This window comes from Lissotriton vulgaris, unplaced genomic scaffold (assembly GCF_964263255.1).
Source record: "Lissotriton vulgaris unplaced genomic scaffold, aLisVul1.2 SCAFFOLD_1244, whole genome shotgun sequence".
NCBI classification, from domain to species: domain Eukaryota; kingdom Metazoa; phylum Chordata; class Amphibia; order Caudata; family Salamandridae; genus Lissotriton; species Lissotriton vulgaris.
The window spans coordinates 59,762-279,358 of record NW_028251837.1 but is presented as its reverse complement, the minus strand read 5'-3'; the positions used below and the strand labels follow the sequence as shown (position 1 = coordinate 279,358).

Sequence of the window (219,597 nt, the reverse complement as noted above, 5' to 3'; positions counted from 1 at the left end):
GAGTATTTCAGCAGAGGGGAGAGCCTTAGTTAGATCTGTTTGCCACTGCAGAGAACGCACAATGTCAGCAGTTTGGAACGCTGGAGTTTCCAAGACGACTCTTGCTCGAAGATGCTTTTCATATCAAGTGGAGCTCCGGCCTCTGTACGCCTTTCTGCCAATACCACTCCTGGCCAAAGTGCTCAAGAAGGTTAGGAAAGACCTGACCCCAGTTATTCTTGTGGCTCCGGATTGGTCACATAGTCTGGTATCCTGAGCTGTTGAGCATGATCATCAGTACTCCAATCAGGCTACCTCTTTGAGAGTATCGTCTGTCACAGCAACAGGGGAGGGTTCTGAGGCCGAACCTGCCCACCAATCACCTTCATGGTTAGAGATTGAGCGGTGACAGTTGAGAGCTTACAACCTTCCACCAAAAGTCTCTGATGTAATTCCGGCAGCCAGGCTGGGGGATAAGTTTGTAGCATGGTGGGAATCTCATAACATCGACCACCACCCCCCCCCCCCCCCTCCCCTCTTATGCTGCCTCCCCCGGCACCATCATCCAAGGTTCTTTTTTCCCTCCCAACAGCAACCACCAGCGGAGGGACCATGGCAACTAATACATATTGACTACACAGGCCCTTACTCAGAACAAAGCCAGGCATCTTAGTTATAACAGACGGTACCTCCAGGTGGCCAGGGGCTAGCCCTACTCCGCACTCACAACATGCAAAATGCTTTTAAAGGATATATTTTGCAGGTTCAGATTGCTTCTTTGTATTTTGGTAGCCAGCAGATCCCATTTCAAGTACAGAACTAATTAAATATTGTATCAAGTGTTGGTTCCATAACCAGAATTTCACAACCCCTATAGACCACAATCTTCAGGAAATGTAGAGATATTGAACTCTGAACTAAAGAGAGGCATGAAAAAAGTGTTTGATTCACGAGGAACTGTGAGTGAAGTGAGTGAAAAGACATTTATATAACGCACTACCACTCCAAGGAGCATCTTGGCGCATTTACTCCAATAGCTACTAGCTGTACACCGCTATATTGTTCCGTCCCAAAAGAGAAAAATCAGATCATTGCTTTGCATGTTGAGTCAGCAAGAGTGTATATCCAAGTCTTCAGGGTTTTTCTAAAGTTCTTTTCGGGGCTGATCGAACGGAGTTGGTAGGGTAGTTTGTTCCATGCCTTTGCACCTATCACTGCCAGGGATTTTCCTCCCTTTGTCGATAGTCTAAATTTTGGGACGCTCAATAGGTTAGCTGAGGCAGATCTAAGGAACTTCATGGGAAAGGGTGCTACTGCATGTTCTGCAACAATTGCACAGACAACAGCACTGAGTTACAAGAGTGCTATTTGGAACAACCGTGCCAGGGTGTGATAATTGACATATACCACCCCCAAAACATTGCAGAAAAAGAGCTATTGAGTATGTTAAGGAACTCATCCAAACAATACAATACCAGAGATACATGTGCATATGGTACCGTCCGATGAAAGTCAGTGAACTATAATGAAGCAATATTTTGATATGATAGGTGTAGTGACAGGAAAACTAGGCATGTTAGTGACCTGTGTATGACCCATAGGCAAGGGCAGTTGCCTGGGAGGGTCCTTTCATAATAACAGATAAAGTGTCACCCAGAGTGTATTGGGTACATATCCCTAGACTGGGATACCGATGGGCCCATATATCACAGACGCAGTCGGTCACAATAAGGAGAGCTGATAATGCATCTCAAACCTTTAGGCAGGTCACAGAGAAGGAAAGGCAGCAAGGCAGACAGAATAGGCAGGGCAAAAAGCAACAAAAAAAGAGGCATGAAATAAAATAACGATTGGTGGGGTAGACCCCCGTGCCCCTAAATGTCTTCTTCCTAGTCACATCTGGCCAGCAGCGCTGACTCTGGACAACGAAGGCCAAGCACCAACACAATTCATCAACCAACAGCATAAGCAATGCCAATATCAACACCAGTCATAGACAACACAACAGCAGGACACAGAAAGCAACAACAGCCATAGACCACATGACAACAGAACACAGAAAATAACAACTGCCATAGACCACATTATGATGATAGGATACAGCCACAAGATAAGCCCATAGATTATGATGTGATACCCGCCATATGCCAAAGAAGGTCTGTGTAATAAGCCAATATTGTTTCTGGTATATCAGACCTACTCCACTGACGTTTTCTACGTTTAGGCTAACACAGCAGAGCCGAGGAGAAGAAAATATGACCATTTACCAACTTTGTTTGGAAGAAAAAAGCTGGTCTTTGGCTCAAACTCATAAGTATTATGGTGGTGAAAACTGTACTGACATTCTTGTTGTAAGTAACTGCGGAAGGAGAACGCGGAGTAGGCAAAACTCAGCACTCTCAGGAGCAGAGTTGGCCCGCCGCCTGCCTCCTATTAATATAACTTAAAAGGACATTAAAGCAAGTTAATAAGACTTACCTTTTAACCGTGGCGTCCCCAGGCTGCCCTTCTCCGGCATTAGAAATACTGATAAGAGAACTGCGCATGCGGGTACACCCACACATTTCTTGTAAGAAATTCTCATGCGTGTGAGCAGGCGCAGTTTTCTTATCAGTATTTCGAATGCCGAAGAAGAGAAGGGCAGCCCGGGGACGCCGCGGTTAAAAGGTATATCTTTTTAACTTCCTTTAATGTACTTTTAAGTTATATATTAACCACATGGCTGCTAGGCGTTTTCCCGTCCTGTGCTGCAAATTGTTATTTTTCATTGTTTTATGACGAGCTGGCCTTGTCATCAGCGCACGGCAGGTAAGCGCCATGACGAGCCCAGCTCGTCATTAGCTTCGAAGGGGTTAACAGGGGGTGGAGGCAGGCGGTGTAGCGGAGCTACGCGGATTTCCATGGAGTTTGTTGCCAACTCCGTGGCACGCGAACTCCGCCCAGGCTTAGTTGTAAGATTATTAAATGCAACAAATTGTAGGGTTCCAATAATACAGATACATGGCTTCACCCCTTCACCCTCAGCTAGTAGTCGCATGCACACTCACAGTATTACAGATTTTTCAGATGGGATGTATGTTAGTAGTCATAGCTATGGCATAGGTTGGCAGATATGATCCATTATATGAAAACTATGTAACTAATTATGACAAGGAAGGGAATATACTTTTAACCCTAACAGTTCGACAACTATCTGGGAAACAAGAGCTGCCTGTATTTCAAAATGGCTGTATGTTTTGTGAGCTGCCTTGAACCAATAGCACACGAGATTACATATGCATGTACCGTGAATGAATGGCCACATAATGCCACGATCAGTTTAGGGAAGCAGGCACTTCTATATTTTAGCACTGGTTATCTAAGTGCACCTGTAGCTTTTATCTACCTATAACATGCCTCATAAATGTATACATTTACAAGGAATATTTGAAGAAGAGCTATATGTATTGTTCCATCAACTACTTGAACCACCGACTGGAAAGGGAACCTGCAGGAGTTTGATCATCTCACCCGGGGATGTCAGACAAAGTCTCATGAGAGAACAGGACTAATACCAAGAATGTTTAAACATGCATCATAGAAAAACAAAATATGATGTGCCCATGTTAAGAAACACATCTTAGACTTGCCTCTGGATTCACTGCATACACACAGTAAACACAGTAATCACTAAAAGTGCTTGGGACATGCACCTGTGGTCTATGTGGTTAGTGCCTATGCTGAACAGGCACTATTTATAAATACTTTAACATTGATGAGACTTGTTAAATGTTCCAACATGAACACATAAACAAAACAACAAACTTGTCAACATTTTATATACCTAAACCCTATCACTGCTCTTTAAAGGGCCTTGTGAGGTTAGGGGATGAGTGAGAAGGAAGAGGACATGAAAATACTACTGCCTCAATGCCATGGGGCATAAGAGACGATGGTTGTATACGCAGGTTTACCACTCATCTTTAGCAGCACGTGTGCAGTGCCTAGCTTGGCAGATGTTTCTGGCCACATCACAAGGGACCTCGCCGTCAGCTGCACACTTAACCTCGGTAGAAAACACTCCTGACTATTCCAACATTTATGCAGTTGCATCATTAATTAAGCTTAACACAGGAGAGAAAGGTCCAGCACTGGTTTCATTTCACACAGCATCATATGGTTTCTTGAGACCAACTTGACCAAGTACATTGGTAATACACTCTGGAGATGTTGGCACACGGTGTAGAATGCAGTTGCAATGGTGTAATTGCATGTTCTATAGGAGGGTATTTGTTGTGCTCTATCACTGTAAGAAATTGGGTTATTTGTTGAAGGGCGAGAACCCACTTCAATGAATAATCAAAATCCTTGTCAGGGTCAACCACAAAAGTCACTATTTAAGCCTGTGTTTTACCCTCTGAGAGCTTGGCACAAAGCAGTTGTGCTCAATTTAGAGGCAATGTGTAAAGTATTTATTCAGTACAAAAGCAGTAGTAAAGTGTAACTACAACACCAGAAAACTCCCAAACTGATTTATAAAATCGATAATATTTTTATAAATAAAATGCCACCAAAATGTCAAAAATCAATTTGGTAGAACCAGAGTTATACATTTTTAGAGCTTAAGGGGTAAAATGTGTGAAGGGCCAACTGCGAGTGTCTGAATGCCGCTGGACCAGGACAAAGTCACAAGTCCAGGATGACTGTGATGGGGAGTGGGTCAGATGCAGGACCAGGTTCGTCCCGCTGGAAGAATTACAGTCTGACTTCAATGCGAGGCACAGGTCTATATTGCTGTGTGTCGTACTGCATTGGGTCCGGTGTGGCTTTCAGTTGGGAACTACGGGGCTCTGTGTTGCAAGGCGCAAGATCAGATGAAGCTTTTGGTAAGAAGCTGGGTGGTGCGGCTCTGAGTTGCTCTGCGTTGGATACAGTAGCACCTGTAGTGTAGAGATGCACTGCTCTGCGTCGCTCTGCATCAAGTCCGGTGAAATCTTCAATTAGGCAAACAGAAGTAGACTCTGACTCCAGCCAAGGGTGCGGGACCTTGAGAGCAACTCTTGGGGGTCAGGACTCACTCTCACAGAGGCCAGAAGAGGGGACCAGTAGTTAGGTCTTGTTAGCTGGGAAGCAGGGAAGGCTACTGGAAGCTTGTTGTGTCCTTGTAGCTCAAACAAAGGCCAAGCCAACTGACCCTTGGAGTCACTTCTGGGGCCAACGGTTCAAGACGATCAGGTCCAGTCTTCCTTCAGGATCATCAGACAGCAGGGCAGTCCTTCTGATCTTCACAGGTCAAGGAATGTTCTGATTTCACATTCTGGAAATGCCATTTTTATGCCCAGTTCCAGCCGGTGGGTGGGTGACTTCCCTTGGTCTAACTCTGAAACTGATTCTGGCCAGTTCTTCTCGTTCCGCTGAGTTTGGTTCCATTGCAGCTCGTGAAACAAAGGGCTCATTTGTGTACTGCATCTGACAGTGACAGGGTAGACCTCGTCTGAAGCCTGGAAAGGCTGGGTACAGTCCCCAGGCTATCTTTTGACTGTCAATCAGGGCAAGTCCACAGCGTCTCCCCAGCCATCTTGTCAGGAAGACCCTCACCTTTCCACACCCAAGCAGTTTGTTCGCTGTTCTGGGAGGAATACACATCATAACACACTTTTTAAAAATAAGTGTATATGAGTATAGGAGTTCTTTGCTCATAGAACTGTATCAATTGTCAGCAGTGGCAAACCTCTTGTTTAAATCCTTTGCACACTTATGGTTACATTTTTGTCACTAAACCACTTGTACTGCGCCATTTTTCTTTTGGAGCACCCATATTAACATTCATGTTTGCAAGAAAGTAAAAACGATGTATTCAACATACAATGAATTGTGTATGTCATTCCAATGAAGTAGAGGCTGTAAGCTCTCTTCGAGGGAGCCTTGTTTTGTACTATTTATGTACTACCCAGGGTTATTCTGCGACCCCCTTTTCTGTTCATAGCTTTCTAAAAAGCTGCATTTTAAAAATAGTAATTTAGCAAGTTAAAATCCGACTAGGCCATTAGCTTGGATTTTCTATTCCTATTCCTATTAGTCCTCAAATCATTTTCCTATCTCAGGCGTCTTCAAACCTTTGTCGGCTGAGCCCCACCCCCCCACCAACACCAACACCACCTGACAAAAAATGTTTTGGGAGCTGGTACTCTGCATCATTGATGGTCATTCCCTCCTGCAGAACCCAGGTTGTGTAGGGCACTTAATATTAAATAAAGTAAGTGTGTTTAGTAAAGTTTTTGTAGTACTTGTGCTTATTATAAAGTTCAGATGAAAAGTCTCCAAGAAAAAAAGAAAAAATTTGCACAAATAATTACATTGGTGCTTTATTTTTCAAATAAAACAGAATTTAGGATAGATTAATTAAAACACTCCAAAAACACAGGTGAGGGGCGTGTCTGTTTTTCTTCACAGAGAGTCAATGTGTGGATGGATTCTTGCTCCTGCCATCCTTAAGTTGTGCTCCAGTTCCAGTATTGAGCAGTACCTAAAAACGGGAGTGCTCACAAAATTTTGTAATATATTTTTTGCAGTTTTATGTAGCGCAAACATGACCCAAAGCTTTGGAGCGCTTTACAGGAGCATCTTTTACATTACACAAGCACGCATTAATTTTTGTAAGCACAGGGAGAGTAAGTGGTTTGCCCAGAATCACAGGATGTTGGGCAGGTACCAAGAATTGAACCTAGTTCCCCCGCTCCAAAGTCATCAGCTCCGGTTGTTGCACCACATCCTTGCCCTAGACAAGATATCAGAGAAAGGGGTTCCACAAAACATGCTTTCTGACACAATTGAAAAATCTGTGATTATGTGGAGTATGGCCAGGTGTTGCCATGCCAGTAGGAGGCCAGCCACAGTTTTCCAAGAAGGCCTAGGGGATATTTATATCATACACATTTGATATAAGTGATTCACGAGGATATATAAATCTTTATTCTCTATCAGCATCGAGTCAATTTGTTAGCAAAGTTGGCTAATAAAGATGATCACCTTCCAAAGCTTCAGAAATAGCTGCACAAGAAAACATTTAAATTGGGTCATCGAAAGAAGTGAGGACAGGTGGTAAGCATACTTCACAATATTTGTTATATTAGGCTTGTGGACTCCGCTCTAGGGATTGGAACATGTTAAACAAGCACCAGCGACTTTAATCCAGGTCAAATGCATTTTTCGGAAGTCACTGGTAAATTAATTGATTTTGCCCAGGATCACATAATGTTGAGCCGATGCCAGGACTCGAACACAGGTTCCCAGAACCAAACTGAGCACCTATGGCATTAATGCAAAATCTGCTCCTTCTTGAAACATCCAATGTTCCTACTAGTAGTGGGACAAAAGGCAAAGGAGCGAGGCTTTAAAAAAATAAAACAAAAAGCTCTTCACTCTTACCTGCCAGAGAATGAACCTTCAGGAAGGATACAAATAATAATAATAATAATAATAATAAAAACATTTATTAAGCGCCTGGTTACACAGAGAAACAGTGCGTCCCCGCGCTATGAATGCAATCCGTCAGAACTCCCAGAACAAACCAAGCAGAAGGGTAAAGGAAGAAGGGAATTACAATCATTAGTTTGGGGAACAGATATGTCTTCAATTTCAGCCTGAACCGTAGTTCAGATTGTTCCATCCTAAGTTCAATAGGAAGTTCATTCCAGTATTTACTGGCTAGGTACGTAAAAGACCGCCTTCCCATCCGCGCTCTGCGAATACGGGGCACCACCAACTGCATACTGCCCATAGATCTAAGCAATCGTTTGGGACGGTATATAGTCAGCATATTTTGAAGATAGACAGGGCCGCGGCCATGTGCTATACGGTGGGTAATGCACATGGTTTTAAACCGAACGCGTTCCTGCATGGGAAGCCAGTGCAAGGTTTGTAATGCTCGCTTCCCCGATGATTTCCTGGGTAGATTCAAGACCAAACGAGCCGCCGCATTCTGGACACATTGGAGTTGGTTTAGGCCCTTTTTACTGATTCCACAGAGAAGTGAGTTCCCATAATCGAGATGGGAGGTAACTAAGGCATGTACCAGGGTTTTCCGCGATTTAATGGGGAGAAGATCTAGAATTTTGCGGAGAACCTTTAGTATGCCATAGCATTTCCTGGCTACCATTCCAACATGTTGGGAGTATGAAAGATTGGAATCCAGATAGACACCCAGGTTTTTCACCGTATCAGAGGGAGATGGCATATTACCCAAATCCCCTGGCCACCAGGCAGATGTCCAGATCGAGGGAGACGAACCGATGATTAAAAGTTCTGTCTTGTTCCCATTGAGGCGCAAACAAGTATTCTTCATCCAGCCAGCAAGTGCCACAAGACAAGCGGAGAGATTCTCGGCTGCCTCAACTGGATTATGAGATAAGGTGACCATCAGTTGAGTGTCATCCGCGTATGACACAATATCCACCCCATAAGATTCTACTAGTCGTGCCAGGGGCTCCATGTAAAGATTGAACAGCGTAGGGCTCAATATAGAGCCCTGTGGAACCCCTTGCCTGACAGAACGAGGTATGGATTTCAATGGGGGGCAGTGTACTTGAAATTTCCTGTCAGCTAAAAAGGAGCACATCCATTCATATGCTGGGCCGGCTATCCCTATCTCACTTAAACGAGCAAGGAGACCTGAGTGCGATACTTTGTCAAATGCCGCACTCAGGTCTAATAGTATCAAAGCAGCTGTATGTCCCTCATCTACTTTGCGACGGAGCAATTCAGTGGAAAACAGAAGGGCAGTCTCCTTAGAGTGCTGTGCCCTAAAACCCGATTGGGAGGAATGAAGGAGATTATCCTCCATGGGTGACTAGTTGGTTATTAACCAATTTCTCTACCACTTTGGCGCAGAAAGGTAGGAGGGAAATGGGACGGAGATTATCCAACTGAGTCAAACTCATATTGGCTTTTTTTTTATGGGCACAACCTGGGCCTGTTTCCATTCCTCAAGCACGAAGCTTTCTTGAAAGGACAGAGTCTCCAGATTGGCTATATAATCACTCAAAACAGATAGATGACTTCTGAGGATCTTAGCAGGGGCGACATCCATAGGAGATCCAGAGTGGATACCCATGATTATTTTCATCAACTCCTTCCGTGGAGGGACCTTAAATTCCATGAGACGGCCAGTTTTCATAGACCCATGGCAGGTCTCCCCCGCCGAGATGTCTTTGGCAGAGCTCTGCTGAAAGGATTCATAAATCTTCTCCACTTTGCTCACAAAGTGGTCAGCAATGGCTTCGCACAACTCAATGGAAGGAGGTTCTTTTATCATTGTTGCCGTAAGAGAAGTTAACTCCTTATAGATTAGGAAAAGCTCTTTGGAGGAGTTATCAGCTAAGTCAATCCTCTCTTTTATATAATACCTCTTAGCCTTTCTTATCAGACTATGGTATTCCCTTAGACTGCTCCTATAGGATTCTTTGCCGACAGGGTCGTAGTCTTTCCGCCAGAGGCATTCTAGGACCTTACATTTAGCCTTAGTTGCGCGCAAATCCTTGCTGCCCCAAGGAGCTGATCTAGATCTGCGCACTGGGGCTTTATGTGTGCAGTGAAATGCAGTAACTGAGAGGATACAAACCAGGATAACCTTGAGGGGTAAGGGTTCACGAGCAAGGTGAACGGTAGCTACCAGATGTTAAATTCTGTAACCACGAAGCAAAAGGCAACAGTGAAGAAGTGCTGTTTCATCAGCTAAGTTGAAGTGTTTTGCAGCTTTATGCATACAAAATTCGCTGCAGTCTCTGACATCTTTCCTGCTGTCCAGTTCATTGGAGGAACGTCAGTGCTGACGTTAAAGCAGTGCTCAGCTGCAGGAACTACATACTGATTGGCGGTTCTGATTGACTACTCCAATCAGAGAGCCCTAATTCGAGATGGGGGTATGAAAAAACAGGCAGCAAACGTACTTCCAATGTGGGAAACAACCTGGGGTGCAACTAGATGCGAACTTAAGGGGGGGGGGGGCTAAGAGTCACTGCCATGGCTGTCCCTACCACTGGTCGTGCACGGTGCAACTGTTGCACGGTGCAACAGTCTTTTTGTGCGCCCCCTCTCCTTGTCAATGAATTCCCTCACTACCACTCGCCAACAATGCACATCGTTTCTCTATAGCCCCTTTCTGACAAACATTTAATTCTTTTTATAGGGCTACCCATAGTTTACTCATACTCAGTTCTGTGATCTGCATCTGCACTCTGCATCTGCACTCACAATCTGCACCCTCAATCTGCACCCTGCACTCACAATCTGCACTCACAATCTGCACTCTGAACCCACAATATGCACTCTGAATCTGCACTCACAATCTTCACTCTGCACTCACAATCTGCACTCTGCAACTGCACTCTGCAACTGCACTCTGAATCTGCACTCTGAATCTGCACTCTGAATCTGCATTCACAATCTGCACTCTGCATTCACAATCTGCACTCTGCATTCACAATCTGCACTCTGCATTCACAATCTGCACTCTGCACCCACAATCTGCACTCTGCACCCATAATCTGCACTCTGAATCTGCACTCTGAATCTGCACTCTGAATCTGCACTCTGCATTTGCACTCTGCACCCTGCACTCACAATCTGCACCCTGCACTCACAATCTGCACCCTGCACTCACAATCTGCACCCTGCACTCACAATCTGCACTCTGAACCCACAATCTGCATTCACAATCTGCACTCTGCATTCACAATCTGCACTCTGCATTCACAATCTGCACTCTGCATTCACAATCTGCACTCTGCACCCACAATCTGCACTCTGCACCCACAATCTGCACTCTGCACCCACAATCTGCACTCTGCACCCACAATCTGCACTCTGCACCCACAATCTGCACTCTGCACCCATAATCTGCACTCTGCACTCTGAATCTGCACTCTGAATCTGCATTCTGCATCTGCACTCTGCACCCTGCACTCACAATCTGCACCCTGCACTCACAATCTGCACCCTGCACTCACAATCTGCACCCTGCACTCACAATCTGCACTCTGAACCCACAATCTGCACTCTGAACCCACAATTTGCACTCTGAATCTGCACTCTGAATCTGCACTCTGAATCTGCACTCTGAATCTGCACTCTGAATCTGCACTCTGCACTCTGAATTTGCACTCTAAATCTGCACTCTGCACTCTGCACTCTAAATCTGCACTCTAAATCTGCACTCTGCACTCTAAATCTGCACTCTAAATCTGCACTCTAAATCTGCACTCTGCACTCTAAATCTGCACTCTGCACTCTAAATCTGCACTCTGCACTCTAAATCTGCACTCTAACTCTGAATCTGCACTCTGAACTCTGAATCTGCACTCTGCACTCACAATCTGCACCCTGCACTCACAATCTGCACCCTGCACTCACAATCTGCACCCTGCACTCACAATCTGCACCCTGCACTCACAATCTGCACCCTGCACTCACAATCTGCACTCTGAACCCACAATCTGCACTCTGAACCCACAATTTGCACTCTGAATCTGCACTCTGAATCTGCACTCTGAATCTGCACTCTGCACTCTGAATTTGCACTCTAAATCTGCACTCTGCACTCTAAATCTGCACTCTAAATCTGCACTCTGCATCTGCACTCTAAATCTGCACTCTAAATCTGCACTCTGCACTCTAAATCTGCACTCTGCTCTCTAAATCTGCACTCTGCACTCTAAATCTGCACTCTAACTCTGAATCTGCACTCTGAACTCTGAATCTGCACCCTGCACTCACAATCTGCACCCTGCACTCACAATCTGCACCCTGCACTCACAATCTGCACCCTGCACTCACAATCTGCACTCTGAACCCACAATCTGCACTCTGAACCCACAATTTGCACTCTGAATCTGCACTCTGAATCTGCACTCTGAATCTGCACTCTGCACTCTGAATTTGCACTCTAAATCTGCACTCTGCACTCTAAATCTGCACTCTAAATCTGCACTCTGCACTCTAAATCTGCACTCTAAATCTGCACTCTAAATCTGCACTCTGCACTCTAAATCTGCACTCTGCTCTCTAAATCTGCACTCTAAATCTGCACTCTAACTCTGAATCTGCACTCTGAACTCTGAATCTGCACTCTGCACTCTGAATCTACTGAAAAGGAACCTGGGGGGAGAGGGGTCATAATGCCAACCTCAGACGGTCAAAGACTGCGTGATGTAAAACTCTCAGCCCCCTGAGAAGACATCGAAGACTCGCTAAGGCTTCTGCTGCTTTCTTCAAGCACACTGCCGTGCTCTCAGGAGGAGAAGGCGGCGTAACAAAGGCCCCCGCAGCGGTAAAAATATGTGTACATTTTGACAAGAGTGGAGGGACGCGGTCTGGAGATATGTTTTAAACCCATCTCTTCGAGTCATGGAGTGGCCTTGAAGGGGATCGGTTCAAGGGACGGCGCAGGCCTTACGAACCAGCACAGCCAGAATAGACTGTCCGGCCATGAAATGGATTAAAAAAATATATATATTCTTGTACACTTAATTTTACAGTGACTATCAACAACTCATTTATAAATGCCAACACTATAGGCAGCAGTAGTAAATCAGCAAAATGCAGGGTTAAAACAAGCTCTTTGCATTGCTGGGGGTGAGGGGGAGAAATGCGAGACACGGCCTGGCGGCTGTGAAGTGTGAAGCAGTGGGCGGGGGAGCCCTTTGAAGTGAAGCTCTCTGAGGGAAAAGCGCGTGCTTGGGTTCATGTGAACTTTCGGAAATCCGCCCGATGGTTTGAGAACGTTTTTGCTCACTAAAATTCTCCCCTGTCCATTCCTTGCGGAATGGGACAGGCGAGCCCTAAAAACAAGGAGAAATGAAAACATTTCTCCTCGTTTCGCTCGGTACGCCACCCCTATGGTGGCGAAGCAAACTGATGCATTTCCAGGTTTACGATTTCTCGTAAATATGGAAATGCATCAGTGGACATGGGTGTTACGTGGGAACACCCACAACAACACCCATGTCCTGCCACTAACATGCAAAGTGCTGCATGAACAGGGGCAATATATACAAGCACAGGTTAAGTCTTGTAAATATCCCTTAGCAGGCGGCGCATGGGGCTTGTAAATCTGCCCTATGGCCTTTAAAGACATGTGGAAAACTCAGGCATGCTAGGGATAAGACTCCAGACACTACCCAGCCGAGCTCCCAGCAGCTCCAGCTGCAGCAGCAGCCGGGGCTGAGACACATAATGTGTGGGGAGGGGGTCTGAAGCCCTTTCAGCCCAAGGGGTGTTGCACGCCTGGAAGCAACAATGGAAGGTGAAGTAGTGGGGTGAAGTGCCCGCCCACCCTGAGGGGATGCTGCATCCTCCCAGGGGGGCGCACCCCACAGTTTGAAGACCAATATTCTAGCTCGATCCAAACTGAAGTTATGCATTATATGGAGTTATAATGCAACCCAGAGATTTTCTATGGGAGAGCTAGGCTTGCCACAGCGAAATACACCTTTGGAGATTTTTCAGTGCTAGGACACATACAACATTGAACATGTACGTATTGCTTTTTTACATACCATGGGCATTTGAGGCCTACCCTAGGTGTGACTAATATGTATTAATAAATAAGGTTTAGGCCTGGAAAAAGGTTTTTATTTTGCCTGGGCGAAAGGGTAGTTTAAAATTGCACACAGCTGCAATGGCAGTCCTGAGAAATGTTGTGCTGCAGCTTACTAGTAGAATTTAATTTACAGGCCCTGGTTACACTTGGTACTATGTATTAAGGACTTGCAGGTAAATTAAATGTACCAATTAGGTGTAGATGATTTTGCCATGTTTAAATGGAAAAGCACAAGCACTTTGCTGCTGATTAGCAGAAGTAAAGTGCGCAGAGTTCTACAGCCAACAAAAACTGGGTCAGCTACTGAAGGCAAAAATCTAATTGGAATATCACGGAAACGATGGTAATATCCAACAGTCACTGAAACACATTACTGAAAACATGGTGATAGATTGTGACATCAGACACCATTCTACATTCTTTCAAAAAATCAAAGAAAAACCGTAATGAATCACAGGAAATACAGTCAGTATGAACATTTAAACATGTCATATCCAAATGAGAAATGCATACAGTAACAGAACCTGTTATTGTTCCTTAATCAATACACTATAAAAAAAAATGGTTCATATTAGCATTGTTTTATGAAAGTCAATAACTAAAGGGATAAAGTTGATGTTTATAAGTGCACTGATTCTGTACTGCAAGAGTTGAGGGGTCCAGCTATTAAAAGATACTGACCAGGGCAGACTACAAACGATTTTACTAATTGTCTGAATTACTTTCAGTTTGATAAACCTTTACCACACTAAATACTGTGCTCATCTTTTAATTTCCTAATGTATTCCCTTTTCAGCATGTACAACAACGACCAGCAGCGAATGCAGTGGTAAAACGATAATTGAGGGGGGCCCCCTGCAAGGTATGTGGAAGGGCCCCTCCAGACTCTTATCAGTAGATCTCCAACTGAAGTGCTGTGCTGAGGGGGCCCCCTAGAGCAAGGGGCCCCCGCACTGCGGGTGCTGTGGGGGCCTGTGTTACGCCCCTGAGCGAATGTGATATTTCCGAGTTGTGTAGTGAAAATATCTCATGATGGAAAGTAATGTTTGGTTCTTCAGTTTGTTGAAGTCACAAAACGACAAATGCAAGATTATACACCGTTTGAATGCATCATGTGATCTTGCAGGATCACATCTGTCTTTAGAATAAATGTGTGCTTTTTCGCTAAGGCGGAGTAGTGTCACCCTACTGCTTTGCAGCCATGAAATAAAGGAAAAATAAAATGATAAGATTATTATCAATACATTTTTTCCTGCTGCAGCAGCTTTTTGGGTGGGGTGGGTCTGCTTTGCTTTGCTTTGCTCTGCTCTCAAAGTAGGGGGAGGACTGGTGGGCACAATCTGTAAGTGCACATGACTGTTTGGCTGGCCCTCTCGGGCTGGCCAAATAGTCACGTGTACTTTGCATGTTCTCCACCCCGGCTGCATTACAGCCTGGGTGGAGAACATGCCCAGACTCCTAGTCTCTGGCTGACTGCTGAACCATAGCGGTCAGACCAATAAAAACACTGCATCGCAGCTGTGTGATTGGCATAGGGGAGCCTGGGTGCTTCCTGTTCCATTCCGGCCGGGAGAGATGACGGAGGAGAGATGCGTTGAGGAGGTGAGTTTTCTCCCTTTTTATACCCCCGCCCGCTATGCCCGATCCGTGCCGGCCGCCACTGTTAGAGAACATCGCTATGTGTATCAATAAGCAGTGCAAAGATGTCACTGCCTTATAAGTTCTCTAGCTTCTCTTCAGTTCCTTTACTATTGCCATTTTGTTTTCTGGACCTTTCGAAGGCCTTTCCTTGATTAGCTAAGTTGCAGAGAAATAACCATTTTACAATTTCTCAATATGTGCATCCAAAGTTCGTAAAACATTGATTTAATAAAAAAAGGACATAGGGTTGTGAACATCTTTAAAAAAAAAGAAAAGGATGATATAATCATTAATAAATAAACCAGGATGTGTGGGAAGCTCTTAAAAGAGCCTTTTGGTGCATAGGGGATAGAGTGAGATGGACGGTAAATTTAAGTCACACCAAGATGAACAGTACTCTGGAAATAACACAAAAGGTAGTAAGATGAACACAAACACAAAGATGTGAACTTAACATATTTTGAAAATTATTGCTTCCTACATGTAACTGAATTAATTTGAGATGGCGTTGACTGTACAATTATTGTACTTCTGGAATGACACCACTCCAATACACACCATGGTATCCTATTCACTTTACCTTAATTCTGACACCACTCTACACATTATGCTCTCAAGCACACTGTTTTTTAAAGTTTAAAAAAAATCTTTTTATTGATGACGACAACTTCAACACTTACAGACACTTTACATGGATAGTTTTCATGGGGTACATCTACAACAGGGCATACCTGACAATTCTGGATCTTCAATTTTCTTACTATTGCTATTTGTCCTAATCAGTTTCACTTCCTATGTGACGTGTCATGACTGTGTCTCACATGCGGAGGCTCACAAATATTTCCTCTATAATCATTCCACTTTCCCCATATTTGAGACCATTTTCCAGGGCAACCCCTTGATTCATATATTGTCTTTTCCATCAACATGCACCAGTCCAGGTCTCTTTTCCATGCTGCAATTGCCGGTGTTTCTCGAGAGCCCCACAATCTAGCAACATTTCTCTTAGTGATCATCATTCCAAGTGTTACCCATGTTTTTTCTTTACTGTTTAAGTCAGTGGGTCCCCAGATATTCAGATATTCAATAAGCAGAAACCTATGTTGGGTTCCATTTTAGTCCCCAACACTTCCCCCATACAATGTATCAGTGTGGACCAATTTTTCTTAATGAAAATGCACTCCCAGACAATATGGATGAATGTGCCCTCTGGAACACCCCACCTCCTGCACTCGGGATCATCCCTGTGGCCCATCTTTACCAGTACTGGACTGGATAGATACATTCTGTGCAATATTTTAGGTGTTCCAGTTTCAGTCTGGAGGAATCTGGGACTTCCCTGGGGGAGGCCAAGGCCTCCAGCCATTCCTCGTCCTCCCTACCCATAACATCTTGTTCCCAGTGTGGACGGAGTTGGAGGAGGGGGTCAGATATGTTATTGATTAGTTTCTTGTACGCCATGGAAATGGACTTGTTCGGAATGTATTCATCTGATATGCTTTCTTCGAGTGGGGAAAATTCTGGAAGCGACTCCCCCCTTAGGATGACTGATAGTAATGCGTGCCTTATCTGCAAGTATCTGAAGTACTCCATTTCTACATTTCAAATTCATTTTGCAACTGTGGGAAGGAAATCACTTCTCTTGTCTTACACAAATCTCCCACCCTGGAAATGCCAATCGTATCCCATCGTTCAAAGCCTTTGGTTTTTCATAGATTACCAAATCTTTCTGTTTCCCAAGGAGGGGTGGCCGGTATGACTCTACCCTCCCCTCCCATCCCATACTCTTGTTGACCTTGTGCCATGTCGAGACGCATGTGCAGTTAGGCCTGTTAATCACAATTTATTGGGTTTGGAATAAAGTACCCCCATAAAATTCCTTTCTGGGAGAACCACCTATCCATTTGATATCCCGGGTCGCCCTGAGGTCTATATATGCATTGGTTGATGGCTGCTAGCTGTGCCACCCAATAATATCTTTTGACATCAGGGAGTCCTATTTCCCCGTTGTACCACCCCAGAGTAAGCTTTTGGGTCAAAATACAAGGTGGTTTACCTTCCCACATGAGCTCTCTGCTCGCTTTCAATGGCTTTAAAATAATCTGATCGAACTGGTAGCAGTGAATTTTGTAGCGTAGTGAGGACATAATTATGGAAAGTGTGGCACGGCCCAGTAGCAACGGTGGGAGTGACTTCCAGTGTTTGAGGTCAATTCTTAGCCGCTGTAGGGGGGTGGAAAGGTTGTGTTAATAGTACAGTGCTGGGTCCTTGGTGACAAATATGACCAAGGTACTTGAATCCCTCGGACGCCTCTTCAATAGTGTATCCCCTGGGTAGGGGAGGAAAGTTGCCTCATATATGACTGACTTGGACTTGGACCAATTTATGCTATACCCCGAATAATTTCCAAAATTGGTGAAGATATGTAGTGCTCTATTTAGTGAGGGTCCCGGTGACACCAGATATAACAGGATATCATCGACATATAGGGCGATACGGTCCTCCCATTCCTCTGACCATCTAAGACCCCTCCTAATTGGGTCATTACGTATCTACATTGCTAGTGGTTCCAACATTACAGCGAAGAGCAGCGGGTACAGAGAGCAGCCCTGTCTGGTTCCCCTCGCATGGGTAAACACTGAAGTCTTTCGGTTGTCTACTACGACCTGGGCCAGAGGTTCTCTATAAAGGAGTTTGATCCAGCTCAGGTATTTGCAGCCGAATCCCATTTTTCTGAGGACTGAAAACATATATGGGCATTCGATTGTGTTGAACGCCATGGTGACGTCAAGGGACACCACCACCATGTCTTCTCACAATGTATCTAGTCTTCCCATCACTCCGTGCAGACGCCGCAGATTGAGGGAGTTGTTACTTGCTGGCATGAAGTCTGACTGGTCAGGATGTACTAGCTTTGTGATGACCTGTAACAGGCGGGTGGGCAGCAGTTTCGCTAGGATCTTAACTTCTGCGTTAAGCAATGATATTGGTTGATATGAGTAGCATTTACTTTTGGGTTTCCAAATTTTACAAATAACCACTATTGTGGCCAACCTTTGGTCTGCTGGAAGTACCTCCAATTCCCTGCATGAGGTATGCCTGTGATCCTTGAGATTTGATCATAACTCCAAGACGTGACAAGTGTGTGTTTAAGACAGTGATTTGGGAGCGAGAAGCAAAACTATGTCATCAAACATAAAAGGTTGTAGTAAAAGCACAGGTTGCTCTCCTGTTCCAAGTTGGGGGCCTCGTCCTGCTCACGAGGAAGCTGTAATGAAAAGTTCACTTCCCAGTCTAAGACTTCCAGTAAGTCCAAGTCAGAATTTAGGTACAAGAAAACAAAAACCAAGCAGTACTTGACCCTATCACGCCACTCAAAGTCTAGTAAAAAGATGCGACTCCATTGCGATAAAGACCATATCAACTGAATCAAAACTGATCCTGCAGTTGGTCCTGCCAGGCTTAGAATTTCCAAGACCATTTTCAATCGAGCAGCAACTAGTGGCTTTCAAAGATAAGCTGCAGATGTTTGGTGCTGTTATGTCTTCCACTGGAGAGTCTTTCTTCCATGCCACCGATGGTCGGTGATTTGTTCTGACATTGATCTCTGACCCCCGGACCGGTCTCGACCAGATCAAGGCCTATGTCACAGTATGAAATTACAGAAGCAAAACTGATATACATTCAACCAAATTCAAATCCAATTTTGCTGCCCTGACCTCTGTACCAGCAGAGAATTCAAGCTATTTTTGGGTTTGATTTGGACCAAATAAAAAAAATTCCCCTATGTTCCTCAGGACACTGTTGATGATGATACTGAGGAATGAGGAAGAAACCCTCCCCGCCACAATTACATTGAGAATACATTGTATTTTGACCTACAAAATGCCAGTGGACTAGACATATCTCCAGAAACAGAGCTAGATTAACCCCCTGGGAGAAAGCGCTTCATTCGCAGTGGTGGTTAGGACAATAGCGGAGGCAGTTTCCCATTATAGAGATGAAAACAACCTAGGCAATGTGCAGGGTGATAACAGAAAAGCCTGTGTCTCTAGATCTACTTTCTTCTCTTTATTTTAACATTGTGTCCACTCTAACATGGCCACCACTATAGCCATCGAAGAAGGCCTCTTGCACCAGTTCTCCTTCTATTGCTCGCATCGCTTTTTCAAGCCTCTTTGATCGAGAGATGCTGGCTTTTTTGTGATCACCAAAAACGTTACCAAGGTTGATTCACTGGTGTCTTCTGCTACTCATAGGGAGTTTGGTGTGGGTGTTGTGAATCCCTGATTCTCGATACTCATTCAGGATTTCTTGTTTATCAGCCATAATATAGGTAATTTTTGTAATTTTGACGCACTTTTAACTTATGGCACTCAATGCAGAGATTACACTCAGTGCTTCCTCTTATATCCATTTGGTGGCCACAGTACCATTGAAGTTGGCCACTCTGCATCCGGCCCACACCAATGGGAACCATTCTCTGAACTAGCCTGCTCTCTACCCACTCTTCTTCACTGGTAAGCCCTTTCAGTACCTTAAGAACTATTTTGTAACCTTCTTTCTTACAGCATATCTCACTTATCCATGTCTCCTGTTCCTTATCTGTTTTGTCAGATGCACCAGCATCACCATCAATTTTGCCAGTTTTGAGTATGAACCAATACAATACTACTGTTGATATGTACTCAAGACGATTCTCGCTGACAGCCTTTATTATTTTAACTAATGTTTATATTTGTCCTTTTTCTTTTTTCTTTCTCTACGTCAATTTTATTTTAATTAGCACTATTTCAGGCCTTCATTGACCTTTGCGTCCTGATGATGATCCCACCATTATATTGGATCGAAACGCCATCGACAAACAAATACAGACTTGCCTAGAGGAGAATAATTTAAGCATATGGGCTGTATATTCTGCATATTGTGATACAAACATTGCATAACGTATAGATATGTTTCACTTTGCGTGAGCACCGACCATGTTTGTCGCTTCATTGATTTTACACCTCACTCTTGCCTATATGAATTGGGTACTTGTTTTAACATCATTAGTAACCTAGGGTACACTGTTAAACTTTAACCCTTACCCAGGCATAACACTCCTTGCAACCTAACACATTTTCAGGATGACCGGCTACTATTTATACAAATGAAAATAGAAATAGTAAACATGCATATGCAGAGCGTGACATACTGTTTATTATCATTATTTCATGTAGGGGCTCACGACAGTTAAAGCATCAAGTAGGAACTACTGCACTTTTCCTGTGTCAACAATTTGAATTAATTGCTTCACTTTGAGTAAATAAGCAACAGTTTCACAACAGAATTAAACTGTTATGGTAATAACATGGAATTTAACATTTGTACAGTATTTTTATTAGTACGTCTTTTATATTAGAACATTGGAATGTTGGCAGCACCATTGAAAACAATGGAGTGCTCCGGGCTTATAATGGCTGGTATAAGCCTGGAGCTCCAACATTCCAATGCTTCTTTGTTCACAGCTTTGGTTGTGAACAAAGGCTTCAGGGAGCCTGAGGGGATTTCAATCCCCTCGCGCTCCCCAAAGGCTTTGTTTTATTTGTTGGAACATTCTGCCCTCTAGTGGAAGAATGTTCTAATAGCCTTATAGCCCTTCTTAGCAGGGCTATATCGGCAATTAAAGTTCCGCTGCTTTGTTAAAGTCCCTTGCCTTCGGCTCCGGCCTTTAACGGTGCAGCGGGCCTTTAATAGTCGGTATAGCCCGCTACAGCAGGCTATAAGGCTATATTAAATGTTTTTTTGCATCTCATTTATTTTCACTGATGTACACATAAACGCAAGGCCCTAAAGAGGGAAAGAGCCTAATGATGTCACGCCCTCTGTGACTCCATGCCCAAGGAGTCCGGCAATAGCAGCTTAAGCAGACTGCAGATGTAGGCTCTTGTCAATCCCCTCTGTATAGCAATAAGTCATGTTTTCTTATACCTTCTTGATGTTACAGATGCCAAACCCCATGCTATGTAGGTATCAAACCCCATGCTATGCAGGTATCGAGGATGGTGGTTGAGAAACAAGAGTAGGCCTATGTTGCTTTACATCCTGTTTCTAAGTCCTCTGGCCCCTATTCTTCATGTGATCTTTTCACCATCCTGTCTATTATGGATGGTCAAAATGTCAATTACGCTGGCGTAATTCTGGGAATTTTGCATTATGATGGTTAGGAGAAATTCCTAAAATGATTCTATTACACCACTTTGCATAATTATGCACCATTCAAGGTAAAATTGACAGCAAATGGTGCAATTCGCAATAATTCATGGTGAAAGCGTACAACAAATGCACAGGTACAACAGAAGCGAGCGGCAGTTCTCAATGCTCTTGTTCAAACGCATCCTCCGAAAACTGACACAAGGATGCATTTGGTGCTAAAATATAGGACAAAATGACATATTTGCCTTCCACTTAACTATGTGTAATTTCACATAATTTGGACTTAATTTCATGTAAATACATTAAAGTAAATTACACACATTTTGCACACCCTTCGTCTTTGTCTGTACATCTTCTCCATACCAAGGGAAAAGGAACCGATGAAAGAAAGGAAAATTGACAAGCTTTGGGGACAGGTCTGGGCCCAAGAGGACCTCTGATATTTGTTTTATTTTCAGTTTTTGTAGAGTAGACCAGATCCAGAAGGATGATTCAAGTCAAAGGAAGGTGGAAAGTGAGCACATGATAAAACCAAGTGTAGTGAAAAGTAGTAAGATATACATAACATTTCATATATGCCAAAACTAACTTGTAATACCCTTAGGCCACATTTACTAAAGTTTGTGGGGGTTCTTCTGCCACAGAACACTATTTAGAATTGCAAATGCAGACCTTATAAAGGTAAGTGAATGGATGCTGTGTCTTTTATTGCACTGTTCTGCACCAGTGTTGGGGAAAACCTTAGCAAATGTGGACCTCTAGTTACACATACAGGAATAAAACAGGAGCTTTAGTCACAAGCATTAACATTTCATTCCAACTGATCAAATTTATATTAAATAATATTTACATTTAGATTTGACATGATCAAAGTGAATGATACGGCTCATACTGTCTAGCTCTGTACCAGCGTATGCCGGCATCACACTGTAATAATTTGCGAGGCAGCTCAAAGACTACTTTGTCTTTTTAACATGATTAGCGCTGTTGTGTGTTTGTGACTAACTAAAAAAGAAAAGCATCTCTTCTTTTTCTTTATCGATTTTCTCCTGATCCTCGCTTTCCTTCATCTTAGAAACTGGAGGGTCAGAACGCACCATCAGCCTCCTCCCAGTCTGCAAGAATAAAAATAGGAATTAAAATCATAGAGCGCAGAATGGAAGTTCACATATCAATATGTACGTAGACCTGCCTATTGTTCATCAGCTGTATGTAAATGAATCTTAATTAGAACACTTATTAATTTTTTTGCAATTTAGGGAATTACTGGCAAAAACACCTTCTCATATGAATATACTTATACCCTCTTCTAAATAAATTCAAGTTTTCCTGATAATTCAGTGCATGATGAAAATGGCCGAACAAAAAAACAAATTATCCCTTTGGTACTCTTTTGGGTGACTCAGTACCAGGCACCCTGGTCAAGACTCCCTTTGAAGCTAGGTATTGGTTCATGACAATTTACTTCCAGCAGCGGCTCCTTTGCTATGGAAGGCTCGTGCCCCCCACCCTCCTCCAGCCTCAAAACTTGAAAAATAAACCGATAATAAAATGGGTTTATTATCGTTTCATTTTTTAAGTTCTAAGGGCCGGGCCGAGTCAGGGGGGGGGGGGGCAGTCACGAGGGGGAGTGGTGGGCACTGCTATCAGTGCGGCATGTCGATCTGGCCGGCCGTCTCAGGACGGTCAAACCGACATGCGCACTGAGCTGTCTCTAACCCGAGCTGCGTTGCATTGTTGGAGACAGCAGGCACAGGCTCCCAGTCTCTCTGGGAGCGCAAATTCAGGGCACTCCGGCTGTCATGCTGCCATCAGCATGAGAGTGAAGACAGGATAGGCCGCAGCGGAGTCTGGGGGCCTGTCCGGCAGCAAGGACTCGGAGCAGAAGAGCGGCGGGCTTAGGTAAGTTCTTTTTTTCCCGTATTTTTCTTTATCGTCCCACACCCCGCCACTCTGCCAACGCACCGGCTGCTACTGTTTGCTTCCTGGAAGCAGAGGGACTGAGTGAAAATGAATGAATAGTCAGATAAATATGTATGATACAAGAGACATGAGTGGTTGCGTCAATAGCAGCTTGTCAAGCATGGGCAGAACACATGTACTAATCAGGAATTATTTATTTAAAAAAAACAATTTAAGTAGTTTTGGAAAGAGTTGTCTCTCAGCTTCCCAAAAACATTAGAGCAGAGCAGCAAATGTACCTTTTTAAGAATACCTCCAGAGTCTGACCTTTTAAATACTTTTAGGTTTATGTGCCTACATCATTTTAGTAAAATTAGATTTCACTCTCGAATATCATGATAGAGGGATCTCAGAAACTAAAACATACAGCTCCTCTGATCTACAAAAGGAATGTCATATCTAGGTCTATGAGGTTAACAGATACATTACCCCCAGGTTTCTTATGTCCTCGTCCCATTCATTACTATGTGGAGATAACCCTCTCCTGACACCTGACAGAAAAAAAGGATCAGAAGAATGCTGGGACACTAACCCCGCCCCTCCCACCGGGAGTACACAAGGGGTACTTACCCAGCATTCCGCCTGAACAACCAAGCCCAAAACAGGAAGGCCAGCCTTTCGGGGGGGGAGGGCGGGGTGTATGAATGGGACGAGGACAACAGGACCCGCAGTAATGAAGATTACCGGTAAGTAATAGAGCATTACCCCCAGGACCCTTATGTCCTCGTCCCATTCATTACTCTGTGGAGAATACCAAAGCAGAAAAGCCTTCATTTCCAAACAAAACAGAAGCCAACCCAGGAAATCACAACAAGGCAGCAACTGCAGGAAGCAAAAGGCAGAACCGGCGAAACCCCAGGCAGAGTCCCCCGACAAAAGGGAGCCCCACCAATCCTGGACGCACCCAACAAAACAACCGGAAAACATCCAGACGACCAGACCGGCAACCACAGAGGTCAACCAGCCCACAGCCAACCAGAAAAGGGGCGAGCATGGACACACAAGCCAACCGAGGCAAGAAGAAAACAGCAAGGAGGCCTCCCAAAGAAAAAGGCCAAGAGCCACAAGGCCAGCAAGTCAGAACCGGGCAATAGGAGCCAAACCCAGGCACTGAGAACCCACGCCAGCCAAACCCAGGCCCCGGAAAGAAAAGAAACACCCAGGGGTCAAGAGGGCCAGAGGAACGCAAAGCTCCAACCAACAACAACCAAAGTCGGCCCCGGGAAAAAAAGGGCAGAGAAGCCCACCAAGGGCAGGATCAGACCAGAAGACAAGGGAAGCAAACAACCCGACCCTAGAGAGACCAGAGGACAAACCCCCGGAACCTCACAAAAGAGCAGCAGGCTCAAGAGAAAAGGGCCAGCAACAGCCGACAGTCCACCAGCACCCACACCGGAAGGGGAGATAGAGCCCACGGACAGGGAAAGAGGGAAAACCAAGGCACCGGGGAAGCCAACCCACCAGGTAAAGGTCCAGAAAGACGAGGAAACAAGGCAACAAGGGAACAAGCACCTCCAGGAAACCCGAGCAGCAAGAACCAACAAGGGCAAACAACCAGGAAAGTGAGGGTGTGAAAAATGATATATCTACTTGTCCAAGAGGAAATATTGTTCAGAAATATACTTGTCTACAGTAGCGGCTCCTGGAGGGAGTGCTGCGGGGCGGTTGGGCGGGGGAGGGGCAGGACAGGGGGAAGTAAACTTCGGCATACGACCGATCGGAGTTAGGTAAAGAAATAAATAAAACAAATTAAATTGCGCGTGCGCTGCAACGCATTTGGCATTGTCACCCTCGCAATTTAATGTGTTTTATTTATTTATTACTTTCTAACTTCAGTTCGCCGTATGCTGGAGTTTACTACCCTCCACCCTGCCCCTCCCCCCACCACACAACACTCCCTCCAGGAGCCGCTACTGCTTGTCTAGTGAAAAAAACTCTTGGCTCACTTATGGTGCCAAAAAATGTTACAGGTCCAATTCTAAAAACTATTTAGGTGTTGGTTTGGCCTACACATTTAAGAGTTGGCTCTGCACTCGCGTGGCGCCCACATTCACAAAATGGAAGGGGACCCCTTCCAATTTGCAATAGGGCTACCAACTTTTTTGCAGAGTTGGTAAAATGTGAAGGTTTTGTGACCGCATTTCGGTGGCAAAACATTCATACATGCCTCCTATGCGACCCTCTATGAGGAAAGGACACCCTTGGCACGCCCCTTTCTAATACTGACTTGCAAACCCTATTTTGCAAGTCGGTAATAAGTTGACAGCCATTTTAGTGGTCGCACATGGTCCAATTCTCTGTTTGCGACAGCTAAAAACTGTCATACATCTGGCCCAAAATGCCTTTCAAGAGATCGCTATTGTATCGTCCACACTTCTGCGACAGTTTTTCTAATGACCACTTGGTGGCACTAAAACGCAGCAAACTGGTGTTGTTTGAATATGTTTCCTTAAATGCAATGCAGTTTGGAGCAAGACAATCACGAATCTACCAATGCAAAATTAAAAAGCTCCCGTGGGCTAGTCAAATTCAGAAAGGGGGGAAGCAACAAACAGACTAAAGCAAATGAAAATGACACAAATGGCATCCAATCTGGAGAATGGATTGGCTCAGTGGAGTGTTGTATACAATGCTGTCTTTAACACACAGCTGCAGCTGTATGTGACTAGAACATAAAATGATGGCTCGTCAAGAATAGCAAAATAGTTTAAATAAGTACATTTGTACAGACTGTAGATGTTTACATGAGCAAATAGACATGTGTATGTTTGCTCACACAAAAATGGAATTCACAAATGTTTGCTAAGAGTACACTTGGTAGCCAGCAACTGTTTTCAGGTCTACTTCTGTAATCCCTTGTGAGTTCAAGACACTTGTAAATCTGCACACATGCAAGGTCATAGCATGTTTGTGACTTTAACAATGGGTTCTCAATTGTTGCTCTAAATGTTTTTGACGTTGTCCATAATGATGTTATGCTTCTCAGGCGTTATTAGTACTATTTTCAAGTATTCAAACTGATCAAACATGATTTATTAAAATATGCTTTATAGATATAGCATATAACGATGACCATAAAACCATAGTTTAGTAAAACTGTATGTAAACTTCATGTATTTTTTCAAGTTGGAATTTTTTTTTGTGGAACAATGAATTTTGAAAGCAAACACAATAGTTTTGGAAATATTGTCCGCCAACATACACATTTTTTAAGTTGCAAATATTTTTGGGGTACATTCTATTTTGAATACCAATATTTTGTCCATTGTTCTGCATCTATTTGCATGCTAACAAGTAGCATGCTGGGAGCATTACAAACATCCAGAAATAGTTCTAGTTTGTAAACATGTGTAAACGGTTTTACATTGGAACCACTTCCAATTCAGCAAGCTGAACTGACACCTCACTGTATTTCGTGAGAGTGTTTGCCTGAACAGTAAAGGATTTGTGTTCATGAATCATACCTATAAGCAGTGGTGGCTTCTCCACTAAGGCCGAGGAGCATCTTGTAGGGGTGGACAGATCTACTCTGCTCTCAGAGCAGGGGGGAGGAGTGGTGTGCACTATGTGAATGCACAATGACTGATTGGCTGGCCCTCTTGAGCTGGCCAGTCATGCATACTTTGCAAGTTCTCCACCCAGGCTGCATTACAGCGTGGGTGGAGAACATGCTCGGGCCCCCATTCCATGCCTGAGTGCCAATCCACGGTGCTCTAAACAATCACAACGCTGCATTACAGCCTGGGTGGAGAACATGCTCAGGCTCCCATTCCCTGGCTGAGCGCCGAACTAGGGCAGTCAGACCAATCGAAACGCTGTATTGGAGCATTGTGATTACAATGCGGAACCTTGGTGCTTTCGATTTCCTGCTTCTTGTTTGCCCAGAAGAAGCCCGGAATAAGACGGAGGAGAGGTGGCGGCTGGCCAGACGGCCGGCCAGCAGATAAGTGATTTTTTTGTAACCTCCTCCCCTTTCCCTGCACCACTGCTTCTTCCCGGGAGCAGCTGCTACTGTATACACGTTTTAACATGTTACACATTGGGATGCAAATCTGGACTTAGCAGTAGCAGACATTCTTCTTTCCCAGAAAGATAATGTGGCACTTTGTGCTGCAGGGGGTTGTGTGTACTTGTCCAGAGGACAGAGCAACATGAAGGCATGTTGTTCTTCACAGGTAGTGGAATAGTCATTTCTCAGCACCACACCCAAATAATTTCCTCTAAATAATAAATATGTTATAAGGGTTATTATTTTGGTTTGGTTTATATTGGTATGCTTTCTGAAATTGATGTCGCTACCATGCAAATAAATATTTGAGGCAGGGGCATAAATAATATACTATGATTTGCCACATATGTGTTCTTGTGTTATGTCACAAGTGATGCACCAGCATGCCAAGTGACCAATGCATTATCTGTTGGACTATCTGCCTGCCGGCTGATTTTTTAGCAGTTATGAAACATTGTTTGTGCTCATGTTTTTTACCCCGAGTGGGAAGGGTATGCTCAGACATGAGTCCCGTGCTCTCCACACCACTGGAGTCAAGGTATCCTGGCTGATGACGGCTGATAGCCAGAAACCGGTCCTAGGATGCTTGATTCTGGTCCAGGAAAGACATGGCTTGGCAGTTCGGGCTGGACTGTTCCCATGAGGCACAGGGTCAAAGCTGATTTGCATATGGCCATGTCTGAACTGGTGGGGGAGGGGGGGTGTGGAGTGCAAAAAAAGATGGATTTAGGCCCAGATCTCTGTACTGGGGTGATTGTATGACATTGTTCTGCATTCTGTCCATCAACTGTTGTTTTTAGGTCTCGCCTGTCGATGCGCATGCGCATCGAGCAAGCGAGACTATGGGGGCTTATCCACTCTTTGTCCAACTTGCAAGGAATCGTGGCGATTCCTTGCAGTGCCCGTGACTTTTAAGCTCAATGCGCATGCGCATTGAGCTTAAAAGCGCGTGCACATGCCCCCAGCCGCCTGCCTTGCCTACTCACCCGCCCCCTCACTTCTTGATTGCACGGCCGCTAGGCCGTGCCTCCCCTACTCTCCTCCTCCTACTCTTGATCTTCACTATTTCTTATATGCTCTTCACATGTTTTACTTTTACACATGGCTTATGTAAACACCACTTCTCCTGGTTCCTTATCAAGACTCTGATGTCCGTTTACCAATTTAAAATGGCGGCTGTTTTTTCATTTTTTGTTTTACTAAATTGAGAACTATGATGCTGGCCAGCCTCTTTTTGTTCTTTGGCCAAGTGATAATCGGCAAACTATTCTATCAGATAGCGGCCGTTTTTCTCAGATTATCGATCTACTACCTTGTTGTAGGTCCGACTTGTGTGTACTATTATCACATACTAGCACATAATACTTGAACATTCTAAGATGGCGGCAGTTTTTCTTGCCAAACTCCAACAGGCTACAGTCCTTTTTCTAATGCACCCGAATCATTATTTAAGCACTGCCGGTCGTGTCCGCTTTACTGCAGCTGTTACGAACGCGGCACGATTCTTTGCCTTTAGAATTTCTAGGATCGTAAGCTTTCTGACTTTTGGTAGCTAAGCCTGCGGCATCGATATGGCTTGAGGGAAATTAACTAATTAATATAGATGTAATGCGCTGACGGCTAAATCGAGATTCAGCCATTATATAAATATTTTTACTAGTGCTTTTTCTCATAGCGGTGACAATTATATTGCTGTAATATTTTACACTCTCTTACCGCTTTCCAGCACGATGATGGCGGTGTCAATATTTTTCAGAACTACATTTCTGACAGCGTTCCTCTCTCTGAGTGCTAACATGCAGATACTTAATGGACTATGTTTCTAAGCATGTGTTTCATGATGAGTAATGCACAGATATATCATAAGAATTGTTCTTGACATCATAATGTATATTGTGCATTAGTATGCAATTTTTTTGTTTGTGATACAGCCCATTGATCAAGCTATGAGTAGTTTGAATGTGCAAATTTTATTTTACTCTGTATTGAAGGTGTGTTGAAGACTAGAATTCATTGCATGCATACAGGTTGTGCAAGCAAGTGTACCACCTAGATTTGATTGGAATTTTTGCTGGGGTTGGGTTCAATGATTGAACACTTTTCTTGAATATCAGTGAGAAGCCCATAGTATCTACATGTCTCACTACTGACAGTATTAGTTTTTCGCCTTTGCACCGTCACACACCCGAAAACTCACACCCCCTCACTCACCCTCACCCTCACACACCCTAACAATCACACCCCCTAACGCTCACACCCCCTAACACTCACACCCGCCTAACAGTCACCCCCTAACACTCACCCCCTCACCCTCACCCCCTCACCCTCACCCCTCACACCCTCACACTCACTCCCTCAACACCCCACCCTCACCCCCCTCAACCCCCCTCATTCACCCTAACACACCCTCACCCTCTCACACACCCTCTCACACACCCCTCACACACTCCCTCACTCACGCTATCACACACCCCCTCACACACCCCCTCACTCACCCTCTCACACACCCCCTCACTGACCCTCTCACACCCGCTCACCCTCACCCTCACTCTCCCTCACACTCCCTCACCCCCTCACCCTCCCTCACCCTCCCTCCCCTCCCCTCACCCTCACCCTCACCCCACTCACCCTCAACTCCCTCACCCTCACCCCCCTCACCCTCACACCCCTCACCCCCCTCACCCCCTCACACCCCTCACCCTCACACCCCTCACCCTCACACCCCTCACCCTCACACCACTCAGTGCTACAACACATATTGTGTTACAATAGGTGTCACATTTGCGAAACATAAAACTATTGGCATTGTAAATAACAAAGCAATTATTTTCACAATTTTAAAAACAAGCACATTAATAAAAAAGTGCCCTTTACAATACCAATAGCTCAAACTTTCCTAATGCAACACCTATTGCAGTGCTATGCTTCTCTCCCCTGCTGCACTCTCCTGCTCTCTAGAGATGTGGCCTAACGACAATAGCTGCCATCTAAGTCACGTAAATACTAAACATGTTGCATTCCAAATGCTATAGGTGTCACATTTATTTATTAATTTAGCTATTTAGAAAAAACAACACATAAATAAAAAACAAAAAAATAAATAACACCTATAGCTCAAACTTTACTACTGCGAGACCTATTGCATTTCCAATGCTTGTTGCATTTGTCACCCCGAGTGGGCTGGGTATGCTCAGACGTGAGTCCCAGGCTCTCCACACCACTGGAGTCAAGCTATCCTGGCTGATGACGGCTGATAGCCAGAAACCGGTCCTAGGATGCTTGATTCCGGTCCAGGAAAGACATGGCTTGGCAGTTCGGGCTGGACTGTTCCCATGAGGCACAGGGTCAAGGCTGATTTGCATATGGCCATGTCTGAACTGGGGTGGTGTGGAGTGCAAAAAAGCGATGGATTTAGGCCCAGATCTCTGTACTGGGGTGAATGTGTGACATTGATCTGCATTCTGTCCATCAACTGTTGTTTTTGCGCTAGCCCATTGATCCATGGTTGTCCCATGTGCAATTTACAAAAACTGTAGTAAAAATATTGATGTGAAAGATCCCATTCCAATGTCCTAGCTCCAGTCTCCTTCATTCACCTGCAGGCTTTCTTTGGAGTTTGTCATTAAAGCACCTTACTAACCTATCATCCCGAGAAGGAGGCGGGAGCATATAAGTACACCAAGGACAAATGCCAGTATTAATGTCTGGTTTCAAAGTAATTGATGCTGTCGTCACAAACATCTGGAATTTCAGTTCAGTAACCCACCTTCTCCCATACTTACAGAGTCAGTTTTTCCCTGTGAGAGCAGTGGATAAGGACCTGTACTGCCAGATCTGGTCAACAGTGCATTGAATTTGATTGGTGGACCCACTCTCACATTTCCAATGAATATACGAATATGCAGCTAAAGTGCATTTAGATTTTCTGGCCAAAGATGAAACCATAGTTGCACCCTTCAATGTATACAGCCAGGTATAGATCATCTGAACAGTCGATATAACAGACAATGTGACAACGATATATTAGTGCTTCGGAAACTGCCTAGTGTCCCATTTTAGAATGGGGTGCATTTATTGAGCACTGACATGAAACCCACCCCAGGATTGGATAATTAGAAATTGAAAGAGACACGTACAAACTTCATCAAATGTTATGTATCAAGGAACCATAGTTACCGTTTTCTTGGGATCGGATTGAGCTCTTTGTAGGGCACGCCGCAGTCGTTCCTCTTGGTGCAATCTCTGCTGTTTCAATTTCTCTTCTCTAACTCTACAGTAAAATGAAGAAATTATTTTGACATAATCTAGAATGTTCAGAAGCTTTTGAAACATTTGGAAAGAACTGAGGGTTTCAATACAATCTCTAATATACTGAGGGTTTCAATTAAATCTAAATCTTAGCAGAATTTACAGACTCTTATCACAAAGTATTCTACAGAAAGGCCCAAGCTATTGCACTGTAATTTCAGCCTACAATGTTTACTTAACAGAAGTCTAAATCAGCTATAATTCCCTTTTATTACCAACTGTACTTGGCCCACAGCCCATAAGAAGTTCATTTGGTAATTGATAAGGAGTCATTGTAAAAGTGTTCATGCATGAGTGGTGAATGTCTAGGAACCACATTTTTTGGGATGGTAAACCCTCTTACTAAGTCCGTTGTGCATTATCAGAGGGTGATTGATTGCAACACATTCTGCACAGTTCAGTGGTATAACAAATATGACACTGTGGTCAGTGTGGTGTAACTTGGCGTACCTTATCCTTCTTTCCTTCGCTTTGGCTTTCTCAGCCATTTCTAGTTTCTCTGGTGGGATCTTTTCAAAGTTATCCAACATGTCTAAAAGTTGACCCTCGATAACCGCCAGCATCTGCAAGGTGCTGAGGTTGGCTTGGTTATCTCCTATGCAGGCGCGGTACACTTGGGTCACCTTCACATTTAAAGATTCCAGCATTTTTTCCTATAGAAAAAAAGACACCTGTTACAAAATGTTCCCATGGTTTAGTAAAGCAGTGCACTCAACAATATCAGTGGATTGTGGGGGCCGGTGAGTGAGCCGAACTGATTGGTGACCCTTCAAATGGAGGAACATTGCACGTCTGCCCCTACCTTTTGTAAATATTAGACATCTGCTGGGTAGAAAGCAATACAGTGTAGGGGACTAAATAAACTATAACTAAGTCTGGCAGAAGAGCCCAGGCCTCCTTGTGGGACTTTAATACAATAGTGGTACCTTTAAGACCCAACCTTCCCCCACACCGCACCTGGTCTACGGCATCGTTCTGTCCAAATGAAAAAACTTGCGACTTAAGTTTAAGATCCTTTGCTTTCTCTTCTTCTCTTGCGATGGATTCTTTCAAGTAGCTGACTTGGGCTTTAAGGATCTGGGATTCTTCTTCCCTAATGGGGGAAAAAAAAAATTGCCTTCATGTTTTAAAAGATTTGTTTTCCAACACAGGCTTGTTAAAGGAAGTATGAGTGTGTGATTGTGTCTGGGTCCTGAATAGTCATTCTTTTCCAGCTGCAAATGCAAATTCATGGTGCAACCAAGAATAGATATTGACCATGTTAAAGTTCCATTTGTTTGTAACGGGGAGCGATGCATTTTCTATATCTACCCGTTCTTCTGCATTTAAACAATGCAGCATATAGAAACAGTTCAATATATATCTCTGAGCAACCAACATAAACCAATGTTTTAATAAACTAATTTCAAAGGTTTCCAGTTCCTGGTGAGCCATATGAAGCCATGTAGGACACTGTACATCTATCAATGAGTCATTGAATAACATGTAAGATCAGCGGCAGCTCCTCCGCAAAGGCGGAGGAGCACCGCCCCACTGCTCTTTGAGCAGTGCAAAAAGGAAAAATCAAATGATATTAGCTCAATGTTATTAACTGAGGCAGTTTTACGGGGTGGGGCTGGGCTGTCGTCACAGCCAGCTGGGAGAGGAGTGGTGGAGACTTAAGTGCGCTTGGCGGTTTGGCCGGCAGTCTTGGGCTGGCCAAACAGTAAGCGTGTTCTTCACCTGGCCAGGTGGAGAACACGTACGCTCAAAGTCCCCGTCTCCGCGCCAAACAACAGTTCTCAGTCCAATCTTGACGCTGCTGTCATGCTGGTGATAAGTACAACAAAGAGGTGACCTGGTATCCTAATTAATTCAAACAATTTCTTTATTACAACAACCACACTATATTCTTTTGGGTGATTGTGTTATTTATTTACCCTTTCTTTTGAAACTTTTTTAAATCTGTTTTTATACAATTACTTGTTATATATGGCCCTTTCTGGTTTCTGTCTAGTGGGCCTCACCCCGCTCTTTTCTTAGTCATGCTGGTGACAGCAGCGTTGTGTTTGGCTGTGTGCGTCCATGCTTCGTGGACAGATGGACTGAGGAGAGGCGGAGGATGGCGTTCGAAAGGTAAGTCTTCTTTTCTTCCTAACCCTCCCCCTCTGTAATCGTTTGCTTGCAGCCACCACTGCGTGAGATACTTAGTTGGGTTTCAGCATGGCAGAAAGAAAAAACATTACTTTCTGAGGAATGTATGTGACGGTGATTGATCTTTCAGGAATTCCTTTCTGCAACCGTAGTCATTACTCTCAGTGATTATTCAGTAAATATTTATTAGCTGGAAACCTCCTTGTAACATAACATAACATAACATAACATAACATAACATAACACACACACACACACACACACACACACACACACACACACACACACACACACACACACACACACACACACACACACACACACACACACACACACACACACACACACACACACACACACACACACACACACACACACACACACACACACACACACACACACACACACACACACACACACACACACACACACACACACACACACACACACACACACACCCACCCCCCCCCCCCCCCCCCCCCCCCCCCCCCCCCCTCTCTCTCTCTCTCTCTCTCTCTCTCTCTCTCTCTCTCTCTCTCTCTCTCTCTCGCAGGAAACGGCACATCTCAGGGTGAGCGTTTGAATGGCACAAGTGATTACTCGACCGAGACAACAGACCCCCATGGCTGTGGATTCGGCCTCCTCTCTCCGGATGACTCGACAGGTGCAATAGATCCCCAATACGGCCGACCCTGGCTTTTTCTTCTGGTTACAATCTCTATCTCCAGCAGTCGAACGTCATCCCAGAACCAATTGTTATTTTATTATATATAACGGTCCTCTATTACCGAAATTGCCTTAATTGGCTGGTAGAACCTCACGTCTTTCTGTAAAGCTACATTCTAATCGGTCCATACATGGTTATTTTAATCAAACAGACGTCCTTGTTTAAAATTCTGGGCACTAAGGCATAAAATTACATGTCCTGATGATGATACCACACCACCAGGGATCGAAACGTCGTCGACACTTTACACTTGATGATCTTTTGACATTATATTGAATAGATCACGCAAAGTGTAGTTTATCATTGTCTGTTTAACTCCAAAAGCACTTACAGACTGCCCTGTTTCTTTTGTTTGCCTTATTAGTATGTTATATGTGATAGTAGGACACAGGCGGTGTCCCGCTTGGTTATTGTTATCTCATCTCCTTTGTTGAAAACAAATATTTATACTATTAAAGTGTGTCCGGCTGGACAGTTTAAAATATAGATTTCAATTTTGCTCTATATTTATTTTGATTGTTATTTTGTTGCTAATGTTTGGGACCATTGTCTTTTGAAACATTATACTCCCAAAGGTCCCAGACCTATTGCTACTTTTGGGTTCCCTTGTTCCTTGTAATAACATAAAATGTTTAGAGCACTGCTGTGTTATGTAGGTTTGTTTACCCAACAAGGACCACCCAATAAGCCCACAGGATGAGGGTAAATATCATCAGCACATGACATGTGTCACGTGGGACTCATTTGTTAAGAGCTATACGCTAATTAATCTGGAAACTCTATGATTGCTTTGAGTAAATTCTACTGTACAATTTAATTGGAGAGCAATTAATTGCAACTGCATGCTTTAAAATGAGAGTACTTGATGAAAAAATTCCAGACTCCTACATCAATTCTATCTATCTATCCATCTATCTATCTATCTATCTATCTATCTATCTATCTATCTATCTATCTATCTATCTATCTATCTATCTATCTATCTATCTATCTATCTATCTATCTATCTATCTATCTATCTATCTATCTATCTATCTATCTATCTATCTATCTATCTATCTATCTATCTATCCATCTATCCATCTATCTATCTATCTATCTATCTATCTATCTATCTATCTATCTATCTATCTATCTATCTATCTATCTATCTATCTATCTATCTATCTATCTATCTATCTATCACACTTTTCAGCATATATCATTATACAATATATAAAGGTGTGAGAAAGTAAATCAAAAAGTGTAGGCGGCGCAGTGCTATGCTATCACCACAGGTAGCAGACCGTTTGGGGAGGAGCTGCCATAGCAACCAGCCACGCTACAGCAGAAAGAGAGAAATAAAAGAAACATGAACCAAGAGCTGAAAAGAACAAGTATAACTGGAGCTCAATGCAGAGCAGAAACCACTTCTGTCCACGAGCATTGTTTCTATCTTTGGGATCCTAGACAAAAGCATTTAGCATCAACATTTATAACATGCAGGAGCTCCTGCCATTATCCGCTTCTATGCTGACATGAAGAAGTTTGGAAGAGGGTTTGGAAATCGACAGCACTCTAGGCGGAGATTTGGGGTCCAACATGCCAAAATACTAACTTGTTCACATTGTAAGAGCCAGGAATATGCCAAACAATGTTACTTTTGATATGGCCATTAATTCTCTGTCTTTAGACCATCGTCAACGCCCAGCTGACAAACTAAAACCAAAAGAGAACTGCATCCTTGACCTCTACCAATCCGGATTCTGCAGCAACCACAGCATCAAGACCGCCTCCTTGCCGCCACAGATGACATCCGTGTGCTCCTCGACCAAGGCCATATCGCAGCCGCCATCCTACTCGACCTCTCCGCAGCCTTCGACACCATCTCCCACCACACTCTCGCAGGTAGACTCCATGACGGCGGAATTCAGGGAACAGCCCTTGACTGGCTCTACTCCTTCCTCGCCGGCAGAACCCAAACGATCAGACTCCCACCTTTCCTATCGAACCTATAGATATCAACTGCGGAGTACCACCAGGATCATCGCTCAGTCTCAAGCTCTTCAACATCTACACGGCCCTCCTCACCACCATTGCCGGACAGCACGGACTAAGCATTGTATCATACACTGAATACACCCAGCTCATCCTCTCCCTCACAAAGGGACCCGAAACCATCAGACTCAGTTTCCAAGAAAGAATTAAAGATGTCGCAGCTTGGATGAGCAGCAGCTGTCTGAAACTCAACTCAGAGAAAACAGAAGTCCTTGTCCTGGAACTCTCCCCCTCTGAACGGGACAACTCCTGGTGGCCCTCCACCCTCGGCACCCGCTCCACCCCCCACAGACCAGGCCTGGAACCTCAGCATCATACTGGACTCCTTCCTCACTATGACCCGACAGATCAACGCCGTCACCTCCACCTGCTTCAACACCCTCAGCATCCTCTGCAAGACCTTCAAGTGGATCCCCCTGAAGCCATAAAGACCATCACCCACACACTCATAACAAGCAGCCTGGACTATGGAAACACCCTCTATGCTGGAATCAACAAATCCCTGCTATGAAAACTCCAGACCATCCAGAACACCATGGCCTGACTCGTCCTTGGCATCCCACAAAATGAGCACATCATCCAAAACCCGCGAGACCTCCACTGGCTCCCTGTCGAGAAGAGAGCAACCTTCAAGCTACTCACGCCTACAAATCCCTCCACAATATTGAAACCAAATACCTCAGCAAAAGAGTCTTCTTCAACGTACCCAAAAGGAACCTTAGCTCTGCCGACCTCGCCCTGGCAGAAACCCTGCACATCTGCAGAACCAGTGCGGGTGGTGGAGCCTTCTCCTACATCGCAACCAAAGCCTTGAACGAGAACCCATTCAACATCAGACGCTCCCCTACTCTGCACACCTTCAGGAAGAGCCTCAAGACCTGGCTCTTCGCTGAACTGGAGCCACACCCCAACCCCCCCCCCTCCCACCACCCCCCACCCTGCCCAGCGCCTTGAGACCCTCACGGCTGAGTAGCACACTTTAAATCCCTGATTGATTCATTGATTGACCAGGTCAAAGGCTGACCTTACCTGAGAAGACCTGAAGGTGGCAGCAGACTCTCACACTTACATTCTGGCTTCTGTCCTGGTTTTCTCATGCTTGAGCTCCTCCAGCGCCTCCTCAGTATCTTGAGAGTTCTGGATCAACGAGAGGTTCTGCTGCTCTAGTTCGGTGAAAATATCCAGCAGCTGGTGTGAATTTGTGAAGTACAATGGTTGCTCCTAGAGAGGGAACACAAAAGTCCTGAAAATGGCTGCTGGTTAGAACTGTGCTGAAATAATATGGCGCCGGATTGTAAATCTGTAAAGTTATGCAGCCAGTCAAATTCGCTTGTTTGAAACTTTCCACAAAAGAAAAGTTTTGGGGAAGATTTTTTCCTGCAATATATTTTGGAGCTTTAACACTCAGAAAGCAGGTATGAGGGATTTGTTATTATTTTTAAAAATATCCGATAGGTTTGGAAAACTTATGGAATTAGAAAAAGAGATTCTGCGCTCCTCCTGCAAGTGACATCACAACACATGGAGGAGAGGAACCTCTATGGAAATACATTAAAGGAACGCCCCACTCACTGCCCCACTCACTCAAATGCATAATTATTATTATTATAATGTACAAAATACATAGATAAATATAAAAACGAATCCCATTAGTAATTTGCAGCTGTGCCCTACTCACAAAACAGTTCATGCTCAATAAATAGATAAGATTCCCTTCTCTTTTACATTTTTTTTTTTTTTAGTTTTATATACCGCAAACTAGACCCGAGGATATCAGGTATCAGAGCACTTACGTAGCACCAGTTTCATTACAGATGGACACATTGGGCCCGATTCACAGAACTAACTTAAGACAAAATCCTAAACTTACTACTTTTGGTAGTCACAGATGTTAGGATTTTGTCTTAAGTTTGTCTTAAGACAGACTTAAGACAGACTTAAATTAGGATTTTGTCTTAAGTCTGTCTTAAGTCTGTCTTAACACAAACTTAAGACAAAATCCTAACTACTGTGAATACCAAAAGTAGTAAGTTTAGGATTTTGTCTTAAGTTAGTTCTGTGAATCGGGCCCTTAGTGCCTGTTTATATTTCACATGTTTAACACTCCTAGGGAATGCACGATTAAGTAACCTATTTCCAGGACATTTTGTTTCTGTGATGTTTTTTGTAACATCTTACTTAAGACAAAATCCTAACTTAAGTCTGTCTTAAGTCTGTCTTCAGTTTGTCTTAAGTCTGTCTTAAGTTTGTCTTAAGACAAACGTAAGACAAAATCCTAACTTCTGTGAATGGCAAAAGTAGTAAGTTCATTCTGTGAATACCAAAAGTAGTAAGTGCATTCTGTGAATACCAAAATAGTAGTAAATTTAGGTTTGAGTCTTAAGTTCATTCTGTGAATCGGGCCCTAAAATTGTTGTTAGGCACAGGGAGATTAAGTGATTTCACAGAATGAACTTAAGACTCAATCTTAAACTTACAACTATTTTGGTATTCACAGAATGCACTTACTACTTTTGGCATTCACAGAATGAACTTACTACTATTGGTATTCACAGAAGTTAGGATTTTGTCTTAAATTTGTCTTAAGACAAACTTAAGACAGACTTAAGACAGACTTAAGAGAGACTTAAAAGAGACTTAAGACAGATTTAAGACAAAATCCTAACTTAAGTCTGCCTTAAGTCTGTCTTAAGTCTGTCTTAAGTTTGTCGTAAGTCTGTCTTAAGTTGTCTTAAGACAAACTTAAAACAAAATCCTAACTTCTGTGTATACCAAAAGTAGTAAGTTCATTCTGTGAATACCAAAAGTAGTAAGTGCATTCTGTGAATGCCAAAATTAGTACGGTAAGTGCATTCTGTGAATACAAAAATAGTAGTAAGTTTAGGATTGAGTATTAAGTTCATTCTGTGAATCGGGCCCCTACTGTCCACGTTAAAACATTGTTTCATCTTAGACAGTGTCAAGATCTGCATGGGTTACTCCATGAAATACTACACACAAGGCATTGTGAAACTCACGGATAACCTTGCAGTTCACACAGCGGCTGGATTCCGCCACCCAAAAAGCAGGTCTTAGCCTCAATCTCATCTTTTGCAGATAGAAAACCTCAGCATCACAGACAACCAGTCTCTTCACTTTTTATACCACTGTTCGCTCTATCTCCAGAGACAGCTCCCTCGAATTCACAGAGCCTGGAAACATCAGTTTGTCTATGAAGAAGTCTTTGAAGGATCTGAAGATTTGATCTTCTCTTTTGTGTTGACCTTGGTTTGTTGGTATCTTAGTCTTACAAATTCTTTTTCTTTTTTCGCTTTTATCAATTTCTTCCTATTACTTTCTGTCTCTACCTTTCTCTTCTCTTGAAGTATGATAATGAAAAATAAATTTGTGTGCCTAAAAATTATTGAGAGTTTTTTTGATGGGCCACTGGTTTCATAGCTTCTTTGACAATGTTCCTCCTTGGAAGAGTCACAGTGGCTGACTTAATCAAAGCGAAGGTACATGTATTTACACCCTCGATAAAGTGGTTGCTAACTAAAAAGAGAATAAAAGTTACCAACACACCTTCCAACAAATGGCTTACTGAAGATCGCAGATGTGATCCTAAGACCTCCTTGTATTAGCTACTAGAACAGCATCCACTTGGGTCTCCATGCCAAAAACAAACTCCAGAGAGTGGAGAATTAGGCGTAATTTGTTAAATTAAACATAATAATCACTTTATGCTGAATCTAGTGTCACTGGCTACTGGAAGAGGAAGGGGTGGTTTTTAGGACTTTGTGTATTGTTTATGATGCTCTTCCTGGCAATGCAAAAGACTATTTTTCCCCAATGTTTCCCCTACACCAACCAACTAAACCCTCAAGTTTGGCCACCTAGGCTGGCACTGTGAGGTACAAACGTTTTGGGCGATTATTTTATTGTCAAGGCTTCCCACTGCCAACTCTCTTTCCAAGTCCTTGCACCTAGACGCACCTAGAAGATATGGATAAGGACTTAGCCCCTAGATGCATCATTGTAACATTTTGCGATTTCTTAATTGCGAAAATTAAGGAATCGCAATTAAGAAATCGCAAAATGCTATGCATCTAAAAATTGCAAATTATTTTGCGATTCGGTAATTTCCCTTAATTGCGATTCACAATTTGCGAATCGCAATTAAGTAAAACCCTTCCCATTGATTCCTATGGGCCAAAAGGCCCATAGGAATCAATGGGAAGGCATTCACATTTTGCGAATTTCAATTTGCGATTTGCAAAATGTGAATGCAATTTCAAGGGTGCAGGGGGGTTCAAAGAACCCCTCCCTGCACCCCTGAAATTGAACTGTAAGTGCAATTTACACACACACATGACCCAAGGACATGTGTGTGTGTAAATTAAAACTTTCAAATATGCAACTAGTGCATGTTTGAAAGTGTTCTATAAATTAGCATGAAGTTCAACTTCATGCTAATTTACCCCTTCCAAATTGCGAATTCGCAATTCTAAAGTAATCATGCATTGCATTTAAGAAATCGCAAAATTGCGATTTCTTAAATGCAATCGCAATTTTAGAAATCGCAACAAAATTGCGATTTCTAAAATTGCGAAAATACCAAAATGCTTGATGCATCCCAAAAACGGGATTTGCATTCGCAAACGGCCGAATTTTGCGATTCGCACCATTTGCGAATGCAAAAACCCTTGATGCATCTAGGCATAGAATTCATCTTCAGATAAGCTGAAGACAGGTTTTGAACTTACTCCTCATAAATATTATCTGTTCCCCATAACATTCCCCCATACCCTGTTGGGGCACGCTGGATAGAATGTGGCTTCAGAAAAAATGTGCATAGGTATATAAAAAGGAATATAAAGGGTCATTAAATTGACAAGAGTGCTTACCTCATCGGTATCAGAGGAAATGGATTCATCTGCACTGTCCTCTTCCACTAACGCCGGCGTGACGCTCCTAAAAAAGTAAACAAAGGTGAAGTGTTTGAAACATCATGAGGCAATGAGGCTCTCCAAAAATGGGAAGATCATCCTTGTTTACTCCAAAACTAATAATTTGGTTTATTTGTGCTGTAGATGTCTGCGTGCCATTCCCACCCATGCATTTTAACATTTTGTTACAATGGGTAGCTCTTCCATTCTAACTGCTTGATCTGTAGAGGCAAATACACTTACAACAATATCCATGATGTAAACTTTGTATATATTTTACTTCCCTGAAAACACTTCATTCAATAATGAGAAGATATTTTGAGTCCAGCTGAAATCATGTTACTTCCAGCTTTCAAAAGAATGGAGGGAAATATCCCCATGACAAAGGGTTGCTGGATTGTCCATTGACGAGAGACAAGAGGACCAGAAATCCTGGATGTAGATAATGGACCTTCTTGATCTTTTTATCCAAAATATGAACATACGGGGACAGGATGGTTGAAGGTTGTGTTATCTGCATGGTCTTTAAGCACTAATGGCAGCATGGAAGGACCTTGTATGCACTTCTTGCATCTCTTACTGACCAGAATCATGGCAGTCAGGCATTGTTTTCACTTAGTGCCTGTTCTGTGCAATGATGGGCCTCTTGTGTGCCCTCCTTGGTGGTGGTTGCTATTGTATTCTGTAGGCCCATAGCTGTGCGCCTGAGTAAGTGACCCATACAACATTGCCATTTCTGCTGGTCCCCACAATTGATTGGCTGTGAATTGCCTGCTGGTGCTACTAGGTGGTCTTCCACTGCCATACTATACAGTTATGACACCACTGTGTATGTGTGTGGGTGCACCTACTAATGTGTTCTATTGTAAAGTGAGTGTTGCAATGTAGAAACCATCCATTGTGGGTTCAGAGAGTACCCCAAATCCAGATTTCAGGTGTGCTGCTGTGGTAGGTGCATGAGAATGCTGTTGGGTGAATTATGCAAAGTGGCCCTCACCTACCACCACAACTAAAAACAAACCTTGGTAACATTCTGACTGGGCCAGCATTTTGCTGCGGGAATACCACCAGGGAAAATACTGATACCGCGGGGTTAATTTTTTCCACCGTGCAGTAACAGCCCGCTCCAGCCCCATTCATTCTGAATTCCACGAGCCGGAGTGGGGTCTAAGAGGATACTTTCCCACAGTCTTAGCTGTGAACCTCTGAAGATTGTGTTTCTAATGAAATGTGTACTGGGGAACCCACCAGGACTGGGTGGTAATTTTGCATAAATTACCGGAAAGTGCCCAAGAATTACGATTACTGCCGTGATTAGAATGATGTTTTTTGGGTGGAAACTACCTGATGTAGTAGAAAAAAACACTATGCCCTATTCCTTCTCAGGCTTTGTTCCCAGAAGCAGGAACAATTTATCTAGAGACATCACATAAACGCCTTCCTTTTCTTCCTTCAGAAAAATACTGAAAGAGTTGAAACACCACTTCAGCTCATAACTGTTTTCCGCATAAAACTCTCTCTCTCAGTGTTTTCTACCCTTCTTCCATTGACACCTCTTATCCCCTTGCACCGATGCATCTCTCACATGTTGCATACTCCCTTATGCCTAGTATCCGCTTCCACTGATGCTCTTCACTTATGCCTCATAGACCTTACGCCTCATAGCCCCTTCCACCTATTGGAATGTTGGGAGCTTCATTGAAGACAATGGAGTGCTCCAGGCTACTAATGGCCAGTAAAAGCCTGGAGTACCAACATTCCATTGTTTGTCCTTCACAGGTATTGCCAGTAACAGCTGCTCGCATTGCAAAGTAGTGGGGCGGATAATATACACCAAAAACATAATGTCAGACATAATTAAAAAAAATATAAAAATTGAACTTACCTGCCACTCCGGCGACCACCGCCTTGCTCCTTTCTCCCGATTCTCGCATCTGGTAGTGCAGGGCTGGTGCACACTGCTCAGACTCCAATGTCCATCCCAGTGTTTCTCTCTTGCTGGGAATACTGTTCGAAAGCATGAGAGAAGCACTAGGTTTGGTCTGAGCGGCCTGGATTGCCCTCAGATTGTGCCTAGGACTGTTCTCCATCTGGCTGTGCAACACAGCTTGGGTTGGAGAAAAGTGCGCATGCCTGTTTGGCCGGCCTAAGAAGGCCGTCCAAACCGGCATGCTCAATTAGCAGTACCCAAGCTGAGGATGGCCCTGGCCTGCTGGCTCTGAGAAAAATAAAATGAAAATTAAATTGTTTTATTAATATTTTATTTTCTTGTTTGCCTCTACTCACTTTGAGCAGGGGGCAACTCTCCTCTGCCATAACAGAGGACCTGGCCTTGGGTGTTGCCTTGAACAAAGGTCTCATGAAGGCAGAGGGGATTTAAATCCCCTTGGGCTCACTGAGGCCTTTGTTTTATTGGTTAGAACATCCTGCCTTCTAGTGGCGGAATGTTCTAATAGCCTTACAGCCTGCCTTTACTGGGCTATACCGGTCATTAAAGGCCTGCTCCCTTGTTAAAGGACCTTCACGGAATGCTAGAGCGGGCCTTTAATGGCAAGTATGGCCCACTACGGTGACTATATTCTACCTTTCTCTCTCTTGTTCTGGGTCAAAGTCTGATGATGAAAAATAAGTCCTAAGACACAAAGGTAAGAAGATCTGGTGCCCATCACCAGCAACCACCAGCACAAATTAAGCAGGGCAATTGTGCATTGGAAAATGATGCATTCTTCATGGAATCCACAGACCTAGTTCTATCCCTTGTGGTCCCAGAAGTGGTGGGCATGCAAATTCTCTACGGGTGGCTGCCCTAACCAGAGTCTTAGTTTTATAATTTCACCAAAATTATAAAGGCATTGACAGTGACATCAGATGCCCTTTAACAATTGTTTGAGATTCACAAAAATTCCAAAGAGTATTCAGAGAAATCTACAGAAAACATAGATAATGGGAAACAAAAGTATACCAATAATGCTAACTCCTGCAGATTGTCTTCAGATGTACAATCCACCAGTATTTTTTTTGTTATATTGCATAATTTTCTTGTCACAATTTTTCTACATATGGACAATATTACTGGATATGGAAGAATCCCTTCCTGTAAACTGGAAACAGGGTGTTTATGTTATTTGTCCACCATAAATGCGCCTGAAGGCCACATTACAAGTTCCACGGATGTCACTTCATGAAGTCCACCCTGGAGTTACCAACACTGGGAATGTTGTTGGAACCCTGAGGTTCCCTTAAACAATGTGTAATAATAAAGGGAATCAGTAATTCCAGGTTCAATCAATGGGAACGTGTAGGATCCGTATAATTCCTACAGATCCCATCATTTTGATGAGTCTGGTAACTGCCCTTAGCGGCACCAAAAGAATAACATGGGAACTTGTCGTTGACCGGAAAAAACGTGTGTTGGAGGGTCTAGGGGATAGTTTTTATAGACCAACTTTACTCAATAACCCCGAACCAGAACTTGCAACCAAAACAAGAGAGAGTCAGTCTTTTGTTATGACAAGACAACCTCATAAGCTCCAAGAAAACCATCCACCAGATGCATATAACCTGCCCAGTACTTGGCTAGAGAGAAGCCTCCATCAGCCCACCCATTTGGCGGAACTTCGTCATATGGAAGACTAGGAGAGAATAGTCAGGCACAATCCAATGCCGCACTGCGGCTGACGTAGGTATGTGCTCGGCCAAATACTCTCACTGTTCTCAGCCAAAGTAGTTGTTGAAGGTAAGATACAACGAATGGAGTGCAGTGCTCGTGAAATACAAGTGAAATTAAAAATGACTATGGGGACAAAAAATAAAGTTTATTAGGTACTGTCCACATGTCATAGGATAAAAATCGATCGCCTGATAGTATAAAGCAAATTTACTATCTCCTGGCGACTTCACTTGTATTTCACGAGCACTGCACTCCATATGACGAAGTTCCGCCAAATGGGTGGGCTGATGGAGACTACTCTCTAGCCAAGTACTGGGCAGGTTATATGCATCTGGTGGACGGTTTTCTTGGAGCTTATCAGGTTGTCTTGTCATAACAAAAGACTGACTCTCTCTTGTTTTGGTTGCAACTTGTCGTTGATGCCTTACTCTGATATCTTTTCAACTACATTTAATTCAATTTGGCAGTGGGGAATATATTGGTAATGTGTGTAAATACCCACGAAGGTATGACACCGTAAGGATTATGGATGCTCTCAGTGGCGAATCCTCAGACCCTGCAATTGGGAACAGAAATTTTCCACCCTGTCTACCTGTGAAGTCTCCGGCCTGTGAGTTCAGTAGATCATGATTTTTCAGGTATTTTTCAGAACCATGAACAATGTGCATACTAAAGTATAAGATTACTGTCAAAATCTACAAGCTGTGTAAGCGACTGTCACTCAAACACAGACATGTCTCAAAGTTTCTCCATTTATTAACTTGAAAGACCAAGAGTTTGATCATCTCTAACTTGTTCATTAGGAAAACACAGTGTTAAGCAATGATCTAAAATTAAAATTTTAGTGTAATTTTTTTCTGGCAACTCAACAGCGCTTTGAGGAAAGGTTTCGCCACCTCCATTAAGTGTTGCATTAATAAATATTAACATTCTACTTAATCCTCTAAGTGTTCACATTTTTTGTGATAAAAAGCATACACCTTTCACCACATCAAAATGTAAAAATTATTGGCAATGCTATGTGCCACTGTAGAAGGAGTGTTCAGTCTTATGTAATGGGGATCTTGTCTTCTGGGTACCACCTATGTCTTACCATATTTTACTCACCAGGCTAGTTTTATTTTTCTGTGTGAGCTCATCCCTTCTTTCTTTCACATATGTGCTCCACTCACACCATTACCCCCCCCCCTCACTCAGCACATTAACTTTCCCAGGTGTCCTGCACTTGGAGATGGCTCATTGGTTTGACACTTACATCCGATTGGCTGCAGCAGTTTTCACATTATGCGCCGGTGTGCCTCTGCTTTCTTTCACTGAGTCCGAGCTCTGGAGCCTAAGTTGCCCTGAAATGAAATCATAAAATGGTGAAGGTGGGTCTTCTCTGGGGATACGGCGAGTGCGCCCTCAGGCTTATCTTTGAATTGTGGCAAGAAGCTGTAATTCTGAAATAGGATGGGACTCACATTTATATCCATGTCCTACATTGTCTTAAGCACTACTTAAATTCTAACCATCAAACTAAAACCTCTGTAATGCTATATCTCCTGATACACCTAAACAAAATCATACTACCCAAATGGCTCCAAGATCCCTCCTCTATACCCCACCCGGCTCCAAGATCCCTCCTCTATACCCCGCTCGGCTCCAAGATCCCTCCTCTATATCCCACCCATCTTATTCAGCATCTCCTTCTTTTTATTCTTTTCCTTACTTCTGGGTCTCATTTACGTTTAGACACCTACCACTTTTTGAACTTTTGCTAGCTTGTCACCCAGTAGTCCTGTTGACTCGATTGACCAGCTGAGGACATAGGTTTTACTATATCTAGCTGTTTGTATTAACAATTGCAAATTAGATTTTATACATCTTAAAGAACACTAAAAACATAGCATTATTGCACATTTACACATATTTAAAGTACACTGCCATCTTGCTAATCTGTGCTGCACACTGATCATTTTACCTTCATTGAATTTAAGGTAGGCGTTGCCTCGATCTGAAATATGAGCGATGAAGCGAGAACTGATAAATTTACTGGAGTCGGGCTTTTACCCTAGCTTGTTCGATCTCTATTCCAAGGTCTCTCACATTCTTCCCATAAGAAAAGCTGGGCACCTGCTCGATAGTCTCTATCAGCAATTTCTGTTTGATCAGGTGTCCTTTAGTCTGCTTGAACTATTCATTATGTCGCACATGCATCAAAGTAGGCGTTTGCGATTCCTTAATTGCGATTATTAACACCTTGGCTGCTATGGCTTTTCCCCTCCTGTGCTGAACCTGCTTGAATACTATAGTTTCATGACGAGCTCAGCTCGTCATCAGCACAGCTCAACTGTGCCTCATGACGAACTGAGCTCGTCATGAGCATCGAAGGGGTTAAGGAATCAGAATTAAGGACTCGCAAAAGCCTATGCATGTAGGAATTGCCAAAAAAATAGCGATTCCTAAACATTCCTTAATTGAAACTCACAAATTGCGAGTCGCAATTAGGGAATGGCTTCCCAGTCATTCCTATGGGCCTGCAGGCCCATGGGAATTGCATACACAATTTGCAAGTACCAAATAGGTACTTGCAAATTGCGCATGCAATTTGAAGAGTGCAGGGGGGCCAAAAGGACACCCTGTTGCACCCCTGAAATAGTACTGTGCAACCATGTTGGGCACACACATGCCCAAGGGCATGTGGGTGTCTGACATGAAACTTTGAAACATGCACTTTAGTGCATTTTTCAAAGCTTTTGAAAATTACCAACCAGTTTAATCTTTCGGTAATTTGCTACCCCGAATAGCAAAATCAATATTTCAAAGTGCTTCGAGCATTGCATTTAAGGAATCGCAAATTGCGAATCCTTAAATGCAATCGCAATTTAGGAAATCGCAAAAAATCGCGATTACCGAAATTGCTCATCCCAAAAACGTTTATGCATCGCAAAAGGCCAGTTTGCGATCGCAAAGGGCCATTTTGCGATCGCAAACGGCTGATTTTTGCGAATCGCGCTGTTTATTCTGTGAATACCAAAAGTAGTAAGTGCATTCTGTGAATGCCAAAAGTAGTAAGTTCATTCTGTGAATACCAAAAGTAGTAAATGCAATCTGTGAATACCAAAACACTAGTAAGTTTAGGATTGAGTCTTAAATTCATTCTGTGAATCGGGCCCAGAGATCATAAACCTAAACATCCACTAGTAGCAGGGAACATGTATTGAAATTAGGGGGCAGTTCACGGGTGGTACATGAACCTACCCATGCAACCACCCGTGGGTTTTGATGCAAATTCCTACCTACTATCAGAGACAGGGATTTGCACCAAACACTTTAAGCCGCCTCAAGGCAGGTATAACAAAGAGAAATATTTTGATGTCTTCTTATTCACCCAACGTTAGATGTGTGCTGCATTGTACAACACACATACAAATAGAGAAAAGTCTTAAAGGGTAGTTTTTGTGCTGGAAGGGCACAAAAGATATGCACACATCCTTGCAAGGTAGACAAAAAAGCACCAGTGCTGCTGGAGAGAGAAAATGCACCACATCTTGGTAGAAAAGGCTAATTCTTTTCTCTCTTCCTTTTACGCCAGGCAGCACAACAACGTTGGTCAACTATTAGTCAATCTGGACTTTGGAAAATAGAACATGCCCCCTTGGGATCCCGTGGGAGCTACCCCCCAACACTAGGGCGCTCACTGCAGGCGTGTTGGCCCTCCCATCCTACTTGGAGGTCAATTTGACTGTTGGGTGGGTTCTCCTTGACGTTTGCATTATCGACCAGTCCCCTACATTCTGCTTCCCCTCTGCAGAGTGCCTTTCCATGCCTTTTCCGCCCCCGCTGGAAAAGATGGAGGTAAGGATGGCTTTCTGCGCAGCAGCCAATGTCAACACCTTTGCCATTCAGCAACTCAGGCTATATACAGAAGAAAGAGAGAGGCTGGACCTTGCTACTGCCTCAGAGTAATGCCCCACTGTACTCTGGCTGCTGTTGCACCCGTGGCTGTGGAAGGAGCAGCTGATCTGTCTGCTCTTGTGTTGGTGGGAATATATTTCCTTGTCAAATATGTCATCCCATACCCACACATGAGGAACAAGTTGTTATTAGGGATGGATAGATATAAACATAAAACAACAGCAAAGACAAGGCTAACTACTGGGGAACAGCACAGGCTAAAAGCTGCAACAGAAATAAACAAACCAACTTAACTATTATACTCTACATTGGCCTCATGACATCCGTTTAATGGAACCGGACTTTTTATACCTATACCTCACGTGTTGCATTTTTCATCAGCACTGCCATCCATTAGTGGGCAGGAGCAGCACGTCTCATCATGGCCGGAATGCTTTTAATATCATAACAGTAGGTTAATATACTGGGTTTGTGTTAGCAGAGTAGGAAGTAGTGGCGCCCTAAGCAGTGTGATGTTGTGGCTGAGATCGGGGTGTGCAGTAGGCATGCAGTGCAAAGCAGGACAGGGGAACACAAACCCTTTGGGAAAAACACCCCTGAACTGGTCTAGGGAGGCCTCGACCAACTGGAAGGAGAACAGATCCTGTGCACACGCACGTGTGTTAAATAGTCCGAGTATGAGGACTAAGGTTTCTACTCATAAAGAGTGATTGCTTCAAAAAAGAACGTAGAATGTCAAGAATAGTATGAATAAAGTTTTTTTTATATAAATCATGTAATGGACAGTACAGTGAGACAGTAGCCAGCCGACACGTGTTTCGTCACACTGTGAAGGAGGTGTAACTCATCAGGGCTGTAGGACTACATAAATGTCGAGATCGTGAAAAATACGGAGCTGTAGAGAAGGGACCCCGTCCGCGTGTGGATTTGAGGCGGTAAACGCCGGGAAGCTGCTGCCTGGGAGCAACCGGCATCCGGGTAGTGGATCCACTACCCCTGTGGTTCCCAAACTGTGCGCCGCGGCGCCCCAGTGTGCCGTAATGAGGTGCCAGGGGCGCCGCGCACACTATCTGCAATTTTGGCCATCACAGGGAGCAGCGCTGCTCCCCTGTGAGTGGCCTCACCCCTGCTGCTGGAGGCGCCTCGCACTCCTTCAGGAGCACAAGAGCAGCCATTCCCGCCCATTGTCATTCAGTATGCCGCTGATTGCCACTTACTGAATGACAATGGGGCAGTCTGGGGGTGTGACACCATGTGGCGGCCTCCTCCTGCCTCAGAGTACAGAAGTGAATATAAGACAAGGGGAGGTTGTGTCCAAATGAGCACTGGGTAGGACAACGTAATCACATGTATCAAATAAAGGGAACCCAGTCACTTTTCATTTCTGCTTATTTTATTTGGAGCAGATACTGTCACGACTGTTGATCCTCAGGGTCGGAATGATGCTCTAATGGGTCCACCTCCAGACGCCCCTGCACTCTAGCTAGGTATCTCAGAGTGCAAGGTAGTCAGGTGAGGGAAAATATGGGCCGAAGGACAGGAACATCCGGGACAGGGACCTGAAATGACAAGAGGCAGGCGTTAATCTAACCCCCCCTTTTCTCTACTCTTCAAATCTTTACTGTTATCACGAACCCTCACCTGATACTGCTCAGGATATGACTCTTCCCCTGTGTGTGTCCCTTCTTCAGCTAAAGATATAACAATAAAACAAAGGTTATAGCCCTCTGGTAACCATATAGTTATTACGTGTGTGTGCTCTGATGCCCTAACACTCATTCACTCACCAGTTGCCAAAGAAGGGGAATCAGCAATGAGATCACCGAAGGTAATGAAGAAGGAATAGACTCTTCCTCCACTCGTTGTCTTCAGATACAATCTCTGATGTTCCTGATGGAAATTATAACATAACTAAACTGAAAAAACAGCCACCCGGCTTATCACTCTGTGCTTCACGGAATCGAAGTTTAACATAACCGACTTAGGAGGGGGCAATCCGGCGTCTCCTATTCTCGGTAAATGTTTCCTCAGATGAGCTCATAGAGTCGGTGTGCAGCGAAGGGGGAAATCCAAGCGTCTTCGCAAGCACACCCGAAAAAGTAACAAAGCAACTCAAAGGCGTGGAGGGGGCAATCCAGCGTCTCACACGCAAAGAACAAACATAACACCAGCCGGTGTTCAGAACACAGTTCTAGGCTATAAGCGTGAGCGAACCGGAGGGGGCAATCCGGCGTCTCCGAGTTCCTCACAGAACAGCCACAACAGTTCCGCAAGCGCGCGGAGGGAGCGATCCTGCGCCTCACGCGCCTTGCGTATGACTCACACAAGACCAGGCAACACCCGTCTCGTTTCCAACTTGCTCCACAGCCACAGAGCAAGAGACGAACCTCACCTTCCCAACAATCCGCGGGGACAGGGCGTCCGCCAGCAACCGCATATCATTGGACAAATCACGAGCACCTCTTACAAGGTCCCACAGGTATTTATACATTCAGTCAATCCTTCAAGGTGCAAAGCATTCTGGTACTTGTAGTTTATCATCTGGGCAGGCACAATTGTCAGACCCTGACAGTATGCCCCCCTGCCCTGTGCCTCCTAGCACCGGGCTTACCCGGGTTACGGGCATAGAATGAACGGACCAATCGAGGGGCATGCACTTCACAACTGGGCTCCCACGAGTCGTCTTCTGAGCCGTATCCCTTCCAGGAAACAAGGAACCATAGCTTCCCCTGACGGAGCCTGGCATCCACGATGCGACGCACTTCATACTCCAATTGGCCATCTCTCAACACCGGCGGGGCTGCCTTGCTCCTTACCGAACCAGCCGGCTTCAACAGACTGCTGTGAAACACAGGATGTATTCTCATGGACATGGGCAGTTTCAATTTATAGGCCACAGGATTGATCCGTTTGATAACAACGTATGGACCTATGAACCGTGGGTGAAATATGCTGCGATACCGGAAGCGAATGTTCTTAGTGGACAACCAGACTCTGTCCCCAACCTCATACAAAGGACTCTCCTGTCGATGCTTATCCGCCCATTTCTTATATACAGTCTTTGCTCGGACAAGGGTTTTCTGTATACGTTGATGTGACTCCAACAAGGCCTTTACATGGGCGGCCACAGTAGGGTAGTTCTGGATTTCCTCTGGTATGGTCAACGGAAGAGTGTTAGCATGAAATCCTGTGTTGGCCTTGAACGGTGTTTCCCCAGTTGAACTATGCCATGCATTATTATAGGACAACTCAGCCAGCCAGAGAAGAGAGACCCAAGAACGGCTAGCTTCTTCTGAATAGCACCTCAAGTACTGTTTTAGTGTCTGATTCAGTCTTTCGGTCTGTCCGTCCGTCTGAGGGTGGAAACTGGTGGATAATGCGTCCTCCACCCTCAGCGCCTTGCACCACATACGCCAGAACCGAGCCACAAACTGTGGTCCCCTGTCCGAGACGATCACGCGAGGGATTCCGTGTATCCGGACCACCTGTGTTAACAGTAGTTGAGCAGTCTGACTGGCAGTAGGAAGGTTCTTGCATGGAATAAAATGTCCCATTTTTGTCAGACTGTCTACCACCACCATGATGGCGTTGTAACCTTGGTCCATAGGCAGCCCTACTATGAAGTCCATGCTAATGGTGTGCCAAGGGCGGGACGGAGTGGGTAGTGGTCTAAGTTTCCCACGACTCATGGAATGATCCCCCTTTGCCCTTGCACAAGCATCGCAGTGCCCAATCCACTTTTCTATATCTCTTGACATTGACTCCCACCAGAAATGACGCTTTACCAGATGGATGGTCTTTGTTGCCCCCGGATGCCCGGCCAGCACTTCCCCATGACACCAGTTAAATGCCTGAAGCCGTAGATCGTGAGAGGGAAGAAATAATTTCCCTCCATGCAAGGGGACCCCGTGTTGTAGACTTCGGAGGCGGTTCTGGCTCACCCACTTCTGCCATTGCACTTGGTTTCGTTCATTCCGCACTTGCTCTATGAAGCGATCAGCAGTTATTGCACAAACCACTTTCTCGGGTGCAATGATCGCTTTTGGTTGTTCTTTTTCCAATGTCTGGTCTCCCCCTAGTCTGGAGAGTGAGTCTGCTTTCTTATTTTCCGTTCCAGGCCGGAAGGTGACAATGAAATTATATTCCGCGAAAAACAGCATCCACCTCATTTGTCGTTGCGATAAGTGACGAGCCGTTTTCATAAACAACAAGTTCCTGTGGTCGGAATAAACCGTTATGGTGTGTTGTGACCCCCACAGGTAATGTCTCCACTCTTGAAAGGCTCTTTTTATTGCCAACAGTTCTTTTTCAGAAATTGAGTAGTTGCCTTCAGCGGAGTTCAATTTCCTGGACAGGAAGGCAACAGGATGTAACTGGCCTGTGACCCTATCTCTTTGCGATAGGACTGCTCCTACTGCGACGTCAGAGGCGTCCGCCTCCACTATGAAGGGCAAGTCCAGTTGAGGATGTTTCAGGATAGGGGCAGAAACAAACGCTTCCTTCAACAGTTCAAACGCCCTCATGGCTTCGGTGTTCCACTGAAAGGGAACTCCTTTGCGTAACAGCTTGGTGATGGGTGAAGCCAACAAGGAGAACTGGGAAATAAAACGCCTGTAATAATTGGCAAACCCAAGAAAGCATTGCACCTCTTTCACGCTCTTTGGCACTGGCCATGCACTCACCGCCTCAACCTTCCTTTCTGCCATGTGAAACCCCTTAGGTGTGAGTATAACCCCCAGAAATTCCACTTCCTCTACGTCAAACTCGCATTTACTGAGCTTGCAGTAGAGCCGGTATTCCAAAAGCCTCTGTAACACCAGGAGAACATGACCAGTGTGCTGGTTGCGTGAATCTGAATAAACAAGGATGTCATCTATATATACGATGACAAACCGGTCCAGGTATTCCTTCAACACATCATTAAGGAAGTATTGGAATGCCGCCGGGGCGTTGCAAAGCCCGAACGGCATTACCAGATACTCGAAGAGTCCATATCTGGTCTTGAAGGCCGTCTTCCACTCATCACCGCTGCGAACCCTGACCAGGTGGTAGGCACCACGGAGATCCAACCGGGTGTAGATCACTGCCTCTCTCACCTGGTCCAGTAGCACCGGGATGAGGGGAAGAGGGTACCGGTTCCTTATGGTCTGTTTATTTAACTGGCGATAGTCAATGAGGGTACGTAACTCCCCATTGGCTTTCGTCGTAAAAAACAAAGGGGACGCTGCCGGTGAACGGGAAGGTCTAATAAACCCTATGGAACTAAAGTGTGTCAGGTATTCTTGCAGATGTTTGGACTCAAGCTCTGATAAGGCGTACACCCTGCAAGAGGGAACAACAGCGCCTTCCACCAAATCTATTCTGCAATCGTACTCCCTATGGGGAGGGAGTACTTCAGCCTGTGCTTCACTGAACACCTCACTATACTCGTGGTATACACTAGGCAGGATGGTTATTTTTTCCGCTGCAGTGGCTATGTGTGTTACTTGGGCCAGGGCTATTGTATGGGAGGAAGGGGTACTCATGCAGTTGGCCTGACATTCCTCCGACCGAAAGCTCACAGTTTTCTCTCTCCAGTCAATGGAAGGGTTGTGTTTTTCTAACCATGGGATACCCAGTATCAGCTCGTATTGTGGAGCCTCGATGATATTCAAATCGATAATCTCGGTATGTTTAACAACACTGTTCTCCAGAACCAATACCACCTCCTCAGTACGTTCAACAATAGGACCAGATTTCAAGGGGGTACCATCCACTGCCAACACGGTTTCTGGATTTTTGGTAGTCACTCTACCTAGCCCCAAACGGCGCACAAGGCCTTCGTCCACAAAATTCCCAGTAGCCCCTGAGTCTATCATGCTCCACACTGAATGTTCTTTGCCCTGGCTCACCAATAGGGAGGCTAAGGCAATATGTGTTATCGGGACCTTGCCATCTACCGAGGCCAATGATGTGAGTCTCCATTCATTATTCTCCTGCCTATCACTCACGGAGTGACTCTCAACACTGGCGTCAGGGTCAACTGTGGTAAGAGCCACCTTCTTGGCTGAGTAAAAGGTTTTGGATCTTTTGGGTTTGGAGGGACACTCCTTAACGTAGTGTCCCTTCTTCCCGCAATACATACAGAGCCCTTGAGAGCGGCGGCTCTCTCTTTCAGCTTTTGTGAGAGGGGATCGAATGGCCCCAACATCCATAGGTTCGGTTGAACTGTCACCAACCCTTGGAGCCGGCGGAGGTAAGTGACTCACTGGATCAAAGGATCTATCAGATTTCCTTCGGTCGCCTCCCCGCTCCCCTATTCTATGGTCCAGGCGCAGGGTGAGATTGATTAAATCAGTACATGTGGTAGGTTGGGGATCAATCTGTACTATGATGTCTTTTAACTCGTCAGACAAGCCCTGGTAATATAACGCCATCCGCTTGTCTTCTGGCCAGCCTGTCTCCGTCACAAGACGATTAAAAGTGGTCATATATGACACTAAATCCTTCTTCCCTTGTCGGAGCCCCAACAGTTCCTTATCTGCACTAAGTGTTGTTGCTCTCCGATCAAACACTCGTTCGAATTCTCTACGGAACGCTGACCAGTCATTTAAGATGGGATCATCGTTCTTAACAAAGGGAACCGCCCAATTCGCTGCGTCCCCAGACAAGTAGGAAATGGCAAACGCCACTCGGGACATATTATTGGGGAACGAGGCCGGCCTACATGAAAAATGAAGAGTGATCTGGGTTAAGAAGGCTTGAATTCTCTGAGGATCACCAGAGAACCTCTCCGGACTGGCTAGAGGTATTGGAGGAGGCACTGTTACTTGAATGGTGCGCCCTCCCGGTGCTGCATCGAAAGGATTAACCTGTTGTCGGTCTAACCTCTCTTTTAAGGCAGTGACCTCCACCTTGGACGCCGCCAGCTCTTGTTGTACAAGCAACAGAGCCTGGAGCACGTCGTCCATAGTGGCCATAGCTAGAGCCTTCTTCCGACCAGGAGGTAATAACAACGTGGGCTCGTGATTCTGTCACGACTGTTGATCCTCAGGGTCGGAATGATGCTCTAATGGGTCCACCTCCAGACGCCCCTGCACTCTAGCTAGGTATCTCAGAGTGCAAGGTAGTCAGGTGAGGGAAAATATGGGCCGAAGGACAGGAACATCCGGGACAGGGACCTGAAATGACAAGAGGCAGGCGTTAATCTAACCCCCCCTTTTCTCTACTCTTCAAATCTTTACTGTTATCACGAACCCTCACCTGATACTGCTCAGGATATGACTCTTCCCCTGTGTGTGTCCCTTCTTCAGCTAAAGATATAACAATAAAACAAAGGTTATAGCCCTCTGGTAACCATATAGTTATTACGTGTGTGTGCTCTGATGCCCTAACACTCATTCACTCACCAGTTGCCAAAGAAGGGGAATCAGCAATGAGATCACCGAAGGTAATGAAGAAGGAATAGACTCTTCCTCCACTCGTTGTCTTCAGATACAATCTCTGATGTTCCTGATGGAAATTATAACATAACTAAACTGAAAAAACAGCCACCCGGCTTATCACTCTGTGCTTCACGGAATCGAAGTTTAACATAACCGACTTAGGAGGGGGCAATCCGGCGTCTCCTATTCTCGGTAAATGTTTCCTCAGATGAGCTCATAGAGTCGGTGTGCAGCGAAGGGGGAAATCCAAGCGTCTTCGCAAGCACACCCGAAAAAGTAACAAAGCAACTCAAAGGCGTGGAGGGGGCAATCCAGCGTCTCACACGCAAAGAACAAACATAACACCAGCCGGTGTTCAGAACACAGTTCTAGGCTATAAGCGTGAGCGAACCGGAGGGGGCAATCCGGCGTCTCCGAGTTCCTCACAGAACAGCCACAACAGTTCCGCAAGCGCGCGGAGGGAGCGATCCTGCGCCTCACGCGCCTTGCGTATGACTCACACAAGACCAGGCAACACCCGTCTCGTTTCCAACTTGCTCCACAGCCACAGAGCAAGAGACGAACCTCACCTTCCCAACAATCCGCGGGGACAGGGCGTCCGCCAGCAACCGCATATCATTGGACAAATCACGAGCACCTCTTACAAGGTCCCACAGGTATTTATACATTCAGTCAATCCTTCAAGGTGCAAAGCATTCTGGTACTTGTAGTTTATCATCTGGGCAGGCACAATTGTCAGACCCTGACAGATACCACCCAACTTTTTTGGATTCGTGGGTGTTGTGATTTATTTATAACCACATTTGCAAGTTGCTTCACTTGGATCAACCAGTGTACTAGTCCGAGGGTTTTTTTTGTCAAACACCAGAGGCTAGCCTGTCATTTTAGAACTGAAGTATTTTCAATATTGTATTCAACAAAGTCATGGTTGCTCCTTTTTTAGGTCTCGCCTGTCGATGCGCATGCGCATCGAGCAAGCGAGACTATAGGGGCTCATCCACTCTTTATCTAACTGCAAGGAATCGTGGCGATTCCTTGCAGTGCCCGTGACTTTTAAGGTCAATGCGCATGCGCATTAAGCTTATGCGCATGCGCATTGACCTTAAAAGTCACGGGCGCGTGCACGTCCGTGTTTGTTTACCCTTGCCTACTCTCTCTCTCCCCTCTCCGCCCCCGTTCCGCCCCCTCCCCTTCCCGCCGTGTCGCATTTCTCCTCCCCCCTCCCCTCTCTTCCCTCCGGCTTTTTTTTTTGTTTTGTTTATTTTACCCGCCGTGTCTCCGATCCTTTCGCTCTCCTCCCCCCTCCTCCTCCCCTCCCATGCCCTCCTCCTCCCCTCCCCTCCCATGCCTGCCTGCCTGCCTCCGATCGTCCCCTGATTTCCTCTTGTGTGTCCGTTAGACCCCTAGGAGTCCTGCATTGATCTACATGCCGCTTTGCACATCCATGAGAAATGTGGTATTTTTTTTCTTCTGAGATGTTTTCTTGTGTTTTTCTCACGTGTGGAGCTTTCAAATGGGGAAATGTATTGCAGTAGTAGTGGAAATGTGATCGAAGGGCTTTCTTTGGTTCAACTTAGCTGTTGTGTGGCAGCCTGCCTTCAGCATAACTATTTGCTGTTTAGTCGAACTGCCTGGACACGTGGCTTTCTTCCATAAGCATTGTTCATAGCGTCTCTCGTTTTGTTGTTCAGTTTTGCATCTAGGGACTTTCATGTTTTGTTCGTGTATGCTGATGTACTAATTAATGGCTGTGGTCCTCAAAGTGCCTACATGCGCATCCCCTCCGCTCCCCCATGTTGTCGTCACTTACTTTGTAGTGTTCTAACTTTCTGAATCCTTCTTCTTTCTACCTTGATCGTTTCTCCTCCGCGATCTGTTGTCCGCCTGCTTCATTCTGCCTCTCCCCACCTCACCCCCCACCCCACCCCAATCCCCCGCCCGCCTTCCCAGCCCATGCCGTCTTCTTCCAGCCCACAGTCGCCCCTTCAAGGCCGTGTTTCGAAGCTGTGGCCGCCTCTCTCCCGGTGAACGCACTTGGATGTTACGGTCGCATTTCTCCTCCCCCCTCCCCTCCCTCCGGCTTTTTTTTTGTTTTGTTTATTTTACCCGCCGTGTCTCCGATCCTTTTGCTCTCCTCCCCCCTCCTCCTCCCCTCCCATGCCTGACTGCCTGCCTCAACTCTCCGCCTCCCGATCTTTTCCTAGCTCCTGATCTTCTCCTGCCGGGGTTCCGATTTCCCTTGCACCCCCGATCGTCCCCTGATTTCCTCTTGTTGGCTCCAGAGCTGCATCCATTCCGGAGACGAAGTGAAATATATAGCACATCACTAGAGTCAGTGGGAGCTGTAATGTGTCCGTTACACCCCTAGGAGTCCTGCATTGATCTACATGCCGCTTTGCACATCCATGAGAAATGTGGTATTTTTTTTGTTCTGAGATGTTTTCTTGTGTTTTTCTCACGTGTGGAGCTTTCAAATGGGGAAATGTATTTTTTTCGTTTTGTTTATTTTACCCGCCGTGTCTCCGATCCTTTCGCTCTCCTCCCCCCTCCTCCTCCCCTCCCATGCCCTCCTCCTCCCCTCCCATGCCTGCCTGCCTGCCTCCGATCGTCCCCTGATTTCCTCTTGTGTGTCCGTTAGACCCCTAGGAGTCCTGCATTGATCTACATGCCGCTTTGCACATCCATGAGAAATGTGGTATTTTTTTTCTTCTGAGATGTTTTCTTGTGTTTTTCTCACGTGTGGAGCTTTCAAATGGGGAAATGTATTGCAGTAGTAGTGGAAATGTGATCGAAGGGCTTTCTTTGGTTCAACTTAGCTGTTGTGTGGCAGCCTGCCTTCAGCATAACTATTTGCTGTTTAGTCGAACTGCCTGGACACGTGGCTTTCTTCCATAAGCATTGTTCATAGCGTCTCTCGTTTTGTTGTTCAGTTTTGCATCTAGGGACTTTCATGTTTTGTTCGTGTATGCTGATGTACTAATTAATGGCTGTGGTCCTCAAAGTGCCTACATGCGCATCCCCTCCGCTCCCCCCAGTATTGCAGTAGTAGTGGAAATGTGATCGAAGGGCTTTCTTTGGTTCAACTTAGCTGTTGTGTGGCAGCCTGCCTTCAGCATAACTATTTGCTGTTTAGTCGAACTGCCTGGACACGTGGCTTTCTTCCATAAGCATTGTTCATAGCGTCTCTCGTTTTGTTGTTCAGTTTTGCATCTAGGGACTTTCATGTTTTGTTCGTGTATGCTGATGTACTAATTAATGGCTGTGGTCCTCAAAGTGCCTACATGCGCATCCCCTCCGCTCCCCCATGTTGTTGTCACTTACTTTGTAGTGTTCTAACTTTCTGAATCCTTCTTCTTTCTACCTTGATCGTTTCTCCTCCGCGATCTGTTGTCCGCCTGCTTCATTCTGCCTCTCCCCACCTCACCCCCCACCCCACCCCAATCCCCCGCCCGCCTTCCCAGCCCATGCCGTCTTCTTCCAGCCCACAGTCGCCCCTTCAAGGCCGTGTTTCGAAGCTGTGGCCGCCTCTCTCCCGGTGAACGCACTTGGATGTTACGGTCGCATTTCTCCTCCCCCCTCCCCTCTCTTCCCTCCGGCTTTTTTTTTGTTTTGTTTATTTTACCCGCCGTGTCTTCGATCCTTTCGCTCTCCTCCCCCCTCCTCCTCCCCTCCCATGCCTGACTGCCTGCCTCAACTCTCCGCCTCCCGATCTTTTCCTAGCTCCTGATCTTCTCCTGCCGGGGTTCCGATTTCCCTTGCACCCCCGATCGTCCCCTGATTTCCTCTTGTTGGCTCCAGAGCTGCATCCATTCCGGAGACGAAGTGAAATATATAGCACATCACTAGAGTCAGTGGGAGCTGTAATGTGTCCGTTAGACCCCTAGGAGTCCTGCATTGATCTACATGCCGCTTTGCACATCCATGAGAAATGTGGTATTTTTTTTGTTCTGAGATGTTTTCTTGTGTTTTTCTCACGTGTGGAGCTTTCAAATGGGGAAATGTATTGCAGTAGTAGTGGAAATGTGATCGAAGGGCTTTCTTTTCCTCACCCTCACTCACCCTCAACCCCTCACCCTCACTCACCCTCACTCACCCTCAACCCCTCACCCACCCTCACCATCACTCACCCTCAACGCCTCACCCTCACTCACTCACCCTCACTCACTCACCCTCACTCACTCACCCTCACTCACTCACCCTCAATGCCTCACCCTCAACGCCTCACCCTCAACGCCTCACCCTCAACGCCTCACCCTCAACGCCTCACCCTCAACGCCTCACCCTCAACGCCTCACCCTCAACGCCTCACCCTCAACGCCTCACCCTCAACGCCTCACCCTCAACGCCTCACCCTCAACGCCTCACCCTCAACGCCTCACCCTCAACACCTCACCCTCAACACCTCACCCTCAACACCTCACCCTCACTCACCCTCAACACCTCACCCTCACTCACCCTCAACACCTCACCCTCACTCACCCTCACCATCACTCACCCTCACTCACCCTCACCATCACTCACCCTCAACCCCTCACTCACCCTCACTCACCCTCAACCCCTCACCCCATCACCCTCACTCACCCTCAACCCCTCACCCCCTCAACCCCTCACCCTCAACCCCTCACCCTCACCCACCTTCACTCACCCTCACTCACCCTCAACCCCTCACCCTCACTCACCCTCAACCCCTCACCCTCACTCACCCTCAACCCCTCACCCTCACCCTCACTCACCCCCACTCACCCTCAACCCCTCACCCTCACTCACCCTCAACCCCTCACCCTCACTCACCCTCAACCCCTCACCCTCAATCCCTCACCCTCACACTCACCCACACTCACCCTCACCCACCCTCACCCTCACTCACCCTCACTCACCCTCACTCACCCTCACTCACCCTCACTCACCCTCACTCACCCTCACTCACCCTCACTCACCCTCACTCACCCTCACTCTCACTCACCCTCACTCTCACTCACCCTCACCCTCACTCACCCTCACCCTCACTCACCCTCACCCTCACTCACCCTCACCCTCACTCACCCTCACTCAGCGCAACCACAGCATCTTCACTAAATATATGTAATAAACTTTAAGCTATTGGCAATATAAAATAAAATCCATTTTATTTACTTATTAATTATTGATTGTTTTTTAAAGCCATTGATTTTTTTAATATCAATACATATAAGTCACAGATAAGTCCCGTTAATACAAAACATGTTGCTTTACAAATGCTAGAGGTGTCACATTTACAAAAATTATAACTATTGGCTTTGTAAAGAAGAAAGCTATTAATTTAGCTATTTAGAAAAAACAACACATGAATAAAAAAAAAATAAAAAAATAACACCTATAGCTCAAACTTTCCTACTGCGAGACCTATTGCATTTCCAATGCAATAGGTCTCGGAGCATTTGAGTTAGAGCTTTTAGAAATGTTTATGGCTTTTTTTTTTAATTCTTTAGCATTGGCTACAGGAAACAAAAATGCTAAAGATTTACAAAAAAACCCATAAACAATTCTAAAAGCACTAACTCTAATGCTGCGAGACCTATTGCATTTCTAATGCTTGTTTTTTAAGGAACTAGCAACCATTGACAAAGCCAATAGTCCTGGCTTGTTGGGGTGTAATGATACTTGCTGTATTATATATCTGGATGCAATGACAGAGACAACATAATGGCAGAACACTATGCTAAGCGCATATTTTTAGCCTAGGTGTTTTAAGCTACACTCTTAATTACGTCAAACACCCCCTTTGAAGAGACCCCCCAGTTTTTTTACACCGCTTAAAGCCCTGGAAAAAACACCATGTTACAGTAACCTCACATCCTGGCACTGTGCATCATGCATGACTTCTACGTTTTCAGTCTGCCTATGTGCAGGGGCATAGTGAACTCTCCACCAGCCCACCCCTTGCTTTAGTTCATTCTTGATGGGACTCTTCTGTCTGCCACTCTGCAAACAAAGGCTCAGCTCATAATGTGAAAAGGTGGGTGAGTAAATAAGTGAAGCAATGTCTGAATGGCTGGATGGATTACTGAAAGGATGAATGCATGAATGAAAGGGGGAATGGATAGATAATGAAAGAAAGGATGGACGGATGAGTGAATGAATGGAAGTATGGATGAGAGAAAATGTCAATAGATGGATGTATGGGTGGAAGGGTAGATCTATGGGTGCAAGGGTAGATGGATGGGTAAAAGTGTGGATGGGTGTGTGAAAGGATGGATGGATGAGTGAAAGGGCAGCTGATGGGCGAGTGAATTGGTGGATGGGTGTGTGAAAGGATGGATGGGTGGATGAATGAAAGGGTAGAAGATGGGCAAGTGAATGGGTGGATGGATGAATTGATAAGTGAAATGGTGAATGGATGGATGAGTGAAAGGGTGGATGTAAGGATTGATGAGTTAGTGAAAGGGGGTAGATGGACAAAAGGATGGATAGATGAGTGAAGTGAAAGGGTGGATGGATGAGAGAACGTGGATGGATGAGTGAACGGATGGTTGGATGAGTGAAAGAATGGATGAGTAATAGGATCAATGGATGGATTCATGAATGGATGAGTAAATGGGTGGGTAGATGGATGGATAAGTGAAGGGGGGATGGAGAGAGAAAGGGAGGATGAATGACTGAAAGGGTGAATGGGTGGAAGGATAAATGACTGGGTGAATGGATGAGTAAGTGAATGGGTGGATGGATGAGTAAGTGAATGGATGGCTGGGTGGAAGAGTGGATGCGTGGATGATTGTACACATGGATGGGGTGAAATGGTGGGTAGATGAATAATGGATGGATGAGTGAAAGGGTGGATGGAGGGATGGATGAGTAAAATGATGGACGGAAGGATATATGGTGGATAGGTGTGCAAATGGTTGAATATGTTTGGATATAGATGGGCACACAGATGAAAGGACAGACCTTTTTAGTGTAAAAATAAGGCTGGGGATACTGATTACGACAGACCAAACTCAATGTTCCATTTTCTCAGACCGGGGTCTCAGTACCAAAAAGGTACTGAAAGCAGCATGGCATAAATAATGGTTTGGGACCAGGTACTCTGTTGGGGAAAAAAACGATGGATTGGGATGCAGCCAGTGGATGAGATTAATAATTCAAGCATTCCAACCAATATAATACCTTCATTGCATCCCAAATACTTTAAGGAAGATAACAGGAGGTACACACCACCCACCCACCCACCGGTAAAAAAATGGTGGGGAGCCACGGCCAACTGCCGATTAGGTCAGGGGAGCCACAGGTCAAAAAAGTTTGGGAACCACTGCACTACCCGGATGCCGGTTGCTCCCAGACGCACTTATCGCGAGCGCTCAAGCCCCGCTACAGACAGTTTACTTAATTCAGGACGCCATCGGCCCTGCAACCCTTGCCTGATTTCCCAGCAGCTCCCTGGCGTTTACCGCCTCAAGCTCACCCACCTGATGTCCCAGCACTGTATCCAGGTGCTATAGGATGCTAAATATATATTTACATGTAAAATCATACAATATTAAGAGGGTGTACTTTCATTTTGGCATCACCGATACAGACTTACTAAACAAAAAGGACCCAATTCAATTACTGTTTGGTGCACAGAAGTACCTTCAGATGTATCTTGATAATTATAAACCTACTTACTTATGCTGTAAGGTACACCTACTAAGTGTACTTTTCCGCTTGAGAGGTCAAAGCCTGGTGAGGAATGTTGCGGGAGAAAGGGGCCACTGTGCAAACTCCAGCAAGTCCTCACAAAGTTCTTAATTTGCACATTATCGTTTTAAAATTTCTTTTCCAGGGCAGTTCCCACCATGGAAGCAAAGGGATACTGTTCCTGAAAAAAGGTTTGCTTACAGATTGGAAACGAAAAAAGGAACACCCCTAGTCTATCGGGAGGTTTGGCTTTTTGCTCAATGAAAAATATTTTTAATTGTGTAGGAAAAAAGTAGTTTTTAAAAAGAATAAAGTTACGTCGGCAAAATCCTACATCCTCCATGCTCACTTGTGGACTGCCTGCCTAATATACAGGAGTCCTTACGAAGACGTACGCACACCCATGGAAATCTACCACTTTCATAGATATACAGGACTACTTTCAGGAAATTTCAGGAGTCCCATAAAAGTTTGAAATGTATTCCAATTGGAGCAGGAGCCCTACAAGCAGTAGTTTTCTATAGTATCTGTCAATAGGCTACTTATTGTAGATAAATACTGAATAGAGACAAACACAAAACACTGATAAAGTAGAAGACGCTTGAAATGTATCCTGTTTAATCATTTTCAACTCACTAGCTCTGTCATATGGACTTTAGTGAATTGTTTTTGTTTTTTTCTAACCTAAGTTCTAGGACTATGGTAAGATGCCAGCCTGGATGTTGTTCATTCAGACCCAATATAGTTATAAGTACATTGCTTGACCGCCGTTATTATCTTATATCAATATGATTGTCATGACTTTTAAAACTTACTTTTGGGTTTTGGGGATGTTGTTTTAGAGTCTGTGACTGCTTTTGGTGTCTCTTTTGGAAGCTTTTTGTTGGCACGCGCCTCCAGCCCCTTCTTTATCTGTTGCTCCTGCCACTCCTTTGGAGACAGTCTGAATAAGAACTCCTTGTACATCACATACTCCTTCAGGACCTCTTCATACTTTATTATTTCACTGGTAGGAGTTAAAAGAAAAAATAAACAGTTGCACAGAGAAACAAATAACGCAACATACCATGTGTATTTGTAAAGAGCACGTTCACCCCTGACAGGGCATGTTGGCCCTGAATAACAGATGTTTATTGTTACCCAACTCAATGGTACTCATTTTATCGACCTCAGATGGATGAAAGGCTGAGTGGACCCGCCGGGATTTGAACCTGTGACCATGAGGTCAAACACTGGCCCCTGCAGGGGGTGCATTAGTCCACTGAGCCACCAGACCCGGCTCATCATTTACAGCAACTCTGACAGAGGAAGAAAACAAGCGGGCATAAATGTAAGCACACAAGTGGAAAGACTGAGGGGGACTTTGAGGAAGCTCCTGGGTGACTCGGATGACCACCTCTTTAGTACGTGTGGCAGGACACGGCTGAAATAGGCACATATGGGTCTCGCCCGACACTAACGCTCAAGTAGCAAGGGTGCAATAGAACTTGTAAATGTAAACAACTCCATAAGCAAATGTCCTGTAGATATTCCGTTCACCAGTTTAATGTTTGACTGATGGGTTAGGTCAATATTAACTTGTCCTTAGAGCTTTGCTTCTACACCCACCCTACTTTCTTCACTGCTTGGACAACTTGTCGCAGCGTGAAACCTGGTCATAGAAAGATGTTTTTTTAAATCTCTACCCAAATACAGGTATTGAAGAGCCTAAAATAATAATAATATCACTTATAAAGCGCCTGGTTACACCAACTGGTGTCCCCGTGCTGAGACCACTCTTCCGAAAGGGATAAGGTACGGGTCTGTGAAACACTGGAAGATGGAGCGACACAAAACACAAAGCTGGAAAAGCCAGGTTTTTGATCTTTTCCGGAAAAGGTTCTCCGATGTTCAGCGCGGAGGAAAAGAGGCAATGCATTCCAGCTTTTAGCTGCCAAATAGCCGAATGAGCGTGAGCCCATTCTTGCTTCTTGGACTTTGGGAGTTTTAACCAGGTAAGTTCCGGTCGATCTTAGATGATAAACTTGGTTTTAAGGGACCAGTAAATCCTGAAGGTAAGTCGGACCTTTGCCCTGCAGGCTACGGTGGCCGATGCACAGGGCCTTAAAAAGAATCCTTTAGTTTATAGGCAGCCAATGTAAGGAATCAAAAGCTTTCCTGGAGGAAGCTTTCCTGGGTAGATTCAGAACTAAGCGGGCTGATTGGACAACTTGTTGACTTTGTTGAAGACCTTTTAGGCATTATCTTCCATCGTATATGTACTGCTGTACAAGGTTTGATAGCACTTAGTAAGATTCTAAGTGTAAATTTGTAAATCCTGGGTTGATTAATGATTCCCGCGAATGATGTGAAGCTGGAAGATTTCAAGGGTTGGGGAAAGTTTGTAAACAAGCATGTTTCATCTGATACCATTTCTAAGGCTCACTTTATCAGCTTGAATGGGGGTTTCTGCTTGATAACCCCTACAAGGCTTGTCTGGCAAATAGTTGATAATCCCTACAAGCCCAGTCTAGCACATAGGTGTTAATCCATACAACGATAGTCTTGCTCATAACTAATAATCCCTATGACGCTACTCTAGCACATAGTTGACTCTTCAAGACCAATCTAGCACATAGTTGATAACACCTACAAAGAGAGTTTAACACCTAGATGATAAACCCTGTAAAACTGGTCCAGCCCATAGCTGATGATCCCCAGAAGGCTGATCTAACACATCAAACGGATGGAAAGATTTTCAAATTTCCCTGGGTGGATTTTGCATCAACGTTTGATTCAAATTGAACAATTTCTTTTGAGTTCAGTCCATAATAGGGGTTTCAACCACATTTAAATGGGGTCAATTTATTTTTCTGACCGCTAGGGCCATCCTAATAGACCCCATAGTCTTCAACAGGATGTCAGCTAGATTCATCTCAAGCATTCTCTCTCTGTGTCCCTTTCTTTTCTCTGTTTGCTTGTATACTTTTCCCATCTTTTCACTTTTCCTCAGCTCTATCCATAACTAGTGAACTGCATCCTTCTGCAATAAATCTACTGCTACCATGAGTGAAAGTGTCATTTGCAGTAATGTTATTGCATTAACTGTCCGGAATACACGTGGTGTTGGGTCTTACTGTATTCATTCACAATCATATACAATATCGTTTAAATACTTTTCTGAATAAAGAAACAAAAGTTCTCTAAAGCCACCATAGATTCTCCTTGACGAAAGTGTAGAGTTGCTGGAATCTTTCTATGCAATGTACAACGTGGAACTAGGACAATGGAAGGTATCCTTGTGCAGGAAGGGGAGTTGTAGAGAAAGCTATAGGATTACTATATTTTTTATGTTCTCACTTTTTTCATTCTCTCCATTGATTTTGATTACTCCTGTTTTAGTGATAATATTCACTTTTACGTTGTTGTTCTATTGTCTTTTCTTTTCTGGTTGTTAAGGTACAAGCCTTGTGTGGGGGCTCTGGAGAGAATGTTTTTAGAGTAAAACATGCTTGCTGTGTTCAAGGTTGTTATTGTTCATTAGATTGTTATTTCGTAGCATTAGGTACCCCTCTTCAGTTCATTAGCGCAACAGGCATAGTAGTTTAGGAAAGGATCAGCAGTTATGTTATGTTATGTTATTCGGAATTTGTCAAGCGCACGGTCACCCAGAGGTTTCATGGCGCTAGGATGAGACAGATGGTAAAACTGTAAAATAGGTAAAACAATAGCCTTCTCCAATGTCTTTGGTTGTCCTGCACTTTCTCCTGCTAACCAGCAGGTTTTGAGCTATACTGTGATGCAGATGGGTTTGAGGTGGCTCTCTGTGTGGTTGCTTGTGTGTTCCCTCTTCACCTGGCATCTATATTGATTGTAATCTACTAGACCTCCAGTGGGCAGGAACATTGATAACAAACCTACATTCTAGCGGTGGATGGATTCTCTGAACTCACTGCTGTTGTTGCAGTATGTCTGACTTTTCTACTATTATGATCTGAACCAAGACACTTGGCTGAAGAAGGAGGCTGACACACCAAGCTATCTTTGTCATGGCTAAATGGATTTTCCTTACACTCAATTTAAAGAAGGGGAAAGGAATCCAACAGTCAGAAATGTCTAAGTATTCATTGAAAGGGGAGCAATGGTCTCTGGTGTTTGTAACCTGGCAGTGGCTACTGCTGGCCCTACAGCTCGAGGTCCATCAACACACCTGCCACTTGACTTGTAGAGGTACAGCTGGCACCACCAGTGTGTTCCCTTGTTTGGCAGCAGCCTGTCCTGTAGCCCGGTTCATGTCTACGGCTAGTGCAGTGAACTGGCTCTCTCTAGATGCATACTTGCACACACCTGTGAATGGTGGGAATGGCAATGAGGCTTGGCCCCCTTGAACAGGCTGATGCTGCCACAAACCGGGTATGTTGAATCAACAGGTCAGTAGAGTCTCTTTTGCTAGGGCAGTGGCAATAGTAGTCTGGCCACCATAATAGTGCTGGCTACCATATGTTTGCTGAGGCTAGCAGTAATGCTCCTCAACCAAGACATCGTACTGCTGCTGGTGCGTACTTGAACTGAGATGGGGAGAAGGACGGGCTTTGTGGATCAGTTTGATGCCGATGATGCTTCCTGGTGCTGATTCTTCATTTCGTGAAGAAGTTGAAGCCCAAGCAATTTAATCCATTGGGTTTAAATCTATTGAATAGGCAGCATCCGAGACCCTCTTCTCAAATACTGACACTGATTATAAGCTGAACACAAGAAGGTTAAGAAGCCTGTAATGAAGGCAGTGATGGTTGAGGTTCTGTACTTTTTCGCACCCTCTGCCCTACCTCTTGCTTGAGGCGGCTGTGACACATGGGCAGGTTCCTTTTCAGTGGCATATACAGTTATGCACAATGTCACTGCCCAAGCCGAACCTCAACCTTCAAAACCACCACTCACACCATACCTCCAATCATAGACATAACTCTACTTGAGATGGACAGATCCTAAGGATCACTCCAGCAATACCCTACTATATGAAAGCGACCATATACTCAAAGCTCGGCTTGAGTAACTTCCCTTACCTGGGTCTTAGTGAAAACACGCCCAACAATCTGCAGGGGTTGCAGAGGACAGCAAACAAAGCTGCTACAGGGCCTTCATATTGAGAATTGATGACACATTTGTCAGATGGATTGGTCCTATCCTTTTAACTACCTGCTTTGAACACTACTTACCAATGCCCTTGAACAACAAGAGCCTGGTTATGGTATGGAGATTCTACAAATCATGCATGGGTGGCAGGGCTTGGTGGTGTGGGCTAACCTGCCTTGGCACTGTATCCACCGTACCTATAGAGCAATCATTACACTTTCCCTAAGTTGATGTGCCAGTGATTCATAAAACAATTAAATAAATACATGAATAAAACATTTAAATAAATGCATGAATAAGTTAACTGCACAAGCAAATTATTTGAGGACTTTGACTCCAAATGATGAGGGTAAAGAACATGAGGTCAAAGGTTCTTCTTGCAGAATGCCAGTTTGCTTGAAGCAATAAGGTCGGTCTTCCTTCTTTTAAAAGGCAATCAAGGTGTCTACTTCTAAATGAAACTGTTGCAGTCAGTAAAACATTGGAGGAGGGATGTTGTGTATCACTATAAGAGAGAATTGATACTGTAATAAATGAGTATAAACATGGCAAATATTTCACATTTAACTCCAAATAATAAAATAACCATTATGGATCCATCCTGATGGAAACTTAGACATTGGTCTTATGACAAACATCCTTCTCTTATCTGAACTGTAACTACTTACCCAAGGATGTTTGCCAGAGGTTAGTTGCCAAAAAATATCTTTTACCTTTTTAAAGCCACCAGCTGTCCAGTCAGTCTCCTGATTTCTGCTACTTTCTCAAACTTCAACTTTGTTTCTTTATCAGCGCTAAAAGGCAATTCGCATTGGTCATACGTGCTTGATATAAACACAAGAGCTCCTATGTTAAAGAAGAAGAGTGGGGGAATAAAGGTAAAAGAGAGAAAAGGGGGAGAAAGATACACAGTGTAGATAGTAATGAGAGTCAAAATGAGGAAGGAGAAAATTGAAATGAAAGGATGAAGAGAGAGACAGCGCATGGTATAGAAGTGAGAATGAGAAGGAGAAAAGGGATTGGGAAAACAGAGACAGGAGAACGAAGGAGAAGAGAGGGAAAATATGCAGCTAAAAGGGAAGCACATTTTAAGAGCAAAACAGCAAAAAAAAGTGAGCACAAGAGAGGGGACAATGGATGAGTTTGTGACTGGTAGAGAGTAGAGAAGAGAGCTCCTATGTCATTTCATAGTAATGCATTCAGTGCAATTAACTGTCAGAGAACCTTTCTTTTGCACTGACCTGTCTTCTGTGTTTAATATATATATAGAATCATTGAGTTAGTGAGACCCCAGTGATCCTATCCTGGCCCGCCTCTCTCCATCACCAGTGTCTATCCTCCTCGCTACCACAATCAATGTAAGTCCAGCCCTGGTCCTGATGCTGTTGTCTTTCTCTCCACCAGTGCTCATCCTACTGCAGGTGTCTGGCCTGCCACAATGCCTCCATAGTGTTTCCACTGCCCACTGCTCTTGTGGCCTTTCCAGCATGTCTCATAACTTCTTGTCTATCCAGCGACACTGACAACAGGTTTGTCACATCAGACACACACCGCCGTTGTGGTGTATCACCAGCATCACAGCCCAGGTATCTCTCCAGCCTCCATTCCACTGTTGTGCTTCTCCAGCCCAGCTCCCACCACCAGTGCGTATATCTAACTGGATCACCTGTCGTGCGCACCGACAACTGATGCCTCCATTTCCATGTTGCTGTCTCTACACATACGCTTTATCCACTGCTGATTCTCTAACCCTCCTCCTAGTGTTCTCAGCTCCACTTCTGCCTCCTGTTTGTCTTCCACATCATCCTAAAACAAGGGATACTCTATGAAACTAGGAAGTGTATATAACAAAAATGGTGGTTCAACCAAATTATTTCTCAGAGAGATTAAGGGTACTGAACGGAATGCCCGTGCCAGGCCTTTTGGAAACATCTGACTTTAATCGAGTCCAAAATAAAAGTATATATTGTTGTCCAATCAAATTTCATTCGGCAATTTTCAAGATTCATAATGCTTGTCATTCATTTATCTTTACAGGGAAATTGTGGTTTAGTGCCCTAAGAGCGCTTGTGCAAAGTGATGGGGCACATAGGTGTATGTACAAATGGTAAAGGCAGAATATATCCAAATGATCAAAAGTTGAACTGCTTAACTGGACTAGTCAAGGATATTTGTGACATACATGTTTTTTCGACCTATGGGAATACATCTGTGGGTCACCATCAGGGCAATGCCGTAGCTGAGAAAATCTTAAATGTAGCATGTCATTCCCAAAATGTTCCTTTCTGTGCATCTTCAGCCTGAGGTTGGCATCAGATGCCCACTGGCACTGCCCTGCAATGGTGATGACTCACAGATTCATCCCCAGGGGTCAAAATGTGATCATTACAAACAAGCAGTCTTTTGATACGCAAAGACCATTCATGGTCAAATGAATCAACTACTTGATTATATATATATATATATTATCCCTTTACTACAAAATCCTACATGCCACATTACTTTTTGCAGAAGTACTCTTAGAGCAGTGTGCTGCAGATTCACCATGCAGGTATATGAATGGTTTGAAAAATATAATGCAAATGTGTATCTCAGTCTTTACTTGGTGAAATTTGAATCCACAAATGGTATTTGCTTTTGTTTTAGAATTGATATTAGCCAGACCCTCATTGGATAGTTCCAAAATTAACTATAGTTGAAACAAACATTCCATGCTGTTACCTTAAGTTCCTAAGAAAAGCTTCTATCTGAAAAATTATTTTTTTGAGCCAGTTTTTGCAAAACCTGTTTATTGCCTTTGTAGGAGTCTTCATTCTGCTAGTGTTTCTCTCACCCTAATTCTTAAACCAGGTTCTTCAGCCTACCTTTTATGTGGTGTCTTTAAACTCTACTTATATCACCCATTAGTCTCCTGCTTCTTCACTGGCAGTGTTACTCTAGTGTCGCTTCCACTGTGGTCTCACTCCTACATCACATATCTCATGTCCCACCGCAGCCATTACAGGGCCTGATTCACAGAACTAACTTAAGACAAAATCCTAAACTTACTACATTTGGTATTCACAGGAGTTAGGATTTTGTCTTAAGTTTGTCTTAAGACAGGCTTAAGACAGACTTAAGTTAGGATTTTGTCTTAAGTCTGTCTTAAGATAAACTTAAGACAAAATCCTAACTTCTGTGAATACCAAAAGTAGTAAGTTTAGGATTTTGTCTTAAGTTAGTTCTGTGAATCGGGCCCACAATCCTCATTCCATCGGTCTCTATTATAGGCACAGCCCAAGGCCCAAAGGATATCTCTTGCAAAGACTAGAATGGGCAACTATGAGTCATGGCAGAGGTTCCTGAGGCTTCTTTGAATAGCACTTTGATGCCTAATGCAACTCAAACCATTCAACTCTTGTGTCTTCGCTGCACCCTCAACACCTTCTTACGTTTTGAGAGCTTGGACAGAGTTCCGGTCATTCTCCTTCAGGAACTCATCAAATTTTGCAGCGTCTTCTTCAAGAAATTGCTCGGCCTTCTCCAATTTGTATTCCTCACTGGTTGCCAAGTTCTCCAACTTAAGCATTTCATCTCGTTTCACGGATAGGGAGTACTGGAAGGAAGATATTGATATGATTAAAACAGATACTCAGGGCCGCCCACTGTCACCTCCAACTGTGAAAATGACAGATTTCCCCAAAATAGTCTTTATGTCCAGTAATGCAACTCAACTACCCTTCGAGTAGGCATTCCCATATATTTGCTCCGCTGACATATAGAAGCTGTTTTTAGAGTGAATGAACCAGAAGGATAGGATGCATCTCAGGGAATAAACCTGTTCCTCAGTACCCAAACCCTTTACAATCTGATTGGTTGCATCATTGTGTTGTGCGGCCTTGGAAATGAGAGGAGGCTACTGTGCTCCAGCATCCCTTCTGAGGTACCAACCAAACACATATTGGATCCATACTGTCTGCTCTTCATCCCCACTGTTAGAAATGGGATCTCTGGTTGGCCGAGGCTTGCGCCAAAGCCAGGCAGAGACCACCACTCTAGTCAGGGCAAGGGAGTTACACGCCAAGATAACCCCTGCTCACCCCCTTGGTAGCTTGGCACGAGCAGTCAGGCTTATCCCGGAGGCAATGTGTAAAGCGTTTGCGCAACACACACACCAAGCAGCAACACACTAGGCACACCACAAAAAGGAACTCCACACAAGGTTATATATATATATATATAAATAGCCTTTGTATTACCATAAACACATTAGAACATAATCACACAGATACACTGTGCCGACTGGCACTGGGCAGTATTTCCAGGGGATTATATACACATGACAGGGCCACATGGGCCACTGTCAGAAACAGCACTTAGTAGAAATAGTAGATGTAGAACATAGAATAACTGTAGCACAAAATAACACTTGTAGAACACAACCAGTAACCACTGGTAAAAGGTAGGTACACACTACGCGATACGAATCACCATAGGCATAGATCACGCAGGAAAACATAAACTCAGTAGCATAAACTATACTAGGCAAAACAACCTCCTAAGCATAAAATACATTTAGAGGTATAGGACAGGCATAAAGGCATTGCACATTACGCATAAATCACATTAGGCATTAGGTAATTACCAACATAACCACCAATCACCTTGCGCAGAATCACAGTAGGTACTGACCCCAGGCCAACTGGCCTTCCATGGGGCTCAAACGCCCTTTGTCCCAAAAGTCAGGGCTGGCTGCACATGCAGCAAAAGAAGAGTGCGCAAGGGTTTAAGCCTAAATGTGGCAGCTGCCCACTAATTGCTGGGCAGCTGTAGAATCACCCCGATGGCCACTGGCACCTACTGTCCACCAACAGGCAGGGCGCGCTGCCTGGGGCAGCTAGGGCCAAGGGGACAGGGGCGCAGCCTAAACGTTGCAGCTGGCGACTAAGTGCTGGGCAGCTGTGTCAGGGAGCATGGGCACCAGCGTGCCACCTGAGCCCCTCACTGGGACTCTGAAGTAATGTCTGCAAAAACGGTGAAGCTGCCCGCGCTGGTGCGGTGCAGCTGTGGCTCTACAATGGACCCTGTCACTACTGTGCCCGCTGGGGTCTCACTGGGGCTATTAAATCAAAACTGCCCCAGAAGACTGTGACACCCCTGGAAAAGAACTAGCCCACAAGCGTTGCAGTTGCCCACTATCAAGCGGGGCAACTGTGAATATAAGTGCCGAGGCCGGGGCAACCATGTACCCCCACGGGGGCCCTAAAATGACTAGGGCCACGTTGGAGCCACAAGGGGCTTGGAAAATAATGATGATGCCCAGAACGTTGGAGCGGCCCGCTGCTAGATGGGGCCGCTCTTGACTGCGAACAAGACCCAGTGCCTTGATCAGGCACCTACAGGACATGCCCGGAACCCCCCAGCTCGTCTTCACTCACCAGGCTGCTCGTTCCTGGCGGGGGCTCCTTCTCGCGCTTGGTGTGGCCCGCAGGGCTTTCCTCCTCCTACGGGAGTCCCGCTTGGCCTCCGCCTCCAGCAGGCACGTCCCGCTTCACCCGGGCCCCCCTCCTGGGACCTGGGGCTTCTCATTGGAGCCTGCAAGGCTCTGGGAGACTCCTCGGCGTGTGGCAGCACTGACGAGGCTTCCCTCTCCTCACGGGAGCCCCGCGCTGCGCGCTCCTCACTGGCGAGCGGGACTTCCTCTCCGGTCCCGCCCCCGTCCCAGGCAAGGCTTGCCTGACTTCCGGTGGGCCGCGGCGGTGATTTTCTCAGGGCAAAACGAGGGGTAGGCACCCTCAGGAGTAAAAATATATGTTGAAGCGGGGTGGGCACCCGCGTTGACTCTGATAAGCGGGGTGGACACCCGTTTGAATTATAAATCGAAATCCGGGCAAAGTCACGGGGTGGGCACCAGCGCAATTTAAATAAAAATCAGCCCGGCGGCCATGATGCAGGGTAGGCACCTGCTTTTAAATATAATAAAATAAGTGGGTAGGCACCCCCCAGAGAGGAATCAGGGGGGAATCCCTATGAGAGGGGTTCCCTCCCCATGGGCTGCAGCTCAGCGCTGTGCAGCCCCAAGGTTCTCCTCCACTGGGTGGATCAAATCAAAGCGCTCCCAGGAAAATAAAGATGTGGTGCTTCCCAGGCGCTGTAGCGAAATCCCAAGAAAGTCTTTCAAAATAGAAGGGGGGCAAAGGCTGGGCCCAGGGGCCAACTCACAGGGCCCTCCAGCAAGGAGGCAGCACCCAGTGGCAGTTCCTCCTGGCGCCCAGCAGCAGCAGTCCCCCCTCAAGTCAGGAACAAGAGTGAACATTTTACCTGCGGTCACAGCCCTTTTTTATACACATTTTCCTTTGTCTCAGGCTGCAGGGCAAGGGGAAAAACCAAATGCTACTGGTTCTTGAGCACTTTGTTTTGCTCAGCCCCTCTTCCTATTCACAGGACAGGCTAGGGACATCAGACGCACCACAGGGGGCGGAGCCAGCATTGTGGAGGGAAGGCACAGCCCTATTCAGGTCCCAGGTGCAACTCCTCCCTCCCATCTACATGCAGATCTCCCTATTCACCACCGAGCAGACCCATCCTGACTCCTGGAGCCAAGCACACCAGCAAGCCCCTGTCACTCACAAGCCAGACAGTCAATTCACATTCACTGCACACAGACATGCCAACTTCTAGAAGTGGCACTTCTACACTAGACACAATAAATCTGCGCACACCATTCCGCAGCATTTATTCTCACGAGTTCGCACATACCAAACTCGCCCCTGCACTCCTCTTCCATCAGGAACTACCATGGACACACATATCCCCATGCATTCCTATGGGAGGGCAGGCCAATCTCACCACATGCACCCTGATTGCGCATGCTCAACGCATCCGTGCTGGAAGACCTGGTGGCCTGACGACATCCACCCTCCCTCTGCTGAGATGGGGTTGGCAAAGAATCTGGGAGTCAAGATGGACACCACCCTGTCCCTTAATCCACAGATTCTGGGTCTGGTGGGTCAATGTTTCATGATACTGAGAATGCTTAGGAAATTCCTCCCTCTCCTGTCCATTGCCCACAGAAAAAGTATAGTGCAAACCTTGGTAGGTTCCAGGCTCGACTATGCCAATGTACTCTACCATGGCCTCCCCGATTATCTCCTCTCACGGCTGCAGGTGGTGCAGAATTCGGTCGCCAGAGCTATCTTCGGCCTCGGTCGAAGGGCTCATGCTGCCGGCCTGCTGAAATCCCTTCATTGGCTTCCGATACGGAAACGTATCGAGTTCAAGTCGTTGACCTTGGCTTTTAAGGCTCTCCATGGCATTGGCGCTGGCTACCTAAGGGAGCGGCTGGGTTTTCACGTTCCATCTAGAGCACTTCGCTCGGCGTCCCTTTCACTGGCTAAGATCCCGGCAGTGAGGCGTGCTCGCATCGGGGGTCGCTCTTTTGGCCATCTTGCACCCCGAGCCTGGAAGGCACTGCCATTGTCATTAAGAAAATGTGAGACCTTACTGTCCTCTAGGAAGGAGCTTAAGACGTGGGTGTTCTGTAACTGATCCCCCTCTGTCATGTTGGTTGTGTGGTGCTGGGTCTGATAGCGCCGGGACACTCGGTTAGAGTAGCTGAGCGCTTAATAAAACCCTATTTAACATAACATAACATAACGCACTTTACACTGGGACACAGTGTTAAAGTGCGCAGAAGCCCAAAACAACTAACATCAGGCCACATTAAAAAGCAAAAAGTTTTAGGGATGAACCTGCGAAAAGGGCCAAGTCCAACACCCACGTATAGCATTCCTCGTGAAGGACCACTGTGGATCAGGAAATCAGACAGGACTTGACTTTATCTAACCTGAACACTTCACTCCCCATTCCAAGTTCTTCTTCCAATGTATGGATGACACTTTATAATAATATAATAAAAAAGTTACGGTCTAAGGATAAAGCTTTAAACGCCATTTGCAATGCGTGGGTTTCTCGTTGGCTCTACAAACAGTATAGCAAATTGGCCATTCAAAATAGGAAGGCGCATGATTTGCATAGGGGAAACCCATGCTTTAGAGGAAATCATGCTTCGCCTGGCAGGGATGGACGTCAAGGAGCATGTGCCAGGCAAGGGAGTCAGAAAATATATTCATGGCGCCAATAAAAATGAAAACACAAAAGCATCTATTGTAAAAACAGACTCCAAAACATAGCTTAGCTAAATATCTTTCTCTATCATATATATATATATATATATATATATATATATATATATATATATATATATATATATATATATATATATATATATATATATATATATATATATATATATATATATAAGAGATACAGTTATGCTTGATGAATAATTACTTTTTGTTCAACAATGACATTTATCAGCAGCAAAGGGGAGTGGCCATGGGGGCATGCTTTTCCCCAACCTATGCGTGTCTCCACGTTGAGTGGTGGGAGAAGCATGTCCTCAGGCACACTCCTAGTTTTGCTAATAACATCATTCATTACTGGAGGTTCATAGATGATATCTGTATGGTGTGGAAGGGGACCGAAAGTTCAGCCAGGGACTTTGTGGAAGCCATGAATATTAATACCCTGAACCTCAAATTCACCTCCCAAATAAGTACCACCAACATACAATTTCTTGATGTGGAGATCTATGCCCTTGAAACTAGGCTTCACAGGAAGGGCACAGCGGGCAATACCATTTTGCACGCCAGTAGTGCCCATCCAGGTCATTTAATAAAAAGAATCCCCTATGGGGAATTTACCCGGATGCGTAGAATCTGTAGTTCCCAGCCAGATTTATAAGTGTGCCAGAATGAGGCTTTAAAAATATTCTTGAAACGTGGCTACTCAGTTAAAGAACTTACAGTAGCCAAAGAGAAAGCCAACAGTAAAAGCAGAGAGGAATATCTGGGAAATCTGGATGAGGGTGGCGATACAGATGGCACTGATACAGTGGTCAAGGAGGAAATGAAAATCAGTTTGATTAATACCTTCAACACAGAGGAACGCAAGATAAGGGGCATTTTAAAGAAACATTGGCCCATATTAAAAACTGACATCAGCCTAGCGCCCATATTACCGGCAGAACCTTCCCTTGTCTTTAGGAGGGCACCTTCTATGAGGGACTCTTTGGTCAAAACTAGTCCAGAAGTCACAAGTGGTAAGATATGGGTTTCAAATAAAAAAGGCTTCCACAAGTGCATCTCGTGTAGGGCTTGCAAATTCGGGGTTAACACCTCGGAATTTTGTTCAGCTTTTAACCCTATACCCATATTGATCAAGGAGTTATACACATGCCGCATATGTATTAGAGTGCTCTTGCTGGTTAAAATATGTGGGTAGCATCAAATTATAGGCTTTCAAGCGTATTCTGCAACATCTGAGAGTGATTGTTAATTCAGATGTCACATACCCAGTCGCCCGCCATTTTGAATTGGTCCATGCTTAGAATCTGAATCATCTAAAATATTTTGTTATTGACGCTGTGCCTAAAAACATACGGGGAGGGGATCGGGAAAAACACTTGAGGCAATTGGAAAGCAAGTACATCGTGCTTCTAGATACCAGGATTCCTAATGGATTAAACAGGGGGGAGGACCTTCAGGTCTTTCTTTAGGGATTTGCCTCTCACCCCTGCCTGTGGTATTATGTATTTTGGGTTTGAATACGTTCCAGCGTCAATTAACTTTGAATTTGGGTGATCATTATTGGTCCCATTTCACATCTAGAATCCATCACAGTAGGACGGGTATTATGTTTTCTTGTTTCAGTAGTTCAGCTTTTCCTTACCTTGTATATATGAGCCCTTTTGATGAAATTTTAAGAAAATGTACATAATCAGATAGTAGGTGTGGGTTCTCTAAAGCCAGTTATAAATTTATACCTTGAAGACTTCTTTCAATTGAATAGGACATAGGTATTTATAGTCACTAGGGCTTGAGTAAGGTTCCCATAATCAGCTTCTGTGTTTCAGTGTTTACACCTGTGTATATATATGAAATTCTAGCGCAAATTGTACCATTATATATCATCTTGTGATGTTTTTTTTTGTATTTACTTTTTTATTGAAAATTTGTAAATATTGCGCAGTCACTATGCACTTTAATTGTTTTAATGCACTTGCACTTCAATTTGGCATCAGGCACGGGTTTTTATTTTGTCTTTATATACTGACATAGAATGGAGACAAGGTTGACATTAATGTCATCACCAGAGAGAGGGTACGAGGTTTATATGTCCAACTATGTTGTAGATGCGCTCATTTGAAACAAATAATATTATTTCATCACTATGATTTTATATATGAGCACCCACATTACATTGTAACATCAGTCAATTCTTATTGATTTTCCCTCTCATTATTTTGTAAATGGTATCGTATTTTTTCTATGTCATTTATCCATGTGTTTGATGTCAATCTTAATTAACACAGTATTTAAGCACTCCCATTTGTATTTTGATGCCATGTGATCAAGGTTCTTGTAAGACAGCCGAAACGTGTCATGCTGGTGGAGAGGAGAAAATAAACCACTTCATTTCACGAATCTTGGTGTCTGAGAGATCGGTACCTGTGGTAATTGCAGCGTCAAGGGCTGAATTGGCAGGATATTGTTTATATATATATATATATATATATATATATATATATATATATATATATACATATATATATATATACATACATATATATATATATATACAGACTTGTTGTTGGTAACGTTGGACGTCAGTTCATTATACACATATATATATATGTATATGTATATATATATATATATATATATATATATACATATACATATACATATATATATATATATATATATATACATATACATATATATATACATATACATATATATACATACACATATACATATATATATATATATATATATATATATATACATACATATACATATATATATATACAGACTTGTTGTTGGTAACGTTGGACGTCAGTTCATTATACACATGTATAAAGCACAAAGATGGCCTGCGTGCATGTGAGTACTACCTTAGCCGCAGGCCTATTGAACTGGCCCAACATACCAAAATGCTTTTAGAAATGCTAACATTCTGCCTCAACAATAACTTCTTCATTTTTAATGGACAAATGTACCAACAAGTTCAAGGTGTAGCAATGGGGGCCAGTTTCTCCCCTAGTTACGCGTGCCTGTTTATGGGGTGGTGGGAGGAACTGGTCCTCATGCGCAAATTTGAGAAATACTGCACCACTAATATCACTTGTTGGCTCAGGTTTATTGATGACTTATTTATTGTATGGCGTGGTTCCGAGGAAAGTGTTTTAAATTTCATACATGAAATCAATGAAAATGATCTTAATCTGCATTTTACTTCTGATGTGAGCAGGGAATCGGTGACATTTTTAGATGTACAGGTTTTTATATCCAATAATATCATTACCAGTACTCTTTTTAGGAAACCGACGGCAGGTAACACTCTTTTACATGCCACGAGTGCTCATCCCCAACATCTAATCAAATCGATACCTTACGGCGAGATGCTACGCATCCGCCGTATTTGTAGTAATCATGAAGACCTGATTGTCAAGCAACAGGAAAGTTTTCAAAGATTTGTAGATAGGGGTTACACTGCTAAGATACTGAACACTGCTATAAGGAAATCCAGGCTTAAAGAAAGAGGTGACTTGTTGATTGAGAAAGAGAAACAATGTGACAAAACCAACGAAGTTAGACTTATTCTGACCTACTCCAAGCAAGAGAAAGAAATCAGGAGTATAGTCAGAAGAAACTGGCACTTTGTAAAAGATGATCCCATGATTGGCGATGTGATGCCCCCAAATCCATCCATTACTTTTCGTAAAAGTTTAAGTATGGGCTCCATCCTCTCAAAAAACAGTCGAGAATACATAGGCAAGGAGCCATGGCGACCCACTAGCAGGGGTTTCTATAAATGCCTGGCATGTAAGGCTTGCCAACATGGTGTCAACACCAAAAAATACACAACAGTAATCCCAAGAACTACAAGGGAAATAAAACAACATTTAACCTGTAGAATGGAATACTGCGTGTATATACTGGAATGCGACTGCAAACTCAAATATATTGGCAGCAGTAAACTGCAAATTCACAAGCGTATTCTACAACATCTGCGCGCCATTGTAAATAAGGACCAGAGTTATCCAGTGGCCAGACACTTTGAGGCGTGCCACAACAGTAAGCCTCAGTGTCTCAAATACTTCGCCATAGAGTCCTTCCCGCTTACCAAAAGAGGAGGCGATAGGGAGGCGTGTATGCGCAGGCTTGAAACTAAATATATTTTGGAGTTTCATTCAAAGTGGCCAGGAGGTCTTAACACCACAGAGGACCTCCACATATACCTATGATCACTTTATGATAATGTCACTTCTTAGCCATATAGTTAACACCATGATACAACAATATACCGTATTATAAGAGGAGTTGGTCCGCACCTTGCACTTTGTTTACACATTTGTATTTATATTATAATGTATTATGTATAATTTATATATTGAGTGTATTGTTTGGGTGTGTGTATATATATGAATTGATTGATTTTAGCCGTCGTTTTAAATATTAGGGTAGCTTGTTTTATCCTGATGTTTGATGTGATAGCTGATATCAGTCATGTCACCGATTCACTCTTTTTAATAGACTGTTTTTATGGGCTGATTTTTTCTATATGTGCTACATTGGTAATGTATGATAATATCTTGTCTTGAATACTGAAGTATAACTCTGTTTGAATAGAGTTTAGATTTTCCCTCCCCTAACTACCTCATTACAGTATAACCCTCCAGCACCAGCCACTTTATCTGTATTTGCACTTTGATTGCACGATGTCACTTTAAGGGAAAAATTATATATATTTTTTCTAATTGACACAAAGTCACTTTAAAATACAGGTGCAATAATATGGTAGAAGGTGAGAATGAAACAGTAGAACTAAATAATATCAAATGGTATTATATCCCCTTCTTCCGAGTTTTCAATGGCTGGTACAATGTTCATTATGAATTCATTTCTTCTCTTTTTTGTAAGGTCCTTATAGATTAAGTTATTCTCCTTTTTTTTTTTTTGGGATCTTTCTTTCTCTACTATCATGCAATAGTAGTGATTATTATTATAATTTTGTATTATGATCTAATACACACTGGTGAGCACCAACTATGCACAACATTTATTAATGGATTTGATGGACTAAATTGGTATATTTTTTCTCATTACCAACTTGAAGAGTTAAAGGAATTTATGCTATGTATCCAAAATTGCAAAACTGAAAATACTCTTCATATGAGAATTGAAGCTGCAAATGTATATATATAATTTTTTATACAATGTGAATACGGGATTAATTTATGTATTTATACAGCTATTAATTCACTTCTGTATTTGCACTATGAGAAAGTACAGGCAAATGTATTTATACATATAGTATTTTGTTTATGTCCATCACTTTTACATGTGACTGCACGATATCACTTTAAAAAGGGCAAAAGCAATCTGTATCGCCATGTGACCAGGGCCGCTGGGACGGCCGAAACGCGTCATGACTTTCTGGTTAATGGCTGAATAAATAAGATGCTGAGAAATGCTGGTCCTTGACTCGTGTTTCTTTTAAGGAGCGCTGCTGCGAGGTATTTGCAGATATATATATATATATATATATATAGATATATATATATATATATATATCTATATATATATATATATATATATATATACATATATATATACATATATATACATTGAGATTTCATTAGTGATGTTATCATTAATATAATTTCACCTGTCATGAGTGATGTAATGTGTGAATCCATCAGCTGTGCATGACGTGGGCGCAAGTTATAGTTAGCTCACTATTACTGGCAAATTGAATTAGTTTTTCGTTTTTTTAATGTTAGTTCTTTTAACTTTAACCTTTGTTCTTTGTTTTCTTTTTACAGTGAATTTCTATGTTTTATTTTTATATATGTCAAGGTCTTATATCCATACCTAACTATAATATCACTTTAACCTTTGAATTTTTTTTACAGTGTCAATGAGTTTGTTTTTTTGTTGTAGGTTATTTTTATTGGATTCTACAAGTATCATGTTTAACTCCTTCAATTGGGGAGCTCCACTGTAGATGGCATACATATTAGGTGGCTGGCTACAAGGCCTGGTCTCTGACCAGATGTTGTGCCTACTTCTGTTGAACCATCCAGCCAGACACCCTCTACAAACAACCTCTGCAAAGTAGGCTGGACACAGCGGTTACTTCTGTATAATTTATTGTTTCTTGTAAGTTATTTATTTACACACTTTTTTAATTTGACTTTTTCCATTTTTAACAACAAAATGTTAACTTTGTATTTAATTTAAAAACATTTTTTAAATGTATTTCTTTTGTTTTTTTCTACAAGTCTTTGTATTCCTTATTAAGGGGATCATCTTCCTCTGGCTGTTCTTCTTACGCTTGAGTCCTCTCCACCTCAGCAGAAGCTATGCTGTTGGTAGCCATCAGGTCCTTCCACATTCCACGCATTCCGATTGAATACAGGCCAGCTGTACCTGTCTGGCACATCGGCTCGCAAAAAGTTGCTATAGCGTCCCGCACACTTAGTTTTTTGGCCAGCTGGAAGTTGGAAAACCTGCCACACCACAGATTCTTTTACAGGTCTCATTAGTTGTGCTGCTGTGCAAGTCAAATAGGATTGTTATCCTGTGATGCTGCATCTGTGCTAGGCCCAGTAGTTGGTGTCTTTGATGTCCAGTTCTCTCTGAGGTCATGATGGAGAGTGATTGTATTCACATTGACCTGCATCTCTTAAACATTAATGTCTTTATGATGCTAAGGAAAAAGCATTGATGCTTTTTCTAAAGGCTATTGGCTTTTTTTTTTTTAGTAGTGTTCCTGGAGTTGCACGAATGCTTTCGTTTTTACATATACTGCAGTACTCCTGTGGGTCCCAAAGTTCCCATGACAGAGCGCTACCTTACTCCTGCAAGGCGTTTACTTTGTTTTCCAGGCCCTGTGGGAGAACCACAGGACCTGGAAGTTTAAAAACGTTGGGGCTTATATACAAGCCCCTTGTGCCATCCGTACATCCCTTTCCCCACGTTAAAAATGGCACAAAAGTGGCACAAGGGTCTTGTTAATAAGCCCCCTTGTGTTCACTATAAAGGTCAGATTTTTTTTAAAGTTTGAGCTTGGGCGGTTTCTTCACATGTACAAATAACCAAAATCCCTTGTCGTTTTTATTAATATTTCTGTGGTTTTAGGAGTCCCGGCATCATGGTACCTAAAAATTGTACTACGGTGCCTGTAACTCACAGTAAAAGCACATCAAATTGGATGAAATCACTGAATTGATGCGGTTTGAGCAAGTTCCCATTCCATTACCCTGATGAGGGATTTACACCTGGATGTGTCAACATTCTGTGCTGTGCCCTGATCCATTTTTCAGGCAATTTTCCAGTTTTTGGGGTATATACCAGAAAAACCTTTAAAACATGAGATCTGGAGATGAGGAGACACCATAGCAAGAGCCTCTGGGGCAGAAGGAACAGAACAGGACCATGCCAGAATCCATGTCTGGCAATTCTTCTCAATTCCAGCTGCAGAGGAGGACGCGTCTGTTAAAGTGATCGTGTGCAATCCGTGCCACAAAGAATTTGTCAGGGGTACCTGTAAGAAGTACTCTTTTCGAATGCCAGGTAAGAAAAGGACCTGAACATGGGGCACAGTTGACAATTGAATGCTGCCAAAAGGAGATGGGAAGAGGAAGAGGAAGCTTCATCTTCAGTTGAAGGTCCATTGGTGCAACCCAGTGAGCGCGTACCACCACACCTGCTGGCACACAGAGGGATAGCAACTCTTTGGACCACTGGTGTAACAAAACTTGAGGGGACCCCCTGCAAGGCAAGTGGAGGGGCCCCCTCCAGGCTCAATCAGGAGCTCTGCATCCAGAGTGATGGGCTGAGGGGGGCCCCTGGAGCCTGCCCCCCCCCCCGCACCGTGGGTGCTGCAGCGGCCTGTGTTACGACCCTGCTTTGGACTCTTATATTGGGCTGTACTGCACCAAGTGCTCTCACGTTTATTTCTACTGGACAGCAAACGTTCTGAAACTCGAGATCAGCTCATGGAAACTGTTGTATCTGTTTTTAGTTCAAGTCTCAAAAATATTTAAAGCAAAATAAAAAAAAAAAGTTTAAATCACCTTAAAAAGATTCTTGTTATAGCCACCTTTCTTGGTAAAAAAAATAGAAAAAAAAGTTTTGTCTTATTTGGCATGTCTGTGCCTAAATGTTAAACAGTGTTAGTATATTTTAAAGAGCAAATTTAATATTCAATGTTGTGCAGCGTACAAACACGGGCCCATATTCACTAAAACTTTGCAGCAGCCTTTGTTTTACCTTTGTTGCGGAAACTTAGTGCAAAACATAGGGTCGTATTTACTTTCCAATTCAAATCTGGATTTTCGTTGGTAACATGGCCACCCAATGAAAAAGTAGTGATATCCGCTACTTTGCACTAGTTTACATCAGGGGAGTGTTCCATGTGTGGTTCATGGGCATCTCCAGAGAGTCACCCATGGACCTTGATGCAAATCCCTATCTACTATCATTGGTAAACAGGGATTTGCATCACTAACTTACACTTCCTTGAAGCAGGCGTCACTGTGGAGCAAGTTTTAAAGCAGTCGAGGTGCAATGCACAGCACACACACAAAGTGGGAAAGCATTAAAGCACAGTTGTTGTACTGGAATAGTCTGCTTACAGTACAAAAGCCATGCTGGATAGAACACGCACTCCTTGCAAAATGGTGGAAGGGTGTGTGGATTGGCACATGGCAGCCTAAAGTGTGCAGCTAGGCCCTGTGTCTAACATGGTGCAAGGGTGTGTGGATTGGCACATGGCAGCCTAAAGTGTGCAGCTAGGCCCTGTGTCTAACATGGTGCAAGGGTGTGTGGATTGGTAAGTGGCAGCCTAAAGTGTGCAGCTAGGCCCTGTGTCTAACATGGTGCAAGGGTGTGTGGATTGGTAAGTGGCAGCCTAAAGTGTGCAGCTAGGCCCTGTGCCTAACATGGTGGAAGGGTGTGTGGATTGGCACATGGCAGCCTAAAGTGTGCAGCTAGGCCCTGTGTCTAACATGGTGCAAGGGTGTGTGGATTGGTAAGTGGCAGCCTAAAGTGTGCAGCTAGGCCCTGTGTCTAACATGGTGGAAGGGTGTGTGGATTGGCACATGGCAGCCTAAAGTGTGCAGCTAGGCCCTGTGTCTAACATGGTGCAAGGGTGTGTGGATTGGTAAGTGGCAGCCTAAAGTGTGCAGCTAGGCCCTGTGTCTAACATGGTGCAAGGGTGTGTGGATTGGTAAGTGGCAGCCTAAAGTGTGCAGCTAGGCCCTGTGCCTAACATGGTGGAAGGGTGTGTGGATTGGCGCGTGGCAGCCTAAAGTGTGCAGCTAGGCCCTGTGCCTAACCTGGTGGAAGGGTGTGTGGATTGGCGCGTTGCAGCCTAAAGTGTGCAGCTAGGCCCTGTGTCTAACATGGTGCAAGGGTGTGTGGATTGGCGAGTTGCAGCCTAAAGTGTGCAGCTAGGCCCTGTGTCTAACATGGTGCAAGGGTGTGTGGATTGGCGCGTGGCAGCCTAAAGTGTGCAGCTAGGCCCTGTGCCTAACATGGTGGAAGGGTGTGTGGATTGGCGCGTGGCAGCCTAAAGTGTGCAGCTAGGCCCTGTGTCTAACATGGTGCAAGGGTGTGTGGATGGGCACGTGGCAGCCTAACGTGTGCAGCTAGGCCCTGTGTCTAACATGGTGCAAGGGTGTGTGGATTGGCGAGTTGCAGCCTAAAGTGTGCAGCTAGGCCCTGTGCCTAACATGGTGCAAGGGTGTGTGGATTGGTGAGTTGCAGCCTAAAGTGTGCAGCTAGGCCCTGTGCCTAACATGGTGGAAGGGTGTGTGGATTGGCGCGTGGCAGCCTAAAGTGTGCAGCTAGGCCCTGTGCCTAACATGGTGGAAGGGTGTGTGGATTGGCGCGTGGCAGCCTAAAGTGTGCAGCTAGGCCCTGTGTCTAACATGGTGCAAGGGTGTGTGGATTGGCGAGTTGCAGCCTAAAGTGTGCAGCTAGGCCCTGTGTCTAACATGGTGCAAGGGTGTGTGGATTGGCGCGTGGCAGCCTAAAGTGTGCAGCTAGGCCCTGTGCCTAACATGGTGGAAGGGTGTGTGGATTGGCGCGTGGCAGCCTAAAGTGTGCAGCTAGGCCCTGTGTCTAACATGGTGCAAGGGTGTGTGGATGGGCACGTGGCAGCCTAACGTGTGCAGCTAGGCCCTGTGTCTAACATGGTGCAAGGGTGTGTGGATTGGCGAGTTGCAGCCTAAAGTGTGCAGCTAGGCCCTGTGCCTAACATGGTGCAAGGGTGTGTGGATTGGTGAGTTGCAGCCTAAAGTGTGCAGCTAGGCCCTGTGCCTAACATGGTGCAAGGGTGTGTGGATTGGTGAGTTGCAGCCTAAAGTGTGCAGCTGGGCCCTGTGCCTAACATGGTGCAAGGGTGTGTGGATTGGCGCGTGGCAGCCTAAAGTGTGCAGCTAGGCCCTGTGCCTAACATGGTGGAAGGGTGTGTGGATTGGCGCGTGGCAGCCTAAAGTGTGCAGCTAGGCCCTGTGTCTAACATGGTGCAAGGGTGTGTGGATTGGCGAGTTGCAGCCTAAAGTGTGCAGCTAGGCCCTGTGTCTAACATGGTGCAAGGGTGTGTGGATTGGTGAGTTGCAGCCTAAAGTGTGCAGCTGGGCCCTGTGCCTAACATGGTGCAAGGGTGTGTGGATTGGCGCGTGGCAGCCTAAAGTGTGCAGCTAGGCCCTGTGCCTAACATGGTGGAAGGGTGTGTGGATTGGCGCGTGGCAGCCTAAAGTGTGCAGCTAGGCCCTGTGTCTAACATGGTGCAAGGGTGTGTGGATTGGTGAGTTGCAGCCTAAAGTGTGCAGCTGGGCCCTGTGCCTAACATGGTGCAAGGGTGTGTGGATTGGTAAGTGGCAGCCTAAAGTGTGCAGCTAGGCCCTGTGCCTAACATGGTGGAAGGGTGTGTGGATTGGCGCGTGGCAGCCTAAAGTGTGCAGCTAGGCCCTGTGCCTAACATGGTGGAAGGGTGTGTGGATTGGCGCGTGGCAGCCTAAAGTGTGCAGCTAGGCCCTGTGTCTAACATGGTGCAAGGGTGTGTGGATTGGTGAGTTGCAGCCTAAAGTGTGCAGCTGGGCCCTGTGCCTAACATGGTGCAAGGGTGTGTGGATTGGCGCGTGGCAGCCTAAAGTGTGCAGCTAGGCCCTGTGCCTAACATGGTGGAAGGGTGTGTGGATTGGTGAGTTGCAGCCTAAAGTGTGCAGCTAGGCCCTGTGTCTAACATGGTGCAAGGGTGTGTGGATTGGTGAGTTGCAGCCTAAAGTGTGCAGCTGGGCCCTGTGCCTAACATGGTGCAAGGGTGTGTGGATTGGCGCGTGGCAGCCTAAAGTGTGCAGCTAGGCCCTGTGCCTAACATGGTGGAAGGGTGTGTGGATTGGCGCGTGGCAGCCTAAAGTGTGCAGCTAGGCCCTGTGTCTAACATGGTGCAAGGGTGTGTGGATTGGTGAGTTGCAGCCTAAAGTGTGCAGCTAGGCCCTGTGCCTAACATGGTGCAAGGGTGTGTGGATTGGTAAGTGGCAGCCTAAAGTGTGCAGCTAGGCCCTGTGTCTAACATGGTGGAAGGGTGTGTGGATTGGCGCGTGGCAGCCTAAAGTGTGCAGCTAGGCCCTGTGTCTAACATGGTGCAAGGGTGTGTGGATTGGTGAGTTGCAGCCTAAAGTGTGCAGCTAGGCCCTGTGCCTAACATGGTGCAAGGGTGTGTGGATTGGTAAGTGGCAGCCTAAAGTGTGCAGCTAGGCCATGTGCCTAACATGGTGGAAGGGTGTGTGGATTGGCGCGTGGCAGCCTAAAGTGTGCAGCTAGGCCCTGTGTCTAACATGGTGCAAGGGTGTGTGGATTGGTGAGTTGCAGCCTAAAGTGTGCAGCTAGGCCCTGTGCCTAACATGGTGCAAGGGTGTGTGGATTGGTAAGTGGCAGCCTAAAGTGTGCAGCTAGGCCCTGTGTCTAACATGGTGCAAGGGTGTGTGGATTGGCGCGTGGCAGCCTAAAGTGTGCAGCTAGGCCCTGTGTCTAACATGGTGCAAGGGTGTGTGGATTGGCGAGTTGCAGCCTAAAGTGTGCAGCTAGGCCCTGTGTCTAACATGGTGCAAGGGTGTGTGGATTGGCGCGTGGCAGCCTAAAGTGTGCAGCTAGGCCCTGTGCCTAACATGGTGCAAGGGTGTGTGGATTGGCACATGGCAGCCTAAAGTGTGCAGCTAGGCCCTGTGTCTAACATGGTGCAAGGGTGTGTGGATTGGTGAGTTGCAGCCTAAAGTGTGCAGCTAGGCCCTGTGTCTAACATGGTGCAAGGGTGTGTGGATTGGTGAGTTGCAGCCTAAAGTGTGCAGCTGGGCCCTGTGCCTAACATGGTGCAAGGGTGTGTGGATTGGCGCGTGGCAGCCTAAAGTGTGCAGCTAGGCCCTGTGCCTAACATGGTGCAAGGGTGTGTGGATTGGTAAGTGGCAGCCTAAAGTGTGCAGCTAGGCCCTGTGTCTAACATGGTGCAAGGGTGTGTGGATTGGTAAGTGGCAGCCTAAAGTGTGCAGCTGGGCCCTGTGCCTAACATGGTGGAAGGGTGTGTGGATTGGCACATGGCAGCCTAAAGTGTGCAGCTAGGCCCTGTGTCTAACATGGTGCAAGGGTGTGTGGATTGGTAAGTGGCAGCCTAAAGTGTGCAGCTAGGCCCTGTGTCTAACATGGTGCAAGGGTGTGTGGATTGGTAAGTGGCAGCCTAAAGTGTGCAGCTAGGCCCTGTGTCTAACATGGTGCAAGGGTGTGTGGATTGGCGCGTGGCAGCCTAAAGTGTGCAGCTAGGCCCTGTGCCTAACATGGTGGAAGGGTGTGTGGATTGGCGCGTGGCAGCCTAAAGTGTGCAGCTAGGCCCTGTGCCTAACATGGTGGAAGGGTGTGTGGATTGGCGCGTGGCAGCCTAAAGTGTGCAGCTGGGCCCTGTGCCTAACATGGTGGAAGGGTGTGTGGATTGGCGCGTGGCAGCCTAAAGTGTGCAGCTGGGCCCTGTGCCTAACATGGTGGAAGGGTGTGTGGATTGGCGCGTGGCAGCCTAAAGTGTGCAGCTAGGCCCTGTGTCTAACATGGTGCAAGGGTGTGTGGATTGGCGAGTTGCAGCCTAAAGTGTGCAGCTAGGCCCTGTGTCTAACATGGTGCAAGGGTGTGTGGATTGGTGAGTTGCAGCCTAAAGTGTGCAGCTGGGCCCTGTGCCTAACATGGTGCAAGGGTGTGTGGATTGGTAAGTGGCAGCCTAAAGTGTGCAGCTAGGCCCTGTGTCTAACATGGTGCAAGGGTGTGTGGATTGGCGCGTGGCAGCCTAAAGTGTGCAGCTAGGCCCTGTGTCTAACATGGTGCAAGGGTGTGTGGATTGGTGAGTTGCAGCCTAAAGTGTGCAGCTAGGCCCTGTGTCTAACATGGTGCAAGGGTGTGTGGATTGGCGCGTGGCAGCCTAAAGTGTGCAGCTAGGCCCTGTGCCTAACATGGTGGAAGGGTGTGTGGATTGGCGCGTGGCAGCCTAAAGTGTGCAGCTAGGCCCTGTGTCTAACATGGTGCAAGGGTGTGTGGATGGGCACGTGGCAGCCTAACGTGTGCAGCTAGGCCCTGTGTCTAACATGGTGCAAGGGTGTGTGGATTGGCGAGTTGCAGCCTAAAGTGTGCAGCTAGGCCCTGTGTCTAACATGGTGCAAGGGTGTGTGGATTGGTGAGTTGCAGCCTAAAGTGTGCAGCTGGGCCCTGTGCCTAACATGGTGCAAGGGTGTGTGGATTGGCGCGTGGCAGCCTAAAGTGTGCAGCTAGGCCCTGTGCCTAACATGGTGCAAGGGTGTGTGGATTGGTAAGTGGCAGCCTAAAGTGTGCAGCTAGGCCCTGTGTCTAACATGGTGCAAGGGTGTGTGGATTGGTAAGTGGCAGCCTAAAGTGTGCAGCTAGGCCCTGTGTCTAACATGGTGGAAGGGTGTGTGGATTGGTGAGTTGCAGCCTAAAGTGTGCAGCTAGGCCCTGTGTCTAACATGGTGCAAGGGTGTGTGGATTGGTAAGTGGCAGCCTAAAGTGTGCAGCTAGGCCCTGTGCCTAACATGGTGCAAGGGTGTGTGGATGGGCACGTGGCAGCCTAACGTGTGCAGCTAGGCCCTGTGTCTAACATGGTGCAAGGGTGTGTGGATGGGCACGTGGCAGCCTAACGTGTGCAGCTAGGCCCTGTGTCTAACATGGTGCAAGGGTGTGTGGATGGGCACGTGGCAGCTAGGCCCTGTGCCTAACAAGAACCAATGGGGGCAGGATGTATCAGAGACTTAAATATGGGCAAAGTCAAACCTATGCAATATGGCAAATTTTATCTGTGAAAGACTTCGGCTACAGCATATTGACATGCATTTTAAGCCACTTAGCTCTGCAAACACGAGGGCCGTGCGTTCATACTCCACCTACCACCTGAGTCCAAGAAGGCTTCGAAATTGGAGTGAAATACCTGCAAAAGGAACATCTCTCTCTTCTTGTTGATGTAGTCATTGATGCTCTCCTTCCCCGATTGGCTGTCTGAAAAGGAATCATAACAAATTTATTGGACATGACGGGTGATCGTCTGAACAGATTATTATTAATAAGGTATTTGTAGTGTGTCCTGATCCAGACACTTGAATTTTTTGAAGATGTTTGCGACAACAGGACTGCAACAAATGGTATAGATAGAAAGATTTGACATTTTTAACCTCTTCCGTGCCTGTGACAGAACCATGCCGTCATGAGACACGGGCGGCGTGTGCTCATGACGGCGTGGTTCCGTCATGCTACGGCCGCTCTGCCCTCATGGAACTGATTCCCCGCCTGTGCTGGTGAATTGATGAGCGGGTTTGCTCATGACAGAACCACGCCGTCATGAGCACACGCCACCTGTGTCTCATGATGTCTCGGTTCCGTCACGAGCACGGAAGCGCCGCGCTCACCCCCCACACCTCCACGCCGCGGCGGAATTCGTGCTGCGGCGAAGGGGTTAAACATAAATCGTTTTCCATGCTTCTGAGCAGATGTGAAGACAACTGCAGGTTTTTGCAGGCATGATACTTGTGTCCCACTAAGCAATATATTCTGTCACTTGCTTGCATTGTAGAAAGAAATTCACCCTGTTGCCATTGGCCAATGCATGGCCTTCCACCCAACAGACCATATTTGTAGGCAGGGCTCTCCTTCTAATACAATCTGATCCTAGGCATGCAAAACATTATGACCAGCAATTTTGGGGTCCCAAAATAAACAAATGTAAGTCTCAGAGCACGAGTTAAAGAGATTTCCTCTAGAGAAAATCAGGATATGGCTGGACATTTACATTGGCTGTTTTAGAACCTGTTCAGAAACTGGAAGCAAATAGAAGCTGTCAACTGGAAATGCACCTGGGCAAACCTATGTGAATTATATGTGCACATCAATATTTTAAAGAAGCAGCTAGGATCCTTTTTTTGGTTTTATTGAAAGGGCGGCAGACTCTTGAATGACCCCTTCTGTACGACAGGTCACGTTGGTGAACATGTAGAGTTCCTGTGATCGTAAGAGGGTGTTCCTTCATTTGCATCGGGGAGTGGTCCTATGAAAATGAGAAAACACTTAGGATCTGCACCCGAAGCATTATTATAGAAGTGGGCACAGAGGCAAAGGAGCTGTCAGCTGGAGCATTGATTGGGCCCCACAAACAGTTGGTGCTCAGTCAGTGCACCCACATGTGGGTGCCACTTGAAGTAAGGAAGACTGTAGAATGGACCCACTCAAGACATCCCCTACAGGTGGGTGCAGTCACTCACTGCACTCATTTGCTGGGGGATCTCTGTCCACATTTGAAATGCAGGCCAGGTGCTACCTGCACAGTGAAAGGTGGCCCAGCGGGGTCAAACAGCTGGTTTGTATATCATTTATGTGCTGAACTCAGGGTATACACACGTTCATGCCTGCTCTGGGGACAGTACATTCAATGAGACACAGGGGCAGATTTACAAGCCCATTGTGGCACTTTTACGCCGTTGTTGCGTCACTTTTGTGAAGCAGCGGCGGCGTAAACAATGCACCACAATGCAACATATTTACAACACGACGCATGTAGTGAGATGCGTCACGTTGTCAAGCCCTGCGCTACATTATACCTGCGTCAGGAATAATGTATGCAGGGTGGGCGTTCCGTCGCAAGGAAGCCCCGTAAAAGTGACGCAGTGAAATCTACAAGATTTCACTGAGTCACTTTTACGTGTCTGCTGCGTCAACAACCTCATGCCTGCTTGTAGCAGGCATAAGGAGTGACGCAGCACAGCAAGTATAGGGCGCCCCCAAGCAGTGCTGGAGTTGCGTCGCAGTCTTCCGGTCCCTGGAAGCTTGTTTCCTTTCCAGTATAAGAATTGGCTTGGTAGTTTGCTCTGCCCTGTTCCCATGATGCACTGGGCCAGGGACAGACTAATTTGCATGTAGCCAGGTTCTGAGCTGGGATGGTGCAGTGAGCTAAAAAACAATGATGGATCAAGCCCTGCTCTGTTGACTGGGTACGAGTGTTCTGTTTAATTCAGATACTCTGTCCATCACCACTCCCTTTTCTGAATCGTTTTGTCCACCATAAGCGTGGAAGGGTATACTCAGATGTGAGTCCCTTGCTCACTGCACCATCAGGATTCAAGCAAGCCGGGCCGAAGACAGCTGTATTGCCAGAAACCGGTCCCTGGAAGCTTGTTTCCTTTCCAGTATAAGAATTGGCTTGGTAGTTTGGTCTGCCCTGTTCCCATGATGCACTGGGCCAGGGACAGACTAATTTGCATGTAGCCAGGTTCTGAGCTGGGATGGTGCAGTGAGCTAAATAACGGTGATTGATCAAGCCCTGATCTGTTGACTGGGTACAAGTGTTCTGTTTAATTCAGATACTCTGTCCATCACCACCCCCTTTTCTGAATCGTTTTGTCCACCATAAGCGTGGAAGGGTATACTCAGATGTAAGTCCCTTGCTCACTGCACCATCAGGATTCAAGCAAGCCGGGCCGAAGACGGCTGTAATGCCAGAAACCGGTCCCTGGAAGCTTGTTTCCTTTCCAGTATAAGAATTGGCTTGGTAGTTTGGTCTGCCCTGTTCCCATGATGCACTGGGCCAGGGACAGACTAATTTGCATGTAGCCAGGTTCTGAGCTGGGATGGTGCAGTGAGCTAAAAAACGGTGATGGATCAAGCCCTGATCTGTTGACTGGGTACGAGTGTTCTGTTTAATTCAGATACTCTGTCCATCACCACCCCCTTTTCTGAAGCGTTTTGTCCACCATAAGCGTGGAAGGGTATACTCAGGTGTGAGTCCCTTGCTCACTGCACCATCAGGATTCAAGCAAGCCGGGCCGAAGACGGCTGTAATGCCAGAAACCGGTCCCTTGAAGCTTGTTTCCTTTCCAGTATAAGAATTGGCTTGGTAGTTTGGTCTGCCCTGTTCCCATGATGCACTGGGCCAGGGACAGACTAATTTGCATGTAGCCAGGTTCTGAGCTGGGATGGTGCAGTGAGCTAAAAAACGGTGATGGATCAAGCCCTGATCTGTTGACTGGGAACGAGTGTTCTGTTTAATTCAGATACTCTGTCCATCACCACCCCCTTTTCTGAATCGTTTTGTCCACCATAAGCGTGGAAGGGTATACTCAGATCTGAGTCCCTTGCTCACTGCACCATCAGGATTCAAGCAAGCCGGGCCGAAGACGGCTGTAATGCCAGAAACTGGTCCCTGGAAGCTTGTTTCCTTTCCAGTATAAGAATTGGCTTGGTAGTTTGGTCTGCCCTGTTCCCATGATGCACTGGGCCAGGGACAGACTAATTTGCATGTAGCCAGGTTCTGAGCTGGGATGGTGCAGTGAGCTAAAAAACGGTGATGGATCAAGCCCTGATCTGTTGACTGGGTAAGAGTGTACTGTTTAATTCAGATACTCTGTCCATCACCACCCCCTTTTCTGAATCGTTTTGTCCACCATAAGCGTGGAAGGGTATACTCAGATGTGAGTCCCTTGCTCACTGCACCATCAGGATTCAAGCAAGCCGGGCCGAAGACGGCTGTAATGCCAGAAACCGGTCCCTGGAAGCTTGTTTCCTTTCCAGTATAAGAATTGGCTTGGTAGTTTGGTCTGCCCTGTTCCCATGATGCACTGGGCCAGGGACAGACTAATTTGCATGTAGCCAGGTTCTGAGCTGGGATGGTGCAGTGAGCTAAAAAACGGTGATGGATCAAGCCCTGATCTGTTGACTGGGTATGAGTGTTCTGTTTAATTCAGATACTCTGTCCATCACCACCCCCTTTTCTGAATCAAATGCGACACAACTCCAGCACTGTGTCACCTTTAGGGCTTCAGATGCGTCACATATCTGTCTAGTCTTGCGCCGTGGTGCGCCGCATTGTAAATGCGACGCATCCATGATGGGGCAAGAGGTTTCTGCGGTGACGCAAAATAACTGGTGCATCCCTGCTGATATGCATGAATGCGCCAGTTATTGTAAATCTGCTCCACAGTGCACTGTCCCCACCCGCGCCTTATGCACCTAGTTAACGGTGTGATGAGGTGCAGACCATGGCAGAGCGCCCTATCTGGAATATTGGCCCTGGTATCTTCAGGTGTGCTTCAGTGCAAAACTCAGTGAGTGTAGTAAAGAACAGCCTGTCTAAATGTGTGACATTCTAAGCATCTCCTAATTTGCTTCTAATTTGAATGATTGTGATCAGGGGCCTTAATAATGAGAAACAAATTTGAATTTTTGAAGATAGAAATCCTGCTTTTAAGATGATAGCTGTTAGACCTGTCTGGCCTTTTGCGTAGCCCCTCCTTTTAGTTATTTATTTTGCCCCCTTTTTGCCCCTCATACCTTTTTTTATCTTTTCGTGTCCACTAGATTTTTAAGGTGTTGTCATGGGGGATAGATGCTCTTTTGCCCTCATAGTTTTTCATCTCAGGCCTAGGTGCCTTTTCTGACTGGAATTCACCTAAATCTACAAAATGGTGGTTTTCAACTGCCACAACTGCCATCCCCTGAGGGAAATCCCATAGGATAGCATTGAGGCCTTCCAGAATCTTCTGGACCCTACTGGAACCTTGGTGGTCAGACTATAAAAGGCTAGGGGCAGGGTAGCCATTTTGTGTAGCCACTGAACCAGTCGGAGTGCAGGCTGTGGGTTAAGAGGGTTAGGAAGCTTAGAGGGTTGACTTCCTGTGTGAGGGTTGCTACTCTTCTGCTGTCGCTGCCCCTTTCCTATAGACCTGGCCCTGCTGAGTGGGGACTTCCTGACCACTATATCTGGCGGGGGAGTAAACTACCGGGTTCCTGAGCTTTGTGAGAATCAAGGCCTGGATTGGAAGAAATACGCGATCCAGACTCTACCTGGGTCCATACTTGACATTGCCCGTAATTGGCCCTCACCGGTTAAATTCAGGTAGTAGTGGAAGTGGACCTTATCCTCTCCTTGACCCGCTTCTGAGTGGGAGGGCACCGCTGCTGAGCGAAGTGGAGGAGTCCTGATCGTGACCCTGGTAGTGTCAGAGTAACCGTTCCTTGGTTGCACTGCGGGGTGATCGTGAGGTCAAAGAGCCGAATCTTGTTAGACGCTGCTCCCTTACGCAGACTCACTGTGTAGAGTCTGGAAGCGTCAGGGAGGGGGCGGAGTGACCGCGGAGCTTCGAGCGCTGGTGGGCGGAACCTGCCAAGAACATCACCGCCAGCGAGAGGAGGAGGCCAGCCCTGCGTCTTAGACGCTGCACCCCTGCGCAGGCCCGGCGTGCGCCTGGTGACGGAGGTCTCTTCAGTGAGGAGACGGCGTGACGCGGACCCAGCAGTCCCACCCAGACCTCCCAAAGTTGCCGAAGAGGCTTGCTCACCGAGTCCTGGTGAGATTCTGAGGAGAGGCGGGAAGTCGAGCGCTGCTGTCCGCAAGTAAGGAGATTCTAAGGGAAGGCGGGGAAGTTGGAAATTAGATGCTGGCCTTCCCTCGCTAAACAGGCTGGATGAGGCAGAGGCAGAGCCCGAGTGAACTGAGCTAGAGCTGCGGGGCTGACTTGGAGAGACAAACATTGATGGGCATTTATGATGCGAGCAGTGTATTGATAACTTGAACACCTTGGCGGTCCACTGTGGAAAGCCCTTGTGAAAGGCTCTTGCTCTTCATTGCCAGGGATAAGGCAGTTATCAAGCGCTTCAGTAACTGAGGCAAGGGGAGGGGAGTTCCTCAATCCCATTGATGTTTCGTAACTCTAGTTCAAGTTGCCAAATGGAATGCCAATTTACCTGTATCTCATTTAATGCCTAGGATTCGCTTATTGGGGGAATTCAGAAATAGATGCTAAATCGTTGGTGCTTGGAAACCGGGTACAAGCAGGCCATCACTTGTAAGTGCCGATCTTGGAGCGGGGAGGTATTAATCTAAAGTATCAAGACAGTGCCTCCTAATGTAATCATTGTGGGAAGTTCATAGTATTACAGGTGATGCTGTGGAAAATGTGAAGATGTACAGTGTAATTAATTGCTAAAATACAAATAACAGAGAAAGATCTATATAAGAATTTCATAAAACAGCTCGTTTTTTTCCACAAAGATTGGTGAAGTGTAATTTTTGTGTGGAATTGCATTGAGTTACTGCTGGGAGGTGTGCAACCTTTACACGTGTGCCTCTATTTAGTGACTGTCTTACCCTAGGCCAGGCTACAATGGTGGCTTAGCAATTCTAGGTCCAACATATTGGTGTCTAGCGGTGGGATGAAAACTGTGGTTGCGACTACTCTGCAGTAACTAAGTGTAATCCACTAACCTACACCTGGAGTTTTCTCCTGGCGGACTTCCTAATTTTTACTTTTGCTTTTTCCAAATTTATTCCTGGTGGTGGGGTGGAGGTAGCTTCAGGTTGCCCTTGTAACTCTATTCTTTTTGTGTGCTTGACCTTGAATTGCCTTTAGCAAAATGGAATTTGCACTGGAAGAACTGGACACTTATTCTGTGGCCCAGCTAAAGGACTTCTGTCAACAAATGGGAGTGTTCTTTAAGCGTGGTGCCAAGAAGGGGGAACTCCAGACCAGTTTGAGGGCTTGGGTGGAAGCACATAGAGAAGGGAAGGAGGAGTATGAGGGGACAGACCGGGACACGGTCATAGAGGTAGAGGGATTATTCCACCCTGAGGTGGGAAACCTACTCCCAGGACCAATGACCTACTCTAGGAGGGGCAGTAGTGTCTCCGGAGGAAGCTTGACCGAAGCGGAACTCACAGACAGGAGGGAAAAGAGGCAACTAAAATGGGAGTTGGCCTGGCTAGAACAGGAGAGGGAGGAACGGAGGATGGCTCATGAATTCAAACTAAAAGAGTTAGAACTCCAGGCCCTGCAATTAGGACCCTCTTCTACTCCAAATGGTGGCAGCGAAACCAGAGAATTAACCAGGGAGTCCAGACCCTACTTGCTAAAGGACATAGTTGCCAGCTATAGTCAGGGGGATGATATAGCCAAATGGCTGGCTGCCTATGAGGTCTCCTTAAGAGCCCATGGGATCCAGGAAAAGCACTGGGGGGGCGGGTTGTATAAGTATATGCCTCCTACTGGTCGAGACACCTTGTTAGCCCTTAGAACCGGAGGAGCAGACCAACTACCCCACCATGAAGTTAGCATTGATCAGAAAGTTTGGGCTAACCCCAGAGAAGTATCGTCAAAAGTTCAGGGGGAGCCACAAGTTAAGCACCCAGAACTGTGTGGATTTCCTGGATTATGCAAGGAAGGCATTGGAGGGCTGGGTACAGGGCAGTGAGGTGAAGGATTATGAGGGGTTGTATGATCTTTTTCTTAAAGAGCATCTACTCGAGAAATGTTTTCCCGAGCTGTGCCAACACCTGGTGGACAGCAAGCTGACCAACCCCCGGAAGCTTGCAGAGGAGGCAGACATCTGGGCAAGTACACGGGTGTCCTCAAAGGGGACTGGAGGGGATTCCCTAATGGCCGGACAGGGCGCCCCCCAGAAGAAGGGGGGGGTAGATAAAAAGCGGGAGTTCTCTAAAGGTCCCCAAAACAGTTTCCAGGGAAAGGGAACAGGTTTCACCCCTAAGGCTAACCCGCCCAGAAACCCTCATCCTGGCCAAAGCCAGCAGCCAAGGGTTGTCCATTGCTTCAAGTGTGGTGGTTTTGGACATTATAAGGGAGATGTCAGATGCCCAAAGAGACCACCCCCTCCCACCGGAGGAAAACCCCGGGAGTAGCTAGTGTAGCGCTCGGGGAGGAGTTGCCCTTAGATAAGGGGGGTGAGTGGGCGGGTGTCACCTTAGTGTCCCTGGGAGAACGGGAGATGGTTCCTAAGATCCAGGTGCCCCCAAATACTACCAAGTATGGGCAGTGGATCACCATCAATGGCCAGAGAGGGGAGGCTCTGAGAGATACAGGAGCCAGTAGGACTATGGTAAGGAGTCAACTGGTGTCTCCAGAGCAGGTGATTCCCAATGTACTCCACCCCGCCGCTATGGCTGACGGCAGAATGGGCCACTACCCCGTGGCCGAGGTTCCCTTTGAGTGGGAAGGGGTTGCAGGTTCACTTCGAGTTGCCGTAAGCCCTGCCGTGCCAGTTGATTGTCTGCTGGGGAATGACATGGAGCACAATGCTTGGAGAGAGGTGGAATACCGGACGCATTCAGAGATGCTGGGTACACCTGACTGGGCCTGTGTAAGCACAAGGTCTGCGACTGCCCAGAGAGGGAGTTCGCCTGGGTTGGAGCATGGAACAATGGCCCAACCCGCTGCCAAAAAGGGACAGACCCGCAGACAGGAGAAGCCTGCTTCGGCTTCCACACCCCATGTGACAGATCGGCCACCTGCGGTGGTGGACCAGGAGTCCGTGGAGGGGGAAGTAGTTTCTCTGGAGGACCTGCCCATCCCTGCTGAGTGGCATGTGGAGAGAGGGCCTACCAGAGAAGAATTCTGTTAGGGCCAGAAGGAGTGCCCTACCCTTGAAGGACTGAGGCGACAGGCCGAAGCCCAGGCAGCAGGGAACGTTGCGGGACACTACCACATTTACTGGGAGGATGGACTTCTCTACAGTGAACCCAAGGTACCCTTACCTGGTTTATCAAGGGCCTTGGTAGTCCCACAACGGTACCGAGCCTTTCTGCTGGAATTGGCTCACGAAATACCCTTGGCAGGACACTTAGGTCAGGACAAGACCTTTGCTCGGCTTGTCCCCCACTTTTACTGGCCTCAGATGAAAGTGGCGTCTGACACCTACTGTCGGACATGTATATCCTGCCAAGCCAGTGGGAAAACAGGGGTGAAGCTGAAAGTTCCCCTGGAACCACTTCCTGTCGTTAACACCCTCTTTGAAAGGGTGGGCATCGACATTGTGGGGCCATTGGATCCACCAACAACGGCTGGTCACAGGTTTATCCTGGTTCTGGTGGATCATGCCACACGGTACCCAGAGGCAATTCCTCTGAGGACTGTCACTGCACCTGTGGTGGCTAGGGCCCTAATGGGGATCTTTACCCGAGTGGGTTTCCCCAAAGAAGTTGTGTCCGACAGGGGGACCAACTTTATGTCAGCGTACATACGGGCAATGTGGAAGGAGTGTGGAGTGACCTACCGGTTCACCACTCCCTATCACCCCCAGTCCAATGGACTGGTAGAAAGGTTCAACAAGACCATGAAGGGCATGATCAGAAGTCTGCCTGAAAGCCTGCGGAGGAAGTGGGGCGTCCCCCTACCCTGTTTGCTATTTTCCTACAGGGAAGTGCCACAGAAGGGAGTGGGCTTCAGCCCCTTTGAACTTCTGTATGGGCACCCTGTACGCGGTCCTCTCAGCCTGGTGAAGGATGGATGGGAAAAGTCTCCCAGGAACCCCCCCCAGGATGTGGTGAGCTACATGCTGGCCTTCAGGAGCCAAATGGCGAAGTTGTAGAAGCAAGCTTCTGACAACTTGGAGGCCAGCCAGGCAGTAATGTAGGAGTGGTATGACCACAACGCTCACCCGGTGGAGTTGGAGCCTGGCCAGAAAGTGTGGGTGATGGAGCCTGGAGAGCTAAGTGCCCTCCAGGATCGCTAGACAGACCTTTGAGGTGTTAGAAAAGAAGGGTAAGGCCACATACCTGGTGGACCTTAAGACCCCTGGACAGCCCCTACGGGTGCTACATGCTAACCGACTCAAACCCCACCATGAGAGGCCCGAGGTCATCTTAATGATGGTGACTGATGGGGGAGAGGAAGCGGAAAGCGAACCTCTCCCAGACTTGTTCTTGTCTCAAGAAAAGGATGGGTCGGTGGAGGGAGTGATTCTCTCCCCATCCCTAACTCCTGAACAGCGGGAGGACTGCCGCCAGATTCTGGAGCAGTACTCTACGTTGTTCTCCCTTGTCCCGGGAAGGACTCACCTGATGTGGACACAGGGGACAGCCCACCAGTGAAGTCAAAGACCTACCGGCTGTCCGACAAGGTGAAGGCTAGCATCCATGGTGAGGTTACCAAGATGCTGGAGCCAGGAGTTATAGAACCTTCCAGCAGCCCCTGGTCCAGTCCGGTGGTTCTAGTGCCAAAAGCCGCTCCACCAGGCACCACTCCAGAACTGAGGTTCTGTGTGGATTACCGGGGACTGAACTCAGTTACAAAAACTGATGCTCATCCGATCTCTAGGGCGGATGAATTAATTGACCGGCTGGGAGCTGCCCAATATCTAAGTACCTTTGACCTCACTTCGGGGTACTGGCAGATCTCCCTGACAGATGGAGCAAAGGAAAGGTCAGCCTTCTCCCCGCCTGAGGGACACTTCCAATTTTCTGTGATGCCCTTTGGGCTCAAGAATGCCCCTGCCACTTTTTAGCGGCTGGTGAATCAGGTCCTCTCCGGATTGGAGGGTTTCTCCGCTGCTTACCTGGATGACATTGCTGTCTTCAGCAGCAGTTGGGAGGACCATTTGCAACATTTGCAAGCAGTTCTCCAGGCCCTGAAACAAGCTGGATTGACAATCAAGGCCAGCAAATGTCAGATTGGGCAGGGGTCGGTTGTATACCTAGGCCACTTGGTGGGTAGGGGAACAGTGCGGCCCCTCCAGGCAAAGATTGAGGCAATCATGGCCTGGGATCCCCCCAAGACCCAGACTGAGGTCCGAGCTTTCCTGGGCCTCACAGGTTACTACCGTCTCTTTGTGAAGGGGTATGGCACTATTGTAGCGCCCCTCACAGAGCTTACCTCAAAGAAACAACCTCGACGGGTAGTTTGGACAGAGGCTTGTTAGCAAGCTTTTGAAAAACTGAAGCAGGCAATGTGTGCAGCACCGGTCCTGAGGGCCCCAGACTTCTCGAAGGAGTTCATTGTCCAGACAGATGCATCAGAACATGGCATTGGGGCAGTGTTATCGCAACTTAATGAAGAGGGCCTGGATCAGCCTGTAGTTTTCCTATCTAGGAGACTGCTTCCCCGGGAACAGAAGTGGAGTGCAATTGAGAGGGAGGCTTTTGCGGTGGTGTGGGCTCTGAAGAAGTTGCGGCCATACCTGTTGGGCTCGCACTTCCTGGTTCAGACTGACCACCGACCCCTTCATTGGCTGATGCAGATGAAGGGGGAAAATCCCAAGTTGTTGAGATGGTCCATCTCCCTACAGGGAATGGACTTCCGGGTGGAACATCGGCCTGGAGTGGACCACGCCAATGCCGACGGTCTCTCTAGGTATTTCCGCCTTAGTGATGAGGACTCCCAAGGGGTTGGGTAGCTCTCCCCACGTTCAGCTGGGGGGGACGCGTGTTAGACCTGTCTGGCCTTTTGCGCAGCCCCTCCTATTAATTATTTATTTTGTCCCCTTTTTGCCCCTCATACCTTTTTTTAATCTTTTCGTGTCCACTAGATTTTTAAGGTATTGTCCTGGGGGACAGATGCTCTTTTGCCCTCATAGTTTTTCACCTCAGGCCTAGGTGCCTTTTCTGACTGGAATTCACCTAAATCTACAAAATGGTGGTTTTCAACTGCCATTCCCTGAGGGAAATCCCATAGGATAGCATTGAGGCCTTCCAGAATCTTCTGGACCCTACTGGAACCTTGGTGGTCAGACTATAAAAGGCTAGGGGCAGGGTAGCCATTTTGTGTAGCCACTGAACCAGTCGGAGTGCAGGCTGTGGGTTAAGAGGGTTAGGAAGCTTAGAGGGTTGACTTCCTGTGTGAGGGTTGCTACTCTTCTGCTGTCGCTGCACCTTTCCTATAGACCTGGCCCTGCTGAGTGGGGACTTCCTGACCACTATATCTGGCGGGGGAGTAAACTACCGGATTCCTGAGCTTTGTGAGAATCAAGGCCTGGATTGGAAGAAATACGCGATCCAGACTCTACCTGGGTCCATACTTGACAATGCCCGTAATTGGCCCTCACCGGTTAAATTCAGGTGGTAGTGGAAGTGGACCTTATCCTCTCCTTGACCCGCTTCTGAGTGGGAGGGCACCGCTGCTGAGCGAAGTGGAGGAGTCCTGATCGTGACCCTGGTAGTGTCAGAGTAACCGCTCCTTGGTTGTACTACGGGGCGATCGTGAGGCCAAAGAGCCGAATCTTGTCAGACGCTGCTCCCTTACGCAGACTCACTGTGTAGAGTCTGGAAGCGTCAGGGAGGGGGCGGAGTGACCGCGGAGCTTCGAGCGCTGGTGGGCGGAACCTGCCAAGAACATCACTGCCAGCGAGAGGAGGAGGCCGGCCCTGCGCCTCAGACGCTGCACCCCTGCGCAGGCCCGGCGTGCGCCTGGTGACGGAGGTCTCTTCAGTGAGGAGACGGCGTGACGCGGACCCAGCAGTCCCACCCAGACCTCCCAAAGTTGGCGAAGAGGCTCGCTCGCCGAGTCCTGGTGAGATTCTGAGGAGAGGCGGGAAGTCGAGCGCTGCTGTCCGCAAGTAAGGAGATTCTAAGGGAAGGCGGAGAAGTTGGAAATTAGATGCCGGCCTTCCCTCGCTAAACAGGCTGGATGAGGCAGAGGCAGAGCCCGAGTGAACTGAGCTAGAGCTGCGGGGCTGACTTGGAGAGACAAACATTGATGGGCATTTATGATGCGAGCAGTGTATTGATAACTTGAACACCTTGGCGGTCCACTGTGGAAAGCCCTTGTGAAAGGCTCTTGTTCTTCATTGCCAGGGATAAGACAGTTATCAAGCACTTCAGTAACTGAGGCAAGGGGAGGGGAGTTCCTCAATCCCATTGATGTTTCGTAACTCTAGTTCAAGTTGCCAAATGGAATGCCAATTTACCTGTATCTCATTTAATGCCTAGGATTCGCTTATTGGGGGAATTCAGAAATAGATGCTAAATCTTTGGTGCTTGGAAACCGGGTACAAGCAGGCCATCACTTGTAAGTGCCGATCTTGGAGCGGGGAGGTATTAATCTAAAGTATCAAGACAGTGCCTCCTAATGTAATCATTGTGGGAAGTTAAAATGTTAAGAGGTGGTTGAGCTGAGGTTTCATAGTATTACAGGTGATGCTGTGGAAAATGTGAAGATGTACAGTGTAATTAATTGCTAAAATACAAATAACAGAGAAAGATCTATATAAGAATTTTATAAAACAGCTCGCATTTTTCCACAAAGATTGGTGTAGTGTCATTTTTGTGTGGAATTGCATTGAGTTACTGCTGGGAGGTGTGCAACCTTTACACGTGTGCCTCAATTTAGTGACTGTCTTACCATAGGCCAGGCTACAATGGTGGCTTAGCAATTCTAGGTCCAACAATAGCTAATATGTGAAAGTAACTGTCTGAAAAAAAAACATTTAGAGGCAAAAAAAACTTTTTAAAAAACATTTAAATTTACATTTAATAGTGGTTGTGGGTTGGGATGCAAGGTCAAGGTTAATATTAGAAATAGGACACTGTTTGGTGGCAGAGAGCAGAGATGCTCCGAGTGTAGAGTTAGGTTTGGGTCAGGATCTGGCAAGGGTTTGGAAAGGGATGTCCTTTCAGGCTCAGTTATTGGGTGAGGGATAAAGGGTTGTGGCCAAAGTAACTTTAGGTTAGTCTCAAAGTCAGAAGTTAGAGTTACAGAAGCAATTACAATTGAAGGTGAATTTCTGGGTTTATTGTAAAGATTGTTTTTTACATTGTTCTTAATGTAATGCAAAGTATGTTTTGCTGCTGAATTCTAGATTTTATTTTTGAGTTTAGGTTTTGAAATAAATGTTTTCAAACTTTTGTTCTGAAGCCTTTGACCTACAATAATACCTGGATCTTCCTTCTCTCGGAATCAGCCATGTTTTGTCTATCTGGTTATTGCCTCTCCAAATCAATCACCGCACAGTTCACCTAAAGGATTCATTGAGATTAACACAGAATATTTTGTCATCACATTTTAGAATCGTTACTGAGAAGCTTTCTAAAAAGAGCCCAAGTCTCTAGGTTAGGAATGGGGTGTGAGCTATTGGATACTGTTGCAGAGAAATCTACAAATGTGCATGACGGGTCATGCCTTTGTGTGCAACCTCACAATCTAGAACATCCTGATTTGGTGGGAAGAGGTGTGGCACTGCTGCCAGGGCGACTGACACCGGACGCTGGGGCTCACGGTTCGATCCCCGGCACAGGCGGCAGGTCAGGCCAGCACCATGTGACTCTGAGCAATAGCTCGCTTAATCTTCCCGATGGGCCCCAGTGCCGGGCTGCCTCCGGGTAGCTGTGCACTTTACAAATACTGGATTTACATTTTTTTTTTTACTTCTTGGGGATGCATGCGTCCACATTGCCACTAATGCTCACCTTCGCGGAAGGTTAATAGTGAATGGAGGCTGTGCTTGTCAAAACATCCCTCCTGATATGCAGTATGGGGAGGCAGAGACTTTTTGGGCATAAGATCCTGCTATATGGAACATAATCTCACATTTGTAAAGCACAAACTTATCACCACTAAAGATATCCAGGAACTGGGGGGGCGTCGAGGAGATTAAGTGAGCTATTGCCCAGAGTCACATGATCGTGAGCTGCCACCGGGGATCGAACCGCGAGCCCCGTGCTCCGGAGTCAGCAGCTCTAGCAGCTTATCACCCCTAAGGGTATCCTAGCACTGGGGGCCATCTGGGAGATTAAGTGAGCTATTGCCCAGAATCACATGATGCTGAGCTGCTGCTGGTGATCGAACCGTGAGCCCCGTGCTCTGGATTCAGCCGCTCTGGCCGCTGAGCCACACCATATGATCAATTGCTGAGTTTAACCTTGTCCTTTGTTTTCAAAGAAAGATAAAAGATAGCTTTTTAGATAAACTTCAAAGCGACAGAACATAATGGTACTTCTCCTGTTTCATTCATCCTTCAGTCCTTCTTTTGAGAGCGTGCCATTGCAATTCATGCAACAAAAAATGAAACATTATGATGCAACATATGGTGCAGAATATAGTTTTACCTATGATATTCAAGTCCAATAATGCTGATGAGATTGTTTGAAACATTCCCTTGCCAGATGTTGGGGCTGTGTTCTTGCAGTTGCATTCCATTTCTTTATGCACTTCGCTGTGCTCATATCGGGATAGTATGCACTCCGACTAATATAAAAAACTTCCCCCACGCAGGGTAAGTGCACATTGGAAGGGAAGACAGTGAAGGAATGCGACACAGCCTCTTTATCCTCATCAGCTTACAAGGGAAAGTTTCAGCCACTCCCATTACAACCTCTGGATTTTCTTTACTTACGGCATTAACATAACGTATCACACCGTAAGAGAAACATTACAATATAAAACAACATAGAGAGAAAGCAAAATATACTGCTTTATGGAACTGGTGAATTAATTCTTCAAAGAGTTAAATATAATTCTGCAAAAATCTTAGACCCAATACGGTCAACTGGTTGTATGACGACTCGGTGAACCACGAATGCCTCAAAGCGTTCTTAACAACGACTGCGTCTTTACCATGAATGCCTTTACAAAGATTTTCATTGTAAAGGCAGGATTGGTAAAGGTATATACGTGGTAAAGATCACACCCCAGCCCCCCCTCGCCCTGAGCCCTAAAACCCTGTCCCCAGCCCTTCAGTCTATCCGTCCCAGCCCTAAAAGCTACCCTGACCCCCAACCCTGAGCCCTTAAAACCCAGTCCCAGCTCAAAAACGACCCTGACCCTAGCCCCTTTGCCCTGAGCCATTAAACCCCCCTCCAGCTCTGAAAACTACCCCTTCCCCACACACCCTGAGCCCTAAAACTCAGCCCCTGCACTGAAAGCCACCCCGACCCCAGTCTCCCGCCCTGATTTTTTTTTATTCATGGAAAGACTTGCAATGCCTTGAAACTGCAAAGATAGCCACACATTTTCTTTGTAATGAAGGCAGGAAGGGAGCAGGTGTTGCTATTTTGCCTTGTGTCTCCTTTCTCTTAAGGCCAAAGTTCCACAAATGTCCCTCAATTTCCATTGAACAGTGATCCAATGAATAGCAGACTGGTTTTGTTAAAAAGTCTATCCCACAAAGGCTTTCAGCTTTTTTGTGTGCAAGGGGTATAATGCTACAACTTTGGCACTAAAATATTTTGTCACAAATTACATTTTTTTCAAACTGTTCATTATGTGCAAGTAGTGATGTTACACTCTACTGAAGCTTGGCTTCTTCACCTTTAGTCATGGTTAATTTCCAGGAGGGGCTCTCCTGGACCACCACTGCTTGCTCTTGGGGAGCATCCTCCTCCACCTCTGCTTCGATCTCCTTGCGGAGGCCGGCCATTGTTGAGTTCATCTTTGTGGCAAACGTCGTCTTCTCGTGGACCTTCAATGTCTTCTGCAGATCGCGCTCCTGTATGAGTAGGAACACAGAATTATTTAATCGAGTGCTGTGGGGTATGACGCTACAATGAAGAAATGTTCTCAATAACATGAAATTGCCCAAGGTCCCTGTCTAAAATTTCATTTGGGTTCCCTTGTTCTGTATAATAGCTACAATGAAGAAAAGCAGGCCCAAAGGCAAAAACTGGCAACTTTTCTACAAAGAGAATCAAACGGTGCCGCGAGTAACCTGTCGCTGCGTCAAGAATATTTACTCTGCCAACTGTTCTTCTCAAATGATTTAGAAGGAGCTATTTACAGAAGAGTGATTCTAAATATTAGTTACATTCCTAAAGAAAATTCCCAATTAACAATTTTGCTTAGTCCAACCCCATGTATTTGATTTACATTTGGGCCTATTTTTTTGGGGCTTGGACACATTTCCTCGGAGCACTCTGACCAAATATGCAAATCACAGCAAAATATACATAGCAGCATTAACAGAGAAACAAAGAGGAAATGTGCACAGAATACGTGCAACTGGTACATGCTGAATAGATAGTGGCGAAGTGGCAAGGCAGGGAAAGAATGATTTGCTAAAAAAGTGAAAATACTTGAGGGAAAAAACATGAACCCTACCCCCAATTCCCGTGAATTCCACAGAATATCAGGTTTTAAAAATGTATTTTACATGACTCCTGGGTACACTCTGGTTACGGAATTACCCCCCCCCCCCCCCCCCCCCCCCCAAAAAAAGATGCCATCCACTTTGACCACTCAAAGTTGTCACACTGGAGGCCAATGCTTGCTACATTTTAGCAGGAGAGGGAGGTAGATCCAATATTGCATGTTTGTAGTAGACATCAGAAGGTAAATTGTGCATCAGTGCAAATGATTTTTTCCAACTCTAGCAGGGTGGCTTTTTTAATATGTGCATGGTGTTGCCATCACCCACTATTTGCTGGGTTCATCTAAGTGCCAAACTGCAAATGGGTAGTCTTAAATCTTAAAGATTTATGCCAAAATCCACACCCTAGATCACTATAGTTCTAGTCTTTTCCTGTCTACTCCCTCATATAAATTCACCCAAATTAAAAAAAATTGATTGTACACAATTTGAAGGTGCAAATCAGGGGGCTGCAATTCTACAATCTCCTAAAACAAATATTTGTCTTTATTAGATCCCTGGGCAATTGTATTTGTGAAACTACATTGTTTACCTATGAAAGTCTATTTGTTATACTGAGATAAAACACATTTCAAACAATATTTTGACCAACTTGTTTGTATTTCTCTGTCCACCTTACAACATTATTCCAGGGTGGTTAGAATCCCATTTTAAACATGAGTTTAGCGATATTTTTTTGGTCGGCGCAAGGAACAGGGTACGTGCATTGAAAAAGCAACGAAAAAGCGGACAGTTTCTGATCACACATTAATCAAGGATCTTAAAAGGATGGAAGTAAGAGAGTGGGCCTTTCTAAAACAAATGATTTAGAATGTGACCTGACTTAGACATACAAGTACATTTGCTTAATTTCCCTGCTTCTTTTTTCAAAAGCTTCTATTGTAGTTTTTAGGTCTCGCCTGTCGATGCGCATGCGCATCGAGCAAGCGAGACTATTGCGAGTTATCCACTCTTTATCCACACTGCAAGGAATCGTGGCGATTCCTTGCAGTGCCCGTGACTTTTAAGGTCAATGCGCATGCGCATTGAGCTTATGCGCATGCGCATTGACCTTAAAAGCGCGTGCACGTCCGTCTCCTAACAACACACACACACCCTCTCCCCCGCTCCGCCCCCTCCCCGCCATGTCTGCCCCCTTCCCGCCGTCTCGCATTTCTCCTCCCCCCTCCCCTCTCTTCCCTCCGTCTTCCTGCCGTGTCGCACCTCTCCCCTCTCCGCCCCCTCCCCTGCCCGCCGTGTCAAAGCAGGAATAAGGCATTTGTCCCGATGCTCAGTCTTAGTAAGTAGCTCAATGCTCACCTCTTCACACAATTCCTAGAAGAAACCTATAAATGATTACTGGTCCGTACAGCAAATGTGCATTTGTTATGTAATGCTGCAAAATTGTTCAATTTTCGTCCAATCTCGATGTAGTTCTATAATCAGCATTATTTTAGTTGCAAAATGGCAATCCCGGGCCATAATTTCAGACTGATTTGTTTGTAAACTCACCAACAATGCATAGTTCATGTTGGATGGGGTGTGTTTTCGTCTTTCTCTCCTCTCTAAGCCTTTTTGGGTTTCAATATCACCAGGATGTTTTGGCAGGGAGCCATCTGGTGCCAGGACGTTTTTTTTCTGCTTTTGCAGTAGCAGACTCATCCGGATTCAACACACACACACCCTCTCCCCCGCTCCGCCCCCTCCCCGCCATGTCTGCCCCCTTCCCGCCGTCTCGCATTTCTCCTCCCCCCTCCCCTCTCTTCCCTCCGTCTTCCTGCCGTGTCGCACCTCTCCCCTCTCCGCCCCCTCCCCTGCCCGCCCCCTCCCCTGCCCGCCGTGTCAAAGCAGGAATAAGGCATTTGTCCCGATGCTCAGTCTTAGTAAGTAGCTCAATGCTCACCTCTTCACACAATTCCTAGAAGAAACCTATAAATGATTACTGGTCCGTACAGCAAATGTGCATTTGTTATGTAATGCTGCAAAATTGTTCAATTTTCGTCCAATCTCGATGTAGTTCTATAATCAGCATTATTTTAGTTGCAAAATGGCAATCCCGGGCCATAATTTCAGACTGATTTGTTTGTAAACTCACCAACAATGCATAGTTCATGTTGGATGGGGTGTGTTTTCGTCTTTCTCTCCTCTCTAAGCCTTTTTGGGTTTCAATATCACCAGGATGTTTTGGCAGGGAGCCATCTGGTGCCAGGACGTTTTTTTTCTGCTTTTGCAGTAGCAGACTCATCCGGATTCAACACACACACACCCTCTCCCCCGCTCCGCCCCCTCCCCGCCATGTCTGCCCCCTTCCCGCCGTCTCGCATTTCTCCTCCCCCCTCCCCTCTCTTCCCTCCGTCTTCCTGCCGTTTCGCACCTCTCCCCTCTCCGCCCCCTCCCCTGCCCGCCCCCTCCCCTGCCCGCCGTGTCAAAGCAGGAATAAGGCATTTGTCCCGATGCTCAGTCTTAGTAAGTAGCTCAATGCTCACCTCTTCACACAATTCCTAGAAGAAACCTATAAATGATTACTGGTCCGTACAGCAAATGTGCATTTGTTATGTAATGCTGCAAAATTGTTCAATTTTCGTCCAATCTCGATGTAGTTCTATAATCAGCATTATTTTAGTTGCAAAATGGCAATCCCGGGCCATAATTTCAGACTGATTTGTTTGTAAACTCACCAACAATGCATAGTTCATGTTGGATGGGGTGTGTTTTCGTCTTTCTCTCCTCTCTAAGCCTTTTTGGGTTTCAATATCACCAGGATGTTTTGGCAGGGAGCCATCTGGTGCCAGGACGTTTTTTTTCTGCTTTTGCAGTAGCAGACTCATCCGGATTCAACACACACACACCCTCTCCCCCGCTCCGCCCCCTCCCCGCCATGTCTGCCCCCTTCCCGCCGTCTCGCATTTCTCCTCCCCCCTCCCCTCTCTTCCCTCCGTCTTCCTGCCGTGTCGCACCTCTCCGCTCTCCGCCCCCTCCCCTGCCCGCCGTGTCAAAGCAGGAATAAAAATGGTTATAATTTGAGTTAACCGTCGTTTGAAATTTCAAAAGCATGCTTCTCTGGTGCAGCCAATGCAGCCTGAAACTCTTTACCTCCTAATATGAGGCATTTGTCCCGATGCTCAGTCTTAGTAAGTAGCTCAATGCTCACCTCTTCACACAATTCCTAGAAGAAACCTATAAATGATTACTGGTCCGTACAGCAAATGTGCATTTGTTATGTAATGCTGCAAAATTGTTCAATTTTCGTCCAATCTCGATGTAGTTCTATAATCAGCATTATTTTAGTTGCATCGATCTGCACAGATTTGCCTCAACCCTCAACCCCTCACCCTCAACCCCTCACCCTCAACCCCTCACCCTCAACACCTCACCCTCAACCCCTCACTCACCCTCACTCTCCCTCACTCACCCTCACTCACCCTCACTCTCACTCACTCACCCTCACTCACCCACCCTCACTCACCCTCACTCACCCTCACTCACCCTCACCCCCTCACTCACCCTCACTCATCCTCACTCACCCTCAACACCTCACCCTCACCCACCCTCAACCCCTCACGCTAACTCACATTCACCCTCACTCACCCTCACTCACCCTCACTCTCACCACCCTCAACCCCTCACTCACCCTCAACCCCTCACTCACCCTCAACCCCTCACCCTCACTCACCCTCAACACCTCACCCTCACTCACCCTCAACACCTCACCCTCACTCACCCTCAACCCCTCACCCTCACTCACCCTCAACCCCTCACCCTCAACCCCTCACTCACCCTCACTCATCCTCACTCACCCTCAACCCCTCACCCACCCTCAACCCCTCACCCTCACTCACCCTCAACCCCTCACCCTCACTCACCCTCAACGCCTCAGCCTCAATCACCCTCAACCCCTCACCCTCACCCACCTTCACTCACCCTCACCCTCACTCACACTCACCCTCACTCACCCTCACCCACCCTCAACCCCTCATCCTCACTCACCCTCAACCCCTCATCCTCACTCACCCTCAACCCCTCACCCTCACTCACCCTCAACCCCTCACCCTCACTCACCCCCACTCACCCTCAACCCCTCACCCTCAACCCCTCACCCTCACTCACCCTCACCCTCACTCACCCTCAACCCCTCACCCACCCTCAACCCCTCACCCTCACTCACCCTCAACCCCTCACCCTCAACCCCTCACTCACCCTCACCCTCAACCCCTCAGCCTCACCCTCTACCCCTCACCCTCACTCACCCTCACTCACCCTCAACCTCATGCTAAAGATTTACAAAAAAACCCATAAACAATTCTAAAAGCACTAACTCTAATGCTGCGAGACCTATTGCATTTCTAATGCTTGTTATGTAATTTAAAGTATTATGTGTGTGTGTGAAATATGTTAACCATACATCTGAATACTGAATTATTCCATTAATAGTTGTGTACATATGCACAATGAGAATAGGCGAACATTTGAAATATCAATCATCTAAATTAGTAAAATTATTCAGACAGGGTCTGCTAATATATTACTCTTCAGAAAAAAACTACCATCAGGTTTCCATAAGATGAGATAATTAGAATGATGTAGAGAAACAGCAAGATGTATTAAACATGCCACCATGACTATGAAGACATCATCGATGGGAATGTCTAACAAGGAGTTGTCTACTTCAGGTAGGGTCACAGACTCATACACCTGACCTCAAGGTTGCACCAGATGTCACAAAAGAGCACCTAGCTCACTGAACTATTACGCAATTTTTTAACGTACATCCTTAGGGAAGGTACAGCCAGTGTAAATATTTTTCAATAGAAATGTGCAATATTTGCTTTCATTTTTAGAGATGTATTAAGGAAATGCGATTTTTAGAAAGGTTTAATATACGAAAATCAGATTTTTCAAAGAAAGACTCTATCTTACACCTCTCTTTATAGGTGTTTGATTAAGACATTATACTCCATCTTTAAGACATATGAACAGCAACTTCCCATTATTTCCAACAATAGCAGACTCACTCCCTGATTTAGATCTTGGCGGATGGGATACTCCATGACAGACTTGACGGACATCCTGCCTGCCGTCGTCCAAGTGCAAAAGGATATGATGGAATTGTGATACAGCGGACGGATTATCCAGCATGCTTGTGGCGGAGAATCCCATTCGCCAAGACCTAACTCAGGCCTTCAGTGTTAGAAGTCCGTTTTAATCCTCCTACAAGAGTTCAGTGTTACAAAGCATGCCTGTGTGATCTTGATGCAAAAACATATTGGGCCCGATTCACCAAGGGCTCCACACTCGTGGCGGAGCCCCCGCAGTCGTAGCAGTGGAAGGTGGACTCATGGCAGGGGTCCTGCAATGGGTAACATTGCTACAGAGGTCCTGCCATGACCGCTGGCCTCCACCTCGAGTGTGGAGGAACTTTGTGAATCGAGCCCAAAGTACTTTAATGATTAAATCAGCTGTTTTCCTCATTGGTTGACTCAACTCTATCAATTGTAATAACTTTCTAATGAAACTAAACTATAAAACAGAGATGGGTGCGTGCCTACTTAAATCCTGAAAAAATGTTTGATTCCTAAAGACTGGCAATCTCAATGTAATGGATGAGTCACGACTCATTCATTCACTACTCCTTGAAAATGGAGCTGGTCTTTTAAAACTAGAAGTAAGAAAATCTAAACTTTAAAAGAAGATTTCTCGTCATCCTCCAAAATGATAATAGGTCTTTATATTTATGCAAAATGTACCCCCAATTACACCTTTTTCCTGTTAGAGGAGCATTTAATTGCACAGAAAAAACACAGACAAAAACTCTTCTGAACAATAGAATGCTTCCTTTTTCAGCACGGGCAAGGGTTTTCTAATGCACTCAATATCTTTATATGAACTAATGTGACAAGACACCGGGCCCGATTCACAGAACTAACTTAAGACAAAATCCTAAACTTACTACTTTTGGTATTCTCAGAAGTTAGGATTTTTTCTTAAATTTGTCTTAAGACAGACTTAAGACAGTCTTAAGACAGACTTAAGTTAGGATTTTGTCTTAAGTCTGTCTTAAGTCTGTTTTAAGACAAACTTAAGACAAAATCCTAACTTCTGTGAATACAAAAAGTAGTAAGTTTAGGATTTTGTCTTAAGTTAGTTCAGTGAATCGGGCCCATCGGGTGGAACTTTGGAGATCTGTATTTGTGAAAGAAAGAGTGCCAGTGCCTGAAGCTCTGCTCAGAAGTCTGAGGCCAGTGCAATTCAATCAATCAAAAAACCTTTGTAAAGCGCAACATTGTCACCCCTAGGGGTATCTGGGCGCTGTGTCTCAGTCGAAGAGCCATGTCTTGAGTCTCTTTCTGAAGTCTGCCAGCGAGGGGGCTGTGTGGAGCTGGAAGGGGAGGTCGTTCCAGGTATGGAAGTGATGTAGGAGAAGGAGTGGCCACCCCTTTGGCTGTGACGGATGGGGTGGTGTCCAAGGGCGAGTGAAGAGGAGTGCAGGTGTCTAGCGGGTTGGTGGTAGTTCAGTCAATGGTTGAGGTAAAAAGGTCATAGGCCACCAGTAGGCGCACTAAATACCGAGGCCGGTAGTCCTAAATCCACCTCATGTCACTTTAATTCAATACCAGACACTGCCTGTCCCCTTTTCTCGCTCTTGCACGTTCCTGACGAGGAGAGATTTGATATCTACCGTGAAAAAAACCTGAAGTATATAACCTCTACCTGCCCTCTGGCCACACTGGGGACATGTCTCGGCTCATCCGGTGGCAGGCAATGAGTGCTCCTGGCACAATGCATGCTGAGCACAATCTTCTGTCTTACGCCAGCTAACAATGCAACAGCAATACCTATTGTATTGCAGAGCACAGTGCCATGAAGCGGGTGCCACGTTCACTATTAAAGTATAAAAAACCAAAAAAAAACAGTTTTAACAAAAAAAAATTAAACCGAGCGTGGTGTCCCTGAAGCGGGCACCGTGCTCAGTATTAAAGTTTAAAAAATAAACAAATCGCGGTGTCCCTAAATCAGGCGCCGCGATCAGCATGCAAGTTTGAGAGGCATAGCGCTCAATAACAAAAGCAGCCGCCACCCGCCATTGTCCCTATCAGTGTCAATAAACAAAATAGTGCTCACCCACTTACAATGCAGACCGTGTTACAAGGCAAGTAAAAGGTCAAGTCGTTATGGGCAGTAACAAATGCAGACAAGGCGGTACCAAGGAGGGACGAACAAGACTATTTACAAATCAGAAGCCAGCATTTACAAATGACCCAAGCCACTGACAAATATGGGTGGAGAGTGGGCGGGGCTCCTAGTGCATACTCTAGTACAGCATGCCTCGCAGAGCGAGCAGCACATGCGCGCTGCCGCTAGGCTCGACCTAAAGATGAGCATAGCAATTACTTGTGGATCTGCTACCTTTCGTAGATGGATTATGTACCTCATATAAATCACTATTCATTTAACACCCCTCCCCTGAAATATTCTGAAATATTCCCTATATATTAAATAAAAATCATAGATTGACCTGACTTGGATTTAATTTGTCAAAGTTTGTCTGAAGTCACTTCTTGTGATGAAATTTGGTCAAAGAGCATGTAACGCCACTTTTACTGCCCTTATTATTTTAAAGAGCACATGAAGTTATTTCCACTGCTGCAGTTATTTTGAGGCCAATTTGCCTACATGTCCTGGATGTAATGCAGGGTAAATATTCAATCTCCAGTCCTCAAGGATGGACAGTTGCAGGGAAAGACAAAGACACCTGGAGAGGGACTGTCTAATGCTCTGGCAAATGGATGGCAGCCCTATTTTAGAGCATCAGCTAAGGACATCAATCCCCACTCTGTATTGGTCAATTGAGCAAAGTCATTTGGCACGTGTGTAAGGTCACCCCAGTGCTGACCAGTGGGCAGCAGGAACAGCCCTTGCTGGATAAATTAGCTTAAAGTGAGACACTTTAAAAGAAAGTAATGAGTTCATACATACAGCCTTCTTTTTCTTTCTTTCTTTATCTCTCAATAAAAAGAATTGACTGTCTGGAGGGATCTTGTAGGGGTTCGGCTCCTCTCGGCGACTATCATCTGTGCGGGCTGCAAGAAACAGAAAAAATACATGGTTTTAAGTTATTTATGTAACACTTCAATACCCAATTATACAAAAGGCAAAAAAGGTTGCTAATTATCTTCCATATAGTTATAACCCTGAGCTGCAGGTGAGGGTTTAAAACACAGTTGGGGAATTAAAATCCATTAGTGCCCTGCAGGTAAGGGCAATAAGGCTATTTGTAAACCCACCACCACCCCAATTAGGGAGCACTGAAGGAGCAGGGCAGCTTCTGTCCTGTTTAATGTCTGGGTGAGAAAACACGGCTTCATTCTCTCACTGAACTCCCTCAGACTCTTCTCAGTCACCAGTCCATAAAAGGATTCCAAAGCTAACACTTTGTCATGAGTGCCCCAATATGCCCTGAACTCCACCTTAAGCCAAACATTACATACGATATTGCCCTTAATGCCAGGCGTATACCCTGGGTGACCCCTATGTCAAAACTACCTCAGTATGTCAGGACCACCAATTTAAGAACACACGTGTTTCTAGTGGAACACTAGAAGCATCCCTGTGGGCACTCAGTTTTTCCTCAGTGCAAAATGAGGATTCCAACACAATATCAATTGTTCCAATTCTTCAATGATTTATTTCACACAGTTCATTGTATAATCCAACTCTTCTTTTCAATTATTTTTATACATGCGGCATTGTAAGATTCATGTCCAATGCATTTCGGGCATATCAATCAGCCCTTCATCAGGGAACAACACTAAAAAGTAACAAATGAAAACATAATGAGCATAATTTGTGTTAAGTATCGGTATTTCTGTATCCTATCTGATGTTTTTAATGTGGTTAATGTGACCCTTCCTCTTTGTGGTTAACAAACAATTGTGGCGTACGCTCCGTGTGTTTCATGGTGATATGTGGGATATATTATAACGTCACCTAATGTACCTTAAACACCTTGAAATACAAGGTATTGCAGCAAACGCTGCACTTACATGCTGTGTTTCTACCGTAACGTGGTCTATCTTACATCGCGAAAGCTGTAAGAAAGCATAAACGACCAAGAGTTACCACCATACTATTGCCAGGATTTACCTGCATTCTCATAAACCGGCATAGATGTTATCCCAAATTAACCTGCTCTCCGTGATGCGGAGAATGTTCTCTGCTCTTCCGTCAAGAATCCGCCTGTTAGGACGCAAAAAGCATTTCCTGCACTTGCTGGTTAAAGCAAAAAGTTCCGATCAAGTGGTTTATAGAACTAGACGAAAGACTGTGCTCTCGATCGCGCTGAAAGTTCAAATGAATATCATAGCAGCTTTCACTAAGCTCTATCCGCAATATAAAAGAAACTCGCCTATGGCTATTCCATAGTGATAATAAACCGATCTCTGTCACGGGTATAAAGTAGAGCTAAAAGACGAAAAGCTCAGAACAAAAAGAAGCTAGAGGTGGAGCTAGAACCTGTGAGGTGGGGGACTGAAGTGTTCTGTCAGTCTGAGTGCGTGAAGCTATGGAGCAAGTGTAATGAAATGAGTGTATTAATAAACATACAATCCACAGATACCGATAACAACATTTACAAAAAATTAATAAACACATCGCAAGGTCTACATCCTTGGCCAAGGAGCATTCCTAATGTTGATAAAAAACAGGATAGTTCAATTCAGTCATTGAGACCATTAGGTTTTTGAGATGACAATTTTTGTATCCAATGATTCTCCCTTTGCAGGAGGTGCTTGGTGTTGTCCCTTCCTTCAATTTTTTTAACCATCTCCAATATTGTGAATTTAAGTTGGGATATGTTATGTTGTTCCTCCATGAAGTGGACAGCAATTGCAGATTTGATGTTTTTAGCGCGTATATTGGATTTGTGCTCCGTGAGTCTTACCTTAATGTGTCTCTCAGTTTTACCAATATAAAGTTTTCCACAGCGAAATTTTAAAGCATATATCACATTCGCGGTGTCGCAGGTTGCATTAACCTTGAGTTTTATCTCATGCCCTCTCATTGGGTGGTTGATTTTATTCCCCTTAATTATGCTGTTGCAATTGCCACAGGTCAGACAAGCTTCAGTGCCCTTGAATGTTTCAGTCACTGGTGGTTTGTATTTCAGTATCTCTCCTAGGTTGAGAGGTCGTGTGTAGGCAAGTAAAGGTGGATTCTCGAACGCTTTATTGAAGTCTGGTTCCAAATTCAGTATAGCCCAGTTCTTTTTAATAATTTTCCTAAACCTTTCACTTGATGTGTTTATAAATTTTTTGTAAATGTTGTTATCTGTATCTGTGGATTGTATGTTTATTAATACACTCATTTCATTACACCTGCTCCATAGCTTCACGCACTCACTGACAGAACACTTCAGTCTCCCATCTCGCAGGTTCTAGCTCCACCTCTAGCTTCTTTTTGTTCTGAGCTTTGCGTCTTTTAGCTCTACTTTATACCTGTGAAAGAGATCGGTTTATCACTATGGAATAGCCATAGGCGAGTTTCTTTTATATTGCGGATAGAGCTTAGTGAAAGCTGCTATGATATTCATTTGAACTTTCAGCGCGATTGAGCGCACATTCTTTCGTCTAGTTCTATAAACCACGTGATCGGAACTTTTCGCTTTAACCAGGAAGTGCAGGAAACGCTTTTGGCGTCCTAACAGGTGGATTCTTGTTGGAAGAGCAGAGAACATTGTCCGCATCACTGAGAACAGGTTAGTTTTGGATAACATCTATGTCGGTTTATGAGAATGCAGGTCAAACATGGCAATAGTATGGTGGTAACTCTTGGTCGTTTATGCTTTCTTACAGCTTGCGCGATGTAAGATAGACCACGCTACGGTAGAAACACGGCATGTAAGTGCAGCGTTTGCTGCAATACCTTGTATTTCACTGTGTTTAAGGTACATTAGGTGACGTTATAATATATCCCACATATCCCACCATGAAGCACAAGGAGCGTACGCCACAATTGTTTGTTAACCAGAAAGAGGAAGGGTCACATTACCCACATTAAAAACATCAGATAGGATACAGAAATACCGATACCTTACACAAATTGTGCTCATTATGTTTTCATTTGTTACTTGTTAGGGCTGATTGATATGCCCGAAATGCATTGGACATGAATCTTACAATGCCGCATGTATAAAAATAATTGAAAAGAAGAGTTGAATTCTACAATGAACTGTGTGAAATAAAACATTGAAGAATTGGAACAATTGAAATTGTGTTGGAATCCTCATTTTGCGCTGAGGAAAAACTGAGTGACCACAGGGATGCTTCTAGTGTTCCACTAGAAACACGTGTGTTCTTGAATTGTTTGACGTCCTGGGATGTCGGACGTCTCCTGTGGAGCACCTACAATCTATTAAGCTTTTCATTTGAAAATATCCACAACCCAGCTGTACATCTGCCTCAATTCATTTACTGAGGACCACCATTTTGTCATGATTACCCCCTTCCATAAGATCACTATTTCATCATGATTCCCCCCTTCCATAGGACCACCATTTTGTCATGATTACCCCCTTCCATAGGACCACCATTGTCATGATTACCACCTCCCATAAGACCACCATTGTATCATGATCACCACCTCTGATAGCACTATTTTGTCATGATTACCCCTTTCCATAGGACCACCATTGTCATGATTACCCCCTCCCATAGGACCGCCATTTTGTCATGATTACCCCTTTCCATAGGACCACCATTTTATCATGATTACCCCTTTTCATAGGACCACCATTTTGTCATGATGACCCCTTTCCATAGGACCCCCATTTTGTCATGATTACCCCCTCCCTTAGGACCACCATTTTGTCCTGATTACCCCTTTCCATAAGACCACCATTTTGTCATGATTACCCCCTTCCATAGGACCACCATTTTGTCATGATTATCCCCTCCCATAGCACTATTTTGTCATGATTACCCCTTTCTGTAGGATCACCATTGTCATCATTACCCCTCCCATAGGACCACCATTTTGTCATGATTACCCCCTCCCATAGGACCACCATTTTGTCATGATTACCCCTTTTCATAGGACAACCATTTTGTCATGATTACCCCCTCCTATAGGACGACCATTTTGTCATGATTACCCCCTCCCATAGCACTATTTTGTCATGATTACCCCCCATAGCACTATTTTGTCATGAATACCCCTTTCCATAGGATCACCATTGCCATGATTACCCCCTCCCATAGGACCACCATTTTGTCATGATTACCCCTTTCCATAGGACCACAATTTTGCCATGATTACCCCTTTCCATAGGACCACCATTTTGTCATGATTACCCTCTCCCATAGGACTACCATGTTCTCATTATTACCCCCTCCTATAGCACTATTTTGTCATGATTACCCCTTTCCATAGGACCACAATTTTGTCATGATTACCCCTTTCCATAGGACCACCATGTTGTCATGATTACCCTCCCTCATAGGACTACCATTTTCTCATGATTACCCCCTTTCCATAGGATCACTGCTGTCATGATTACCCCCTCCCATAGGACCACCATTTTGTCATGATTACCCCTTTCCATAGGACCACCATTTTTTCATGACTACCCTCTCCCATAGGACTACCATTTCGTCATGATTACCCCCTCCCATAGCACTATTTTGTCATGATTACCCACTTCAAAAGGACCATTATTTTCTCATGATTCCCCCCTCCCATAGGACAACCGTTTTGTCATGATTACCCCTTTTCATAGGACCACCATTTTGTCATGATGACCCCTTTCCATAGGACCACCATTTTGTCATGATTACCCCCTCCCTTAAGACCACCATTTTGTCATGATTACCCCTTTCCATAGGACCACCATTTTGTCATGATTACCCCCTTCCATAGGACCACCATTTTGTCATGATTACCCCCTCCCATAGCACTATTTTGTCATGATTACCCCTTTCTGTAGGATCACCATTGTCATGATTACCCCCTCCCATAGGACCACCATTTTGTCATGATTACCCCCTCCCATAGGACCACCATTTTGTCATGATTACCCCTTTTCATAGAACAACCATTTTGTCATGATTACCCCCTCCCATAGGACTACCATTTTGTCATGATTACCCCCTCCCATAGCACTATTTTGTCATGATTACCCCATCCCATAGCACTATTTTGTCATGAATACCCCTTTCCATAGGATCACCATTGCCATGATTACCCCCTCCCATAGGACCACCATTTTGTCATGATTACCCCTTTCCATAGGACCACCATTTTGTCATGATTACCCTCTCCCATAGGACTACCATGTTCTTATGATTACCCCCTCCCATAGCACTATTTTGCCATGATTACCCCTTTCCATAGGACCACAATTTTGTCATGATTACCCCTTTCCATAGGACCACCATTTTGTCATGATTACCCTCTCCCATAGGACTACCATTTTCTCATGATTACCCCCTTTCCATAGGATCACTGTTGTCATGATTACCCCCTCCCATAGGACCACCATTTTGTCATGATTACCCCTTTCCATAGGACCACCATTTTGTCATGATTACCCCTTTCCATAGGACCACCATTTTTTCATGATTACCCTCTCCCATAGGACTACCATTTCGTCATGATTACCCCCTCCCATAGCACTATTTTGTCATGATTACCGACTTCCAAAGGACCATTATTTTCTCATGATTCCCCCCTCCCATAGGACAACCATTTTGTCATGATGACCTCTTCCATAGGACCAACATTTTGTCATGATTACCCCCTCCCATAGGACCACCATTTTGTCATGATTACCCCTTCCCATAGGACCACCATTTTGTCATGATTACCCCTTCCCATAGGACCACCATTTTGTCATGATTACCCCTTTTCATAGGACAACCATTTTGTCAAGATTACCCCCTCCCATAGGACTACCATTTTTAGCATGATTACCCCCTCCCATAGCACTATTTTGTCATGATTACCCCCCCATAGCACTATTTTGTAATGAATACCCCTTTCCATAGGATCACCATTGCCATGATTACCCCCTCACATAGGACCACCATTTTGTCATGATTACCTCTTTCCATAGGACCACAATTTTGCCATAATTACCCCTTTCCATAGGACCACCATTTTGTCATGATTACCCTCTCCCATAGGACTACCATGTTCTCATGATTACCCCCTCCCATAGCACTATTTTGTCATGATTACCCCTTTCCATAGGACCACAATTTTGACATGATTACCCCTTTCCATAGGACTACCATTTTCTCATGATTACCCCTTTCCATAGGATCACTGCTGTCATGATTACCCCCTCCCATAGGACCACCATTTTGTCATGATTACCCCTTTCCATAGGACCACCATTTTGTCATGATTACCCCTTTCCATAGGACCACCATTTTTTCATGATTACCCTCTCCCATAGGACTACCTTTTCGTCATGATTACCCCCTCCCATAGCACTATTTTGTCATGATTACCCACTTCAAAAGGACCATTATTTTCTCATGATTCCCCCCTCCCATAGGACAACTGTTTTGTCATGATTACCCCTTTTCATAGGACCACCATTTTGTCATGATTACCCCCCTCCCTTAGGACCACCATTCTGTCATGATTACCCCTTTCCATAAGACCACCATTTTGTCATGATTACCCCCTTCCATAGGACCACCGTTTTGTCATGATTACCCCCTTCCTGTCAGAAGCTTCAAGTAACACTGGAGTCAACACTAATTCTAAGCCCACCACCTCTGAAAAGGAACTCAAGATACACTCTGGACTATTTGCTGTGATTTAATTGGAAAATAACAGGCGAAGTCTCTTACCCTCAGGATGCCTGCACAAGTCCCCAGGAGGATGATTGATGACAGGCAATATTCTGTTTTATCCTCACAAGAGTCAAGCGAAGGAATATTGTAGGATGATTGACAACCCTCTTGAGGAATTAATGAAGCAAGTCCCGACTCACTGGAATGAACTGAAGTAGGCACTAAAACCCTAGCTATGAGTAAACTAATATAGTCCTATTGAACAGACTGAACTGTGAAGGAGTACGGACCCCAATTCTGATAACAGAGGTAAATAACTTGGATTTCGTGAAGTGGCACCAACTAAATACAACTACGAATTCTTCAAAATAAAGTCACTTGCCAGAATCCCACGTTGCGCATGCGATAAGAACAACCAAACAGAAGCGCTGACAGGAATTTCCTCAGAACAAGAACTTCACTCAGAGCTGCGCCGTGACTCCGGTGAAGAGGTCAGTTGAAGTGCGCAGATTCCTGAGCGGCAGTGCGCCTCATCTCCACAGCTGCTCGCGCGCTCTCGAAGACTAGAGCGCTCACTCCTCGCTGTTTCTAATACCCTGCGGCGGCCATGTTGGGATACTCGCTTCTTCAGATTCTGCACACAGCGCCGCAGGAACAACGTGGTGACTCTATGCTGCCTTCGCCAACGTGGATACTTGGAGCTCTGCTTTAATGACCGTTGAGGTTTTGCAGGCACTGATCCAATGCTGGCTATGGTTCTGGAAGTCTTGACAGTACCCCCTTTCAAGAATGGTCCTTCCACAGCGGGCTTGTTCGGGTGTGCCTGATGAAAGGCTTCAACTAGTCGTGGGGCATTTACATGGACTGCTGGTTCCCACGACCTCTCCTCAGGTCCGTACCCCTTCCACTCCATCAAGTAATACAGTTTGTTTCTCACCACCTTGGAATCTAGGATTCTGCTGACTTCGTATTCTTCGCTTGATTCTACCACTATGGTGGGTGGAGAGGGTTTTAACCTGACCTGGTCTGGACTTTTCTTCAGAAGGGAAACATGGAAGGACGGATTAATTTTCAATGACCTTGGTAGTTGTAACTTCGCCACTACAGGATTGATGATCTTCTGAATTTTAAATGGCCCTATGAATCTAGGCTGAAACTTCCGATTACCCTTTAATCTCAAGTGTTTTGTGGATAGCCACACCTGGTCACCTTTTTTAAACTGTGGGCCTGGCCTTCTCTTTTTGTCTGCCTGCTTTTTATAGGATTGTTTGGCCTTGATTAAATTGCTCAAAGCTCTTTTGTAGGCGCTCTGTAGCTCTTCCATTACGCTAGCCACGGCAGGAACCTCCCCAATCTGTTTCCCTAGTGTGATAGCTGGATGTCTGCCTGTGTTCAAGTAAAATGGAGTGAACCCTGTGGAATCATGTGTTGCGTTATTGTATGCGAATTCCGCAGTCCACAGTAATTCGGACCACTCAACATCCTGCTCTAACAGATACAGACGTAAATATTGTTCTAGCTCCTGGTTCAACCTCTCGGTCTGACCGTCTGTCTCGGGGTGATAACTAGTGGAGTAACGTGCGTCTATCCCTAAGTTGTGCATGAAGGTCTTCCAGAATTTTGACATGAACTGTGACCCCCTATCGGAAATGATCACTTGAGGAATTCCGTGTGCCCGAATGATGTGTTGGTTGAATGTCTGTACTAATTGCGAAGCTGTGGGTACAGTCTTGAAAGGAATGAAATGTCCCATTTTGGAAAATGAGTCCACCACCACCAAAACCACTGTGTTACCTTGACTAGAGGGCAAATCCACTATTAAATCTAATGTCACGGTGTGCCAGGGGTAGGGTGCGTTTGGTAAGGGTTGCAATAACCCTTGTGGGGCCTGACGACTGGGCTTTCCTTTGATGCAGATTTCGCAGGTCGAAACATATTGTCTTACTTGGGCTGCCAGATCTGGCCACCAAAAGTGTCGCCGGACCAGTTCTTCGGTCTTCTTGACCCCTTTGTGGCCTGCCATTCGATCATCGTGACAACCTCTCAAAGCCTCTTCTTGGAGTTTTCTGGTTGGAAGATATAGCTTGCCTTCATGATATGGGAGTCCTTCGACAAGGTTTCTTTTACCATCTGCCTCGGCCCACTTACGAAGATCCTCTTCTGAGCAGACTTGTTGAATTTGTTCATTGAATTCTTTCATTTGCATGGCTCCGATTATTTGTTTCAATGGAACTATGGGTTCTTCAACTGAAGGTTTCTCTTCGGCTGTGGGATTCATGCGCGAAAGCGCATCGGCCTTTCCGTTTTTCGCACCTGGTTTGTACGTGATCACGAAGTCGAATTCCGAGAAGTACAAAGACCATCTCAACTGACGGGGCGACAGCGTTTTAGCAGACTTTAGGAATTGGAGGTTGCGATGGTCTGTGAACACCGTGACCGTATGCTTGGCCCCCAGTAAGTAGTGCCGCCAATCTTGGAATGCTTCTCGAACAGCCAGCAATTCCTTGTCGGCGATGGAGTAATTGCGTTCCGTGTCCGACAGCTTCCTGGACCGATAGGCCACTGGATGCAGTTGCCCTGTAGTTTTGTTCCTCTGTGACAAAATTCCTCCGGTTGCGAAGTCTGATGCATCAGTTTCAACGAAAAAGGCTTGTTCCGGATCAGGGTGCATCAGAATGGGGGCGCTAATGAAGGCCGTCTTCAGGTCCTGGAAGGCTTGTTCTGCAGTTGCAGTCCACACAAATTTTTGTCCCTTCTTTAGCAGGTGAGTGATGGGAGTGACCTTAGCCGAGAAATTAGGAATGAACCTCCGGTAAAAGTTGGCAAAACCAATGAAACTTTGGATTTCCTTCACATTTCCTGGCGATGACCACTCCTGAATGGCACGGACCTTTGAGTCATCCATCTCGACACCAGCTGCGGACAACATGAATCCCAAAAACTCTACCTTCTCGGCATGAAAAGCACACTTCTCCAATTTCACGTACAAGTGATTGTCCAAAAGCTTCTGGAGTATAGCTCGCACATGCTTGACATGATCTTCCATGTTGTCGGAAAAAATCAATATGTCATCAATATAGACGACAGCCACTCGGTCCAAGAATTCTCTCAGAACATCATTAACAAAGTTTTGAAACGCTGCTGGGGCGTTGCTCAACCCATAGGGCATCACTTGATACTCAAACAACCCGTACTTGGTCCGAAAGGCTGTTTTCCATTCATCACCCTCGGCCACTCTCACCAAATGGTAAGCTCCACGCAGGTCAAGCTTGGTGTAAATCTTTGCTCCTTTGACTTGATCCAATAGTTGATTGATTAGTGGCAACGGGTACCGATTTTTCACTGTAACTTGGTTCAATGCTCTGTAATCGATACACGTGCGGAGAGTCCCATCCTTCTTAGGCCGGAAGAAAAGCGGAGACGAAACTGGAGACTGTGATGGTCTGATGAATCCCATCCTGGTAAATTCATCCAGATACTCTTTGAGGTAGTTGTTCTCCTTTTCAGTAAGTGCGTAAACTCGACTGCAGGGCAGGTTGGCACCGGCTTCCAATTCGATCTTACAATCATAGCTCCTGTGTGGGGGTAGTTTCTCAGCATTCCTTTTGTCGAACACACTCGCCAAATCTTGATATTCTTTTGGTATTTCCACTGCGCTAACTGTGCAGATGTGGAGCGACAACTTGGCCAACTCCGTAGCCGGCGATCCCTCGCACTCTTCTGAGTTCTTAGCAAAACAATTCCTCTGACAAAATTCCGAGTTCATCTCGACCGTTCTCCTCTCCCAATCAATCATCGGGTTATGCGTGGTCAACCATGGCAACCCTAAAATCAGCCGGAACTGGGGTGCGTCTATGAGGTTAAATTTAATGAATTCTCGATGACCCTGCAACCCTTCCAATTCTAAGGTCTCTGTTTCTTCTACGATGGGTCCTGAAGTCAAATTGGAGCCGTCGACTGCCTTCACGACTTCGATATTCTTCTTCTTGATCGCCTTTATGCCCATTTCTTGCGCATATTTCAGGTCACAGAAGTTCCCAGTGGCCCCCGAGTCAATCATGACTGGAACTTCCTCCAACGTCTGGGTTCCAAATTTGACTGTAAAAAATACGGTAAGATGGGGAGCCGCTGACTGCAATGTGTTGATCAGTTGCTGAGGTTCATGAGTTGACTGTTCGGAACATCCCACCAGGGCAACTCCTGTTACTGGTGGGATCGATCTTTTAACCCCTGGTTACTCTTGTTTCTCTTCGGACACTCCCGCACAAAATGTCCTGAGGTACCACAATACAAACACAACTGATTTGCTCGCCTTTTATCTTTCTCTTCTTGAGAGAGAGGGCCCCTGATGGAACCTATTTGCATGGGTTCCTCTCCGGTACCCGTATCAGGTTTTGAGGGTTCGGGTCTCATGCGGTCTAGGCGTGGCACAAACGGCTTGTAGTCTCGCTTCTTTTCTGATCTTCTTTCAAACAACCGATGCTCGATTTGAAGAACTAAATCAATGAGTTCTGAGATTTCCTGAGGACGTTTCGGGATCTGCGCCAATGCATCTTTTATTTCATCTTTGAGGCCACGATAGAATATCGCCGCACGTTTACTCTCGGGCCAATCTGTCTCGACGATTAGTTTGTTGAACTGAGCTATATATGCTACCAATTCTCGATTGCCTTGTTTGAGGTCTAGAAGTTCATTGTCGGTGGCTTGGTTGGCCGTTCTTCTGTCAAATATTCGTAGAAATTCTTTTTTGAAACGGTCGAAATCGTACAGGACTGCGTCGTTTCGAGAGACCAACGGCATAGACCAGGCTGCGGCGTCGCCGCTCAAGTAAGACAACATGAATGCGACCTTGGCTTGATCCTCTTTGAACACTACTGATCTGCACAAGAAATGTAGAGAACATTGGGTCAGGAAAATCTGGGCCTTATGGGGGTCCCCGCTAAAGCGTTCTGGGTTGGCTAAGGGGACAATAGGTGCCACTGAATGAATTACTTGCGTGGCCACTTCTGCACCCGAGTTCTGAGAGGAGTCGAAGCTAGGTAAAGGAGTAGTTCCCGCTAAGAGTTCTTCTAATTTCCGTTGAACGTGACGAGTTTCTTGTTGGGACCTTTTTATCTCATCCCTCAGGACTCTATTCTCTTCTGTGGAACGTGTAAGTTGGGCCTGTAACCCTTCTAGGATTCCCGCCAAGGAGTTCATGTCAAATCCCTCAGTCATGTCGACTCAAGTGAAAGATTGGCACTTCAATCTGTCAGAAGCTTCAAGTAACACTGGAGTCAACACTAATTCTAAGCCCACCACCTCTGAAAAGGAACTCAAGATACACTCTGGACTATTTGCTGTGATTTAATTGGAAAATAACAGGCGAAGTCTCTTACCCTCAGGATGCCTGCACAAGTCCCCAGGAGGATGATTGATGACAGGCAATATTCTGTTTTATCCTCACAAGAGTCAAGCGAAGGAATATTGTAGGATGATTGACAACCCTCTTGAGGAATTAATGAAGCAAGTCCCGACTCACTGGAATGAACTGAAGTAGGCACTAAAACCCTAGCTATGAGTAAACTAATATAGTCCTATTGAACAGACTGAACTGTGAAGGAGTACGGACCCCAATTCTGATAACAGAGGTAAATAACTTGGATTTCGTGAAGTGGCACCAACTAAATACAACTACGAATTCTTCAAAATAAAGTCACTTGCCAGAATCCCACGTTGCGCATGCGATAAGAACAACCAAACAGAAGCGCTGACAGGAATTTCCTCAGAACAAGAACTTCACTCAGAGCTGCGCCGTGACTCCGGTGAAGAGGTCAGTTGAAGTGCGCAGATTCCTGAGCGGCAGTGCGCCTCATCTCCACAGCTGCTCGCGCGCTCTCGAAGACTAGAGCGCTCACTCCTCGCTGTTTCTAATACCCTGCGGCGGCCATGTTGGGATACTCGCTTCTTCAGATTCTGCACACAGCGCCGCAGGAACAACGTGGTGACTCTATGCTGCCTTCGCCAACGTGGATACTTGGAGCTCTGCTTTAATGACCGTTGAGGTTTTGCAGGCACTGATCCAATGCTGGCTATGGTTCTGGAAGTCTTGACACTTCCATAGCACTATTTTGTCATGATTACCCCTTTCTGTAGGATCACCATTGTCATGATTACCCCCTCCCATAGGACCACCATTTTGTCATGATTACCCCCTCCCATAGGACCACCATTTTGTCATGATTACCCCTTTTCATAGGACAACCATTTTGTCATGATTACCCCCTCCCATAGGACTACCATTTTGTCATGATTACCCCCTCCCATAGCACTATTTTGTCATGATTACCCCCTCCCATAGCACTATTTTGTTATGAATACCCCTTTCCATAGGATCACCATTGCCATGATTACCCCCTCCCATAGGACCACCATTTTGTCATGATTACCCCTTTCCATAGGACCACAATTTTGTCATGCTTACCCCTTTCCATAGGACCACCATTTTGTCATGATTACCCTCTCCCATAGGACTACCATTTTCTCATGATTACCCCCTTTCCATAGGATCACTGTTGTCATGATTACCCCCTCCCATAGGACCACCATTTTGTCATGATTACCCCTTTCCATAGGACCACCATTTTGTCATGATTACCTTTTCCACAGGACCAACATTTTGTCATGATTACCCCCTTCCATTGGACCACCATTGTCATGATTACCCCCTCCCATAGGACCACCATTTTGTTATGATTACCCCTTTCCATAGGACCACCATTTTGTCATGATTACCCCTTTCCATGGGACCACCATTTTTTCATGATTACCCTCTCCCATAGGACTACCATTTCGTCATGATTACCCCCTCCCATAGCACTATTTTGTCATGATTACCCACTTCAAAAGGACCATTATTTTCTCATGATTCTCCCCTCCCATAGGACAACCGTTTTGTCATGATGACCCCTTTCCATAGGACCACCATTTTGTCATGATTACGCCCCTCCCTTAGGACCACCATTTTGTCATGATTACCCCTTTCCATAAGACCACCATTTTGTCATGAAAACCCCCTTCCATAGGACCACCATTTTGTCATGATTACCCCCTCCCATAGCACTATTTTGTCATGATTACCCCTTTCTGTAGGATCACCATTGTCATGATTACCCCCTCCCATAGGACCACCATTTTGTCATGATTACCCCCTCCCATAGGACCACCATTTTGTCATGATTACCCCTTTTCATAGAACAACCATTTTGTCATGATTACCCCCTCCCATAGGACTACCGTTTTGTCATGATTACCCCCTTCCATAGCACTATTTTGTCATGATTACCCCCTCCCATAGCACTATTTTGTCATGAATACCCCTTTCCATAGGATCACCATTGCCATGATTACCCCCTCCCATAGGACCACCATTTTGTCATGATTACCCCTTTCCATAGGACCACAATTTTGTCGTGATTACCCCTTTCCATAGGACCACCATTTTGTCATGATTACCCTCTCCCATAGGACTACCATGTTCTCATGATTACCCCCTCCCATAGCACTATTTTGTCATGATTACCCCTTTCCATAGGACCACAATTTTGTCATGATTACCCCTTTCCATAGGACCACCATTTTGTCATGATTACCCTCTCCCATAGGACTACCATTTTGTCATGATTACCCCTTTCCATAGGACCACCATTTTGTCATGATTACCCCTTTCCATAGGACCACCATTTTTTCATGATTACCCTCTCACATAGGACTACCATTTCATCATGATTACCCCCTCCCATAGCACTATTTTGTCATGATTACCCACTTCCAAAGGGCCATTATTTTCTCATGATTCCCCCCTCCCATAGGACAACCATTTTGTCATGATTACCTCTTCCACAGGACCAACATTTTGTCATGATTACCCCCTTCCATCGGACCACCATTGTCATGATTACCCCCTCCCATAGGACCACCATTTTGTCATGATTACCCCTTCCCATAGGACCACCATTCTGTCATGATTACCCCCTTCCATAGGACCACCATTTTGTCATGATTACCTCCTCACATAGCACTATTTTGTCATGATCACCCCTTTCCATCGGACCACCATTGTCATGATTACCCCCTCCCATAGGACCACCAATTTGTCATGATTGCCCCTTTCCATAGGACCACCATTCTGTCATGATTACCCTCTTCCATAAAACCACCATTTTGTCATGATTACCCCCTCCCTTAGCACTATTTTGTTGTGATTACCCCTTTCCATAGGACCACCATTGTCATGATTACCCCCTAAATAGGACCACCATTTTGTCATGATTACCCCTTTTCATAGGACCACCATTGTCATGATTACCCAATGCCATAGGACCACCATTTTGTCATGATTACCCCTCCCATAGCACTATTTTGTCATGATTACCCCTTTCCATAGGACCACCATTGTCATGATTACCCCCTCCCATAGGACCATCATTTCGTCATGATTACCCCCTACCATAGGACCACCATTTTGTCATGATTACCCCCTCCCATAGCACTATTTTGTCATGATTACCCGTTTCCATAGGACCACCATTGTCATTTTTACCCCCTCCGATAAGACCACCATTTTGTCATGATTATCCCCTCCCTTAGCACTATTTTGTCATGATTGCCCCCTTCCATAGCACCATTATTTCGTCATGATTTCCCCCTACAATAGGACAACCATTTTGTCATGATTACCCCTTACATATGACCAACATTTTGTCATGATAACCCTCTTGCATAGGACCACGCTTTTGTCATGATTACCCTCTCCCATAGGACCACCATTTTGTCATGATTACCCCCATCCATGGCACTATTTTGTCATGATTACCCCTTTTCATAGGACCAACATTGTCATGATTACCCCCTCCCATAGGACCACCATTTTGTCATGATTACCCCTTTCCATAGGACCACCATTTTGTCATGATTATCCCCTTCCATAGGACCACCATTTTGTCATGATTACCCCTTTCCATAGGGCCACCATTTTGTCATGATTACCCCTTTCCATAGGACCACCATTTTGTCATGATTAACCCCTTCCATAGGACTGCCATTTTGTCATGATTACCCACGACCATAGGACCACCATTTTGTCATGATTACCCCTTTCCATAGGACCACCATTTTGCCATGATGACACCTTTCCATAGGACCACCATTTTGTCATGAATACCCCATCCCTTAGGACCACCATTTTGTCATGATTACCCCCTCCCATAGGACCACCATTTTGTCATGATTACCCCCTCCCATAGGACCACCATATTGTCATGATTACCCCCTTCCATAGGACCATCATTGTCATGATTACCCCCTCCCATAGGACCACCATTTTGTCATGATTACCACGTCCGCTAGCACTATTCTGTCATGATTACCCCTTTTCATAGGACCACCATTTTGTCATGATTACCCCCTCCCATAGGACCACCATTTTGTCATGATTACACCCTCCCATAGCACTATTTTGTCATGATTACCCCTTTCCATAGGACCACCATTGTCATGATTACCCCCGTATAGGACCATCATTTCGTCATGATTACCCCCTCCCATAGGACCATCATTTCGTCATGATTACCCCCTCCCATAGGACCAGCATTTCCTCATGATTACCCCTTTCCATGGGACCACCATTGTCATGAATACCCCCTCACATAGGACCACCATTTTGTCACGATTACCCCCTCCCATAGCACTATTTTGTCATGATTACCCCTTTCCATAGTACCACCATTGTCATGATTACCCCCTCCCATAGGACCACCATTTTGTGATGATTACCCCCTCCCATAGGACCACCATTTTGTCATGATTACTCAATCCCATAGGACCATCATTTCGTCATGATTACCCCCTCCCATAGGACCATCATTTCGTCATAATTACCCCCTACCATAGGACCACCATTGTCATGATTGCCCCCTTCCATAGGACCACCATTTTGTCATGATTACCCCCTCCCATAGCACTATTTTGTCATGATTACCCCTTTCCATAGTATCACCATTGTCATGATTACCCCCTCCCATAGGACCACCATTTTGTGATGATTACCCCCTCCCATAGGACCACCATTTTGTCATGATTACCCAATCCCATAATACCACCATTGCCATGATTACCCCCTCCCATAGCACTATTTTGTCATGATTACCCCTTTCCATAGTACAACCATTGTCATGATTACCCCTTCCCATAAGACCACCATTTAGTCATGATTACCCCCTCCCATAGGACCACCATTGTCATGATTACCCCTTTCCATAGGACCACCATTTTGTCAGTATTACCCCCTTCCATAGGACCCCCATTGTCATGATTACCCCTTTCCATAGGAGCACCATTTTGCCATGATTACCCCCTCCCATAGAAGCACCATTTCGTCATGATTACCCCTTTCATAGGACCGCCATTTTGTCATGATTACCCCCTCCCATAGGACCATCATTTCGTCATGATTACCCCTTATATAGGACCACCATTGTCATGATTACCCCCTCACATAGGACCACCATTTTGTCATGATTACCCCCTCCCTTAGCACTATTTTGTCATGATTACCCCTTTTCATAGTACCACCATTGTCATGATTACCCCGTCCCATAAGACCACCATTTTGTCATGATTACCCCCTCCCATAAGACCACTATTTCGTCATGATTACCCCCTCCCATAGCACTATTTTGTCATGATTACCCCCTCCCATAGGACCACCATTTTGTCATGATTATCCCCTCCCATAAGAACACCATTTCGTCATGATTACCCCCTCCCATAGCACTATTTTGTCATGATTACCCCCTACCATAGGACCACCATTTTGTCATGATTATCCCCTCCCATAAGACCACCATTTCGTCATGATTACCCCCTCCCATAGCACTATTTTGTCATGATTACCCCCTCCCATAGGACCACCTTTTTGTCATGATTACCCCCTCCCATAGCACTATTTTGTCATGATTACCCCCTCCCATAGGACCACCATTGTCATGATTACCCCTTTCCATAGGACCACTATTTCGTCATGATTAGCCCCTTCCATATGCCATGGTCGTCCTCCCTTATGGCAAGCATTCCCTCCAGAGCGCTATCACCAGCATGTTGCCATGGGTGCCCCTTAGTATTTGAGATTTGTATGCTTTCGCCTTAGGTGGTAGCAATATGACAAATGAATTCTTCATTTACACAATATGAAATGTTTATGGTCATTTTATCCCAGACGAAGGAGCCAGCTCATCATGCTTTGAAATGCACTAGCAGTGCAGGAGTCGGCTGTGACCACTAGTAAATATAAATTAAATAGAACCTGGGGTGGATTTAGACTTTTGTCAGCTATCCTGTTGTCTGTGTTTAGTGTCCGTACAGGGCAATACATTTACAGCAAGGTAGACGGAGCATCTGACCATCTTTGGCAGATGCCTGCATCTCCAAAACTCTAAATCCACCTATGGATTTTATCTTGAAGAGGCTTGACTTTGCTTCTATTTAAAGACGACCCCAATGATCAAAGGTTGCGTCCTATCGGAAGTGGCAAAGGGAGTAAGAAAATGAGGCACTGAATGTGGTTCTGGCTAATTACTAGTGGCTAAGATCTAATAGAGGATTTCCATCCATCAGATTTTGAATGGGTCCTAACGCTTGTGAAGACACAATAGTGGATGCCATCATCAGGTAGAATCCTAGAGAGTACAGAAGAACCCTCTAGATTCCTTGGTTCCTCAGAGGAAGGTATCGGAAGCTCCATAGCTGATAAACGAAAGAAGTACTGTAATACTCATGAAAATCTCATGGTGTTGAGATATATCCTCATTTGAGGGAAGTCTAAAACGCAATGGATTCCTGTATTGACTTAGGAGTGACCTTGTGAACAATCAACCAGAATTCTCAACCAACATGAATTCTTAGTTTTATATGCATTGTGATCAGGGTTCATTGAGGGCTCAGATTTTGGCGTTGATTAAGGAAATCCCAAGTCTAAGGGTCTGAAAACACGTAAATGTAAATGTAAATTGATACTTGTATAGCGCACTACTCACCCGCAAGGGTCTCAAGGCGCTTGTACGAATACCGCTGTGGAACCCATCCTGTCTTTCCCTGTGAGGCGTCCACTCCTGGGCACCCCCAAGGTGGAGGCCAGGCATCCTTAGTGTTGTGGGGGCCGTTGTGGAGATTAAGCAAGCTATTGCCCAGAGTTGCAGAGTGGGACTCCATGATTGGAATAGGCACCGAAGTGAGAATTATCAGGTCTATGGAATTTTGAGCCCAAGACCCGCCGAGGCGGGAATTGAACCCTGGTCCCGGGCTAGACCTCTGCTTCAGGGTCTGCCGCTCTAACCATTGAGTCACACTCACGTAGCATCTCAGGTAAATGACGTCTGCCCATTACTGCTATGAGATTTGGCATCTGTACCCCTGGTGGGATGGGACAACAGCCACACTGAAAATGTCCCACAGGTGTATCATGTGAATAGGACGAATAGTTAAAAATATGATCAAAAACCTGCAAGGCACGAGATTGAGTATCCGATATAGCAGAGATACTTGCTTCGTTGGGAGAGTGCTGCCAGGTCATCGCCAGCGGGAAACATAATTTACCACGAAGGCATTACCACTAATGACGTTTACCACGTGACACCACGCAAACGTCTTTACAACGAGGGTGCCTTCCACGACCGTCTTTACCACGGGCTGGGGGGGGAGACGTGGTATTCCTTCAAGTCGTTCTGCGTGGGCTTGGGGGGACTGGGGGGGCTCAGGGTGGGTCGGGGGGGGGGGCTCGGAGGGGGGCTGGGGGGGTCTCCCCCCAAAAAGCAAACAAACAAAGGAGCAGATTACTCAAATTAAAAAAAATGCACTTCAGTACCACCAAAATAAAAGGAAAGTGCCTCCCCCAAAGACGTGCCGTGTACGTCAAAATAGCAGTCCTTTTTAGGTCTCGCCTAGACGAAAGCAAAAGCGAAGCTTTTGCTGTCTATGCGAGACAACTTATGTTGCCACTTTTCTGGGAATATTGTGGACATCAGACAGTTACGAGCTTTTTCTGCTGTAGTCAGGCTGTCACGAGCTTCTCCTTTGGAGATTTGACCTTGTGAGCGCGCCTTGACTGCATCTAATGGGCCGTGCGCTTCCTTTAGTCAGTTTCACTTTGACGCCTGCACTTTCAAAGTGAAATGAAACAATGTGTCTGGTAGTTGTTCATGTGGAGTGCCTTCTGACCTCGTGAGCGCGCCTTGACTGCATCTAATGTGTGTGGCTTTTTTTTTCAACGTGGCTTGCTTCAGTCAGTTTCACTTTTAAGGTGCAGGCGTCAATGGGTCTGGTACTTGTTTTATTTCCATTTAATGCTCTTTGGAACAACAATTTTATATTACTTGTGTGTATTACCACTGGCCAGAATTTTAAAGACTTATATTCACGCAGGTGAAATAATACTATTGTGATTAGGGCCGATTTTTGGAGTCTGACCGTTCAGAGTGCAGAGTGGAGCTTCAGAGTGAAGCTTCAGAGTGGAGCTTCAGAGTGGAGCTTCAGAGTGGAGCTTCAGAGTGGAGCTTCAGAGTGGAGCTTCGGAGTGCAGAGTGGAGCTTCAGAGTGGAGCTTCAGAGTGGAGCTTCAGAGTGGAGCTTCAGAGTGGAGCTTCAGAGTGCAGACTGGAGCTTCAGAGTGGAGCTTCAGAGTGCAGAGTGGAGCTTCAGAGTGGAGCTTCAGAGTGCAGAGTGGAGCTTCAGAGTGCAGAGTGGAACTTCAGAGTGCAGAGTGGAGCTTCAGAGTGGAGCTTAAGAGTGCAGAGTGGAGCTTCAGAGTGGAGCTTCAGAGTGGAGCTTCAGAGTGGAGCTTCAGAGTGGAGCTTCAGAGTGGAGCTTCAGAGTGCAGAGTGGAGCTTCAGAGTAGAGCTTCAGAGTGGAGCTTCAGAGTGGAGCTTCAGAGTGCAGAGTGGAGCTTCAGAGTAGAGCTTCAGAGTGGAGCTTCAGAGTGCAGAGTGGAGCTTCAGAGTGGAGCTTCAGAGTGCAGAGTGGAGCTTCAGAGTAGAGCTTCAGAGTGGAGCTTCAGAGTGCAGAGTGGAGCTTCAGAGTGGAGCTTCAGAGTGGAGCTTCAAAGTGGAGCTTCAGAGTGGAGCTTCAGAGTGCAGCTTCAGAGTGGAGCTTCAGAGTGCAGCTTCAGGGTGAAGCTTCAGAGTGGAGCTTCAGAGTGGAGCTTCAGAGTGGAGCTTTCGAGTGGAGCTTCAGAGTGCAGAGTGGAGCTTCAGAGTGGAGCTTCAGAGTGGAGCTTCAGAGTGGAGCTTCAGAGTGGAGCTTCAGAGTGCAGAGTGGAGCTTCAGAGTGGAGCTTCAGAGTGCAGAGTGGAGCTTCAGAGTGGAGCTTCAGAGTGCAGAGTGGAGCTTCAGAGTGCAGAGTGGAGCTTCAGAGTGCAGAGTGGAGCTTCAGAGTGGAGCTTCAGAGTGGAGCTTCCGAGTGGAGCTTCAGAGTGCAGAGTGGAGCTTCCGAGTGGAGCTTCCGAGTGGAGCTTCAGAGTGCAGAGTGGAGCTTCAGAGTGGAGCTTCAGAGTGCAGAGTGGAGCTTCAGAGTGGAGCTTCAGAGTGCAGAGTGGAGCTTCAGAGTAGAGCTTCAGAGTGGAGCTTCAGAGTGCAGAGTGGAGCTTCAGAGTAGAGCTTCAGAGTGGAGCTTCAGAGTGCAGAGTGGAGCTTCAGAGTAGAGCTTCAGAGTGGAGCTTCAGAGTGCAGAGTGGAGCTTCAGAGTGGAGCTTCAGAGTGCAGAGTGGAGCTTCAGAGTAGAGCTTCAGAGTGCAGAGTGGAGCTTCAGAGTAGAGCTTCAGAGTGCAGAGTGGAGCTTCAGAGTGGAGCTTCAGAGTGGAGCTTCAGAGTGGAGCTTCAGAGTGCAGAGTGGAGCTTCAGAGTGGAGCTTCAGAGTGCAGAGTGGAGCTTCAGAGTGGAGCTTCAGAGTGCAGAGTGGAGCTTCAGAGTGGAGCTTCAGAGTGCAGAGTGGAGCTTCAGAGTGGAGCTTCAGAGTGCAGAGTGGAGCTTCCGAGTGGAGCTTCAGAGTGCAGAGTGGAGCTTCCGAGTGGAGCTTCCGAGTGGAGCTTCCGAGTGGAGCTTCCGAGTGGAGCTTCAGAGTGGAGCTTCAGAGTGGAGCTTCAGAGTGGAGAGTGGAGCTTCAGAGTGGAGATTCAGAGTGGAGAGTGGAGCTTCAGAGTAGAGCTTCAGAGTGGAGCTTCAGAGTGCAGAGTGGAGCTTCAGAGTGCAGCTTCAGAGTGCAGCTTCAGAGTGGAGCTTCAGAGTGGAGCTTCAGAGTGGAGCTTCAGAGTGGAGCTTCAGAGTGGAGCTTCAGAGTGGAGCTTCAGAGTGCAGAGTGGAGCTTCAGAGTGGAGCTTCAGAGTGGAGCTTCAGAGTGGAGCTTCAGAGTGGAGCTTCAGAGTGCAGAGTGGAGCTTCAGAGTGGAGCTTCAGAGTGGAGCTTCAGAGTGCAGAGTGGAGCTTCAGAGTGGAGCTTCAGAGTGGAGCTTCAGAGTGGAGCTTCAGAGTGGAGCTTCAGAGTGGAGCTTCAGAGTGGAGCTTCAGAGTGGAGAGTGGAGCTTCAGAGTGCAGAGTGGAGCTTCAGAGTGCAGAGTGGAGCTTCAGAGTGCAGAGTGGAGCTTCAGAGTGCAGATTCAGAGTGGAGCTTCAGAGTGCAGATTCAGAGTGGAGCTTCAGAGTGCAGATTCAGAGTGGAGCTTCAGAGTTCAGATTCAGAGTGGAGCTTCAGAGTGCAGAGTGGAGCTTCAGAGTGGAGCTTCAGAGTGCAGCTTCAGAGTGGAGCTTCAGAGTGCCTTGCTTCAGTCAGTTTCACTTTTAAGGTGCAGGCGTCAATGGGTCGGGTACTTGTTTTATTTCCATTTAATGCTCTTTGGAACAACAATTTTATATTACTTGTGTGTATTACCACTGGCCAGAATTTTAAAGACTTATATTCACGCAGGTGAAATAATACTATTGTGATTAGGGCCGATTTTTGGAGTCTGACCGTTCAGAGTGCAGAGTGGAGCTTCAGAGTGAAGCTTCAGAGTGGAGCTTCAGAGTGGAGCTTCAGAGTGGAGCTTCAGAGTGGAGCTTCAGAGTGGAGCTTCAGAGTGGAGCTTCAGAGTGCAGAGTGGAGCTTCAGAGTGCAGAGTGGAGCTTCAGAGTGGAGCTTCAGAGTGGAGCTTCAGAGTGGAGCTTCAGAGTGGAGCTTCAGAGTGCAGCTTCAGAGTGCAGCTTCAGAGTGGAGCTTCAGAGTGGAGCTTCAGAGTGGAGCTTCAGAGTGGAGCTTCAGAGTGGAGCTTCAGAGTGGAGCTTCAGAGTGCAGAGTGGAGCTTCAGAGTGGAGCTTCAGAGTGGAGCTTCAGAGTGGAGCTTCAGAGTGGAGCTTCAGAGTGCAGAGTGGAGCTTCAGAGTGGAGCTTCAGAGTGGAGCTTCAGAGTGCAGAGTGGAGCTTCAGAGTGGAGCTTCAGAGTGGAGCTTCAGAGTGGAGCTTCAGAGTGGAGCTTCAGAGTGGAGCTTCAGAGTGGAGCTTCAGAGTGGAGAGTGGAGCTTCAGAGTGCAGAGTGGAGCTTCAGAGTGCAGAGTGGAGCTTCAGAGTGCAGAGTGGAGCTTCAGAGTGCAGATTCAGAGTGGAGCTTCAGAGTGCAGATTCAGAGTGGAGCTTCAGAGTGCAGATTCAGAGTGGAGCTTCAGAGTTCAGATTCAGAGTGGAGCTTCAGAGTGCAGAGTGGAGCTTCAGAGTGGAGCTTCAGAGTGCAGCTTCAGAGTGGAGCTTCAGAGTGCCTTGCTTCAGTCAGTTTCACTTTTAAGGTGCAGGCGTCAATGGGTCGGGTACTTGTTTTATTTCCATTTAATGCTCTTTGGAACAACAATTTTATATTACTTGTGTGTATTACCACTGGCCAGAATTTTAAAGACTTATATTCACGCAGGTGAAATAATACTATTGTGATTAGGGCCGATTTTTGGAGTCTGACCGTTCAGAGTGCAGAGTGGAGCTTCAGAGTGAAGCTTCAGAGTGGAGCTTCAGAGTGGAGCTTCAGAGTGGAGCTTCAGAGTGGAGCTTCAGAGTGGAGCTTCAGAGTGGAGCTTCAGAGTGCAGAGTGGAGCTTCAGAGTGCAGAGTGGAGCTTCAGAGTGGAGCTTCAGAGTGGAGCTTCAGAGTGGAGCTTCAGAGTGGAGCTTCAGAGTGGAGCTTCAGAGTGCAGAGTGGAGCTTCAGAGTGCAGAGTGGAACTTCAGAGTGCAGAGTGGAGCTTCAGAGTGGAGCTTAAGAGTGCAGAGTGGAGCTTAAGAGTGGAGCTTAAGAGTGCAGAGTGGAGCTTCAGAGTGGAGCTTCAGAGTGGAGCTTCAGAGTGGAGCTTCAGAGTGGAGCTTCAGAGTGGAGCTTCAGAGTGCAGAGTGGAGCTTCAGAGTAGAGCTTCAGAGTGGAGCTTCAGAGTGGAGCTTCAGAGTGCAGAGTGGAGCTTCAGAGTAGAGCTTCAGAGTGGAGCTTCAGAGTGGAGCTTCAGAGTGCAGAGTGGAGCTTCAGAGTGGAGCTTCAGAGTGCAGAGTGGAGCTTCAGAGTAGAGCTTCAGAGTGGAGCTTCAGAGTGCAGAGTGGAGCTTCAGAGTGGAGCTTCAGAGTGGAGCTTCAGAGTGCAGAGTGGAGCTTCAGAGTGGAGCTTCAGAGTGGAGCTTCAGAGTGGAGCTTTCGAGTGGAGCTTCAGAGTGCAGAGTGGAGCTTCAGAGTGGAGCTTTCGAGTGGAGCTTCAGAGTGGAGCTTCAGAGTGGAGCTTCAGAGTGGAGCTTCAGAGTGCAGAGTGGAGCTTCAGAGTGGAGCTTCAGAGTGCAGAGTGGAGCTTCAGAGTGCAGAGTGGAGCTTCAGAGTGGAGCTTCAGAGTGGAGCTTCCGAGTGGAGCTTCAGAGTGCAGAGTGGAGCTTCAGAGTGGAACTTCAGAGTGGAGCTTCAGAGTGGAGCTTCCGAGTGGAGCTTCCGAGTGGAGCTTCCAAGTGGAGCTTCCGAGTGGAGCTTCAGAGTGCAGAGTGGAGCTTCAGAGTGGAGCTTCAGAGTGCAGAGTGGAGCTTCAGAGTGGAGCTTCAGAGTGCAGAGTGGAGCTTCAGAGTAGAGCTTCAGAGTGGAGCTTCAGAGTGCAGAGTGGAGCTTCAGAGTAGAGCTTCAGAGTGGAGCTTCAGAGTGCAGAGTGGAGCTTCAGAGTGGAGCTTCAGAGTGCAGAGTGGAGCTTCAGAGTAGAGCTTCAGAGTGCAGAGTGGAGCTTCAGAGTAGAGCTTCAGAGTGCAGAGTGGAGCTTCAGAGTGGAGCTTCAGAGTGGAGCTTCAGAGTGGAGCTTCAGAGTGGAGCTTCAGAGTGCAGAGTGGAGCTTCAGAGTGGAGCTTCAGAGTGCAGAGTGGAGCTTCAGAGTGGAGCTTCAGAGTGCAGAGTGGAGCTTCAGAGTGGAGCTTCAGAGTGCAGAGTGGAGCTTCAGAGTGGAGCTTCAGAGTGCAGAGTGGAGCTTCCGAGTGGAGCTTCCGAGTGGAGCTTCCGAGTGGAGCTTCAGAGTGGAGCTTCCGAGTGGAGCTTCAGAGTGGAGCTTCAGAGTGGAGCTTCAGAGTGGAGCTTCAGAGTGGAGCTTCAGAGTGGAGAGTGGAGCTTCAGAGTGGAGATTCAGAGTGGAGAGTGGAGCTTCAGAGTAGAGCTTCAGAGTGGAGCTTCAGAGTGCAGAGTGGAGCTTCAGAGTGGAGCTTCAGAGTGGAGCTTCAGAGTGGAGCTTCAGAGTGGAGCTTCAGAGTGGAGCTTCAGAGTGCAGAGTGGAGCTTCAGAGTGGAGCTTCAGAGTGGAGCTTCAGAGTGGAGCTTCAGAGTGGAGCTTCAGAGTGGAGCTTCAGAGTGGAGAGTGGAGCTTCAGAGTGGAGAGTGGAGCTTCAGAGTGGAGAGTGGAGCTTCAGAGTGGAGAGTGGAGCTTCAGAGTGCAGAGTGGAGCTTCAGAGTGCAGAGTGGAGCTTCAGAGTGCAGATTCAGAGTGGAGCTTCAGAGTGCAGATTCAGAGTGGAGCTTCAGAGTTCAGATTCAGAGTGGAGCTTCAGAGTGCAGAGTGGAGCTTCAGAGTGGAGCTTCAGAGTGGAGCTTCAGAGTGGAGCTTCAGAGTGCAGCTTCAGAGTGCAGCTTCAGAGTGGAGCTTCAGAGTGCAGCTTCAGAGTGCAGCTTCAGAGTGGAGCTTCAGAGTGGAGCTTCAGAGTGCAGAGTGGAGCTTCAGAGTGCAGCTTCAGAGTGCAGAGTGGAGCTTCAGAGTGCAGATTCAGAGTGCAGCTTCAGAGTGCAGCTTCAGAGTGGAGCTTCAGAGTGGAGCTTCAGAGTGCAGCTTCAGAGTGCAGCTTCAGAGTGCAGCTTCAGAGTGCAGCTTCAGAGTGGAGCTTCAGAGTGGAGCTTCAGAGTGCAGAGTGGAGCTTCAGAGTGCAGAGTGGAGCTTCAGAATGCAGAGTGGAGCTTCAGAGTGCAGAGTGGAGCTTCAGAGTGCAGAGTGGAGCTTCAGAGTGCAGAGTGGAGCTTCAGAATGCAGAGTGGAGCTTCAGAGTGTCAAGAGCAATGCCAATAGCTCTAACTTTAACAAAGGCAAAACCATTGCATTGTAAATGCTTGTTATTTTACCGAATCACATGCTCATGCTGCTGCCTGGTTTGTCTATATGCACACAGGCAGAATCACTCGGTACAAAATGGCTCCTGTTCACTCGTCAGTACGGTCTTGCGCCGCCCCACCTTCCCCCTGCCAAATACATTCTTTCCAAATACTGCTTATTTTCATATCAGACTGACTTCTCACATCTGGGATAGCAAGGGCACCTTCCACAGTGATTAGTGCTTCACAAAAAATAATTCTCGGCTAGCGCTCAGAAGCCTTGAAGCTTTGATTGAATGACACTGCAGTTTGATGCCCCGCTCGTTTTTTGATGCTATGCGTTCCAGACACTGATTTTATTAAGACTCACTTGGAGCTCTAAACTGTCACTTGATCTTTCTTTGGGTCATTTCGTTTGCCCGGAAGGACTAACATATCTGTGAAACCCTCTTCTTTTATAGTTTGAGCATCGTCTTCGTTTAGCAGGATAACATTATACATTTGAAAATACAAATATCCGGGAAGAGCAGAGAGCAAATCTCCGCGATGTTGGGCATTCTCCTATCATAAAGGAAGCGTGTTGGTGGGACCTGTGGCATCTAACGCATCATTTAACCCTATATGCGTGGGCACCTACCACAATAATGTATAGGATGAGTTTGTTCCGTTCCCGTTTTTAATTTGATGTAAAACTCAAATCACTGCACACTCTCTACTACACACTCTCTACTACACACTCTCTACTACAGTCACTACTCTCTACTACACACTCCCTACTACAGTCACTACTCTCTACTACACATTCTGCTACACACTCTCTACTACAGTCACTACTCTCTGCTACGCACTCTACTCTCTACTACACTCTACTACACACACTCTACTACACACTCTACTACACACTCTCTACTACAGTCACTACTCTCTGCTACGCACTCTACTCTCTACTACACACTCTACTACACACTCTCTACTACACACTCTACTACACACTCTCTACTACAGTCGCTACTCTCTACTACACACTGTACTACACACTCTACTACAGTCACTACTCTCTACTACACACTACTACACACTCTCTACTACAGTCACTACTCTCTACTACACACTCACTACACACTCACTACTACAGCCACTACTCTCTTCGACACACTCTATACTAGACACTCTCTACTACACACTATCTACTACAGTCACTACTTACTACACTCTCTACTACACACTCTACTACACACTCTACATTACACACTCTACATTACACACTCTACATTACACACTCTACATTACACACTCTCTACTACACACTCTACACTACACACTCTACACTACACACTCTACACTACACACTCTACTACACTCTACTACACACTCTGCTACACACACGCTCTACTACACACTCTACTACACACCCTCTACTACTCTCTACTACTCTACTACACATTCTCTACTACTCTACTACACACTCACTACTTTCTACTACACTCTACTACAGACTCTCCACTCTCTACTCCACACTCTCTACTTCAATCTCTCTACCTCAATCTCTCTAATTCAATCTCTCTACCTCAATCTCTTTACTTCAATCTCTCTACTTCAATCTCTCTACTTCAATCTCTCTACTTCAATCTCTCTACTTCAATCTCTCTACTTCAATCTCTCTACTTCACATTCTGTATTACACACTCTCTACTACACACTCACTACTCTCTAGTACACACTCTCTACTACACACTCTACTACACTCCCTACTACACATTCTCCTACACACTCTACTACACACTCACCACTCTACTACACACTCACCACTCTACTACACACTCACTAGTCTCTACTGCTCACTCTCTACTACACACTCTCTACTACACACTCTCTACTACACACTCTCTTCTACACACTCACTACTCTCTACTACACACTCACTACTCTCTACTGCACACTCACTACTCTCTACTACACACTCTACTACTCACTTACTACTCTCTACTCACTCTCTACTACTCACTACTACTCTCTCTACTACTCACTACTACTCTCTCTACTACTCTCTCTACTACTCACTCTCTACTACTCACTCTCTACTGCTCATGACAATGCCATTTATTTATCTGTTTCCAAAACCAACACATAAATAAAACATTTGTCATTTACAATGCCAAAAGCGCTAACTTTTGCAAAGGCGAGACCGTTGCATTGTAAATGCTTGTTTAGTTTTGGAAGACGTGTTTTGACGCTTGTTTCGATGGTGGATGGAAGTACGGGCTGCTGGTGAAAGACAGGAAGTTGTCAGGTAAGAAAATAATCTTTATCATTTGTGCTTAAAGGACGTTAAAATGCGTGGTATAATCCTTCGTTGCAAATTCCAGCGTGGTAAAGCCACTTGCGAACTAAAATTCGCGTGGTAATGCCATGCGTGGAACTTGTAATCGTGGTAAAATCATATATTCATCGCCAGCACTAATTATTTTTTTATTCAATGCTTTGAACTATACAAGCATCTGCCTACTTTTGCTTCCAACACAAGACCCAGCGCAGCTTCCTTAACCAATAACACAGGAGTGGATCTCCATTGAGCAACTTAAGGTACCACCATCAGCTGTAATCCAAAGCAGAGATGATATCTCTAGACACTTCCTGTGTGATCTCAGGAAATGGTAAGAGTCTGACTGTGATCTGTGATGTTCTGTGGTCCTGTGGGCAGCATGGGTCATGAGATAATGTTAGAAATCCCTAACAAATGACATGACCTTGTCCCTGAACAGAACCACTGGAGGTAAATTACCATCCCTGAGATTCCAGCTCAAGTGGGCGGTAATGTCGGCAGTAATGGAACTGAATAGCACTGATGGACATCGCACTGTTTGTAAATACTGCCAGAGTCCATCTGCAAGTGCGCTTCTGTGCCTAATAATACATAGGGTGCATAGCAGGGGACGCGGACTGGTTCTGGTAGAAACCCTAATGCAATCTATAGCGGGGGCAGTACTATTGGTGTAACTACAGTGCTCCCTCCCATCTCCTTTCCATGCTGCCCATCACACAGACGAAAACCTTAGAAGGCCTTTTACAACAAGCACTGGCAAAGCAAACAGGCTTGTCATTAAATTAGGAAAGTATGCAAACAACATGTGCTTGTTTGTGTTGGCATATTAAAACCAGACAGATTGGCGTTTTCAATGCTTGCTTATCAACTACAATGAGTGCTCCAGCAGGCAAAATGCGAGTGTTGTCTGAAAACTAACAAAAGCCTGCTACACTAAAAAGAAGACATACAAAATGTTCTTGCGTATGATGCATGAGTGACATAAAAAATGTAAAGTGTGATTGGTCAGTGTACTTACACGATGCAAAATTGCCCCACTTATATTGCAATGCAAATATTCCTTAGGATGCAGAATAATATAGCAATCAGCCAGTAGCATAATGGTCAGAGAGAAATACGTCTCTGGGCACAGCCAGACCTCATTCTATGTATATTTTAAAGAACTGGTAACAGGTCTGGCATCAACGCAGCCGGCACTGGTAAGCAAGGTGAGGGGGGGCAGGACACGGTAGGAGAGGAAGCTGACAGATGACGGAATAGGTGTTATTTATTTATTTAATTATACCTTTACCGTCATCTGGCGACTTTCCACCTCCCACCTCGCCCCCGCCCCGCCTCACCGCACGCGTCTACCTGTGCCGGCCACCACCGCTGTCTGCATACAGCTGCAGTCGTGTCATTGCAGAGATGGCTACATGCCAGTTTCAGCTAACTCATAAGGACCAGGAACCAGCACAATGTAAGGGTAAACTAACACTAGGCCCCTACCTGAGCCTAATTCTACTGGGTAGAAATGACAGATTGAGATGCAAGTGGGGATCAGAGAGCATGATGGGCAGTCAGGCACAAACCAGTGGCTGCAGTGAGCTTTGGGCTTTCTACAGTGGTTTCAACTCATGGAGACCTCAATATCTCCTCTCACCTGTGGCCTGAGGAAGCAATGACACTCAGAATGGTGTGTATTTATTCTGCTAATCCCCAAAAACAAATGCTGCTTCTCACTTTCATGGCTACTAGGTCCCATCGCACCAAGAGACATGGAAACACATATAGGTAACTTATGTCACTTTACCTGACACCACAGACTTGGTTTCCCTTCCAGATTTTGCAGAGTTCACTACAGAGCGCGCTGCAGATGGATGCGACGACAGCCTTGTTCCTGGTGAAAAAAGTACCAAAAAAACTTATTTTTGGAGAAAGCTTGCTCGGCCAAGAGGGAAAAGCGGCAGCGGGCAATGTAAAGGCATTAACAATGTTTAGCATGTACTTGGCTCTGAACCACTGATCTTCTGTCATTGTTGTCCACTTAAATGGCCACAATGTGTTTAGGCGATAGGCCCTGAGTGAGCTCGGTGAAAGGATCTATTGCACCCCTATCTATTCTATAGGGTCACAATCATTCAGCCAGGATTTGTATATGATCTCAGTGTTTGCAACGAGTCGAGGAACAGGCAGGAGATGACGGTGGCCATGTTCTCCCATCTATCTGAATCACAGTAGTCACATAATTTTTCACAAAAGTGCAAAGTTCACTGCAAAATTCTCTACCGGAAGAACTGCCACCATGACAAGAGTAATTTCCATAGAGGAGAACCCTGAAGAGGAATTTACACTCATGGGGAATATTATTTGGCTGCTGCTTGAAATTAAATAATTTGGATCTATCTTTCCCTAGCTCAGGCCCTCTGTTTAAACCGAGATAAGTCAGGACTGCACCCTTGTTGTTCTGCTCCCTGCTCCATACACCATTGATGCTCAATGTTCACTTGGAGGAGTTACGAAGACTTTGGGGCATATGCACAACAGATTGGCAGAGCGTGGTGTTAAGCAAAACTCGCTAACGGCACGCTCCGCCACTCTGAAAATGCAGGGATGCACTGTATTTACAAAGATACAGTGCTCTCCAGCGTTACCCCCAGCACTGGCACTAAATTAAACTGCCTAGCGCCAACGCAGGCACGCAAAGGTGCCGGCATTGAGGGAATGATTGTTTATCTGCAGGAAGGTGTCCCTTACTGCAGATAAATAATCACAAATGGCGCTTTGAAACGTCATATGGAAGTTGCAAATCGTCATTTTTTAAATGATTGTTTATGTGCTGGAAGGGACCTTCCTGCACATAGACAATCATGCATGGTGATTTGCTGTTTCCATGTGTGCTGCACAATGCAGCGCACATAGAAACAGCAAAAACAAGGAGAAATTAAGCATTTCTCCTCGTTTTGCCTGTTTAAGACCAGGTTTTCTCTGGTCTTAATTTTGGCGCTGCCTCCTATTTACACCCCCCTTGTAAATATGGGGCAGCATCAAAATCAATGGGTGTTGCAGTGGAACGCACACAGCAACGCCCATTGCCCACCCCTTTTATGCTAAGTTTAGTGTGAAAGGGTACCTTATTTACAAGGCGGCGTTAAGCCGCATTAACGGCTTGTGAATAAGGCAAGAGACCGTAGCGCCACAGGAACGTCGATAAAAGTGATGTTCCGGTGGCTATAGGGGCTTGTAAATATGCCCGCTTGTTCCGCTGCAAAGGCACCAAAAGTGCCATAAAGTGTTGATAAGGTATTTGCTTTCTATGGAGTAGCACATTGCTTCGTGCTACTTTCATTCGGGGGTTCATCCATGGGATAGTCATTCGACATTCCCTTTCTTCCCATAGTTTTTGATACAAAGCAAGATCTACAAATATTGTCAGATCTGGCTTTGTGTCAGATAATAACGCCTCCTTAAATCAGGGTTAAGCAGGAGAAATGTTTAAATGTCTCCAAACATCACAATCATTGGATGTGTGCCGAACTGTACAGCACACATCTAATGTGTGGAATATGTTAAAAATGTCTGAGCATAGGAGGTTGTACTACAACTGTACCCTACCAGTAGAAACCCTATGCAAAGACGGCAGGCACACGTTTTTGCACTATGCCTGTTGTGCACTAGCACAGAGGAACAATGCAGCACCAGGGCCATATTTAGTTTCTTTTGTTACTGCGCTGCATTGAGCTATTTTTTAAATCTTCTAGAGAAAAATGCAAGATCTTCATTTTTGGAAAAGATGCTCGCCTGCAAGCGTTGAAACTATTCTTTTTCACCAATTTTGTTGATATTGCAAATGACCTTGGCGGAGACTTTTCTGTATTACTCCATGTTGTTATTTTAACATTATTGCAACAGATGGATGAAATGTATTGGTGCTTTAAAGGAAGTGAGCATGAATTGGGGAAAAGAACCTGCCTGCAAGGAAATGGAAAAGCATATTTCTGAATGGTCTTATGAACATGTGGCGCAGAGTGCCAATCCTCCCATCTGCGTAAGAGAATTTGCAGAAATGTGTGCACCCATTGGGTGCCCTGATCTGTTGTGTCATTGGTCCTCCATCTTTAGAGAAGCATTTTTAAATACCCCTAATGCAACAAGAGGCAGTATCTCCCCACTATCCCCAGTGGTATTTATGATGGCCTTGCAAGCTCAGGCAAGCTCAGCAGAACAGAGGCTTGGGTGGCATCCATGCTCTGGGTGATCTATTGGATGTGAGACTCCCGGGTATTTCTACTGCACTGTGAATATCACTGACAATTTTAGACTAGACAAATAATGCACTTAAAGTGTTTTCAGAAATGCACTTTGCCTCCTTCCCCCACATAGAGGTACCCACAGACACAACTGAGAGGCCCTTAAACAGGTGCACTGCTCTTTTTTGGCATGTGCCTGCACAGAAAAGGCAATATTGCTTACAGTGATTTGAAGGGAAAGGTTTATGTGCAGAAAATCACTACTGCAGAGGCCTGCTTCCTACTGAGCAATGCAGGTACACTTCCTTGGGTAATGATGCATCCCTCTAGAGAAGTCATGGTAGCCTCCCTCTCTGCCAGGCACATCACTGTTACAACAGTCCAAGCTTTGACACTCAAAGGTGTAGCTAAGATGACTGCAGCACATGCAGTGGCAGCGGTACTCGGGGGGGGGGGGGGGGGGGTGCGTGCCCCAATGCACCCTAATTGTGACTGTGCTTTACTATCTAACAATAGCCCATTTCCCTATGTTATCATATTTTTTCAGAATATTCTTGGGAACAACCTCACAAATCTTTCTGAAGGAAGATGGATTTACTTGTAATTTACACTCTCCTTAGAGAAGCGTCAAGTTTGAAAGTAGGTAATGTCAGAAGTAGAAGGGGGCGGTGCCAAAGGTAGACGTGGGTAGTGGCCTCTTGGGAAATATATTAGGTACCTGCACTTATTTTGTTGTGATTTTATGCTCGTGTAATTTAATGTTGAAGCAATTGGAAACAAATTACAATATTTCTTACTGGAAACAATGTCAGATCTTGATGTATCCGGGGATGCAGACGATCGAACCATTGACATTGAAGACATTCTGCTAGAAATCATTTACGGAGATCCTGCTTGTAGCAGATTTTTCTTTCTTGTGAAGACAGATGAAGGTGGAACGACTAGACGATTTCACGGAATGGTGACCTTTGCACCGGATTCTGGAGCAGATCAATTTCCCTAAAGAAGAAGAGATTCAAGATCAATACAGTAGTAGTTACAATGAACAATAGGTGTAATGCAGTTTGCATTGCAGGCTAGATCACTCCTTTGGGGATGGGGTCTGACAAAGCTGCTTCTGAACTTCCACCTCGAGAACAACAACGACGCCAACTCAACCAGCCTGATTGACAACCTCGGCAACCTCGGCCTCCGACAACTTGTCACCGAAACCCCCCACGCTGCCAGCCACACGCGTGACCCCCTCTTCTCCACAGGCACCCACGTCGCCTTCAACCACACCACCGAACTCCACTGGACCGACCACCGCTGCATCCACTTCACCTTCAAGAAATCAACCACGCACCACCACACCCAAATGCTGCGCAGACGCTGCTGGAGCAAAATCACTGAAGACCAACTGACCTCCACCCTCGCCCAGAACACACCCACTGACCCCACCAACTCAGACGCCACCGCCCGGAACCTCAGACAGTGGATCGATGACTGCGCCAACACTTTCGCCCTGCGCAAGAAACCCTTCAACAACCACTCCAGCAAGAAAGCCAAACTGGTTCACCGAAGAACTTCAGACCTCCAAACGCACATGCCAGAAACTGAAGAAGAAATGGCTCCACGACCGCACACCGGACAGCCACGCAGCCCACAAGGACGCCACCCGCCGACATCACCAACTCATCAGAACAGCCAAGAGATCTTCCTTCAAAACCCGCCTGGACAACAACGCACACAACAGCAAAGAGCTTTTCAACATTGTGAAGGAACTCTCCAACCCCAACGCCAACACCAATGACATCCCGCCCTGGCAAGATCTGTGCGACTCACTGGCCACCTTCTTCCATCGCAAGATCACGGATATTAACAACAGCTTCAACAGCTCAACCACCCCGACCACGGCAGACCCCACCCAGAACGCCACCTGCACCAACCAGCTGACCTCCTGGTCCTACGTTAGCGACGACGAAACACGCAAGGTCATGAACTCCATCCACTCAGGATCTCTGTCAGACCCCTGCCCACGCCACGTTTTCAACAAAGCAGACGCAACCATCGCACCCCAACTACGGAAGGTCATCAACATCTCCTTCGACACAGTGACATTCCCGGAAAGCTGGAAGCACGCCGAAATCAACGCCCTCCTCAAGAAGCCCAAGGCGGACCTCAAGAACTTCCGGCCCTGCTCCCCTTCCCAGCAAAGGTCATCGAGGTCCCAGCAAAGGTCATCGAGAAAATCACCAACATGCAGCTGACCCGCCACCTCCAAGACAACCACATCCTAGACCCATCTCAGTCCGGTTCAGACGAAACCACAGCACAGAGTCTGCCCTCATAGCCGACACAGACGACATCAGACACCAACTAGACAACGGCGAAACTTCAGCCCTCATTCTCCTGGACCAGTCAGCCGCCTTCGACACGGTCTGCCACTGCACACTAAGGACCCGCCTCCAAGAAGCCGGAATCCAGGAGAAGGCCCTGGATTGGACCACGTCCTTCCTCTCCGGCAGAACCCAGAGAGTCCGCCTCCCACCCTTCCGATCCGAAGCCACCGGCATCATCTGCTGAGTGCCCCAGGGCACATCCCTCAGCCCGACCCTGTTCAACTTCTACATGGCCCCACTCACACAAGTGGCCCGCCAGCACAACCTAAACATCATCTCCTACGCCGATGACACCCAGCTCCTCCTCTCCCTCACCAAGGACCCGCACACCGCCAAAACCAACCTCCATGAAGGCATGAAGGCCGTTGCCGAGTGGATGAGGAGCAGCTGCCTGAAACTTAACTCGGACAAGATGGAGGTCCTCATCCTCGGCCCCACCCCCTCTGCCTGGGACGACTTCTGGTGGCCGACCACACTGGGAACAGCACCAACACCCACGGACCACGCACGCAATCTAGGATTCGTCCTTGACTCTTCCCTCTCCATGTCTAAGCAGGTCAGCGCCATCTCCTCCTCCTGCTACAACACCCTCTGCATGCTCCGCAGGATCTACAAGTGGATCCCGACCGAAACCAGAAGAACGGTAACCCAAGCCCTCGTCAGCAGCAGACTGGACAACGGCAACGCACTCTACGCAGGAATCCCGACCAGACACCTACAATGACTGCAACGCATCCAAAACGCATCCGCCTGCTTGATCCTCAACACCCCTCGGCACAGCCACATTACCCCCCACCTAAGAGTCCTGCACTGACTCCCTGTCAACAAGAGGATCACCTTCAAGCTCCTCACCCACGCACACAAAGCACTCCACAACACCGGACCGGTCTACTTGAACAACAGACTCAACTTCTGCACCCCCACCCACCAGCTCCGCTCTGCCAGCCTCGCCCTCGCCAACATCCCACGCATCCAACGAACAACCACCGGTTGCAGATCCTTCTCATTCCTCGCCGCCAAGACCTGGAACACCCTCCCCACCCATCTGAGGCAGACCCAAGACCTGCTCACCTTCAGGAGGATCCTCAAGACCTGGCTCTTCCAGCAGTAGCAGCCCCCCATCCCCCCATAGCGCCTTGAGACCCTCACGGGTAAGTAGTGCGCTTTACAAGTTTACTGATTGATTGATTGATTTATCGGTCCTCCTTCATGAAGGCGGGGCAGAGCACAATTAATCTGATGGGATGCAGCAGGGAGGGTATATCCACAGTCGTCTACATTCATAGGTGCAAACACTCATGCCCCAAATTATTCCCTCTGTTGCATCCCTAACCGCAAATGTGTATCTAGACCTGGATTCGAATGCCTGCTGTTCCCAGGTGTTCAAGCATCAATCACTGATGAAGCACACTGCAGCATCTGCATCTCTAAGGGCTGCTTATGGTCTTCATGGATAGGCTGTGGTCCAGCAGGTGAAGCTGGCCCACTCCTTCGGCCATGTTTGTTTGCCACATAATCAATGGATCCTTCACCGCAAAGTCATTGTACAAAGGTGAAAAAGGCATGGAATGCAGGGTATGAGCTTTCATCAAAATATTTGGGAGGGTTGGAGCATAAAATGAAATGCCACCCTTGTTAAAACGTTGCCAGCTCGTTTATAAAAGCATTGAAATAGGAATAACATCACCCACTAGGAGCACATATTTATTGATTTGTTACAACATTTATTTCTCTCCGTTAAACTGATTTGTTAGCCTTAGGACTCGCTTGAATATGTCTGCAAACCCCCTACCAATTTCACAGTAATACATCTGAGCAGCGTATACTTTCTGAAAACAGAAATGGACTTTGTGATGCTACAGTTGCTCTGATAATCAGATTCCCTGCTTATCTGCAATAGATTAGGAAGATATAAGCAGCGTTTGATTAGTAAAATAAATAAATAAGAGCAAGGGCCTAAAGTTTTTCTTAGGAGCCCTCCACTGCACTGGGGAATGGCAGGATTGACAGACAGTATGGCTGCCTAGTTTTGATTCCACCTCATACCTCCTTCCACCAAGCTACATTTCCTTTCTCCTGTTTTCATTCCTACTTCTCCCTTTGTCACTGTTTTCCTGTCTTTCTGTTCCACCATCATTCCCCCTTTTCTGGTGTTCTTTCTCTTGCTTTGGGTCAGAGCGATGATTAAAAAATTGATTCACAGAGCCCAGAATGGCTGCTGGTAGCAATCACCTGCAATCACAGGTAAATCTAACCAATGAAATTAGAGGTTGAGGACTCTTGATGAGGGATATTTGCAATCCACCCGTTGGGATCAGGATAAGGATTCAGGGCCAGATCTAGGGACTATTCTTTCTGTCACAAACACTCCGAATCGGAGTTCATGGCCACAAAAAAGGTTTTTGCAATTTATAAATACCATTGCAAGAGCTGGTGAAGTTTTACAAACTCACAAAATGGGATTTGGGAGGGGCGTGTTGGATACATACCTTACAAATACAGGATCGACATGCTATGTGTCAGTTATCTGCAACGGTAATGCTTGTTGCAGACCACTGAAAAACCACTGCCTCCCCCCCTATATTGGGGTGACACTCCAATGCAAAATCCATTGTCTTTGTGAATATTGAAAACGTTTCAGGGCGAGTAGAAAATGGTCCAAGGGACCAAAGCTGACTCTCAGTGAAACTTAAAATAAACAAAAAACTTTTTTTTTTCTAAAACCAGTTTTATTAAGGGAAACCGTTGTGGTTCATTAAGACAAATGAGCTACATTAAACAAATATTTATTTATTCAAGAAGTCAAGTCAAGTCAAGTCAGAGAATTTATATAGCGCACTACATACCCAGAGGGTCTCAAGGCGCTTGAGGAGGGGTGGGGAATTACTTGTCAAATATCCACGTTTTAAGTTGCTTTCTGAATGCTAGGTGGTTCTGGGTAAGGCGAAGGTAAGTGGGAAGTGAGTTCCAGGTTTTAGCTGCCAGGTAGGAGAAGGATCTACCTCCCATGGTGGTTTTGTTGATGCGAGGTACAGTGGCAAGGGCTTGGTTGGAAGATCGTAGCTGGCGGGAGGGGGTGTAGAAGGACAGTCGTGTGTTGAGGCATTCTGGTCCGATTTCGTAGAGTGCTTTGTGTGCGTGGGTTAGGAGCCGGAAAGTGATCCTCTTATTGACGGGAAGCCAGTGGAGGTTTTTCAGGTGACCAGAGATATGTTCTTTACGCGGGATGTCTAATATGAGCCTGGCTGAGGCGTTTTGGATTCGTTGGAGTTTTTTCTGGAGTTTAGCGGTAGTTCCGGCGTAGAGGGTGTTTCCATAGTCCAGTCGGCTCGTGACCAGAGCGTGGGTGATCGTTTTCCTAGTTTCGGTGGGGATCCAACGAAATGTTTTTTTGAGCATGCGAAGAATGTTGAAGCAGGATGAGGAGACGGCGTTGACTTGTCTGTTCATTGAAAGTGAGGAATCTAGGATGACGCCCAGGTTCCGTGCGTGGTCTGTCGGGATGGGTGCTTTTCCAAGGGCTTCTGGCCACCAAGAGTCGTCCCATGCGGAGGGGGAGGTACCTAAGATGAGGACTTCTGTTTTATCTGAGTTCAGTTTCAGACGGCTGTGTTTCATCCATTCGGCTACTTCTTTCATTCCTTCGTGTAGGTTAGTTTTGGCGGTGCTAGGGTCATTGGTGAGTGATAGGATCAGTTGAGTGTCATCCGCGTAGGAGATGATGTTGAGGTTGTGTTGGCGGGCGATGGCCGCGAGGGGGCTCATGTATACGTTGAAAAGGGTGGGGCTGAGTGAAGATCCTTGTGGTACGCCGCAGATGACTTCAGTGGCATCTGACTTGAATGGTGGAAGGCGGACTCTCTGGGTTCTTCCGGTGAGGAACGAGATGATCCATTCTAGTGCTTTTCCTTGGATTCCGATGTTTCTGAGGCGCTGTAGAAGGGTGCTATGGCAGACTGTGTCGAAGGCTGCGGAGAGGTCGAGGAGGATGAGGGCGACTGTGTCTCCATTGTCCAGTAGAGTTCGAATGTCGTCTGTTGCTGCGATGAGGGCGGTCTCAGTGCTATGTTTGGCTCGGAAGCCGGACTGTGAGGAGTCGAGGGATTTGTTGGCTTCGAGGAAGGCGGCGAGCTGGTTGTTGACAGCTTTCTCGATGACTTTGGCCGGGAATGGAAGGAGCGAGATGGGGCGGTAATTTTTGAGTTCGGTGGGGTCCGCTGTGGGTTTTTTCAGAGTTCAGCGTGTTTCCAGCTTTCCGGGAAGGTGGCGGAGATAAAGGAGCAGTTGATGACGTCTCGGAGGTGCGGTGCTATGATGGAGTCTGCTTTGTTGAAGATGTGGTGAGGGCATGGGTCTGTGGGGGATCCTGAGTGGATGGAGTTCATCAGGCGGATGGTGTCCTCAGTGGAGATTGGGTTCCAGTCATTAAGGATGTTCGAGGGGGGTGAAGGTCCAGCAGATGGTTGGGTGGGTTGGTCTCCGGGTTGGTTGTCGAAGCTGTTGTGGATGTCTGCAATTTTGTTGTGGAAGAATGAAGCTAGGGAGTCGCAGAGGGCTTGAGAGGGGGTGATGTCGTTAGAGTTGGCCGAGGGATTGGTAAATTCCTTGACGATGTTGAAAAGAACAATCACAGACATGAGATTCTGCTAGGCTTGCAGGCCACCATCCATCTGATAGTGACCAATCATACTGATTCGCAATTTGCGACCTATCTTATGAGTATTACTGAGGTAGGTCAGATTGCATCCCACTCCAATTTGGAACTTTGCGAACTGACATACTGGTAGATAGATTAAACACACAAAGGGGGCATCAGTTCCTCTAGGGGAGTGAATCCATAATCTAGTTCGCTCAATAGTGTAAATGAAGGGGGAGAATATTCTGAGTAATGTAGTCGTTTGCTCTGTAAGAAAACTATGAGGAGGGGAGAGAGATGTGGAGTGGGTTGATTCTCCTCGGTGACCTAGTGCCCTCAGTAGACCGTACGAGCGCCCTGAGTCATCATTGGGCGTTGCTCCTCGTGTGGGTGGCGCTGCAGTCCCTCACGGGCCCCACAGGGGGGCTCTTTAGCGGAGTTCTTTTGGTGGAGATGCCGCAGTTGTGCATGTGGGTCTGAGGGCCTAGTGAAAAAAATGTATGTTAAGTGAGTGCAAATTTAAAATGACCAGACAGTACCCGTCAATTAATTTATTCAAGGGTCTGGGTGGCCAATTAAAAGAGGTGGACCCTGGAATGTCCCTATATAGACCAAATATTAGGGGGGCGTCTGTGGTACTAGACGTTTGTCTCAGGGTAAGAGTGTGGGTGTGGAGATAGAAAATAAAACAAGCACTGGCGTTGCCAATAGGTCTTGCAGTAGGAAAGTTGGAGCTATTGGTTTTGTAAATGACACATTTTATATTTATGTGTTGGTTTTGAAAATCGCGAAATTAATAGTTTTGTCATTTACAAAGTTGTCCAAGGACTAAATCGATCAAACAGGCATTCGACACATAGGGGCCTTGCCGAAAAGCCTCTTCAAAAACAGTACAATAAGGAAAAGCATTTCAGCAGCACAAACTGGGTTCTCAGTGTCAGATGTCGCACTGGTATTACACTGGTCGCAAAAACTAGTTGCAATTTTTAATCAGTATTTTTGCGGCTAGTTTGTTATTTTGCAAACTGGCCAATCTACCAGTATATGTATACACAAAAAGAGGGGGGACGGGAAGCTTAAATAAGAAAACAAAAAAGAAAAGAAATAGTCGAGGTCCAGTGCCCTTGCTCCCAAGACTAATGATTAAACACACAAAGGGGGCATCAGTTCCTCTAGGGGAGTGAATCCATAATCTAGTTCGCTCAATAGTGTAAATGAAGGGGGAGAATATTCTGAGTAATGTAGTCCTTTGCTCTGTAAGAAAACTATTAGGAGGGGAGAGAGATGTGGAGTGGGTTGATTCTCCTCGATGACCTAGTGCCCGCAGTAGACCGTACGAGCGCCCTGAGTCGTCATTGGGCGTTGCTCCTCGTGTGGGTGACGCTGCAATCCCTCGCGGGCCCCACAGGGGGTTTCTTTAGCAGAGTTCTTTTGGTGGAGATGCCGCAGTTGTGCATGTGGGTCTGAGGGCCTAGTGAAAAAAATGTATGTTAAGTGAGTGCAAATTTAAAATGACCAGACAGTACCCGTCAATTAATTTATTCAAGGGTCTGGGTGGCCAATTAAAAGAGGTGGACCCTGGAATGTCCCTATATAGACCAAATATTAGGGGGGCGTCTGTGGTACTAGACGTTTGTCTCAGGGTAAGAGTGTGGATGTGGAGATAGAAAATAAAACAAGCACTGGCGTTGCCAATAGGTCTTGCAGTAGGAAAGTTGGAGCTATTGGTTTTGTAAATGACACATTTTATATTTATGTGTTGGTTTTGAAAATCGCGAAATTAATAGTTTTGTCATTTACAATGCCAATACTTTTAACTTTTGCAAATGTGACATTCATAGTATTTGTAATGCAAATGTTTTGTATTTACGTGACTTAGATGTATTGATATTACAAATAACAATGGTTATGACATTTTTTAAATAATTAATACTTAAATAAAAGTTATTGTAATTTATAATGGCAATAGCTTAAACTGTTGTAAATACCTTTTGTGAAGATTATGTTCAGTGTATTTTATTGTGAGGAAAATAAAAGAACAGAAGTGAAATATTAACGTCTTTTTGTGACATTTGTGTAATGTGAGAGAGTGTGAGTGAGTTTGGAAAGGGTGATTGATTGTGATATGATGTGTGATGCTGATAGGGTGTGTGAGTGTGTTAGTGTGTGTGATTTTTGAGAATGTTATTGAGGGTGTGTAAGGGTCTTTGAGTGTAATTGTGTGTGAGGGTGAGTGTGCGTGAGGTGGTGTGAGGGGGAGTGTGTGTGTATTCCGATGGTGTGTGGTGTTGTGAGGATGAAGGTGTGTGCATGTGCCTTTGTATGATGTAGAGGGTGTTATGGTGACGGTGTGTGTGTGTGAGGTGAATTTCCGTTTAAAATCATGATTTGAATGTTTGTGAAAAAACACTTCTGGTTTCAGCACTGGCATAACAGTTTCAAACCATGGGATAAGATGATGTCCCTGTGCCTTAGTTGCTTAGTAGTGAAATGACAGTGTTTATAAACGTCCTCTCGTAGTAGGAAAGAAAGGGTTAAAGAAAGGTTAAACAGTTCAGTTCCCACTGTGCGCATTGACGTTGAATCGCAGTGGAATGTCCAAGGTGTGTATTTGTCATTGACGTAGGCACAATGTATTATTTGAGTCGGTTCTTTGTAGGTGTAATTTTACACCAGCATTTAATTGCATATTTACAAGAGAAATTGTGCCCACTGCATCAAGAGAGAGAGTGTGTGTGTTGGGGGGCGGGGGAGGGGGGGTAGGGGTGTGTGTGTTTTTCTCAAATCTGTCTGCTGGTTTGGTTGTCTGTACCATGCTACTAGCTGTATTTGTTGTGTTGCTCTGTGTGTGTGTGTGCCCTGTACCAGCCTGTATGTGCTCTGCTTTTTTCTTTATTTGTTGTACTGCAATCTGTATGTGTCCTGCAGCGGTCTCGATGTGCCCTGCTGTTTATATGTGCACTGCTGGTGTCTGTATGGTCCCTACAGCCCGCTTTCTGCACCCTGCATCTCTCTGCATGTACCCTTTTGCTGTCTGTATTTGTTGTGTTGCGCTCTGTGTGTGACCTGCAGCTGTCCGTATGTGCACTGCTGCAGTCTGTATTTGCTGTGTTGCTCTCTGTGTGTGATGTGCTGCTATCTGTATTTGTTGTGTATCTCACTGTGTGTGCCCTGCTGCTCTCTGTATTTGGCTGGTTGCCAAATATTTGTTTGTTACTTTCTGCTTGTGCCCTGCAGCTGTCTATATGTGTCCTGCTGCTGTCTATATTTGTTGTGGTGTTGTGTGTATGTGCCCTGTTGCTGACTGTATGTGCCTGATGACTGTATTTGTTGTGTTGCTGTTTGTGTGTCCTGCTGCTATATTTTTTGTTCTGTTACTGTCTGTATGTACTCTGCTGTCTTTGTGTGCCCCACTGCTGTCTTTGTGTGCCCTGCTGTAGCCTGTATGTGTCCTGCTACTGTCTATATGTGTCTTGCTGCTGACTGTTTTTGTTGTGTTGCTGTCTGCATGCATCCTGCTGTTATTTATCAATTTTTATAGTGGTGGTATCGGTGTGTGCCCTGCTGCTACCTGTATGTGCCCTGCTGCTGCTCATATCTGTCATGCTGTCTCTATGGTTTCTGAGCACACTCTGCTGTATATATCTGCCCTACAGGCGTCCTACATGGCTTTTGTACAGCCTACCGCTGTCTATTTCTTCTCTAAAGCAGTGTATACCTGGGCCCAGATTTACTAACATTTTGCGTAAGGGTTGCGTCACTTTCTGTTTGATGCAGCCCGACACAAAATGAAGTTCAGGATTTACTGAGCCATGCAAACCTCAATTTGCAGGGCTTAATGAAAAAAAATTAACACATTATATAGTTCTGCCTTGAATTACCTTGCATCGGGGAGACATTCCTTCAGTGGAGAATGGGTGTTACTGTGTATTCACCCATGGATTTTGACACACACCCAGGTTTACTAAAGTCTGTAAATTTACCTTTGCGCCAAAATTGCGCCTAAGCAAGGCTAGCATAAAAAAGATAAATATCTTTATTTTTCCTTGTTACTATCTCTTTGCATGTGTGTTGCATTTTGCAGCACACATACAAAGAAGAATAAATAAGGGTCTAAAAATAGTTCCTGTGGAGGAAAGTACCCCAACCTGCAGAAACTATTCTGACCACAACACAGGCCCCGTGCGTTGTGGTGCAAAGGTGCCTGCATTGTCGTAATGCTGCTATAAGTATGCAAGTGCAAAGAGAGTGCAGAAGTATGACATATCTTTGTAAGTATGGTGTATTTCTGCTCTCTCTTTCAGGCAACATAGTGCAGCAAATTTCAGTTCTTCATGGCATTGATCAGTGTTGGCTATTGTCTGCTTCTCTCAAACCCACACCCTCCAGCTCCCAGTCACTCTTGTACCATGTGCTTCTGTGCAGCCCTCTAGCCCACACTATTTTATTAACAAAAACACATACAATCTACACTTACCCTACGCCCACACTACTGTAAAGCAAATAAAAAAAACTCTTGCAAAGGCAAGACCTATTGGCTCTGCCAATACTTGTTGACATTACATTGCTCACAAAAGTATTTAATGTGGCCAGTGCTAATGCCAATATTCCTTATTCCAGACGGTCTGCTATCCTAGTGCCCTTATATAAGATTGGGGATCGCAGCTGCCCCTCCAACTACCCTTTTGGATTGAGTTGGCAAGACGTTTAGCACAGATATACTATATTAATCGCAAGGCTGGGTGGATAGGGCAAATATTCTATCTGAGGTACAGGTAGGGTTCAGGTCAAGCATAGAAACCATAGACCAAGCTATTCATCTATATATGATCTGTTACACATATTCGGTAATTAAAAGAGAACACTTGTGTGGTGTCTTCCTTCACTCATTTCTGGTGAAGCAAGTTCTATAGAACTTAGAATGTACAGAATTTCTCATCTGTCATTTGCTGCCTGGTGGCTGATGGATGAGGTGTTATTAATAAACCCTCTTATCAATTTGATCCTGTGTTGTATGTTGATTTGGAGAACCTTTCACTGGCGACGAGCCATGGATCTGAAAATGGAAGGGATACCTCAACATCAAGCTAAAGATTATCTGAAGAATAGGTTACCGTGGTATGGTGACTTATTTAATGAAGCGTCACTTGGAAGTGTGTCGTGCTTTGAATTTGTGGCAACTTGTGATATACGGGAGGATCGGACCCGCAAGGTACTGTAAATCTATTTTACTGAAGTTTTCTGGCGATTTTGAGGGGCTGGCGGTTAGAGAGGACAGCACGAGGATGCCGCGAGCTCTATTAATTGGTCAGCACAGTGCGAGGAATTCATTGTGAGCGAGAGTTTGAATGGTCCCTGAGCCAGGCATTGTTTGCTTGGTGTTCTGAGAGGCATGCACGCTCATTAAGATCTCCTGAAGCGGTAAATCTCTGTAAGTGGAGTGCACGAGGAAGTGTTATTCTATTTCAAAAAGGAAACATCTGTCGCTCAAGTTTTTGGAGGCACGATATTTTAAGAAGAAGGAAGAAATACAAATGTGGACACTTCACCGTGTAGTGAATCGAGTGAACTGTTTGTTTCGGGAAGTCTTCAAGTCGGCGACTGGATTCGAGGAGTTCCTTTGAGGAGCCTGTGTGTCACCTGGGCATTATCGGTGACGAGCACACCAGGAAGTGTAACTCTGGCAGTCTTCAACTTGTTGACTGTATTCAAAGAGTTCGTCTAAGGAGCATGCGTGTAATTAGGGGAGGAGAATCCGCAGAGCGCACGCTGGGCGAAGCCCCTTGATGTGCTGGCGGCCGTTAAAAAATGCAATTAGGAGGGAGGGAGGGAGGCTGATGCGCGTGCTTGTTTGGTCACGTGATTCACGTGAACTTAAAGAAAACTGCAGCAAAAAGCCCTTGGTTTGACGAGCATTTTGAGGACTTGAATTCTCGCTCCGCTCAATGCGCTTGCGCGCATTGATAGGTCGCGAGACCTAAAAATGTATATATATATAAATACAATTATTGGGTCAACATGTTTCGCGCATCGAGTGGTCCCTAATGGATCCAATTGCGCTTCTTCAGGACCAAATCATATTATTTAAACCAAAAAGTTGGGTTTGAAGAAGCAGGTTCCAGGCCTAATGCCTATGAGCCTGCAGTACCTTTGTCATCAAGGTGTCAAGCGTCTTGGCGCTATCGGTACGTTCAAAGTATGTACCTAAGCCCAACCTGTAAAGAAAAGGAAGTATCAACACAGAGCAGACGACTACACATTTTTAACATAATTCTCATCAGGATAATGGTAATTCGTAATCCTGACACATATAATAAAGTCAGTCCTATATCTGAGTTCAATATGTGGCTTATAGACATGCCTGGTATCATGCATAAGGCTTGTCTCACATGAAAAATCGCCATTTCTCAAGCTTTAGTGGTGACGGCCTGAGGATGGCCAGAGCTATTAATAGACACCCTTTATTGGACGTTCTAGTATAGCTAGTTCAAGTGCAGGGAGTAAGTACATGCAGGAAATGGACTAGACAGGCGTAAGTGATGGAGCAGTATATGGTGTTTACAGTATCAAAACTGGTTAGCTCCCTAGAATTGTGCGCTTAATAGCAGTAAAGTGTGGTTAACTCGCTGTGATTTGTGGTTGTGGTAGAGGCTCGCTGGTGGCAGTTGTGTCCTCAGAGCCTCCAACCTCACAATGCGTATTCTGATTTGGCAACGTGGGTAACCATATTCCTCATGAAAACGCATGTATGTGATCTAATGTGGATTATCCTTAGTAAAATAGTGTGCCCAAGCGTGGGTGTCAGTGACACATACAAAACACACGTATTTCTAGATCAACATACCCCAGAGGTTCAAGGTATGGGCCCCCTTGGCAGCTACTTGCCCAAATAGCGAGAGAGTGCTGAAAAAACAAATAGGAGAGAACCGGTAATCTTGTAAATATAGTGGATTCTCACATTCAAATACTGCGGTGGTACAATGCATGGTAGCTATGGCCCGCTGTCCTACGCCCAATGTATGGGCACATACACATTTATTAGTTGAATAGGCAGCGTGAGGGGCGGATCCATGTGAGCATACTTAGTTAAGTCTGCCACACAGTATTTTAAAGTAAACGAAAACCAGTAAAAGTATCGGTATCCACCGGGGCCGGGACAGAGTTCCCTGCTCCGGTACTCACTGTTGTCTCCCTCCGTAGGCGTCATTCACTCCTGCCCTCGGCAAAGTGCTGCGCGGTATGGAGCCGGAGCATTTCCGAGTTGGTTTTTTATGCCGTTCTCGTTTTTACGCGGAGCCGTGTGAGTTGCTCCGGGTGCCCTCAAAGATCAAAACGGAAGTGTTTAGAGGTGTCAGAGACCCGTGGAACGGGGCGGCCATCTTAGAATGGTAAAAGGTTGCTTTTCGTCATTTAGTGATATGGTGCATAACCACTGACCTGAAAGATTATAAATTAATTATATCATATTAAAGGCAATCTGCGCTACCTGCGGTGGGCCACGCACCTAATCGGTCATCACAGTTGGCCCCTCTAGTATAATACTGTGGGGCTTGCTTATGTCTCAGATTATTACTCTTGACGTCTCAGTGTGTGTTTATTATAATTCTGTTCCTTACAATGGGAGTCTGTGAGTCACGTCCTGCAACACCCGGGCCCATATGTTCAGATTGATTGTGTAAGAGGTTGACTCATGCAGTGAGACTGTGAACACCCAGGTTGTTTAATGGTAGTACACCTATATTATATTAGTGGTGCACAGTGTCGTCAGTAGATGGAATGATTATAGCAGTTCTACCCAAGGGATGTCTTCATTCAGCCCCTCTTTGTCGCATTTCAAACGGTAGACCCATCTTTGTTCATACCTGAATAGGGTTTTTGTGGACCTCAGGGGATTGGAGTTTATCACTGTCCACTTCAAGCTGGTTGCCAAATGTTTCTTCTCCGCAAAGTGGAGCAACATCTTCGTGTTGGTTTTGCCTGTGCGTATCCGGCTCTTATGCTCCCCTATTCGCACTTTGACCTGACAAGTCGTCATCCCGATATATCTCATCCCGCACGGACAGTGGATCATATAGATGCAGTTAGTGGTGTTGCAGTTCGTATGCCTCGTTTGTCGCCATGGTGTTGTCAGTCCAAGGTCTATTTCTTTAGTTGCCTGTGTCTCTGGGCATGCTGTGCATGTCCCACACGGGTAATGACCGAACACAGGGGGCAATGTCCACAGTGTAGGTTGTTTCGGCATGGATTGTCTCGGGCGGGTGTGGACCAACTCATCTTTCAGGTTCCGTGTCCGTTTGAAGGCAAAGAGGGATGGTGGTCCCGCTGTGAATGTGCCGGTCTTCAAAATACCCCAATGTTTTCCAACTATTTTCGTTATGGCATTGGAGCTGGGTGTGAACGTCGTGACACATGTAATGACGTCTGTTGTAGGTTTGGCATTTACCTCCAGTAAGGCCTGGCGGCGGGGGTTGTTCCTTGCCCTTTTGTGAGCTTGATTTACGTAGGGTAATGGCGGTTCTTAAGGTTAGTGGTCAGAATCCCTGCTTGTTTCTCAAATTCGCCCAATGTATCACAATTCCTGCGCAAGCGGAGGAATTGTCCTATCGGTAAGTTGTCCCTCAGTGCCTTGAGGTGATGGCTCTCGTATACTAAGAGACTGTTCCGATCAGTGGGTTTCCTGTAGTTGGTCGTGTGCAAGCTACCGTTATCGTTGGAGATTAGGAGGTCCAGAAAAGGGATCTCTGTTCGTGATCTGGTACTCGTGAACTTCAAGAAGGGGTCAAGGGTATTACCCCAATCGCAGAATCGGTTGCACACGTCCTCTTCTCCTTTCCAGAAGATGCTGAGGTCATTGATGAACCGGCGCCAGAGGAGCACATTTTCTCTGAATGGATTCGACTCTTCCAGTATGTATTTGCCCTCAAAGTCAGCCATGTACAGGCAGGCCAGACTCGGGGCAAATGTACTGCCCATGCTGGTACCCTGTGTTTGGTGATACAACTGGGTCTAGAATTGGAAAAAGTTTTCTTTTAGTGCAATGGATGCGCATTCGCATATGAAGGAGACAGGTGTTTCGTATGGCCATGGCATGATGTTGAGCAAAGTAGCCTGTAGTACCTCCAGGGTGGCGTCTTGCAGAATATTTGTATATAACGCTTCCACGTCCATGGTGATAAGGAGGTCGATAGTCTCAGGGCATGGGAAATCTTCTATGAAGCTCACAAAAGGGCAAGGAACAACCCCCGCCAGGCCTTACTGGAGGTAAACGCCAAACCTAAAACAGACATCATTACATGTGTCACGACGTTCACACCCAGCTCCAATGCCATAACGAAAATAGTTAGAAAACATTGGGGTATTTTGAAGACCGGCACCTTCACTGCGGGACCACCACCCCTCTTTGCCTTCAAACGGACACGGAACCTGAAAGATGAGTTGGTCCACACCCGCCCGAGACAATCCTTGCCGAAACAACCTACACTGTGGACATTACCCCCTGTGTTCGGTCATTACCCGTGTGGGACATGCACAGCATACCCAGAGACACAGGCAACTAAAGAAATAGACCTTGGACTGACAACACCATGGCGACAAACGAGGCATACGAACTGCAACACCACTAACTGCATCTATATGATCCACTGTCCGTGCGGGATGAGATATATCGGGATGACGACTCGTCAGGTCAAAGTGCGAATAGGGGAGCATAAGAGCCGGATACGCACAGGCAAAACCAACACGAAGATGTTGCTCCACTTTGCGGAGAAGAAAGATTTGGCAAGCAGCTTGAAGTGGACAGTGATAGACTCCAATCGCCTGCGGTCCACAAAAACCCTTTTCAGATATGAACAAAGATGGGTCTACCGTTTGAAATGCGACAAAGAGTGGCTGAATGAAGACATCCCTTGGGCAGAACTGCTATAATCATTCCCTCTACTGACGACATGGTGTGCGCCACTAATATATTATAGGTGCACTACCATTAAACAACCTGGGTGTTCACAGTCTCACTGCATGAGTCAACCTCTTACACAATCAATCTGAACATATGGGCCCGGGTGTTGCAGGACATGACTCACAGACTCCCATTGTAAGGAACAGAATTATAATAAACACACACTGAGACGTCATGAGTAATAATCTGAGACATAAGCGAGCCCCACAGTATTATACTAGAGGGGCCAACTGTGATGACCGATTAGGTGCGTGGCCCACCGCAGGTAGCGCAGATTGCCTTTATTATGATATAATTAATTTATAATCTTTCAGGTCAGTGGTTATGCACCATATCACTAAATGACAAAAAGCAGCCTTTTACCATTCTAAGATGGCCGCCCCGTTCCATGAGTCTCTGACACCTCTAAACACTTCCGTTTTGATCTTTGAGGGCACCCTGAGCAACTCACACGGCTCCGCGTAAACACGAGAACGGCATAAAAAACCAACTCGGAAACGCTCCGGCTCCATACCGAGTAGCACTTTGCCGAGGGTAGTAGTGAATGACGCCTACGGAAAGAGACAACAGTGAGTACCGGAGCAGGGAACTCTGTCGCGGCCCCGGAGGATACCAATACTTTTACTGGTTTTCATTTACTTTAAAATACTGTGTGGCAGACTTAACTAAGTATGCTCACACGGATCCGCCCCTCACGCTGCCTATTCAACTAATAAATGTGTATGTGCCCATACATTGGGCGTAGGACAGCGGGCCATAGCTACCATGCATTGTACCACCGCAGCATTTGAATGTGAGAATCCACTATATTTACCAGATTACCGGTTCTCTCCTATTTGCTTTTTCAACACTCTCTCGCTATTTGGGCAAGTAGCTGCAGAGGGGGCCCAGACCTTGAACCTCTGGGGTATGTTGATCTAGAAATACGTGTGTTTTGTATGTGTCACTGACACCCACGCTTGGGCACACTATTTTACTAAGGATAATCCACATTAGATCACATACATGCGTTTTCATGAGGAATATGGTTACCCACGTTGCCAAATCAGAATACGCATTGTGAGGTTGGAGGCTCTGAGGAAACAACTGCCACCAGCGAGCCTCTACCGCAACCACAAATCACAGCGAGCTAACCACACTTTACTGCTATTAAGCGCACAATTCTAGGGAGCAAACCAGTTTTGATACTGTAAACAGCATATACCGCTCCCTCACTTACGCCTGTCTAGTCCATTTCCTGCATGTACTTACTCCCTGCACTTGAACTAGCTATACTAGAACGTCCAATAAAGGGTGTCTATTAATAGCCCTGGCCATCCTCAGGCCGTCGCCACTAAAGCTTGAGAAATGGCGATTTTTCATGTGAGACAAGCCGTATGCATGATACCAGGCATGTCTATAAGCCACATATTGAACTCAGATATAGGACTGAGTTTATTATATGTGTCAGGATTACGAATTACCATTATCCTGATGAGAATTATGTTAAAAATGTGTAGTCGTCTGCTCTGTGTTGATACTTCCTTTTCTTTACAGGTTGGGCTTAGGTACATACTTTGAACGTACCGGATAGCGCCAAGACGCTTGACACCTTGATGACAAAGGTACTGCAGGCTCATAGGCATTAGGCCTGGAACCTGCTTCTTCAAACCCAACTTTTTGGTTTGAATAATATGATTTGGTCCTGAAGAAGCGCAATTGGATCCATTAGGCACCACTCTATGCGCGAAACATGTTGACCCAATAATTGTATTTATATATATACATTTTTTTATTTTCTATCTCCACACCCACACTCTTACCCTGAGACAAACGTCTAGTACCACAGACGCCCCCCTATTATTTGGTCTATATAGGGACATTCCAGGGTCCACCTCTTTTAATTGGCCACCCAGACCCTTGAATAAATTAATTGACGGGTACTGTCTGGTCATTTTAAATTTGCACTCACTTAACATACATTTTTTTCACTAGGCCCTCAGACCCACATGCACAACTGCGGCATCTCCACCAAAAGAACTCTGCTAAAGAACCCCCCTGTGGGGCCCGCGAGGGATTGCAGCGTCACCCACACGAGGAGCAACGCCCAATGACGACTCAGGGCGCTCGTACGGTCTACTGCGGGCACTAGGTCATCGAGGAGAATCAACCCACTCCACATCTCTCTCCCCTCCTAATAGTTTTCTTACAGAGCAAAGGACTACATTACTCAGAATATTCTCCCCCTTCATTTACACTATTGAGCGAACTAGATTATGGATTCACTCCCCTAGAGGAACTGATGCCCCCTTTGTGTGTTTAATCATTAGTCTTGGGAGCAAGGGCACTGGACCTCGACTATTTCTTTTCTTTTTTGTTTTCTTATTTAAGCTTCCCGTCCCCCCTCTTTTTGTGTATACATATACTGGTAGATTGGCCAGTTTGCAAAATAACAAACTAGCCGCAAAAATACTGATTAAAAATTGCAACTAGTTTTTGCGACCAGTGTAATACCAGTGCGACATCTGACACTGAGAACCCAGTTTGTGCTGCTGAAATGCTTTTCCTTATTGTACTGTTTTTGAAGAGGCTTTTCGGCAAGGCCCCTATGTGTCGAATGCCTGTTTGATCGATTTAGTCCTTGGACAACTTTGCTGTGTTGGTGCCTAAGACACTGAAATATTAACATATTATTTGACTCTCCCTTCTTGTGATCAACAAAAGCTTCAACCCACCGACTAAGGGCCAGATGTATCAAAGGGGCCGATTCAAAGAACCAACTTAAGACAAAATCCTAAACTTACTACTTTTGGTATTCAGAGAAGTTAGGATTTTGTCTTAAGTTTGTCTTAAGACAGACTTAAGACAAAATCCTAACTTAAGTCTGTCTTAAGTTTGTCTTAAGACAAACTTAAGACAAAATCCTAAATTCTGTGAATACCAAAAGTAGTAAGTTTAGGATTTTGTCTTAAGTTAGTTCTGTGAATCAGGCCCAAAGGGTTTTACCCATTCTGAGTCTGTGGGAAAATGTGTTCATACATATGGCCCTTAGTGCAGTTGCAGTTGCAAATCTCTTTCATCCAGAGGAATTTAGGCAACATTTTGGCTTTTACCATTGTTCAAGAAAATGATTTTCCACACTAGGGGCCCGATTCACAGAACTAACTTAAGACAAAATCCTAAACTTACTACTTTTGGTATTCACAGAAGTTAGGATTTTGTCTTAAGACAGACTTAAGGCAGACTTAAGACAGACTTAAGTTAGGATTTTGTCTTAAGTATGTCTTAAGTCTGTCTTAAGTCTGACTTAAGACAAACTTAAGATAAAATCCTTACTTCTGTGAATACCAAAAGTAGTAAGTTTAGGATTTTGTCTTAAGTTAGTTCTGTGAATCGGGCCCTAGATGTATCAGCCCGCAGTTCGCTCCCAACCCGACAGACCATTGCTCAGCAGGGCTGAGCTCATTCCTCATAACTGATTACACTGCCACTGAAGAGCCTTTCGTCTACTCTGTGGCATAGTATCCATCTAACAGCAGTCTTCTGGCAGCGGTCTGATTAAGGGGCAGCCATTCCAATGCCTGCGACTGCCCCACACTTATGGAGGTGATATGTGTCAGTGTTTTACTTGTGCTACCCTGTTGTAGGCACAAGGTCCAGGCACAATCCTCTTTCTAGCAGATTCCTTACCCAGAGTTCTACCCTACTTCCCTCCTCCATCTCTCTACAGATGAATTGTAGCCAGTGGGTAGGGTACACTCATCTATGTAGAGTCTAATGGGTGAAGGGTGGTGGAATTGGCAAGCAATGCAAGCACCAATAATTCTGCACATCTGTTCCCAACACCCCAACTCAAGAGACTTGGTGCATGATTTAATGGAGGGACATAATTCTAAATCCATCCCATAATAGTGTATTTATCATCTGCTATTCTGCAGTCTAGCTACACTATTTTTGTTTCATAGATTGTAGGAATACCCTCGGTGAAGACTCCTCCAGCATCACCATTGCATCTCCACAGAGGTGACCCCACCAACAACTGTGGCTCATTAAGTGCCTGATGCAACATGTGTGGTACAGTTACTTAAATACATGAAAGACCACTGTGGAAAGGGTCAGACTTCATGTTATGGTGTGTAGGTGTAGTGCTCCTAATATGTTGGCGACCACACCACACATACTGCAGAGACTAAACAACCTTACTGCTAATGTAACCCTTACGTACCATATTTTGGGCTACGTTTCCATTGCCCACATGTTGTGGTTGAATGTCCATCATCTGATTCGATATAGCTGATATAGCCAGAGAGCTATGCTGTCTAGATATTTCTAAATTTAGCATATATACCCTGTCATAGTTAGGAGAGAAATCCACTGCAGTGGAGGACGGACAATATGCCACCCACTATAAAAATCAAGTATTATAGTCTTCCCTGCAGGCTCTTCACCCCCAAAGAGAGGGGCAATATCTAGACTACCGTCTGAAGTAAGTTCACGGAGGAGCACTTACCAAGTACTACGTACATATTAAAAACTCCTAAAGTCTTCCGTAGCAGAATAGTCTAACCAAACACTGAATTCGCCTACAAACAACAAGTGTCCATACAACAAGGATATCTGATAACGAGTTGGTAATCAAAATCTTTAAAGTAACATCATTATTAAAATGAAAATAAAATATCATACTCCGGGAAACACATCAATATAAGCTCATTCTATCATTCCATTTGAACACTCACTATCCATGCAGATACCATCAATCAAATCTATACAGCACTCCTACAGAGTATAGGTAAATTAAAAGCAAATGCTTTTTTATTAGACAAACTGCATAGTGCTTATGTGCCAGAGCTGTATAAAGTACACCCTCGCGTATTTTCAGCGGATCCCCGTCCTTTTTCAAAGGAAATGACAAATGCTCCAATTTGGAGAAAGGATTTAAATTCTCTATTCATATATACAATAGAAAGACAAGGTGATCTAAAACCTATTAAGGAGTCTTTTAAATTAAAAGTTAAATATGCAATCCAAAGAAATGTCCATGACATGATGGCACAAATACATATAAAAACAAATGTCTTAAATTGGAATGGATTAATGTTGAACATTAACCAAAAAATATCCCATAGTCCAATATTCCAGCTGATACAAAACCCCATAAGGAGTCACCACAGTAATAGCAAAAACATACTCTTTGAGTGCAACTTATTCTATCCAAGGTATGGTTTATAAAAAAGCTTTTACCTAGAAGTCCTTGCCTAATGGCTTGTTTCTTCTGAAATACATTCAAATTAAGAGAGGAAACCATACATTATAGAGACACATGCAGTCCTTCTTCTGTATTCAGACCATTTGGTATTTTATTTAATAAACATAATAGAGTTATTTAACCACATGGCTGCTGGGCGTTTCCCCCCACCCCCCCCCCCCCGTGCTGGAAAATGCCATTTTAGTGGCACCATGACGAGCTCAGCTCGTCATCAGCACACGACACCCGTGGGTGATGACGAGCTGAGCTCGTCATCAGCATCGAAAGGGTTAATAAAGGTGCTGATTAAATGTCATGTATTTAGCATCATCAGTATATTCCTGCAAGGTTGATTTTGCTAAATTGGGGCAACTTTTAAAGATGATTTCTACAACTCCGACTTGATGTGTAAAACATATTTTATGTCACACCATCAAGTAGATAGAGGTTGTGTACATTTTAGTCAACACGTTTCTGTTACACATAACCAGCCAAGGTTACAGCAAATATAAAATTAGATATCGGATGCACACTTCCCACCAGAGAACCTGCATTGTCAAGGGCGCAATTGACTTTGCTATAGTTATTATACAGTTTCGCTTTTGGAGAGATGCAGATGTGCCAGACATAACGCTGTTTCATTCACATATTTTATGCAAGGCTTGGTTGGGTTGATTTGTTACTATTGAGTGTAAACTGAATATTTTTGAAGTTTTAGGGCCAAATGCCACAATGGATCACCTGAAGACCCATGGTAGCTCCCTGGTATGCTAAGGGAGAGTGGTCCACCTTTGGCCAAATGGCCTGAGCAATTGTCAGGATATCAAACTCCAGCTCCAGTAGAAAGACCATCCCGTTGAAAGTCATTTCAGACCTACTATTCGGTCTTGATCTTTTCACCTACAAGTCATTGTTTTCAGGTGTGTTACTTCAATTAGGTCAATGTAAGCAAAACAAGGCTATGGTGAGCAGAATGCGTTGTTATCACACACAAGTCCTGGGCTGGAAACAGTGGCATTAATGACATGGATTATGATTTTTCATCCTAAACTCCAAAGCATCTTACATTAAATGCACACAATTTTCGTATAGGTACATATGTAATTTGCTGATAGGGCAAAAATTGCCCCTTTGGCGAAAGACCCAGAGAAGCTGGAATTTTCTCTTAAGAACTGCATGTAACATCTATGGCTTTCTTGTTTATATTTTGGAAAACCTCAGAGTAGGCATGGGGACATTAATGAATCCAAAAGCATTTAGGGCCAGATGTAGGTAAATTCAATTTAGTGAGTACTTAATAGCGATTTTTACCGAATCGCTATTAAGGACTCGCTAAATTGAATGTAGGTAGGAATCGCTAAAATATTAGCGATTCCTTAATATTCCTTATTAACAAATCGCAAATTCAGATTTGTTAATAAGGAAAACCTACCCATTCATTACTATGGGCTAGGAGGCCCATAGGCATGAATGGGAAGATATTCACTATTTGCGATTCACTATTAAAGAATCGCAAATAGCGGGAGCTATTTCAAGGGTGCTAGGGTGTCAAAGGGACACCCTGTTGCACCCCTGAAATGTACATGTGTGCGCATGTAGCGCACATACATGCCCTAAGGGCATGAACGTGTGCCACATGGCACTTTAAAAAAAGCAAAAAAGTGCTTTTTTACAGGAAATCGCTAATTACCACCAACTTGATGTTGGTGATAATTAGCGATTCCTTAAGCCTAAAGTGCACTTTCGTTTGTGCTACCAACATTGCATTTAGGGAAACGCAATTTGGAATTCCTTAAAAGCAAGAGCAAAATAAGGAATCGCAAATTTAGCAATTCCTTATTTTGCTAGTAGGTTTAAACTCACCTACATTGCTCGCAGCCAAATATTGATTGTAAACGCTGAAATTCTGCGAATTACAGCGTTAGCAATCGGTATTTGGCCACCTACATCTGGCCCTAAGTCTCCTAGTAGAGAAGGCCAAACATAGAAATTCATGGCTATTTGTGTGACTTGTAAACCTCAAGTCTGCTTTTGATCGGGTTGCTTGTGGACACCTATGCTCAAAATTGGATGAATATGGCAATCGTAGCATTGTATATATAAGGTAAAATAGGAGACGGTAGCAGAGTTATGAGCAAAATAACCACAATAAACAGCTTTAAACAGGCCCCAATTCTGTTCAACTTATACCATGCAGATCTTGTGGGAGCCCTCCCACAGGAAAACAACCACCCTCCAATCCTGGCTTCAGAGAAAGAAGGATGCCTGCAATATGTGCAAGATATCGTCCTATTGAGTCAAACACTAATAGGCCTGCAACGCAGCATGAATGCTCTAAAACATTACATGGATGAGCAAGGGCTAGAGCTAAACTTGAAAAAACCAAAAGTGGTCTGGTTGGTGGATTCCAAATTCAAGTAATTTACTTGGTTTTTAGAAGGCAAAAAAGTTGAGGTGGTTACCACATATAAATATCTAGGAGTTAATTTGGAACATTGAATGACTTTTAAACATCATATGGGTGCCACGCAGGCTAAAGTACAGCCACTAACTTTTGAGTTCAAACTATTAAAGAAGAAACTGAGTTGTCCGTCACTAAGCCATCTTCTTAGCGCTATGTTCGCACAGCTAATGCCAACAGTGATGATCTATGGCACGGAAATTATGCGGGGTTGGAAATAGCCACTCTAAATAAGATCCAAACAAAAGTATACTAAACTGTGTTTAACATGCCAAAATTAGCCTCATCAGCCCAGGTACGTCTAGAGTTTGGTGTAAAAAAATCAAGCTTTTCAAAGCAAGGGTGTTTCTATTAACCCGTTTACCGCGGCGATAATTTCGCAGCAGCGCGCGGCGTTCCATTATGTGGAACGTCGGCCAACGGAAGTGCGCAGCATTACCGAGGTAGTGTTCGCGACGGCCATTGGCCAACGGGCGCACTTAAAGGGTTAAAGTATGCTGGCGGCTGCGCGCTTCTGAGATGGGTTCCATCCGTAATTTATGCCGGCTGAAAATTGAGGAGCAACAACACTGCAACGTAAAAGGCTCATGGGGATAATACTTAGGCCAGGCCATTAAGGAATACTTTCCCATTCATTTCTATTGGCCAGGAGGCCCATAGGAAGGAATGGGAATTTTTTCTCAATTTGCGAATTCGCAATTTGCTAATCGCAAATTGAGAATAATTTCAAGGGTGCAGGGGTGTCCAGAGGACACCCTGTTGCACCCCTGAAATAAGCATAGGTGCAGATGTGGTGCACATACATGCCCTAAGGGCATGTATGTGCGTCACATGGCACTTTGAAAAATGCAAAAATGTGCATTTTTCAAGGAATTCGCAACTTACCAGTGGTAATTTGGGATTCCTTAAGGCCATTTAGCAAATTTTTTTTGCCTTCTTACATTGCATTTTAAGGAATCGCAAAATGTGCTATTCCTTAAATGCAATTGCAAAATAAGGAATCGCAAATTTTGTGATTCCTTATTTTGCATTGGATTTTCCTTCATACATATCATTTTGCGAATTCCCATTCGCAAAGGCCGCAATTCTGCGAATTTCGGCCTTTGCGAATGCGAATTTCAATGATACATATGGCCCATAAATGCCCTAGTGTAAAGATGGCATGGTGGACCATGGTTAACTCATACGAACCTCAACTTGAGAAAACAGGAATATCTCACTTTTCCCATGCCTTAAATCATCAGTTCATGTTATTTCGCTTCAGGATCATAGACACTAAGGCCCACATGCATCAAGCACTTTTTCATTCGCAAACGGTGCGATTCCTTAAAATCGGCCGTTTGCGAATGCAAAAGTGCTTTTTGGGATGCATGAAGCAATTTTAGAATTCGCAACATTGTTGCGAGTTCTAAAATTGCGGGTGCTTTTAAGAAGTCGCAGATGTGCGACTTCTTAAAAGCAATGCATCATTACTGTGACAAGTGTAAAATCGCAATTAGGGTTCCAAATTTACCGAGTGGTTGAACCACTCGGTAAATTTGGAAAAAGTGTTTAAAATGCTTTGAATGTTTTTTTTTCAACATTCATGTTTCACACACACATGTCCTTAGGACATGTGTGTGTGCAACATGATGCGAAAAATACATTTCAGGGGTGCAGGGGGGGGGGGTCCTTTGGACCCCCCCCTGCACCCATGAAATTTGTTAAGTGCCACTCGCAATTTGCATTGACTCCTATGGGCCTTTTGGCCCATAGGAATCAATGGGAATTGCGAAAATTAACTTAAGAATTCGGTATTTCTTTGGGATTCGGTAAAAATTGCGATTTTTACCGAATCACAAGGAAATACCGAAAAAAATGATGCATAGCATTTTGCACTTCCTAATTTGCGATTCCTTATTTTTCGCAAATTAGGAAGTGCAAAATGTCACAATGATGCATGTGGGCCTAAAGATCTTATTTCAGCCTGGAAAAATAATTATCAGAATCAAAATTGCTGGCTTAGTAAATACAAGCAAGATTCGTTAGCACACATTTTTGCCTTTGTCCAGTGCCCCTGGCTCAAAGCAGAAAACTGTTGAAACAAATACTGGTAAATCTGCAAATTCCCTTTTTCGGGCAAGCAGTGATTACTTGGTTAAGTGGCACTTTAATCCTCTTAGCCTGTAAGGGGGTACAATTCCTAAAACAGCTCATAAACTAACTGGGCAAGTGAACAAGCAAGGTCTGACTCACTTAGAAGCCTTTACCTGCACAAACGTTTATGATCAGGCGAGTAAAAGAGCACCTAAGAACAGAAGGAACAGGCACTTTATATCTGCTCTAAAAAACAAATGTAGTAGCAAAGTAAGGCTATTTTTAAGAATGATGGTTTGCACAAGTCGTTACTTCCCAAGACCTGGCTATTCTTCAGAATAACTAACCATATAAGCAATCTGCACTTTATAATCTGCTGCTAGGGGGCAAATGAAGCACCGAGGGGTGGGCTACTAGAAAGATGTTGGCTATTTGCAAAATACTTGCATATTTATCTGTGAATGGAGCATTGACAGGCGTAAGCTAGAACCCCACAATTTGCAGTTATAAGGAAAATAAAGCAGTAAGACTGGAGACTTGGAATAATATGTTGTAACTTGGTACGCCCCTCCTCGCTCTCTGTCCCCTCCTTCCCCTTTGTTTGGTTTCACCTACCTTAGAATGTTGGAGTGAAGCTCGCCTTTGAATGTTGGTGAGCTCACTCTAGTGGTTGGCACTGAAGAATCCTGTTCGTAATAAACTCCCTCTCACCTCATACCGTGTGGAGTCACTTCTTAACAAATTGGCGACGATCACCGTGCTGGGGACGGTTGGATTCTTTCCCCTGTTATCATTGCAGACTCCGAAAGTCATGAAAATCCTATAGTTGGTGAAGCTGTAATTTCCGACGACCATTGGACGGAGTCGGCAACCTTGTTCTTGGTTGTTGATGGTTGTCATTTGCTGCATGCGGCGTTCAAGGGAGGCGATATACACTGAAACATCCCGATGTTTTTCCGGATGTAATTGCCTAAGAACAAGCAAACAAGCAGTCCCGTTTTTTTCAACCAGGAAGAAAAGTGGTGTTTTCGACGGAGTTCCTAGGTAACGGGACACTTCCTTCGGCTCCGCCCGGTTGCTGGGAGAGAAATCCACGTCGGAATACTGCTCCGCCCTTCTCGCTCTCCGTTTCGTCAGTTCCATCTGACGGACTGCCTTTGGAGGAGAAACGTGACGAGGTAGGAGCGGGGTCCACCTTTTCCGTCATGGTTTAACCGACTGTGGTGCCGTCTCAGCCTGTGCAGTTCGTGGCATGAAGAAACTGTGTGGAATGGACAGTTGTTAGGCGCGGAAGAGGTAGGAAGATTAATTCTCCTCACTCGACAAGCTGTGTTGTGGGGCCAATCCGGTCATCGAGGGATGTATTACATGACTGTGGCTCTTCGATAATTCTGTCAGTGAAGCTGCGATCTGGTTCAAAACCGAGCGCACGACTTCTACGTGGAGGGTTTTCCAGTTGCCGTCGAGGGATTGTGTGACTGACTTTGTCAATAATTTTTGTCGGCTCCATAGCTTGTCGCTTCATCTAGTATTTCACTCTCCACGGCATTTAACTTTTACTTCAAGAGAGTTATTCACCATACCCATTCAGTCTCTCATATACTCATGTAGAGATATTCTACAGCGTATTGGATGTTAATTGATAACTCTAAGAGCATTTTTCAGCCTTTCTTTTGATTGCTAGCGAAATAGAACTTTTTCATGTTCAAAGTGTTGAAATGGGCATACTAGGGTTCCCACTATTAAAGAAAATATAGTTTCAAGAAATTTTCTCCTCAGGAGCCATGAAGCGTTTTCTTCGCTGATTGGCACAGCTCTGGACTCTCCATTCCTCTTAGAACTTTATTATCGTGTCCTCTGCGATAACTATTTTCAGCTTGGTGATTTTTTTGATATTCACAAATCTAATGAAACTGTGAGAGCTGTCCCTGCTTTTCTCCTTGTCTCTTCTCCTCTCACTATTCTCTTCTACCCTTTCCTCCAGCTTCTTCTATATTTTATTCTACTCTCTCTATCTTTTCTTTCTTTAAAATTTTCTTTCTTTTAAACTTTTTGGATGAGGCTGGCGATCCTCTTATTTCATGGAAAAAATGGTTTCAATTGTTTGAGTCATACTTGATTGCAATTGGTGGAAATAGATTTTCATCATTAAGGAAGCAACACATTCTACTTCATAATTTGGGTAAATATGGGAGGGATGTGTTTGAGGATTTGCCTGGAGGTAGCTGATGGAGGGGCTAACATCAATGTGGGGGAAGATGGAGTAGCTCAACCTGATGTGTAGTATTATTATTATTATTATTATTATTATTATTATTATGTTTCTTATATAGCGCCAGAATCGACCTCCGAAGGGGTATCTCCGCGCTTGCCTTGGGATCCCGTCCTGGCTTTTCCCTGTGAGATAGCCCCTACAGGGCATCCCCAAGGTAAAAGCCAGGCATCCTGCTGCGGGGGCGGGGGGGGTGGCGTTGTGGAGATTAAACAAGCTTAATGCCCAGAGTTGCAGAGTGTGAACCCATGATTAGGTCAGGCACCGAAGCGAGAATTATCGAGTCCATGGACATTTTGAGCTCAAGACCCTGCCGCGTCGGGAATTGAACCCTGGTCCCGGGTCTGACCTCTGCTTCAGGGTCTGCCTGCTCTAACCGGTGAGCCACACTTCTCCACTACGGTTAAAAAATTGGCGGAGCAATTTGGGGACAGAATTAATATTGTCCTTGAGCGTCATAAATTTTTCTTACGGGTTCAAGGGAAAAATAAAAAAGTAAAGAATTACATTGCTGTTTTGAGGGGTTTGGCAGCCACGTGTGATTTTGGTTTGCTCACAGAGTTCTTAATCAGGGACCAATTAGTCAGGTGCACATGTGAAAAAAAATTCAGGAGAGACTTTTAGCAGAAGCTCCTGATTTACAAAGAGATGTTGATATTGCTATTAGCGTAGAGCACACAAGCTACTGAATGAATGAAATGAAGTAGGCCCATGATGTAAAACAGGTTAGTGACAATTGTGTGCACAAGGTAGTTCAAAAAGATAACAAATCCAAAACTACCCAACCTGAGGTGAATAAACATAGCGCGCAGGTTAACAAACCCAAAAGCTATAGATGTGGTAACCCAAACCATTTGGCTAATGATGTAAAATGTCCAGCTAGAGGTGTCACTTGCAGTAATTGCAAGAAAAGGGGTCATTTTTCGAGAGTGTGCCATGAAAAGAAAAGTACTACTCACATGGTGATCCAAGATTCTGAACAACCATTACAAGGGGACATTATTTTCCAAGTGTTGAACATTGGAGAACAGAATGTGAATTGTTATCCTGAATGTGAAATATTTCTGGACAATGTTGCATATGAGGTTTTTGCGGATTCATGTTCACCTTACACACTGATAAATGAGACTTCTTTCAAGCAAAATTCAGGCCATAAAAATATAATCTTTTGCCTACTGATATTAAACCAGGTGGATACAATTACAATCCCATTCCACTGGTTGGTATGTTGTTGATGCAGATTAATTTTAAAGATAGATCAACATTGGGAAAAGTGTATATCACAGAAAAGGGATCTAATTTGTTAGGGTGGAAGCACCAAAAAGACCTGGGTATCAAATTAGACCCAAATGCCCCTGAACCTGTATTACTTATTGATAGGCCTACAGTTGGAAAGGAAGTGTGTGAAAAATTTCCAGAGGTGTTTACAGATAAGTTGGGGCAGCTTAAAGGGTTCCTCCACAAAATCAAACTTAAGTCAGACGCAAAGCCAGTTGTACACAAAGCTAGGTCTATCCCTTTGCTTTTAAGAGAACCCCTACAAAATGAATTGAACAGACTGGAAGAAAACAGGATAGTAGAGCGAATTGAAAGCTCTGAGTGGTTGGCCCCCATTGTGGTAGCGGCTAAAAGGGTGGAGAGGGAGGGCATCCGCCTCTGTATTGACCTCAGGGATTTGAATGCTAACATCTGGGTGGATAGACACCCTCTCCCCAACATTAACGAGATGTTGATGGTCATTCAAGGTGCTAAGTATTTCTCAGTTTTAGATCTGTCCTCGGCTTACCACAGGTCAATCTCCATCTAGAATCTAAGCACCTCACGTCTTTTATAACCCCTTTCGGTGCTTATCAATTCTCAAGATTACCTTTTGGGCTCGCATCTGCGGCCGCTGTCTTTCAGCGAATTATGAAAAACATCCTGCATGGTCTTGATAAAGTAGTCTGCTTCTAAGACGATATCTTACTCTATGGAGCATCTGAAAGTGAGCACAACAAAATCTTGGATGAACTATTGTCTAAACTCAGCAAAGATGGGGTCACGACTCAGAAAGATAAATGCAAGATTGGTGTGGAGTCGGTGGTGTATCTGGGGCACACGATTTCAAGTGAAGGTATCAAACCCAAGGCCAGCCTGGTAGACGCTGTAAAACTCGCACCTGCTCCCTCAAATAAAGACAAACTGAAATCCTTTTTGGGCCTGGTTGAGAATATGTCGAAATTTGTGAAGAACTTCGCAGATCAAGTTCAACCTCTCAGAGAACTACTCAAACAAGGAACCAAATTCGAATGGAGTTTAGAACATCAACAAACATTCCAACACATCAAAGAAGCTATTTCAGAAGCTCCAATTTTGCACACTTTTGATCCAAATGCCAAGACCACACTCTCTACTGATGCAAGTAATAAAGGTCTGGGTGCCTCATCGACTCAAATGGTAAATGGCGAAGAGAAAGTGATAGCCTTCGCTTCAAGAACCTTGAAGACTACTGAAGTTAATTACTCCACGATTGAAAAAGAAGCACTTGCGTGTTACTGGGCCATTCACCATTTCAAGTACTTCCTGTGGGGAATTCCGTTCTGCTTGAGAACGGATCACAAACCATTAATTCGTTATTTGCTACCAAACTTTTAGAAAATACCACTCCACGCATCTCCAAGTGGGTTTTAGGACTGCAAGGGTTCAACTATTCCATTGTGCATGTCCCTGGCTCAAAAAATTCTTTGGCGGATTGCCTTTCGCGTATGCCGCTTTTGGAAAATGAACCAGAAGGAAACAAAGAGGAGGAAACCATCCTGGCAATTGATATTCCGGCCATTAAGAAACATGAGTGGGAGAAATCACTTCAGGAAGATGATGTAATGTGCAAATTGAAAGATATGATTTCTAATGGCTGGCGAAAAAAAAAATTATGTGCCAGAGGATCTCCAGGAATTTTGGAGCGTGAAGGACGAGTTGTCCATAATTGAAGACCTGGTATGGAGAGGTAACAAAATAATTCCCCTGACTGCTATGAGAGCTCGCATCATACAAATTGGACATGAAGGTCACCCGGGGCGAAGCTTGACCAAAAGCAAAATTCGACAAAGCTATTGGTTTCCTAAAATGGACACACTAATTGAAGAGCTTGTAAAAGAATGTTTTGAATGTGGGGCCAGCGATAAGTCAAAGAATGTCCGAAAGGCTCCTCTCATTCCTGTCACTGTTCCCACCAAACCTTGGGATAAACTGGGGATGGACATTATTGGTCCTTCGAATTATTAAGTCAATCTCAAAGATTTATGTTCGTTTTGATTGATTATCATTCTCATAGGATAACGACTAAGTTTGTCCCTTCCATATCTACAGTCTATCTCATCGAATTTCTAAAGGATACTTTTTCGAAAGAGGGCATTCCCAGTGAGTTGATAACGGACAATGGTGTGCAATTCACTTCTGATGAGAAGAGGGACTTCCTGAACAGTTTATCTATTGTTCACATCAAATCTCCACTGTACTCCCCCAAATCCAATGGATTAGTGGAAAGGGCTAATAGAATGCTTAAGGACACTATTCAACTTGCTATGTCTACCAAAGAATCAGTTGTAGACAGCTTAAGGAAAATGTTGTGGTCATATCACATCACTCCTAATTCTGTGTCAGGAGTCTCCCCGTTTACTTCTCTTAAAGGAAGAAACCCAGGTTCAAAACTTACTCCCAACTGGTTGAATGGAGGGTCACCTGTGTGGGTAGACAGGAACACTGTTTCAGAAAAAGTGAAAGAAAACCAAGTCAAGTATAAAAATAGTTATGACATTAAATGGGGCACAACTGACAGAGAGTGGATGGTTGGGGATTGGGTGGTAGTCAAAAACCCACTCTGTTAAAGTCCAAATCTTCTGCTTTCTCAAGACCCTTTAGAATCAGGAAGGTCCATAATAACTCTGTTTTGTTAGAAGATGGTAATTTGTGGAGCATGGATAGATTGGCTCGTTGCACTAATATTCATGTTTCTGAACTTCCTAGCAACGATGACTCTGGAGAAGTGTTGGGTGATTCTACGATGGGAAGAGTTGCACGTCAACGTAGGTGTCCGGCATGGCAATCTGACTACAGTATGTAAAGTCAATATTTTTATATCAGATGTTTGCACCTCTGTTTTCTCTTATGTGCATCCCTATGCAAGCTAGCTTCATTATGTTACTCCGCCTTTGTTCATCTTGAATGCGCAAATTTGGTTGTCTCCATTGCAAGGTAACCTACCTGTGTTTTGCTCATGTTGTTTTCCTTTCTACCCTCCCCTCTTTTATGCCCGTCTGTATCAATTACTCATCAGTGCCGCTGTTACATAGGGACATGTGTTGTAACTTGGTACGCCCCTCCTCGCTCTCTGTCCCCTCCTTCCCCTCTGTTTGGTTTCACCTACCTTAGAATGTTGGAGTGAAGCTCGCCTTGGAATGTTGGTGAGCTCACTCTAGTGGTTGGCACTGAAGAATCCTGTTCGTAATAAACTCCCTCTCACCTCATACCGTATGGAGTCACTTAACATAATATTGGCCCAAAAAACTGCGGTAAAGAGGAAAATGAAGTAGTACAACTGGTGACTTGCTAAATCATTGGTTTGCACAAGGAAACTAGCACTTTACATGAGAACTGAGCAAGGACAGGTGCAATATTGAGCCAACCAAATACGTGGCCCGGCTGCTTGCACTTTATTTATTACAGCATAAATTAATTATAGTCCAAATTACACAATAATCAGATTTACAGTATTACTGAATTTTTCGTAGCTGTGCTTAAAGCAAGTTTTTTTTAATTTGTATTCTTTGTATTTTAAATCAATGCATTAGATTTGGTTCTACATTTTTACAGAAATGGTATGCAATTGTTTAAATTAACTATGGAAATAAACTTGACTTGACTGCTTTGTAAAATGAATTGATTGCCATGTTTCTTTCAATACATTTGCAGGGTGAGAACCCTGAACTCCTTCAAATAGTCTGCTTTGTGCAAAATAGGACTTCTTTCAAAACATTTTGCAGGGCTCATTTTAGCTTTCAATTCCAGCCCTGGTCATGTCTGATTGTTAATATAAATAAAGATCATGCTAACCGATTAAAGAATCTGGCATCAACTTTCGCTGGCAGGAAATAAGAGGAAGAGGCAGGTGATAACCGTGGGAGATGAGGGAAGAACACCAAGTCTTACCTGGTGCAACCAGCGACTGTGTGAAAGGTACAGTTATGTCTATGAAACAAACATAGGGGCCCATTACGATTGCGGGCGGATCGGCGGTGGCGATCCGCCCGCCAAATGTCCCATGTTTACTCCTGCCATATTAGTATGGCGGGGGCACCGCGGCAGACAGAAAGGTCGTCCGCCGCTTTTCTGCCGGTCGACTTGTCGACTGGGAGGAAAAGGCCCTCAATATGGGCCACCGCCATCCATATTAGGATGCGCCAATTTCAATGCTCTTCCATGGCATGGACTCTGCCATGGAAAGGCATGCAGTTTTCGCTTTGGGGGCCCATTGTGGGCCCCCAGGTGGGTGTGGGGCTGCACTTGGGGCATACCTATGGTACCCCCACAACATTGCCATGGACAAAGTGGTAGGCCCCGCGCGGTACCTGTCACGTTGTGCATGCCAATGCACAACATGCATATATTGCATTGTGGCAGGTGCTTCTTACAGCACCGCCCACCACAATGCAATATATGCAGGATGCCACTGCGGCGGTAGCATCTTTATTGCCAATGCGGGACCCACGCACTTCTTGCGGGCGGTCCCGTTTGCTGTTGCGGTGGCATACAAGCAAAGTCCGTCCGTCATCATAATGATGCCCATAGTGACTAGAGACATAGGAAGTATAGTCAGGGAATGAAGACTATTTTGTTTCTTATGGTGGGTTGAGTTGGTAAACGTGGAAGTGATGCAAAATGAACAAGCATTGGTAAAGCCAATGGTTTTAGTCATGCTGCACAGCTTCCCTGATGCAGTGCAGCATAGGGAAAAAACTACAAGGCCGGCTGCGTAATTTTGTAGGTACATCCACTGAGCACATGTGCCTACAAAATGACGTAAGCATTTTTTTCCCTTTTGCTTACCGATCCAAGTTGATTCGGTAAAAAAAAAGTATCACTAACTCGTGGGGGGAAGAAGGCGGATGGAGGGAAAGAACGCAGGTGGGGGAAGCACCACAGAGGGTGGAATCCCTGCGGACAGGGAAGCAACAGGAGGGCAGGGGGAAGCCGCACAGGGATACGCTGAAGGGAAGCAACATGGAGGGCGTGGGCGGGGGAAGAAATATGGAGAGTGCAGGGAAGGGAATAGAGGCAGAGCAATGTGGAAGTGGATAGAAGCAAACAAGAAAGAGTGCAATGTGAAGATGAAGTGCACTGGAGAGCAGCTCGACTGGTGAAGATGTATAAAAGTAAAAGAGTACGAAGAGTGGCTCGAAGAACGAAGTTGTGGAAAACTACATTTTTTAATATTGTGACACTTGTGGAAGGATAAAAGGAGCCAATCAAAGAGATGGCAGGCTATTGCCCCATCGGAGGGACAAAGACTAGATGGAAAGGCTAAAACAAATAAAACAATTGAATAGAAAGCAAGAAAATAAAAGGGAAAAAAACAAAAGCCAAAAGCAAGAAAATAAAAGTGATAAAAACAAAAGCCATTTGAAAGCAATGGGCAGAGATTATTCCCAGGTCAGCTACCGACATGTCCCCAATAAGTCTTTTGCAACCAAATAGCTGCACTGTCTGGCATGCTTTGACCTAAAAACAGCCATGGACTTCATTTAGGGGTTGCCAGGGGTCACAGCTGTGTCCCCTGTGGGCTCAAGGGTGGCAAAATCAGTGCCAGGAACACAGGGCCAACACGTCCTTACGGACGTTGCTTGAGGCTCCGCTTTCCTTGTTTTCTATCATTTTTTATTACACTAATAGAGAATAATAAATTATTTTATTAATTATTAGTGTAATAAAAAATGGATTACAATTAGCTGTAATATGACTCTCCCTGCCAGCTGTGGTAAGCAAAAATCTCTTTTAAATGTATGTTGTGTGCATGATTGAGGGTGAGGGTGTATTTTTTAGAGAGTGTGTGTATGTGTGAACATGTGTGTATGTGTAAGTGTTTGAGTGAAAGTAAAGGTCAAATGGCGTGTGATGTTGCTTCTGCTACCCCTGGCATTATGGCGAATGACTCCCATGAAAACAGCCCTATTGAGTGCCATGCATCTCTGGTCAGAAGAATGCATTTAAATAATTTTTTTGCATCCCAGCCAGAACCCCTCAGGCAATGTGTGGCGCTTGGTAGCGCTGTGCAGGATGAGGTGATTCATTTAAACAGAGAGCGGGATTTCCCTCTTAGCAGGATAACCTTATCTTGTTTTCCTCCACTGCAGTAACAATGATGAGGTGGCCGAGGTGACAAGTAGTGCATATAGCATGATAATTAAAGGATGTCACATGCCCACACGTGCTGTCCATTGCATCTACCCTTCATAGGATTTCAGCGGAAGCAGAGTTTAATATGAAAGTGATGTGCCCAGCAGAAATCCTGTCACAAAAGAGCGAGGGCCTTATTTACTACAAAATGACCCAGCGCGTCGCTGTGTCATTTTAAAAGCACAGGGATGTGTTGTATTAACAACAATACGGTGCATCAGTGTGCTTTGCCCTGTGCTGGCACAAAAGTGGCTGCCATGTACATGCTTAGGCACCCTTGCGTCATATTGCACGGGTGCATGCGTTGTGGGGATCCCTACCTGCACAAAAAACAATGATTGATGGCCTTTTCCTCATTCTATGTGTGCTGCAGAATTCAGCACACATAGAAAGTGGAAAAAACGAGGACAAATAAAAGTATTTTTTCTTGTTGCGCCACAGACCTTAAAAGTCATTTGCTTACTAAATTTTGGGGAAATTAAATCCGGGACCTCCTTTAACACTACCTCTCCTTCTCCCTACTTAAACTTCTCCCCCTTCTCAAATTCACCCCCATTCTTTTTCTCTTGCCACATCACTCTCCCCCCTCCCCCTCTCTTCTCCCCGCAATACCTTCCTTGTCCTTTGAACCTTCCTTGACATACTGTTAAATTTACTATTTTCAGTAATCATCTTGGTTCCGGCAACTTGCTTCTCTTTCTCTATCTCCGTCTATATGTACCTCTAATCACTATGTTCCATAAATCACCCCCTGCAGGGCCGGCTCTAGGCTCATGGTGGCCCTGTGCAGGGAGCGTAGGTGGGGGCCCCCCGGAAGAGGGGGTCCGGACGGGGCGGGACTGACCACATACTCCTTTCTCTTACCCTATATTATCAGATTATCATTTAAATGAATTATGAGTCAGGCTCACTTTGCTCTCAGTGAGGTCACTACCGAACATAACAACTTTATAAAGCACCAAGGGGAGAAAGATGACCTGAAAGAAAGGCTGCACACCTCTGCATCTTTCCAGCCCATTTCAAATGTTTCTGATTCGGTCTCCAAATAGAAAGTCAAAAATACATGCTACAAATATAGACGTGTTAGCCAATCTCCCTCTTGAAGAATGTCCCTGAGTAAGTGAATCCCTTCCATTTAGAAGTGATGATACACCACCTATTCATTCAATACCCCCAAATTCAGGATTGGATGCAGTCCTCTCTTTCTTTTTTACAAGGAAAATGTTGCTAACAAACCCAGCTGAACTCCAATCCGCTCTTATACAATTGTATTTTTTATGCACAGCAGTCTGCTCCACCATCTGCGTCTTCTCTGAAACTAACCATATTTTTTTTTATTCTCTCTCCTGCACTGGCTCTGCCACATACTCTATTCTGAATGCCCTTACAGCTTCTAAAACCCATGGGTCCAGGCTTACTTTCTCCCATTTCCTGTAAAAGTGGGCATGTCTTTCACCCTGCATTAAGGGGGATATATGAAAGGTATGTTCTTGTTTGCTGCTCTTCTCATTAACTCTCCTCCTCGAAATTGTGGATTTTGGGAGAAGGTGAAACAGTGGCTGCTTTAGTCAGGAAACTAACCATTGCTCTCCAGGCCACTTCAAAAACATAAACCCTTCTAATGTCCCATAGATACTTCTGCAAAGAGACAAAAATGTCCCTACCAAAAACGTAGATATTTATTTGAGTAATGTTTCCCAAAACGTATACCCTGTGCTGCTAAACCCCCTTCAGGTGAAGCCAGCAGTGTACACCCGCTGATCTCACCTGGAAGTCTTTCCGGACTCAGTCAAGACGTGAGCCCAATTAGCCTCTTAAGTGCTGCGTCGGGGCGTTGGCCGACGGCAGCACTACCTCCCCAGTGCTGCGCACGACCATTGGACGTCCATTCAGCACTAGTTCCAATGGACAGCGCAGCACTGGGGAGGGATGTTTGCGCGCATCTAAGGTGTTAAGAAAACAACAACTGACAACACAATCGGAAACGAAGTGTTTAGGGTTGGCTTACAGAACCAACCATTGGGGTGACACATGACAGGAATAGTCTTACTCTCTCTTCTCAAAAGCAGGCAGGCACCACCTCACATAGTTACACACGCGTGTCGTGTCTCGTGTCGTGAACATAATGTGGCGCAGACTGAGACAAAAACCAATACCATTCAGTACTATTGACGACTACGCTGCGCTGTGATGTTATTAACAGTACACACTCATCATGATAAATCATATTCATTACTATACTAGTAGGCAGCTCAACTGGAAAGACAGGCAGGAGGCCAGGCGATTATTACAAGTCATTAATATAAATATATTTTGTGAGCACAGTCTCAGTCTCACCGGCGTTAGTCGGACTCTCGGGGAAGAGACTGTTCTAGTGTCTCTATCGACGATGATCAGGCGACAGGACGAGGAGTCGGTTAATTTATTTCTTTATCTGATATGATTTTTAATTCTTCTACACGATGTGACCGTGACGAGCTCAGTCGGAGTCGACGCACCGCTCACAGTGACGCACTCTTCCAGTGAGGCACCGCGGGGCGGAGCGTGCCATCGTGGCTAAATTGCGCACTTCGCACAGCGCGCGGGGGCTGTCCCAGGGCCGTCACGTCGTCATAGGGTAAGATTGACGGCCCTGGGACCCAACTGCTGGCTGCTGCCTGGGCAACTTAAGTGAAACCAAACCCAATGACTAAACAACAACAGCGCTCACGCCCGCTTCGCTTCCATTGCCCGGTCGGAGGCCGCCAAATCCTGCCAGGGGGCCGCCAGTGATAGTTCCGAATCGGCCGATCCGAATCCGATCCTCGGCTCGGTCGGTCGTCGTGGCGGCCCCTCGTGTTTGGCGGCCCTGTGCAGGTGCACAGTTTGCACATGCCTTGGGCCGGCCCTGCCCCCTGTATTTTTTATTGGTTTGAGCACCTGTATAACTCGATTTAGTTCAACTGCAATGATTGTTTTTATTATGTACTTTCATTGCTGATGTAAAGCCCTCTGATACCCTCGGGTGGAGCTAGCGCTATATAAAACCTTCAAAATAAAAAATAAATGTCAGGTTCCATGGATGTTGCGTGGGAATACCCAGAGCAACACCCATGGAACGCCCCTTTCACGCAGAGTAATGCGTGAAAAAGGGGCCCATATTTAACAAGGCCATGAAAAGTCACTCACGGTGCCTTTACATATCCTTGTAAATATGGGCAGGGACACTGCATCACTCGTACGTCACATAAAGTGACACACTGGCAGCGCAATGGCCTTGTAAATGAGTCCCCGAATGTGCAGAGTGTGAGACTATCTCGAGGGCTGACACAACTCATTCCACTATGAAGAAGTGAAGTCCTGACTAGCACTTAATGTAACGTAAGACAGCTCGATCCCTTCTAAAACGTGTTTCCCTTGTTGACGAAGGAAAAGGTCAACCAGTGCTGTGCTGCTGTTGCAAACGGCCTGAATGAGCACTTTCGACTTTCATTTAAAAATCTGAATTTCCCCCAATAGTCAATATTGTTTCACAATATGAATTGTTTCATCTTCCAAAGCTTTGCTGCACACAACATTCCTTTCAGTTAATCATGAGTCTCTTCTTACAGGAAACATTGATTACAACGCACGCGTTACAACGCGTGTCATTACAACGAATGCTTTACAACACAAAATCCATTACAACGCATGTCATTACATTGCATAATCCATTATAACGCATTCCCAAAGTAACGCCCCAGCGGCGTTAGAATAGTAATTGTGTTGTAATGACATGTGTTGCAATGGATTTTGCAATGTAAAAAATGTGTTGTAATGACACGCATGTAACACCTGCGTTGTAAAGTGTCATATTCTCTTCGGGGAACATCCTTTTCAATGCAACTTTTACGACGCATGCCTTTACATGGCAAGTTTTACAACGCATGCTGTTACAACGCATTGCGCTGGGGGGCGCTCTAGGATAGGGAATAGATTTAATTTACTATCCAACACCTTCTCTACTATCCACGGGGACTGGAGTTGGAATAGTACATTAAACTATTCACTATCCAGCACCCCAAAGCACTATGCGTTGTAACAGCATGCGTTGTAAAACTTGCGATGTAAAGGCATGCGTTGTAATGTCATACAACCCTTTTTTCTCTTCAATATGGGCTTTCAGAATTTCCTACATAATTCTTCATCTGCTGCAGAAGCCTTTCAGATCAGTGTGGAACAAGGAGTAATTTGTCAAATTTGCATGGACGTGATTGTTCTGTTCCACTCGCAACAGTGCTACTCAAAGTGTTTCACCTAAAGAATTGAAATGCCACACAAATCATGCTGGAAACGTTGAAATCTCGCAAATAAGCACAACGAAAAGTCAGCACGTATGTAAAAAGAACTTATTCCGATACATGACCAGGTGATATGAATTTAAACTTGAGAATGCAATATTCATACATATTAACATTTGGGAACACTCAAAAAGGGGAGGGGGCAGAAAGAGGAAAATGGAGACAAGCAATTGCCCATTCATTTGTAAAGACGAATATTTCATGACGGAGAAATATAAACATTTTCAAAAGTCTCAATATTTAAGATAGAAAATATCGTCTTCCCGTTAAAAATAAAACTTTAAACTCTTAGTACAAAACGAAAGCACAGACTAGAACGTGATGGAAATTTCTCAAGTGCAGCAAAAGTTAGCGAATAAAAGGAAATGCAGAATATCTATCCTAAAGAGAACAGAACGGTGAACTTATCCTGATGCATATTCCAGCAAAGCAGTGTAGGAATCCCTTCGAGCGAGACAATTTCGGCAAAGTTTTGCATTAAAACATTTTGTAATTCATTTAAAAAATAAATACCATTACGATGGCGGGAGTAAAACTCTGCTTGTCCCGTCGCCCCTGGTACTCACCGAGTTCCCGTGCACGCTCGTCCATGCGTGGATGCTGTGTTTGCACTGGTTACACTGGTAACCATTGAGAAGCAGAAGCAGCAGTAGAAACGTAGTCAATGCTTCGCATTTCCATCTCTTCTGTCCCACGACGGACACCGTAACCTCGGAATGGTGCCCGGACAGGATTGTTTGTGTTGCTGTGGGAACGGTGGTAAACGTTGTCCTAGCAACAGAACGTCACAAAGCAGCGTCGTCGCGCTTTTGAATTTCCCAGAGATGTGGATGAGGTGCGAGGGGAGGCTCTCATCCAGCTAGGAAAGGGAGTCTGTGCTACTCTGAGCGAGACAATGTACTCCAGGAATCCATAAAGTGGGGGTCAAGGTGTGGCAGAGGAAAGGGGGTGGAGTCACAAGGAGAAGAGTTCGACAGTCATTTACTTTTAAAAGACTTCAGCAAAGAAATTAGCAACGAGGACACCTGTTGCACTAATCAGTTGTAGCTTAATTATTCACAAAGAGGCTGCATTTTAAAATATCTTATTGGTTTAAGACGTGCTACAGACATCTGGGACGTAACGGAGACTCCCGCAGCCCCCGCAGTGCGGGGTTCCCCCAGGGTTCCTTGTGTTGGAGGGTGCCCCTCCCAAAGCCATGCCATTGCATGCCTTACAGAATGTGTACACTGGCATGGACTAAGAAATAGGTAAACTCTTGGGAAAGTCACTCTGCAGCAGAGGGGGTTCGCCAACCCTTCAAGAAGGCTCCATTGTGTAGCGTCTTCCCCAGCCCGGCACTCGTCAATGATTACGTCACACACAGAGGGTAGTTGTACGCTTCTTTATTCATCAGTGCGCAAACGTTAACTCAACATTCTAAACCTGCATTAACTTCACTGCTCTCTAACATTTACGTTCAGGGCTTTAAGTGGGATGAAAAAACTGGGGGGTCTCTCAAAGGGGCGTGACCAGTGTAATTAGGGGCGTGGCTTTAAATCACTTACGCAAAAAATGTGTGCTTAGCATAGTGTGCTGCCCGACTGTTATTTTGCTGTTTCTGTCATTGCATCCAGATATTTGATACAACAAGTAACATCATACCTACAATAAGTAAGGAATATTGGCTTTGTCAATGGTTATTAGTTGCAGAAGATAAATAAGCTGCAACTATGACTTGTATATAATATTGACAAAGCTTCCAATTAAATCCCTGGTGACCCAGCACAATGTTGCTGCTCTTGCGTTTCAGAAAGAAGGGAAATCCAGAAAGAAAATGACTCTTAAAGGATTTCCCTTCCCCACAACGCTCCCCTGGCATGACGTCATGCTGTAACTTCTCTACTACTGAGAAGTGAGCAGCGCACATCCATGTGCCTGCTGTCTCAAATGGGTCTCTATCAGGCTTTGTTTTGCGCACTGGTACTTTTTTCCGGACTGCAGTGACAGCAAACTTTGGTCACTGCAATCTGGAAAACAAGCATTTACAATGCAATGGTTTTGCCTTTGTTAAAGTTAGAGCTATTGGCATTGCTCTTGACATTATTTTTATTTATGTTTTTTTAAACATAAATGGCATTGTCATTTACAATAGCAAATTCATCCACTCATCTAACCCATCTGAACACCCAGCCACTGATCCACCCGCTCATCTATCTACGCATGCGCTTGCCAATCTCTTCATTCACCCACCCAGCTGCCCACTTGTCCATTCCGGTACCCACTCATCTATCGAAGCAGGCGCCTGCCGACCTCATCAGACATCCGCTCCCTCGTCCCTCCCTCCAGCTGCCCACCTACTCATCCATCCACTCATCCTTCCACCTATTCATCCATCCGCTCACACATCCATCCGCCCACTCATCAATCTGCTCATCCTTCCACCCGCTCATCCATCCTCTCACTCATCCATCTACTCATCCTTCCACCCACCCATCCGCCCGCTCATCCTTCCACCTACTCATCCATCCACTCATCCTTCCACCTACTCATCCATCCATCCACCCACTCATCCATCCGCTCATCCTTCCACCTACTCATCCATCCGCTCACTCATCCATCCGCCCACTCATCCATCCGCCCACTCATCCATCAGCCCACTCATCCATCCGCCCACTCATCCATCCGCTCATCCTTCCACCTACTCATCCATCCGCTCGTCCTTCCACCACCTCATCCATCCGCTCATCCTTCCACCTACTCATCCATCCACTCATCCTTCCACCTACTCATCCATCCGCTCACACATCCATCCGCCCACTCATCAATCTGCTCATCCTTCCACCCGCTCATCCATCCTCTCACTCATCCATCCGCTCATCCTTCCACCCACGCATCCATCCGCTCATCCTTCCACCTACTCATCCATCCACCCACTCATCCTTCCACCTTCTCATCCATCCACCTACTCATCCTTCCACCAACTCATCCTTCCACCCACTCATCCTTCCACCCACTCATCCTTCCACCCACTCATCCTTCCACCCACATAGCTGCCAAGGTTTCAGATTGCTTTGTGTGACATTTTCAGAATTGTACTTTAATTATGAGTGACATTTAATGACTACGAGTGACACTTTCTCACGCGCAAAATCAAGCAATGAAAATGAGGGAAATAGGTATAGGCTGAATAAATAAGACTTTACGCAAATGAGTACAGCGTCTTGTTAACAAAACTGTAAATATCACAATCGAACTGCACTTTAACACTATTGAAATCATTAACCCCGAGCGGCCGCCCCTATTGGCGCGCCGCTACCTGCCCAACCCCGCAGGCATCGGCACACATCAACATGACCCATCGGCTATCACAGAGGCTTTGCTGACAGACTTTGGCGACACCACTGGCACAGAAAATAATTGGACGGGCAGCAGCACCACTCATAGTCACAGAATCCATCAGGACTGTGACCCCGACCGTCTCAACAGGAGTTTGTGGGCGTAATGTCACTTAAGTCAGAGAGTAACTTCAGCTGTAACAGGGCACATGTACCAGGGCACACTGTACCCTCTCACCCCTTAGTTGAACCAACAGCACGCATTTTATGTGCAGACTTCTTTCTGGCATCCTGACGCCCTCAGACATCCCGAAGACTCTACCCGCTAAACCCCGCAATGGAGCAGCACCGACAAAGGCAGCAGTTAGGGTTATAAGAAGCAACAATTTTTAAGTTAGGAGGGGCACAGTTTACTAGTAATCCATTAGGGTAAGACACAGTTACCGCTTTCTTTCTTTCTTTGCGATGTGTTCCGACCACCGGCCGCTGCAATCGCCGATCACTGTGTGACGTGCAGCTCAGCTTTAACTGAATTAGGCGCGGTGCTGGTCCATTAGATTTTGACTGCACGCAGCAGCCCGGACCGGTGCGGGAAGCAGAAGGAGGCAGCGCTGCATGCGCCATGATTAAAGCGCCATCGCAAATTCGCCCGTAACAAACCCCCCGCCTTTGGAAGCAGGACGTGACGTCTCCCTCCTTCCGTCGTCACTCGTAGTCATTAAATGTCAGTCATAATTAAAGTACAATTCTGAAAATGTCACACAAAGCAATCTGAAACCTTGGCAGCTATGATTCAGAACTGAACTGCAAGGAGAGACGAGACGGATCATGAAACCCACCTCAGACATGGAACAAGGCAAGCAATAGCTTCCCGGCCCCACTCACTTTCAAAAGAAGCCCAAAACAAACATTTGTCCTACCAAAACAAGCCCAACAAGCATTACAATGCCGGAGACATGGGGAAGGAGGGAACAGGCACACAGTGGGAGGGGGGGGTGCGGGAAAGGGAACACATAGACAGCGGGAGGGGAGGCGGTAGGGCACACGGACAGTGGGAGGGGGGGGCGGGGGAAGACAGCAAGCACTCACAAAAATGAGAAAAACATACCGGGCAAAGGCTTCAGTTCCGAGGGAGGGGTGGGGAATTCAGCGAGAGCGGGCGGGAAAGGCGAGCATGCCCACAGTGGAGACGTCTTCATGACGTCGCCAAAAGCCAAAAAATCTCGGGAACGCCCCCGAATCTGATCCGGCCTTGACGGACAGATTCGGCTCCCAATGGCTAGCCTCCATTTATGGAGCTAGCCAATGGGAGAGTGGGGACAGTCCAGTCCCCACACACAGAAATCATTAAGTTTTTCCTAGCACATGCGTACTTCGTACGCATTGGCTAGGCAAAACCTAAAAACGGACCGCCTGTGTCAGGGCTCAAAACAGAGCCCGATAGAGACCCGTTTCGAGGCCCCCTGAAAAAAACTGCCGGTGCTCAGACCCCTTGAGACCCGCCCCACTTAAAGCCCTGTTTACGTTACAGGTCTACGGAGTTCATCAGGAGACAAAAGAGTTCAGTCATTTCTAGCTCGCATGATACTACTTAAGCACAAAATGTATATCTGCGATCTGGGATACGACCCCTAATCCCATTTTGAAGGGGAGCCACATAATTTTGTTTTACGCAACTGAGACATCTTTGTGTGTGCAGCAATTTTCAGGGGCTTATAACAATGGTAAGATAATAGTGGAGCATAAAGCAGTTCCTGGAGAGTTCTTTTTTTTGCCCAGTCAGAATTTTTGCTATCAAAGAAGCATAGAGGGTTACTGTGCCTGCTGCAAAGCAGGTGATATAATATTCAGATCATGGTATCTGCGTTCATGCCACCAAGTTCCACAAAGAGTAGATCCTAACAACCTCCACAAGCCTCACCTTTGACCATGTCATTAAACCTTGTGGTTTGTACCCAATCACAAGACAGGAGACAAAACAGGAAAGCTTACCCAGCCCAAACCACACTCAACCCACAACCTGCAACCCACACTTAGGGTGCTATTAATAGTATAGCATTCCCCCAGCACTTCTTGTTTTGTTTCCTGTCACAGGATAAAAGCCAGGAGTGCTGAGGTGGGAGCCAGGCCCATAACTCCTACGAGCATCAGAGAGTACCTACCTGCTGTACTTGGGGAGAACTGTTTTACCAGCAAGGGTGACATAGGCTAATTAGTATTATTCAGGATCATAAGTAAACCCATATGCACAAAATATACCCACAACTAGAGGTTATAGATTTTTAGTAGTTCTATATTCATTTAGGTCGACTCCTAGTTATAACAGAGTACTTTTGTACATAGATAAAACAGTAATAATAGCAAGCTACAGGTTTTTACAGAGAATACCCATTAAAGTAATCCCTAATTCTAGTGATATGAGTATCTTGTGTTGAGACCCTCCATTGTCCTTTATGGTGGATGGATTGAGAACTCAGCCTACATATATTCCACTCCCTTAGGACTCGCAGGCGTGGGGCTTTTTTCAAGGCTTAACTTGGATTGTTATTGTTGATAAAAGGTTAAAGAAAGCTTGGTTTAGGTTTAATCACAAATATGCAATGTATCCTATATTGTACTCTTCGATATCTAGAGGCTTGTTTAAGTACAAAGTTCAAGGGTTAGAAAGGGAGAGACTTCATCCATAATTCAGTCTGGATGCTGGACCGAGAGGCATTTCTGTCTTGAAAAAGTCCCAGGCCTGCTCAGAGTAATGAAGATTACCAGTAAGTAATCAGGCTTTTAATGTGGATAGGTAACATGGACGTCGATTCACCAAAATGCAGGGGTTGTGAAAGTAACATCACATACCCCTAACATTAATGACATCAAAGGAAGAGACATCATATAATCTTTGGCCCTCAATCTTCCCAGGAAGTGATGCCACATGACCTTAATCCTGATGACCTCTGAAGTTTCATAATAATGTGGAAAAAGTTTGTTCTGTCGGGTACAGAATTATTATATGGTTTACTGAATAATAACCAAAAAACAAACAACAATAAGTAACAACACTCCAACCTTTCAGTAATAATCAATGAAAAAGGGAGAGAAGAAAGGACAAAAAACATGAATCCAAAAACCACACCAAAATTTAAATCAATCAAAGTCTGTATGTAAGGATAAGTCAATATATTATTTTGCACTTTATGAGGTAAAGATAACATTTAGAAGGCTATCAAAGTTCATGAACACAAAATGTGTTGATCAGTAGAGATCAAAAAACGATTTTTATCTGGGGTGGCTGAGCAGGCTGCCACAATTCTTACATGTCTCAGTACCTCTCACAGACGCACAGGTGCATTACTACAAGCTCGTCAGCTCAATGGCTCAAGGGAGCCTTTTCGAACAGGAAGGGGTGGGAGCACACTGCTGACCTCCCAGCACAGTTCGCCCCTGAGCATTATGGAACCCAGACACTAGACAGCATATTGCAGGGTTTTCTCGTAGAAATTTCAGGTATCTTTATCAGTAGGTCAGGAAGGCAAGTGTTGTTGAAATTAAGAAAGGAGACAGAGGATCCCTTTGAAGCTAAGGAGCGCTCCCTCTCCTTCTGACCCCTTGTTCCATGAGTTATGTGGGCTAGCTTACTTGCCTATGTGAAGGTGGCGTCAAAACCTGTGACTGAGGATGTCCTAAAATGTATCTCAAAGAGAATTCCACTCTCAAATGTAGTGCCTAGAAGGACCGAAGCACTACAGCAACTCCAAACATCGATACAGTCTGATTTTCAAGAATCTCTGAGTGCTGAGAGAAACACCACAACTTCTTTTTGTGTGACACCCCTGTGACCTGAATTATGGCACCTGCTTGTTTGGGAGGGGGTTTGGGCTAAACAAAGACCCAAGTGACAAGAACCATGCAACCACAAGCTCTGCTGCCACCCATGCACCTCCACCGGACTTGTGCTGGTGTGTTGCTGTGATCTACCTTTATTTACGTTTGGCGCTGGACATAAACCACCAACACTACCAGTAGTGCAGAGACCCTGACTTAAGTATGTTCACTTGGTCGGCTATTCCGAGTGCACACCATTGAACAGGCCTCTGCTGTCAGCAGGACAGACATGCAGTGTCCATGAAAATAGCACGTAAACTTCAGCATCAGGATTGTGGGCCCGATTCACAGAACTAACTTAAGACAAAATCCTAAACTTACTACTTTTGGTATTCACAGAAGTTAGGATTTTGTCTTAAGTTTGTCTTAAGACAAACTTAAGACAGACTTAAGACAGACTTAAGTTAGGATTTTGTCTTAAGTCTGTCTTAAGTCTGTCTTATACCAAAAGTAGTAAGTTTAGGATTTTGTCTTAAGACATTTCTGTGAATCGGGCCCCTAGCATGCCCATGCCGCGGTATTCAGTAAAGTCTCAAACTGCCATTTTAAACCAATCATTTGAGTGCTGCATTTTGCAGTACTGTAAGATAGAATAGACGTGTGTCTATGAGTATTGATATATCTGCCTTCAGTACAAGACTGGAATCTGCAGAAATAAGGCTGGTGAGACCCTCAGATTGTGTTTTATTTCTGTAAGGTTACCTCTAAAGCATGTATTTAGTGTGCGGATATATAATGCTGTTCATATTTGTGGATCCAATTCTCTTTAGGTGAATGTGCTAGCTTATGCAGCAGATCTCCAGATTTGAAGAATCTATAGCACGTTCTAAAATTGTTCTTCATGAAGTTGAAGCCTAATGAGTTCGCCATTCAATCTGCATTTAATTCATATTCTTGCACCATATACCTATAGTTTGTTGTTTAATCCCCCTGCTGTTTCCACACACCAGTATATTCTGTGACAAAGGCACTACCATTTAAAGTGGTGACCATATTCACTCATCACTCTCTTAACAACCTTACAATTAAAGCATTTAACAAACAGCATGATCAAAAGGTATAAGGGAGCAAAGCCATTCTCTTGCTAGAATAGTTAATATAATTTCACATTGAATTGGATATCCTTCTGGGATTTCAATGCCTCATCTGTAGAGAGTGATGCATGTTGACTAATATTTCCCCTTTACCATCATTCTTTTCTTCTACAGGTTACAAATATTTAATTTCCCATAAAGAATCTATTATGTTTATGTGTTCATCTTGATTCCAATATACCACCAAGTTTAGGAAAAAACATCAGTAAATATAAATTATTTGCTCTTATAAGAAGTCACTAATGATTCTATATCATTACAAAATGATTATATTACTTTATCCCATTTTGAACAATGGATATTCAAAAAATTGTTTAATAGTAAAAGGGAGACAGGTTATTTTCGCTCAGTCAGTGTATTAATTGCCTGACATAAAGATGAAGTATGAGGTAGGCTTGACAGTATTACACGGAGAGTTGATGATTTATAAATTGAAAATTCACCAGTCAGTCTGCCCAATTTAGTTTCCGTATTTGCTGAAACAAAATACTACTTACTCCATGGCCTCTTGCTCAAGAAATATCCTATTTTACCAGTAAAGATGATGTTGCCTGCTTTGGAAAGATCTACTCAGACAGGCCACTTTCAATGATACAATAAAGTGCACCTGCTTGGAACTTGACACTTTAGATCTTCATTATTATGTGGCAAATGAGGCTGCTAGGAATGATATCTAGGGGTATGGCCTTAATTTTAGTTTGGCAGTCTGATGGACTACCAAACCCACGGTGGTGGTATGACCGCCCTATAACAAGTAGGGTGGTCAGACTGCCATGGGGCCTCTGCTACTGTCAGGGATCCGCGATACCTGGCTGTCTTGCAGAGGCTGAGGCCCCTAATATGCTGGCGGTGCTGCTGTGGCACCGCCTAGCATATTAGGAGTGTCTTCGCCGCCACACTTTTCATGGCAGAGAGCCCACCATGAAAAGTGTGGCAGTGAGGAATCAAAGGGGGCCTACAGCTCCCTCGGTGGCCTCTGCACCAGGGGATGGACGTGGGGGGCTCATGTATGAGCCTTAGCACTGCACTGACGTGGGCTGGCCACTGCTGGACCACACAACCTGGATTCCAGTTGTAACCTGGCAGCTGGTTGCAGTATGGCTGTGGTGGTGTGGCAGCAGGCCACTGCCACACTGCCACAGTCATAATAAGTCCTATGACACGAACACATTAACCAGCCATCCCCAGTCTTGAAGTTGTCTTTGTTTAACAAAAGGCAAAGGGTAACATTGCCTGTTTCTGTCTTGGTCATAAGATCCCTGTAGCTCATTACCTTTGGTGCAACCATTATGTGAACCTCCTAGAGCTGCTCTCAGTATTGAGTATCTATTAGAACAAGATATTGGTTGGGCTATCTATGGCAATACATTTATATCAATATTATGCTCAAAATATTTTTACCACAAAAATATAATGGGCAACAATATAAAAGATAATCATTTGATAATTTGTACTATGATCTTGAAATGTGATATCTTGCTTATTTAAAAAAAAAATGTTTTACTGTATTATTATGGCTTTTCTATTTTCAATGCTATTGTTAAATGTAGTATTTTAAATATTATTGTAATGCATATATATATTTGTTTTGGGTTGCTCGTTGATTGGGAGACAGGATGTGTAATGTCTTTTTAATGTATACATTAATAATGTTCATTTAATTGTTTTTAATTTTTTTTTATTGATATTTGAGTTGCAAGTTTATACAGATTATACAGTTATAACATGGTTTTCTCTTAACAAGATATTTAGAGACATATTTATAAAATATATTCGGAAAAAAATACAGAGTAAGATAAAGAATAGATACTTCACAAAAATAGCAAAAATTCATTATGTCATTACTCCATCAATCCATTTCTGTATTGGTGACCAAATTTTTAAGCCAAGCAGTTTCCTTCTTTTTCCCTTAGTAGCATATATTGCTGATTCAAGTTTATATCTAGCTAAAAGACGACCCCTCCATGTAGAAAATGATGGCGGTTCTGGGCTAATCCAATCCTGTGATATACATGCACGTAATTCAGCCATCATGATAAATAATAGGTTAATTTGTTCTATATCTATTGAGTCTTTGGAAACGCCAAATAATATTAGTTCAGGTGATATAACAATAGTTTTACAGAAGATGTATTCAATAAATTTATGAATATCAGAAATTAATCCATCAAGCTTCACACACGAATAGAACATATGTACTGTATCAGCCCCTCTTAGATTACACCGATTATATTTGATTCCAACAATAGACCCCCATTTCAAAACTTTTGCAGGTGTGTAATAAAGGTCACACAAAATCATGTAATGTTGAGTTCGATTACGCCCAGAAAATAGGATAGAGGTAGCCATTTTAATTGACTCTTTTAGAAATATATCCTTTGTACCTAATTTCTCTTCCCATTTATCATTTAAATTGTTAAAGTCATCCGAGAGATAAGTCATTAAAGTATTATAATAATACCCAATTCTTCTTTTATTATTTAAACTATCTATAAGCAAATTTGGCGTTAGATCCTGTCTTGCTATGCTGGAGGGTGAATATAAAAGCTATGAATCTGTAAATATTTAAAGTAATCATGAGAAGGAATTTTAAAATTATTTTGAAGTTCACCAAAAGAAAGTAATGTTTCAGAATTATTTGTACTTAAGTCAGAGAGAAAAAAATCCCCTTAATATTCAATTTTTTCATCACCTGGTCTCTAAATATAGATGGGAAGCAATGAATTGAATTTAATGGTGTGTATCTTGTGACTTTTCTAATTCCAACCACTTTTTTGATGATTCGCCAAGCTTTGTATGCTGCGGCTAATATCTTAAATTTTGTTTTTTTATAATAGCTTGGCTCTATTATTTTTAACAGATGGTGATTCGCTTCGGTGCCTAATACAATTTCATAGATATTTGGATATTGTGCCCAAGAAGTAGGGATTTTATTACCTACAATTAAGGGAAACATGTATTGAAGTACGGCTGCTAAATAGTAGAATAAAAAATGTGGTACAGCCCAGCCCCCTCTATCTTTCGGTATAATCAACTTCTTATATGCTCTCCTAATACCTCTATAACCCCACAGGAATCTTATTGCGCTTCTTTCAATTTCTTGAAAAAAGCTTAAAGGAAATTCCAAAGGGATTGTTCTAAATAAATAAAGAAATTTCGGCAATATGAGCATCTTTAAGACATTGTTTCTACAATGGAGAGATAAATGTAAGTCGTTTATTCTTTCCAAAGTTGTATTAACCTTTTTGAGGATCGGGGTGTAGTTTATGCTAGGTATCTTTGAGATAGGTGTAGTTAATCTGATTCCTAGATAAACTGCATCAGTGACTATATTACTTATTGGAGGTGGGTTTGAGGTTATAAACAAAATTTGCGTTTTTGACAAGTTTAGTTTATACCCAGAAAAGGATCCAAATATACCCGCCAGTTCTTCAATCCTCAAAAAAGTTCTTTCAATATCTTTAGTGACCACTACCAGATCATCTGCATAAGCCAGGGCTCTGTATGTCGTACCTCCTAGCTGTAGCGGAACTATATTTTCATCCCTGTTTAATTGATTAAGAAAAATATCTATATATATAGCAAAAAGAAGAGGAGAGGATGGGCATCCCTGGCGTGTTCCTCTTTGAATAGGAAATGATGCATATTTATTAGAACCTATTTTTATTGCTGAAACTGGATTTTTATATAATGCTTTGAATGCATTTATTATACCCGAACCGAAACCTTTCATGGATAACAAGTCCCAAAGATAGGGCCACGCTACTCTGTCAAATGCTTTTTCAGCATCTAGCAGAGTAATCCCTATAGGTGTATTAGTGGCTTCCGACCAGTCTATCATAGCTATAATTCTACGTATATGATCAGCCGTATCTCTACTAGGAATAAAGCCATGTTGCCAGCGAGAAACAATTGTTGGTATAATCTTTGATAGTCTTGTGGCAAGTATTTTCGAGTATATTTTGCTGTCGGCATTTATTAAAGATATTGGCCTATAAGAGGCTGGGTTAAGTGGATCTTTATCTTTTTTTTAAAACGTCATAATTACTGATGTAGCCCAAGTTTGTGGTGGTATACCTTTTTGTGCCTCTAAAAATGTAGCAAGCATATCTTTTTTTATGTATTTTCTAAAGGACCTATAGAATTCTAATGGAATAAGGTCCGGACCAGTTGCTTTACCTATTGCTAGTGAGTTTAGTGCATTTTCAATTTCTTCCCATGTAATCACGGCATCTAACGCTAGCTTTTGATCATGAGAGAGGGATGGCAGAAGATTTCCCATAGCAAAATTCAAGCATACATCAGATGAATAATGATCATCCTCTTGAGTATAAAGTTTAAGATAAAATTTACGAAAAACTTCCAGAATTTCCTCTTGTTTATTAAGCATTTGCCCAGTTTCATCTTGAATTAAGTTGATGGAATTATGGACTTCTTTATGTCTAATTCTTTTTGCTAAGATTTTCCCTGTATTTTCCTCTATCTCATATATCTGGGTTTTATAGCTTGCCATCAATTTTGCTGCTTTTTCTGCAAAGAATTCATAACAAATGGATTTACTAATTGCTAACCTTGATTCTATATCCAAAATTGGTCGTTGACGTATTATTGCTGTAACTAATTCCTTCTCCCAAAATAATACTTTCTCAAAAGCCTTCTCGTTCTTTTCACGCATAATTTTCTGTTTTTTGATAGTATATGAGAGAGTCTCTCCCCTTATCCCTTATCCCTGATTTAAACGTATCCCAGACAGTTTGAATAGAGGCGGTTCCTCTATTAATATCAAAAAATTCTTTCATCCACAAAGTCAATATATTTAGATAGTCAGAATCAAATAATAGTTTGCGATCAAAAGTCCAGGGCCTAGGTTGAATAATTGTTTCATCAGTTTTAATTTCGATCAATATTGGATTATGGTCAGATATTATGCGTGGAAATAAATCCTTCTGAGCTCTCCCCACCCCCCCTACCCCCCACTACTGTCAGGGCAAAGGGACATAATGTCCCTTGTATTGATGATGTGATGAGCGCTAGGTGATTCTCATCGTGTGGTTCGACTCATGATTATTATTCTCTCTCCATAATCATTAAAACCACAGTTCAATCAATTATGCCTGGCATTCTCAGAGCAAATTTTATCCTTCATTTGCTATATTCACTTGTTATATCAATTACTAACTTTTTTAACATGTCTGCTTTCCCCCTTATTAACATATTCCATCGCTTTCCTACTACACTCCTAACCGGGTGAAAGAGAAGAAAGCAGATTAAATAATTTTCAAGTTTTCAACTTAGTTCGTGGTTCATTGCTCATAGTTCATAATTTTTTTAATTTGTAATCCTTTCAAAGAGACATCAAAAATTCTTTGGCCGCTACCTCGGAGGTAAAGAAAGTAGAGCGTTATTTATGTATCACTTTAAGTTTAGCCGGGTTTAAAAGAAAAGCTTGGGCTCCTTTTACCTGAAATAATGTGATTAGTTGTCTAAGTTGCCATCTTAATAGCACTGTGGTATGACGATAGTCCGGTCGTACAAAGAACTCAATATCTCGAAACTTACGCTTCTTATTAGGTCTTGCTAAATCATAAAGAGCTTCTCTTGCAAGAAAGTTGTTCAATGAGATCAGGATGGCTCGTGGTTTTGTGGCTGAGGCTGTGTCTTGTCTTACTTGAAACGGGAATCTGTGCGCTCTTTGAATTTCGGTCTCCCACTTCCATTGACTTAACTCAGGGAAAGCGGCTGAAAAAAGATCTATCATAAATTGGCGTGGATTTGCATTCTCTTTCCCTTCCGGTATACCCAAGACTCGGAGATTATTGCGACGAGATCTATTTTCCAAATCCACGAGTTTCCAATTAATCTCCTCTTTCAGACCCTCCATTGATTTCAATTGTGTATTCTGTTGTGCCATAGAGTCTTCTATTTGTGAGATTGTACTCTCCGTCTCAGTAACTCTTATGACTGTATCATTAGAAATTTTTATTACTTTCCTCAGATTATTTTGTAGTTTTTTTACAGCTCCCTGGGTTCGGAGATTTTCAGTTTTAGTTTCCTCTCTGTGGTGTAGCATTACGCGATATAGTACTTCCAGTGTTATTTCAGGTTCATTTAAAATAAAATATTATAGCTTTTAATTTTGACTAGCACATTAACCAGCCAGTCCCAATCATATAGAAATGATACTTGGTATTTTTTTTAATTGTTGTGGATCTCCTTCTTGAGTTGTGTTGTCATTTATTAACCATTGTGTGTATTTTGCAAATGTATTGCACTCCTCTGTGTTAAGCCTAAGGCCACTCAACCACACTACCCCCTAACAGAACACTTTGCGATTGCATAGCAAGCCCCTGTCCACTCATAAGGAAACCCTTGGACTCTTTGGTCTAGATATGAATAAGCAAAGGGGATCTCTAGGAGCAGCGCTTGGACACAGTGGGAGTTCTGCCAGTTAACACAGAGGGTGCACTCACAAGTTAAGTTTATATAGAGCTATGGAAATCAGCCATTTGCAAAAGTTCTGCATCTATGTAAATTCAGCCCCTTCTCTGAGGCAAATAATGCAAATATTATTCCACCTCGATCTCCCTTCCAGTTTTTCAAATGTTTATTTTTGATGGGGCTTCTTCAGCTTATTGATCCTGATTAAGTCAGTTTCTAGCACATCTTTCCCATACTCTCCCTCACGGAAAGTTCTCCTAGCCTGATCTGGAGATGGTCCACTGATATGTCTAAGGTACAGAATATATGTGCTATAGTCATCTCGCCTCCAGTCACTGGGTCAGACGTCATAGTCCGAGAAGCTGGGGCAGTGATGTCAGAATTTGCAGCTGGATAAAATGTGAGTGCATCTAAATTAATTGTCGCTCATCATAGGCGGTGCAATTTCACATCAGTCAGGCAGAGTATTACATAGGTGGCAGACAGGAAACCAGCAAGCAGAGTACCTAAATGAATGGCAGGTAATAATAACAATAATATGCACAGAGTTTTACAATCCAATGAAGTTGGCCATATCAATAGGTGGCTCAGGTATTGCTGTATTTCTGGGGGATATAGCTGCATGTCAGAATGATGTTGCTGTGCTTGCTATGCAGTAGCTAAGCATAGCCACCCCAAAAGAACAGATTAGGCAATGATTATTTATGGGGGAAGCATGGCGCCGGGCACCAAGAGAGGTCAACAATGAAGAAGGCAAGAACAGATGGCCCAGAAAGGAGTTTGTTGGGATCTGTCTCTAGCTCGCGCTTAGTTAACCATGCGCTCGTGCTGGAGATAGCTCCGTTCTATCCTGGAGTGTGTGTAACCGGGTTCTGAGTCGGGCAGTTGCTGCCGGGATTCGGAGGTTGTGAGACATAATAAACTTGCTCTCCTTACCTGAGTTGTTGTCTTTTCACTGGCGACGAGGTTGTCTCACACCTTTGTTCTCCCCCATGTACCTGCCGACTCCAGAGGTCTCCTGAGGTTTTTCCGCCTGCTTGAAGTTTCCTGGAGCCTGCTAGTCTTCTGATGTGATTCCCGCGTCCTGCAGTTCCTGCGTTGACGCCGCTGGTGGTCTGGTTACCGTATTGGCCTTCATGGGATTGATATCCATCCTTACAAACTTTTTTCTGAAATTGCTGTGACCCCGACTGAGCCGTGACGTCAACTCAACAGTGAGTCCGCGCATCTATTTTGATCTGTGCATTCGAACTCCGCCTCAAGTGTCGGCGCGTTCTATTTGCTCTTTTCTCACGTAGCGTGACGTCGTCATCACGCTATGCGGCGGCAATTTTGACTTTATTGTTGTCCCTGTTTCCATGGAAACGTGCATCACCGGTGATGCGCCCACCTTCAATTCTATACTCGTATAAGCGGCATTTGCTCTTGTAATACTATATTAAAGCCACCATCAATGAAAACATAAATGTTGCATAAATAAAACACAGTGGCACAAGCACGCTAAAGTGGGAAATTAAATACAATCGCATTCAACACAAGCTCAGAATTCTCCACTACAAAGCCTCTCATTATTTGATAGTGCTTGCACAACAGTGACATGCACACTCTGTCCTGAATTATGCAATAGTGTGTGCACAACTAAAGGCTCATACTTGTTTAATAGTGACACACCAACTTATTTTAATCTGTGCATTCAGTGATGTGCACACTCTTGATGTTATAACCCCATATTTCAACTGTTGTATATTCATTATTGTGGGGCAGAAATTCACCCACGCTCATGGATCGTGTATTAGCCCCTCCTCCCTGTTTACAGTCAGCTGGCACACCACCTGTACCATGGGAGCAGTGGAAAGATACTTTTGAGGCATACTTAGAAGCTATTGATGGTGACACCTTCACTTCCAAGAAAAAAAAACACTTTCAATTTATAATCTTGGCACCGAAGGCAGAAACATTTTTGTAGACTTTGACACTCGAAATAGCCAGTACGGTAGTTAGCAGTGGTGATAACGGTGATTCTCTTTTTATTGATGACTATGCTTCTTTGGTAAAAATTCTAGATAAGAGATTCTGTCCCAAAAGAAATGTTGAACTTGAACATCATAAGTTTCTCCAATGTGCTCAAACTCCTGGCGAATCCATTGATGATTTTGTGGCAGCTGTACGAATTCTTCCCATTAACTGTAATGATAGGGAGTTTAGAGACGAAATTATACGTGATCAATTAATTGAAAGAACTTGTAAAAAAAAGATTCAAGAAAAACTACCTGCCTCAGGTGATCATGATTTAGAGACTGCTCTTACATTAGCTAAAAGCATTGAACATTCGTAATTCTGTGTCAAGGAAATTAGTTCAACTTCTTCAACCACAGAAGTAAAACTTTTAAACTCCAGACCTTCTCCTAAACCCAAACCCATTGTACCCACAACCAGTGTTTCTTGCTCTACCATTTCTATTGCTCCATCCAAAACTAAGCCTGTACAAAAGGAACTCATGTGTTTTCACTGCGGTAGCAAGTCACATTTAGGCAATGCCAAGTTCTGTTATGATCTTAAACAAACCTGTTACAAATGTGATAACAAAGGTCATTATTCTAGGATGTGTAGAGCTGCTTTTGTAAAAAAAACAAACTACTCAAACAGTGAAAGTGATTACTGAAGATTCTGACAAAGAATGTTATGATTTATTGATGTTGTCTTCTTCTTCCTTCGACACAGGTGTTGTAGAACTGTATTCTTTGTCTGGTCTCCGTAAAAGGAAATCCCCTTCTGGCCATATAGCTGTTAATGGTGTGAGTTGTAAATTCCTAGCAGATTCTGGGTCTCTTTTTACCCTGGTGAATATTTCTGACTTTAGTAAAATTCCTGGTGCACTTTTGGAACCCTCTAATATTAAGATTTTTGCATATGGTGACAAAAGAGAATAAGTGCTAGGTAAATGCACTGCCAAATTGAATTTATCAATTCTGATCACACTACAAGGAGTGGTATTTGTGGTTAAAGAAGGCGCTAATTCATTAGGGTGGGACGGGCAAGTCGATTTGAACATTATCCTGGATCGAAATCATCCTGATATGGTGGTATCCTGCAGTACCTTATGTGAATTTTACAATTCCACTTCTAGCACATCTAGTGCTCAGACTGTTACTCATATTTCCAATATCAAGTGGGCACAAATGTTTCCTGAAGTATTCAAAGGAGAACTTGGTAAGCTCAAAGGCATCCAGCATCGTATTTTACTAAAAGAGAATTTCAAACCCGTTGCTCACAAGGTACGTAATGTGCCCTTGAGTTTACGTCCAGAACTTAAGAAAGAATTGGAACGCCTGTGTACTGCAGGGGTAATCGAACCAATTGAAGGTTCTGAGTGGCTCGCCCCCATAGTTTTGGCACGCAAATCCGATAAATGCCTTAGAATGTGTGTTGACTTGCGGGATCTCAACGCAAACATCTGGGTCGATTGTCAACCACTTCCAAACATCAACGAGATGTTGGCCACCCTCGAAGGTGCTAGGTTTTTCACTTCCGTTGACATTTCATCTTTCTATCACCAGATTGAGTTGTGCAAAGAATCCAGACATTTCACGTCTTTTGTTACCCTGGAAGGTGCATATTGTTATATCCGCATGCCATTCGGTCTGACCTCAGCCTCGGCTGTTTTTCAGAGACTAATGAACAATTTGTTTAAGGACATACCATGTGTTGTCTTCTTCCAAGACGACATCCTGAATCATGGAAAGACTGAATCGGAGCATGATGCACGAGTTAAACTGATTTTGAGTATCATAAGATCCAGTGGACTAATTTTAAGGGAGGACAAGTGCAAATTTCTACAAAATGGGGTTGACTACCTTGGCCACTATATATCTCACAAAGGAATTGAGCCTAAAATTAAGATCATTGACACCATTCAGAACGCACCCATCCCCTTGAATAAAGATCAGCTTCGCTCATGCCTAGGGTTGGTGGAGTATTACTCCAAATTTGTCAAGAACTTTCCCACCAAAACTGCGGCCAATGTGCAATCTACAAAAGAAAAACGTCAAATTTATTTGGGATGAAGATTGTAATAGTGATTTTTAAACCATCAAACAAGAAATTGTATGTGTAAGGAAGACATCACTAGGCTTAAAAGGGCTGATATGGACCTGGCGGACAGAATGGAAACTTTGGAAAACAATGCAAGACGGAGCAATATCCGCATTCTTAATGTCCCTGAGGGAACAGAAGGGTCTGAAATTAAGCAATTTGTTATCCACCTCCTGAAGGAGTCCTTGTACTTAGATCAATCAGTGGAAGACCTCGCTCTTGATATCCAGTGAGTCCATCGGGACCCTTTTAGACGCAACCCCCAAAGGTCTAAACCACGTAAAATCTTGGTGAACTTCCATACATACGCTCTTAAAGATCATATTCTCAATCTGGCCTTGAAACAAAAATCCTTGGCGGGGAAGGGATATACTTTTTAATAAGGTCTGATCTTTCGAGAGTTACACTGGAAAAGCAGTGGGAATTTGGGAGGCGACTGGAAGCTTTTATGGGGTTGGATGCTATGGCACAATTGATGTTTCCTGCTGCCCTAAAAGTCATGCACAATAACAAAATGTTTAATATAAGATCTGTGCAGGCAGCGGATGAGTTGTTATTAACTCTGGGCAGTAAAAGTAAGAGTTCCTCGAGTTAGTTAAAAAAAAAACACACACAAGAAAAAAAAAAAACTTTTTTTTTTTAAATGGGAGAACACGTTTCATGAAGTATTTAATATAGGAAAGTTAAAATTGAAATACAGATTGGCTTGGTCTAATTTAGCTCAGTCTATTGCTATCTTATCATATACTAATCTTTGACCAATAATATAGCAAGAGATGAAATTTAACTTTTAGGAATCCTGTATAACACCAGGCCATTTGCACTATGCACTTAGAGTTGGGGTTGGAGTAGTTCTTGCAGAAGCGCGGGAGGGGTACTATCTACTGGACCTGTTCCGGTTAGATATAGCAAGGGTTCTCCATGGGATGGGTGGAGGGATGTGGGGGGGGGTTACAGAGGTAGGAGGGAGGAGGGGTCAAGGCTTAAAAACGAAAAGTTCCTCATTTTCATTTGGCTTTAGTTCTATTGTATATGCTGCTGTCTGAACTGGTAATAGTTTTGCAAAGGGGTAGAGTAGTTACTTTCTTTGTGCAGGCGTACTTAGTTAGGTCTTGGATTAGAATTTATGGGGTATATTAAAGTCATTTCCTGGAATGTCAATGGCCTGCGTTCCAAACCAAGAGCTGATAAAAGTTTACAGTATGTGCGTGATTCGGGGGCACAGGTAGTTATACTCCAGGAGACTCATCTGACGCATGCTGACTCTCTTGCCTTATTGAAGAAAAATAGATGGATTGACTTTGCAGTGTCTTCCTCACAGAATACTAACATCAGAGGGGTATCAATTATCTTTAAAAAACAGCTTAAAGCCAGGTTAGTTACCCAGATCGTGGACCCAGGTGGCGGAGGGGTCATTACCACAGTTGTCATCTCTGGGGTCCAATATACATTTGTTGGATACTATGGACCTTGGATACTATGACCCCTTTTCTCTTGAGGCTATTTTTGCCCACCTCCTGGCATGTCCGGAACCAACCATATGGGCAGGCGACTTCAATATAGTCTTGGACCCTCTCCTAGACAAAACTCCTAGTAGTCGTCTGATGGCCCTTTCTAAATCTAGGTCCTTTTTGCTTACATCTATGAGACAATATGGATACCTGGACATTTGGAGATTAAGGTCAGGACAGCAACAGGGTATTTCCTTTAGAAATTATAAGTACCATCATAAATCCAGAATTGACTTTATCCTGTTAAGTCAGAGACTGACAGATGCTGTCAAATCTATAAGTTACCTCCCTTTACATCTGTCTGACCACTCTGCAATACTCATGGAGTATAAGGGGACTTCCAGCATCTCCCCTAGAGGTTGGTCTTTTGATCGTTCTCTTCTTTCACATCCTGATGATGTCTCCTATCTTAAGAGCGAGATCCAAAGTTTTATGATCATAAATATTGGTTCAGCAGTGTCCGGAGTAGTTTGGGACTCCCTTAAGGCGTGCCTAAGGGGGCTTATTACAGGCAAAGTTTCCTATCGCTCTAAACAATATAGGGAGGAGGTTGCTTCCATTGAGACAGATATTGCTAAAACTCAATCAGATATCGATGTTTTGCCTGCTTCTATGGAGGCGGCCTCAAAATCACTCCAGGATAAGCTGCTTGGCTTGAAAGCACACTTGGGTTCAGTTCTGAGTAAAAGAGTTCAGCAAAGATGGGAAGCCAGCAAATTGGCCCACTTCCAATATGGGAAAGGCGCAGGGAAGCTGTTGGCCTGGATGGCTAAAACAGATCAGGCTCGTAACAACATTGTGTCAATAGCCTCAAATGATTCCATAATTTCTTCGGATAAGAGTATAAGATTAGCCTTTAAAGACTTTTTTCAGGAAATATACCATGAAGATAAATCCATCAACCCGGATCTAGTTAAGCATTGGCTAAGTAAAATCTCCCTTCCGGCCCTGTCTGATGATCAAAGTATACTCTTGGAAAGTGAGATCTCTGAGGAGGAGGTTAGGGCAGCCATTCGAAGTGGCAAGAAAGGGAAAGCGGCAGGACCCGACGGTCTACCAGCAGACATTTTCAAGTTATTAGAACATGAAATAACACCACCTCTTATCACTCTATTTAACCAAATTTTGATGGACGGTCAGCCTCCCCCAGAATCTTGGAACGGTGCCTCCAGTACTCTTATTTTGAAACCTGGTAAGCCTGCCTCTTCTTGTGGGTCTTATAGGCCAATCTCGATCTTAAATGTAGATTACAAAATCTTTGCTACTGTTTTGGCAAGGAGGCTGGCAGGGGTTGCTCCCAAGTTGCTTCACCAGGATCAGAAAAGGTTCGTAAAAGGACGCCAGCTGTATGAATTAACATATGATTTAATAGGAGCCATGGATATGGCTACTGCTGCCTCCCTTCCTCTGGCTGCGGTAACTCTGGATGGCACCAAGGCCTTCGACAGGGTAAATTGGATATACCTGTCGGAGGCCTTGGCCAAATTTAACATTGGGGGGGGTTTTCGGCGAGCCATAGGCCTTCTGTATCAAAACCCTACTGCTCGGGTAATGGTTAATGGAGCGCTATCGGGCCCCTTTAACATCTCCAGGAGGACGAGGCAGGGCTGCCCTCTCTCCCCTCTCCTATTCGATTTGTATATCGAGCCCCTAGCGCAACGATGCGATGAGATGAGATGGCATGAATATTAAGCCTTTCTCGTATGGAGGTTGGGAGCAGAAGGTAGCCCTTTATGCGGATGATGTGCTTATCCTTTCTTCGGATGTACAAACCGCACTTCCAGCAGCATTGAAGGTAGCACAGGAGTTCGGGGAAGTATCAGGGTATGAGGTAAATGCCTCAAAAACTGAGGTTTTAATCTGGAACGATGATCTCTGTGAAATCAGCATACAGCCAGGATCTTCTATGCGATATCTTGGCCTAAACATCACGAAGGACATAAACCATTTAGTAGCCTCTAACTTCTCTGTAGTAGCAAAGCGTTGCCGGCAGTTAATGCGATCCTGGGTAGCACTACCACTATCTCTTTTAGGGAGAGTTAACTTGGTCAAAATGACCATTTTACCCAAAGTTTCTTTTTTATTTAATACGATCCCCCTTTATTTTGACCCCTCCATAATAGCGAAGTTACGGGCGGATATCTCTTCCTTTATTTGGAATAGGCATTGTCCGCTGATTGCCTGAAAGAAACTTAGAAGGCGCAGAGAGAAGGGGGGATTGGCTGCCCCTGATCTGCAGCTGTACGCCTGGGCATTTCAACTCTCCCATGTTAGAATGCTTTTAAAGATGCCTGTGGATTCGGGAGTGGGAGCCCTGCTCTCAGCTTTGCTTTATGGGGAAGGTCTTAGCCAGTCAGGTTTTTTGTTTAAATTTGGCAACCAAAAGTTTAAAAAAAAATTACGTTGAAGATTTTGCAGGGTTTAACAAAAACGTGGGCAAAGTTAATGGTCAACTTAAAAGTTAGCTATTATGGCTATAGGACACCTCTTTAGGGTCTTCCTTAGAGCCCTCTGTGGCTGGGTGTCAGTTTGGCGGCTCCGCTTAAGGAGGCAGGGATGTCAGTTTGGGGGGACTTATTTTCAGAGGGTAGTTTGCTTCCGTGGGAGTGTCTGAGAGATAGAGTGGGTCCTAACCTTTCAAGGTTTAAATATATGCAAATGGCTGGGTGGACTCATTCCTTCTTGGCTCGGCCATCCTTGGCAAAGAGATTTCCTATTGGAGGCTATAGCCATTTAGTATCCCAGATGGTAGATAATCCACCAGCCTAAAAGGAAGTCTCCCTCTGGTACAATTTGATCATTGAGGAACTCGATGGGGACTTTTTGTTACCAGACCAGCTTTGGGGACCTACTATGCCGGGTCACAATGTAAAGGTTATGTGGAACAACTCATTTAAAATTTTGTGGGATCTTGTTAAGCCGGCATGGCTGTGCAGAAACCATTTGGTCACGCTCCACAGGGCCTACTATTCTCCCCTCAGACTCTCAAAATTCTCCCAAGGGGACCCTGTGGTTTGTCCTAAATGTGGTCTACCAGCGGCTTCAGATGCCCACATGTTCTTTGAGTGCCCTCGTTTGACTCCTTTTTGGGATGCTATATGCCACACTCTCTCTGAATCGTTAGGAAGTCAAATAATTCTAGACCTTTCTACTGTCATCTTTGGGCTCTCGGCCGAGGTTCATGGGCAAGCAAAAAGTCTCCTGTTTTATTCAATCCTACTTGCCCATAGAGAGATTTGCAAAAAGTGGAAAGACTCTGTTTCACCCTCACACATCGACTGGCAGATTTCAGTTTTGCAAGTGTCTAGAGTTGATCTAGTAAGATCTGGTAACCCAGCTAAGAGAGCATTTTGGCACCAGTTGGAGTGGGGTCATTGACTTAACGTTTTTTTTTCTTTTTCTTTTTTCCCCGGTCCGATGATTACTCACCAATGGTGCTTTTGAACACGAAGAGCCCGGATGCATTTTCTGGGAGAGATTGGTTGTACTTGCACCTTTTGCTGGCTAAGGTAGTGTTTGCACTCCCTTTTTGGTTTCTTATTTGATGGTCCCGGAGGACATAACATATCTGAGGGTTTCGGTCCATTCAGAGGCGTCTATAACCATACCCTGCCTGGTTGTTAACCTGAGACAGATTGTAGTGTCCCAGACGGCGACCTCACTTGAAACCAAGGTAATAAATGAGGAAAATTGTATGTGCTTGCCCTTTGAAATTGTTTAATATCAAAATATCAAAGACCTATGTATTTTATCCACAGATGCCAGCAATGTAGGCATGGGAGCTAGCTGTTCTCGTGCAAAGAAGGGGTGATGGTCGGGATGAAACCATAGCTTTTGCCTCCAGAACCTTGAGGGGTGCAGAAGGGACCTATTCCACTATGGAGAAGGAAGCTCTGGGAATGAGGTTGGGAGTCCTGCATTTTAAAAATGTCCTCTGGGGAAACAAATTCATCTTAAGAAGCGACCACAAGCCTTTGGTCGATTTGTTCACTACCAAAGGTGGCGGCAGAACTACTCCACGCATCTCTATTCAGGTTACAGGAATTTCACTATCAGCTCAAGTACGTGGCTGGTGCGAAAAACGTAGTAGCTGATTGTTTGTCCAGACTTCCTCTTCCGAGTGATGATGACGATTCTGAGTGTGATGACTTAGAGGTGGTTTGTGCCGTGGGTTCCTTGGATAACACTGTGGGTTGTGCCCTTTCTGAACTTAAGTGGTTAGAAAGCATTACCTTGGATGCTGATGTAGTGAAAATCATCGATCTTATGAGTAGTGTGTGGCCTTGAGACAAGGATTGTTCCCGGGAGCTAATACCCTACAAGAGAGTCAAGGGTGAGTTATCTGTAGTGGATGGAATATTAAGAAAAAGGGGGCTATTGGTGGTTCCTTTTTCAATTCGTAAAAAGATTTTGAGTTTAGCTCACGAAGGGCATCCAGGAAATCGAGCCATGAAACGCAGAGTGAGGCAAGATTTTTGGTGGCCGGCTCTTGACAGGGATGTTGAGCATTTTGTCCGTGAATGTTGTGCATGTGTTGTCAGCGATAAGACTCAAGTGACTCGTCCCTCTCCTGTACAACCGGTTGTTGTGAAGAACACTCCCTGGTCCAAATTAGCATTAGACATTGCTGGTCCATTTGGCCTTATTGGTACCTCTCCCAAGTATGCCCTTGTTTTGATTGATTATATGTCTAAGTGGCCAGAAGTCAGATATGTTGACACCATTAATTCTTCTGCTGTCATAATTTTCTTGAAGGATGTTTTCCTTGGGAAAGGTTTTCCGGAAGAAATTGTGTCCGATAACGGGACACAGTTGGTTTCATCTGAAATGAACAAGTTCCTCAAGGAGGCTGGAGTTAAACATATTTTTACGTCGCTTTATCATCCCCGCAGCAACGGTTTGGTTGAGCGCTTCAATCGTGTTGTTAAGGAATACTTACAACTTGCACTAGTGAATGGGTTGCATTGGCGCCGTGCTGTTAGTGATATGTTGTGGGCAGTGAGGACCACTCCTCATGTTTCTACAGGTGTTGCTCCATTTACTCTGTTGCGGGGAAGAGTTGCTGGGTCCAAACTAAACAAAGAATGGATGTCCAGGAGAGTTGTAAGTGCTGAAAGTGTATGTGTTGTAGCAGATGTCAGAGCTGCTGTGCAAGCTAAATATGACACTAGACCTCCTGCTTTCTCTCCAATCAAAGTTAAGGAGGGGGATTGGGTGAGGTTAAAGAAACCTGGTTTTCTATGCAAGGGGGAATCTCGATTTTCTTCTCCCAAGAGAGTGACAAGTATAAGAGACCATGTTGTTGTGTTGGACGATGTTAGAATTTGGAACAAGAGTGTTATTTCCATTGTGCCTGGTCCCATGATTGAATGTGTCAACAAGAGGTTTGGGATTCATTTTCCTCTTAGTGCCTGCCCTACTGATGTCCATGGGAGAAAAGTCACACGGTCTGTTTACATTTCCCCAAGAGAAACCTCTTCCAGGGCGAGATCTGTTCCTACCAAATTTCAAGATTACAGAATGTGGTAAATTCTTGTATTGCTGATTTATTCTTGTTATTTGCATGCTTTAACTTGTTTTTCCTTACAGTATGTTCAATACATGCTGCTTTTTCTTTTCTTTTGTTTTTTTAAAATTTTTAATATTTGTTATGAAGGAAGGGGGTGTGTTGGGATCTGTCTCTAGCTCCGCTTAGTTGACCATGCGCTCGTGCTGGAGATAGCTCCGTTCTATCCTGGAGTGTGTATAACCTGGTTCTGAGTCAGGTAGTTGCTGCTGGGACTCGGAGGTTGTGAGACATAATAAACTCGTTCTCCTTACCTGAGTTGTCGTCTTTTCAAAGTTATAGATCATCATTCACCCAGGTAGACAGAGGTCCAACCCCAGGCATAATCAAAGGCCAATATACTGGAAGGTCCCACCGGAGAGAGGGATTATCACATCAAAATCCACATTGTGGCACAAAACTGTTCTATTGAGACTAACCCCCACCTCAGCTGTATCAGCCGCAGCCTCTTGAAGCAGACAGAAAGCCAATATGAAGCATTGCTTCTAATGAGATTATTGTGGAATGAAGCAGTGGGAGACCACCTGGAGAAATGCAATCTACCTTCCAAAATAATGTACCAGCAGTGGCCCACTAACTCAACCAGAAATGCAAATTCAGATAAATTAATGTAGGAGGCATTCACAGTTTGATGATGTAGCACAATCAATGCCAAGCATGGCACCAGAGGCCCCACTGTAAGACGCGGGGAATAGACCACCCTAACACCACAGATGCAGGCTTAAGAGTGCCCGCTGGGAGAAAAGCACTGGGGACAAGTGTACAGATTGCTGACTTCCTGTCAGGTTCTCAGACACCATGTGCAGTCACCACCTTTCTAGGATATGCATGGGAATGTGTGGCTGCCAGCAGACCCACATCTCTGTACTATCTGGGTGAGTTAGATCCTAGGCTATCTACCGCAGTACGCGAAATACTGGTTTCTTTGCACATGCCACTATAGATCAGTCAAGTATCACAGCAATGGAGCTGCAGAAGTGGTAGTAAGGCAAGGAGCTCGGCTGTAGAACACCCTTCACATCGATTTTCCACCACATCACCGCCGCAGAGCATCACAATGATATCTGTGTTTTCTGCACATATTTTAAAAGGTCATTTTTCACCAAGGTCTAATTCCCTGTGTTTCTCCAGCTCCGTTAAGTCCATGTAGAACACTTGTGTACTTAGATTGCACTAAGATCTCCCTTGGAAGGATTTACTATGGCGGCTGGTTTAAGACACCATTTTACGAGGGTAATGTGCTCCTTTGGAGGCAGTGTGACGGATACTCAAGTTCATATTGGCTGTGATACAGTTCTAAACAAAATGATTATGAGGTAAGGCAGTAATCGCTCTTAATTACTAAATTTCAGATATTTATGATAGTTCTTTTCTTGGTAGCAGAATATAATCCTCTGCCATAGTGGGTACCATATAGGTGGTGCTAGAGACATTTGTTGTCAATTCCTTCTAACTTTTGTATTTTGGTGTTTTTTATATATTATTGATACATAAATTGTAACCCAGGATGAGTGATAACGTTGTTATACGTCAGTACACACAGTTACATCTAAGAATGTAAGCCGTGCATTATGTGTACAAAGATGTTTGGAGATTGGAAACTGAAGACAGTAAATTGAAATAATCCCATATTCAGATCAGCACTGAAGGTTACAATCTTTGCTTTTTAGAGGTGAAGAAGTTGCAAAACCTTCTGAAACCCTGCAACTGGCGAGTAATGCTAGCCTGCATCCCTCAATGCTTTGAATGTCAGATGGACTCTAGTGTGCCATGAATACCATTACATGGCCAGAAGGTCAACTATATTAAAGGACCCATATCTCACCTGCCTTATGTAAACATCACTGCCAGCCTGAGTGTGTCAACAAACGAAATATCTCTTATGGCTTCTCTTCTTCCTCCTAACGATAGAAAAAAAATGTTTACTCTCCTCAGATTCCATGCAGCAGTGTTTCCAGGACTTCCAGAGTTCTGCTGCTGGTGGGTGTTCCTTCTAGGTCATTAGCCCAGCTACTGAAAACGCCACACCACTGGGGCTCAGCAACTGAGAGAAGTGACCTGGCTTTAATTAATGCCTAGAAGATAATCTGTTTAAAGGAACTGCTTTTTCTTTCACTGTGGTAATTCTACTATGCCTTATGTACTTAAAAATGTTTCAAGGCGCCAAGAAGTCCTAGAACATAAGCACTATGGGTCATGGTGCAAGGGGGCAAGGGTGCCTGTGTTGCGGGGATGTTTGTTTTTGTGCAGGAAGGGACACCTTCCTGCACAAAAATAATCACAAGAGGTGTTGTCTTCTTTCTATGTGGGCTGCAGAATGCAGCACGCATAGAAAGAGGAAGAAATGGGGAGAAATAAAAGTATTTCTCTTTGTTGCGCCTCCTTATGCCTCCCCTGGGGGTAGTAGGTTTCTGACGCATTCCCAGGTTTATGAAGTATTGTAAATCTGGGAATGTGGCAGAATTCATGGTTGAAGCATGGGAACACCCACAGCAACACCCATGGAACACCCCTATCACGAAAGTGCTGTGTGAAAAGATTTGTGATAACTGAAACTTCACTGAACAACAGCATCCTCTTCCTTTACAACTCAGATGTTTATCTGCTATCCTTCGGAACTGATGGGATCCCACCTCAGTCTTCTCAAATAGCTTTAAAGACCATCTCAGCGGGTTACACCAGCCATTAAAGGCCCGCTCCACTGTGTTAAAGGCCTGAGCCGAAGGCAAGAACCTTTAACAAGGGAGCAGGACTCTAATGCCAGTAAATCCCAGCTATGGAGGGCTAGAACATTCCGCCGATAGAGGGCAAAATGTTCTAACATGTTCTATCGCCTCTGAATGTAAGTGGACTTCCACTTACATCCAGAGGCGGTGCGAGGAAGGAGCACGGATACTTTACTGCTCCAGAACTCTTCATTGTGCCCTTATCAAGGAGGCACTCTCAGTTCTCGGATCAGCCAAATGACATGTGCCTGCTACTACAGCGAGATTTGCTCATTTCCAGAACAGGAGACCCCACCCACACGTAACCCATTAGAGTCAGTCTTCGTTTTACACTTGCCCTGACGAAGTTCATTCTGCTGAACGAAACACGTTGGCTGAGACTCACTGACAAATTTGAGCTACTTTTAAGGGTGGAGTGGAGCCTCGCTTTGATTGCCAACAAAATTTGTGACTCTATTCGTGACATCAGCATGTTGATGGGGTTTAACTGTCTCAACTTAAATTCCCA

The 219,597-nt window shown here is 45.0% G+C and overlaps 1 protein-coding gene across 1 annotated transcript; it reads right to left on the bottom strand.

Moving 5' to 3' along the window:
* Nucleotides 1-21,805: 21,805 nt before the first annotated feature.
* CFAP100 (cilia and flagella associated protein 100) lies at nt 21,806-191,157 on the bottom strand. The gene is made up of 16 exons (XM_086950926.1): nt 191,036-191,157; nt 150,509-150,710; nt 147,275-147,361; nt 116,723-116,826; nt 107,935-108,112; nt 91,854-91,921; nt 72,689-72,852; nt 69,971-70,051; nt 64,961-65,151; nt 46,424-46,511; nt 41,457-41,523; nt 37,640-37,791; nt 32,631-32,766; nt 32,124-32,326; nt 31,542-31,635; nt 21,806-22,509 (listed from the first exon to the last, which is right to left on the bottom strand). Exons 2-16 carry the CDS (start codon nt 150,588-150,590, stop codon nt 22,396-22,398), a joined length of 1,809 nt encoding a protein of 602 aa, XP_086807052.1. The 5' UTR covers nt 150,591-150,710; nt 191,036-191,157; the 3' UTR covers nt 21,806-22,395.
* Between the last annotated feature and the right edge of the window lie 28,440 nt (nt 191,158-219,597).

What these genes read in the sequence shown, in the direction of transcription:
- CFAP100 (XM_086950926.1), bottom strand. Translation starts at nt 150,590, where the DNA reads ATGATTTCTAGCAGAATGTCTTCAATGTCAATGGTTCGATCGTCTGCA. An exon ending in AAAGAAAGAAAAAGAAGGCT is followed by an intron (nt 108,113 to 116,722) that starts GTATGTATGAAC and finishes CTACTCATACAG; the next exon opens with GAGCGCGATCTGCAGAAGAC. An exon ending in GCGAAGGAAAGAAGGATAAG is followed by an intron (nt 31,636 to 32,123) that starts GTACGCCAAGTT and finishes ATTTTACTGTAG; the next exon opens with AGTTAGAGAAGAGAAATTGA.